The sequence below is a fragment of the Vulpes vulpes genome, chromosome 3 (assembly GCF_048418805.1).
Source record: "Vulpes vulpes isolate BD-2025 chromosome 3, VulVul3, whole genome shotgun sequence".
NCBI classification, from domain to species: Eukaryota; Metazoa; Chordata; class Mammalia; order Carnivora; family Canidae; genus Vulpes; species Vulpes vulpes.
This window is the reverse complement of record NC_132782.1, coordinates 147,686,052-147,974,409: the sequence shown is the minus strand read 5'-3', so window position 1 is coordinate 147,974,409 and position 288,358 is coordinate 147,686,052.

The following is a 288,358-nucleotide window of genomic DNA, read 5'->3' as shown; positions in this document are numbered from 1 at the left end:
AAAAAAAAAACCAATATGTACCTAATTTAGAATAGTATCTATCTAACCCATTGTAAGGGCTAAATAGTTGTTCATTTTCTTCTCTATCTCCATTGCAGAGGTGTCTGCCCATTAGTTCCAGAGTTTTTAATTTACATAATCTTCAATTTGCTAATGTGCCAAGATTAAGTTGCAGTCTTTAAATCTCAAGCCTAAACTTCCAGAAGAAACAGACCAATAATCATAAAATAACTAAGCATAGTTGTTAAAGATCTATTATTTAATAAGGTTACAAATTCAGGTGGTTTTACAACTTTCGATCTATCCTTTAGATAAGAATCTACAATTTGATATCTTATTCCAAATGGTCAAGATCATGGAAAAACATGCAAACCATCCCAAATTACCTTGTAAAGTTAGCATGATTTTAATAGCAAAGCATAATAAAAATGTGTACATGCATGCATAGATATTCTCATGCAAAATACCATAATCAATTTGACACATATATACTTACAGAAATTTGAAAAAAAAAGTGTTCAAAGTTTTAACATTTTATTAAAGGCATAATACATTGTGATAAAGGCGATGATTTTTTAATGTGTCAGCATATCTAAGCTAAACCACATCTTTCAAAATTTCTTTTTTTTTAAGTCTGTTTATGATTTGAGGGAACCACAAGGGAGATTCCTTCAAAATGTGTAAAGTGTAAGAAACGAAATAGCCATTGTACAGTTAGGCTGGTGACAGCTGGGCATGCAGTTCCTTCCTTTGAATCCTATTTTAGCTTCTCTGAATTCTGTCCAGGTGTATGCCTTTGTGATGAAGGGCCAGGCTTCTGCAGGATAACCTTATCACCAAGGTGGGAGGCAACAGGACTAGACAGTTTCAGTCCATTCTTGAGGGGTTCTATCCCAAGCTTGTGGATACCAGCCTGCTTGTGATCTTCCTTGCCTTCCTTATGAACTTTGACCACCAGCATCAGAGGAAAACAGCCTTCTAGACTGGTAAGTCAGCTCCTACAATTGCATGAGCCCATTGTCTGTAACAACTCCCTAAATATATACTATATATAGTATATATGGTAGGTGCTCACTAAATCTATTATCTATCATCTATCTATCTATCTATCTATCTATCTATCTATCTATCATCTATCATCTATCCTGTCACGATATATAGAAAAAATAAATCATATGTGAGTGTGTATATGTAACTATATGGGTTTATATATAATATCTATCTATATATCTGTCTGAATTCTGGGAATTCAGGAATTGGTTCTCTAATCTGATTTGATTTAAAAACACTAATGATTATTTCTAGAGGTAAAGAAGACACTGGTAAGCCATAGCATGGCAAAAGAGTTGCTCAAATTATTACCTTTAGGTAACTATACCAAGTATCTTTAAATAGAAGGCAGGACACTGGGTGACCAATCAGATGCTACCTTATAACATTTTAGTCAAAATAAACATGTAATGGAATTGGTTGGGTGTTTCTAACCGTCCCAGAGAATTGGGGGGAAGAAATTGATGAGCTTGAGACCATAATCAGATCAAGACCTGCATGAAGGGCCTAAAAATATCTATGATTGCTCTGAAAGAAACCTTTTGTCTCCTTCAGCTATAAAGTCAAGAGTTCTAAAAATCAAACCCAAGGGTTGAATTTTGCAGTTGATCATTACAATGTAAATTAAATTTCCAATCTTCTGTGGTCACTTTTTAAAATTGAAGTATGGCTGATACAGAAGGTTATGTTAGTTTCAGGTATACAACACAGTGGTTCAACAAGTCTCTAAGTTATTATGCATTCACAAGTGTAGCCACCGTCTGTCAATATGCAATGCTATTACAATATCATTAGCTCTCTCCTCTATGTTTTACCTTTTATCCCTGTGACTTATTCATTCTATAACTGGAAGCCTGTATCTCCCTCTCCTTCACCCAATTATGCCCACCTTCCTACACCTTCCCCTCTGCCAACCATCAGTTTGTTCTCTGTATTTATGGGTCTGTTTCTGCTTTTTGTTTATTGGTCATTTTTTGAAAGTCCAGGCATTGGTTAGGGAAGAATGGGATCCTGAAAACTGGGATGAAGACACATGGGAAAAGTCCAATAAAGTCGGGAATGTCAGCCTTTACACACCTGCCTGAAAATATTAGTCCCCCCCTCTCTTAAAGAATCTATAATGACCTTTCTGATTTGTTAATCACTTCTGGTTCTCCTGAGCACCTACCTTTACTGTACCTCTTTTTTGCTAGACATACAACCCGATTCAAGCCCCAGAAGACTCTAAAGAGTAAATTTCAAAGTACTATGACCCATTAAAAGGATCCTAAATATTGGAATGGGAATATTAAACCAAAGTCATTTTAAGAGGGGATATTGAGGCTTTAAATTCTGTTAAGTTTTCCATAGTGTGAGCAGTCCTTCTATTCCTGAGGTTAACCCTGCTTTGCTTAATAAATGTATAATGGCCTCTCCTGAAGTGGTTGTCTTATAAAACTTAGCTGGTTATTCTCAGGACCAACCCTTATTCCCCTCTTTACTTCTAGACGTCAAGTTAGTCTCAAGTATCAAGCACACCCCAATGGGCAAAGTATAAAGTGTGACACATTAGGAGATGCACTACACACCACAAGAACTGTATTGTTTTTCTGATTTATATGGGTAGAAACCTGGAGGTGTGTGAAGTTGGATATCAAGGGTGTGAGATCAAGATAAAAAGAATATAAAGGTAGATCACAGTTAATTTGTTCATATATTCCTCCTAAGCAGAGGTTCCAGATTCGTTGTTTTAGCCCAAAGAGTTAGGAAGGGCCCTAAAAGACTGCTTAGTTGGCTGACTGAAACTTGGGCCAGAAGGTGGCCTACACTAAATAATATTCAAATACCAGAAATTCATTAATACGCCATAGAGAAACATAGCCAGAGGCTTGGGGAGATTGGAAGCTTACAGTATTTCATCTTGGAAGACCTGTTCACACTCCCCAGGAAAGTCAGAAACATAATTTTTGCCAAAAATACAAGAAATAAATTGGTAAGAGCAGCCTCATCATCATTGAAGGTCTCTGCGGTGACCCTTCTTTGTAGTTCAGAAATTATAGTAGTCACTGCTACCATTAAAGTGAGAGCCCTAACTGCAATGGGAATAAAGAATCTTACAGTGGCAGGGACCTAGTAGTTGCACTTACTTAGGAAATATAAAGTGATCATAGTTACCATAATGGACCATGGAGGCAAAACAGTAATCAGAATAATCTTACTTGCAGAGAACTTTGACATTAACTGTTTGATCATGGAATTCCTAGAAATTAAATAGATGGGAAACCTACTATATCATTCATGTGACTGTTCTGTGTGGCTTGAGCTCACATTAGGGGCACACGGATTCTAAGAGGAAAAGTTGGAAATCAAATTCTAGAATGTGACTTCTTCCACATTCTATTAGCCAAAGCAGTCCTGGACTTAGCCAGTATTCGAGAGAAGAAATAATCTTCAGTCCTGGACAAGGCTGTTCATACAGGGAAGGAAGAAATTTGTTGCAAGAAATCAACTATCACAGTCAACTCTTCTGGCCACAACAATGCACATCTCTCTTGTGAGCAAATTATAATCATCCTCTATATGGGAGCAGTGGCTTACAGTGCAGGATCTTAGCATCAGGTGCAGGTGAAGCTCCTCAAATGTAGCTCCTTGGAAGCCGCTTCTCAAGTGCACTTTCCCATTTACAGGAAAAAAAAAGTTATTTTTCCTCCAAAAAATCCACCAGGCAGTGGTGAAAAGGGGACAGAACTCCAACTCCAGAGTCGGGAACAATTCTTTGCTTGAGACTCAGTTCTTCTCCCTACGAGTAGTTCTCAATGGCTGTTAACTCTTCCTTCTGGGATTTTGACTCTGCCCTCTGATCCATCTTTTATTTTCCACTAGAAATGATCCTTGCTTGCAGATAAGTGGGTTTCTTTGCTTGCATGTAGGAGAATTGGGGTCCAGTGATTTCCTTACATAAGGAACTACAGTCCTTTTAGTCAAGAACAATGTAATTCTTTAAGAAGTCCTGCATATCAAATTATAATAAAATCTACTTATACAAAAGCCTCAACCAGAAATATATTTGAGAAAGTAACCTTCTCTCTACCTTAGTCTAAGATTGAGGGTGCTATAGAACAACGACTACAGAACTCTGAGAAATATTTCTGTCTGGTTGAGAGGATCTATAAGTCAAACCACTAAATCTATCCCATGTTTCAACAAAGACTCTTACAGACATATCTTTGATCTAATCTTACACCTGAAGTTACAATTTATAGGAAAAGCTTTGGATTAAGATTTGATCTTTGCCCCAGACTTTAATTAACTAATTAACTTATTTATTTTGGAGAATCTCTTGTGGGCTGGAGAAACTATAATGATATACAACTTGGTGTTCCAATTTGATATATCTTTAGTCGAAAGTATTTACCTAAATTTGCTCTGAAAACAAAACAGTCCCTTCTTCAGCTCACCTCTCCTATCTATACTTTATTATATGTAGCTAAATGAAACCAGTTGACAGCTTCACTATTTGATCTGGAACTCTGATCAAAAGCAAAAGTGTCAAATTCATTAGGTATATTTTTATCTACTATAATGATTCACTTAATATACCAATTTGGCCAGACACTGACGCCAGTTGGTCAGTTGAAGGCCAGCCCAGATGTCACCGTGAAGGTGTTTTTTAGATGTGATTACCATTTAAATCTGTGGTCTTTGAGTAAAGCAAATTACCCTCCATAATATGAGTAGATGACCTTGAAATGAAATGAAAGACAGGTTTTCATCTCTCTCTCTCTCTTTTGTATTTTTTAGATTTTATTTATTTATTTATTTATTTATTTATTTATTTATTTGAGAGAGAGAGAGTATGTATGAGCACAAGTGAGGAGAAATTGAGGCAGAGGGAGAAGCAGACTCCCACTGAGCAGGGAACCCTGATATAGGGCTCTATCCCAGGGCTCAGTCTCAGGGCCCTGGGATCATGACCTGAGCCAAAGGTAGATGCTTAACCAACTGAGCCACCCAGGTGTCCCAAGACTGAGATTATCTGAAGATGTAGTTCTGCATCAAGATTGTAACACAGGAACTCTGCCTGAGATCTCTGCCTGAACAGCTGCTTTACAGATTTCAAACTATAATGTCACTATCAACTTTTTACCTGAATCTTCACCTATTGGCCTACCCTAAACATTTCAGACTCGCTACCCTTCGCACTCCACAATCATAATAATATGAGCCAATTCCTTGGCTCATACATGTGTATGATTTATTTAATACATTATATATTTATACATAAATGTAAGTTTACATTATATAATATAATATTTTAATAACATAATATATAAATATATTTATATTTAAAATATTTATATATGTGTGTGTATGTGTGTGTGTGTATATATGTATAATCTACTATTAGGGCTATTTGTCTGAAGAACACTAGAGCACTGACTATTACAAATTTTGGTAATGAGAGATTCCAGAGGAACAGAATATTAAAGATGAGTTTTTTTTTTAATTTAAAGGCAGTATATTCTATTTCCAGTAGTGAAAAAAAGCATGGATAATTCATGGTATGGTATGGCAATAAAGATACACAAAATATCACTGAATATGCCTAATCAAATACTTAAAAAGACCAGTTTCTGGATGATCATTATTTGATATCTTAGAATATTTTTTGTCAAACTTGTAAGTTTAAAGACCTTGACTGGAGAAAGTGGGGAAGCAAAAGGATGAGCTCATGCATCAAATTCCCAGCTCAAGAACCACTTAAGTGACCTGAAAGTTTCTAAATCTGCCCTAAAAACATCATTTCCTGGAGCCACAGAGTTGAGTTTGCTGAACACCACACCTAAAGTCTTATCTTGCCAGTGGCTGAATTATAACAAATTCAATTCTTAACCTTGTAGTGTCTCTGTTGCTTGGAAGCAACACATTCCTCATTTGGGTGTTTCACTCTGGCCCATTTATGAAATGACCCCAAAAACTTTTTTTTGAGTGGGACCTGGACGAATGAAGGCTCTGCAACTATTGATCCAGGCTGCTGTGTAAGCTGCTCTACCGCTTGTGTGATAGGACCCAGCAGGTCCAGTGGTATTTAAAGTATCTGAAGTAGATAGAGACTCTGCTTGGAGCCTTAGGCAGGCCTCCTCTATAGTTGAAGCATAGTGCAAACCCCTACAATTTTGGGGCAAAGCCCTTCTATCCTCCATGCATAACTATTCTTCTTCTGAGAAACAGCTTTTGGCCTCCATTAGGCCTTAGCAGAGACTGAATATTTAGCTGTGGGTTACTAAGGTACCCACAATTTGAGCTGCCCATCATGAACTGGATGGTGTATGGCCCATGAGGCCATGACTTAGGCGTGCACAGCAGCACTCCATCATTAAATGAAAGTGGTACGTATATGCGTGGGTCTGAGCAAGCACAGATTCCTTAAGTAAGTTACATGAAAAAAAAAAAAAAAAAGACTGGACTGCGCATGGTCCTTACTTTTACCGCATCACCTTCTCTTTACCTTTATATATGTGTCACATTTTAATTATATTATCCACAGCACACAAGCTATTGGATAATAGTGGAGATAGCGGGCATCCCTTTCTTACTTATATAAGCAATGGGAATCTTTTTCCTACATATCTTTGTCACTTTTATAGAATAACTTTAGTGCTTCATCGTTTATTATGATGTTTATTTTCTGTGTGTGCTGGATAGTATTCAGCACTGGCTGCCTCTAACCTATAGTGCCGTTTCTCCCATAGTCAGGATTCAGGGCCCAGCAATCGAGGGATGTAAAGGAGAGTATACTACTCGCTATTACCCCTTGTATTTCACTAATACAATTTTTGCTTCTGTAACCTCACATTCTTCTTGTCTAGAGTCCTTAGTTCCAAAAGGAAGAATATTTTCACCAATAAGCACAACAAATGATTCCATTGATCTGGAAGTTAAGACGTACTACCCAGCCACTTTGAGCAACTCATGCCTTTGAATCAACAGATAAGAAGGAATTGCTGTCCTGGCTGGGGTGATGGGTCCTGACCAACAAAGGTAAATTAAACTGCTAGTTCACAAGAGAGATAAATAAGAGTAAGTCTGGAATACAATCCACTACAACTAAAGGATAGACATCGTAATAAAACATGAAATACTAAGGTTAAAAAAAAAAGTGGTATGTAAGACAGGGATGCTGCTACCTCCACTTTTACCCAATAGTTTGTAGTTTAGAGATAATGTAATCAAAATGGGAGATAAAGTGAATATGCAGAATTTATTTTCTAAAGACAGTGGCAACAATATTTGCCACTCTACATCCTTTTCTTACAATATTCATTCATTGTTACTCCTTCTATTGAATGATGGGGGTGATGACCTTTAGCCTTGAATCTAGGAAGGATTTTGTAACTGCCTTAAAAACACTGTGCACTTTGAGGATAAGATTAAAAATATTTATATATATTATGCACTACTGCTTTGTTTTCTTGCAACTCTTCTGACTGTGAGCCAGCCACCATTCCATGAGGAAGATCAAGCAGTCACATAGAGATTTTTTGATTGACAGTCACAGCTGACATTGCAGTCAACAGCCGGCCTTAACTGTCAGGCTTATGAATGCATGGGCCCTTCAGACGAGTCTAGCCGGCTGAGCCATCCCCAGCCTTTGAATACTTCCACCTGAGTCCCAGAGTTTATGAAGGAGAGAAAATTCATCTGTGTCATGCTCATTCCCACTTCATGATTGACAAAATCTGTGAAAATAAAAGTGCCTGTTATTCTAAGCTCTAAGTTTTTAGTTGACATGTATTTGCCTGCAGCAATAGATGATTGAAACAATAGTCCTTAGAAATGAAAAACAAAATAAAATTTGCATGTTCTACCATTATCTTAAGGATAGGTAACTTTTATTGAAATGTCATAAATGCTTTGTATGTTTTACATAGTTTCGTCTGTACAGCAACTGTCCTTGTAAGCACTACTGTGACCCTCATGTGCAGAGGAGGTAACTGAAGCACGGTATCTTTAAGCGAATTCTGCAAAATCACAAGCTGACAGATCTGGAATTTGAACCCACATTCCGGGGCAGAGATGTGTATCTTCTATCTCATTGTCCCTCAGCAGAAAAGTTAAGAGAAAGGGAAGGGAAAGTCCCAGAATGAGGGATGAGAGAGGACAAGGACTGACCTGGAAATTAAGGTGAATCAAGAAACAACACACTGAGGTTTATTGAAAGCAGGGCTGGGGTGGCTGGCTCAGTCAGTTAAGGGTCTGCCTCAGCTCAGGTCATGATCCTGGCATCCCGGTGTTGAGCCCTGTGTCGGGCCCCTTGCTCGGCGAGGAGTCTGCTTCTCCCTTTCCTGCTAACTGGCTCCCCTGTTTGTAGTCTCACTTGCTCTTTCCCTCTCTCTCAAATGAATAAATAAAAAAATCTTGGAAAAAAAAAAAAGAGAGAGAGAAGGCAGTGATGAAATCTTAACAGCAAACCCAGTGAATTTCATCATGACTGAGAAGCTATGCCAAGTATCCATGAGGTTATATCCTAAGTGGCTTTTTTTGTTCCCCCTGATGAGATCTAAGTCATTGTAAAGCAATAGGACTTTAGTTCTCTTCTCTAAAGGTAACAAGAAAAGAAAGGCAGCGCTAATTGTCTTATTCTCTTAGTATTTATTTGCTTCCCATGTTTAGTGGATATGCAACAATTTTTTTTTAAGGGTGACTTTGAGAGGGGTAACTGTCCACTAAATATATAAGTGTGTGTATGTGTTTGTGGGTTGGAGGATGTGGGTTTGTGTGCACATGTATCTTAATCCTAAACAGACATCAAAGTCTAAATGATTGGCTCCCAGTAATGAAGAAGAAGAATCAAAGCTTAGACTTTTGGCTTAAACCCGAGGATTCATGGGGTACCCATCACTGTGTTCAGTTTGGCCTTATGAGTTTAGAGTGCTTTTATGTTATCATGGTAGGGTTGTTGGATAATAAGTGAAAATGTAGATCTGTAACAGAAATCATAGCTGGATCAATGTACAGATGATATTTAAGCCATAATACAACTCATTTGCATCTATTTATCAGTGATGTAAGATATAAACATTTACACATGATATGTTCTACAAATCTACAGAAGGTTGCTTTAATGAAATACTAAATATATTTTTTTCTTTATTAAAGTGAATATGTTTACTGTAACTAATGTAGCGTGGAATTCACTTCTAGATAAGTATGTAATCACATGCTCAGCGTTCAGTAAGGAAAACATAATCCCTTGTAGACTTTTATTTTTTTTAAGATTTATTTATTTTGAGAGACACAGAGAGAGAGGCAGAGACATAGGCAGAGGGAGAAGCAGGCTCCCTGCAGGGAGCCCGATGTGGGACTCGATCCCCAGACCCCGGGATCACACCCTGAGCCAAAGGCAGACACTCAACCCCTGAGCCACCCAGGAGTTCCTCTCTTGTAGATGTTTAAAACAAGATAATACATGATCAGAAAAATAAGTGCTTACAATATAAGATAGAAGAGTAAAAGTCAGAAATCAAAGCAGGGTGCTGCAGGTTGTCAGTTTTGCCACTTACCACTACCTTTCAGGACACTATGAAGTCACTTTTGCCACATAATTACTGTCGCTGCCCAGATCAGAAACTACAAGGAATCTCACCTATGCAGTTGTCTGTAGCACCAAGGCAAATAATTTACAAAGGAACTTCCAGTTGTTAAAAAATCTGCACAAGTCCATGTGGATGCTTGTCACTGCTGGAGAAAGATTGATGTTTTCTGCTTCCCTTTGCCTTTCCGATCTCGTGTAAAGGGCTCTCTTTGGAAAAACGGCAATCCCATCCCAATACCTGGAAGTGAAGCATGCTGGCAAACACAATGGTCTTTCAGAACTCATGATAATGGAGAGAAGGGATGATAAATTCCATGTTGAGCTCAGATAACCCCTTTGGCTGCGTTAAAAGAATCTCTTTCCTCAAGATTTTATTTTACACCGAGGCTGTGAGAAAATATTTTTATTTGCTTCCGAAATGATTGCTCTCTCTCTCTCTCTCTTAGGTTGTGTCCCTACCTAACTAGAGAGGCAAGGGATGAACATAAAATGAGGTTGATTAGAGCATCCTTGACATGAGGCTGGAAAATTAGCAAAATGTACTGTAGAAGACAGGGGTTGAGAAGAAAATGTGGGAGTTTAATCCAAGTCATAGAGGCCAACCACCACGAAGGAGGGAGAAGTGTATGATGTATTGACTTATTCGATGAATCAAACAATGGTCAATCCTCACTGTATTCCAGTCTCTCAGGATATAGCATAGTGATGAAGAACAAATGGCTATGTCCCTGTACCTGTTCAACAGCCCTCTCAAATGTGGTCCCTTCCAGCCTGCACTGACCTCATAAAGCTAATTCATTCTGTCCTATAAACTAAAACAAGGCTCTGAAGTAGCACTTTCTTTACTTCTACTGTATTGGTCTGTACATATGTATGCCTCTTTCTTTAGACAAGAGCTATTTAGGGCGATATGTCATTTCATCCTTTGGCGAGCTCAACATAGAGGAGCACGATCTAGAGTGTGAAACAGTTAACCTATGACAGAAAACCGCAACAGTTGGGGCAAGTGTCTTGGGTTGAGAAAGAAAGGGATAGAAAGGGAGAGAATGAAAGAGATTTAGGCTGTGTGTGTGTGTGTGTGTGTGTGTGTGTGTGCAGAACAGATAATTTATAGTTTCAAGTCTTGCACAGACTATCAGAGCTCACTGCTAAAAGGGCATGGTATTTTATGGGAAATAGGGTTGGATTCAAGATTAAAGAATCTTTCCTAACTTAAGAAATGAAGAAATGTGTAACATTTTCTCTCCTGACAGTAACCATAGGCATTTCTTCCTCTACGTTCTTTCATGACATGTAATATTTAGTTGCCTTTATTGCTTACGTCCTTCCATTTTATTATGTTTTAAGCCCTATGAGTAGGCTGTTTTCATCATGGTCTCCTCAACACCTGACCCAACACCTACACTGTACTAGGTGTCCCTAAGACTATTCATGCTAAACTTCAGAAGAAAGGAGTGAATGAGTTAGATATAATCTTAATCAATTTTGAACTATTCATATTTTAAACAGCCCTCCATTGGATAGAAGTGTATACTTCAGGAAAAAAAATGTTTAAATTAGCAACCCATAGGGTGGTGAACTTATTATCATGTTAGAATGTCAATTTGCACAACCATCTGTATAGGAAATATGGCTGGTATTTTTTATAATGAAATCATAGCTTAGACTATGGCCACATGCATTTGACAAACTGAACAGAGATTCTAATGGACAGTCCATGCATCTTAATCACCTGTCTTAGGCATGCGTATCAGAACATCCCAACTGATACTGAGACTTCAGTCTTTAATGCATTGAATTGGACGTATGTAAGTCATGGGTGAGACAACATAGGTTGAAGACTCAGAACAAAAACGATGGGTTTTTTTCCCCCCTGAGATTTCCTGACAAAACAAATAACAACTGGAGAATAATTAAACACACACACATGTGCACACACACCACACACACGAACTCATATACAGTCTTGAAAAAATATACGATATTTTAAAAACTGTCATTGATAAGCTTACGGGATAGTATAAAAAGGGTGTGTTTTTCAGAAGCAATCAGGATAAGAATAGAGTATTTAAGATAATTAGGAACGTAGTTTCAAATAAATTCAAAATTTCCAGCAAATCTGTCTTCATGTGACCTTTACAATGGCAAAACAGAAAATGAATCTAAAAGCCATTTTGATTCAGTGTTGTGAGAACTCTGATTCCTACAGAAAGTATAACAAATGTACTTTGTTATGCCATTAACGTGGCATTTACATATTTATGCTAATATTTGTTCTTCATAATCACATGAAAGATATGCAGAACTGAAATGCCTTTTAAATTAAGAATGCCATTCCCCAAACCATTTTTTAATGTACTAATACTATATTGTCCATATACTAATATACTAATATATGTTAATAAATAATATTACTGTACAACACATAAATATGTTATATGATAGATAAACGTGCATATCCCAAGTATATATATATGCATATATATATACACACATATATACATATGTGTGTGCATGTATATATAAATTTTTTTTTCTGCAATTGGGACAACCTTAGTAATGTGATTTCCTGGACATTTGGAGAACCAGATATAGTATACCACTCTGTCCCCATGATTCTCTAGCTTTGATAGGAGTTTAAATATGACATTTTCATCTAACCTGCTCTTCTATCTCTCCCTCTTCTTTCTATTATTTCTTACTATTTGTCTGTGTGTGTGTATCTCTCAGTTGCTCTGCTTCACACTGAAGAAGCTCTTGAACAGGTATACAAGGGCAGATCCCAAATGTAACATACAACTCTAACCTGCATCAAGAAATGTGTGTTTGCAAGGACAAAATGACACCAAAACCAATAACAGGAAAGAATAATTAAGCTTGGCCTTTCCCCCAGCTACTGTGTATCAGATTATTTAATATGTCTCACAGATGGGAGACTGGGAGAAGCTTCGTCATAAACAGGAAGTCAGTAAGATGCAATTATAGGGAGAAAAAAGACCCTACTGTTATGATCTCTGGATGAAATACTGCCTTTACATTTCCTTTTTTCTTTTTTTTAAAGATTTTATTTATTCACTTTAGAGATAGATGGAGAGAGAGAGAGCATGAACAAGGAGAGGAGGAGAGGAAGAGGGACACACAGACTCTGTGCTGTCCCCCTCCCAGATGCTGGACTGGATCCCACAACCCTGGGGTCATGACCTGAGTTGAAACCAAGAGTCAGAAGCCTAACCACCTGAGCCACCAGGAGCCCCTACATTTCTTTTCTTTTCTTCTTCTTCTTCTTCTTCTTTTTTTTTTTTTTTTATAATGTGAACAGAAGAGTGTAAACACATTAATCCAGCTATCAATCCTTCACAACCTTGGGTGATATGTTTCAAAATATTCAAAATTCCCAAAATCTTCTTTTTACCTAAGGGCATTATAGTTTCTATTTTGAACATTAGTTAACTATATAAGAGATACTTAATTTTCTGGCCTTGAATTATAATTTGAAAAATGAATCTTAAAATTCTACCAAGAAATTTTACGAATTTTTCATTGACAGCAGACGTACCATGCCTGCCTTGATTTTGTGGCATTAAAGACACCCACATGGATTATATGAGTTGAGGGAAAATCCTTATTAGATATGATGGAAGAGTATCTAGGCAGTATCATCACATAAACCTCTCAGACAAAAATGTATGTGAGTGTTCGAGGAAGACAAAGAGAACATGACAGCATAGGAAATAAGGGGAAAAGGGCAGAAAATGCTGTCAAAGAGGTATTCCTGAGCAATGTCAATAAGGCCTGATTGGTCTTGATAAGGATTTGGAACTGCAAGTGTCATCAGAAATCATGGGAAGGACGAGAGTGGTCAAGTTTCATGATCAGATTAAAGATTAATTTCAGACAACTGCCTTCAAACATTATTTCTAAGCAAGATATATATATATCTTAATATATATATCATAATATGTTAAAATGCATTTTCTAACATTTTTTATTCATTTTACATTTGAACATCATGTAAAAATGTGGAGAAAATAGGTTGTATTTTCCAACATTTTTTATTCATTTCACATTTGAATATCATGTAAAATGTGGGGAAAATAGGTTGGTATATGATCTTCAAAGGCAAAGACAACAAAGTTAACATCCTTTGAGTTGCTGCTGACGTTTTAAAAGCTACAGCATCGAATTGATATTTAATCCTACAGTAATATTTTAAGCCTCTCTGGTAAATTGTGGCTTTATATATTTAGGTTAAGATAATTAAAAATAGTTTTATTTTGGTGTATTCATCCCTATAAAAAATCTCTTCGACTTTTATGAAAATAATAACTGCTGTATATTCTTCAATAAATAGAATTATAAAGATTAAAAGATTTGCCTTGAGTCTTACAGCTAGCTTGTGGAAAAATCATATATGAGCTCTCATTTTCTTACTCCAGTGGCCACAAGACTTGTCATTACATCAGTGTTGTCTTTTGAAATACCATCATTGTGAGTTTCTGCACCATTCTGCCGATCGTAGATGTGGACTCAGGAGACCCAATCAGTGGCTCTACTTCTGCGTCCAGTGACCAGAAATTAGCAAACCTTTGCAGATTTAGAGACTTTTTCTATAATTACTCTTATTGATTTCTTAAATGGAAGCATGTATACATATAGTTTTTGATTTTAACTTTGTTTAAAATTAGCATTACATAGTAGTAATCAATTATAACTATGATTTGCAAAAACCAGGGAATTATAAATTCATAATTTAATGTAGATTTATTTCGAACCATCAATTTTGCTGTAACAGAGAGATGTTAGCACACGTTCTTGTATTTACAATGGCTATAGCATGCTCCCAGCTTCTTTTTTTTATTATTCTCTGGGATCCTCTTATGTTAATGCAAGAAAGTTTCTGAATTCCTACTGCTTCTGTATGGTATTTAGTTCATACCAGGACTATGCAGTTTTCACTGAAAGTAATTATTAGTTTCTACACTTTCCTCTGTGGCCTTTTCTTTCTTGCTCTGTTACACTTTGGTATTTTTCTGTCCTTCATTTTCACATTCTGTAATTGTATTATATGCTATATGTGTTTTGCTGTTGTTTCTCTGTTTCTAAATCTATTATATGGTGCTCAGTCTCCATGAGACTCTTTATTGTCTTTATTGTCTTTTCTTCCTTTTGCCCTCTTTATTTTCCTTTGTATGTTGTCCTTTGTCCTTCCCTAACTGAATGTTTCATAGATCTTGCAAACTATTTGAGGATACCATATCCTCAGATGTTGTTTTCATAACTCCTTTTTTTTTTTTTTTAATTTTTAGTCTACCTTTGCATAGGGAGGGATTATTTACCTTCTTTAACAAATCTTATGGCCCTAGAAAGAGAGAAGACTGATGCTAGGAAGACCACAGCATGAAACCTACTTTGAGATACTTTCTTGATTATTTATTTCAAATCATGACATTGCCCATGACCTACAGATTAAATAAAACAGTCTAAATCTGGGACTACAGGAGCAATGAAGTTGATTGGGTGAGAAATAATAAATATGCTTCATTCAGAATATCTTTGGCTCTTGAAATTAATCTGGCAACTTTAACTTTAGAGAGAATACTTATAAAATTATCAGAACTGAAATTTTCCTTTTCTTCTCAATTTACAAAGTTTTCTTTTCAAATAGAAAAGATGAACTTGATAACCTGAAGTTCAGTTCATTTTCATTTCATGTGTTATTGAGCTCTGTGTATTAGTTATTTTCCATCTATATAACACAAAAATTTTACTTTTAAACTCAAAGCAGAGTAAATGTCAGTTGCCAGATAACTTGCTGGACAGTGGTAATTAGGCTGAATGCCTCACAGACACTTTTTTAAACATATTTTAGTGTCTTCTACTACCTTTTTGGTTGGATTCATAAATTGTTGATCCCTAAAAGATGGAAGACACATTCTTTCACATTAGAACCACAGAGGGGAAAAAAAAAGAAAAAAAAAAAAGATAAAAAAGAACCACAGAGGGATACCTGAGGTAGTCTCTGGCTCTTGATTCTTACCACGGGATTCCATGACCTACTCTTGAGTAAAGTGGAAAGTCCAATTATTATATTTTTTTTTTGAAAAGCCTAAGGATGGACCTTTTCTCTACTGATTATAATTTATATCACCAACAACAAAAAACATTTACTCCCCAAACTCAATTTCTCATCTGCATTATAAAGAAAATAACCCATACCTCCTATGATTATTGCTAGATCAATTGATTGAATTGTTAAAGTATTCATCAAGCTAGATACTTTTCCTTTTCGATTGTTTTCTCTTGTTTTACTCTCCTTTTTATATCCTTGTCTTCTCTCCTTTTTATATCTCATTCCCCTTATTTTCTCACAGTTCCTCCTTTTTTCCCTCAGGTTTTGAAGAGTGAATAGATTATTTTGTTAAATTAGCAGCATTTTTTTTTTCCCACAAAAGTCACTAACCCCTGTGCCAAATGGAAGGTACTTCATGACTTCAAGGAATGAAAGAATGGCTTAGGCCAAATGACTTTTCATCTACCTTTATAATTCTTATGATATGTATAAACTTCCTTCTTGGAACAATATATATGACATTCCTGTAGGTTTAACATCTCACATACCCTCTAGCAGAAAGAGTTTATAGAATACAGTTATCTGGCCCTGGAAAAATATACAAAATAGTACAGGGAGTAGGAGACAACATAATAAAAACTAATATAAGGTCTATTAAAAAAAAAAAGGCCCATGGGCTCCCTGGGTGGCACAGCGGTTTGGTGCCTGCCTTTGGCCCAGGGTGCAATCCTGGAGACCCGGGATCGAATCCCACATCAGGCTCCCGGTGCATGGAGCCTGCTTCTTCCTCCGCCTGTGTCTCTGCCTCTCTCTCTGTGACTATCATAAATAAATAAAAATTAAAAAAAAAAAAAGGCCTCTGCCAACTCTGCCCAGCTCAAATCATTTTGGTCAGAGATGCCTGCTATGGCACTTGCCATAATAGTACATTACAAACAGGTCATTAAAAAAAAAAAAAAAGGTTGTATACCCCCACACCAAATGGTTGCATCAATCGTTGTAAAATCTGGGTTATAGACCTAGTGGGAAATATCACTATTTTTAATAGGAAGTGAGAAACATTTTTTTTTAATTTTTGGAACACTCTTTATTTCAGCTTTTACATAGGGAAGTAGCAGGAAAAGACATTGAGGATAAGGAGGAAACACGTGACATGGTAGTAGAGTATTGTCAGAGATAACTAGGCATTCTCTGAACTACCAAATTTCACAAACTGACTTCAAATGTGAATGCTAAGAACATATTAGGAGATTTGGGAATCTTCTAAAACATCTGAGAAATCATTCTGGAGAGACTGACTTTCCAGAGTGAAAAGTATATAGTTTAACAATCTGAACAAGTAAAAATTCCCTGAGACCAAAACTGAGGAATTTCTTCATTGAAATTTTATTATTGCCTATATCTAGACTATTCTCATATTACAAAAAGTACATCGATTAAAAAAATCAGGAATATATAGATAAATATATTTATTATTGCTGCTTTACACCACTTTTTATTTGCTCCTGACATTACTTTGGTTGAAAAATGAACAAGCATTTTTAAAAATATCCTTACCATCATCAAATGCCCAAGAATGTTCCTTCAAATGTTTTCACAAATTTATTTGAATTCTCTGGATTCCCTATGTCATATGAAAGTACAAAGAGTTCACAAAATCAGTCCTTGCTAATTCAGTGAAATTTGTCTCTGTGCCCCTTATTCCTCATCCATCATTCTTGATATATTTAGATTTGTCTTTAGACTTTGAACTCATCTCTTATTCATCACATTTAATGATGCACAAAAAATTGTGCAATAAACTCATCATAGTTATCATTTATCTATGTTCAACTGTCATGGTTAGCTATTAGAAAGTACATGTTGTAAGTCTCCCTCTCTCTATACTTATTATTTTGCTCTCATCTTCTTTACTTGCACATTCCTTCCTTCCTTAGCCTTTGTCTTTGAGAACTTCATTTGAAGCTATGTCCCTGCAATACCCCATAGTCACTGACATTCATTTACTGGATGCTTGAACTTTGTCAGAGTAGACAGTTTGCAGGTACTATTCATGACACATTATTTATATTAATCTTAAAGTGTAATCTTTTGAAAAGATGAGTTTTCTACAATCATCTTCATACTGACAAACTTTGCTGTAGTGAAGCTCCGTGTGCATGTAAAACAATATACTGAGTACCTGACAAAGATCTTCACCAGTCTCTCGTTTCCATAAGATCAAAGCAAATATGGAAAAATTGGGCACGCAAAAAAGCAGTATTATAGAAGGAAAACATCAGGGAGAGATGTTTTTCTTTGTTTGTTTTTGGTTTTGCTATGCTAATTACAAGAAAACTTTTAAGCAACAAACACTACTTAGAAAAAAAAATCTTTGGAAAAATTAGGCTGAACATAATATCTTTCTTTACATGCAAGGGGTCTTAGGGAATTGAAACAACTATTCAGATAACTCCGGCCCAACAATTTTAGTAGAAACTCATTATTGAGGCAAAATTATATGTGAATATGTGTTTTGAACTTTGCTTTTCTTGTCTGAATATTTCTTTCAAATCTATATTTCACATTATAAAGGTAGGCAAACCCTAACATGAAAGAGTCATTTTAAGTATATTTTCACTTAAACTGGGTGAACACTCGTGCAGCTCAAATTTAGCTTACAGATCATTGTTTTGCCCTAGAAAGGAAAGTTGCTTTGTAGCCTTTGATTTTATGGCTCTAATTTCTCAATTAATATTTTGCTTCTTCAAGGAGAGAGAATTTTTAACCACAAATAAGGGTGTTGAATTAATTTTGTATGTTCCAAAGTGCTCACCACTTTTCCTGGATTTAATTATAATTATGTCAATTTGTTATATTTACTCTATAATTACAATAACTGCTCTGCATTTATTTTTAGTACAGTTCAGAGAGGAGTTGAACAGGTTGTGTATACTGTATGCTAATGACACTTTAAGAGCACACGGAATCAGTGTGTATTTGCTCAGTAGAATTGCACATTAAGAAATCTCTCAGGTATGGAAACAAAGGTAAGAAATATGTTCCTAGATCTGAATTTTGGAATCAAATATGAATATTACACAGCATGAGAGGAAATCTGATTTGCAGCATAGGTGCTGCTTGTCCTGTTTTAGCAATCCTTCTCTGAGAAAAATATGCTCTCCCTTACCTTTATTATGACACAAATAGTCTGGTTACCTAACACTCAAAAACCAATAGTATATTGGAGAATGTAGGTCTTGAAAGTATTTTGCTTCTTGGAAACAGAGGGATGGGCAAATTGGCCTTACAGAATGGTCCTTGGATTCATTGGCACACTGGTCAGAGTGTATGTCATTAGAACTAAAAGACGGATACTGAATTCACTCATTGCTCTTTCCCCAAGGTGTAGGAGACATTAAATCTTCCAATGTTCTAAACTGAGAAAACTTAGGTTTTTAACTTAGGATGGTCCCATGGATATGTAATCAAATCTCTGTAAGATTTGGTAGTCACATGCTTTTGGTTACATCTTGATGCTTCTGTTCACTTGTATATGTGTGACCTTGTATATCTGAATATTTCTTTCGAATCTATATTTCACATTATTAAGGTAGGTAAAACCCTAACATGAAAGAGTCATTTTAAGTACATTTTCATGTAAACTGCGTGAACTTCACACTCCTGAACTTTTATTTTCTTAGCTGTAATGTGGTCATGATACAAAATTATAACCAGGATTAAATGTCAACATATGAGGAACTAGTTTATTACATACAATGTAAAAGCAAAATAGATGCATTGATGAATATTTTTAGCCTTAATTCCTCTCAAAGTGTCTAAGAAAGAGATAATCCATTCTTTAAAAACTTTAAAAATAGAATTACCCTTTGTTTTCTGTAATAAAAACAAAGCTCCATTTTTGATGTTTGACCATTAACAATTTTCATACTCTTCCCTTCCTCACTCAGACCCTTTTACTTCACAACTGAACAAACTTATAAGATAGCTTCATGCTCACTCCCGTGGAGCTGGTGGGAAGTTCAAACCATGAATGTCCCAGCCTGCTCAGGAAACCTTCACTCTGGTCCCACCTTGTAACCACGATTAAAAACAGTGTCATCCTTCCCCCTTGATCCTTTTTGTTTTATTCCAAACCAAACTTGAGTCCTCGTCCTTGGGAATCCTTTAGATGTTTACTATGTAAATAATAAATTTTGTTTCTTTATTTCATATCCATTGGTGCCTATGTATCATTCATCCCAAAATCTACATACATTCCTGGGTCAAAGATGAGGGGTGGAGTTTAGGCAGTTACCCAACATCCAACACTAGTTACCAAAATAGAATATGTGTTCTGTGTAGCCAGCGCAATAACTGGTTCTCTATAGTGTTCACCAGGACTTTGGGGAAATGTAGAATTACTTAACACGAGACAGTGAGGCTTTCAAATACTTCTGAAAGGCTAAATAATCCTGGTTTTCTCCTATCTTAAAATGGTTTATTTTTAGAGTTCTCAAGAAGGATGGCTATAGAAATAGAAATATCCTGTTCTTCTTATTCCAAAGGGAGATACTGCAAATATTTCTAATTGAATATTCCTCACTTAATACGCCTCCAGTAGTACCTGTGTATTTACAGTTTAGAAATGGGAACCAGCTATGTCACAGCACACTAATGATTGTTAGGCTAATATTATGCCATGCTATGGAGAAAATAATGATAAGCAAGACCAAAAGCTCCACATTTTCATTGCCACATGGTCTGGTAGGGCAGATAGAATAATAAATGTTTAAAATAATGGATGATGCATACTATAATATGGTTATTAAGGTATGCTCCCAGAAACCATATCAGGGATATCTCACATAGTGTGGAAATGGCAGGTGGATTATGGAAAGATGCACAGATAAAGTGATAAAGGAGCATTGGGATAGGCTAATCCAAAAGAGGGAATGAGATTTGTAAATACCTTAAGGCAATAAAAGGCATAGAACATCCATAAATTCAAATTTGATCAGGATAATCTGAATTTCCAGCTACTGTACCAATGTGCCCTCATTTACTCTTAAATATTTTTGAATCTGACAATAAAAGTTTACAGTTACCCTAGCCAGATGAGTTGAAAATATAGTTTAGTATGCATTTAAACCTAGACATAATATCTTCTTTCACCATACTATTTACTATTTTCTAATCCTAGAATAAAACCAAATTTTGAATATTCTGGTCAGATAAGAGCCATGATTGAAAATAAAATTTAGGGGAAGTCCAAGTTTCTATCAACTATAATAACACCCTCTCCTTCCTTCACGATAAATAACTTATCTTTTTACTATTAGTGCTTTCATTTTAACATCTCTCTTGTTGAATAAACTTCTTCCTTGAAATTTAACAAGTTTCACATGGTGCCTATAAATCTTATTGAAAATAATCTGGTGGGGCACCTGGGTTCAGTTCAGTCGGTTGAACACCTGGCTTTTGGTTTCTGATCTTGGTTTCTAATCACTCAGGTCATGATTTTATGGTCCTTGGATCCAGCCCCTTCAGGGTCTGTTCTCATCACAGTCCTCTTCAGGTTCTCTCTCCTTCTCCCTCTTGCTCTCTCTCTCTCTACAATTATAAATAAAATCTTTTTTTAAAAAGAGGAAAATAATTTTGTTATAATTTCTATCTTATTGAAAAAAAAAAGAAGGAAAAGAAAGGAAGGAAAGAAGAAAGAAAAAGAAAATCACAAAGTCTGTTATAATATTTCACTCTATGCCTGGCTGAGTAGTTAATTTAAGAGTTTGTCTTTCATTTCTATGTATCTAATGAAGGTACCAAAGATCTCAAGAATTGGTTTACTGCCTCAATCTCTTAACTTGTTCTATGACCAAAGATGGAAAAAAAAGTTTCCTGAGAGAAATGTCAATTTGGAGAACATTTAAAAATGAGGAAATGATTGGGTAGCTGGCTGACTCAGTTGGTAGAGCCTGTGACTCTTGTCTCAGGGTTGGGTGTTTGAACCCCACACTGGGGGTAAAGATTACTTTAAAAAATTGTTAAAAAAAGCGAGAAACATGCCCTATGTTCCCATGTAAAAAATTATAGTCATGCTTGTATCTAGTCTTTTGTCCTAAATTAATTTTTAATCAGAGCAGTGTTATATGAAGTTCACTTATTAACACACCTAAACTATGTAACATTGCTAAGAATGTATAAATGGACTGATAATAAACATGTAAGAAGGTCTAAAACATTATATGCAGGCTATAGCCTATAAAACTGGATGAGAGAAATATTGCTTATTAAACATGCCTCTATACAATTTAAAATCCTTTTATGAATCATTAGAAAATAAGGGTGAAATGAATAAGCAATGCTGTCAAAATGATATGGCATTAGCATCTACAGTGATACTTAATAAGAAAAAAGGATTAGGAAAACATTAGAAAACTCACAAAGAGAATAATGACATGAGTTCTATAAAAGATTATTTTGAATATTGGCCATTTTCCTGTGTTTATGTTCCATGGATGAATATAAATATGATTGGATGTGATTGATGGGAGTTATGAGCAACCATGGGGATTTTCAAGGCCAAATATTTGGACGGATGTGTTTAGAAGCATGTAAAAAGGAACCCAGGTGGCCAACGAATGGCATGATATGGATAGTAATTTAAGAACAAAAAATAATGAAATGATATTTTCATGCTCAAAAACCTAGTAAACATTGTTAGGACAACACAGGAAATATGCAAACTAAAATGGGTGGAATATGCTGCGTATCTTACACACATTTATTTCACTTAGGCCTCATGGCAATTTTATGAGTTGGGCCAAACACCTCCAAGAGGTAGTTTTTCCTAATGTCTTACAGTTGTGTCTAATTTTTCAGGAAGAATGTTTAAAAAAAAAATTGTGGAATTTAGAGTCCTTTGGGTGAGTCATTCTCCCTGCAGTTTACCTCATACAACCCCCTCTCTTCACACCTTTGGCCCTCATACCTGTTTGGTCCCCCAAAACCTTCATTGTGATAAGCCTTAGTTTCCTGATATAAGAGAAGCAGAAACTGAGGCACAGAGAATTTAAGTAGCTTTCTCAAATTCAAATAGCAAACACCTGGTATAAAAGGAATCTGGGCAAAGAATTCAAGGTTTCTCTATGTTCGCTTCCTTTTTCCTCATATTATACATGTATAGTCATCTTCACTCCTGTTGTAGGAATGCAATGGCCCTCAAAAGATGGCCACATCCTACTTCATCTTTAGAAACTGTAACCATGTTACTTTGAATGGCCAAAGGGACTTCAGATTGCAGATGAAATGAAGTTGCTAATTGGCTGACTTGACAATAGGGAGGGTGGCCTGTATTACCCAGGTGTGTGCAATTGAATCACAAGGGCCCTTAAAAGTAGAGAACCCTGCTTGCTGTATCAGAGAGAGAAGAGGGAGAAAGGAAGGCAAGTTAGGATGAGGGGAACTTGCTGGTGTTGACGATGGTGAGAGACCACGAGAGGAAGATTGTTGTAGACTCTAGAGGTAGGATTAGTTGACAGAAAAACAAAAGGATCTTAGTCTCAAAACCTCAAGGAACTGAATCCTACCAACAACCCGTGAGCAGAAAATGATCCTCCTCAGAACCTCCACGAAGGAATGGCAGCTTGCCCATGCCTTGGTTTTACAGTTTGGCGAGAGGAGCATTGGACCTCTGACCTACAAAACTTTAAGATAATACTTTTTTGTTGTTTAACCTATGATATTTGTGGCAATTTGTTATGTCAACAATAATGAACTAATGCAACCATAAAAGTGATAATAAAAAAAAGTATTACTTTGATTTCAGGGCACCGCCTGGCCCACAACTGCTAGTAGGTTATTTTTTCTCCCTTTCTCTATGCCAGAGTCGGGGATGGAGCACCAATACCTTGGGGCTATTTCACTTTTTCTCTCAATTGGGCCTGGGACAACTGTAGCTAGTTGAGGTCAAGTGAACCTGTGGAAGTAAGCAAATGTAGTCTTGTCTCCTTTCAATAATGGTGTGAACGGTACATGTGTATGAATATGTATGTGTAGGACTCCCGCTTGGCTGGGTAGTGGTCAGGGGACAAAATCAGGTCTTTTTGAGATTTAAAATTAGACATAAGGTTTAGAGATAATGACATGCCTCACTACCAAAGTCCCCTGACTTTGACTTGGGGGCTAAAGCTTTAATTAATACATATTTTATTAAGATGTGAGTGTGTATAACTTAGGTATGGGAACTTGTGTTTACCTTTTCTGATATGAATTTTGAATATTTCTGGGTTCCTTGGCCCTTATCTTGATTTTTCTAACAGATTTGCCCCTAGATGTCTCTGGATCCCCTAGCCCGTGTTTGTTCTGCTAAGCACTACTACCTAGCCTATCACCTGATCCCCCTTGAAGAGTTAACAAATTGGATAATTGCCACTCAACTCAATGCTCTGAATGTAACATGGCTATGGCAGAAATAGGTGAGCTTCCACTGAGCCACAGAAAACCGAGCATAAAAGCAGACTTATTTCTAGACTCAGCTAACAAGATGAGAACACTTGTTAGCATTTAACAAGAAAACAACTGAATCACACTTCCTAATACACCCTGGTCTTATTTTATACTGAGTATCTCAAAGCAAGTACAATTTTCTAATAATAAAAAAGCAATTAACAATTTAACCTTAATCTTTTTTCAGAGTGGTTTCATTGCTATAGGCAAAATTTCTGCTATACTGAACATATGAAGATAAAGGGAATCTGGCAAGGGCATGGTGCCATTTTTCCAACCCATTTAGGACCTGAAATCCTGTGTTAGAAAGTGAAAGGCATTCCCTTCAGATGGAATATATTTCCAGAAGATCCTTAAGCTAGTTAGCCAAAGGAAAAAGTGGGCTATCTGGTCAGGTCCTTGGAGAGAAGATAATGATGTTTGTCTCCACATGAGCTATTATTTGTGCCTAGAGGTTCAATAGACTTCCTAAAAACTCTTGTATTTCTAATCTATTTAAAAATATGCTAATAATAGAGAAGTTCAGTTGGTTAAACACAGTTACCATTTCCACATGCCACTGAACCCACAGATGCATTTGGTGGAAACACAGAGATCCTCTTTTCATTAAGGAACAACTCCAAAGGGGCTCTCTTAACCCAGTGCCCCTGGGGTCAATCAACCATGAGGAGAAAACTATGAATGTTTAAAATTTTTGCTGAAGTGTAGCTGATGATGTTACACTAGTTTCAGGTGTACAGTCTAGGGACCGACAACTCTGTGTCCTGCTCACCACAACTGGAGCCACCCTGTGTCCCCCTACAACGCTATCACAGTATCGTTGCATGCATTCCCTATGCTGTCCCTTTCATCCCTGTGACTCACTGATTCTTTGACTGGAAGCCTGTACCTCCCACTCCCCTTCACTCATTTACCCCTCTGTCCAACCACTTTCTTCTAGGAAACCACCAGGTTTCTGTATTTATGGGTCTGTTTTTGGTTTTGTTTTGTTTTTTTTTAGATTCCACATAGGAGTGAAATCCTGTGGTATTTGCCTTCCTCTACGTGTTGTAACAAATGGCAAGATTCCATTCTTTCTAATGCGGAGTGATATTTCATTAGTATTGTATATATACCACATCTTTTTATCCATTAATCTATCAATGGACATTGAGGTTCCTTCCATATCCTGACTATTGTCAGTAAAGCTGCAATAAACATAGGGGTGCATTTCTCTTAGAATTAGTATATTTGCTTTCTTTGAGTAAATACCCAGTAGTGGAATTACTGGATCGTATGGTATTCCTGTTTTTAGTTTTTGGAGGAGACTCAATTCTGTTTTCTATAGTGGTTGTATCAATTTACATCCCTAACAGTGCACGAGGGTTCCCTTTTCTCCACATTGTCATGAACACTTGTTATTTCTTGTCTTTTTGATATTGTCCATTCTAATGTGAGGCGCTGGCTCATTGTGGTTTTAATTTGCATTTCCTTGGTGATTAGTGACGCTGAGCATCTCTTCAGTGTCTTTTGGCCATCTCTTGTCTTTGGAGAAATATCTATTGAGGTCCTCTATTTTTTTGCAGTGGATTATTTGTTTATGTAGTAGAAGTTCTTTACATTGGATTAATCTTTTATCATATGTATGATTTGCAAATATCTTCCATTCAATAAGTTGAATTTGTTTGTTAATTGTTTCCTTTGCTGTGAAAAAGCTTCTTATTTTGATGTAGTCCAAATTATTTTTGCTTTTGTCTCTTACCTGAGGACACATATCCAGAAATATATTGCTAATGCTAATATATATATATTATATATGTATTATATATATATATATATTATGTAAACACTGCCTATGGTTACTTTTAGGAGTTTTATGGTTTCATGTCTAACATTTAGGTCTTTAAACCATTTGGAATTTATTTTTATGGTGTAAGATATATGTCCAGTTTTATTCTTTTGCATGTAGCTGTCCAGTTTACTCAGCACTGTTTTTTGAAGAGATCGTCTTTTCCCTATTATATGTTTTGCCTTCTTTGTTGTAGATTACTTGACCATTTATTCCTGGTCTCTCTATCCTGTTCCATTGGTCTATGATCTTTTTTTGTCCCAGTACCATACTGTTTTGATTACCATATCTCTGTAGTAGATCTTGAAATCTGGGATTATGACACCTCCAGTTTGTTCTTCTTTCTCAAGACTTCATTGACTATTCAAGGTCTTTGTGGTTCTATACAAATTTTAGGATTATTCTAGTTCTATGAAAAATGTTACTGGCATTTCAATGGGGATTGCATTGACTCTTTAGATTGCTTTAGGTAGTATGGAAATTTTAAGAATATTCTTCCCATCTATCAACATGGAATATCTTTCCATTGGTTTGTGACATCTTCAGTTTCTTTCATTAATGTTTTATAGTACAAGCATTTCACTTCCTGATTAAGCTCATTCCTAGGTACTTTTTTTTTTTTTTTTTTTGGTGCAATTGTAAATGAGCACTATCATTTGTGGAGTTGTCATCTTTTTCTTTGTAATAAACTTATTGAAGAATAAATATGTGTACAGAGCTCCCACTATGTGCCACGCAATTAAACTGCTTTTTCCCTCTATTGTCTTTCCAATTCTTTTACCAATATGGTAAAATTGGCACTATAAATCTCATTTTTAGAGAATGGAACTGAGATACGGTGATCTTAAGAGACTTATTCTTCAAGATCATCTAGGTAGTAAGTGGCAATCTGAGATTCAAACCTAAGAGTCTCACTTAATACCGTTTTTTTTTTCCAAAAAAGTAACCCACATTCTCCTATATGCAAAAATTAAAGGAAAATGGTAAATTGGAATATTGGCAGGCAAATATCTAATAAGATCTATATATTTAGTTTTTCTAAATATCTTTATATTCAATCTTTTGAGCATTAACCCTCTATACTGAAGATAGAGATAATCTTATATAAAAATTATTTAAAATATACAGAAAAAATAATCTCAGATCATTTAAATTGATAATTAAAATACCATCATGATGTTTAAGTTTTAGGGGAAACCTTTGTTCTCTCTCTACTTAGACTGTAGGTGGGCAGTTCCTACTTGTTTTCTCAGTATGTAATGGACTATATGATTACTACTTATTTGTACTTTAGGGGCAGGCGCTCTGTGTTTCTTCCCATTACAGGAAACATTAAGTGCTCAACAATACTTGTCAGAAGATTAAACTAATTTCAGTAATGCAAGGCCCTCATCTAACACGAGCCTACCTCTAAGATGTCAGAGACCTAAATATATCTCAGCAATAAAGGACTCAAAGACTTAACACCAAATCTGTGAAATCAAATTGATTTTCATTTCTTCTCCCAACCTTCTAATGTTAAGGTAATACCCTTTCTAATTGGTCTCTGCATTTCCAAGATATTCCTGTGTAAATGCTCATGTTTAAAGACAAGTAGGAGTTTTCATAGGCATGTTCTTATCAGGACATTATGGTAGTTTCCCCATCCTCTGTCATATTTTCTATTGCCTTCCATAATACTATACCTGTAGATCTATTTTTATTCTACTTCCCTCCTTCTAACCAGTCCCTACCCCTACCAAGAAACAACAGTTGGCACAAACACACAGTGCTTTCCTTGTTTATTCCTTAGTGAGTGTGGCCACTTCTACAGTGGATTGTCTGGACTTGAAATTTTTGATGAAATAATTGGTGATTACAGGAGAAAGAAAGGGAAATTAAGAAAAACACTTGAAGAGGAGCAGGAAGGTAGAACAAAAGGAAGAGCCAAATCTAGGGTTTCTAAAGATAGCCCTGAGTCTGGAAAAGGCAAATACAGTGCTAGTTTAATGTGAATTAACTTTTCTATACTTTTATTTCTGCTAGGACTATGAAAAAATATATATGTGATACACATGCAGTCTTTTTCCAAGTTAACCACCGTAACTGTACACCTGCTTTATTTGATACTGATATTGATTTTGTTCTATTTAATTTTACATAGACATTACACCTGCATCTCCCTAAAGGTAATATTTATTATAGCAATTGAAATGCATAATTTGATAGAAAACATAAACAGAGTAAATAATTAGCTGATTTACAACTTGCTTTAGATAACATCTTCAATTATTAAAATAATTAGTGAAATTGAATTCAAGATAAAAAAACTATTTAATTTGAACTTGTCCTTGAAGCTACTTTCTGACCCATTTTAATATATTACCTGTTGAAATATTCATAAGAGAAATTTTAGCCTTTGTGTTTAAGGTGACATTTTTCAGTTCACTTCCATTTAAAAAAATTTCCTTCTATCTTATATTCCTTTCCCTAGAATAAAAATTCTTAACCATATCAATACAAAGTATTTTGGTTCATTTGAGAATCTCTGTTCCTATAGCAAAAGACTTGCAAGACCTCTGTGTCTTTTTGGACTCCTCTACAAGAGATTTGTAATTCACCTCTCTTTTTTGTGTGTGTATTATTCTGGGGGAAAAAACATTAAAATATATCTGCTTCCTACTTATATAATGTAGTTTGCTGTAAGATACAAATCACACTCCCCTTAGGACAAAAGATTATGAATATGGAAAAAAATCTAATTACCATCTAAAAAGCTATCCAAATTGCTACCATTTCTCAAAACAAGCTTTGACCATTGATTTGGGGTTTTGTATAATAGGGACACCTACATACTTATGATATAAATAATGTACATTAGTAATTGGACTGTCTTTTCCCCTTGTGAAAGATAAACATAATTTAATGTCCAAAGGAAAGGATGACAAAATACTTTATTTTTGTATTTCTTAAACATAACCATGCTTTTCTCTAAATTTCTTAAAATCTGTGTATACCTCAGTAATCATCGGAAACTTGCTCATTATATACTGAGAAGTCCAATAGGAAAAATGTGTTAAGTACCCAAATGTGTTAAGTAGTGCTACCCACTACTTAAAATGTGTAGCTTGGGCATGTGGACTGAGCAGCACCCACGGCTACCTACTGTCTTATTTAGACTTACATATTTCATTCAAGTTTATTTTTTTTAAAACAAAAACAAGCTTGCTTTGTATCATAAAATGAAGGAAAAAGAACAGATCTTTTGTTTCCCTCTTTTATGAACTTGCACATCCCTACCTACAACGGCTCATGATTCCAAGGAGACTTAGGTTTCTGCATCCTTGATGCATTACAGGAGTTCTCGTATATATTGAGGCCAAATGCAGAATCAATTTTGGCTGCCCCAGCTTCTCTGAAAATTTTATATCTAAACTCTTGCCACAATGTTTCTAGAACCATCTTTTGGTTCCAGAAGGACCATGATTTCCCCAGTAACAGTCATGGTAGACAAACTAAATGTGGATTCCTGTAGCCCATGATCCCCAATCCCATGAGAAAACTAGAAGTCAACCAGAGGAGGTCCATGGCATAGACATGGTAAATAGTTTTAACTACAGGTTAATCTGAGCAAAAGTTGCTATTAATGACATATACTGTCCTTCCTTCCTGTAACATTGTATTTTATATCATTACATGTCACTTTTAAAATCAATATAAATTAGACAAAATTCTTATCTTGTTTGTCATTTTGGTGATGGAGTCTGCATCTCTTTATTCAACTTGTGGAAATCCCAACATTTGTGTTAGTGTTGAATTCTGTGATCTTTCAAAGGAATTCATAAATTACTCTGAAGAGTGATTTCTTTGTTCTACTGGATCTTATAATATAAATCCCACAAAGTCCCAAAGAGAGAGTCCTTAGAGGACAAGGTTGTTTTCTTAATAAAGGTTTTAGGATTAAGCTAAACAAGACTCTTAAAACCTTTCATGTCTTTCATGCAAATATTTACATTTCTAAAATTTGTGTTTTTAGCCAGCAAAGCCTATAGGATATTTGACGTGAAATAGGTAAATTGGTATACATTCTGAAAAGCTGTAACTAAAACAGACTTTTAAATTTAACACTTTTATTAGGTGCCATCTATGCTTCAGTTTCCAGGGTATAAATAGCCACCTAGGGTATAATCCTCACCCAAAAACTCAGTCTGGTAGGGTGAATATGTTGAGAGATTATATTATAGTGAGGCAAAGACAATAACACAACATGTGTCACAGAATCTATTTTTTTAAATTTAACTTGGAGTCATTTAAGTGTAGGAGTTCCTTCCAATAATTTGAACGAAAGCACTTTTGATTCATTGTTCAAAACCCACCGGCCATAGGGTGAACAAAATCCTGATGCTTTTAGTAATAGTAGTTTTTTTTTAATTTTATTTTTTAGCTTACTATGGAACCTTTCTAAAGGATCCACCCAGCAAATCAAACTCATACCAGGAAGTGTTCTTAAAAATTCACTGGCCTCCTTCTGCATTTCTTTTCCATCTCTCACTAGCTCTATTTGTCCTTTTTAATAATTTAAATGTGCTTTTCTGACTTGACACTTAGCACTGACTTGCAAACTTTGTCCTGATTTTTCTGCTCTACAGCTGCAGATGAAAACCCTTCCTTTTCCCATGGACAGTACAGAGTACATGGGAGGGAGCAATACTCTCTCAGTGGGGTGCTGGTATATATTAAACATCTAGCCCTCTGGGAAAATCCAACAAAGAAGCCTGAATTGAAACATGTGTTCATTTCCATGGTGTAAAAACTCTTACTGTGGCTGACTGTATCAGCGCACCAGGATGATGTCATTGAACAGTTTGGGGGAAGTTCTCAGTTCTCCAGAGCCAGAAAAAGCTGACTGTAACACAGCACTGAATTTTACAATAATACATATAATACAATTCATAATACAATTTTGACATGGTTCCTAAGTGTCAAGTACTAACTGGAGACTAAAATTTACAGCACACAGTAGTGAAAATTAAAAAGAGGTCTGCGAGAATAAAGGAGGAAGCAAAGCAAGACACAGAAAAGAAACAGTCACTCCTGAGCAATGAATTAATGGTGGAATTCAGAATCAGATTTACAGAGGCTGTTCTGGCTTCACCTGATGAGCAGGATTACCCTTTTCTTTCATGAGAAATTTAACATGTGTAACATGTATTAAAAGTATTCTTTGTCAAAGTATTCAGAAGGATGCTCCAGGATGTTAAGTCAATGCCTGTGGATCAATTTTAGACCAAGAAAATGTGAACAAAAGAGACCTGTCTCATCCAGGTGGAAGGATTTAAATGGGAATCTTGGACTTCTTAGTTCTTTCCCTGCTGTGGTGTTGATAGAGTATAAGGTTGATATGGCAACGCCTTGAAAGAGATCTGGACCAAACACATGGAAGGCATTAGCCCTGGATACTGGCCTGGCCATGTAGCAGAAGGTTCCTTGGCAAAAAAAGAAACCTCTTTTGTGTTAAACTAATAGGATCTTGTGTGTTATTACCTTAGCGCAAACTATCTTATCCTAGCTAATAAAATATGTGTAGCTAAGGTCAGAAGTACAGGTGGGATCATAGCTCCCGTTCCACGATGTAGGTTCAGTCTTCAATAAATCTGTTTACTAAATGTATAAAACTTTGAGTAAAGAGACTCTTCCAAAAAGTGCACATGAAATAATTTTCTGTGACACCCTCCCCCCCCCCCCCAGGAAGCTGGCATTGGAACTATAGAAAATGGCAATTTGCAATTCTGTCTTAACAGATTTTTTAATATGGGTAGTTAAGTGATTTTTATTTTGAGTGTGTCGTCCTCTGTTGGTGCATTTTTGTTTTTAAAATCCATCTTTAAGACCAAGTAGACCCTACCTGACTCTTGTATTTAACCATACATGACGTGCAAAAACATAAAGTACTCATTGAAGAATATTTTGGCTTTGGCATATCACTTTTTAAAGCATTGCTTCTTGGTAATAATGAAGCTGTAGGTTTTAGCGCTGTCCTTTTAAAGTGAGCGGTGCATAGTAGAAAAAAGGATGATGGCTACATTATAAATAACTGGGGAAAAGTTTCAAAGTAAGTCTACCTAACTCCCCAAGCCTGGAGATTCTAAGGATGTATCAAATTGGGAGCCCAAATTTCAAAAATATTCCCAGGTGATTGTGGTTTTATCCTCCTATTTACTGGAAAATACTCGGGTAAAGATTATAGATATTTTCACTCTGACTCCTTATGATGCTTTAAGCCAGTTATTTAAACTCTCAGACCTATAGTATTTTCATAAAAATATAGATAATGCCTCTATCTTGATGGTGTTATGAGGATGAGTTAAAAATCATTATGTAAATTATCTGAAACCTATGTATTTTTCTGAATATTTCTGAATATAAAAGCTATTCAACTGTCTTTAAATTTGTCAAATTCTCTTTACCTTGTTCAGAATGTCTATAATTTTATGTGTTTGAATCATGTGGTCTCTCAGCTTTCACCTCTTCATAAGAAGTTCCTAATCCTCTATGTACACTGTGCTATACCTGGCGTATTTTAAGTCTACTAATTGTTACCAAGTTTAATAATTATGGTTTTTGGCACTGTAACAAATCCCTATGTGATAATTTGCAAAAATTGTTCACAATTAATTGATGAGAAAATTAACATTCAGGCATATTATCTGGCCACCCAAAGATCACAGTAATATTTCCAAGGTTTCCTGATTCTTTATTCTTTCCATAAACCCATGGTGGCTACCGGATGATGCTCAGATACATGAACAATGGGCATATGAAACATCTCTCAACTGTAAATTTAAGAATATGTGGTACTCAGCAACAACTACATATTAATAACAAAAATATCTCCTACTATAATGACTTAAACCAGGCTGGAAATGTCATAGTCACGTAACAATAAAATAGGCAGGTCTTCTTTTTCATAGCAAACGCTGCATTTCCGTGTTGGATTGTTTTGTCAGTTTTTGCTAGAAATCACCAGCTATAGGTGCAAGGTCAGGTGTTTTGTTTTTTGGGGTTTTCTTTTTCCCAAATATGGTATTTCTCAGTTTGTTATATTTGATGGATGTCCATATTTGTTGGCTATAGATTCTGACAGTTTGCTGCAAGAGGTTTCAATATATTGTGCCTCACCTGAGACCTACTATTTATATACTGAAATACGATTGTGAAGTGGTTGGTTATAAAGGCCCATTGAATCCAACGGAGGAATCCTTCAACACTCAGCCAAGTATCATCATTTCGATGGAGCTGCTGATTCTCTCTGCTTACCAAGAACAGGAAATGCACCTCTTTCCTGCTTCTATAGCCCTTCACACGTGTCTCTCTTAGAGTACCTTCCACCCCACGCTCCATTTATCTCTCAACTTCGGTGTGCTTCCCAATTCCCTTGCAGTGCCTTGAGAGCAATGAGTATTCATATGTTTATATAACCATCTAATAACACCCTTGTTTATAGCAATGTTAATACCTGTTGCTTAATTTAAGAATAGAACGACTAATTATTTAAACTTAAGAGATGGAGAGAAGTAGGACCTACAAACTATATATTTCTTGATGTTTCATCCTCGTCTTGGCTGCTTGAACATCAAAACTCAGTGGATCACCTCTAATCCATTTTCTTAGTTTAAAGCTTATATCCATTTGCCTGTGTAACCTTATTAGCCACAATGCAGCTTCCATAGATATGGGGTTCGTCCCCACACACAGCAAACACCTACCATGGTACTTGAATCATCCTGACCTTTCACAGCAGATAGATGCTGACGTAGCCCAGTCCTCGAGAATACCGCCAAAAGCAGAAAATTCTTCTTTCCCTGACCAGCAACATAATATCACAGGGAGATGAAATAAATGCAAAGGCAATCTGAAACAATGGGATTGATTTGATTAATATCTGGTGAGTAGAAATATTTGAGTTTTTGAAAATAAGACATTTCCCTGATGGGACAGATGTAAAAATGTAGACCTCTCATATGGAATCCTACCAGTAGGATGAGAGCAATGACCTCCAGTGATAGCTAGTATTGAAAAGTTCAGTTTACTTGAAGTTCAGCATGGTGTCTGCTTATCTATACAAATATCACAATGGCATGGAGTTTTCCGCTGGGGTATGGGAATCTATATGCTTCGGTTCTTCTATCTCTAAATGGATACTTGCCTTAAGGAGGATTAGTCTTAATGCACATAACCTTATTTGCAAGGTACTATGATACGTCCCTACCTACATATTCCTTCCCTCCTCTGCATAAATAGGCAAAGAGAAGAACTCTGATGATTGTCTTGTTGGGAAAGAATAGTTAGTAAATTCAGGGACACAGATTTGATGTGCCAGATTAACAGATGCCTCCAAAGTAACCAAATTTATTTTGATTTTTTTATAGGCCCTGAGAGCATAGAACATGTACTTTTCTTTGATTTTGAGTGAATATGAATATTTTTTATAAATGCTTGTATTCCTAAAACAGTAGGATTTAATAGTTTGTAGCGAAGAGGTTACTTTTACTTGACCCTCTTCCCACCACTTCAGTTCGAATGGCTTTAAGACCAGTTGTCTCAAAATGCAAATGAATTGGACCCTAGTTTAGAAAGGACAACACTATGAGATTCATGCTCTGGTTAGTATTTCACAAGAATTAATCTGCATTTTTGTCTCTGGGCCTCTGTTTTAGTGCACATATGGTATGGAGAGCTGCCCACTGATTGGAGGAGACCCCCTGTGATACAATAGGCAGCTGAAAGATGACATTTTAGGATATTGGTGATATAATCCAGGTTCCAAGTATCATTTTTGTGGCATTATTTTTTACTGACTTGGTTTATTTTGTTGGCTTTTTAACAAGATGGGTCCATAGCAATTGCCCCAGGGATAGCCTGATTCAGCATTCAAAACAGGGGGGGTATGATAAATAGGTAGACAAGTTCCAAGAATTCAGATTTGTCTAAGAAAAAAAATAAATAAATAGTTGAGATAAGAGTAAGCCAAAGAAAGTATTTTGATATTAATTGTTCATTGACCTGTATATATGCTTTGCTCTAAGTGATAGAACAGACAAAAAGCTTGATTATAGAAGGTTTCCGTTGTTTTACTAATTTTTGCAAAGGAGTTGGGGCGCAAACTTGATAGAGAAACTAAGAGCTTCACCACATAACTATCAAAATGCAAATACAAGTTTAATAATAACCATAAGAAAAAATTGAAAGTACAGTTGAGCACTTATTTTAGGTTTACGAGTAAAGCCCCATCTAGGACCCATGGATGCCAGCAGTTGCATATGGCAGATGAAATCGCTTCTTCACGCCCTATCCCCTTTCTCTACCATGCAATCATAATTCACAAAATCATTGTAAAAGAAAAAAAAAAAAAACCCACCTTCCAACTTCTCCACTTTTACATATAGTCTCATGTCTGTATTCTTTCCTTTGCTCATCCACATCGAGTTCTTAACACAGACACAAAGGAGGCCAGTATTGAGATAACCATACAGATAAGTGCAGAGATTAACAAGAACTTGAGAGAGAAGCCTGAAAACAAATGAAATGGCATGGCTGTGTCTTCAGAGTCGGGAATAAGGTGCATTCAGACCTATTGTGTCATTGCCACCCCGAATCACGAGCATATGTGAATAGACTAGGGGGGATAATGTGGAAGGAGGAGAGTGAGGTGAGTAAGCAGATGGAATGACTAGGGAATAAGAGTAGGTTGCTTAAAAAGTCAAATATTCTGTGTGCGAGAGAACCGAAAGGCGGGGTAGAGTGGTAGGTTAGTGGTCCATGAAGGAAACAGAGACGACCTGGATGAGGATTTTAAAATGATGGGAAAATGCAAGAGCAACATGTTTGATTGCTCATGCCAGGGACAATTCAGGCAAAGGAATATGTTCTTGGGGTTATTAAATTGGAAATGGAGGAAGTCGAGACACTATAAAACATACATTAGCACTTTTATCTGTGCCAAGTAATATCTGAGGTCTCACTGGGGACAACATTGAAAGACATTCATGCTCCCTGTTCTCAAAGAGATTATATTTCAAATACACTGTATATGTTTTTTCAAGTTGCAGCTGGTGAATGGGAGCGACAAGCATGTACTTCCTGCAGGGGTCCCTGAAGGGGGTGATGATGCCGGCTTCTCGTGTGCGGAGATAGACCAAAGGTAAAGAGATCACGCACTTAAATCATGTTAATCAGACGAGACTGCCTTACTCACTAAGTGGTATATGTTCTTCGACTTCCTTGGAAAGGAGGAAGATTCCTTAAAATTTAGTGATTGCTTTTTGAAGCCTAAATTGTCCCACCGGCCCTCGTTCACCTTTGCAGCTATTCCCCCTGGCATTTCCATTTCTTTAAGGTTTTAAGATTTTATTTATTTATTCGTGAGAGACACAGAGGCAGAAACACAGGCAGAGGGAGAAGCAGGCTCCCTGCAGGGACTCGATCCTGGGACCCCGGGGTCACCCCGGGGTCACTCCCTGAGCCGAAGGCAGATGCTCCACCACTGAGCCACCCAGGCGTCCCTCTTTAAGTTGAATCCTACTATTTGAACTAACTTCCCATAATTTCATAGTAAATGCAGAGACGTCAAAGACTAATCCTCCCCCCCAAAGTGAAAAAGGAATATTTATTTAAAGGAAATGATCATTCACATAGTCCCCTACTTGAAAGCACGCTGCACCCGCTAGGAAGAAAGTTGGTCTTTTTGAAAGATGCTTTTTGTTCGATTGATTCTGGCCTTTTCTGGTGTCCTTGCTGCTGCCAAGTTCTGACTGTGCTCATCCCGAGTCAGCGCACATTCGGTCCTTGCCTTAAACGCCTCCAGATCCGATTATTATAATACCCTTGGTAGCACTTTGCCAAGAAAGCTCATGTGAGAGTCTAAATCTCCTTTAACGGGAAATGGTTAGAAGAGGTGAGCAGAGCCCGGTTCTGGTCACGGCGGGGTTGAGCGCCTGCCACCACCTGTCTGCAGATCCACACCTGCTCCGCAAGGCTCCATGGCTGTTCCCAGGCCCTTCTGTTCCCTGTGCTCATCACCTGCTTCAGGAAAAGTGCTCGCACATGCTGACCGTCCCCACAGGCTCTCCCTTGCATTGTCACCTACACCATGCAGGAGTCTTTTTTCCTTTTTCATTGCATGATCTTTCTACCTCTCTTCCTAAGATCTGATCATCTTATTAAAAATTGAAAGCACCAAAAAGAACCCCCCAAAACACTTTTTATTCCCCAGGATTATGTTGATTTTTGATTCCCGTGACAAAAATTGTTTTCTTCCCTTCCATTTATTTATTCAAAATTTCATTGAAAACGTAGCCATGCTTTTGGCTATATTTTATAATTCTATACGTACACCTATATTTATTATTTTTTTAATCCTATACGCACACCTATCCACAATTACATCCCACAAAAATCCTCTTGGCCTATGATTTTTTTTTTTTTTGCCTTGAATCAAATGTATTTTTAGCCAACTAATTGATACCAGGAAGATAAAATTATCTTCTCATTTAATATGAAATATTCATAACTCTGACTTTTTAACAGTAAGAACTATCTTATGGAATTAAAAAGCAGGACATTAACTTATGCGGTGATAAAATATGAAGCTTCTAACTTAAGACATTCTCGTCCTCTTAAAAAGGACATCTTATTAGAGATCGTAGCCCAGATCCCTACCTAGTATGTAGAGGTGTGGCTACAAACCTGTTTTGCTTATAAATTTCAGGTGTGTCACATAAAAGTGAGGTATACTGTGCTGCTTGTCAGGGCCCGATGTGTCCAAGAAACCCATCAATAGGATCTCTTAAAGTGATTTTGCCTTAGCCATTTAAACCCACCTCCTGAGCTCAAAGCAAGACCACGCCAGTCAGATTTTGCTACTTTTCTCTTACCTTCTCGGGGGCAATTTCCAGTCGAGTCTGAGCATAAGCAGAGGTGCTTCTGTTTCCCACTATGCCACACATAGCATTTCCCCCCAGATTGCTACAAGTGGAACAGAAAGAACATGTGCTCATAGCTGATCTCTTGAGCCTCCATAGGGCAAAATTGTAAGGTGTTTTGTGACGAGGGCTTGTGAGGGATAGACTAGAAGAACCGCTCTTTCCTGCTAGACAACATTGATTGCATGCTCAACACGGTTCACCCTTTAGTGGAACAGCTCGTAGGTTTAGGAAAATATTTATTACAGTCTACCTCTACCTCTCCTATGTCCCAGAAATGAGTGGAATGGAACCTAGAGAGATATGTGAATCGTGTAGACCAATTCCATGTTACGTCCACAATTCCACAATTATCCCTTTATAATTGAGGCCGTGGCAACAAGTTTTCTCTGCCTGATTCTCTCATACTCTTGAATTTATTGTTCTCCTGAGTTGCTAATTCCTGAGAAGCACATGGGCTTCTCTTAAATAGTCCCACTGGTTTTCTGCATATAATCAGAGTCTGAATCCCCCCAAATGGACCCAGTTTCTGGTCTTCCTAAGATTACGCCACCCCACAGGCCACTCGATCATAAAAATTGCTGTGCGATTCACCAGCTATCTTTAGGCAGCCATCACGTTGAAGTAGACCAACTGCAAGCTGACAGTAGAGCTCTACTTCAAATAAGAGGCACACAAGGAGAAAAACAAAAACTTGCAAGATCTTCCACAAGCTGCTAACAGTGATTATTCCTCTACCACAAAGTTGTACATGAGTTTGGATTTCCCCTTTTTTTTTTCTTCTGTTTTTATCTGCATTTTCTAAGACAGTTGCAATGAGGATGTATATAAAGTTTTACAATTCAATAAGAAGGAAAAAAGTCCTAAGCTGATGTTCTGTGTGGTCCCTCCCAGGGTCCTGAAATAGCAGGACTGCTGCTCCAAGCCCTAAGAGAAATGCTAGCACAATCCCTGAGAAATCACAAGGGAAAATAAAACAGAACAAAACAAACTAGAAGAAATCTGTGTGATTTCTATACTTATAGAAGGAGCAGGACCTACTGCAAGATAAGAAATGAGGGGGAAGGGGACACCTGGGTAGCTCAGCAGTTGAGCATCTGCCCTTGGCCCAGGGCGTGATCCTGGAGTACCGGGATCAAGTCCCACATCAGACTCCCTGCGTGGAGCCTGCTTCCCCTCTGCCTGTGTCTCTGCCTCTCTCTCTCTCTCTGTGTCTCTCATGAATAAATAAATAAAATCTAAAAAAAAAAAAATGAGGGGGGAAAAGCTGTAGGGCTCTTCCCTTACCTTTCCATTACCACTGGGTCAGGATGAACTGTTTCCCCACTTGTGGCAATTCCGCCTGTGGCCCAAGTGCTCTCAAAAGTAAAAACAGGTTAGCAGGGAAGACCTGTGTCTATCAGGGTTGGGGATGAACAATATGGCAATGGTTTGACTTCGGGCAGTTGCTTCCCCAATCATAGGTATTCAACTTATCCTTGGCATATAATGAGTGAGATTAGGAACTCAAGAATTGTTAGAGCGAAGACTCCTTCACCTCAGGGTTCAGTCCCACCCCCCCAAGTTTGAACTCACATGCTGACTTACAGAGAAAACAGCATCCAATAGCCTGGGGCTACTGTTGACCAAGTTTGACCCTTGGCTGGTGTCTGGGACTTGGCTTCTGGTAAGTTTTGGCTTTCTGATAAGGCCGTGTGCCTGAGCCTGTGTTGTTTGGACAAACAATGTGATTTATGGTGAAGACCTTTGTTTGTTTAGCCACTGTGGTAAGGGTTTTAACTTCCATGATTTTTATTTCCTTTGGATATATACCTAGGAGTGGGATTACTGGATCCTATGGTAATTCTATTTTTGTTTTTTGTTTTGTTTTGTTTTGTTTTTTTTGAGGAACTTCCGTAGCGCTTATTGTTTGCCTCATGACTAAGGAGATTGTACACCAGGTCATGAATAAAAGCTATTTCGATAGAAGTGCCTGTTTAAGTCTTCTGAAGTGCCTGTTTAAGTCTTTTTTCCAGCTTTATCGAGAGATGACCTGTAAGTTAAAGGAGTACAATATATACATGACTTGACACGTGTGTATATTGTGAAATGTTTACTGCAACGTTAACACATCTTTCACATAATTATCATTTGTTTTTGTTTTTTTGTTTTTTTGTTTTTTTTTTTAATTTTTTTTTTATTTATTTATGATAGTCACAGAGAGAGAGAGAGAGGCAGAGACACAGGCGGAGGAAGAAGCAGGCTCCATGCACCGGGAGCTCGATGTGGGATTCGATCCCGGGTCTCCAGGATCACGCCCTGGGCCAAAGGCAGGCGCCAAACCGCTGTGCCACCCAGGGATCCCATTGTTTTTTGTTTTTTTTTAAACACAAACTATTGCTGGCAATTCTAGAGGTCCAAAGTCCAAAAATCATGTCACTAGGCTACAATCAAGGTTGACTTTATTTTTATAGTTTTTTATTAACATTTTTTTAAATTTTATTTTTATTTTTTTATTAACATGTTTTATTGAAGTATAATTCACATACAGTGTTATATTTTTAGTTTTAGGTGTAGAATGCCTACTTTTCTTTTTGAGAGCCCGGAACTTTTAAAGTTGCTAGACAAACAATGCCTATGTGACCAACTCCCACTAAAATCTTTAATTTCTGAGTCTCAACAGGTATACCTGGGTAGAAAATCACCCAGTTGTCACTCCCTTTTTGATACTGGAGGATGGGTGTCCTCTCTGTGACCCTCCCTAAGAGGAGTAGAGCATGAGAAAGCTGCACATGGATACCTCTTGACTCTACCCCTTTCTTTTACATAGTTGAGCTCTGCTGTATCTCTATAATACATCTTAGCACCGAGTCCAACCATATGCTAAGTCCCTTGAGTCTTCCTAGTGAATTGCAAAAATGTGGGGGCAGTCTTGGGACACTGGAAGCATTGACAAAGTAACTGATAACCCTGGGGAATATGAGGTCCCAGGCAAAAACACTACCCTTGAGGAGCACAGATATCGCAAAAGAAAAATAAACATTGGATTACCATTTTCATCACAAGCAAAATGTTAGACCCAGAATTAAAGATTATCTTTCTAAACATCTTAAAGAGAGAGAAGATGTTGACACTAGAGGAAAAGGGAAGGTTGAAGTATCTTCTAATATTTTCAGTTCCCTGAAATCTGCATGCCGTGATGTAAGTCACCTCTTACCAGATGTTTTAGTGCATAGTTGGGCGATGTTGGTTTTTGATATTTAATGTCTATTTTCTCTGCTGTCTTGCATGTGTGCAGGAAATTCAGAGAGCACGCTAGCTAGCTTTCATTGCCAACAGAATGAATTTCTAAATGTTCTGCTTTCTTTTCCAATATGTTTCTGCTTCACCTTTTCATAAGTCAAAATCATAGTCTTCCTTCATAGTCCAGTTTAAATTGGATGGCCGCTGTAAACTATCTCACTGTTCAATTCTATTACCAATTTTGTGCCACAATTTACCACAAGACTTCTCCTCATAGCCTTATTGGTATAACCTTTATAGTACTTTGGATTGGTCTATACCTACTCAATTAGAATGTAATATTCTAGTAATTTATAGTACTTTGGTCTACATCTACTCTATTAGAATACAATATTCTAGGGAATAGAGCGTGCATCCTATTTAGGTGCTTTACAGCACTCTGCAAATATATATTGAATGGCATTACAGTGGTGTAACAGAAGGGTTGTAATAAAAACCATAATTGCCATTGCTAGCATTTATTGAGCACTTGCTATGTATCATTAACTCTTCAATGTTCTACTTTTAACTCATTTAATCCTCAAAATAGTTTATAAATTAAGCTCTCTTATTTTCCCCATTTTAAAGATGAAGTAACTGAAGCACATGGATGTTAAATAACTTTCTAAGGTTAAATAGCCACTAAATTAAAAAAAAAATAGGCTTTGAATTGATGTAGTCTAGTTCCAAAGGTAAATTGTATAAATACAATGTAAAACTGCTTCTCCTAATAGATGATTAATATTAGGATTGCCTGATTGGGGTTGGGGGACAAAAACAAAACCCCCAAACAGAGTACTCAAATTTGAAATCCAAAAAACGAACAAATCATTGTTATTTATAAGAATGAGTCTCAAATGTTGTATGGGACACACTTAAACTATAATTTGCTCTTCTGGAGATTTGACAGGATATCTTTATATTTTATCTGATAGTCCTATGAATATGCATAATGATACACATCCAAACAGAAGTACACTCATGTGTGACAGAGATATACCACACAGATGTATCTTTAGGAAATAACCTGTTTTCCAGTTCGGAGTGCAAGGTGTGTAGACAGCCTATACTTAACTAGATCATCAGGTCCTTTCTGAGCTTCAGAAAGCTCCTCGTCTAATCAGGCCCTTTCTGGGGCAGCTGACCTCATTGACTGAGGAGGGTGTGTGTAAAGTCTCCACCATCTCAGCCCAAAGCTAGACAGGTTTGAGAAGCAATATTTATTCTAGAACTCCTGCAGCTTGTTCATGGCTTTTGGAAACTGCATCATAGTTTGGAGGCAAATACTAAGAAAAAGAGAACCCAACCTGTGACACCTTACACACTGCCTTTCCACATCTTAGGCAAGAAGAATCTCCTTTGCCCTACAAAAAAAAAAACAAAAAACAAAAAACAAAAAAACTTCTCTTAACAGAAAAATAGCTTTTATTGTAGCCCCTTTGCTGAAACTAAGACAATATACCTTATACCAGAGTTCCAACAGAAGAAAGATGTACATTCAAAATATCAAGAGTTTAGGGACACTGTTTACAGAGATGTGGACAAAGGTGAAGGAACCAATAATAGGAACTTGTTACCAAAAGCAAAAGTTAACACGAAGACAATAAAAATCTAGGAATGCAGGAAGGCCTCACTTCCTCAGGAAGGCCTGAAGCCATAAGGGATGGTTACTAGAGCAGCTGGCAAACTCTGTAGCTGGACTAGAGACGCTCCCTCACAGACACTGGAAAAGTGCAGCCATGGACCAAGGGGAGCCTGGCATGTCAGGTGAGAGGGACTCAAACACCTAATTCTCATATCTGGCATCCAGGTATTGCTGGTGCCTTCCCCAGGCTGAAGCCCAACCAGAGACAGAGGACAGTCTCCACATGCAGGACAGGGCAGGAGCAGAATAAAGCATCTGGCCAGAAAGTTTAAAATCAAAAGTACTAAAGTTATCGCAGGATCTGGCCAGAAAATGGAGACTATCCCAAAATACTAGAGTTCAAGGTCAAGAATGGCATGCTCATTCTTGAAATAGACACTGGATGGAGACTGTATCAGAAATCCAAAGGCCTGAGTTACGGTACAATAAACATCCTGCACCGGCTTTGATATTTCAAGCAAATTTACTGTCTCTAGGCCTCTTTTATCTTCCATTAAGAGTTCCGTGAACTCAACGGTTTCTTCAAGCTTTAACAATATATAATTATACATTATCTATTTCCTATACAAAGTATACGAAGAAAATGACTTTGGGAAATGAGATTCAGACTGATTTAAGAAAGTAGGGTAATTATCAGGTAGCAGTGACCCGCTTAAAGAAAATTAAAGTAGCAGGAAAGGTCATCTTTAGGGTTGACGAGTAACAATGGATTATTAATAGGACCAAATGTTGGCACAAGAGGTGGCATGAAAATAAAGCAATTAAACAGCACAAAGGAAATCCAGATGAGTTAATGAATTCTTCAGATAAGTCCAGTTTAATATGAACTAATTAAAATCCTACTAACTATAAAGAACATAAAATATTTAGGTATGTAACAATTTCCTTTTTCATTGAAAATAATAGCAGTACAGATTATCAAGAGCAGGTAAATTGAGGATCAAAGTTCATGAGTTCAAATTTTCAGAGTACTTTGGAGGGATAAATGAGATACTTATTTAAAGGTGCTTTGAAAGCTTTAAATTGCCAGACCGTTGACCTTGTGGTGGGGATCAATCTACTGGAATCTTAATGGATATTTTTCTAAACAGAAAAGTACTTGGATTTTTCTTTTTAATTTTTTTTGTTTTTAAATTCCAATTAATATACAACATATTAGTTTCATGTGCAATGTAGATTGAGCACTTCTGTACAACATCCAGTGCTTATCACAACAAGCGCACTCCACAATCCCCATCACCTACGATCCCCGTCAACCCACCCACCTCCCCTCTGATAACCATCAATTTGTTCTGTAGAGGTAAGAATTTATTTATTTGCCCCCCTCTTTCTCTCTCATTAAAACCATTTGTTTCATTTCTTAAATTCCACAGGAGTGAAAACACCTGGTATTTGTTTTTCTCTAACATATTTTGCTGAGCATCGTACTCTAACTCTGTCCATGTCATTGCAAATGGCAAAATTTCATTCTTTTTGTGGCTGAGTAATATTCTATTCTTTATATACCATTTCTTTATCCATTCATCAGTTGATGGACACTTGGGCACATTTCTGTAGTTTGGCTATTGTAGATAAAGCTACTAAAAACATCAGGGTGCACGTGCCTCTTTGAATCAGTATTTTTGCATTCTTTGGGTAAATATCTAATAGTGCAGTTACTGGGTCATAGGGTAGCTCTATTTTTAACTTTTTGAGGAACCTCCATACTGTTCTCCAGAGTGGCTGCACCAGTCTGCATTCCCACCAACAGTGGAAGAACGTTTCCCTTTCTCTACATCCTCACCAACACCTGTTTCTTCTGCTTTTGATGTAGCCCTTCTGGAAGATGTAAGGTGATATCTCCCTGCAGTTTTGATTTACGTTGTCCCGATGATGAGTGGTGCTGAGCATCTTTTCATGTGTCTGTTACCATGTGTATGTCTTCTTTGGAAAAATGTCTATTCGTGTCTTCTGCCCATTTTTTTAACTGGATTTTTCATTTTGGGGGTTTTGAGTTAAGTCCTTTATACATTTTGGATACAAACCCTTTAACAGATCTCTCCTTCACAAATATCTGAAGGACCCATTCCACAGGTCGTCTCTTTAGTTTCATTGACTGTTTCCTTTGCTGTGTAGAAGCTTTTTATTTTGATGAAGCCCTGATAGTTTTTGTTTTATTTCCTTTGCCACAGAAGACATCCTAGAAAGAAGTTGCTACAGCCAATGTCAGACAGGTGACTGACTGTGTTCTCCCTTAGAATTTTTATGGCTTCAGGTTCACATTTAGGTTTTTAATCTATTTTGGATGTATTTTTTGTGTTTGGTGTAGGAAAGTGGTCCAGGTTCATTCTTTGCATGTTGCTGTCCAATTTTACCAACACTGTTTATTGAAGAGAATGTCTTTTTTTCCTTTTGGATATTCTTTTCTGCTTTGTCAAAGCTTGACCAAATATAACCGTACATCCCTCTGTGTTTTCCATTGATCTATGTGTCTATTGTTGTGTCGATACCATACTGTTTTGATCCCTATAGCTTTGTGATAGAGCTTGAAGTCCAGAATTGTGATACCTTTGGCTTCGCTTCTGTTTTTAAAAGTTCCTTTAGTTATTCAGGGTATTTTGTGATTTCATACAAGCTTTAGAATAGTTTGTTCTAGCTCTGTGAAAAATGCTGGTGGTATTTTGATAGGAATTGCATTAAATGTAGAGATTGCTTTGGGTAGTATAGACATATTCACAATATTATTCCAGTCTAGGAGCATGGAATTTCTTTCCATGCCCTTATGTCATCTTCCGTATCTTTCATCTGTGTTTTGTAGTTTTTAGCTCATTTCTAGGACTTTATGTAGTTCAGGTTGTTCAATTCGCTAGAATATAGTTTTCCATAGCATTCTTTATAATTGTATTTTTGTGGTTTTGGTTGTTATTTCTCCTCTCTCATCTGTTATTTTATTTATTTGGGTCCTTTCTTTTTGAGAAGTCTGGCTAGAGGTTTATCATTTATATTTTTTCAGAGAACTATCTTCTGGGGATCCCTGGTTGGCACAGCGGTTTAGCGCCTGCCTTTGGCCCTGGGCGTGATCCTGGAGACCCGGGATCGAATCCCACGTCGGGCTCCCGGTGCATGGAGCCTGCTTCTCCCTCTGCCTGTGTCTCTGCCTCTCTCTCTCTGTGACTATCATAAATAAATAAATTGAAGAAAAATTTAAAAAAAAAAGAACTATCTTCTGGTTTCATTGACCTGTTCTATAGTTTTTCAGTTTCGAGATCATTTATTTCTGCTCTAATCTTTATTATTTTGTTCCTTCTGATGGCTTTTTGTTATTTTTCCTAGCTCCTTTACTAAGGTGGATATTTCTAAGCACATATTTTAAAACAAGAATGAAGAGTCATGGCAAAATATGACATGGATAAAATGGAGTTTATTAGTATGGTAGATGATGTCACTTTTTTACCAAATAGTGCAATTTCTGTCCCTGCAAAGCCTCCCTATGTAAGAGGACAATACTCTGTTGAAACTCATAGTAACCTCAAGACTTGCTTTACCTAATGAGCTATTGGTAGAAGGGATATGTTACTTTGGGACAGACATTCAACAGTTGGCATGATTCTTTACCTTCGGTCACAATAATTAGGAATGTACTGGGTAGAGGCTGCTCTATCGATCTAGGTCCTGAAGTGACTATGACCTGAAACAAAGCCACAGCCAATCCAAGACGGACATAGTGTTAAAAAGAAAGAAATCTTTGTTGAGGTGCCTGGGTGGCATGAGTTAGATAAGTATCCAAATCTTGATTTTTGGGTCAGGTCATGATTTCAGGGTTGTGAGGTAGAGCTCAGCTTTTGGCTGGGCACTGGGAGTGGAGTTGGCTTAGGATTCTTTCTCCCTTTCCCTCTGGCCCTCCATCCCCTGCATAGGTGTATGCTTACTCTCCTTCTCTCAAAAATAAAAAAATAAAATAAAATAAAAGGAAAATCTTTTTTTTAAATGACTGAGATTTTGCGTCAGTTGTTGCTATAGTCACCAGCTGAGGTAACTATGGGTGGGCTCCTGATGGTTTCTGAATAAGAACTGTTCACCAGAAAGACCAAACCATGATTAAAAGCTTGGGTTTTTTTTTTTTCGGCTTTGCCATCACCCTTGTTCTCTTTAGAAGGGGAAGGGCTAAAACTTGTGTTAATGATAAATCATGTCCTTGTGATGAGGCCTCCATTAAAAATTCCCAATAGAATGGAGAATGTCCAGGTCCATGAACATGGTCACATACCAGGAAGGTGACACACCTTCATTTCCACAGGGAGAGAAGTCCTATGCTTGGAACGTCCCACAACCTCACCTGATGTATCTTCATCTAGCTATTCATCTGTATCACTTACCTTCAAAAAATTGCTAAATAGAAATGGACTTTTTCCCTGAGTTCTGTGAGCTCCTCTAGCAAATTAATTGAATCTAAGTGGGGAAGATATCATGGGGACCTCAGATTTATAGCCAAGTCAGAGAGACATTGTGGGTATCCTGGGGACCTACTACTTGTAATGACATTTAAAGTCAGGGAGACTGTCTCATAGGATCACACTCTCAACCTACATCATTTATCTCTGTAGATAATGTCTAAATTGAGTTAAATTTTTGGACACCAAGCTGATGTCAAGAATGGCTTGATGAGGAAAAACTCCCATACATTTTATGTCAGGAGTGAAGTGTTTTGTATAAAAGTAAAGGAGACACATGGGAGGAAACTTTTTTTCCCCCTAGTACAAAGCCTATTGATTCTAAGTGTTATTCTGTAGTACTCTAATCCTGTAAGGTGTCATTTCCAAGATTATACCTTAACTGTGATTTTTTTTTAAGATTTTATTCATTTGAGACAGAGATAGAGAGCATGAACAGGGGAGAAAGGCAGACACAGAGGGAGAGGGAGAAGCAGACTCCCTGCTGTGCCAAGAGTGGACATGAGGCCCAGTCCTAGGACCTGGTGACCATGATCTGAGCCAAAGGCAGATGCTTAACCATCTGAACCACTCAGGCACCTCTAGCTGTGACTTTAAAGAGAATTTCAACAATCTACCAGGATAGCGCTCCTGGATTATAGAGTATATGTTAGCAGCAGTGGACACTATGATAATATGTCCATAGTCACACCTCTTTTCTTGTGAAGTGGATGCTTTTCCATTGAACCCCATCATGGTAAATCACTCTAATGCCTATGAAAGTGAGCCTGGTTGGAATGCTGTAAAAATGAATCATTGTCTCCCTCTGATGGAAGGATTCAACGAAATCAACTGCAATATGTGGTTGGATGATTTTCTAGAGGGATGGTATCATCCCTCATATCTAGAGTTTAGCGTAGATCTTTGTTACTGAAAGGTCAAGCATTCAATGGTATTAACCAGATGGGTCTTGATGAGAATGAATCCATGTTTTTGGGTTTATGTATAGCCTTCATCCCTGCAACCATGGCTATGACACCCACTGTGTGGCCAAGCATAAAGATTGGCTGAAGAATATCCTCCCTACCTTCTCAGTATTCTTTGGTGGGTACTAATGTGGAAAAAAAAAAAAAAAAAAGACCCTCCCACTTCATTGCTACTCCCACACATAAATCCCTCAATAACTGTATTCCTGGTCATTTAAGTTTGTTCTTTCCAGGGCCTCAACCAATGAGCAGATCACTTCTCATTGCTCAGGAAAACACATATATTTTTACTTGAGGTAACATTTTAGCTATCATCAACATTTCAAGCCTACCCATCATAGGCCATGTATTTATATAAATTACATGTGCCCTACAACCTCACATAGGACATTCTCCTAAATGTATTTTTGCCATGATATGATGGATATTTGCTAGTGGTCTGACAATACCCACCTCATGTGGGAAGTTCTGAACATGAGTTTGATTCCTATAGTTAAGCAGTCCTAGGGCCTAGGAGTATGCTAAAAGCAAGCTTTTCAAGTTCTGAACAGTTCCCTGATGCAGACCACAGACTTTTGTTCCAAAATCTTTTAGGGCAACTTTCTTATTGAAGCTTCCTAAATATCCTACATGATAATCTTATTTACCCCAAATGTTCTAGCAACATAGGATCACTTGGGTCCTATCACACAAACAGCTGGGCTGCTTAATTTCTGCTGAGGCAGCCTTTCTGATTCTGGTACTTCATCAAAATTGGCAGTTTTTTCAATCAACTGATAAACAAGCTGCAACACTATCCCCAGTTGATGTGCAGCCTCCTTTACATGAAAGGGCCTATAAAGCATTTGATTTTTCTTAGTGGTGAGTTCTGAGGCATAATATATGCCCTTTACTTTGGAGAGGTAACTCCAAATACTCCATTGTAATTAATCTTTTAAAAATTCACTGATTAGCAGGCACCTGGAGCTTTTAAGATTTTATTTTCCATCCTTTGATGCATACGTGTCTAAGTAGGGTATCTAGCATATGATCTGCTTCTTAGTCCCCATGTTCAATTAACAGAATATTATCAATACAGTGGGGCAGTTTAGTATTTCTTAAAATGCCCAAATAATCAAAATCCTTTGTGACAAAGCATGCAAGCATTATATAACCCAGAGGCAGGACGTGAAGATATCTTACACTTTGTCCCACAAATGTATCCTCCTGTCTCTTCCATGTGAGTTACTTTAGATTCTTCTCCATAATAGAAATTGCAATGGTCACATTTGCCAGATCAATAGCTTCTAGTGCTTGCTATTAAGCGCTTGATCTGATGGGTGTTTTCTCATCAATTTCTGCCATAAATTGGTATTGTCTATTATCTATTTTATAGATCTGTTATTGTACAGTAGAGACAACCTGTACAAGCCACAGTTGAGGCTGCCAGTTAAGTCTTTGGTAGTCTCCCATGAAAGACCCAGTTTTCAAAAAGGCCAAATTGGTGAATTCAACAGGGATGTAAACTTTAATCCACCAGCTCTTCATTCTTTACATTTTTAAAAGTAACATTAATTTCTCCATTATGGCTTCTAAATTATACCCAGGGCTGTGGGATCATGGTTTCAGGGACTTCCCCTTGGCTTTTCTTACATTGTGGAGCTTATTTCACAGGTGAAATTCTTATTTTGGTAAAATTTTTGGTAACAATGATGCTGTAATAGGCCAGGAATAATTACTACCTGCCTTCATAGTTCTAGAGGCAGAGAAGTCCAAGACAAAGGTACCAGCAGAGCTGGTGTTTGGTAAGAGCTAGCTTCTTGGCTTGAAGACCTCCACCTTCCCCCTGTATCCTTAGTAATATGGAGAGATTGTCAAGAGAGAGATTACCACTAATCCCAGGCTTCACCCTCATGACCTAATTACTTACCAATGGGTCTACCTCCAAATACTACTTCATTGGGATTAGGGTTTCAAAATAAGAATTTGCATAGACAAACATAGAGTCCATTGTACCACTTCACTTACTATACAGTCTTTATTCCCACTTATTTGTTTAGTGATCCTGTTCGAGAAACTTCTTTAGGAATTATTTTCTAAAAGCACTTTTGGTTCTGAGGTTGGATTCCTTGAGATGCAGACTCTGAGAAAAGGAATCAGTTTAAGTAGTTGATTTTAAGTAGTTAATTTTGGAGCTGCAGGAAGTATGAATAAGGGAATAGAAATATGCAAAGAAGAGATGTCACTAAGCTAGCTACCTCTGGTGACAGAAGCTTAATCACCCTGGGAAACAGTGTTAAATATGTTTTTTGGGTTATAATTGTGTGTTTGTTTATTAATTTCTATCAATCATTGTTTGAGAGCTGCTATCAAGGGGGACTATATCTTACTTCTTGTAGACTCTTGTGTCTGTAGGGTAAAGTGGTCTTCAGTGTTAAAAACAAAACAAACAAATCTTTCAGGGATAGAGATGCACAGTTTCACAGCTGGAAGTTGGTAGTCATCTGGCATATAAGAAAATGTTGAAGTAGGAGCTCTGCTGTGGGTTCACTATTAATAATTCCTCTGAGACAAAAGGCCTGTGCCACGACTCTCCTGGAAAACTGGAATGTACAGCAACTTTATCTTATGCCAAGTAAGTTGTCTCCCACTGACATTTTCTATACTAAATCTAGTGATCATGTCAAAATATAAATCCAACACTTTGGATTTATATATCAAACACTGGATTTATATTTCAAACACTTTGGTGTTTTACTATTGTTGTAGTTTTTGAACATGGGTGAGATCTGGTGGGGTCCAGAGCTGAGGGCCAAGGAAGAATTCTTGAGATGTCTTTGATGCAAAACAGTGGCTTTATTAAAGCATGGGGACAGGACCCATGGGCAGAAAGAGCTGCTGCTGCTGCCTGGGATTATGAGGAGAAACTGACTATATACTTTGAGCTTGGGGAAAGTAAAGATCAGGGAAGTTCCAAAAGGATTTTCATATGCCAAAGAAGGCTTACCAGTTACAGGAGGCCTTGTTATTGTCCAACTAGGGTTGCTTTTCCATCTAGCAAGATATTAACATTAAGATAGGAGCTTCCAGGAGGAACATTATACTCTGCCTGCCTCAAGTATTTGTCAATGAGTTGCCGGTTATAAGGACATTTAATTCTATCTACATTTCCTTCTGCCTTTGTTTCCCACATCACTATGACTAGAAGAATGAGGTAAAAATCTCCGTAACATGGTCTATACCTTCTCCGTGATCTGCTCCCACTTGTCATAGGAACATGCTGCTCCCTCTAATTAGAATATATTTAACTCTTTCATGTTTCAGTTCAAGAATCACTTATTTAGAGAAATACCTGTTGGTGTTTTTGCTTTAGTTAAAACAATCTGATTTATTATGAAGTATTATGGAGCATTTGATAAATTTGGTAGATAACAAAAGGAAGGAAGTATATTTAAGGTGTCTGAATAATTATAATACAGAATCTCAAGGTTCAGGGCTAGAAAAAAGGAGGATACTTTCTTTCCTAGAAAGAATTCCTACTTATACCCTTTTTCTATACAATCTTGATTTTCCCTGATTTCCTTCATCTTGTATTGAATTCTAGCTGAGAAGAACTACAACTCAAAGATTCCACATACCTAAACTAATTGTCACACACTGTGGTAGTGAGACAAACTTGTCTGGATTGCAGCTTGGTGCAGCTATATATATTTTCAATATCATATATTTGCAGTTTGAATGAGGGCATCTGGAGCTTGGTAAAAATTGTAAAATAATGATGTCATATTTATGTAGCAATGTAGGAAGCCGTCTCCTATGCCACCTTAGGGTTCTGAGGTTCTCACTTCCTCCTTGGTGGCAGTGGGACATTAGAATGCAATTCTGATGTAAACTACCTAGAGTTAGCACAGCCTTCGCAAGTTCATGGCAAAGTCCTCCATAAAACTCTCCTCACTTTGGACTTCAGCCACAGGTTCTAAGCATTCCAAGACCACTCATGTTTTTTTTTTTTTTTTTTTTTTTTTTTTTTTAATTTTTATTTATTTATGACAGTCACACACAGAGAGAGAGAGAGAGGTAGAGACATAGGCAGAGGGAGAAGCAGGCTCCATGCACCAGGAGCCCGACGTGGGATTCCATCCCGGGTCTCCAGGATCGCGCCCTGAGCCAAAGGCAGGCGCCAAACCTCTGCACCACCCAGGGATCCCCACTCATGTTTTTGATCAACTGACTATAATCTGGGGGTTCCCAGTACCCTTTCAGGTTAGATATTTTACTGGAATAGCTCATAGTAATGAGAAAAGCACTATACTTACAATTACAGTTTTATGAAAGACAGAAATCCATGACCAATTGAATAAAGGGAAGCATAGGATAAGGTGTGGCTGGGTCCAAATGGAAAGCATCCCCATCTTCAGGACACATCAATGTGTATCAGCAACCAGGAAGCTCAATCAAATTTAGATGTCCAGAATTCTTAGCAGGCTTTTATTGTATACATATTACATGATGGACTGGGTTGATTCAGGTATCCAATGATTCAATCTCCAGTCCCTGGAGGTCACACTGATGTAAGTAGAACAAAGCGCCCCCCCCCCGCCCCCCCCCACCCCCCCCCCCGCCAACACACACACATGGTTTAAGCACATGGTTAGTCTTCCTAGTATAGCCATCTCCCATTATTAAATTACCAAGGGACCCACTCTGAGACACTTCATTAGCATAAACTCAGGAATGGGCCCAGGGGTCCATCATGAGTAACAAATACACTTCTATCACTTGGGAAATTCCAAGGGTTTAGAAATTGTCCAAGGAACCTGGCATCAAGACTAGACAAATTCTTTTTTAAACAATGAATATTCATACTTGTCTATATCACAGGAGTCAAACACAGTCTCACAGCTGGAAGTTGGTAGTCATCTGGCATATAAGAAACTGGAAACTGGACCCGGGATCCTTGGGTGGCTCAGTGGTTTAGTGCCTGCCTTCAACCCAGGGCCTGATCCTGGAGTCCTGGGATTGAGTCTCATATCCGACTCCCTGCATGGATCCTGCTTCTCCCTCTTTCTGTGTCTGCCTCTCTCTCTCTCTCTCTCTCTCTCTGTCTCTTATGAATAAATAAATAAAATCTTAAAAAAAAAAAAAAAAACTGGACCCTCAACAAAGTCTAGTTGAATAAATTTGCTGAAGTCCATGTAGAACCCAAAGATTCCTAAATAATTTCTGAAATAATTGATTATGTAAATATTTCAACTGCAAAGAGCAGAAGGATATAAAACTGACTTATTTATCATGCTGAAGATATTTCTCATCTACTGTTCTTTCAATTAATGGGTCATATATAGAGATAGATATTTACAGATTATTTTTTACCTGATAAATGAACTATAAAACAAGTAGGTTTAATCAAATAATTTAAGAATATTTTTTTTTTTCTACATGGTATGGACCTTGGAAAAAAATGTAAAGCATATTTTATATTAAGTGCCACAAATAGGTTGAAAATAAAAGTCCTGCATTTTCTTTCCAGGATATAATACAGCTCATTGCTTTAAAACAAACAAAAAAACACCCCACATTATTTCTTTAGAGTCATGATAATTTGCTTAACAATATTACCTAACTTGTTAAAATAATCTAGTCCAGTTTCTGATTCTTTGGTAACAAAATTTCCAAAGATCAATCGCACTGAAGGCAGGACACAACCTTAGTCTGAATTCGAGTTTTTTGACTGAAGATGACCTCTTCTATATGGAAAATGAAGTCATGGTAATAATGCAGGCTGCCTGGATCCAAGGACTCAGGGGAGCTTCACAGGACAGCCCAAGCCATCTTTGGCTTCCCACAGGAAATCAGATGCAAACCGAGAGAAAGTATGAGCAGGATTTATTGAAGACATGGAGAGTGTGGACAGAGCATCTGGGGGACTCAGAAAGGAAAAAGAAGTGAGTTTCATCTTTGGTTGGGGCCTGGGGTTTTTACTGAGGATGGTGGTCTGGTGCTTGTGTCTTCTCAGTAAACCAGTGTGTAGGTATCCTCCATAAATAAATCATGTATGCCCTGGAGCTAGGGGTCTTGATGAGCCAAGGGTCTTGGTAAAGTTCATGATGAGCCCACCCAGTCACTCCTTAGATGTTATCTATTGTGCTGAAAGACTCCAAAGAAGTAATTAAATTCTTGACCTTTGCAAAGAGGACATACATTATCGATCTATAGGGTGTATGCAAAGCAGGGGTATAGGTTCAAGCAAGAATGGAAACATTCTTTATTTCCTTTAATAGGTGCTATGAGATCTTAAACAAAAACCAGTGTCCCAAATTATTAGCATACCGGTTCCCCCATATACTGTCAGTCATGTCACTTAAGTTTTAGAGCTATGGCTTTCTTATTTTACTTAATCATTGAATTTGCATGGACATCAGAATTGCCTGATTTAAGCCTGATTTCTTTGTGTTTTGAAACCTCCCAAATTGCCCAGGGGTAAGGGAGGAAGAGAGATAAAATAAGCTAAAGAGAGGCTGATAACAGCAGGAAAAAAACATTGGATCTGTTTTGTTAGAAATATAATTGTATAAGCCTCCACTCATCTACTGAAAGAATGTGGGCCCATTACATTCCCAATGTTATCCTGTTAAATTATTCTCCTCATTTGATATTCTTCACCACACCAAATTATGCTACATAAAATGAGTCTTAACTTTTAAAGTATTAACATGGGATATTCTGAGACTAAATGTTTCCATCAAGTGCATGTGAATCTTTGCTGGCACTCAAGACTCCTACTTCAAGAAATGGATTTGCTCATACAATTAAACATAAGCAATTGCGAGTTAAGCAGATTTCTATTGCCTCTTAGCAGCCAAACTCCAGTGGGGGTAATGTAGGCAGAGCCTTAACCTTTAAAATTGTGGCTTTCTGCCATGACCATATTAAAACATCTATGGTGCGGGGGCTGGGCATGTGCGATAATGAGAATTTCAAATTCCAAACTAAATATACTGAAGGAAATGGTTGTGGAACCTAATTAGCCATATGCAGCCTAAACCACTCAGCTTCTAGGAACAGTGTGAGCACACACAGTTACTTCAAAGAGAGAGAGAAGGCAGGCTAGAGTGTGAATGTTGGGAAGCTTAAGTGGAATGACTTCATTACCACCCCCACCCCCCCCACCACCCATTACCACTCTGGTTTAAACCTTTTTCCTCCCTGGGCTATTGTGTTTCAAATAGTGTTAAACGTTTGACCTGCCTCTGATAATCTGCCAGTTTCTCTAGTCTCTTTCCCTCTCATTTTTCAGATGGCTTCCTATGTGGATGCATTTTCTAAAATTTAGGTTCCATGTATTAAAAAAAAAAATCTTCACATACACCCCAGTGTGTAGCATCCAGATAATCCACCCTAAGAAACTACACTTTATGGGCAGACCCTTACTTACCTGTCCATTTTGATGTTAGACTATGCTGTGGTTGCCTGTATCCCTGTTTTAGGAAAATCCAAGTGCCAAATCGTACCTCCGTGCATCATTGGGATAAACAAGATGCTTTATCAGGACTCCCATCCCATATGGAGAGTTTAGTCTTCTTTATTGCCCCTCTGCTTTTGTTGTAAGAAGTTGTGTAAGGAGAAGTAGTAATTGAACTATCTCCCGCCAGATTGTTCCATCAAGAGTAAGCTCTACATTTGGTTTTTCCGAGTGTCTTACTGTTCAAAAAATGCTTGTTTAATAAAACCTATAGTAATATTAATCTTTAAAGCATTTTTTGTGGTCACACTTGCTGACAAGATAAGGTTCTTATGTATGCATTTTTTTAAATACTTTTTTAGTTTTAGCTTTCACATTTAGGTCAAAGATCTGTCTTATTTGAATTGGATGTTCTAATTTTCTCCCAGTTTAATAATCTAGCCCATTAAGAAATTATGGAATCTTGGAGGTGAAAGTGGACTTCAAGATAATCTAGGCGTTGAAGTTTTGAGCTCTTCTGGGTTCAGGATTCTCTATCTCATGTAGTTAAAGGTGGATATTTGGCAGGAATAATGTTTTTAGATGGAGCTCTGGTGGGAGTAGAGTGGGAAATAATATTAGACCAGAAATGATAACATTTCCAAATCCCTTTCAATTCCATAATCCTAGCCTCATACTCCCTCTTTATAAATATCAGAACATGTAACTGAAGCTCTATGAATTTAAATACTCCAGGTCACATAACCGTGCTGACACAATCTCACAATCTTATTTTTTTAACTCATGATGTATTTTTTTTGTTTTTTTACATTTAATTTTTTGTCAGAATGATTTATTTTTTGAATTTTTTTTTTATTCTTTAAATTCAATTTGCCAACATATAGTATAACACCCAGTGCTCATCACATCACGTGACCTCCTTAATTCCCGCCACCCATCCCTCCACACCCCTCCTGCAACCCTTTGCTTATTTCCCAGAGTCAGGAGCCTCTCATGGTTTGTCTTCCTCTCTAATTTCTCCCCACTTAGTTTCCCTCCCTTCTTTTATGGTCCCTTTCACTATTTCTTATATTTTACCTATGAGTGAAACCGTATGATGATTGTCTTTCTCCAATTAAATTATTTCACTCAGCATAATACCCTCCAGTTCCATCCACGTTGAAGCAAATGGTGACTATTCATCCTTTCTGATGCCTGAGTAATATTCCATTTTTTATAGACCACATCTTTATCCATTCATCTGTCAAAGGACATTGTGGATCCTTCCACAGTTTGGCTGTTGTGAACATTGCTGCTATGACCATTGGGGTACAGGTGTCCCATCGTTTCACTACATCTGTATCTTTAGGGTAAATACCCAGCAGTGCACGCAATCTTATTTTTTATGGCAAATGTCATTTCCTTCATATTCTATGTCTCTCCTAAAAAGAAAAAAAAAAAAAAACTGTACCCATTTTGTCTACTGCTCTTTGTTCATTCAGACTTCAATTAAAACCCAGTAGGTGCAAAGTTTTAAGCTATTAAAAATATAAAATATAAACCATATATTTAATTTAAAAAATAATAAGTAATTATTATAATTAAAAAGAGTAAAACAATAATAGTTAACATTGAGTAGTTGGGAAAGGGCTTGAGTACTAAAGTAGATGCCACAAGGCAGAATGAGAAAATGAAGTGAATCAGTGTTGGCTTCAGTTGAAATAGTGATGCATACAGACGTGTGTGTGTGTGTGTGTGTGTGTGCGCGTTGGTGGGGTAAGAGTGTGAAGTTATTTAATAAGAAAAAGGGAAAAAAAAAAAAAAGAAAAGAAAAAGGGATGTTGAAGCTCCTAGAGTGGTAGAGTCTAGTGCTCTGATAGAAAGTGCCTTATAAACTTTAGCTCATATATTACCATTTTTAAACTGTTTTTTAAAACATTAGCCTATCCTGGATAGTAAAAACTCTAGAAGTAAATAATTTTGAGAAACTTTTTATATCTTACCTTACTTTTTGGAAATTCAAAGCTACATTATATTAAAAGTATTTGTAGCAATGCATCAAAGATATTTAGATGTTATTGATCTTCAAGGTTTGTGCAGAAGCTATTTAATAGAAGAACAACAATTTCTATTTTGAGGACACTAGGTTTTTGTTTTTTAGTCAGTTTTTTTTTTTTTTTTTTTACTTTTTTTTTTTTTTTTAAGATTTTATTTATTTGTGAGAGACAGAGAGAGAGAGAGAAAGAGACACAGGCAGAGGGAGAAGCAGGCTCCATGCAGGGAGCCTGATGGGAGACTCCACCTCTGGACCCCAGGGTCATGACCTAAGCTGAAGGCAGATGTTCAACCACTGAGCCACCAGGTGCCTGTTTTTTTGTTTTGTTTTGTTTTGTTTTTTTGATTGTTTGTTTGTTTGTTTAATAACTCCATTTGAAGAATGATGCTTCAAATAGTAAAGTATCTTATTCTGACCCTCTGATTTCCCTAGCCTTGTTTACTATTTGCTAAATCATTTTATTCTGTCCATTTAAATCTAATTTGTCCAGATAATTCATTCCATTAGAATCACCTAGATTAACTGATGGACTAGGAATATTGAATGGTGTTATTTCCACCAGCCAGCACTCTTATTCTAGTGGGAAAAAAAGATACAAAAACAGTAAAGTAATTCTCGAGAGAGCATATTTTAAATAACCACGCTGAAAGAAAAGAAAAAGGAACTTTAAAAAGATTCTATTCTAATGGCAGAAATTATTTTGAAACTTCCTCTGTAAATAATTTTTTTTCCTGAGTCTCAGAATATTTCTAAATAACTTGAAAGCTGAATATAAATTGAAAAGTTCATTTTTTGAGCATAACTAAATATTCACTGGCTACAATTTTTTTTTTTAATAGTTAAACTTTGACTGTAGGTTAGGAGTTTTTAACTTTTCTAGTTTCCTAGGGCTACTGTATGCAACAGTACTTTGCAAGAGCAAGAAACTTGAAGTCATTGTAGAACTAGTCCTTATGTTAGAACAATGACCTGGTAGTCTTAATTGTCCTATGAATGCATCATAACTTAATATCTAATATGGATGTGTTAAGTGTTTTGCTACTATCCCTTACTAGTAGGCAAGATTCAACAGTTCTATAGTAGGGAGTATGTTGGAAAATTACTGTATAATTAATCAGAAGCCAGCCCAGGCTTGAAGATTCCTCTGCTGATGGCTTACCCATCTTCTAATTATATCCTCTTTAATTATAGTAAGTTCAAGTTTCTCCTTTTGTTGCTTTTGGGGGTCATTTTGGAATGTCTTAACACAGAGTTATTAAATGTAGTATTTTAATAAGGTTATATCATGGCATAGGTAACACTAATTAATAGGGTATATAATTTATCAAAAGTTAGGTAGAACTGAAATAATTTTGAAGAGCTACAGTTTATTGTACCGTGTTGTAGGGCAATGGACAATCATGATCAGGCCTCCATTTTAATGAACATACAAGTATTTGACTCTCAAAAATAAAATAATAAAATGTAGTTCAGGAAGCTCATGAAGCAAAATCCTATCTAATTTGTTACCTAAGAAGAGTTTTGTGAGGTAGGTATTTATATCTTATTGGTCATGTTACCTAAAATCTAAGTTTTAGTTTAATCACTATCACATGACTGCAAAAAGAGAGCTAAAACTAGAATCTATATCAATATCCAAAAAATCATTTATAAGGCAACATTTTGTACTACCAGACCATTGTTATAATGTAAAAACTAGTTCCACAATGACTTCAAGTTTGGTGCTCTTGCAAAATGCTGTAGCATACAGTAGTCGTAGGAAACTAGAAAAGATAAGAACTCCTAATCTACAGTCAAATTTTAACTATTTTAAAAAAAATTGTAGTCAGTTAAGTAAGTGAGTTTTCTATTTTAAAAATGATCTCAAAAGATGAAGGGAATTGTGCTTTTCTAAAGGAAAAATTAGAGCCAAAAAAACAACCAATGAAGGTAATAATGCAATTACATGGTCATTCAGGGCTGATATGTTCTGAGTTTTGGAAAAGAGAGACTAATAGGGTAAAGTTTCTGGCATGCTTGACTTATTTAGCCCTCCTTATGAGTTCTTATTAGTACACTGCAACTTATATTCTGGGAAAGAATAGTAAGACATTTCTCTATAACTGAAGAAAATAGTATTAATGCAAAATAGTTATGAAAATGATTAGCAATGCAATTAAAAAGGTGAAATATAGTGCTCAGAATTGACAGAATGATTTTATTGTGATCTTGTAGTGAGACCAGAACTTGTAAATAGTATGACTTGGACATCCATGGAACATCTGTCCTTGATAAAACTTTTGTATATTGGCAAAAATAGGCATTTCTCTAGAAATGAAGGCTATAACAATAAAATGCATGGAATTAAGTAAGAGACGGGACTATTTTTATAGGAAATATTTTTGGTCTTTTTATTTGAGTCTAAGTGATACACAATGTAATATCAGCTTCAAGTGCATGACGTAGTAACTCAACTTCCATGTTATGCTGTGCTCACCACAAGTGTAGCTGCTGTTACCCAACAACATTATTATAATATAATAATTATTGCAATTATCATATCATTGGCGATACTCCCTATGCTGTGTCTTTTATTCCTGTGACTTATTCATTCTATAACAGGTGGCCTAGAATTCTATTCCTTTTCACCCATTTTGTCCAACCTTCACCCCCTCTGGTTCCTTTTGGCAACCATCAGTTCTCTATATAACTAATAAAATGCTTTTATTGATAATAAAATCTTGTGTTAGATCATAAAGATTTATAACAGATGTTTCACACAGGGAAAGTTCAAAGTGAATTCAGAACAATTAATATGCAATTTTTCATAACAAATAAGAGTTCCTGGATCTTAAACAGTATGTACAGAAAGTTTCCTCTTACGGGGAATATTACAGGCTCAGTTAGAATGGCAGCTAGGTTAAGAGTGCGAAGAATTATTATGTCTCAGGGATGCATAGCTTTTGTGTTAGACACTGTTTAGAATGCTTCAATATTTTTGAAGGCAATATGGGAAAATTATTTTGAGAATGACACTTTTGAAATTCACTGGGGAAAAAAAAACCTGGGATAATAACTATGGCACAAAGAAGTAAAATTAAAACTGTCAAAATTCAATGCATTTCATAGTTGAAAAAGTACTCCTTTAAAAGCCTATTACTTAATTTTGAAGCAATTGGGATTTCTTAAGGAAGTGAAATAAAAAAAGATCATTTATCCTGGCATTGCACATTCACTCAAAATTTTGAAGTAGAGTTAAGTAGACAGCAACATTCTAGCTGTTCTTTTATATATTCTGAGTGGCATGCCAGTCATTCTGGTAGAGCTGCTCATCACAAAATATGACCCTGCAAATTCTCAGTAATGGTAAGGTATGTCCTGTTATGACAATATTGACCACCCTGGGAAGAAAGAATGGCACATTTTTATGTGTTGAAATATGGTTGTGACAAAATTTTTCCATGTTAGATTGCTAATATATTCTACGAAACACTGATGGTTACTAAAACTGTTTTTCTATCTTCTCTTTGTACTTTAATATTGGATAGTTCCTATTACTATGTACTCAAGTTCAGTGATCTTCATTCCTCAAGTGAAAAACCTGTTGTTAATCCTATATAAAGTATTTTTCATTTCAGATCATATAGTATTCATTTCCAGAAGTTTTGGACAGTTTTTTTCTGTCTTCCATTTCTTTCCATCTCATACTCTTGTTTTTCTTTTGGAACATTTTTGAACATTTGAACATGTATATGTTCCCTGGTTATGTGTTATACTTCCTTGCCTCTTTACATGTCAGTATTTTTTTTTTAAATTAGATGCAGTAAATTGTAAAGTTTACATTGAGTGGTACTGGATTTTCTTTGAATATTTTTGGGCTTTATCATGGGACGTAGTTTTATGTTCTTGGAATTAGTTTGTTCGTTTGGGGCTTACTTTTCAAGCTTTGAGCCACCCTGGTAGTTGGCCTACTAGTCCTATGACTAAAACAATATCCTTCCAAGGACTCTAACTCCCTGTAAATTAGGAAGTGTTTCTCTCCTGGCTGGTAAGAACATGAAATATTTCTTTGTCCTTAAAAAGTTCTGCCTATTTCTTTCTTAGGTTGTCTCATGTTTTCCTCATCACACAAATTGATAAATTCTAAACCAAAGACTTGAAGAAATGCATATATACCTCTGCAGAGCTTTCTTTTTATGTAGCTTCTCTATTTATGATGCTCTATCCCCCCAAATCTAGTCATTCTCTTTTCAGAACTTTGATGTGTCTCCTCACCTCAGTGGGACTTCTGATTTCTGTTGGGATTCTTCTTCCTCCATTTATCCTAGAAATGCTCACCAGACAGTAAGTGGGACAATCATCTATTTACTTATTTCACTTCTCCTAGATGTCCCTATCCAGAACTGCCTTCTGCCCAGTGTCTGAAAAGTGTTTTATATATTTTGTCTGATTTTTATAGGTGTTTAAGGGAGGAGAATAAATTCCATGCTTGCCATTTCACCATAGCCAGAAATGAAATTACTGAGTCCTTACTTTTTTTTTTTTTCCATTCATTTTGACTTTTTATGACCTATGGATATTCCATTACTCCTGGACTATTTGTTGAAAAGACCATTATTTCCAAATTATGTTTAACCCTCTGCTTAAAAAATAAATTAACTGTATATGTGTATTGTACTCTCTATTCTGTTTCATTGGCCTATGTGAATATTAATATGCCAATGTCCTACAAGCTTTTGATGATGGGTACTTAAATTTCCATCAATACCTTGCAGAGTGTTGGCCTTAATAGGCAGATGAAGCAACATAGTCTAGACCTGGGGCTAAGGGTACTCTAAACAAGCTGGAAATATGAATTAAATTTTCATGGTCTGGTTAGAATAGGATGTCTGGCGAGGCTGGGGTATCAGATAAATATGGATAGAACATAAAGTAAAAACAAACATGTGAAACCCAGGGAATCATATCTATTACTTGAGGACCTCTATATTTAGAGTTTAACTTAGTCCATTATTGACTCTGGGTCTAAGCAGTCTATTTGGATTTTCTAAATAAATATATTTATGTAGATCCACCTGGAGGCTACTTTAAGCTTATATTCTCTTAGGAAATCATAAAATTTCAAATGTGTATTTCGTTCTTTCCTGAAGACATCAACTACCTCAAGCTAAAATGATGTTATTATTTTTTTTTTTTAGGAAAATTAATAATGGTTGAGAAAGGAAAGGAGATTCCAGCACTTCTCTTTGGATTCAAAATTGTTACTCCATATTATATAAATTACATTTATATTGATTAGGTGAAGAAATTGCCTCAATAAAATAAAGACTGTATATGAAAAGACCTCAGCTAACATTCTACTCAGTGGTGAAAAAATGAGTTTTTCCTCTAAGATTAGAAAATAAGGCAAGCAGCCCTACTCCAATTGCTTCTGTTCAACTCAGAACCAGAAGTCCTAGCTATAGCACTTATGCATGAAAAAGAAACAGAAGCATTCTAATCAGAAAAGTATAATTAATGTTTGCAGAATATATGACCTTCCATGGAAAAACCCAAAAGAGTCCACAAAAACTATTACAGATAATTAATTCAGCAAACTTGTAGGATACAAAATCAACATACAAAAATCACTCATGTTTCTATATTCTAACAATGAAGTACGCAAAAAGAAAATCCCACATACTGTGGCATGAAAAAGAATAAAATACTTTATAATAAACATAACCAAGGAGGAGTAACACTTGCACATTGAAACTATAAACAATGCTAAAATAAAGACAACAAAAATAAAATGGAAAGATATCCTGTATTAATAAGTTAGAAGAAATGAATATTATTAAAATGTCCATACTCCCCAAACTGATCTATAGATTAACTGGAATCCCTGTAAAAATCCTACTGGCATTTTATTTTCACAGAAATAGAATGAAAGTGATGTCTGAGTGGATCAGTGGTTGAGCGTCTGCCTTTGCTTCAGGTCATGATATTGGGGTCCTGGGACTGAGTCCCACATCAGGCTCCCTGTGGGGAGCCTGCTTCTCCCTCTGCCTGTGTCTCTGCCTCTCTCTGTGTGTGTCTCTCATGAATACATTTAAAAAAAAATTAAAAGAATGAAGGATCCTAAAATTCCTGTGGAACTATAGAAGACACTCCCTCACCAAAGTAATCTTGAGCAAAATGTACAAAGCTAAAGGCCTCACACTTCCTGACTTCAAACATATTATAAAGCTACAGTAATCAAACTAGTTCAGCCCTGACTTAAAGACAGACCTAATAGACCAATGGAATAGAATAGAGAGGCCAGAAATAAACCATATATGGTCAAGTGATCTTCAACAAGACTGCCAAGAATATACACTGGGAAAAGATAATCTTCAACCAGTGGTACTGGGAAAACGTGTTAGGCACATGCAAAATAGTGAAGAGTAGGACTCTTATCTTTAACCACACCCAAATATCAAAATTGGGTAAAGACTTAAATGTAAGACCTTAAGCTATAAGACTTATGAAAAAAAAATTATAGGAGCAAAGCTCCCTGACATTCATCTTGGCAATGACATCTGGGATTTGACACGAAAAACATAAGCAACAAAGACAAAAAATAGATAAATAAGACTGTATCAAACTTGAAGGCTTTGGGGCAGCAAAAAAAAAAAAAAAAAAAATCCAACAGTATAAAAAAGGAATCTACAAAATGAGAGAAAAATACCTCATACCATACATGTGGTAAGAGGTTGATATCAAAAATATATAAGAAACTCCTATATTCCAATAATAACAAAAAGCAATAGCACAATTTTAAAATGAGCAAAGAACTTGGATAGACATTTCTTTCATGAAGGCCTATATAGGGTCAACAGCTAGATGAAAAGATGCTCACTACTATTTATCAGGGAAATGCAAACCAAAGCCACATGAGATATTACTTCACATTTGTTAGAATTAATGTTATTTAAAAACTAAAATTACAAATACTGGTTAGGATGTGCAAAATTTGGAATCTTGGTGCGTTGTTCCTGGGATTCTGAAATGGTCAACTAGTATGCAAAACAGCAGAATGTTTCCTTAGCATATTAAAAATAGAACTACCGTATGATCTAGCAGTCCCACTTCTATGTGCCCAAAGAAACTGAAAATAGGATCTTGAAGTGATATCTGCACTCTCATGTTCACTGCAGCATTAGGCACAATAGCTAAGAGGTTGAAACAAACTAAATATCCATGGATGGATAAATTATGAAAATGTGATTATATATACAATGTGATATTATTCAGCCTTTAAAAATAAGGAAATCCTTCCACATATTACAATGTGAGTAAAACTTGAGAACGTTTTGCTAAGTGAAATAAGCCAGTTACAGAAGGAGAAACACTGCATGCCGTAGCTAAGGTAGTCAAACTCAGAGGCGGAGTGTAAAATAGTGGTTGCCAAGGACTGAGGGAAATGGGAATTTTCTGTTCAATGAGCATAGAATTTGAGTCACACAAGATGAAAAAGATCCTTCTGTACAAGAATGTGCATGTAATTAACAATACCATAATGTATGCTTAAAAGTCTAAGAAGTTTTAAGGTTTCTGTTAGTGGTTTATTATAATAATAATGTTAATGATATTAGAGCAATACAGTAAAAGAGAATGGATGGTCAATAGAGTAATAAGAGTGTGTTGTTCAAGAAGTAGATATTAATGAATAATATATTACCTGAGATAAGGGCTCCTCGGCTTTAGCAACATGTGAGTCATTGGTGAACTCAAACGAGCATTTCTATAGAGGATGAGGGCAAAGCCAATAAGGAGATGATTCAAAAAGAAGAGGAAACGGGGGGGGGGAGGTGGAGGATAGGGAGAAGAGAGTAAGAAATTGGTTACCATGAGAGTCAAAATAGTAGTGACTCTTAGTATGGAAGAAAGGGTTTGTGCTGAGAGGGTACTCCGGTGGGTTACCAGGTCAGGCAAATATCTGTCCCCTGACATGTATAAATAGCTGTACGATAGTTTGTACTAAAATGGTTCTTTATACCTTTTTAAAAAAAATGTTTGTGTTATATTTAATAATATATAAATTTAAAATTTTACAAAATAAGAATGGATAGAGAAGGACAGGTTTCAAATATATATATACACATATATTTGAAAAATGTAGTTAAAAATGGGGCAATAACTAGAGAAAATTATAGGGTTAAGAAAGCTTTTTAATATAAATAAAAGATATATATTCTGATAGGATTCATTCAGTTAAAAACAAAATTGATGCAAAAGAAGTGGGAAAATTGCTGTAGGTATGTTCTTAAAAAGGCATTAAGAGATAGAGTCTAGTACACATGTGGAGGGGTTGGCTTTCAATAGGAGCAATGGCAGTTTATCTCTAATGAGGAATATGGTTGAAGGGTGACCATAAATATAAGTAGGAGGGTAAATATAGATATGAATTTATGGACAATTAATTCTCACTTCTCTTTTGCAACCTAGATAGGCACAAAGTCATCAAATGATTTTGAGGTTTGAGGAAGAGGAACTGCGAGTTTGATGAAACTGGAGAACTTAAAAAATTGAAGTCTAAAGGGGTGGGAGAAAGATTGAAATAGGAAAATGCAACATGATTGCTTGCATCATTAAAGATCCACTTGAGGTTTGTGGTTATGATTTCAAAGTGAGAACAGTCAGCATAATTATGTGTTTTTTTAGGGTTATGGTTTTGACAGGTGAATAAGAAGTAGCAAAAAAGGGCCAAGGGAACTGAGGTTTTCTAAAAGGAAGTAATTATAATAATTAATCTTGCTTCAAGCTGGGAAGAAGAGAAGTAAAAAGATGAGAGGGTTGGGAGGCAGTTAATAAGGATGTGTGGTGTGAAAGAAATGTGGGAGTTAGCAGTACTTGGGAGAGTAAGCTATTAAGAAGTTATGGCCTGAAATCAGGGGATTTAAAACTGAGATGACCACAAGGGTGAGATTGAGATAACCTCATGGTATGAACAACGGAATGAATTGCTAAAATAGGGAAGTAGGCAGGATTGTTGAAGGCCCAAAGATCGAGGTGCTCAAAATGTAAAAGTATTGGAAATATTATCTGTGTGAAAATCGGAATTACTGAATATTATGTTAGGGGTTAGTGAGAGTGGCTGTGAGCCATCATTCTGAATCCTCAAGGAATCTTTAGAGAATTGCAAAGTAGAACAGGGTGGTTTAATTTGATGAAAATAATTCAGAATTTTAGGGAAGATTGAGGGAAAAGTTCTGGAAGTGATAGAGTTAAAAAAAAAAGTCACCTGTGTTATCTGAGGCCCCGTGGTATGGAGGTCAGGGTGCAGAAAAAGCCAATGGATTTCTGGTAGAGCAGGAAGCCATTGAAGAAGACATTGAGTTGGAAGCATCAAGATTTTATTGCTGATTCATTAAAAATTGCAGAGAGTACACTGGAAAGATGTCAGTAGTTGAAGAGTGTGGAGAGATGGGGTCAACACCTTTGGAGCTCAGGCAACTGGGACTATGTAGAGCGATTTGACAATCCTGGGTATCTTGATCGGATTGACATAAAGTGTCATCAAAGGATTTAATATTAGATTGACGGTTTTAGAGGTGTTTAGTTGAGATTGGGGAAGGGATTTGTGTGTACCTCGTTAGAAGCTTGTAGAACTCTACGACTCCTTTTTCACTCACTCCAGTAGCAACAAGGTATCTAAAAAACTGGAGATCTTATCCAAAGCGCCCACATACCTGGAACTCCTTCCTAGCTCCAGGTACGTAGCCGAGCTCCAGCGCCCGATGTGTGGATGCCAAATAAGAAGTGGTCCTACTTATAGCGCTGGAATTCTGTGGTGGTTTCTTGACTTCTTCTAGTGGAGGCAATGCAATTCTGTTGAATATAACCTATTTATAAGGAAGGAAATTTGCCCACAGTAAAAATTCTGTAAGACACAGAATCCCATGCTAAATTATAGTAATGCTTTTTTTCACTTGTATTTCCAACATACAAGTCTATTGGCTCTTTTTAAAAATCTAGTTTTTGGGGCACCAGAATTGCTCAGTGGTTGGGCATCTGCCTTTGGCTCAGATCATGATTCCAGGTTTTGGGATCGAGTTCTGCATCAGGCTCCCTCTGCCTTTGTCTGTCTGTCTGTCTGTCTGTCTCTCTCTCTGCCTCTCATGTATAAATAAATAAAATCTTAAAAAAGAAAATATATTCCCTACTGAAACTATATCCTTAACAGTTAAAGTTTGTACATAATTGAGAAAAACGGGATATTTTTCTTTCCTTCCATTGATCTTGTAAAAATTCCAATTGAAGCAATCTTTTGTGCACTAGTTCTCCTGAGCTCCTTTGAAGAATACGTTTCATATGTAGAATATTTAAATTTGAAAGGTCTGAGAAAATGCTATTTGTCAGAGCAGCAGGTCAATTGATGTCTTTTTGAAAAAGTATTTGTTTTTCTTTCATATGCTCTTAAGTGTTTTACCAGACACTAACGCTGAAAGTAAAGAAAGGGAATTGTCTTTACAGGCAAAAATATTTGAATAAGTATTTTGTGCCAAGAATTGGACTAAATTCTGATGACACAGAACAACAATAAATGTAGACTTTACCCTTTAGACCTTATATTAATAAGCTATAGAGAGACTGACATGATAACAAATGGCAACAAAACGTAGCTGTTTTAACTTAGTGGAGATAAAAAAAAATCATGGTGGAAAATGTCTGAGTAAAAATACCCTGTTTACTTAATTTATTTACGAATACTTAAGATAAATAATTTTAAAGCCCATTACCACTAATAAGGACTGTACTGAAGAGTTGGAGGTAAGGTGAGCCTATTGTCAGCTTTTTCATTAGCACTCAAAACATGGAAGGTACTTTGTGTGTAAGGAAATTTATGTACATGATCCTCCCAATAATCCTACAAAGTAATTACTCTTAAATCCATTGTACTGACTGAATATTAAAAGTTCAGAGAAATTGTGTCATTTGCTAAAACTAACAAGCTACACAAATAAAGTCCTAGCAAAGGCTTATCAAATGCTATGGCTAATAGGATTTCAGCTACGCCATAGTTTATCTAGCGATATTTGTAGATACGTGAGCTGATATAGTTCTTTTTCTTCTTGCTGTGGATCCTCGCTACTTCCCTTGGATGTTTTAAGAAGTGGAAAATACATTAGTCATTTGTAATTACAGATCTGCTCTCTGGAAAATAAGGTAATGATTTAACTTATGCAAATAAGCTCATAAGTTATTTAATACAGCACTTTTTCCATATCACCAAAGTCAATGTGCATTTAAAGCATAACATTCTATTAGGATATAAGTGAGAGAAACTTTGCACTGAAAATATTTTCTTGTCCAAACGTGTCAGGAAAGCAATTTTGCGCTCCTACTGAAAACTGTACAAGGCGGTGGCATCTGCATCCCATTATTAAACATCTTCATGCAAAAATCAGTTTACCAATGTAACACCATGATAGTGCCCGCTTGTATACATAGGTTGCCAAAGAGACCGGACAGCACATGACTTTTACAGTATTTTGCCATAACCTAAATTGTGAAATTGCCAAGGCCGACTTCCTCCTTGCTGTCAGAGCTGAATGCACAACAAAGCTTTGGTATATGTAAAGCTTCGTATGACTGGAGCTCTTCAAAAACTAATTTTTGAGGTGTCTAAGTGTTAGTATTTAGGTTTAATGAGCTCCAGGCCTTAATATTTTACATGTGTCTCAAATTATTCATAAATGCAAAAACAAACTGTACATAATTTCTTATTATTGGCGAAGAAATTTATTACAATGGAAAGGCGATGAACCATATTGTAAAATGTTGTGTTTTTTTTTTTTTGTATAAATGCAGATAAAAACAGTAGTAGAGTAAAAATTCCATTTAGAGTTGCCATGCTTCTGAACATTGGATTATAGTGCTGGCCAAATCATGTTTCCATGTAGATTATAAGGCCTAATATAGTTTTCTCATAACACATGAGCCCATTAATATGTATGGAACTCTTATGAAATAAGTATTGTGTGTGATTCATCATAAATATAGTATAACTAATACAGCATTCTGATCTTTGAAAGTAAAGGTATTACTGAGTCATTTATCACGTTCATTTTATCCTCTGGTTTACAACTCTCTTAAAGGAAAACTGGAATATTTATTTTTCATATGAAGCAGGTGGGCTTTTTTTGAATGAAGGACTCATCAATTCTAGTTGGAAAATTCAGACAGAAATAGTAAATCAGTTTTCACATAATTGCCCTTGTTTGCTGATAGTTGATGTGCCACTGAGAACGTCTTAGGTACTGAGGATCAAGACTGTTCACAAACTATTATTATCTTTTGTCTTTTTGTCCATTGTTTTCAAAACATAATCACAAAATCAGGAAATAAGGGGAAATCAATAGATTTCATTTAACTAATACTAATTGAGCACTTAATCAATTCTTAAATTCTGGGCCCAGGGATTAAGGGATAAATAAGCAAAGTTTTTAATCTCTAAACCCTTATCGTCTACCAGAACATAGAGACACATAAATGTATAATAATTCTTTATAAAATGTGGCATTAAAAATTATGGAAAGAACTGAATCACAAAATTAATTTTTCAAAAATGGATTTATAAATATCCATTTTCATATTCCATTTTGGCAAAATCACGCTCGGAATCTGATAACTTGAGTGAACATTTTAATGTTTGTTAATGCATTACCATCCCAGATAAAATCACTCCATTTTTCCTTTACTCAATACTTTTCTTTTTTATTGTGTATAGATGTTTTGTACAAAATACACCCAAATTACTTAAGATTAAATATATCCCATATCCCAAACCAATGACTTTTTATCGACAGTCTCTGTGGTTGCAATTTTTTTTTTTTTTTTTTTTTTTTTTTTTTTGCGGGGGGAGCCTAGGATCCTAAATCATCTTTTTGTATTCTAGATTTCTGACACTGTAAATTGCCAGAGAGTCTTAATTTCTACCAAGTCCTATGTGCTGCCAATGCTGATACCATTATACCACACTTTGAGTTGTTAAGAGTATGAAATATTATTTCTGGTGACATGGAAAAGATTGGGTTTAAAAAGACCGATAAAATAGCTTATTTAGAGGGATATGGTAGAAATAAGTCAGCTAAGAGGTTCTTCTGAATTATTGAACTGAATTGAAACTAAGTATATATAGAGAGTTTATAGGACTTGACAACTTAAATGTGTATGGAGCGTGAGAAGAGCCTTGGGAACAAACATTCTAGTTCTCTGAGTGGAATTCCATGTTTATTCATGGTACTATTATACAGATACTGGTATATTACTATTAGTGCACTACTGAATTTGAATTAAAGGATAAAACTAATTCCTATATCAAGGAGGGGGTATCTCATCTGAAAGGTAAAGGTCTTTACTGCACAATTAACTGGAGAAAGAATTATTTCTTTTAAAACAGGAGCCAAATTGAATAAAGAAATTAACATGTAAAGTATTAATTTATCTACCTTGGTATCCTCATAATGTTTGGCTAAAAATGAGAAATTAAAAAGACCTGAATGAGGTAGGTAAAGTTATATAGAAAAATTTAGGAATGGGGGGAAATTATAGGAATAGTGAGTGGGTATCCCAGGATCGCTGAGCATGTGAAACAAAATAATTATGGTGGGATCAGATGCTATAATGTATAGGTCAGGCTACATATGTTCAATAAAATCAGACAATATCAACACAAAAGTAGAGAAAGACAGTAACCATACAATATAGAAGAGATTGGTAACAGCGAGCTCTTACTATGTAGTAGTCTCTATACTAGTTAATACACACCAGCGATATCTGGAGTTGGGCAAGTGAATTTCTGCAGCTCTGGGATTTGAATTTATGGAGTCCACCTTAGTCTCTCTTTTTCCTGAGGGGCAAGCTGCCCAATAAGCTATCCCCTTTACATGATCATAGGATGGGGAAAAAATTGTGATACTATAATGATGCTGATTTGTGGTGACTTGCACTTGCATCTGACACAGTATTATGAACCTTCACCCACACTAATTAGACAATGAAGTAACAGAACTCTTTCTTCCTAGGATTTTTAACTTTTTATCAATATGTCACTGTATCTACACAGACCTTGAATTGTATAATTTATTGTTGCTTATAGATTGAACTATAATTGATATAAAATAAAGCACATAGTTAAAATGTACACCTTAACATATTTTGGCATACGTGAACACCTGGGAAATTATCATCAAATCAAGATAGCAACCCAACACACCCAAGGTTGTCCTTTGTAATCCATCTCTGTCCTCTTCCTCCACAGTCCCTAGGCCACTATTTTTATAAATTTAAAAATCTCATTGTTTTTCTAGATATTTCTGCCAGTCAAAAAGAATATTTGCCCAGGGCCCTACATATCTTAGAGGTGGTCTTGGATTTTACTGCTATTATTTTTTTTTTCTGGCATCAAAGCATTTTTAATTTATTGTACTACACTGTCTTATGAACTTTGTATTATGCCCATTTCATTTGTGTTTACTCTTATTCTCAATAAGTGTTTTAAAATTTTAGCTTGTCTTATAAGTGAAACAAAGAATAATATGTTGGCCCCGTTTCTGCAAGAGTATTAAATGTTTAAATCCAAGGTAATAGGGGGAAGAGCATGATTATGGTGATGATAATAAAAGTAAGAAAAAAACCCTCAAGACCCAGTATAGGGTACCTGGTAGAGAAATAATTCAAATATAAAAATTTCCCTTGCAATAATCAATTTCAGAGAGTCTGGATTTACTTTATTTAAGGTGGAAACATTTATGCAAATTCCAAATTCAAAGTTATTTTAGTATATGTTAGTGGGCTACTCTCAAAAATCCATGCAAAAAAAAAAAATCCATGCTCTTCTCTTCGGAACCATTTATCATAATAGTAAAGATACTGTAATCGTGTCATCTGAATATTCCCTAATAGGTCTTTGATCTTCAAAACCTGTTCTTAATAGTTCTAAAATATCATGAATGCTTCACAGATCATTCCATTCCCACTTTTCACTTGGTAGTTTATTTCAATACTTGCCCATCTGTTAGTGAGAAAGAGTTCATGGTTTTAAGCAGTTGAAAACAACCCTGAAACAAACCCAGAAAATGAATTGAGAAGACACAGGATATTTCACAGAATTAATGGAAGACTAGACATGGAGTCTCAGCAAAAGTTCAGGGACCAAGGAAAGCTAAATCACAGGTATTATAAGTAAAGTTATGTCACAGACACATCCTAAGATGCCATTGCTAGCTCTACAGCCACAGGTGTCAATGGCTGCTGCCACCGCTGGACCATGCCTGTACAGGCATCAGCCCTAGGAGAACATTTACTTGTACGTTATCCCAGTAGGAACATATTATTCAAAACTAGGACCTGTACCCTCACCCTTGATGCCAGAGTGTAGGGAGAGAAAATACTTCTCTGGCTGTTCATTGAATTACAGTCAAAGAGGTTTGGGTTAATTGGAAGCAAAAGTAAACAAGTTAGTCAATATCCTCTATAACTAGCTTTTTTCTCAACTCCCATTTACCCTTCACAGGGATCTGCATCATCTTTGTAGCATATCCATTGAATCTTGTCACTTCCTTCCTTAAGAGCTTTCAATGGATTCCCACACTCCGACTAATGCCTTTCGAGCTTTAGAATGGAATTTTATACACCCAACTGTTTTGTCAGTATTTCTAGCCCTACCACTCTCCAAAATCTGTAAGCAAATCACGCTAAAACAACTAATTTCCTATATAAATATGTTGTATATTTTTATGAATGTGATTTTGTTCGTTTTGATTCCATGTATACCTATTCACTTGTAGAAATCAGTTCAACCATGTCTCATTCTAGGTAATTTCCACATATTACCTCTTCTCTGAGACCTTTCTGTGCTTTCTTCCAACTCTGAATTACCTACTCTATTTTCTGTCTCTAAGCACTCTATTTTTACCGTTATACAACTATACACATATCTTAATGTTTTTTTTGTCTAGACCATGAACTACTGGAAGGGATGAGCTAGGTCATATTTTATTCTGTGATGAATAAAAATATTTATTAATTACTTATATGTCTTTACTTGGTGTTAGAGATGCAGTAGAGATGTTTATGCAGTAGAGATCTCCCACTTAAAACAATAACTGACATATAACAGATTCAGTATATATTGAATAAAGACATGAATGACGAGCACTCAAGGAAATTGCTTTGAGATTATTTTCGTAAGTTATGGGGAATGAGGATTTATGTATCAGTTGCTTCTGATTATTTCCCAATGCTGAATTTCTATTTGAGACTTGAAACTGACAGAGGTTGGAACATTTTTATCCAATTTAGGGTTAAGTTGCTTCATTTTTCCATTTTCAATGTAATTATTGGAATAAATACATTTACATAAAATGATGCATTTTTCCAATGATAGAATTAGATTGGTCTTGGTGGACAGTAGGGTGTTTTTTTTTTAACTTTTTATTTTTTTTCAGTAGTTATTTTAATGGTTTGCTGTTTTCCCAGAACGTCTGTAGCTTCTGCTTTAAATTTCAAACTGGATATATTAGTTGAGGCTTTAATTCATTCCATGCTGTTAAAGATAAGTACTATAACATTTTTACAATTTCACTGTGAATAATTATTTTTAGTAAAACCATTTTTTTCAAATCACAGTAGAAGTCATTTAGTCTTCCCAACAAATCCCCACATTTTAAGTGTTCCTATGAAACTATCATTAAATATTTCTGTCACAGTTTAGGTAACAATACCAATTGTGAAAGCTCTGTGATGTCTTGCTGTCAAGACTGGAAATCCAGTCAAGCTCAAAAAATGAACGGTGTCAATGATATAATGATATTTAATAAGTGTAAAAGGATTTAAATTCTTCTACTTGTAATAAACACGAATTTATTTCATGGGAGAAGACTTGAGAGTAAAAGTTATGCAGAAGTAAGTATGAAATTTGGCAAGAAAAAAAATGTTTCTTCGGAAAGCTGATGCTTTCTATGATAATAGAGGGAAGTTCTAGCTGTAAGTCTCAAAGTTCTTGGGACCTAAGAAGAGCTGATATAAGGAAATGGACTTGCTCTGAGTCTTTTCTGGGGCTCTGTAGTGCTCGTTTATTTTGTTTTGCTTAGTTAATTCTATGCCTTGTGTTGTATAATTAAAACATAATCTATAGACCCATGAAGTGTTCTCCCATCTTCTACTACTTTTCATCGAACCCATTACACTTCATTGTAATTACTTGCTTATTAAGTGCTTCCTCATAATTCAGGTTAGACTGCAGTGAGTAATGAATGAGAAGTCATTTTGCATGATAATGAGATATTGTTGTCTTAATATCTGTATGCCCATTCCCTCATCTATACACTTATGTGTTCAAGAGCACCATTCATAAACTTTTCTAGGTTGTTTGATATTCCTTTGCCTTAGAAGATATTTAGTGTCTGAGTCTGTTCTGGCTGCTATGACAAGAACACAGACTCGTGTTATTGTATAACAGCAGGAATGTATCACTCATAGTTTGAGGCTCCAAGTCTGAGATCTGGGTGCTAGCATGTTTAGACCTCTCCTGGATCTCTGATATCTCATTGCGTCTTCATAGGGTGGAAGGGATGAGAGAGTTCTGTGGGATCTCTTTATGAGACCACTAATCCCATTCATAAGGGCAACACACTCATGACCTAATCACCTCCCAAAGCCCCTGCATCTTAATACATCCCCAAGCTTCCATTTCTTAATACTTCCCAAAGCCTATACCTACCTATACCATCACCTTTGAGGGTTAAAATTTTCACATAGGAATTTAGGGAGAACACAAATATTCAAAACATAGCATTTAGTTAGAGATCAAAAGTAGGAGTTGTTGGGGATCCCTGGGTGGCACAGCGGTTTGGCGCCTGCCTTTGGCCCAGGGTGCGATCCTGGAGACCCGGGATCGAGTCCCACGTCGGGCTCCCGGTGCATGGAGCCTGCTTCTCCCTCTGCCTATGTCTCTGTCTCTCTCTCTCTCTCTCTCTCTCTCTCTCTCTGTGTGTGTGTGACTATCATAAAAAATTAGAAAAAAAAAAAGTAGGAGTTGTTGCAAGCTTTTTTTTTTTCTGTCATAACTTTAAAAAAAACTCAGTGAGGGTGGTGCTGGGGAGCTGGTGGCATGCCTGGGTGGCTCAGTCAGTTAAGCATCAGACTATTGATTTTGGCTCAGGTCATGATCTCAGGGTTGTGGGACTGAGTCTCCTATCAGGGTCTGTGCACACCATGGAGTCTGCTTATCTCTTTTCTTCTGGTCCTTTCCCCCCATTCTTTCTCTCTTTCTCTATCTCTCTCAAATAAGTAAACAAATATTTCTTAAAAAAAAAAAAAAAAAAAAAAAACTTGAGCCTGGATGGCTCAAGGTTAGGCATCCAACTCTTGATTTCAGCTCAGGTCATGGGTTAAGGTCAAGCCCTGTGTTGGGCTCCATGCCAGGCACCTGGAGCATACTTAAGATGGTCTCTCTCCCTCTCCTACTCCTCCCACCCCAACTTGTATATGCACACAATCTCTTTAAAAAAAATAAAATAAAAATAAAACTTCTTCTGAAAATTCAGCTGATGATAGAAATTGTGCTAAGGTACAGAGTGCAAAGAAGTAGTATTTCTAAAACAGTAAGTTGGGAAGTAAAGAATATATATAAAGAATATTAATCAAGGCTAGCAAATTGGGAGTTGAAAAGACCTTACTTGGTACTTAAAGTCAAGGACCAAAGATATAGCAAGACTTTATAGACGATAGTTCTATAGTAAGCATAAAGTAGGTAGACTGTAGTTGTTGAATGAAATATGCAAACCTAATGAAGTTTTCTATATATTATGTGAGACAAAGAACAGTATTATCATCAGGCCCCAAGGAGTCAATCTTCATTCTATCAGTAAGTACAGATCTGTTCCAATTTTCAGCCAACATCAAGACTGACTCAATTTCTAGAAGCCTCTGTCATAAAAGCCTACTCATATTCAATTTGCACTGAAAAAATATAGGCATGGGTATTTATTGCTCAGTCGAATTTTTAAAATAGGACTCATAATATTTATACATTGAAATTGGGTTAAATGTCCATTTCTGGAATGCATACTTCCTTTTGGTTGGCAAATAACTTGATAAAATTATCCAGTCATGTCAACTTAATGAATTATAACAGTTCAATGAAACAGAATAGGAACCCCTTTAGGAGGCAGCATAAATACTGCAAGTTTATTATTAACCATGAAGAAAAGACATGAAACAATATCATTTGCCAATGACTTTGGCTCTTTGGTCAGTCTTCCGTGATACTCTGGAGACTCAATTCTCTTGGAAGGAGTAGGATTTTGCTATTAGAGAACAGAAGGCTGATTTCATTTTTGCCCTAATGTACCATTTTTTACCAAAAAAAAAAAGGATATTAAATATTATGAATACAAGCTTATAAATATAAAGGGCCAGGAGAAGAAATCGTATCCCTGTGCCAAGATACAAAATTCAAGTGCAAAATTGAACTCCTTCTGTTATCAATTCTCAGGCACCCTTAAGCTAGCCCGTTGAGACATGCCTTCTGTTTTAGAGGCTTTGTACATTTAAATTGGGAAGCTGAATCTTCAAAGCTAACATCAAAAATTGCAGAAGCTACCCATAGTATGTTCCTAAAGGTTTCTATTAGCAACAGAGAAACTGGACTGCATAGTCCTGAACTTCTTATGTTTCAGATTATCTCTGTTTTGGTTAAGTCATGAGACAGAAACTCTTTTCATACAATATAAGCAACTTTTTCCTTCATTAAATGTCTCCTCCTCCTCCATTGAACTTTATTCTCTGTTCTCGACCACAGAGTATGAAATTTTTTTAAAAGTTTTTTTATTTTTAATTTTAAAAATCAAACCTGCAGAACTGTTATTCCCTGGTGATTTAACTGAATTATTAATTTTAAGGAAAGGGGCCAAGTCCTATATCTCAACGTGAGCTGACTTTTGATGATACTCTTGGAACAAAAAGTACTCATTTTTTTTTTTCCAATAGGGGGTATTCCTAATTTATTGCTAATTTTCTAATTTATTGCTAATCCAAAGGATAATCTATATTATCAAATTATCAATTAAGCCATAAAAATACACAAATGGAGGTATGAACTGATTTCTATAAGGACTAAAATTGGGGAGGATGGAATTCAAACAATATTAAAAATAAACTGTTGACATTCTAGTATAATATGTATAACAGTAATGTACTGGAGCTAGCTAATACTACCTCTTGAGAGCCAGTTGTTACATTTTCAAGTCCTTTGTGAGCTAGTGGACCTCACATTTGTAGCTTGAAATTAGCCATGGTAAAAATAGTTACACCAGAGTACCCAGCAAATGATATAAATCATGTCACCCCTTTAGCAGGTTGTCAAATATTTATGAACATACCCCTTTATATAAGGTCAATGTTAACATCTTCATTTTGTAGAATAGCCAAAAAATAAAATTTTTGTTATGCATATCTCTTTGAATAAAACTATTAAGATTGTCAAAATAACATAAATTAAGGACTTTTTCGCAAGACCCTATAATTGATCTTTATTATTTTGTTTCATTTCCTTTGCCAAATTGACTAAAACACAATAGAGAAAATTAGTTTTTGTCAAAATACTAGCAGACCACTCCTTTTTGCTAAGTATTTACTAATGATAATCATATATTCATTATTTTTTGGATTATTTCTTTATTGACTGCCTTATCTTTTCTGGTATATCTAACGTGTGTCAACTATTCAATTAGATATATCATCTTATGGGATCCCTGGGTAGCGCAGCGGTTTGGCGCCTGCCTTTGGTCCAGGGTGCGATCTGGAGACCCGGGATTGAGTCCCACTTTGGGCTCCCGGTGCATGGAGCCTGCTTCTCCCTCTGCCTATGTCTCTGCCTCTCTCTCTCTCTGTGTGTGTGACTATCATAAATAAATTTAAAAAATTAAAAAAAAAGACATATCATCTTCTATAATTCTCACAACAATTGATGCCATTTTCTTCATTTTAAACATAGAGAAAATTAGATACTTTAAGATTAGGACCATACAGCTAGTAAATGGAAGAGAGAAACTTATTTTTAAATTTATATCTCTAATGAAGTACCTTTCTATATATATCAAAATCATAAATTACTTTTCTTTACAATAAAAATCTAGAAAACTCTATTAATCCTGCCACATGCTCTACAGTTCCCAGTCAAGGCTCATCAATAAGCATGTTACATTACTCTTCACACTTGCTTACTGGATATATATAATATTCCTTTGTTTGAGGGGGGATAGACATGTGTCCACTCATAAGCATTGTTATTTTTCTCCCTCTTCTCCAGCAAAGTAGGATATTCACCTATGATTTAAACATGAAAACCTAATTTACAGTAATTTACAGATATAGCTTGTATAATATAAGGCTATTATATTTTACTCAAATGTTCTTTTCATTTTATATATTTACCCATACTGTATGTCTATAACAATATAAATTATGGAATGTAGCTTTTGTGATCTTACCTTGAAAATAAAGTTGTAAACTACATTATTTAACTACAGTTTAAAAGGTTTCTTTTCAGGTTTCTATTGTAAATATGAATTAAGAATAGAATAGGATTGAAGCATTTTGTTGAATTCAGAAACATAAAAATAAGATTTGTTCTGTCAATATCATATCTAGTCTTAAAACACTGATAGGAAAATAACCTTAATATGCCATAATACTATGTGATTACTCCAAATACACAATTATTTGACCTTCTTTTAAGATTCCAAGATCATTTTTTAATATTTCAGAATATTTACAAGTTCCTTTTTATTCTTTCTTACCAATATTACTGACTTCCCTCTATATGCAGTCTATTTTGTACAGCTTAAAACATACCTGATTCTTTTTTGATGTTACCTATTTGTATTTTCTGTGATGCTTGATTGTATCTATATTTTATAGCCCAATAGTGGTTATAACCATGCCCCCATTACTCTTGCATACACACATGCAATCATCAGACTCCTGGTATTTGAACTGGCAAATAGCATTCAGGTAACCTTTGTTTAACAAAGTTTTTGTTTAATTACTTTTTAAACTATATATGTTAAAGATACCAAATTTATAGTAGCAAAAATCATCATGATGGTGAGATTTTCTTAGAAAATGATCTACAGGGGCAGGCTGGGTGGGTCAGCAGTTTAGTGCCTGCTTTTGGCCCAGGGCGTGATCCTGGAGTCCTGGGATTGAGTCCCACATTGGGACTCAGGGAGCCTGCTTCTCCCTCTGCCTGTGTCTCTGCCTCTCTCTCTCTCTCTCTTGAATAAATAAATAAAATCCTTTTTTTTTTTTTAAAAAAGGAAATGATCTACAGCCTTGAGCAGAAAGAGGATTTTATGGAATAAATCCCCATGTTAGGATATTCAGAATTATTATAAAAACAGTTTTATTTGAATTAATAGCCATGTTACACAAACTCAGCATTATAGAAAATTCAAGAAATACTGTAAAACTTAGAAGAAATTGAAGAATCAAGAAACCCTTTAAAATTCATAACAGATATAGCAAGATTGAGAGAGTGAGCAAGCTGGAGATTATTAGGCAGAAAGTTGGCTATTGGATTTCAAGATTTTGAAAGTATGAACATACCATGTGAAAACAAGATTTATGAGGTGGCTATGGCTGTGGATTGTCAGAGTATGGAGAGGAACTGAGGAAGCATGAAACCTGGTTATTAGTAAAATCATCTATATGATCATTCAACATTTCCAATGTGCTAGAAGCATGTGATTTAAAGAAAGATTGTGATTAAGATATGAAAGGTTCAGCTAAGTTTCCTCAGTAGCTTAAAACATGCAGTTTAGGGTATAAGTATTGACCTGGAAAAAGGGCTTAGGTTACAAAAACTCTAAGGGTATGTTTTTCCCCTTGGCTGTGATAGACTAGACAAATTACTCAACCAAATACAATAATAAGAGTATGATAGAATTTTTTTTTTTTTTAAGTGAATGAAGGCATCCAAGAGCTATCAAGGCTACTGAGATTTTAGGGGCAAAAGTACCAGAGAGAAGCAGACTCAGAGAAGGAAGTCAAACATTGTTTTTCTCCCTCAGGAATTTGCTAACCTGAAAGAAGCAGTAGACTATAAGTGGCAGTTAAGGACAGAGAAGTTAAACAGAATTTCCAACAGTAATAAAGAATTAAGAGTCCAGTGGCAGGTAAGGAAGAGACCCTGGAAAACCCCCAAGCTCTGACTAGGATCTCCTAAAGAGCTACTCCCTTGGAATAAGTATAAACCAGAAATAGACTTTTTCTCAAAAGCTAGAACTCAGGTTCAATCTAGTTCAAACCTGTACTGAATCAGGGTGAATTTATCCTTGTTTTAACAATTTGTCAGAAGCAAAAATAAACCTCTTCTGTAAGACAATATAATTCAGGGTTTTAAAATTGCTTAACATAAAATGTTTAACATTCAATAAAAATTTACCAAATATACCAAAAATAATATATAAACTTTCAAGTAAAGCCATTGACTTACACATCTGTATAAACTCTAATGGACTATGGTGGCTGAATATTCTTAGTGCAACATTTAGAAAAAACAGAACTCTTGCAAATAGTTTAAAAGCATTGAAATGCTACAGAAGCAATAAAAACTAGTTAAACTAAGATTTCAGTGAGGAAAAAGCCCTTCCAGTGAGGGAGGTGCTGAAGAGAACCAGTCATCAGCTTTCTGAAGGGGGTGATGGACAGAGGATTATGCTGACCCCAACCAGTAAGAGTCCACTGAAGGAAAGAGAAACCTATAGAAAATTAGCTGATCCATGGTTTATGACACTAACATGATTGATTGAAGATTAGAAGACCCCAAAATGTCACACCATTTTCATGTGTGAGATTCCTGGGATGGTGTAGGTGGTGGGCAAAAATAAGGACAAAAGATAAAGTAAAATTTTCTGCTTCCTTGAGGTGCTTAAAAACGAAGTCCTGTAGGGAGAGCCCACTACAAATCAACACAGCTGGCCTCAGGACACTAATTACAATGTATACTTGCATAAATTAAGAAGATAAAGAACTAAGCTCTAACCCTCTGAAGCACAGTATTCCAGAGTTGAGGAGTTGGGGACCAGCCGAGGTCTAAATTAAAAATCCAGAAAAGACAGAACCAAACAAGAAATATACTAGAGATGAAGTGAAGCTACAACTCAATTCCTGAATGGACTGAGACTACAGAATTCTTGTTATATATTCTGAGAGAGGATATGGGAACCTTTTCTGATGGAAGATAATGTCTGTGGTTTCCATAATCTTTTATATGGGATGCTAAGCATAAAATATAAAATTACCAGATAAGCAAAGAGGAAGGAAGTGTGACAAACAATAGAATCCAGCTCGTGTATATTTCAGACATTGAAACCATAAAGCTTTTAAGAGAAAACATGAGAATATGCTCTTAGCTTGGAGCTAGGCAAAGGTTTCATAATTAGGAGAAAGCAGTAAAAGAAAGAAATCTGATAAATTAGACTTAAACATTAGTCAAACTTCTGTGCATTAAGAAACATGCTAAGAAAATAAATATTCAAGGCACAAACTGGAAGGAAATATTTGTGAAGTATCAGGCAAAACTATGAACATGTGACCTATAAAGACTCCTTACAGCTCAATAATCAATAAAATGGGGAAAAAATGAATTGACAGATAACAAAAGGGTATATATTAATGACCAATAATAGTTCATTAAAAGTGCTCAGCATTAAAAAAAAAAAAAAAGTGCTCAACATCATTAGCCCATAAAGGAAATGCAAAAACTAAAATGAGATACTAGCAAATACCCACCACAATGTCTTAATTAAAAAGAATGACATCACCAAATTTTGGCGATGGTTTGAAGCAATGTTGTTGGTAGGGCTGTGAAATTCTACAGCTACACTGGAAAAAAGTCTGACAGCTTTTTATATGTTGGCACTGAAACCAGAAGTCTCTCGATTATGTATTATAAAATTAAATGCCCTAAAGCCTGGCACTCTTCTGACTAGCTAAGGTTTACCAAGAATGAAACATCTGTCTTAAGAAGAGTAGTGCAAAAATATTTATTACAGTTTGATTGATAATAACCTCAAACTAGAAACACCAGGGATGTCCATCAGCAGCAGAATGAACAAGCTTACATTTATAGAAATACAAATTTAAGAATGAGCAACTAATATGCCAAAAACAGGGAAGGGACTCAGAAACAGCCGAATAAAAGAAGTTTTACACAAAAGAGTACATCCTGCATGATTTTATTTAAAATTCTAGAGCAGGAAAAGTTAAGCTGGGTTTCTAGTTTTTAGTTCTGCATTTAAGAAACTTAGAAGTTGCCACTCCATCCTATTAGCCAGGAAGAAGGTGAACAGACTGAAAAATCAAAAACCCTTTGTGGGTTCATAAGAATGAAGGCACAGGGAAACCTCTGCTCTCCAGATTGGAGACATAGGGAATACAGAGTCATATCTTTCTTGGTTGGAGACTCATGGGCAGAATTGTGATGGGAACCAGGGCTGGGGTAGGAAAACTGAACTGTAATGGACGCATTTCTTGAGAATCAGTGTGGAAAAGTCTGTGGGTTCAAAACTCCAAGGCGATCCAGTGATGAAAGACCATTCCTCAGCAATGTGAAATTTACTTTCAGGAGCTTGACCAGATTCCCACCATATCTGAAAAACTGGCCTCCTGCTTCTAGCAGAGGAGGAGAAAGAACCATTTTAAAATATACCAGAGCACTCCGTTCCTATCAAGACCTCTCCTCAGATGAAACTAACTACTCTCGGTTGACCAGAGCTTAGCCTGCTGGGGTATTATCAGAACCTAACTAATGTGGGGTTAACAGAGATACCCAAGTCCAGCCCACTCTAGCCCTGTCCCACATAAGGTAGGAAGAGGAGGTAACAAAACTGAGAAATGCTGGTGAAGTTCACAGTCCAGAGGCATAAGTTCATCAAAAGACAGAGACTGAACCATAGGACTGTAGAGTGCTACCCCTCTCCACGCCTCACCACCACATTACTAAAGGCATATTTATGAAAGGGCCTTTTACCGAATGCATCATTTTTTACTTTCAAGAAGAAAATAGTAAGACATACCAAAGGAAAAAACACAATTTGAAGAGACCAAGCAAATATCAGAACCAGACATGGCAGGGATGTTGGAATGATCATAATTTAAGTGTGTCTGATTAATAATTTAAAGTGATTTAAATTAAAATTAAAACAATTATGATTAATATGCAAAAGATTCTAATAAATAGGCAGCATTTTGAGAACAGATGGCCAATGTGGGCAGAGAGATGAAAATGTTAAGAATGAACCAAAAAGAAATGTTAGAGATCAAAAACACTAATACAAGAGAAATAGACTTTGAAGGGCTTATTTGATAGACTGGATATGGTTGAGAAAAACGTCTGAATTTAAGGATATCTCAATAGAAACTTCCAAAATTGAAAAGTAAGTAAAACAAAGACAAAAACAAAAGAAGAACCAAGGATGGTGGGGCACCTACAGAAGGCATGACATATCCATAATGGGATTAATGGGAATAATAGGAGAAGAAATAGAGAAATGAACAGAAGACATAATAGAAACTAAAATGATCAAGAAAGACCTATTAGAACCTACACAAAATTGAAGGGTCAGAACAAGGTTAGAAAATTGTCAGGTAAAACCAAGACTTGTTCTAACAGAATAGAGTGCCCGGAAATAGACACATAAATGTAGTCAACGGATCTTTGAAAAAGGAACAAACACAATGCAGTGGAGTAAAGATGGTCTTTTAAACATATGTTGCTGGAACAGCCAAACATCCATATGAAAAAAAAAAACATCTAGACCAAGACCTTACACCCTTCCCAAAAAAACTCAAAATGTATCGCAGATCTAAATATAAAACACAAAACTCTAAAACTCCTAGAAGATAGCATTGGAGAATATCTAGTTGATCTTGAGTAAGCTGATGAGTTTTTGAATAGAATTCTAAAGGTGTGATCCACGATAGAAATAACTGAAAAGCTGAACTTCATTAAAATTAAAAACTGCTCCAGGAAAGACAGTATCAAAATGAAAAGACAAGCCACAGACCGGGAAAAATGTTTGCAAAAGACACATCTGATAAAGGACCATTAACCAAAATAAAGAGATCTCTTAAAACTCAACAATAAAGGAAACAGCTCACTTAGAAAATGGGCAAACACCTCACTCAAGAGCGTATGCAAAGACAAACATATGAAAAGGTGCTTCCTATCATATATTTTCAGATTTAATGCAAATTAAAACAATGAAATTCCAGTACATAGGACCGAAATCTAGTACACTGACATTATGCTGATGAGGATGTGCAGCAATGGGAACTCTCAAGATGGGAATGCAAAGTGTTGCAGCCCCTTTGGAGGACAATTTGGTCACATCTTACGAAATTGGAAATATTACTAGCAACCAGAACCCCTTGGTATTTATACAAAGGAGTTGAGAACTTATGCCCACATAGCTGACCTGCCCATGGATGTTTCTAGCAAGTGTATTGATAGTTGCCAAAACTTGGAAGAAACCAAGATATCTTCCATTAGGTGAACTGATGAGTAAACTGTGGCACGTCCAAAACGATGGAATATCATTTGGCACTAAAAAGGAAGTGGGCTATGAAGCCATAAGAAGGCATGGGGGAACTTAAATATGTATTATGTGAAAGAAGCCCATCCTAAAATGCTACATTCTGTATGATACTGTTTGATACCAAGTATGTAATGTTTCAGAAAAGGCAAAACTATGGAGGCAGTAAAAAGATCAGTTGTCTAAGGATGTGATGGGGACGGAGATGAAGAGAGCACAGGAGATTTGGGGGTAGTGAAGAGACTGTGTATCATACTATAATGATGGATACATATCATTGTGCCTTTGTCCTCACTTACACAATGTATGAGTGTGAACAACGTGGATTTTAGGTCAAAATGATGTATCTATGAAGGTTCATCAAATGGTCATAACTATAGGCTTTTAAATAAACTTTCACTAATTCCTTGAAAAAATAAACTGAGTGGCGTCTTTGCGATGGACATCTGCTAGATAGTAGAGATACAGTAGTGAAAGTGGAGTCAGTTTTTTTTTAATAAAGGTCAGGGATAAAAATATTAAAATTCCATTTAATTTTAAGTAACCTTATGGTAGAGGATATGTCCCAAACTTATCATAACCTATTGAACACTGTGTTAACTGGTAAATGAATTGCTGTCAAGATGGCTTGAAGTCTACTGGGAGAAAAGAGTTAATTCAGAAGGCTTGGGATCTAGTCCTTTCCTTCAAGTGTTGGAGGAGAGTCACCTGGGTAAATAACCTTTTTTCCTACCTCATTTGGTTTGAGAAATCCTCGACTTTAAATACAACAAATTTTTCTAGTACAAAATGGAGATTTCAGCATATTAATTCTCCTACGTGAGTAATCATGTGAACCTCAAAGAGAGGCCATCACTATTCTCAATCAAAGGACTATATGTCATCTACAAAGAACCTGGGAAATTACCCCTTATCCCCCATGCATTTTTGTGTCCATCTGACCATTCAATTGCCTGAGCCCCTGACAGGATTAAGTTTTTATCCCTTTAAATTACAGTTGATGTGCAATAATAGTTTCAGGTAAACAGCCTAATGACTTCACAATTCCATACGTTACTCAGTGCTCACCACCACAATAAGTAGAGTCACCATACAACGTTATCATGATACTATTGACTATATTCCCTGTGTTGTACTTTTCATCTCTTTGACTTATAACTGGAAGTTTCCTTGTCTTAATCCCCTTTACCTACTTCACCCATCCTAATACCCACCCTCCCCTCTGGCAACACATTTTCTTTACTTTTTTCTTTTTTTCTTTTCTTTTCTTTTCTTTTCTTTTCTTTTCTTTTCTTTTCTTTTCTTTTCTTTTCTTTTTTCTTTTTTTCTTTTCTTTTCTTTTTTCTTCTTTTCTTTCTTTCTTTTTTTTTTTTTAAGATTTTAGTTAGTTATTCATGAGAGACACAGAAAGAGGCAGAGGCAGAGAAGCAGGCTCCCTGGGGAGCTCGATGTGGGACTCGATCCTGGGACTCTGGGATCATGCCGTGAGCCAAAGGCAGACACTCAACCACTGAGCCACTCAGGTGTCCTGAAATCACATTTTCTTATCTATATTTAGGTGTTTATTTTTCTTCAATTTAAAAAAATTCCACGTATAAGTGAACCATATATTTGTCTGACTTATTTAAACTTATAAACTCTCTAAGTTATCCATGTTGTTGCAAATGGTAAGTTGCTATTCCACACAGACATACACACCCATACAGACCCATAGATACACACAGTACTTTTTTTTCCATTCATCTGTTGATAGACAGTTGAGCTGTTTCCATATCTTGACCAGTGAAAATGATGCTACAATAAACTTAGGGGTGCATATGTCTTTTCAGATTGGTGTTTTCATTTTCTTTGAGTAAATACCCAATAGTTGGATTCGTGGGTCCTCCATACTGTTTCCTTCAGCAATTGGTGGTAACAAATTATATTCCCAAAAACAGTGGCCAAGAGTTCCCTTTTCTCTATATCTTTGTCAGCACTTGTTATTTCTTATCTTTTGGATACTAGCTATCCCAACTGGTGTTTGGTGAAAACTTACCGTGATTTTGATTAGCATTTCCTTGATGAGTGACTAGTGATTTTAAGTGTCTTTTCATGTGTCTGTTGGCCATCTGTATGTCTTCTTTGGGAAAATGTCTCTTCAGATCATCTGCCAGTTTATTTATTTATATATTTAAAAAAAAGTATATTTAGAGTGAGAGTGAGTGGGGGTAGAGGCAGAAGGAAAGAATCTTCAGGCAGATTCCCCACTGAGTGTGGACCCTGATGTGGGGCTCGATCTCCTGACACATAAGATCACGACCTGAGCTAAAGCAGGAATTAAACACTTAATTGCCTGAGCCACCCAGGGGCTCCAGATCATCTGCTAATTTTTTTTTAATTGAGTTGTTGTTTTCATATTGAGATGTACAACTTTTTATATGTGTTGGTTATTAAACTTTTATCATATGTATGACTTGTAAATATCTTCTCCTATTCAGCAGGTTGTATCTTCATTTTTGGCTTTACTTCCTTTTTGTATGGTACAGTCCCAAAGTTTATTTTGCTTTTGTTTTTCTTGCCTCAGGGGACATATCCGTAAACCTGTTGCTAAGGTCAATATCCAAGAAATGACTGCTTAGGTTTTCTTTTAGTTTTACCATTTCAGGTTACATTTAAGTCTTTAATTTATTTTAGGTTTGTTTTTGCATGTGGGGTAAGAAAATAGTCTGTTTCATTCCTTTGCATGTAGCTGTTCAGTTTTCCCAACACCATGTATTGAGGAAACTGTCTTTTCCCCGTTGTATATTCTTCCCTCCTTTGTTGTAGATGAATTGACCATATAGGTGTGGGTTTATTAGGGGGCTCTCTATACTATTCCAATGATTTATGTGTCTATTTTTTGGGTGGCCAGTACCACACAGTTTTGATTAGTATAGCTTGTGTAGTATATCTTGAAATCTGGGATTGTGATACCTCCAGGTTTTTTCTTCTTTATCAAGATTGATTTGGCTTAAGTCTTTTGTGGGTCTATATAAAAGTTAGAATTATTTGTTACAGGTCTGTGAAAAATGTAATTGGCATTTGATAGGAATTACATTGAGTCTATAGATTGCTTTGGGTATTATGGATACTTTAACAATATTCTTCCAATACATGAACATAGTATATTTTTCCATTTGTGTCTTCAGTGTATTTTTTCCATATCTTATACCTTTCAAGGTCTAGATCTTTTATTACCTCTTTGGTTAAATTTATTTCTAGGAAAATAAATAAATTTATTTATTTATTTATTTATTTATTTATTTATTTATTTATTCCTAGGATTTTTGTTTGAGTGAAAGAGTAAATGGGATGATTTTTTTATTTCTCTTTTTGCTACTGTATTATTAATGTGTATATAAATACAACAGATTTCTGTATATTAACTTTGTATCTTAGAACTTATTTATTTTTAACTTATTTAAATTTATTTATTATAATAATTTTTTGGTAGAGCCTTTAGCATTTTATTTACATAGTATCATGCCATCTACAAATAGTGACAATTTTACTTCTTCCTTACCAATTTGGATTTCTATCACTTCTTTTTTCTGGCCTGATTGCTACAGCTAGGATGTCTAGTACTATGTTGAATAAAAGTAGTGAGCATGAACATCCTCCCTGTTCCTGATCTTAGAGGAAAAGATACTGATTTTCCACCATTGATTATTATGTTACCTGTGGATTTTTTCCCCCATAGATGGCTTTTATAATATTGAGATGTATTCCTTCTAAACCCAACTTTGTTGAGAGTTTTTGTCTTGAACAGATATATTTTTTCATATGCTTTTTCTGCATCTATTGGGATGACCATATGGTTTTATCCTTCCTCTTGTTAACGTGATTTATCACATTAATTGATTCTGGAATATAAAATCTTCCTTGCATCTCTGGAATAAATTCCATTTGATTGTCATGAATGATCTTTTTGCTTTGGTAATCTTTTGTTGAGTATTTTTGCATCTATGTTTAGCAGTGTTATTAGCCTGTAGTTTTCTTAAACTGTATTCATCTGGTTTAGTGGTATCAGTAACACTGATCTTGTACACTGAGTTTGGAAGTTGACCCCTTTTATTATTTGGAAAAGTATGAGAAAAGGTATTAACTTTTCTTTAAATAATAGTAGAATTCACAGGGGAAGCTATCTGATCCTGGCCTTTTTTTTTTTTTTTTTTTTTTTGTTAGGAGGTGTTTTCCCTTTGTTTGTTTTTTTCCTCTGATTCAACTTCATTACTAGTACTTGATCCATTCAAATTTTCTATTTCTGTGTTATTCATCTTTGGAAGATTGGATGTTTCTAGGAATTTATCCATTTCTTCTACGTTGTCCAATTTGTTGGCATATAATTTCTCAAACTATTCTCATAATTTTTTTTTTAATTTCTGTGATGTTGATAACTGTTTCTCCTCCTCCTTTTTTATTTTATTTGAGTCCTCTCCTGATGAGTCTAGCTAAAGGTTTATCAACTTTATCTTTTCAAAGAACCACCTCTTGGTTTAATTGATCTTTTTTATATTTTTACTTTCTATTTCATTTTATTTCTCTCTTATCTTCATTATTGTCTTCTTCTACTAACTTAGAGCTTTGTTCTCTGTCTAGTTTTATTAGGTCTGAGGTTAGGCTGTTTGAGATTTTCCTTGTTTCTTGATTAGGCCTATACCCCTCTAAACTTCCCTTTTTGGACCATCATGTTTCCATTTTCATTTGTCTCCATGTATTTTTTTTTCTTTCCTCTTTGTCTTTTTCACTGATACATTGATTGTTTAATAACATGTTTAGTAGGGTTTTTTTTTTCCTATAATGTATTTCTAGTTTCATACTGTTGTTGGAAAAGATGCTTGATATGATTTCAGTTTTCTGAAATTTACTGAGAATTATTTTATGGGCTAACAAGATTTATGCTGGAGAATATTTCATGCACACTTGAAAAGAGTATTCTGTTTTGGATGAAATTTTCTGTATATATCTGTTAAGTCCATCTGGACTATTGTATCATTCATAGCCAATGTTTCTATTTTGATTTTTTTTGTCTGGATTATCTATTTATATATAAGTGGGGTGTTGAAATCCCCTACTATTATTGTATTACTGTTAATTTCTCCCTTTATGTCTGTTAACATTTGCTTTATGTGTTTAGATGCTACTATGTTGGGCACATAAATTTTTATAATTGTTATATCCTCTTGCTGGATTGATCCCTGTATCATTATGTAACGCCCTTCCTTGTCTCTTGCTACAGTGTTTTAAAATCTATTTTGTCTAATATAAGTATTACTAAATTACTCCCTCCCTTTTTTGCATGAAATATTTTTCTTCATCCCTCTACATTCAATCTGTGTCTTTAGGTCTTAAGTGAGTCTGTTGTAGTGTTGTAGGCAGCATATAAAAGGCATATAAATTCTTATCTATTTAGTTTCTCTCTCTCTCTCTCTCTCTCTCTCTCTCTCTCTCTCTCTCTTTCTCTTGATTGGAACATTTAGTCCACTTACATTTCAAGTAAATATTTACAACTATGTACTTACTGTCATTTTGTTAATTGCTTTCTGGTTGTTTTTACAGTTCTGTTTCTTCTCTTGCTCTCTTCCTTTGTAGCTTGTTGGATTCCTTTTGAGTTTTTCTTAGATTTCTTTCTTAATCTTTTGTATAGCTATGAAAGGTTTTTCATTTGTGGTTACCTTTGGATTGATACCTAATATCCTATATATTATAGTTATCTATATTAAGTTGATGGTTGCTTAGGTTCAAACACATCCTAAAAGCACTATTTTTTTTAACTCCCCCTCCATATTTTATGTATGGCATCATATTTTATATATTTTTGTGTATACCTTGACTAAGTTTTATAAATATAAATGATTTTACCACTTCTGTGTTTTAATCTCCATACTGGCTTTATATAGATCAATCTACATTACAAGATGTTTGCTTTTATCTGTGAACTTATTTCCTTTCATAATTTATGATTCTAACTATGGCCTTTATTTTCCACATAAAGAATTCCCTTTGACATTTTTGGTAAGGCTGGTTTAATAGTGATGAACTCCTCTGGGAAACACATTTTCTCTCCTTCAATTCTGAATGAACACTTTGCTGGGCAAAGTAGTCGTGGTTGTACATTTTTCTTTTCAATGCTATGAATACATTGCATCATTCCCTGTGGCCTGGGAAGTTTCCACTGAAATATTTCCTGATAGCCTTTTGGGGTTTCCCTTATATGTAACTGTTTTGTCTTATTGATTTTAAGATTCTCTTTTGTATTCCTTTTTTTTTTTTCCACTTTAATTATTATGTGTCTTGGTATAAACCTTCTTGGGTTTATCTTGTTAGGGGCTCTCTTTGCTTCCTGGACCTGGATGCTTATTTCCTTCCCCAGGTTAGGGAAGTTTTCAGCTATTACATCTTCAAATAAATTTCCTTTATTTTTTTTTAAGATTTTATTTATTCATTCATGAGAGGCAGAGAGAGAGGCAGAGACACAGACAGAGGGAGAAGCAGGCTCCATGCAGGGGGCCCAACGTGGGACTTGATCCCAGGACTCCTGCCTCGGTAGGTTGGATGGGGTGGATCACAGGAGAGCATTGTGGTGGGCTGCTTGGTGCTAAGCAAGGTAGATAAAAAGTTTTAGAACTGGCTCCCATAAGAGTCCAGCTCTCTAGACTGGGGAAGGGGAAGAAAAATGGGTGTTTATCAACATGTTTTTCCCTGGGGAAATCTGTACTCTCTGGCACACGTCCGAAGATCAACTGATAAATTTCTTTCATATATACCCCAGGTACTTTTCAAACTGCTGCTTCTGTGCTGTGTCTTTGCCACATTATTTAGCCTGCTTGAGTTGAGACTCCTGATTGTTAAAGTTTTTGGAGCTGCTGAGATTCAAAGCTGGGTGTTATAGTCTTCCCTTTGCTGGGGGTTCTCAGTGTGTAGTCTCATGCTCTTATTCCTCCATGCTTGTGATGTCCCTTCCCTTCATGGTTAGTCCTGCCAGGGGTTTGGATTCTGGCTGAATCTCTACCACTCTGACCCTCTTTGATGTGGCCTTCTCTCTATGACTAGCTGGGGACATCCTGTTCTTCCACTGTTCAGGTCATTTGCAACGCATGTAGTTGCTTCCTCAATGTCTTCATCAGACAGTGCAAGCTCAGAATCTTCCTGCTTTGCCCTCTCCCCACCTTACTTAAGCTTAATGTGTGAGTTCCATTGGACACTCTGATCCTTGATATACATTCAGCTATATTTACGGGTTAATAGATAAAAAGAAAGTTTAATTTAGATGCCTCTTTGTTCATAAAACAAGGCAATTGTGTGTGTGTGTGTGTGTGTGTGTGCACGTGGGCGCGCATGTATTTGTTTGATATATGTAGTCACCGCCTTTACTTGTGTCTTTTCATCCTGGTAGTTTATGTATGCAAGAGTGCTATTAGGATAGGTATTATGTGGAAGGCAAAGTCCAGTGACCTATCTGTAAATGTCTTGAGTATATTTGTTTTAGAGACAAGAAAGAAAATCAGGTATATACGACCTGTACAGAATTCAGAAATCAGAAAATAAAATAACAGTCATCTTGAGAGAAAAGTTGGTGTTTTTAAATGAAAAAGAGTAAATGAAGTAGTAGCTATGTATTAAATTGTGTATTTGTTACTTGCCTCTTTTGTGTACTCTAGATACTGACAGTCTACCTTGCTAAGGATAATATGGTTGTATGTTACCACATACAGCCAATTTGCACCACAGTTAAGATTTCCTATATTAAAATAAAAGAAGATATAGATAATCTAGAGCTCTTTTCTCTTAATAACTCAAAATATGATAAACCCAGTCTATTCTCTTTAACTTATGATGTTGGGTGATTTTAAGTATAAAGCTTCCATTTCCTTGGCATATATTAACTATGAAAGATAGGCTTTTACTCTTGAATTTTAAATTTGTATACCAAATACCACTCTAATATTTATATTATACTATTTTCCTTCCTATAAAATGTAGTTTCTACAAATATGATGTTTTCTGGGTTTCTTCTATTTTTATGTCATGACCAGTAATAGCTAAGAATGTCAAGATATTAGTATAGGTTTCTAAATATGAAATGTCCCACTTAAGTTATCATGAAAACTATGTAAGGAAAGTGATCTTTCTTACCTGTGTATTTTAATTCACTCAATATTTGTAATGCTTGCATAACAACAAACTAGATCCTTGTTAGAATATCTGCAAAAGAACATTTTCTATAAAATGTTCTCTTTGTATTATAAAGTAACTTTTCTTATTAGCTATGGTGAATTAAAGTTATAATTAATTCTTCCTAAAACAATCTTTCTCAATCACCTCAAACTATTTCTCAATTAAAGGTTATAGATTTCCTCCTTTCTGAATTCTCAGCTTGCTTTGCCTTTTGTATGTTGTAAATGGCTGTCGATCTAAGAACTGTCTAATATTATGCCAACTGTTTTAGCACAAAAGTGGTATTTTAAAATGTGAATAGCTTTAGTAAAAATTATATTAAACACGCTTATTCATTATTACAATAAGTGTACTTTTTCTCAGCATGAGTAATTTCAGATACATGAGTAGAATACATCCAATTTTTATTGGTTGAATTTTTAGTTTCCAGTTTTAAGTCTTACCTGCCTCATATCTCTCCATACCTTGTATTAGAAAAGATTTCATGTCAATGTGAAATCCTATGCAAAAATTGGTTTTATTTGTATGGAAAGGGAAATATAATTTTGCCTTAATTATCTTAAATAGAAGAAACATCTATTGATGTGTTGGTAGTTAATTGATATCCAAAAGAATATTCTAATCTTGAAATTACAATTTTAATTAATATCCAAAGAATATACCATTTTGAGCCTAATTAAAAGGAAAAAAGAGATGTACATACAAAAACTAAGATAATGTTAAAATTAGTAAAAATTACAGCAGAAATTCTGTTATACAAAATGATACCTGAAGTTTCATGTATCTGTATAATTGGATGGGGCATGTAAGTTGTCCTTTTATCAGTTTCACTAAATGTTCTCCAGTAAAACTGTTCATTCCAATATTTCTAAATAAAAATTTTATAATGTATACATGCTACTATAAAAAAAGTTTATACTTTATGATCTACCATCAATAGTTTAATCAAAGGTGCCATTCAGGTAATAAAATTGACGATTTTGCCATATACTAGCTATACCTTCCTGTATGTTTGTCCGTGTGTGTGCACACACAATATAAGTAGTTTGGTGGATATATCATATAAATAGTTTTGGTGGAACATATACACACATATAATATATGTGTGTGTGGTTGTGTATTATCTACCAAACCACTCACATTTTTCTTGGCACAAGGGATTAGATAGTCAACAATGGGGCTTTAGATGGTTTTTTAAATTATCAATGAATTAATCAACATATAAAATGCAAGGTTGCCATATAAAACTTAGCTAGCTAAACATTCTTCAACAGATTTCTTATACTTAAAGTGAGAATGAAAAAAATACAAAAACTAAGAATATAAGAAAATTAACATGTTAGCCAATATCTGAAGTTATCCCAGCCATAAAATTCTATGATCTCTTTAGTCTAATTTCTGTAGACTTAAGGTTGTACAAACTAAACATCAAAGTGTGTACCATATTTTAATAATGGGGAAAAAAACACAAAATCATTAAGGATCCATATGTTCATTTGAAAATTTCTCTAACTTGACACAAATGAAAAATTTAAAAGACGTTAGTTGTAATGTTACTAATCTATTTTAGTGTATTGAATAGCTGAGTGTTTATTAAAAATGAATGTTAGGTCCTGCAAGGGAAAGTGCATTTAGTAAGTAGTTAAGGCAGTATCTCTATTGTAAATTTTACTTTTTGTTTTTCAGAACTGAATAGATTTTTTTAAGCAATTGTTTTTCCTTAGTGGTTTGGAATGGGGTGGTGAAAGATGTTATCATTTTCATATTTTTTCATTTACAAAGCCAAGAGTAATTGACTCTGTTTTGTGGAAGATGATGTATTCACAATCTCTTATTTTGTTATCACCATCGTCTGATAGTTTGTTTTGTAAAAAAGGCAAAGTGCAGCTGTCTCCAATGTGAATTACAGTATAGAGGGTCATAGAGACTTCATCTTAGGTAAAAAATGCATTTAATAAAGTTGAATAAGATTTCTTTAGCTTTCCATTTGTGTGCTGATGCCCAGGCAGATAGCATATTTATAATTCTGGATGGTTATTCAATACTTTTTTTTCATACAGTAACTCTGATTCTAACAGTGCAAAAGGTATATATTGCTTACCTTCGAAGGTGAATAAATTCTTTCAGAATGTCTAAGTTGATTTAATATGATTTTTCTATCACTTTCTCTGTTACTCTTCCTGTTCCCTTAGGGAAGTATAGATATTCTCAAATTTGCTTATTTTCCTATTTATGCTTGCCAGAAAAATAAAATGAAAATGCATTGGGAAAACATAAAAATAACTGAAATAAGAATGGAAATAGCTTATTAACTCCCTGGTTGAGTGACCCTGTGAAAGTTAATTAACCACACTGAACTGTAATCTAGGCAATTGAAAATTGATCATTTCTGCTTGTTGCATCACAATGTATATATTTGTAGATATCTACATATAGATAAAATTTTATGTGTAGAAATGTAATATAGCCTATTCTTTACACAAATATTTTCATAGATAACATTCTGCAGTGTCGGTAGTCTTGTCACTCATTAATATAGTTTGCAACATCAAAATCAGCAGTACTTCATTGGAAGTAACATCCTTAAGGACAAGAACTGCATCATGATAGTGAACATATTTGGTAAACAATTGATTCTTACAGATGCTTTCCCTGAACGTAAATTTTCCCTCCTCTGCAACCCAGTGGCCTCTATTCTAGATCTCATCATCTCTCAACTAGACTGATGTCCCACACTTAAACTTTTCCAAAACTTTTTCCACTGATTTTTAAAATGACAGTGAGTGTACCATATGATAAACCTAAAAATGTCACTTTCTTGATCACAGACTTTCATTGGCACAAAGTCATTTTTAGGATTTAGCTCCAACTCAACAAAGTTGGCAAAGTCTTCCAAATATTTTCCTTTTACTTACATTAACTTTTCAATAAATGTGTTTAATATCTTCCATACCAGGCAACGCGATTATCTTATGCCATTTCCCACATTATAGTAACATAAGCATATGTCACACTATTTCACAATTCTTTGCCTTTTTTTATTGAGATGAAGTTTATATAACTTTAACATTTTGAAGTACATCATTCAGTGGCTTTTAGTCCATTCAGAATATTGTGCAGTCATAGCATTCTCTACTATCAGAACACTTTCATCACCCCAAAATGAAACTCCATACCCACTAAGTAGTCCCTCTTTATTTACAACTCCCCAGCTCGTGCCAGCTACTCATAGGCTCTCTATCACTATCGATTTGTCCATTCTAGATACTTCATGTGAATGGTACCATACAATATGTGGCTTTTTGAGGCTGGCTTCTTTCACTAAGCATAATGTGTTCAAGGTTCATCCATGTTGTAGCACATATCAGCACTTTATTTCTTTTATGGTTGAATGATATTTGATTGTAGGTGTATGCCACATTTTTGTTTATCCATTCGACATCGGAGTTGTTTTCACTCTTTCCTTTTCTTAATGCTCAGTCTTCTTCAGGGGGACTTTGCCCAACAATTTTTGGTTAGATAGCTCATACCTTTATAACTATATGGATGTAATTTCCCATGAAATTTGAACTCTACCAATTTTTTTTTTCTCCTGTGTATTATGTTGAGGTTGCATGATTTTCTCTTAAAGTGCATTAGCAACTTGGGAAAATATTTACTTATATTGTTATTTGCCTAGTATGTGATGCATAGATCTACATTCAAACTGTATATAAACAGAATATGTGTATCAATACTATTAACTGTATTGAATTGTACATTCTTGAATGACACAAAGATACTTGAGTAATTAAGGGACTGAATAGGAAGACATACAAAGAAAAGGAGTTAATGCAAAGTTAGAAAATTATATAAACTCAGGTCACAACATTTGTTTAAAATTATTTTTATAGTTTCTATAGTAGCTAAAGTAGTTGAAGGGGAAGAGTGTGTGGGGGGTAGGGAATGTGTTCTTACTATGATGTCAAAATCAGTAAATGACGGAGTAATCAAATTTGGATCATTAGAATGCTATAAGTTATCAAAAGAATTTTATATACAAGAAAGCAATAAAATACAATTTTCTTTTCAGGACAGCAGCAATAAATAGAGATGTCATTTTCCAGGAAGGATCTGAGTAAAAATAAGAGAATGAAGTTGAAACGGCTCATTTTAAGATGCCTTTGCAAATCTAGATAGCCAGTCATTTCAAAATGCTGTTAGCAATTAAAAAGGACAGCAAACACCAACTATATATAATTTTAGAAAACATGGAAAGGCTAAGCATGTGGTTTCTTACTGCAACTTCAGTAGTCATTGCATAAACACATAACAAATGTAATTACAGCTAAGGAAACATGAGTTTAATAAAATATATAAAGAAATTGATACTGTATAATATTTTAGACTATTCCATAAAATCCTTTTGATCAGTTTTGATCAGTCACCAAACAGTTCCGAAATTGGAGTGTTGCCTTAAACATATTCATAAAGTGCAAAGAATTTGCTTTTAAATGCGTAACATTTGTCTTTCTGGCCATAGATTTATGCTGTTTCCACAGAAATAAGCTCTTTTCTAAAAGTAACTTCTGGTTTACTAACAACAGTCCTAAAACCTGACATACCATATTGCCATCAGTCTGCGGCATATGCAAAACTACTACAAAGGTTAATCGCAAGTATTTGAAGATAAACATACATTATTTATTTCAACTAATAGAAGTCCTGTGTTTCCTATAAATAATGTGTTCTGCTGTGATAATACTTATTCAGGTAATTCACTGTGTCCTAGGAATTAAATAATACTTAGCCAAATGGAGGAAATTAAACTAATTTCAGATTTTAAAAAGAAAGCAGTAAATTCTGTCAACAAATTTTTACTAAATTGAAGTTTTCTTTCTTAACATGCTAAGAGTATACACAGAATTTTTCACAAGTTACTTTATTCCCAAACATAAATTACCAAATGTTGTAATGCATATTATACTGCCATTGAAACAATTTACAAATGATCATATAGCTCCATTAAAAATCAATGCATCAATAGCGTTACAGCAATTGATATGTGATAATGCAAATTGTCTTTATAAACACCCCGTAAACTCAGAGTGGATCAACAAAGTAAATTCCCAAATGAAACAGGGAAAATGTTAAATCTTTAACATTTTAATCTCCTTAGGAGAGAATAGGGACTCGTGCTATTGGCAATGTAAAATATTGTCACAAAGTATTTGACAAAATTTAAAGTCTATTGAAAGCCAAAACTGGACCTAGAGCTGGATACAAATCCCCTCCATTAAACCAAGATTCATTAAGTACTTGTCACCCATCAGTCAGCTCAGGTGGCCCGTAGTCCGTAGGAGCTCTTGTAAGAGTATATGAAGCTCATTCTGGTTCTTTGGAGTATTGCAGAAAGAGGGTTTTGTTTTGTTTTGTTTTGTTTTGTTTTGCTTGAAATTAATAGCATTTAGTCACTGATTTATTATTCTAGCCCAAGAATTATGAACAAAAACTTAGGTTTTCTGCACTTAATTATCTCTTCAACTTATAGTTAGAAAAATAAGACACCCTAAAAATGCCAGTTAATCAAGGGAAAATTTTCAATTTAGAGATCTTAGTAATATCTTGGTGAATGGATGAACTTTCTTGGAAGGATCCATCTTGATCCAGGTCTAAATCCTGTGATGAATGCAGATAAACCCAGAAATTTTTTTTGCAAAAATTCTTTTTTTCTTCAATTCTATTACATAATTCATATCTACCTTTAGTCCCACAAGGGAAATGGGGTTTAGAGATTTTTTAATACCTTGCCTAAAGTTTAGGTTTAAGTAGGCAATTTCAATACATCCCAGTTTACCTATTTTGGTAAGCTTCATAGCTGCCAGTATAATTACTATATCACACATATTTCAGAAATAAACATATCCAATCTATCTAACAATAGCTATAAGTATTGAGTACATACTATGTAACATATTGTCTACTAAATACTTCTGTATACTTAGACAATATTCTATATACTTGCATAGAATAGCCTTCTAATCTTATATATTTTCTTACATATTTTATATGTATTTATATATTATAGAAGTACATGGATATTATATATAAATTTATATCCTTATAAAAGTCTTACAATTGCTGTAAAATATCAGTTATTAAAATATGTTTAAGGATTATTAACCTTAGGAATGAAGGAGGATAAATAATTTAAGTTTCTAAGAGGTAGAAAGGAATTCAGGACTATATTAAAATTGTACATATCTAAACTGGATTTAGATTGTTTTATTTTGAGCCATTTTATTCAATGACTACCACACGATAAGCATTCAAATTAGACCTATTACTCCTCACAGAGTCAAGTAAGTTGCCTAAAACATAAAAAGGGTCCCCAAAGTGGATGAGTTGAATGCTTGCTTCATTCGAAGATCTCAGTTGCAAGATAGTCTGCAGACAGTACACTGAAATAATTTCTAGCTTGTGATGGGGGAAAACGCTTCTTTCAAAAACAGGAATATTTTAATTTTATTTCTAAAAGGAGAAAGGATAATATCCATTTTGCCAGATGTCGGATAGTTACCTGACAAAAATGACAGTGATTCTCACACCCACAAAGTGTTTTTAATTTTCAAGATCAAAGAGAGACAATAATTGTACTAAAAAAAAAAAAAAAAAAACAAACCCACAATGTGTTCCACTATATTGCAACACCCATATTGTTATTTTATATGCAGAAGTACAGTTGGAAAGATACTTCATTATTTTTATTCTACTTGCCTTAAATTTGGTAAATTTTTTGTATACTATGTTCTATAACCATTCAAATGTTATTAAATATGTCACATTTAATATACACAGCATAAGCTGTGTTAATAATAAAACACATACATATTCTCTTCTGATACTAGATGACTTAGAAAATATCCTCCCTAAAAGAAAAAAGAAAATATCCTCCCAATCATTTATCCTAAAGCAGTGGAGCCTGGTAATTTGGATAGTTAATGCCCTTTTATTCTCTTTCTTCCAGCTTTTTCCTCTCACACAAATACCATAATTTCTTATTAGTGTCTCTCAGTCTCCAAAAGGGAAAGAAAAAAGGCTCTTTCTACCACCTGAAAATTTATATCAGCAGTTAACATGCATAAGATTCAGTCATCTTCATCAGAATGTGCCAAAAAATTAAAAGATTCTTTAGATAATGTTAATAATTCATTCTGTCAAAAAGTTAGCGTTGCCAGGTTCAGAAATGGATGAACCAGGTTAAATTGGCCTAAAATTAGTCTACCTTTCCCGAATCCCAGTATCTTCTACTTAATATGTTGATTTCCACTCTGAATGTCCTATACCCTTGCCTTTAATGGGATGCAATGCTTGCATAAGACTCTCCGTTGTAATTGGGTGATCTTGCAGACTGTAAGTAACAATCTGTCCTGCCTCTCTTACCTACTCAATTTTACTCAATTTTCTTCTGAATTTTCCCCATGACAGTTGTCATTTTTCTGGAAATGCATGATTCTCTGGGAATCAAAAAAGATTGTTGCTCCCAGGTTAATACATAACAAGGAAAGATAGATAAAGTTTGGTATAGAAATGATGTGGTGACTTTGTGGTGACAGTGTAACATTGGATTTAAGAGGACCTGCTTAATGCTAGTTTCATATGGTTCTCCCAGAGCATAAAACAGGACTTGGCTCTCCTGGAAACTCAAGAAATATGAAAGTCCAGATATCATTCACAATCTGTAACTGGCTCCGAAACCTTAGGAAAGCAATGTAACCAATGTAATATTACAGTATAAGCAATGTAACCTTGCTTATACTCTAATATTAAGGCATCAGGCTATATGGGATTCCCAAATGCCATTCATAGGAGAGCTTATTATAACAGAAAAACATGGAAGTTTATTATCACAAACCTACTGAATTAAACTCCACACAGTAAAGTCCAAGAATTTCTATTAAAAAATGAACCCCCCCAAAATCTTATGAGCAGCCAGATTTGAGAAATACTGTTTATCTGATGATTTCCTATATCCTTATCACATTGGTAGAGATCCAACTCTAATGCTATTTATTTTAAACCTCGGATAAGCTGATGGAAATCAGAGCTTAGAGCAGGTGAGCAACTTGGAGTCCCTCCATCCTAGCATATAGGTATTGCATACACCACACGGTGGATAAAGTTGGCTCTGTACAGCAGAAATCTGTGCTCAGGGACTACCTCCATTCCAGGAATATGATGCATGAAATAATAAAATGAGTATAAACTTTCGGATCAGGAATGGATTTGAATTCCAGTTTCAGAGATGTTTGGAAAGGAGTTCAGATAATAATCCCCTTCTCCTGACCAATCCTCAGATATGTAGGATCCAGCCCCCTGCTTTTAAAATGTATAATTTTTCTCAGGCACAAGCAATTAGATACTGATTATATTACTCAAACATTATGACCCTAGCGGTCTTAAGATATATGTTCTAATATCAGTAGGATGGCAGGTCATATATGGAACATCCAGGTAAATTTGAATTCAACATCAATAAATACAATTCAGCATAAATATGCCAAATTGTGAGTGTATGGGCATCCCCTGAAGTATTAGAGATATGCTAAGAAATTATCAATTTATTCAAACTTAAAATTTAAGTGAATGTCTTGTATTTTTATCTGCTAAATCTGGTAACCCTAACTATGAGGACTTTTTTTAAAGGAGCCAAACAGTTTCCCGATAGAGATGAAAAATTTCAGACAGATTAAGGAGGTCTGACATTTTAAATGCTTTTTAAAATGGTATATTTTAATACCTATAAAATCAAGAGGTAAAAAAATATAAGCTACTGCATAGATCATTTATTCAAATGACCAATTTTTAAACAAATGCTATTCTCTTTGTGTGTTTGTGAGTGTGGGCACATGTATGTTTGTGTGTATGTGTGTGATCTTAACCCTCTTTCTGAAATCACTATTTACATGGCTAAAAAAGTATTAAGTATTCAGGCTAAAATATTTTTAAACCACAGTTACATCAGAGGATATTAAAAACATCTATATTTTGAGGTTTTTAAATAATAATTCACAGTTTACAATATGGGGAACTATATGTAAATTATATTTCAACAACTGCTTGCAACTTCAACTTTTAAAGCTGTTTTAAAATCTTTTTCCATAAAAAAAATATTTTTCCATGAAAACGAATTGTCTATTGATAGCATAATTGCCTTCTGACTGGATATGAAGAAACTTAGACTGAAACAGATGGTTGTCTGCAAAGTAATGCCTACAAAATACAATTGAAAGTCAGTATTCAAAAATAAAAACTTGGAACTTTTTCTTGATATAATTGTCAAAAGAAATCTGGCTTACAAATGGGGGAAATAAAATTTCCAGTATTTATTTTTCATAAATATTAAATAAACAAAACTATATTTGTTGATATATACTAACACTTTAACATAAACCGTTACAAACTACAATGTCTTAAATGACATATGTGCTATGTCAAATTTATATTTTAACTCTCCCTTTCAATGGTAATCCTCCACGATCTTTATCGGCATTAGAAAACAACAGAATAATCTTCCCATGTAATGTGTTTAATATATTCTAATTAGTCAAATGGTAAACATTTCTGGAATGGTCTATTATACATATATTTTTATGGGTAGCTTGTGAATTATTTGAAAAAAAAATACTTAATAGGTATTATGGATGAGTTTTACTTTGATCCCAAGAGAGAAAGTCTCTACTGAAATTTGAGCAAAAAGTTATTTTATTAGATGTCTGTTTCTTTTATTTTGACCAAGTATTTGAAGGTTAATGGAAAATGAAAAAGCTGTTTATTGTGCAATCTGTGGCATTGGTATTCAATATAACAGCATCTGAAATTCTGATAAATTGGGCCAAATTGACCACTCTATCAGGTTATATCTGCTAGGTCTAAGTTCATGTGTTTGTTCTAAAATCCAAATATTTGGATTTTTACTACCACATAGAAAATTCATATTCTCCAAAGAATCCAGAAATAGGGGAAGAGCACACTTCTCTACAAAGTTCAGAATTCCTCTAACAAATTAGTCAGTGCTAAATCACCCAGAAACAGAAGAGGATTTGAATGAACATCTTTAAGAAATAAAGGCTCATTTTGAAGTTAATTTCATTATTATAATTTTGGCAGCAAATAAGTATCCTCGTGCAGTTGAAATTTAAAAATAGCATTTATCAGTATCTAGTTAATGAAATTCAATTCAACTTGTTTATTAGCAAATTGTTTCTCCTCAAGACGCTCAAGAAAACCAAATTGTAGAATGTTCATATAATAACTTACAACTACAAGTCACTAAGAATTTTGAAGTCATTATTAAAAAATTAAAATTACTTTTGCAAATTTTTACTAATTTTTCAGGTTTCTATCAGCATAGCTAATATCACCTGAATTGATTTTTCTTACTTTTCTTTCACCCACTCCCATAGACTTTTCAGCATGGCTATAACATAATGGTAGCAAAACCCAGTTTTTATAGCTGAATTTTGTTTGCAGTTCATCAGTGTGCATTTTCATGTTTTTAATCAGTTCTTAAAGCTAAATATTTCAAGTAAAGGGGGAAAACCTGGCACTATTAACTTCTACCTGAATAATCAAAAGTTAAATGAGAATTCAAAATACATATTTTTAAATTAATACAAAAATGAATGTAAAAATTATCAAAACTTGGGAGATGCACTGAAAGCACTGCTTAGAAACGTATACCATTGGATGCATATATTTTAAAAAATGAGAAAGATCTAAAATCAGTAGTCTAACTCTTTACCATTGAAAACTAGAAAAAGAAGAACAAGCTAAATCCAAAGTAAGCAGAAGAAAATAAATAAGATTTAGAGTAGAAATCCATGAAATCCAAAACAGGAAATCAGTAAGAAAATTGATGGAACCAAATGCAATTTCTTTGAAAAGGTCAATAAAATTGATAAGCCTCTATCCAGGATAAGAAAAAAGAGAAAACACGTATTACTAATATCAGTAATGAAAGATAGGATATCACTACAGATCATATGGGAATTAGAAAAGAATATAGTATGAACAACTGTATGCTCACAGTTGGATAACCTAGATGAATAGATCAGTTCCTTAAAACATACGATTTGTCAAAATCCACATGAGAAGTAGACAGTATGAATAGGCCTATATCTGTAAAGAAGTTGAATCAATAATTATAATTTTTAAAACAGCAGATGAGTTTACTGATAAATTCTACCAAACATAAGGAAAACATCACAATTCTCAACAATCTCTTTCAGAGGATAGAAGCAAGGGGAATACTTCCTAACTCCTTCTATGGGGTATGCATTACCCTAAAACCAAAGTGAGGCACAGACATTCAAGAAAAAACAAAACTTACAAGTCAGCATCTCTCATAAATAGAGATGTAAATATCCTCAACATTGAATCCAATGATGTATGAAAAGAATTATAGACTACAACCAATGAGATTTATGCCAAGTATACAAACTGGTTCAACATTTGAAAATCAAATTAGATAATCTGTTGCATCAATGAGCTAAAGAAGAAAAATTACATGATCATTTCAATAAGTGGATACAAAAAAAAAACCAAATAAAAAAACCACACTTGACAAACACCCAACTATGACAAAACCTGTCAGTAAACTAGGAATAATGGGAACCTCCTCAACTAGATAAATAGCTACGAAAACATCACACTTCATGGTGAGAAACTTGAAGACTTTCCCTAAGGTTAGGACCCAAGCAAAGATGTCCCCTCTCACCAACCCTTTTCAACTTTGTCTTAGAAATCTTAGCTAATGAAATAAGAAAACAAAACAAAAGAATTGTAGATAGAGAAGAATTAAAATTTTCTGTTCACATAATCATATGTAGAAAATCTGAAAATAAAACAAACAAACAAACAAACAAAATCAGAGACAAACTCATAAATGCAGAGAATAAATTGGTGGTTGCTAGAGGGGATGGGGGAATGAGTGAGGTTGGTAAAAAATGATGTAGAGGTATAAACTTGCAGTTATAAAATAAATCAGAGATAAAAGTACAGAATAGGGAATATAGTCAATAATATTGTAATAACATGACACAGTGACAAATGGTGACTATACTCATCCTGCTGAGTGCTGAGCAGTGTGTGGAATTGTCAGATCAGTATGTTGTACATCTGAAGCCAATATAATGCTGTATGCCAACCACACTTCAACAATAAAATGGAAAATCTATTAAAAAAAAAAGCCTCTTAGAACTAATAACTGACTAGAGCGAGTTTGCAGGATACAGTGTTAACATACAAAAGTCAATAACTTTTCTATGTATCAGGAACGAAGAAGGGGAATTTGAAATTAAAAGTACCAAAAAAACACCCCAATTTGCATTAGTACCCCCCAAAATAAAGTACCTAGATATAAATCTAATGAAATATGTATAAGAAAAACTGCAAAACTCTGATGAACAAAATCAAGGAACTAAATCAACTGAGGGCTATTCATTAGGTGAATGAATAAATAAACTAAGGTACATATAAACAATATAATATTATTCAGCACCAAATATAAGTAAGTTATCAAGATGTGGAAAAAAATGGAAAAAGTCTTAAATGAATGTAAGTTAAAGACCTCAATCTGAGAAGGCTACATACTCCAGGATTCCAGCTACATGACGTTCTGGAAAAGGTAAAACTATGGAGTGAAAAGATCCGTGGCTTTAGGAATCAGGGGGGGGGGGGGGCAAATGAATAGGTGGTGCATAGATGATTCTGAGGACAGTGTGAATCCTGGGTATGATATCTTAAATGATAGATATGTGATGCTGTGTATTTGTTCAAACCCATAGGATACAAAGCACCAAGTTTTAATTTTAATGTAGCCTATGCCCTTTGGGTGGTTTTGATGTGTCAATGTAGGTTCGTCAGTTGTAATAAATGCACCACTCTCATGGGTGATACTAATAATGAGGGAAGTTATGAACGTGTAGGGGCAAGAAATCTCTGTACATTTCTCTTAAATTTGCTGTAAATCTGAACTGCTCTAAAGAAATAGTCTTTATTAAAAATTAGCTGGACCAGAATATTCTGTGAACCCTTCACAAATGATTGCTTTTCTTACTATATAGCTCTTAGTCTCAGGTATGTCCAATGAGGGTCATGATTATAAATGGTGGTTCTGCTAAATGTATGACTTTGACTATATTTTCTAGTCATAAATATAGGATTCCTCTAGTTATTGGGGATAATTTCCCTGACTAGTCATTGATAATTTCCCTGAACGGAAACATAACTTTGAAATGATTAATCCTTAATTGGTACCAAGGAATCAATACATGTATAGTATGTAGTAGTGTGCTTTACGGGGTGGGAGTTAGAATTTATGTTTATGATTTTTTTTAACTTACAGTGCATTCCCTCTATAAAGTACGTTATTCTGGTGACTTTACTTAGTCTTACATTAAATGGTAACTACTACATTCAAGAAATGATTTAAGTATCACAGCAACCAGTGTATTTGTAAAACTATGGATTATTGCATCGGAACTAAGATACCTGTTCTTAAATCACAGGCATTGTAAAATATTGATGATTTATAGTAAGACATTAAAAATTAAAACAAAAGCACTTATATTTCAATCAACCACCCATGGTTATCTGATATCTGTATTAACTTTTTGGTGGACATTTTTATGGGCTTAAATATGTTACTGTGTGTGTGTCTGTATCACAAAATATGATGTATACTATTTATTCTTTTCCTGTAGGCTTTTAGGATATAATTGTCAGAGAGATGATGGTCAAACCAATAACTCAAGGAATTATATTGATTCAATATATTCTGTTTGGCAATGGTGATAGATATATGGGTCTGGAAGTTTGGAAGTTAATTTAAAAATTTTAAATGCATCTTTACTCACATAATGTCCACATTTTAAAGATTTAAAAAACACAACAAAAATTTACTGAAACGATTTGTTAATGAATCGTTAATTTGTTAAATATTGAGAACCTGCTGTCAATCCGGCACTGTTCTGAGCACAAGTGTTGCAAGAATACAAGAAGGGAGATAAAAGATCACATTTTTTTTGGGAAAGAGATGATAGTAGTAAGGTGTTGACTAGTGATTGGGTTGTGGGCATGTATTTTTTCCTAAAATGATTAAATATTTAAATATGATGTATTGTTTTAAAGATTTTACTTATTTATTTGACAGAGAGCGTGCGCTCGCACAAAGGGGGAATAGTAGGGAGAGGGAGAGGCAGGCTCTTCACCCAGCAGGGAGCCCGATGCAGGGGTCTATTCCAGGGCCCTGGGATCATGATCCGAGCCGAAGGCAAACGCTTACCTGACTGAACCACCCAGGGGCCCCTCAATGAGTCTTTTTCAAATGTGTGCAGTTGTGCAAACAACTCCTTCAAGATACATAAAATTTCTATCACCCAGAACCTCCTCTTTTTAATCATTTTCCATGATTACTACTACCACCCATCTCACAGCAATATAAAAAACTGCCATTGTAATTTCTATCATCACCATCAATTAGTACTTTTATACCTAGAAGTCATGTAAATAATAGAGTAGGCCCTCTTTTGTATCTGACGGTAGCCTCAGTGCATAGTTTTTGACAACCATCTGTATCAGTATGTGTAACGATAGATCGCCTCTTTAACTTCAGAATAGTATCCCATTGTATGAATGCAGTTTACTTTGTTTATTCTCCTCCTGATGAAAAGTGTGGGGCTATTCTGAATCAAACATCTGTGGATTTTGGTGTACAGGTCTTCTATGAGCATATGTTTTCATTTCTCTTGAAGTACAATTGCTAGGTCTTAGTAGATACCTATTTCACTGTATAAGAAAGTACCAAATATTTTTTCACATTCCTTATAAAATGTTTACAATGTATGAGGTCTGTAGTTATTACACATCCTTACCAAAACCTGATATTACCAGCCTTTTTATATTTCTCATTCTATTGGTTGTGTATTGGTGTCTATCTCCTTTGGGTTTTATTTGTATTTCCTGAGAGTTCTAATGATGTTGAGCACATGTTCACTTGCTTTCAGAAATTTATAAATATTCTATTGGAATAGTTTAATTCAATCTTTTGTGCATTTTTATTGGATTAATTTTCTCCTTGCTGTTGACTTGTGGAAGTTTACATATTCTGAGTGTAAGTCCTACTCAGATATGTATTATAAGAATTCTTCCAAGATAATGTTTTACCTTTTTAATGATGTCTTTTGATTAAGTAAAACACATTTTTAAAATTGTTTTAATGCTCACTCTAGGTTTATTTTTTGATAAACCTATTTAGGAATTATTTTATCTTTTCATGAAAGTTGTAAAGATAATACAGCAAGTTCCTGAATAACCCTTATCCAGTTAGACACTAATTTTAATGAATTAATGATTGATTGATAATTCCTCATAACCCAGGGATCACAAAAAGTATAGTGCATGCCTTATTCTATAATCATTAATGTTTTAGCTTTTTAATTTAGATCTATGATTTGACCTGAACTCATTTTTGCTTATCATATAATGTTAATTTTTCCTAAGCACATATCTCATTGTTCCAGCATTACTTTTTTTTTTTTTTTAAATGACATTCCTTTCTGTATTGAATTGCTTTGGGACCTCTAAGGGATTTTGATAGGGAATTGACTGCATCAATTCAACAATCTAATGAGAATTAACATCTTAGAATTATGGTTTTCCAACCTACAGACATACTAATCTATTTTAACATTTTCTTTATTCTGCAATATTATACCATTTTCAGTGTTGAGTCTTGCATGTGGTTGGCTAAGTTTATTCCTAAATATTTTATATGTATGGTGCTATTAGAAATGTGTATTGAAAAAAAAAAAAAGAAATGTGTATTGTCTTACTTTTTGAAATACAATCTATGTACAATAAGCTCTACCTTTTTAAAAGCCTACAGTTCAATGATTTTGATGTATGTCAGTCTATTCTGGATGCTTTAAAAAGATACCATAGATTGGGTACAGTAAAAGGATACAGTCAACAAAACTAAAAGACAACCTACAGAATGGGAGAAGATATTTGCAAATGACATATCAGATAAAGGGCTAGTATCCAAGATCTATAAAGAACTTATTAAACTCAACACCAAAGAAGCAAACAATCCAATCATGAAATGGGCAAAAGACAGGAACAGAAATCTCACAGAGGAAGACATGGACATGGCCAACATGCACATGAGAAAATGCTCTGCATCACTTGCTATCAGGGAAATACAAATCCAAACCACAATGAGATCCCACCTCACACCAGTGAGAATGGGGAAAATTAACAAGGCAGGAAACCACAAATGTTGGAGAGGATGAGGAGAAAAGGGAACCCTCTTACACTGTTGGTGGGAATGTGAACTGGTGCAGCCACTCTGGAAAACTGTGTGGAGGTTCCTCAAAGAGTTAAAAATAGACCTGCCCTACGACCCAGCAATTGCACTGCTGGGGATTTACCCCAAAGATTCAGATGCAGTGAAACGCCGGGACACCTGCACCCCGATGTTTCTAGCAGCAATGTCCACAATAGCCAAACTGTGGAAGGAGCCTGGGTGTCCATCGAAAGATGAATGGATAAAGAAGATGTGGTTTATGTATACAAAGGAATATTACTCAGCCATTAGAAATGACAAATACCCACCATTTGCTTCAATGTGGATGGAACTGGAGGGTATGATGCTGAGTGAAGTAAGTCAATCGGAGAAGGACAAACAGTGTATGTTCTCATTCATTTGGGGAATATAAATAATAATGAAAGGGAATATAAGGGAAGGGAGAAGAAATGGGTAGGAAATATCAGAAAGGGAGACAGAACATAAAGACTCCTAATTCTGGGAAACAAACTAGGGGTGGTGGAAGGGGAGGAGGGCGGAGGGTGGGGGTGAGTGGGTGACGGGCACTGAGGGGGACACTTGATGGGATGAGCACTGGGTGTTATTCTGTATGTTGGTAAATTGAACACCAATAAAAAATTAATTTATTAAAAAAATAATAGCAATTTATTTCTCACGATTCTGGAGGTTTAGAAATGCTGGTGGATTCAGTGTTTGGTAAAGACATGTTTCCTGGCTTACAGACATCCGTTTTTGTGTTGTAACCTCACATGGGGGGAGGGTCAAGGAAGATGTCTGGGGCCTTCTTCATAAGGTCACAAATTTTATTCATGACTTAATGACCTTTATATGTCCCCACCTCCAAATAAAATCACATTCTGGATTAGGTTTCAAGATATGAAATTTGAGGAGACACAAAATTTAGTCTACGGTACATGGAAATAGTTATGTAGTGATCAAAAAGTGAAAATAAGGAACATTTAATAACCCTAACATGTTTCCTGAGCCTCTTCAAGATCAATCTGCTTTCCCCTCTTCCAGGACATAAAAACCACACTGCTTGTTGACACTAGTTTTATACCTTCTACAGATTCATATAAATACAACAGTAAATTATGTGGTTGTATGTTTGCATACTTTATTATTTTTTATTACTGAGCCATATTCCATTGTCAGTATGCTATAATTTGCTTGTTCGTTGACTAGTTGATGAACATTAGTTTTAAGTATTATGAATAGAGCATATTTGAACACTTATGTTTTTGTGAGACCATATGTTTCTGTTATTCTGGGGCAAACTGTAGGAATTGTATTGTTGGATTTTTCGGTCAATGTACGATTTATTAAAAGAATAATAGGATTAATACTTTCTCAAATCATTGGTATATTATTGTCCATTGCATCATGGTTGATGTTAATTTCATCAATCATGTTTGAGCTTTCCAGAGGTTTGAGCATTGCAGAGCTGTGATTTTACTTACATTTCCGGTATACAATGATGTTGGACATCTTTAAATGTATTGGCTATTCATATGTAATTTTTATTTTTTTATGCTGTCAATTCTCTATTTCATTTTTTAAACATTTTTATTGTATTGTGATTAGAAGACTTAACATGAAATATAACATGTTAGTGATTTTTAAAGTGTACATTATTGTTGCCCCTCAGTATAGTGTTGTACAGCAGCACACCTCTAGAGATTATTCATCTTATTTAACTGAAAATGTGTGTCCATTACAGGAAGTTCCTCATCTCCTTCCCCCTTCAAAGGCCCTGCCAAGCTCTATTCCACTCACTGATTCTATGAATTTGACTATTTTAGATATTTCATATAAGTGGAATCATGCAGTATTTATTTCCCTACCACCGGCTTAATTCACTTGGTATAATGTCCTCCGCCTTCATTCATGTTGTTGCATATTGTACAGTTTCCTTTACTTTGAAAGCTAAATATTGTTCTGAATATATCTGATATATGATGTTAGTATACTTCTGTTCCCAAAGTATGACATAGCCATTGGCCATTTGTCATCTATTTTGTGAAAGACAATTTAGAGGATTAGTAACATATATGTTAAATCTCGGTAAGCATATGGAAGAATTTGATAGTGAAGTCATTGGACCTAAAGTATGTTATGTGAAAATATCTTTTCTTTTAAATTAATTTATTTAATAGCTATAAGGACATTCTTAACTGAGGTTGCAACCTCTTGAGGAATCTTTCATAAAAATTGTTTAATTTAGTGAAACAGGGACACCTGGGTGGCTGAGTGGTTGAGCATCTGCCTTTGGCTCAGAGTGTGAACCCAGGGTCCTGGGATCGAGTCCCCACATCAGGCTCCCTTTAGCGAGCCTCCTTCTCTCTCTGCCCGTGTCTGTGTCTCTCTCTGTATCTTTCATAAATAAATAATATCTTTCAAAAAATTTACTGAAACAAAGTTTTGATAATTTTTTATTCTTTCACTGTCTTTAAAACTGGTAATTTCCACTCTTTCATTCCTGATTTTTTATCTTATTTTTTTTTTCCTTTTGCTGGCTCTGGGTTTAATTTTGTCTCGTATTTATGAAAGCAGAGTTTATTGATTGGAGACCTTTGTTTACATGTCATATGAGCATCTAATGCTATATTTTTTTCCTCTAGGCACTGTTTTAGTTGTACCCTACAAATTCATACATTGTTTCATCTTCATTTATTTCCAAATATATTCTGAATTCCCTATATTGTTTTATAGTATATTTATAATTGATTTACAGTATATTGGTACTATATTGACTTCTATAGGATATAATATATTGCATAGTTCATTGATTCAGTATATTTAGTTGTTAGAGAACATACTTTTTATGATTTCAATATCTTTAAATTTGATGAGACCTGTTACATATCTCAGAGTATAGTCATTCTTGGTAAATGTTACATGTGTACTTGGAAAGAATATGTATCCTACTGTTGTCAAACGAAGTGTTTTAAAAATGCCAATTAGGCCAAGTTTGTTGATAGTGTCATGTAAATCTTTAATATTCAATAATCTTTTGTCTGTAGATTACCGAGAGATGTTGACATCTCCAAATATAACTGTGGCTTTATATATTTCTCCTTTGTCCTTTTCCCTTGAATTGAATACTTTCAATTTATCCATGTTTTTGTGGGTTTCCTTTTGGACAGATGTTAGGCTCTCAATCTTACATCTAATCTGATAAATACTGCCTAGTAATAAAAGGGTTTACTCATTTTTATAGTATTTTACATGGTTAAGTTTAAGATTACATCTTCTAATTTGTATTTGACTTATCTGTTTTGGGGGTTTTAAACAATATTTATTTTTCTGTCTTACTTTGACTTAATCATCGTGAATTGTGTTTAAAAGAACAGTAGAGATTGAGATAAATATTATCTATTTCCCTAAGTAGATATTCTTCTGCTGCTGCTATTCTGTTAGTATGAGTGTTTACAATTTAGTCAGTAATTAGGCTGAATTTGGATTAGGTTGTTGCTATAGTTACTGTCAATATACCTCTGGCTTCATGTTTCTCCAATCATAGCCTACTGATCCATTCTACTTAGTGTGAGGTCTAGAGTGTCAGCATTTTTTTTTCCATCCTCAGTTTCCTGTGGGCTCTTTACTCCTGCATCATGGGAAAAGGCAATATAGATCTTGTGTCTTGCTTTTTATATCCTAGGGATCTTGGATGCTAGTGAGTTTTTTTCCCCTAGAGAAACATCTTCTGATAGAGGCGGGGAGAGTTAGGGGGAGAGGTAGAGGGGGCGAGAAAGAATCCTAGGCAGACTCCAGCCAAACGAGGAGCTGATGCGGGGCTACATCTTAGGACTCGGTGGTCAGGACCCCAGCAGAAATCAAGAGTAGGGGGCTTAATGGACTAAGCCACCAAGGTGCCTCTACATTGTTCCAGAGCAGGACTTGGGCATTAAATAGTTTCCTGTCCCTCTACCACCAGCAGATTATATTTTCCTAATTTTGGTGCTGGAGATGGGACATGTTATATAAGGCCTCCAGCAAGGAGAGGAAGCAGACCACTTTTTATTTCAAACCCTTGTTGGGTAGAGGCTGACCTGATCCTTGCCTTGAAGAGGAAGCAGCAAAAGGTTTGTTTTGTTTGTTTGTATTTTTTTCCTATGATTTTGCTGAATTCGTGAATCAGTTCTAGCAATATTTTTGGTGGAATCTTTCAGTTTTTTGTTTGTTTGTTTGTTTGTTTTACATAGAGTATCATGTTATCTAGAGTGAAAGTTTAACTTCTTCCTTGCTGATTTGGATGCATTTTCTTTCTTCTGATTTTCTGATTGCTGTGGCTAGGACTTCCAGTACTATTTTAAATAACAGTAGTGAGGGTGGAAATCCCTATCTTGTCCCTGACTGTCCCTGACTGTAGGGGAAGTGCTTCAGTTTTTCCCCACTGAGGATGATTTTAGCTGTGGATCTTTCATATATGGCCTTTATGATGTTGAGGTATGTTCCTTCCATCCCTACTTTCTTGAGGGTTTTTATGAAGAAAGGTGCTGTATTTTGTCAAATGCTTTTTCTGGATCTATTGTGAGAATCATATGGTTTTTATCCTTTCTTTTATCCTTTCTTTTATTAACAGTCTTTGGTTTAAAATCTAGTTTTTCTGATAAATCATTGATTGATTTGTGCATGTTGAACTACTCCTGAAGCTCAGGAATAAATCCCACTTGGTTGTGGTGAAGAATTGTTTTAGGGTACTGTTGGATCCTATTGGCTAGTATCTTGATGAGAATTTTTTTGAATTTTTTTATTGGAGTTTGATTTTCCAACTTGATGAGAATTTTTGCATCCCTGTTCATCAGGCATATTGACCTGTAATTCTCCTTTATATTGGTGACTGTCTGGTTTGGGGGTCAAGATAATGCTGGCCTCATAGAATGGGTTTTGATGTTTTCTTTCCATTTCTATTTTTTGGAATAGTTTCAGAAGAATAGGTATTAATTCTTCCTTAAATGTTCGGTAGAATTCCACTGGGAAGCCATGTGGCCCTGGACTCTTGTTTGTTGGGAGAGTTTTGACTGCTGATTCAATTTCTTTGTTGCTTATGTTCAAATTTTCTATTTCTTCCTGTTTCAGTTTAAGTCGTTTATATGTCTCTAGGAATTCACCCATTACTTCTAGATTGCCCAATTTCTTGGCATATGATTTCTCATAATATTCTCTTATAATTTTTTGTACTTCTGTGGTATCGGTTGTGATTTCTCATTTGTGATTTCATTTATTTGGATCCTTTCTCTATTTGAAAACTTGGCCTAGAGCTTAATCAATTTTATTAGTTGTTTCAAAGAACCAGCTCCTAGTTTCATTGACCGTTCTATTTTTTTTTAATTTGTATATCATTTATTACTTATCTAATATTATTTCCCTTCTCTGCTGGTTTTAGGCTTTATTTGCTGATATTTTTCAACCTCCTCTATGTGTAAGGTTAGGTTGTGTATCTGAGACTTTTCTTGCTTCTCGAGGAATGCCTAAATTGCTATATGCTTCCCTCTTAGGATCACCTTTGCTGCATTTCAAGGGTTTTAGACTGTTGTGTTTTCATTTGCACTTGCTTCCATGTATTTTTTTTCATTTCTTCTTCTTTTTTTTCTTTAAAGATTTATTTATTCATGAGAGACACAGAGAGAGGCGGAGACATAGGCAGAGGGAGAAGCAGGCTCCATGGTGGAAGTCTGATGTGGGACTCGATCCTGGATCCCAGGATCATACCCTGAGCCAAAGGCAGATGCTCAACCACTGAGCCACAGAGGTGTCCCAAAAGTCACCTGTTTTGCATATTTGTTTTTGTTTTTAATGTTATTTATTCATGAGAGACACAGAGAGAGAGAGGCAGAGACACAGGCTCATTTCTTCTTTAATTTCCTAGTTAACCCATTCATTCTTTAGTAGGATGTTTTTTAACCTCCATGTATTTGAGATATCTTTCCAATATTTTTCTTCTGGTTGACTTCAAGTTTCATAGCATTGTGGTCTGAAAATATTCATGGTAAGATCTCAGTCTTTTTATACCAGTTAATTAAGGCCTTCTTTGTGAACCAATATGTGATGTGTCCTGAAGAATATTCCAGGTGGGCTCAAAAAGAATGTGTATTCTGCTGTTTTAGGATGAAATACTCTGAATATATCTGTGAAGTCCATCTGGTCCAGTGTGTCATTCAAAGCCTTTGTTTCCTTATTACTATTCTGCTTAGATGATCTGTCCATTGCAGGGAGGAGGGTGTTAAAGTCCCCAACTATCACTGTACTATTATCAGTGAGTTCAAGTTTGTTATTAATTAGGGTGCCTAGATGGCTCAGTTGATTAGGCACCCGCCTTTAGCTCAGGTCATGATCCCTGGGTCCTGGGATTAAGCTCCACATTGGGCTCCCTGCTCAGTGGGGATCCTACTACTCTTTCCCTCTGCCTACCCCTACTTGTGTTCACTCACTCTTTCTCTCTCAAATAAATAATTTTTTAAAAAGTTTGTTATTAAATGATTTGTATATTTGGCTGCTCCTAAATTTGGAGTATAATAACTTTTTAGATATTCTTGTTGGATACACTTCTTTACTATGATATGGTGCCCTTCTTTATTCCTTATTACAGTCTTTGGTTTAAAATCTAGTTTTTCTGATATAAGAATGGCTGCATCGGCTTTCTCTTGATATCCATTAGCATGATAGACAGTTTTCCACTCCTCACTTTCAATTTAGAGGTATCTTTGGGTGTAAAATGAGTCTCTTATAAGCAGAATATTGATGGTTTTTTTGTTTGTTTTCAGATCCATTCTGTTACTCTGTGTCTTTTGATTAGAGCATTTAGTCTATTTACATTCAGAGTAATTATTGATACATATGAATTTAGTTTCATTGTATGACCTGTAGAGTCACTGTTCCTAAAGACCGTCTCTGTTCCTTTCTAGTCTATGTTGCTTCTGTTTTCTCTTTCCCATTCAAAGGATCCCCTTTAATATTTCTTGTAGAGCTGGCGTACTGTTCAGGAACTCCTTTTGGTTTTTTTTGTTTTGTTTTGTTTTGTTTTTCTTGTCTTGTAAACTCTTTATCACTCCTTGTCTTCTGTCTGACATCCTTGCTGGATAAAGTATTCTTGGCAACAATATTTTTCCCATTTAGCATGTTGAATATTTCCTTCCACTCTATTCTGGCTTGCCGCATCTCTGTGGGCCCATCTGCTGCTAATCTCATGTGTCTACCCATGTAGATTAAGGACCTCTTGTCCCAAGCTGATATCAGAATTTCTCTTTAACTTTGTATTTTTGCATGTTTCACTGTGATATGTCTTGGTTTTGACCTGTTTTGTTGATTTTGAGGGAGAGGGAGTTCTCTGTGCCTCTTGGACTTGAGTGCCTGTTTCTTTCCCCAGATTAGGTAAATATTCAGGTATAATTAGTTCAAATAGACCTTCTACCCCTTTTGTCCTGCTCTTCTTTTGGGACTCCTATGATATGCTTATTGTTGTGCTTTGTGGAATTGCTGAGATCCCTAAATCTATATTTGTGATCTAGTTTTCTTTCCCTCTTCTTTTCAGTTTCATTATTTCCCATAATTTTATCTTCTAAAATGATTATTCATCCCTTTGAATCTTCTATTCTTGTGGTTATTACGTCCAGTCAGTTTTACGTCTCAGTTATAGCATTTTTTATTTTGTCCTAATTTTTATTTCTTTTATTGCTGCAGGCACAGTTTCTCTGCTATCTTCTCTGTTTCTTTCAAGCCCAGCTAGAATTCTTATGACTGTTGTTCTAATTTTTTGGTCATATATATTGCTTATTTCTGTTTTGAGAAAATCCCTGGCTATTATTTCTTCTTGATCTTTCTTTTGGGTAGAATTCCTCTGTCTTGTCATTATGTCTAGGTTTCTGTCTTTCGTTTGTTATGAAAGCTTATTATGTTTCCTGTTCCTGAGAGTAATATTATATTGAGAAGCATTCCCAGCACTTCGAGAAATGTTTCTGGTGTATGCTGAGTGCACATTACTGTTGTGATTTGGGTGCTTTTTCCTACAGGTCAGTACTCTGCAAAGTTCCTTCTTGCTTGCAGGAGAAGTGTTTGAACCTTTAACTAAGTGCTTTGAATTGTTAAGAAAAGCCTGGGAAAGAAAAAAAAAATCTTTATCCCAGAAAAAAGGGAAAGGAATAAGAAAACAAACACACAAAGTATAAGCCTGATTCCAAAGAGAAAGAAAGAAGGAAGGGAAAAAAAGAGGAAAAGAAAAAAAGCCTGATCCACAAAATGAGAAAAAGAAACAAGTCAACAAAGAAGCAAAAATTATAAGCCAATTACCAAAGAAAATATTTTAATAATTAAAAAATATTAAAAAAGAATAAAAGAAAAAAAGAGGGGAAATATTCTGGTCCTATTTCCACCAGAACTGATGCTGATACTTGGAGCACCCTATGATTAGTATCTTTGGTACATGCAGAGGCTCCTGTGTTGATCTTCTGAGGGAGAAGCCCACTATGCTGGCTCAGTGAGACCTGCCCTAATAAATATGTCCCTGCCTGGTGTAAGAGGGGAGGGGTTTGGTGTAAGGGACTCCAGCTTCTGTTAGAGGCACTGTTTTTCTCTCTGAAGTCCAACCATGTTGGTGGGCAAGGAGGTAGAAGATGGCTTCACTGCACTCTCGTCCCAGGGAGGAGAACTCGGCCACCACTGTTCAGGAGGCCCTCAAATAAAAGTGAACAATGTCCTCTTCTGTGTCCCAGGTTTTCTTCAGGTCCCTGCCCTCAACCTGTCTGTGTCTAGCAGCTGGCATTTCTGGCAACGAAATTCGCCTGTTTTCTCTCTGGTGGGCAGCTGGTTTTCAAAACAACAAATCTTAAAGTACCCAGCAGCATGCAGACCCATTCCTTTCCCCTAGAGGAGAGACTTGAGTTGCTGGGCCCTGGCACTTTTCTGCCCCAGAAATGCAGTTGCACACCTGTGCATCTCCCACTTTCTCCCTGACTTCTTTCCATGAAAAGTGGGGAACCCCTCCTCAGCACCACAGCCTTTTCTCTCCCCCAATTCACGTCTTAGAACCACGCATCTGCCATGTTATCTCTCTCCAATTGTGTGGATTGTTTTTAATCCTCAGACTGATGTCCTGGTTGTTAAAAATTATTTGGTGTTGATCAAGCTCTGTTTGAGGGACGAGGCAAGCTAGGGTTCCCCCTACTGTTCCAGCATCATAACTCATCCCTGGTCGATCTCTGTATTTAGCCCTTGATGTAAATTTGACCTAAGCTTGAACTCCTTTTTTTTCTTTTCTTTTTTTTAAATTTTTATTTGTTGTTATTCATTGATTCATTACAAACAATGTCTTGAATAGTATTGCCAGACTCTCTTAAAAAGTCATAAAAAGCTTTTTGGGGGATATTATCATTAACATTTTATTATTAATGGAATAACTGGAAAACACTGCAATAATTGTTGACTATGTCAGTATTTTTGACAGCGCACCTAATTTTGTACTCAGGAGAAAAATAATACCTCATGTTGTCCCTTTTGCATGATTAATAGACAGAGTCATCCATCATCTTTTGACTGGTAGTGTATGATGAGGTCAAGGAAGTCAATCAATATTCTTATTCTTTAATAATGTTTGAACCTGACACCAAGAAGTTCTCAACAAGATGATGAAATTTACCAGTAATGTGAGTGTTTCTTCTATATAGACTACACAATGGTGTTAAGCTCTTGGGATCCAAATTGCTTTTTTGGTATGATGACATTAGGGATATACATAGATTGAAAGTGATATCCTGAGCATGAATTATTCTGTTCCTTGATCTCCAGTCATCTTGAAATATACTTTAATATTGGCAATCATCAAGACTATTTTTCATAATATCCTTTAGCACATTTCAGTTTCAAAATGCATTTCATTGTGACTGACTGTCCCTGAACTACAAAAGTTTTAGCAAGACAGTTTTGCTTGTCTCCATTGAATTTTAAGACCTGGAGCATCTTCTAACTGTCACTTTCTGTGATTTAGATTTTTTAAAGGTGGGTGGCTACAGCCTGTTTTTATTTTAACTTCTCAACTGAAGCTTCATTCAAAAATCTGCTCTTGGCCATAAAGTAACATATTTTTAAGTGACCTATACTTGAACTATAGTGTCAATATGTATAATAAAAAGAAGATGGACTTGCAGTCTATTCATATCCAACTATAGTCATAGTAACAATGAAGTCTTTAGTGCAAATAACTTACATTATAGGAAACTAAAACAAGATATTAGAATCATTAACAATAAAAATGAATTTATTGCATATTGATGCTTAATATTTCATTCATTATAAAATGATACCTGTTTTTGAAACAATAGTTTCAATAAAAATGGATATCAATTGTTTGTAATGATGACATATACTTGCTTAAGTATGTGTTACAAGAGTATTCATATGTTTTTGAGATACCATACGTTTTATCCTCAATGATGCCTTGATATCATTATTGCCTACCTGGAGCTGCCCTTATTTGGTCTAGCATCAGTGTCTCTGGCTCTCTTTCTCTGACCCCCGTTTCCTCCCTGCACCAAAACAAACAAACAAAAAACCCACTTCATTGCTATTATTAGCATTGGAGAAACAATACAGTCTGATCTGATGTGTGACATGCCTGTGATTTCAATATTGCAACAGCGGTAAAATAACTAACACAGAACCTTGAAGAAGAAATAAGTTGCATTTTTCTAAAGAGTTCTTAGGCACAATCAGGACATCCAAAGCAGATTTACATATGCCCACTTTGTTTTCTTTGCTAAACTATGTTTGCTTAGAAATAATTACCATCAATCTGTAGTACTTTCCTTGTTCTCTTACATAGTTTATATCTGATACTCGAGTAGGGCTCTCATGATTGCTTTTCCTTTATTATCCCTAGTTAACTAAGGAAAAGATTCCGTGATGAATTTTTATTATTCCTTTGCACACATCATCAATTCCCTTGCCCCTTTTTAGTTTTCTATACTCACCTAGAACTTTTTCTTCATTGACATTTTACTCTGCACTGGCTTCCTTTGATCCAAATTTATCACTTCCTCTCTCTCAAAATCCTTTCTTCACTTGGCTCAAAAATAATTTACTCTTAATATGTTCCTTCTGTCTCTCAGGGCCTTTTTCTAAATCCCCTTTTGGTGGTTTTTCAACACTTTCATAATCTCTAAATATTGGAATGCCCTAGGATTAAATGCTTATACCTGCTTGTTTTCTTCCTTTGATGTGTGCTCTTAGCCAACTTTTCATCTCTAAGTATCATGTGTACAACTTCTAAATGCATATCCCCAACCCAGTTCTGAAATGGAATCCAACATCATGCAATGGAAATATAAGCTGAATATTAATGTTCTATACCTATGTTGTCCATTATGGTAGCCATGAGCCCACATCTGATTAGTGTGCAATTAAAATGTGGCTATTCAGACTGAAAGTTAAATTTTAATTTATCTAGTTTTAATTAATTAAAAGTCAAATTGCCATCTGGCTAGTGGCTTTTACACTAGACAGCAAAATTGTAGACTAATAATTTCTAACTATTTAACTAAATTACTTGGGATGCCTACTATGCAACGTGATACAACATATATCATGGTTGTCTGATACCTGCATCCAATATGTTAAAAATCCTGCCACTTTTATTGTAAAAATTGTATATAGAATCTGACTATTAACACTATCTCTACTGGGATCACTCTTGAAAACCATCACTTTACTTCATTTGAAATAGTTGCAGTGACCAGATCATTGATGCCATGCTTCCACCTGTACCATATATTCAGTTTTTCTTAACAGAGCAGTTTGAGTAGATTTATGAAAAATATTCGGACTACGTAACTTCTATACTCAAAGTTTCAGAAGGATACCCATTTGCTCACTGTAAAAGCTGATTTCTTCACAATGACCTACAAAGTCCTATAGTTGTTACTCTCCTTCTCTTGCTTGTCTCATTGAACTCATTGCCTACTGCTCCTTCCTGCTCTCAATAGTCACACTAATCAACTTGGGGTTGATTGAACATGTCAGGCTTTGTCCAGCCTCAAATACCTTGCAGAATCTGTCCCCTACAGTCTAGCGTTTAGATTTATCTATAAGGCTTCCTAATGCAGTGCTCTCAGGTCTTTAGGCAAATGTCACCTTCTTCATAAAGCTTTTCCTTAGTAACTTCTATAAAATTATAATCTATCCATCATATTCCCTATTTCCTCTTCTATGTTTTTTTTTTCTTTATAGACATTACAATCTCTAATGTTATATACATATCTTCTATAATTCCATAGTATTTTAATCATTCCTCAAAACAAACCTCTAATCATTAGCAGTTATTCCCCATTTTCCCTTCCCCCAACTTGTCAATCACCAATCTAATTTCTATGTTAATTTATTTTCATATTTTTGATATTTCATATGTCAGATAATAAAACATATGGACTTTGGTTTTGTCTTCTTTCAACTAAAATCATATTTTCAAGTTTCATCCATATTTTAGCATGTATCAGTACTTCTTTCTATAGCTGAGTAATACATTTTATGAATGTATTACATGATGTTTGTACATTTGTCCATTGATGGGCATTTGGATTGCTTCCCCCTTTTGGCTATTATGAACAGTGCTGCTATGCTATACAAATTCATGTGCAAGTTTTTACTTAAAAACTTGTTAATTATTGTTGTAGGGGCACCTGGGTGGGTGACTCAGTGGTTGAGCATCTGCCTTTGGCTCAAGCTGTGATCCCGGGGTCCTGGGATTGAGTCCCACATCAGGCTCAAAGGGAGCCTGCTTCTCCCTCTGCCTGTGTCTCTGCCTCTCTCTGTGTGTTTCTCATGAGTAAATAAATAAAATCTGAAAATAAAAAAGGTCTATCTTGGATATATTGTATGTTCAGTTACAAACCATGGCAATAAAGTGAATATTACAATAAAGGAAGTCAAATGACTTTTTGGTTTTCCCAGTGCCTATAAGTTATGTTTATAACATAGTCTATAGGTACATAATGGCCTTGTGTCTTGAAAATGTATGTCCCTTAATTTAAAAATATATTATTCCTAAAAATGCTAAGGATAATTTGAGCTTTCATTGAGTTATGTGTAATCATCTTGCTGGAACAGGGTCTAGCCCCAATGTCCATGGCTGTTGACTAATCAGGCTGGTGTTCCTGGAGACTGGGGTAGCTGTGGCAATTTCTTAAAATAAGGCAATGAAGTCAGCCACATTAATTTACCCTTCCTTTCACAAATGATTGCCCTGCAGCAAGTGATGTGTTTTCACAGCATTTCATCCACAGTAGAGCTTCTTTCAAAATTGATGTTGTCTCAAATCCTGCTATTGTTTTAACAACTGCTTACGTAATGATCTATGTTGTCATTCAAAAAATTTCACAGCATATGCAAGAGTAGATTCCGTCTCAAGAAATCACTCTTTACTCATCTGTAAGCAACAACTCGTCCTCTATTAAAGCTTTATAATGAGATTGCAGCGATTGAATCACATCTTCAGGCTCCATTTCTAATTCTAGTTCTCAACGCTCTTGCTCTTTCCACAACATCTGTAATTACTTCTCCTGCTGAAATCTTCAACTGCTAAACTCATCCCGAGGGTTGGAATCTGCTTTTCCTAAACTCTTCTAATGTTGATATTTTGACCTCTTCCCTTGGATTGTGGACGTTCTTAATGTTATCAAAAGTGGTGCGTCCTTTCCTGAAGGTTTTCAGTTGATTTTTCCCAGAGCAAACAAGAGGCATTACTACCTATGACAGTTATAGCCTTATGAAATGTATTTGTTAAATAATAGTATTTGGAAGTCAAAATGAATTTCTGTTCCATATGCTGGAGAAGATATGCGTTAGTAGGCATGAAAATAACACGAATCTCATTGTACAAAGTCTCCATTAAAGCCTTTGGGAGGCCAAGGGCATTGTCAATAAGCAGTTATATATATATATAGATATATAATATTATTTATATATAAAACTTAATATATACATATATACACATATATAATTATATATATATACATATATAAAAGCAGTTTTATATATATATATATATTTTTTTTTTTTTTTTTCTGAACAGTAGACTTAAAATATTCAGTAAAGTATGTTGTAACCAGCTGTGACATCATCCAGGCTTTGTTTTTTCCCTTTGTAGAGCACAGCAGAGTAGATTTAGCATTATTCTCAAGGACCCTAGGATTTTGTAAAGTTTTATTTTAATTCCTGGTAGTTAACATACAGGGTTATGCTACTTTCAGGTGTAATTATGGTTTTTCAACACTTTCATACATCAGCCAATGTTCATCCTGACAAGTGCACTTTTTAATCCCCATCTCCTTAGTTCACCCATCTCCATATCCAGTCCCCCTCTGGGAACCATCAGTTTGTTCTTTATAGATAAGAATCTGTTTCTTGGCCTCTTCCCCCCGCCCCCCCCCCCCCCCCCCCCGCCTTTGCTTGTTTATTTTGTTTCTTAAATTCCAGATATGAGTGAAATCCTGTGGTATTTGTCTTTCTCTGACTTATTTCGCTTAGCATTATATTCTCTCCCAACCTCCATGTTTTTGCAAGTGGCAAAATTTTATTCTTTTGTATGGCTGAATAATATCCCATTTTGTGTGCGTGTGTGTGTGTAGGACACACACATCTTCTTTATCCAGTTACCAATTGATGGACACTTGGGCTTCCTCCATATCTTGGCTACTGTAAATAATGCCGCTATAAACATTGGGATGCATATATCCCTATGAATTAGTGTTTTTTGTATTTTTTGGAGTAAATCCCAAGTGTTGCACTTGCTGAATTATAGGGTAGATCCGTTATTAACTCTTGAAGAAACTCCATGCTGTTTTCTACAGGGGCCACACCTATTGGATTCCCACCAACAGTGCACAAAGGTTCATTTTTCTCCACATCCTCGCCAACACCTGTTGTTTCTTGTGTTGTTGTTTTTAGCCATTCTGACAGGTGTGAGGTGATATCTCATTGTAGTTTTGATTTGCATTTCCCTGATGATAAATGATAATAAGCATATTTCCTTTGTCTGTTGGCCATTTAGATATCTTCTTTGTAAAAATGTCTGTTTATGTTGTCTTTAGTAAGTTCTTTATATATTCTGGATACTAACCCTTTATCAGATATGTCATTTGCAATGTCTTCTCCCATTCAGTAGGTTGCCTTTTAGTTTGTTGATTGTTTCCTTTGCAGTGCAGAGCTTTTTCAATGTCCCAATAGTTTTTCATTTTCTTTCCCTTGCCTCAGGAGATATATCTAGAAAATGTTCCTACAGTAGATGTTAATGAAGTTCTTGCTTGTATTTTCTCCTAGGATTTTTATGATTTCAGGTCTCACATTTAGGTCTTTCATCCCTTTTTAATTTATTTTCGTGTATTTATAAGAAAGTGCTTCAGTTTCATTCTTTTGCATGTAACTGATCAGTTTTCCCAACAGCATTTGTTAAAGAAACAGTCATTCTCCCATTGGATATTCTTTCCTTCTTTGTTGAAGATTAATTGACCAAATAGTTGTGGATTTTCTATTCTGTTATGTGTATGTTTGTGTGCCAGTCCCATACTGTTTTGATTACTGTAGCGTTGTGATGTAACTCTAAGTTCAGAATCCTGATGCCTCCAGTTTTTCTTTCCTTTTTTTTTTTTTTTGAGATTGCTTTGGCTATTTGGATTCTTTTGTAGTTGCATACAAATTTAAGGATTCTTTGTTCTAGTTCTGTGAAAAATGCTGTTGTTATTTTGATAGAAATTGCAATATATGTATTGATCGCTTTGGGAAGTATAGATATTTTAATGATAGTTGATATTTGTTCCTCACTGTTTTTCATCAACGTATTATAAGTTTCAGAATATAAGTTTTTCACATCTTTGTTTAGCTTTATTCCTAGGTATTTTATATTTTTGGTGCAATTGTAAGTGGGATTTTTATCTTAATTTCTCTTTCTGCTAGCTACTTCATTATTGGTGTAGAGAAATGCAAAGATTACTGTACATTGATTTTGTAACCTGCACCTTTTTACTGAATAAGTTTATCAGTTCTAGCAGTTTTGGGGTGGAGTCTTCTGGGTTTTTGACATACAGTATCATGTCATCTGCAAATAGTGCAAGTTTTACTTCTCCCTTTCTGATTTGGATGTTATTTCTTTTTATTGTCTGATTGCTGTGGCTAGGACTTCAGATACTATGTAAAGTAATACTGGTGAGAGTGGACAACCTTGTCTTGTTCCCAATGGTAGAGGGAAAGCTCTCAGTTTTCCCCATTGAGGATGATGTTAGATGTGGGTTTTTCATATGTATATATGTTGAGTTAGGTTCCTTTTTAACCTACTTTGCTGAGACTTTATCATGAATGGATGTTGGACTTTGTCAAATGCAGTTTCTTCATCTTTTGAAATGATTATACAGTTCTTTTTTCTCTTATTGATGTATCACATTGATTTTGCAAATGTTAAGCCAGTCTTGAAACCCACAAATAAATCCCACTTGTTTGTTGTGAAAGATTTTTAAAAATTTATTTATTTTTTTTTTTAAGAATTTATTTTAATTTTTTTTTTATTATTTATTTATGTAGTCATACAGAGAGAGAGAGAGAGAGAGAGAGAGAGGCAGAGACATAGGCAGAGGGAGAAGCAAGCTCCATGCACCGGGAGCCTGATGTGGGATTCGATCCCGGGTCTCCAGGATCGCGCCCTGGGCCAAAGGCAGGCGCCAAACCGCTGCGCCACCCAGGGATCCCGATTTTTAAAAATTTATTGTTGGATTTGGTTTGCTCATTCCATTAGGTATTTTACAGCTGTGTTCCTCAGGAGTATTGGACAGCAGTTCTCTTTTTCAGTGGAGTCTGTTTGGTTTTGGTATTAGGTAATGCTGGCCTCATAGGATGAATTCTGAAGTTTCCTTCTATTTCTTTATTTCTTTTTTTTTTTAATAGTTTGAGAATATTAGGTATTAACTGTTCTTTAAATATTTGCTGGAATTTGCCCATGAAGCCATCTGGAAGGTTGTTTGTTGGAAGGTTTTTGAATATTGAGTCAAAGAATTTTGTTTGTTGGAGCTTTTTAAAAACTGATTCAATATCCTTGCTGGAATTGATCTGTTCAAGTTTTCTATTTCTCCTTGTTTGAGTTTTGGTACTTTATATGTTTCTAGGACTTATTCATTTCTTCCAGGTTGTCTAATATGTTAGTATATAGTTTTTAATAAAAATCTTATAATTCTTTGTTTTTCTGTGTTGTTGGTTGTTTTTTCTCCTAACTTGTGATTTTGAGTCTTTTTTCTTTTTTCTTGATAAGTCTTGCTAGAAATTTATAAATTTTATTGATTTTTTCCCCCAAAGACCAGCTCCTGGTTTCATTGATCTGTTCTAATATTTTTTAGTTTCTATATCATTTATTTTTGCTCTAGTCTTTTTTTATTTCCTTCTTTCTGCTCATTTCAGATTTTATTTATTATTTCTTTAGTTCTCTAAGGTATAAAGTTATGTTGTTTAGAGACTTTTGTTGATTCCTGAGGTAAGCCTATATTGCTATAAACTTCCCTCTTGTAACCACTGACTGTTGTGTTTTCATCTTCATTTATTTCCATGTAATTCTTGATTTCTTATTTTATTTCTTGGTTGACCCATTCATTATTTAGTACCATGTTATTTGACCTCCATGTATTTGTGGTCTTTCTAGATTTTTTCTTACAGTTGACTTCTAGTTTCATAGTGTTGTGGTCAGATAAGGTTCATGGTATAACTTTGATTGTTTTGAATTTTTTGAGGCTAATTTTGTGGCCTAATATGTGATCTGCTTTGGAGAATGTTCCATGTCTACTTGAAAATAATGTGCATTCTGCTGTTTTTAGTTCGAATGATCTGAATATATCTGTTAAATTCATCTCATCCAGTGTGTCATTTAAAGCCACTGTTTCCTTACTGATTTTTTTGTTTAGGTGATCTGTCCATGTTGTAAGTGGGGTGTTAAAGTCTCCTACGATTATTGGATTATTATTGATTAGTTCCTTTATATTTGTTATTATTTTATGTATTTGGGTGTCCCAATATTGGGCTCAGAAATATTTACAGTTGTTATATCTTCTTATTAGATTGTCCCCTTTATTATTATAGTGTCCTTTGTGTCTTGTTACAGTCTTTTTTTTTAAGTCTAGTTTGTCATATATAAATTTTGCCACTCTGGCTTTCTTCTGACATCTATTTTCATGATAGATGTTTCTCTATCCCCTCACTTTGAATCTACAGGTGTCCTTAGTTCTAAAATAAGTTTCTTGTACAAAGTATATAGATGCTTTTCCATTCTGACAACCTGTTTTTAGATTGTTTAGTTCATTTACATTCAATGTAATTATTGATATTTATTACATTTATATTGTTTTGTCATTTTTCTGGAGTTTTTTTCTTATTCTTTTTTGCCTTTGTCACTTTTGATCTTTCATTTGCACAAAGAATTCCCTTTGATATTTCTTGCAGGGCTGGTTTAGTGGTCACAAACTTCTTTAGTTTTTGTCTAGAAAACTCTTTATCATTCCTTCTATTGTGAGTGACAGCCTTGCTGGATAAATTATTGGCTGCAGTTCCCCCCCACCCCCACCCCCCATTCAGCACTTTGAGTGTATCATGCCACTTCTTTCTGGCCTGCCAAGTTTCTTTTGAGAAATCTCTAGCTAGCCTTAGGTGTCTTCCTTTGTAAGTTATAGTCTCCTGTTGTTTTGCTGCTTTAACATTTTTTTCTTTATCACTATATTTTGGAAATGTAATTACATCTTGCTGTTGACTTTCTTTTGTTGATTTTAATGGGAGTTTTCTGTGCCTCCTGGATTTGAATATCTATTTTCTTCCTCAGATTAGGGAACATTTCTGCTATTATTTCTTGAAATAAATTTTATGCACCACTTTCTCTCTGTTCTTCTGGGATGTCTAAAATAACAATGTTATTATGGTTGATGGAGTCACTGAGTTTCCTGAGTCTATTCTTATGTTGCATAATCCTTCTTTCTTCCATTCAACTTTATTAGTACCTGTTATTTTGTCATTTAGGTCACTAATTCATTCCTCTGCTTCTTCCAGCCTGCAGTTCATTTTATCAGCTTGTTTCCAATCTTGTTTATTGTATTCTTCATGTCTGATGGATTTTTTTAACCCTTTTATCTCTGTGGTAAGGGTCTCACTGATATCTTTTTTTTTTTTCCAAACCTAATGAGTATCCTTATGATTGTTGCCTTAAATTCTATATCGCGTGTTACTTGTATCTGTTTTGATTAGATCTCTGGGTGTGGCCTTGCTCTTTCATTTGAGATAAATTAATCCATCCTGGCATTTTGTCTAAGTCTGCTTTCTTCTCTGTGTTAGAAAAACCAGGTGTGTTTCCTCCTTTTGAAAGTAATGGCTTTATGAAGAAAAGGTATGCAGTACACAGGGCCTGGTGCTTCAGGAAGTGTCTCTGGTGTGTGCTGCGTGCACTCAGCTATTGTGTTTTGGCTGCTCTATCCTGCAGGCTTGTCATCTGCAGAGACTTTCCTTACCTACTTTGGACAGCATTTGGTTCCTGGCCTGAATGTGGGGAGTTTTAACTAGGTAAGCTCTGGTCTGCTTATAAAATGAGATTTGACACCAACTTCACCAGAACAGAGGCCCTGCAGAGCCCTGGTAGGGAGATGTCATCTGGGCAGGGGTTTGTGTTTGTCTTCTGGTGAAGAGGGCCACCACACTGACATTGAGGCAGGCTTGATTGAAGTGCAGTCATGCCAGGACACAGGGGGACAGGGCTTGGTGTAAGCAAGTCAGGTAGCTAGTTTCCACCCTGAGCTGCTTCCCTTGGGTGGCTCTGTGTTTATGCTGAGGGACAGGGGAGGGAAATGGCTGAGCCAGTTCCTTTGTTCCCAGAGGTATCTCTGTGAATAATCTCCCCTAGTGTGCCCCAGGTGTTTTCTTCAGATGCTATTTCCATACGTTCTGCCCCTCTCTGGGAAGCACTCCTTGAGATGGTTTAAAATTGTCCTTTCCAAATTGAATGCCTCTTATTTCATTTTCAAAACTAATTACCCAAGTGTGAATTTCCAGTACAGTCTTAAAATTTGGAGGCGAGGCAAGATGGCGGAAGAGTAGGGTTCCCAAGTCACCTGTCCCCACCAATTTACCTAGATAACTTTCAAATCATCCTGAAAACCTACGAATTTGGTCTGAGATTTAAAGAGAGAACAGCTGGAATGCTACAGTGAGAAGAATTTGTGCTTCTATCAAGGTAGGAAGACAAAAAAAATCTTAAAATCTTATTACTAATTTTATTGGTAAGCATTTAGTTTTTCACCATTAGTATGGTATTAGCCAACAAGCCTTGCCTTTCTTAGAATGAGGAGGTTTGCCTCTATTGGTTGTTGAACGTTTTCTCTTTTGTTGTTATTGTTGAATGTTTTCATCATGAGTGGATATTGGATTTGTCCAATGCTTTCTCCGTATTGAGATAATCATGTAGTTAGTTGTTTATTCCATTAACAGGGCTGCATTATATTGATTGGTTTGTGTATGTTAAACAAGTTTACATTCCTCAGTTGAATTCTACTTGGTCATGTATAATTTATTTTGCATGTTTTGACCCAGTTGGTTAGTATGTTTTTTGAGAATTTTTATATATATTAATAAAGAATATTAGTCTATGTTTTTTTTTTTCTTTTGTAATGTCTGTCTGTGGTGTTGGTATTAGGATAACACTAGCTTTATAGAGTAAGTTGAGAAATATTCATCTCTCTTCTATTTGGTAGAGTGAGAAATTAATTTTTCTTTAACATTGGTAAAATGAAGCCTAAGTTTTCTTCTATGAGTTTTTAGGGTTAATAATTCAATTTGTCTAGCTGGTATAAGTATAATGAGATATTTTATTCCTTTTTCAGTTTCTGAATTTTATCTTTCAAGAATTTGTCCATTTCACCTTGATTATTTAATTTTTTGACATATAAACATTCCTTGTATTCCTTATAATCGTTTTTTTTTTTTTGTTTTTTTTTTTTTTTTTACTATAGGGTCAGTAGTGATATTCTTTTTCTTTTATTTCTGATTTAGTAATTTGAGTGTTTCTTTTCTAAATTTTGAGTTACTTTGGGTTTGTATAGGTTACTAACGTTTTATACTCTAATTCTCTTGTGATTTCTTTCTATCTTTCTGTTTTGGGTTTGACAGGCTATCCTTTTTCATTTTTTTTTAAGATGGAAAATTGGATTATTGATTTGAGTTTTCTTTTAACACAGACATTTGCAGTTATAAATTTTCTCTATATACTGCTTTAGTGGCATTCTGTAAGTTTGGGTTTTCCACATTTTGATTTTTATTTATTTCAAAATATGTTTTAATAACACTTGCGATTACTTCTTTGACTCATTGATTATTTAGAAGGGGTGTTGTCTAATTTTCACATATTTCTTAAATTTCTGTTGTATTCTAATTTAATTTGATTATGGTTAGAGAAGAAACTGTATTAATCAAATCCTTTAAGATTTACTGAGATTTCTTTTATAGCCTAATATATAGTCTATGCTGGAGAATATTCCCTTTGCTCTTGAGAAAAAATATACAATTTGTTTTTTGTTTTTTTGAAGGGGGTGAAATGTTGCATAAAAATCTATTAGGCCTCATTAGTTTGTGGTGGTATTAATATCTTCTGTTTCCTTATTGATATTCTGCTTATGTAGCATTTATATCCAAAATTGAAAGTGTGATATTGAAGTATCAAACTACTATTTTGAATTGTCTACCTTTCCCTCAATTCTGTCCATTTTGTTTTATATTTATTTATATTTATTTGTGGATTCTTCGTTAGGTGCACATGTCTATAATTTCACATATTTTCAGTCTATTTGTGTTGATTCTAAAAAGTAACTCTTGTAGGACACCTGGGTGGCTCAGCAGTTGAGTGTCTGCCTTTGGCTCAGGTCATGATCCTGGGGTACTGCAGGGGGGCCTGCTTCTCCCTCTGCCTGTGTCTCTGCCTCTCTCTGTGTGTCTCTCAGGAATAAATATATATTTTTTTAAAAGTAACTCTTATATACAACCCTTAGTTGGGTTATATTTTTATATACTTTATATATTTGTCTATCTTATACTTTAAATTGGAAGGTTAAGTGATTAATATTTAATGTAGTACTTATAAAGCAGGATATTTATTGCTCATTTTAAAATTTGTTTTGTATATTATAATTTTTGGTTTCATTCTTCCTTGATTACTGTATTATTTTGTATTAAATATTTTACTGTATACCATTTAAATTTAATTATTTATTTTACTATGTGTTTTTTTCTAGTGGATGCCCTAGGGATTTTTTTTTTTTTTTTAAGATTTTATTTATTCATGAGAGACACACAGAGAGGGAGAGGCACAGGTAAAGGGAGAAGCAGGCTCCATGCAGGACCCCAATGCGGGACTCAATCCCAGGACTCCAGGATCACACCCTGGGCCCAAAGGCAGGTGCTAAACTGCTGAGCCACCCAAGGATCCCCATGCCCTAGGGATTTTTATTTACAATTTACCTTAAGGCAGTTTAATTAATATCTAGCTATTTTAAATAGTATACAAAACTTTAATCTGTTATATCTCCATTTCTTCTTTCCTCAATTGTACTCTCATTTTTCATACAAATTATCTTTTTTGCACATTTAATGCCCATCAAAACAATTGTGCAATTATTGTTTTATACAGTTGTCTCTTAAGTGAGATAACAGAAGTCTTTCAAAGGAATCATATTTATACTAGTTTTTATATATACCTAGTTACTTCTAGCAATATATTTTATTTCTCCATGTGGATTTGAGTTATCCCTTAGTGCCTTCTCAATTGAGACTGGGGAAATTCCTTTAATATTTCTTGTAGTGCAATTCTACTTTTGATGGGGTCTCTCAGTTTTTATCAGGAAATAGTTTGATTTCTCCTTTGTTTTGAAGGATACTTTTTTAAAAAATTTTTGTTTATTTATGATAGTCACAGAGAGAGAGAGAGAGAGGCAGAGACATAGGCAGAGAGAGAAGCAGGCTCCATGCACCGGGAGCCCGACGTGGGATTTGATCCCGGGTCTCCAGGATTGTGCCCTGGGCCAAAGGCAGGCGCTAAACCACTGCACCACCCGGCGTCCCTGAATGATACTTTTACTAGATATAGAATAAGTTGTTGATAGATTTGTCTCTCAGGTCCTTCGTGTTTATTTTTAAATTTTAGTTCTAGTATGGTTAATGTATAGTTTTATGTTAGTTCCAAGTGTACAATATAGCTATTCAACACTTGTATATATCACCAATACTCATCAGTACAAGTACACTCCTTAATCTCCATCATCTATTTCACCCATCTTCTCTCCCATCTTCCCTCTGGTGACCATCAGTTCGTTCTTTATAAATAAGAGTCTGTTACTTGTTTTGTTTCTTAAATTCTGTGTATTATTCAAATTGTGTTATATTATCTTTCTCTGGATGACTTATTTCACTTAGCATTATACTCTATCTCCATCCATGTTGTTGCAAATGGTAAGACTTCATTCTTTTTTATGGCTGAACAACATTTGTGTGTGTGTGTGTGTGTGTGTACCACACCTTCTTTATGCATTCGTCTATTGATGGACATGGGCTGCTTCCATAATTTGGCTATTATAAACAATACTACTATAAACATAAGGGTGCATTTATGCCTTTGAATTAGTGTTTTTGTATTTTGGGGATAAATATCCAGTAGTGTGATTACTGGACTGTAGGGTAGTTCTATTTTTAAGTTTTTGAGGAATGTCCATACCATGTTCCAGAGTGGCTGCACCAGTTTGTATGCATACCAACAGTGTAAGAGTGTTCCATTTTCTCCAAATCTTCATCAACACTTGTCATTTCTTGTGCCTTTGATTTTGGCCATTCAGACTGATCTGAGGTGTTATCTTATTGTAGTTTTGCTTTGTGTTTCCCTGATGAGTGATATTGAGCATCTAGATGTCTCCTTTGGAGAAATGTCTGTTCATTTTTTCTGCCCATTTTTAAATTGGATTATTTGGGGAGTACTTATTTGTATAAGTTCTTTATATATTTTGGACACTAACCCTTTATTGGATATGTCACTGGCAGATGTCTTCTCCTATTCAGTAGGTTGCTTTTAATTTTTATTGATTGTTTGCTTCACTGTGCTGAAACTTTGAATTTTAATGTAGTCCCAATATTTTATTTTTGTTTTGGTTTCCCTTGCCTCAGGAGATGTATCTGGAAACATGTAAGAATGATGTCAGAGACATTATTGCCTGAGCACTCTTTTAGGATTTTTGTTTTTGGGTCTTATACTTAGGTCTTTAATCCATTTTGAATTTATTTTTGTGTGTGGTATAGAAAAGTGGTCCAGTTTCTTTCTTTTGCATGCATGGTCCAGTTTTCCTAACACCATTTGTTCAAGAGATTATCTTTTTCTCATTGCATATTTTTTCCTGCTTTGCTAAAGATTAATTGACCTTATAGTTGTGGGTTTATTTCTGGATTTTCTGTTCTGTTTTATTGATCTATTTGTCTATTTTTGTGCTAGTACCATACTATTTTGAGTACCATAGCTTTGTGATATAACTTGAAGTCTGGAGTTATAATACCTCCTGCTTTGTTTTTCCTTTCCAAAATTGCTTTGACTTTTCAGGATCTTGTGGGGTTCCACATAAATCTTAGGATTTTTTTGTTCTTGTTTTTTTAAAAAAAAAAAAAAGAGGAAAAAACTTTTGTTATTTTGATAGGGATTGCATTGCATATGTAGATCACTTTGGGTATTAAAGACATTTTAACAATATTTATTTTTTCCAATCCATGAGAATGGAAGGTCTTACCATTTCTTTGTGTTGTCTTCAGTTTCTTTCATCATTTTTTTTATAGTTTTTTGATTATAGGTCCTTTGTCTCTTTGGGATTATTCCTAGATATATTTTTGGCACAATTATAAATGGGAATTTTTTTCTTAATTTCTTTCTGGTACTTCATTATTAGTGTTTAAAAATGCAACCGATTTTGGTATATTGCCTTTGGATCCTATAATTGAATTCATTTATTAGTTCTAGGACTTCTTTGATGCAGTTTTTTGCTTTTTCTTTATATAGTATAATGTTAACTGCAAAAAGTGAAAGTTTTACTACTTTTACCATTTTGGATATTATTTCTTTATGTTGTCTCACTGCTGTGTCTAGGACTTGTGGTAGTATGTTGAATAAAAGTGGTAAGAATAGATATTCTTTCTTTGCTCTTGACCTTAGGTGGAAAGCTCTGTTTCTCCCCATATGACATTCACTACAGTGTTTTCATGTGTGGCCTTTATTACATAGAGGGAATATACCTCAAAGCCTACTTTGTTGAAGGCTTTCATCATAAATAATATTCTTCTTTCAATACTTTAGATATGCAATTCCACAACTTTCTAGTCTCCATGGTTTCTGATAAGAAATTAGCTATTAATATTATGATTCCTTCATATATGTTAAAACTTTTCTTCTTTTGTGATTTATTTCTGTCATATTTCTAAAGTTTGAATATGATATGTCTAGGTATATAAATCTCTTTGAGTTTATCCTACTTAGAGTTTTGTAAGCTTCTTGAAGGTACTAATTAAATTATAATATGTTTGCATAAGTCATAGACAAATACCATATGATTTCACACATATACAGAATTTAAGAAACAACAATCAAGCAAGGGAAGAAAAAACAGAGAAGGAAGCAAACCGAGAAACAGATTCTTAATTATAGAGAACTGATGGTTACCAGAGGGGAGGGGAGTGGGGAAAGGGTTAAATAAGTGATGGAGATTAAGAGGTACAATTGCTGTGATGAGTACCTTGTACTGTGTGGAATTTTGGAATCCCTATATTGCACACCTGAAACTAAAATTACACTATATGTTAACTAACTTGAATTTAAATATTTTAAAAAAATAAAGTTAAAATATTTTTAAGTGTTACAACATATTTGGAAAGTTTTCAGCCACAACTTTCATTTGTAAATTGGTATTCTTGATGATATACTGCAGGTCTCTAAGGCCCTTTTAGTTTTCTTCATTTATCTTACTTTTTGTTCCTTGCACTGAATAATCTGATTTGACATGTCTTCAGATTTGCTATTTCTTCTCCTGAGGGGCTCTACTGAATTTTCTATTTCCATTATTTTACTTTGCAATTCCAGAATTTCTATTTTTTTAATAATTTATATTTACCTATTCATACTCTCTACTGCTTGAGACATCTTTTCACACCTAAATTATTTTGTCTGGTTGTTTTTTGCTCTTTCAACATATTTACAATAGCTAGTTTAAAATCTTTAATTAATTTATTCAATCTGGGGTTTCCTAAGCGACAGTTCTGTCAATTTCTTTCTTTCTTTCTTTCTTTCTTTCTTTCTTTCTTTCTTTCTTTCTTTCTTTCTTTCTTTCTTCTTCTTCTTTCTTTCTTTCTTTCTTCTTTCTTTCTTTCTTTCTTTCTTTCTTTCTTTCTTTCTTTTTTTTGTGCACAGAGCAAACTTTTCTATATTTTTGGTATAAATTCTTGTTTAACATTTGTTATTTAAGATAATGGAGCAATTCTGTAAATGAAATTGCCTCCCCTTCCTTATAGCGTTTCTTCTTAGCGTTGGTTGTTGTGCTTTTTGTTTTTGTTTCTGTTACATAAACTTTTTAAAATATTTTATTTATTTATTTATTCATTAGACACACACACATGGAGGGAGGGAGGGAGGGAGGGAGGGAGGGAGGGAGGGAGAGAGAGAGAGAGAGAGAGAGAGAGAGAGAAGCAGAGGGAGAAGCAGGCTTCCTGTGGGGATCCCAGTGTGGAACCTGATCCCAGGACCCTGGGATCATGACCTGAGCTAAAGGCAGATGCTTAACCCCTAGCCACCCTGATACCCTACATGATTTTTTTTTTTTGGCTAATTTGTAAAGTATTCTTTGTCATGTGTAGTCACTGAAGTCTATGCTTGGTTAGCCTAGTGATCATAAAATGTTTGGAAAATATTTTTATTAATACTTTTAATCATTAAATCTCATTCCTGGTTTTCTTGGGTGACTTTGAATTTCTGTCAGGACAAGTCTTCATTCTCTGAAAGGTAGTTTACAATTCTGCCTCATTCTTTATTCTCACTCATGCCATATCTCAGGGTTTAGAGATTAAAGTCTTCTTGGGTCTTTCTTATTCTATGTACAGCACTGCATATATGCAGTGCAGTCTTTCTAGATTCCAGGGGATACTTTAGGGTTTTTAAAAATCTATGTATGTTCCATTGTCAAGTTTTTTGTTAGGGTTTTTAATTAATTAATTTATTAATTTTTTTGGTCAGCCTCTTAGCCTAACTGATAAAAACACCTCATATATGTGCATTGTTAAAAACTTAATGATTATTTTTGACAAATTCCATGGTGATAGGGATAGGCCAGTTGCATAGAGTCAGCTCAAAGGTCAAAGAATGACAAGTCCTGAGACTGGAGCTTTTCTGCAAGATGCCAGGTCAAACAGAGATAATTCTGAAAATGGAGCTTTTGGGAAACTCCAAATCTATCTGTCCTATCCAGGATGCTGTTTTTCACAACTACCATATTTGTGATTCTTGACTTTCTAGAGTATTAGAGAGGAGAAGGGAATAGGATTAGGGCAAGTTAATGAAAATAAAAAACTTACTGTTCTTACTAGTATTCAGCCATTTTTTTAAATCCATGCTTTTTGGATTATCATAAGTCTTTAGCTAATAGAGTTCTGAAAAAGTTGATTTTAATTTATTCAGTGTTATTTATGGTTTTATTAAAGAGCTGCCTTTCAGAGATGTTTATTCCACCATAGTAGTGATGGAATAGTTCCATATTATATTAGTAAAATCTAATAAACCGTGACTATTAGCTGTAACTGGAGAAGAAAACCCCACTTAGACTAATAATGAAATATCTTAGGATGACTTTTAAAAGTTAGCTATATTAAATATATAATGATTTGTTGTATATTTGGACTCCCATTTTTGCAGTTAAAGAAAATGGAAAGCAGACTTAATCCATGGATTATATTTGGATAATAGTTTCCTTTACTGGATTGCTTACTAGTTGCTGATTGACAGATAGTAGAGATTTTTTTTCCTCCATAAATTAACGTGTTTAATGTTTATAACTATATGATGAAATTGAAGTAGAAAGTCAAATGAGAGACACAGAAAACAGAGGTAATTTGATCAAAGTTTATATCTGCTAAGTGAGTGAGCCAGGGCTTCAAATTAAGTGGTTTTATTCTAGAGCCCATGGATATAGCCATCATACTTACTTCATGTTCCTAATATAGAAAGGTAACAAAACCCTAGAAATTCACAGCCCACAGAGAAAGAGGCATTTATAGGTCTCAAGCCATCTGCAAGAATCCCACCAAAAGGATACCACAGGGCTTTTTATAAAGAGCTAATTGGACACAGTCCTTGCCTGTTTCACAATTCTGTCATTAATTAAATCTGATACACACTACAGTTTACATTTCTAGAATTTTAAATGTGTACCAATTTAAGATTTAGGCATAAAGGATTAAGACCATGCATTAATAAAAAAATTCCTCTAAACCAAGTTAGCGATAAGTCCAGACTTGAGTAGATTAAATACTTACTACAATAAGGCAGATGCCTCCCTGGCATCTTACCACTTCTTCACATTAACTCCTTGTAATTTCTCTTTAAACACAATTCCTTGACACCTTCTGGTACATAAAAGAAAGTAAATAAAGAAAAATATTTATTGCACGAATGACTACAACTGAATTTCACTGTGTTATAATATGGGAATTGCATGATAATTAAGAATTCTAGGTTCTCGTTTAACCCTGGGACTTTCTTGAAAACTTTTTTCACCGTTACAAGTCTCAAATTTCTTAATGGAAAATGAGGCTTGGGAAAACCTCCTCTACTATTTGGTCCAGTAGATACAATATGTTGGTCAAATGCAAAGCAATTTTAACATAAATTGCTTCTAAGCAAAAAATAGACTTTTTTCTCTTTCTTCTTTATATATATGAATACTAACTATTCCAAAATATAAAAGACGGATCCTCCCTTCAAAGATAGATAACAAAATTATAAGATCGAAATATTCATATCTGAACAGATCAAGAATAGTTAGGTGCAGTCTGAAATTTTATCATTAGCTATGTAGAAAGTTCTCACAGTTGATGAAAATGCAGCTGAAGTGGTGTTTAATTGGAAATTTCTTGATTAGCCACTGCAACTTTAATGAATGCAAATTTTAGCACTTTCAAAATTATATCCTACTGTGTGAATCTTTTTTTATGCAATCAACAACAAAACGAAGTACTGATTTACTAAAACAATCTTAAAAGTTATTATTTCATTGTTAATTTAATCAAATTTCACTTTCTATCTTTCTAAAAACAAATTTTTCATATGCTCTTGCTTACACGACATAGTGGGATCCTTTTGGAATCTCAGCTCTAAGCTGGCAAATAAAAAATAAAACAAATTAAATATATTCACAATAATTTCTTTCAAGGAAACAAGTTATCAAGAAACAATCTAACTATGCAGGTATCCCTTTTAATTAAGCAGCATCGATCAAGTACAGTGCTGAGTAACTTTGATTTAGTTAAGACTCAGCCCCTGTCTTTACACAGGCTCACAATGATAATACCATAATGTGCATAATATTATAATGTATGTAAAGTAAGACTTCTAACCATTTGCAAAAATGGAGGATGATACTTACGTTGTAAGCATCCCTTCCAGGGCGTGGAATAAGAGAGTTGTAATGGGATTTGAATTTTCTTAACTTTTTATTTCACGAGAGAAAATAATACCTCGCCTGCCCTGCACAACACATCCTCTTGCAATTTATAATCTGTGTATTTGGTACACAGTCTGGAAGATAAACCAGGTCCTTGAGTATCTGTTGAGTGTTTTTTGCTAACTACATTATCTCGTGAATAGTCCATTGATTTTGCCTTGACACAGGATAAACAAAATCTTGCAAAGAGACAAGATATATAGGGGTTCTTCAATGTTAATCAGAACTTTCACTCACTAGTTGACACAATAACTTGTGCTTCTTTATCAAGCACATTTAAATTCACTGTCCTGAGCTAGGTTACTTAGGGAATACACCATAATCATTGTGTAATAATTGTGAAGATAATAATATTGAAAGAGACTATTGCACATCAATGTGATATTGATTGAAAGTTATGATTCAAGATAATTTACCTGGAAAAAATTTTGATTGACTTTTTCTTTTTGGAAGATTTTATTTATTTATTCATGCGAGACACAGAGAGAGGCAGAGACATTGGCATAGAACCTGAGAAGCAGGTTCTATGTGGGAAGCCTGATATGGGACTTGATTCCAGGACCCCGGAATCACACCTGAGTTGAAGGCAGATGCTTAACTGCTGAGCCACCCAGGGGTCCTTTGATTGACTCTCAATACAATTTTGAAAGCTGCAGTAGTTGATTTGGATTTTATGGGCATCCATATATTTTCACTTCATCCACTTGTTGAAACTTTCAGGATTTCTACAAAATGTAGACTCTAAGTTGATTTCTATCTCTGAGTTTACCTGCAGCCAGAGTAGATGATGTCCAGGCTTACAACTTCCCACTGCTTCTCTGCCTAAGGCATTTTTCTGGAAACATTGCACATTGCTTAAAAAAAAAAAAAAAAAAAAAGGAAAAAATCAGAGAATTAATACTTGAGATTCCCCTTAACTCATAAAGGACAAAAGGTGAATATCTCAGATTCTGTACATTATGGTGGGATAATTCTGATGCAATAAAAGACAAAATATCTCACTTATTAATGCATATTATATTGACTTTTTACCCTTGTGTCTCTTACTTTTCCCACTGTCTCACTTGTACTTCCTGGTGTCATCTTCCAATAACTTTTCTTAGGGTTTGTTTTTATAAGAACTCAATAAGACATTGGAAAAGCAAAGTTCTCCATTTTTAAGTATTTAAATTATAAAACCTTTTACATTCCTCATGCTTATAATCATAGAACTTCTACTCTTTTGGCAGAGTGATGAATGTGAATTATACAAAATGTATAAGTAAACTGCTTAAGTACCTATTTTCACTTTATAGAATTTTAAAATGTACGGAACACCTTGGAATATGTAGTGGAACAGCTCAGGCCATTGCCCGTCCCTTCTTCCTTAAGAAACATGAGACTAATTATAAAGTCGTTGAGGACAAGAGGTGCAGACTGATGAAGGGGGCCTAAATAGATGGCGCGAGATTCTTCACAGATGAGTATTTGTATATCTCAAGGTGATACCCTTTCTATTAAAAGGTTTAAGAATTTATCTCCGTGTTTTCCTTATTGAAGAAACTCTATATGAGAAATTGTCAGTGGTTTGGGGTCTTGTTATATCAGTTAAACAATAGACTTCCTATGTAAAAATGTAAGTCATTCCATTCTAACAGAATAGATTAGGGAATACACACACACACACACACACACACACACTGTATGTACATATACATTCACATACACTCATGCGAATTAAGTTAAAAAGTTAAAATATTAAATACCTTTATGAGGGATATAATTTTCAAGTTGACTATTTGTCCTAGTGTATGGTCCCTTAAAAAATTAGTTGGGAACTGTTTCCTTTCTTGTATCATGAATAGCTTGTTATATCAAATTTGTGGACATTTAAAAATTGTTTTTAACATGATACTGAGCCATATGCGTACATATAGTATGTATATGGATACACACACTTGTGTGTATATATTTCATACATAATAGTACATTTAGTAGAAACAGATTTTATCTGCCTAGAGCTAAAAATGACATTATAATATTATTTACAAAAATCTTCTTTTAAAGATTTTTATTTATTCATGAGAGACACACAGAGAGAGGCAGAGACACAGACAGAGGGAGAAGCAGCGCCATGCAAGGAGCCCAATGTGGGACTCGATCCTTGGACTCCGGGATCACACCCCGAGCCAAAGGAAGATGCTCAACTGCTGAGCCACCCAGGCATCCCACAAAATGTATAATTAATAAAAGATAGCATGCCCCATATAATGAGAACTATTTGTACATAGGTATATACAAAGTTAATTTAAGCATACTTGGAAACTCTTAAACACGTGAATGTGTTTTATGTGTCTGTATATGAAAATATTTAAAATCTACTTGTTTATAGTAACAAAAGCTCCTGCTAGGGAAACGTTTTATTCCAACTATATTTTTCTCTCTCAGATTGTGCCAGTCTTTTGCGTCTTCAATATTCATGCTCTACATCGTTCTGACCTGGAAGCCACTCTCTAACTTTAGGGACCTTACAAGGTAGTAAGTAAGACATTATTATGCTTTCTTCTCCACTTCCTATATTCGTAGGCTTCATCAATTTCTTTTTACAGCACACTGCGAAACTGGCTGTATATAGTACACTAGCTTCTTCCTCTTAATTCCCTTAGGAAAGTCGTCTTTCTGTTTGCTTAGTGTTAAAACAATCAATGAATCTCTTGCTTTTCCTTAAGCTATATTTTTTCTGTGTCTGTTTCCCTCTAAAGGTAGAATCAGATAGTACCTGGAATACAGTTGTTGCATAATACTTGTTAAAGTAAAGGAGACCAACATTCTGAAGTGATCCAAAAAGAAGAGTCTTAATTGAAGCTGAGCTAAAAGCAGCTTTCCCTTTGGGAAAACATAACATCTCCTGGGTTAAACTTGATTAATTGATTGATTGACCAATGTATAATTGATATACAATCTTATATTAGTTTCAGGTGTATAACATATTCATTCAACAATTCTACACATTACTCAGTGTTCATCATGATAAGTGTAGTCACCATCTGTTACCATACAACCTTATTACAGTTTTACTGACTATATTCCCTATGCTGTACTTTTCATCTCTGTGACTTAATTATGTTATAAATGGAAGTTTGCACATCTTAATTGCCTTTATTTACTTTGCCTATCCTCTATTCCCCTGCCCTCTGGCTACCACCAGGTCTTTATATTTAAGAGTCTGGATTTCTTTATTCATCCATTTTGGTTTTTTAGATTTAACATCCTCCCATTGCTAGGACAGCAACATGTTTTGCTATTTAACCTCTTAAATTTTGCAGCAAAGTTTCACTATAACTTAAAAAAAGGGGGCTCTCCTAGGTATACCTGAAAGCATCTTTGGTTCAGTGAGACTATTTTTTCTAATAATGGAATGTTGCTAGATGTTACATGAGTTTGATAGTTGGTGGTACTTATTTATAGTAATTATTTTTTATTCAGCAAACATTTATTTTATATGTACTTGATGTTTTATAATCATTATTTCATTTATTTCCAGCTGCAACTCATGACTATTTAATAGATATCTATTAATTGCCAAATGTGCTAGTTTTTCAGAATAATATACTTTGTATCATTTATATTTGCTTAGGAGTCTTGTAATAGAGGCAGCTTGGGATGGGACAATTGCAATATTGTATAATAGTACAATGAAAGGCACAAATTATAGTTTGAGAGTAAATACAGAAATTTTTTACCTGCACTATGCTCAATGAGACAGGAATAGCTGTCTCAAAGAGTATTTCATGACCCATCATGTTAAATATACTCAATATTTAGTTAGTTAGCCGGACGACTGATGTAAACACAGGATTGAAGTTGGAAGGGACAAAGAACATCCTAGTGTCAAATAAACCACTTGGACAAAAGTTGAAGTGAGGATGGATTTTAACTGGTAGTCTATTCCTGCCGTGAGAAGAGTCCAGTGTGAACTAAAATCAACTTCTATTGTACAGAGGTGGCTGGGCATTTTAAAGGGAGAATGAAAACATAGGTGAGTAAGTGGGGGCTCAGTAGAGTCAGGGAAGTAAAAACTGTGAGGGGGAGTAGGCCCATCTGGCTTTGTTAATCGTGCATTTGGAATTTAGGCTCTTAACCTCTTATGCAGGCTGGGAGACACCTATCTTTGGGTGTGGGGTAAAACAGTAAAATCTTTTAGTCATCTTTGAGTTTTCTCAGAAAGACACTTTAAGGGGAAGTAGGGTCATCCTGGTGACACAACCTCACATTATGAGAAGCGGTGTATAGTTTTGATCAAGTCTTTGTGGGCCATGGTTGAGGACTAATCAAGAAGAGTGCTCAGAGGAGTCTGACTAGAGTTTGGTCGGTAAGAGACTGCGTCAAGGATATTGCATATACAATAACACAAAGATAGAAAAAGTAGCTTATTTTAGGTATTAAAAGTGGTTTTATTACTCATCATATACTAGGTTTGTTGCAGAAGCAAAGTATGAAATCTGAATGATTTAACACATCAGAGTTTTTTTTTTTTCTCTCATATATGCCAAGTTAGCTGTGTATCCCACTGCTCTTAATAGCAACTTATTTAAGTGGTGACTCAGATATGGCTGTGCCTTATCAATAACGGCTTCCAGGTTGCCACAGCTGGGAAAAGAGGACAAGGAAACCATGCAGGGCATGTTCATTGCCTAAACTTTAGAAATCATCCTCATCAGTTATGCTTGTAGTTTTTCAGCCAGAACTAACCACATTGTAAATCAGAAAAATCCAATTTGAACCAGAGTACACAGATAATGGGCATCAGATAGAAGGAAACTAGCATATCTTTCCAAAAGTGAAATGAAAATTAAACATACATGATTTAGAGAAGGAAGAAATGAGAAATGTATCTGAATCTGCCCATGGCTAAAATCTACAGAACATCCCTTTATGGCATAAGCATCAATATGACTCGTTTCTTTAGACGTTTCAATGTCTCTTGTTTCAAATTTCACATCCCAAGAGAAGAAATCTAATTGTTTCTTCTCAGGTCACTTATGGGCCAACCATCCATGGCCAGAGAGGCATTATCAGCATAGCCAAGTACTGCTACATGACTCACCTCCTTTGTATGGAGAACATTCCGAGGAAGAGGAAATCGCATCAGTTACTGGCTACTACAAAACAATATATTAAAAGAAGTAATAGGAACATTCTTGGTGAAGATAAGACATGAGTAGCAGAAAACTCTATAAAGTAATAATTTGTATGAGATTAATAAACTAAAGCATCAACTTGTAAGTTTCATACTGAGGTACAGGACGGACTCTTTCAGCCACGTGATAGTTACCCTTCTCTTCAGAAAGGAAGAACAGACAAGGGACCATCAAAGTTACCAAGCTTGTAACTATTGATTATGATATATAAAGTTTCAGGTATGGCTGAAAGAGGAAATACAGTAACACCACAGCACATTCTACCTCTTTCCCATCACCAAACGGAAAAGTAATTAGACCTAAAAAAATCAGAGAAAGTAGGAAATCAGTTGAGATATAACTTTCTATCATAAATCCTCTAGCCAAGGACAGTGCTGAGTGTCAGCTGAGTGAGAGAGGACACGTGGCAGGCACTTTCTAAGTCGAATTAAGAAAATTGGGAATAAACAGGTCTGTACCTTATTCCCTGCCTGAGTCTCAGAAAGAAGGTAGCCACACAAATGCTCTCAGTGTAAATGGAAAAATCCGTGGAAGTGGCCTTGAGATATACTTCAGAAGTAGAAGGCCAAAGAGATGGCAAGAGGGATTTTAAAGTTGAAAAGAAAACACTCCTAAAAATTGGAGAGGTAATTTGAGGGGATAAGGTCCCCAGGTGTCTCAGCAGGAGACAAGAAATGTGGTTCAGAGTAACCCCGCCAGTCTCCTAAGGTGGAACAGAGAGGCATGGACATTTCCCAAGGACAAAGTAAAGTCACCCTATATAGGCTGATATGGGGGGGATCACAGGCGGGTATGAAATAGGAGATGCAACAGGACATCAGGAGATTGGCTCCAGCAAGAAAATTGAATCAACAGGAGAAAACTGCAAAGCCTTGCTGGAGCAATCACCTCAGATTTTCTGTGCCGAAAAAAATAGATATTTTTATCTGCATAAGCACAGACCAGTTATATCCCTATGCAGTGGTATAAGGTAGACTTCTCCTGAATCTAGACGTAATCCCAATATATAGTGAGCCAAGTGGACCAGCTTCTTGAACTGACTAAATGTTAAATCAAAGTGACTGATAAATCATAGGATTGAGCTAATTTGACTGAATCATCCAGAATTAATGTTTTAGCTTCACACAGACCAGAGCTCAGAGTCCGATGTTTAAATCTGTGCTGGAAATAAATAACTTTATGGAAACTTGTAATATTATCCTATATACAGATATAGCATATATATATTTATATATATGGGTATATATATATATTTATTTCCAATTTGTACTAAAAAACATAATTGATACTTAATATGTTAAATTTTAAAAGGCATAGAACAAAGACATATTGAGAAGTAAGATTAATAATTTGTTAGAACAAAGAGAGGTAAAGAGGAGTTGCTCGGTCTCCAGGGTTGAGACTGTAAAATCAACTTTGCTAGGTATAGAATATAGTTTTGTATATGGAACATGGATGTGGATGATAGCAAAATGCTTAAAATTTCATGTGACCAGAAATGAACATATCAACAGATTATACCAACAGTAAACATGTGATGTAGAATAAGAAAGATGAGTCCATACTCTATGCTAATTAATTAAGCCTAAAGTATTTTATACAGCCAGTGACCGACATTTAACAATTCACAGGGTAGAGGATTTAGAGACAAGTTGGGATTTACTAATTTCTCATCCGGATAACTTGTTCTGAAGGCAAATCTGTAGATTGGAGGAATGATTGACTAAGCTGGGCTTTAAGCTCTTTTCTAGTCTCAAAATCTTTTGATTTTTTTTTTTTAAAGTTCTTGTCTTTTAGGAATAGACCTTTACTATTGATTATTGAACTGAAACATTAAATTAATCTCATAATTGTCCAACATATCCAACCACGTGAATAAAGACTTAGGCAGCACTGACTCTGCATTTAAGAGTTAGAAACTTAGAAAAGTGGCTTCCTTGTTTGGCTTTTACCAGTGCCCCAGTATTCCTATTTTCAGTGTATGATGAGAACAGAGATGTGCAATCGTTTTTATTTTTCATTTAGCTAAAATACAAATTTTGATTTTGCTAAAGTGATTTTCATTAATTATAAACTCCTCAATGACTTTAGGAATATTTAGCATTTAGTTTATCACAATGTTATTTTAGGAACATATCAATGTACCTGAAACTTTTAAATATTTAATTTGCACACTAAATACCAGCTCCACATTTGTGCCAAAAATATAATTCAAAGTATTAACTACTTAGTGAGAAACTTTATACCTTCTTATATGAGCTTTTTTTTTTTTATTAAACAGATTTAATAATATTATACCCACTAGTTGATGGGATAGTAAAATTTACTGAATCTTACAGTATTTTCATTACATATTGAGTATTATTAAATCTCAGTGCTGTGGACAAGTTAAAATGATGTAATAAGTAAAATATATCAATTTATTCAACAATAAAATAATCCAATCAAATAATTCAGGAATTAAAAATAGTGGGCATTTAACCTAATGTCAACCATTTGTTGGAATCTGGATATACCAAAATCATAATGACTGTTGTCAAGGAGTTCCACTGTCTAAAAGGAAAACAATATCATAAACAAGAATTTATACTATAATATTATAAATATATTTTGCATACATAAATGGTCAGGGAATTGTTTGGGAAATGATAGGGAGGACAAGAAAAATATGACCAGGGAACAAATATAACATTTCAAATGGATCTAAAACATTTATTTGAATTTTGTCAAGCATATTTTTGGGAGAACACGGTAAGAGAAAACAGTGTGATTAAAAGCATTAAGGTATTGTGGTCTGTACATGTGTATGCAATGTGTACAAATGTTCATGTACTATCTTAATCCATTTGGGCTCTTAGAACAAAATTCCCCTGACTGTGTAACTTAAAAGAAAATTTCTCTCAGTTATGGAGGCAGGAAGTCCGAGATCTAGGTACCAGCAAGGCCGAGTGAGGGCCCTCAGTCATATTGCAGGCTTCTCATTGTATCCTCATGTGGGAGAAGAGGCTAGAGAACTCTGTGGGGATTCTTTTATAAGAGCACTTATCCCATTTGAGTCTTCTACCCTCATTACCTAACTACCCCTCAAAGGTCCCACATACTAATACCATTACGTTGAGCATTAGCATTTCAACATAGGAAATTTGGGGGGCTACGAACATTCAGACTACTCTGTGTACTAAATAGTTGTAAGGAAGAAGTCGTCTATTTGAAATGAAACGACTGTAAGAATCATGCTGTGTACAAGAGAAGTTTACTTTTATTTTTTATTTTTTGTTAAAAATGTCATTTATTTATATATTTTCACCTGTTTTTTTATTTTATTATTTAATTGGTATTCACGAGAGAAGTTTATAATATAAAAATATTGAGAAGTTGAAATAAAAATACAGACATACCTCAGAAATATTGCAGGTCCCATTCTAGGCTGCGACAATAAGGTGAACATTGCAATAGAGTGAGTCAAATGAATTTTTTGGCTTCTCAGTACATATAAAAGTTATACTTACACTATACTTTAGTCAATTAAGTGTGCAACAGCATTACCTCTAAAAGTTGTAAATAATTAAAACTTTATTGGGGAAAACTGCTAACCATCATCTGTACTTTCAGGGAGTCATAATCACCGACCACAGATCACCATAACTACCAATAATGAAAAAGTCCAAAATAGTGTAAGAATTACCAAAAGGTGACACAGAGACATGAAGTGAACAAATGCTGTTGGAAAATGACACTGATAGACTTGCTTGATAAGCAGGGTTGCCATACACCTTCAATTTGTAAAAATTGCATTATCTGCTAAGTGCAATAAAGCAAAGTACAATAAAACAATGTATGCCTGTATTTGAAAAGATAAGTCAGGTGTATATTCACCAAAATAAATTAAATATACATAAAAATTATAAACTGAAAGTGTCTTTACAAATAGATATGGGTACTGTGATTACAAAGTTTCAATTATTCAGGAAGATATAACACTTTTTCATTTAAGTTCAGCTAATACTATAGTGTCAAGATGTGTAGGGAGCAAATGGATAAAATTATAAGGGAAAAAAATATATATCACATTAGGACAATTCAGCATATCTGTCTTTATTGACTAATAAAGCAGAAAGGTAATAGCAAATGTACACAACGTTTGAACTACATGATTAGCATATGATTTAAGGGAGAAGATATAGACTGTGCACACAATTCGAAGAAACTTATTATATTTAAATCTCATCTGAAATAATTACAAAATTTAACCGTGCACAAAGTCTTAAAGTAAGTCTCAACAAATTTCAAAGATTCAGTAACATTTATACAATGTTCTCTGACTATAGTAGAATTTCCATTTGATTCAAATATAAAAGAAAGGTATAGAATCACTATATATTTCTAGATAACTCAGAAAACAAAAACATCAAAATGGAAAATTAAATAAACTTAGAATTGAATGATAACAGTAAATATCAGAGTTAGGAGAAATGATGAAATTTATAGTGTTGATTCTTACATTAGAAAATAAGAAATCCTGAGGGACGCCTGGGTGGCTCAGCCGTTGAGCATCTGCCTTCAGCTCAGGGCATGATCCAGGGGTCTGGGATTGAGTCCTGCCTCGGGCTCCCTGCAGGGAACCTGCTTCTCTCTCTGCCTCTCTCTCGGCGTCTCTCATGAGTAAATAAATAAAACCTAAGGAAAAAAAAACATAAGAAATCTTGAAAAGTAGAGAGATATCTAACTTAAGGGGGAATAAGAATACAGTCAAGTAAATTATGATAAAATATAAATACGATTGAGGAAAATGTGACAAGGGAGCAGAGGGACTACATTAATCCTATTTTTCCAAATTGGACTAGAGTTCAAACCATGTTTTAATTATCTATTTGTTCATCAGTGAGGGAGGGACTCCTGACCTAAGGCTATGGGGAGAGCTACACAAACACCTGACTCTGTGCGGGTGACACTGACAGAAGTCTGTGGGTCACATGTGCATAATCTGGGGGAGGAGGACAATGCACAGGCGCCGTGCTCTGGAGTGTTGCCTTTAGGAACAGAGTGAATAGTGAGGGAGGTTGGAGGCAGGCATTTTAGTATCAAGAGGATGAGGTGCTCTCCTGTTATTAGGAGAGGATCAAATTGTGTTGTTTGAACAATTCCACAGGTTAGCAGGGAATCGAAACCCACTTTTCAGGGATAAAAGCAAGACAGGGCTAATGAACCTTATCCAGAGTGAGAAGGGGAACTTGGTAGTTAGATCATTGGAAATTCTCTCAGTTTTACCATTTGTCAAACCAGCTCATAATATGGAATATTAATTTTACACCTTACACCACCAACCAGAGCAAGAAAGACCACAAGTAAATAAATGCATAAACAATAAATTATACAAAATGGTTTTTTTTGAATTGCCATTATCTATAGGTGAAATATTATCTATGTAAATTTTTAAGTATAAATTATAACATGGGCAGCCCAGGTGGCTCAGCAGTTAAGTGCCTGCCTTCAGCCCAGGGCCTGATCCTGGAGACCCAGGATCGAGTCCCAGGTCGGGCTCCCTGTGTGGAGCCTGCTTCTCCCTCTACCTGTGTCTCTGCCTCTCTCTCTCTCTCTCTCTCTCTCTCTCTGTTTCTCTCATGAATAAATAAAAAAAACCTTTAAAAATAATTACAACACCACAGTATGCAGTTTTCTGGATTTTAAGATCATTGTAAAAATGAATTACTTAAGAGAGATTATTTAAATTGTATTTAATTTTACAATAGAAACAAAAACAGTCAAAAATCAGGAGGAAATCTCAGAAAAGGTGATCAAGACATTTGTAGAGATCATTACAATAATTTGGCACTGTGACAGGTAAATGAAGTCAACCACCATTCTTTGAACTTCTAAGCATGTGTTAATATATTACATCAATTTAAAAAAGCTGAAAACCACATTTCTAACATTCCTGTGTAGTGTAGGTCCCAGAAGAGACTTAAGTTCTGCCAATCAACTGTACCCAACTGAACTTGGACTTGAATTTGGAACCAAGCTACACTGGGGATTTGGCAACGTGTGAAACATTTATTTTTGCTTTTGCATTTCTATTAGACTCAGTGTAGCTCTGGAGCCAATCCTTTTAGAAACAGCTTTCTGATCCCTGAATGGCAGCGAAGCTGGTGTTCTCCGGAAGCCAACATTTGTGGTAACACCTTCCTGATCCAGGCAAAAAGGCTAATGTTGGGTGATCATAAAAGCCAGTGGCTGGGACTGTTGACTTCCTTTGTGCCAAGTTTCTGATTATGGCAAGGGTTGAACTTCACTGGCAGAGTAGTTATATGATTTTGTCCAAGGAGTCATTCCTGGATATCTAGCCTAAACGCCGCTCCCGCAAGTCTTCCTACCATTTGTGAGCAATTGAATCATGTTCTTAAAATGGTTTGCAGATTTTCTGTCATTGGCAAATTTTCTGTAACAAAACAAAGACATAATAAAGATTTAAATAGTGACTTTTATAGAAAAGTTTCAATATTATTATCTTATAATACGTTATTATACTACTCAATATTATAAGGATATAGGGAGTTTGTAATTAAATTTATAAATTCTCAGAGCTTCCCCTGGGATTTTATTCTGATACTAATATTTACGTAGAAGAGTTATCTTACAAAATAACAAGATAATATAAAACTATTTAAGTAAAAAAAAAAAAACTGTTGACATAGAGAAAAATGAATAAACCAAAGCAACAAGTAAAAAACCCAGGAGCTCAGAAATGGGTCCTTGTTTACAGTCATTAGATCAACAAATATTTATTATTTAATGTAAGTTGGGAATTGTTTTTTAAGCTGTGGATATATTAGAAAACAAAAGGGAAAAGTGGTATGCCCTTATTTATGTTGTATTCTGGTGTAGGGAATAACAGAGTACACTCTCTAAATAATGAGGTAATAAATTTGAGAAAAGTGAAATTGGATTTCTACCTTGTACTATACACAGAATAATTAATACCATTTAAATGTTTAAAAAGGTGACCTAAAAACCACCACTTAAGAAATGATTTAGCATTTCAGTTCTGACCTGTAAAGAGCTGGGAAGTCACTGCTCTCACCCTTCCAATAAGAAAAAGGTGGAGAAGCTGAAAATCAATGAATTTTGCTGGACTCATGAGAGAACCACAGCTGTAGGAAAAAAACAAAAAAAAAAAATCTCTGACCCCAAATCTGAAACACATGCCCATCCAGAGAGAACCAAAATCTGCTTACCTGGGACAAAAGCTGCTGGAGCTATAAATTGGTAGAAACAGGTACATGGTAAATTGCCTTGAACCAAGAATGGGAGAATGGGCTAGGGTGAAAATGATACCCCCGGGGCTGCAGTCCTTGGGGTGCTCTGCTCCTTTCATGTGCTCAGTGTAAGGCTCTGAGAAAGACCCCTTCCTAGCTCTGGCAAGGAAAGAGGAAGAACAGTCATTCTGAAATTTATCCAGGCCTTTCAGCATCACAAAGGACTATTCTCTAGGGAGAAATCTTGCCTAAAAACTACTCTGCCACGCAATCCCAGCCCCTATCTGCTTTTGCCTCTGTCATAAGGGAAAAAAAAAAAAACATAGTCAATGGGGGTTTGGACTTCAAGGGAGTGGTTGGGAACTATGCTGCAAGGTAATTAGAAGATGGGAAGACTGGAGCTAACCATTGGAGAGATACTTCTGTGGTCACCAGAGACAGAGGCCCCTGAAAGACATCTGTGATTGGAAGACTGTTTTTCTTCCCCTTCCCTCTCATGAAAAAATTCCTAGTATAATAATGATGTATGAAAGCCGAAACAATAGGAAGACACATACTCAGAGTACATAGGAAAGCTTTAAAAGTCAAGAGGGGAGACAAAAGCAAGGGAGCTAGAAGGAATTTGAATTTGAAGCCTCTGGTACTTAGCTAAAGCAAACAAGAACCAGAGCCCAAATCCTAACCTGAGAAGCATGTATACTCAAACTAAATGCATTTTTACTTAGGTTCCTTTTATCTGATACATCATCTCCAGCTTTCCAAAAATTTTAAGGCATCTTAAAAAGTAAAAAAACAAAACAAAACAAAAAAACTACTGAAACAAAGCAATCATCAGAACTAGGCTAAATAAAATATGCCAACAATGGAATTATCAGGTGGGGGCATTAAAATAACTATGATTACTCATATTAAGGGTCGTAATGGAAAAACACACGTGATAGCATGCAAAAAATGGAAACTAAGAATCAAAAGGAAATGCAAGCAATCGAATCACAGTAATGAACGTGCTTTTGATGAGTCTTATCAGTGGACATGAAACCGCCAGAGGTGGAAGCCCATAACTTAGAGATAGATCCACAGAAAATATTGATAAATTATGCTCTGCATAGGGTTGTTGATATAGAGAGGTATTCATAATCTATTCCTAATTTTAAACAAAGTAAAAAAAATATACATTTTACAGTACAATTTTTAGTTGAAATATACAAATATTTTTATGCAAGTCTTTCACCTTGTCCACAGCCCGCCTCAGTCAAAACCCTTCTTTCTTGCAGCTGCTATCACCTGAGCTGGCCGATTTAAAACATAGATACTCGATACTCGAGAGTGAGGGCTCCTCAGCTTGGGTTCTGTTTAATGAGTTTGACGCTCAGATCAGCATTTATTAGTTTCATGCAAATTTATTCAACAATATGGTTTTGCACTAAGAAATGTGGCTCGTTCCAGCAACATGGGACTCATTTTAAATATTATTACTGTTGTCTGAGTAATTCTCTGAAAAGCCATTAATATTATTAGATTATTGGAATGGATTTTTAGAGCTACAGAAAGAATTTCTGTGACAGTCTCCTGGGAGCGCATGTTCTAGTTCTATTTTTATTAGTAGACCCTGTAGACTAAACTCTTATAAGATGAAAAAAAAAAAAAAGTCTGATAACTGTCACATGATGTGGAAGATATTTTATAAAGTAGACTTGTATATGAGATTACTTACATCTGTGCTCAGCAAAAAAAGATTTAAGATGCTCTGACAAGTCAAACTGACTTATAAATCCAATTTATAAAATAAAAATGGCTTTTTTTTTTCCTGAGGCTACCAACTGAACGGGTCACCAAAAGCTGTTCTGTGCCATAATGTTTGATTCAGTGATTATATATAGTAAACTCCGAAGTGTCAAAATGAGTATTGAGATTATAAAAAGAAAACTAGTAAACATAAAAAATAAGATTAAAAACCACCATTTCATCTTTCCTGGGATACATCATTTCAATTTGGTATTTAATGAATAGATGAATACTATGCATCATTGTTTAGTTCAACCAGAAAAACACACAAGCATCACGAAATCCATACAAAAGATCACAAGATGTTTATGTTAAATGTTTTTATAATTAAACTTTCTATTACTTTGCCTTTAAGGTTTTCATCTAACATAAATTTTGCGGTAATAATTTTAAACTTGCAGAGTACATTTAGTGCGTTATACTGTTTTGTGTGTGTGTGTATATATATATGTATATATATATTTTTTTCTTTTATGATGATTATGTATTCAGAAAAAGCAAAAAAAAAAAAAGACTATGACATTAAACTGAATAATCTTGGGTTTGAAAGTTGTGTGGTGAAGCAAACAACAAAAGGCACTATTTCCCAAATGCTTGGCATCTTTTTGTTTTTTACTGGAAAGCATCAGCCTCAACAGAAAACTTCTTTATCGATTTATCTTTATTGGAACACACAAAAACAGTACCTGTAATAAAAGAGAAAAGAAATATTTTCCATCAAATTAAAGAGGACTGGATTTAACTCTTTACATTGATTGTAGACTTTAGTGATTTTTATTCCAGTAAAAGTATTGATTGCTAGGCAATTTGAAAACTGTTTCAGTATTTCGCATGCTATTTCTACCGCTAGCTTTAAAAAAAAAAAAAAAAAGGAGATTAAGTGGAAATGGGGAAAATGACAATCGTCATTTCTAACACCAAACAAGCATTTGGATTTGATTATAGATTAACCTGTGTTGTGATTAATTTCACAGATCTAGGGTCAGGCCAACATTGGATCAGACTTGCCAACTCTTAAAATGTTTCTGATCCAAGACAAATTTTTAAACTTCAGTTTCTCCGCTGACAATCTGACAGTAGAGAGAAATATTGAGTCACACTTCAATGGGTTTTGTTTCTGTCTTTGATTTTGTTTGTTTTTAATTGAATGCTTTATAGAAAATAATGTGTATAACGTGCTTAGCATGGTGCGTAGCGGTTAGTAAGCATGTTGGAAACGTGAGCTATTATGTTCCAGGGCTTCTTCAGGCAAAGCACAGTGAGGAGGGTATTGGTTTCCTGGGGCTGCCGTAATAAAATGCTATCAACGAGGTAGCTAAAAACAATACGATTTTATTGTCTCTGGGGGCTAGAAATTCAAAATCAAAGCATTGGCAGGGCGAGGATCCCTCTGAAATCTGTAGCAGAAAATCCTTTCTTGCCTCTTCCTAGGCCTGGTTGGTGGTTTGCCAGAAATCCTTGGAATTCCTTGGCTTCCAACTGCAGCACGTCAATCTTTGCCTCCTCGTGCATCTGTGTCTCTGTATCTTTTTTCCTTTTCTTATGAGAACATGAGTTATATTAAATGAAGGGCTCATTCTACTCCAGTATGATCTAATATCAACTAATTATATTGGCAGTAACCCTATTTCCAAATAGATCACATTTTGGGGTATTGGGTTTAGGATTTCAACCTATATTTTATGGGGGCAGGGGAAGGATTTTGATGAAATTAGGACAAAGTAATATCAAATCCCAAAGGTAAATTGTAATTTGAAGGGTTTTCTGATTGTAAGCTAAGAACTGGGCTTTCTGGATTTTTGTCCAAGTGCTTTTGTGATGCATCTCCCCTGGCTTCCATCAGTGCTGATAAATGGAATAGATAGAAAAACTTCATCCCCCTCCAAGTTTAGTGGATGTCCTCCCCTCCCGCCCCATTATTGAAGTGATTCATAGTGTTTCTCAGGCTAATGCACTTGTAGTTGATATTTTGAATTCAACTAGGCTTTTGAATTTCAAAGGCCTTTAAAAATGATCATTATGGTTTAGAATACACCTCTAAAGTCAAAACAAAACAAAACAAAATACAGAAAATGAATCTTACCTGTAAAATAAAGAGAATGGTCCTATAGGACTATTTCATAGACTTGGGGAGAATTCAGTAAGATTATACATAAGAAAATTCAGTTAATTGTAAGAATGTTTAAAGAAAGGAATATATTGGGTATTTAAAACATATAATGATATGTTTATAGAACTTGCATTTGTTTATATCTTTTAAACTATATATCTTTTAGGTTTTTATTTAGATTCCAGTTAATGTATAGTGTAATATTAGTTCCAGGTATACAACATACAGATTCAGCACTTCCATACAGCGCCAGGGGTTCAGCACAAGTGCACTCCTTATTGCCCATCACCTACTTCACCCCATGCCCCTACCCACCTCCCTTCTGGTAACCATCAGACTCTACAGTTAGGAGTCTTTTTCTTGGTTTGCCTCTCTCTTTTGTTTCCCCTTTGCTCATTTGTTTTCTTTCTTAAATTCTACATACGAGTGAAATCATACAGTATTTGTCTTTTTTGCACTTATTTCACTTAGCATAATACTCTAGCTCCATCCATGTTGTTACAAGCGGTAAGGTTTCATTCTTTATTATGGCTGAGCAATATTCCATTATACACATCCCACATCATCATCTTCCCCCCACACACACATCTTCTTTATCCAGTCATTCATTGAGGGACACTTGGGCTGCTTGCATTATGTGGCTATTGTAGATAATGCTGCTATAAACATTGGGGGACATATATCTCTTTGAAATAGTACTTTTGTGTTCTTTGGATCAATATCTAGTAGTATAATTGCTGGATTTGTAGGGTCGTTCTATTTTTAACTTTTTGAGGAAACTCCATACTGTTTTCCCGAGCAGTTTGCAAGAAGCAAACTTTCCCCTTTCTCCACATCCTTGCCAACACTTACTGTTTCTTGTATTATTGATCTAGCCGTTCTGACAGGTGTGAGGTGATATCTCACTGTAGTTTTGATTTGTATTTCCCTGACGGTACAGTGATGAGCATCATGTCTTCTGCCATTTCTAACTTGGATTATTTGTTTTATGGCATTGAATTGTTTAATTTCTTTGTATATTTTAGACTCTAACCCTTTATCAGATATGTCATTTACAAATATCTCCTCGCATTCAGTAGGTTGCCTTTTAGTTCGTTGTTTCCTTTGCTGTGCAGAAGCTTTTTATTTTGATGTAGTCCCAATAGTTTATTTTGCTTTTGTTTTCTTTGCCACAGGAGACATATCTAGAAAATGCTATTGCTCATGGTGAAGAGGTTACTGCCTGTACTCCCCTCTAGGATTTTTATGGTTTCAGGTCTCACATTTAGATCTTTCATCTATTTTGAATTTATTTTTGTGTCTGGTGTAAGAAAGAGGTCCAGTTTCATCCCTCTGCATGTAGCTTTCCATTCTCCCAACATCATTTATTGAAGAGACTGTCTTTTTCCCATTGGATACTCTTTCTTTGTCAAAGATTAATTCAGCATATAGTTGTGGGTGTATTTCTGGGTTTTCTATTCTGTTCGACTGATTTTTAGTTTTGTGCCAGTCCCATACTGTTTTGATCACTGTAGCTTGGTATTATGACTTGAAGTCCAGAATTGTGATACCTCCAACTTTGCTTTTCTTTTTCAAGGTTGCTTTGGCCATTTGAGGTCTTTTGTGGCTGCATACAAATTTCAGGATTGTTTGTTCTGGCTCTGTGAAAAAAAAATGCTGTTGGTATTTTGACAGAGATTGCATTGCATGTGTAGATTGCTTTGGGTGGTATATTTTAACAGTATTTGTTCTTCCAATCCATGGAACAGAATAGCATGGAAAATCTATGTTTTATATTTACATATAATCATATATGTGTCTACCCTTTGTTTTTTACACAATAACTTTATTGAAACATAATTCACAAAGTACACAACTCTAACTAATGTGTACAATTTAATGGTTTTTAGTGCATTCACAGAGTTGTGCAATACCACCACAGTTTTAGAACACTTAAATTACTCCACAAAGAAACCTGGTATCCAGGACCAGTCCCTCACCATTTCTCCCCAACCTCCTCAGCCCTAGGTAACAACTAATTACTTTATGTCTCTATGGATTTGCCTATTCTGGATATTTCATATAAATGGAGTCATACGATATGTGTTATTCTGTGGCTGTTCTCAAGGTCTATCTATATTGTAGCTTGTATATTATTCCATTTTATGACTGAATAATATCCATTGTATAAATATACGACATTTTATTTTTATTTTTTAAGGTTTTATTTATTTCTTAGAGAGGGAGTGAGAGTTCAGGAGAACACAAGAGAACACAAGCAGTGAAGAGAGAGAAGCAGGCTGCCCATTAAACAGGGAGCCTGATGTGGGGCTTGATCTCAGGACTCTAGGAAAATGACCTGAGCTAAAGGCAGCCACTTAACTGACTTGATGGCCACTTAGGGTTGCTTCTGTATTTTGGCTATTATAAATAATGCTGCAATGAATACAGGAGTACATATATCTCTTCAGATTGATGTCTTTGTTTTCTTTGGATAAATACCAGGAAGTGGAATTGCTAGATCATATGGTAGTTCTATTTTTAATTTTTTGAGGACTTCCATACTGTTTCTCATGGTGACTATACCAAGGAAACCAATTTACATTCCCACCAAAGGTGTATGGGGGTTCCCTTTTCTCCACACTCTTGCCAATCACTTTATTTTTTTGTCTCTTTGATAATAGCCAATTTGACAGGTGTGAAGTGATATCTCATTGAGGTTTTGGTTTGCATTTTCCTGATTAATGATGAGCATCTTTTCATTTGCCTGTTGGCTATCTATATGACTTCTTTGGAAAAATGTCTATTCAAGTCCTCTGCCCATTTTTAATCAAGTTGTTTTTGATATTAAATTGTTAAAGAGTGAATATCCAAAATATATGAAAAACTTAATCAGATGTATGCTTTGCAAATCTCTTCTCCCACTCACTAGGTTGCCTTTTCATTTGATGGTAATTTCCTTCACTGTGCAAAAGCTCTTTAGTTTAATGTGCTCTCATTTGTTTATTTTAGCTTTTGTTGTCCTTACCCAAGGAGACTGGTCCAAAAAAAATATTTCTACAACTAATGTCATAGAGCTTATTGCCCATGTTTTCTTCTAGGAGTTTTACAGTGTCAGGTCTTACATTCAAGTCTTTAATCCATTTTTAGTCTGGTGTAAGAAAATAATCCAGTTTTATTCTTTTGTATGTAGCTATCTAGTTTTCCTAACATGATTTATTTATAGACTATCTTGTCACCATTGTAAATTCGGGCCTTCTTTGTCACAGAGTAATTGACTACATATGCATGACTTTATTTCTGCACTTTTGATTATATTCCATTGATCTGTGTGTCTGTTGATGTGCGAGTACCATACTGCTTTGATTACTACAGCTTTATAGTAACTCGAAATCAGGAAGCATGATACCTTCAGCTTTTTCTTTCTCAAGATTGCTTTGGCTATTCAGGGTCTTTTGTGGTTCCATAAAAATTTATGATTATTGAGGCTTTGTGAAAAATGTCATTGGTATTCTGACGAAGATTACATTGAATCTGTAGATTGCTTGTTGTAGCAAATATTATGAGCTGTGCTGTCTTTAATTTCTTTCTTACAGTTTCCAAAATACAGGTTTTTTTTTTAACCTCTTTAGTTAAATCTATACTAGGTATTTCATTCTTTTTGATGCAGTTATAAGTAGGTTTGTTTTCTTAAATTTTTTTATAGCTCATTATTTTTTAAAAAGATTTTATTTATTTATTCATTAGAGACAGAGAGAGAGAGAAAAGCAAGCTCCATGCAGGGAGCCTGATGTGGGACTCAATCTCGGGACTCCAGGATCATGCCCTGGGCAGAAGGCAGGCACTAAATTGCCGAGCCATCCAGGGATCCCCATATAGCTCATTATTAATGTATAAAAATGCAACAGATTTATGTTCATCTGGTTACTGTAACTTTACTGATTTAATTTTTAAAGTTTTTTTTTTTTTTTTGATGGAGTCTTTAGGGTTTTCTCTATATGATATTACGGTATCTGGAAATAGTGGCAATATTACTTCTAACCAACTTAGATGCCCTTTCTTTTTCTTGCCTTGTCCATTTTAAGTTGGCTTGTCTCTATTATTGATTTGTACTCATTCTTTATATATTCAAGGTATAAGTTTCTTATGAGATCTACGATTTGTAAATATCTTTGCTTTTGGTGTTGTCTTACCATTTTCTTCATGATACTCTTTGAAACACAAATGCTTTAGTTTTGATGAGTTATAATTTATCAATATTTTCTTTAGTCATTTGTGCTTTTGGTGTTCTATCTAGGTAGGCCTTCCCTAACCTAAATTTACACTAATTTACTTCTCTATTTTCTCTGTTTTATGGTTTCAGCTTTTATGTAGGATTCTGTGATCTATCTTAATTCATTTTTGTGTATGGAATTAAAAGGAGATTTGTAGTAGATTATATCGTGTCCTCCAGAAAGCTATGTTGAAGTCCTAACATCCATATTTCAGAATGTGATGTTATTCAGAATTGGGGTTATTTCAGGTGCACTTAGCTAATATGAGGTCAAAGTGAACTAGAGTGGGTTCTTAATCCATTATGACTGGAATCCCTATAAAAAGAGGAAACCTCATTTTAAGACAGAAACATTCAGGGAGAACACCACATGATGACAAAGACAGACCGGAATAATGCAACTCCAAGACAAGGAACATCAAGAATTTTTTGCTAGGAAAGAATTCTACTCAGAGTCTCAGAATACCAACAACCAGCCAATACCTCAATTTCAGATTTTGTGCCTCCAGAACTGTGAGAGAACACATGTCTGTTGTTTTAAATGAACCTGTTTGCAGTACTTTATTAGAGAATCCCTAGAAAACTATAATAGATTTTGTTACCAGGAATTGAGGTGCTACTAACACCTGAAAATGTGGAGGTGGCTTCAGAATTGGGTAACGAATAGACTAGAACAACTCTGAGGCATTTGGTAGTGAAGTTCTAGATTTCTAGATTGTCTTGAAGTGGTTGTTGATAGAAATATGGATGTTAAAAGTAATCCTGGTGATGGATCAGAAAGAAGGAAAGATGTAGAGAAAGATGCTATCATCTTAGGGGCACTAGAAACAAATTGTTGTTAGAAATCTGAATGTCAAAGGTGCTTCTGTAGAAGACTCAGGTAGAAATACAGAACATAGTATTTAAAAACTGGAAGAAGGACTATCCTTGTAAAGTGATATAGACTTTGGCTAAATTGCATTTTATTGTTCAGCGGTAGAAAGAATTTAAGTTAGGAGATTAAATATGTGCTGAGGAGATCCCAAGCAAAGTCTGGAAGGCATAGCTTGGTTCTCTTTGGTGCTTATAGGAAAGTGTGAAAGGAAGGAAATAAATTTAGTAAGGAACTATTAAGGAAAAAAGAAACCCTGATCATTTTTTTAGTCTTCAATTTCTTTTTTTTAAAGATTTTATTTATTCACGAGAGAAAGAGAGAAACAGGCTCCATGCAGGGAGCCTGATGTGGGACTCGATCCTGCGTCTCCAGGATCAGGCCCTGGGCTGAAGGCGGCGCTAAACAGCTGAGCCACCCGGGCTGCCCAGTCTTCAATTTCTTTTAAGTGTATTTTATAGGTTTCTATTTACAAGTCTTATTCTTCTTTTAAATGTATTACTATTATTTTTGATGCTATGGTAATAGAATTCTCTTAATTTTGCTTTGTGACCATTCTTTGTGTAGAATTAGAATTTATTTTCTGAATGTTGAGTCTGTACCCTAAAACCTTACTCAAGTAATTTATTCTATACCTTGTTTAAAACAGATTAAGATTTTTATCTATAAATTTATGTTCTCTGCAAATGAAGATTAAGCTTTTTTTTTTTTTTTTTTTTTTTTTTTTTTTTTTTTTTTTAATTTTCATGCCTCATTACCAAGGCTAGAACCTCTATTAGGATGTTGAACAGAAATGGTAAGGGGAGCCATTCTTGTTAATGATTTTTAGAAGAAAATTATTCAGTTTTTTCTCATGTATAATGTTGGCTCTAGGCTATGCTAGAATGCCTTTTAGCACATTGAGGAAATTTCTACTCCTTGTTTGTTGAGTGTTTTTATTATGAAAGGGTATTGGACTTTGTTTAATGTTTTTTCTACAACTCTTAGGCATTTGATTTGTGTATTTTACTGATATATTATTACATAATTTTATTTTTAGATGTTAAAACAATCTTGCATGATAGAGTTCATTTTTATAACTTTTTAAAAATTATTTGAGAGAGAGTAAGAGCATGAGTGGACATGCAGAGGGATAGAAAAAATCTGCTCCCCGCTAAGTAGGGAAGACACGGGGCTCAATCCCTAGATCCTGGGATCATGATCTGGGCTGAAGACAGACACTTAATGGACTGAGCCACTGGTACCTCCGTTTGTATAATTCTTATTATATGTTGCACATTAAGCAGTAGGGGATTTTCATTTCAATAATCATAAAAGATACTGTTTTGTAATATTTTAAACTTGTGATATCTTTAACAGATTTTGGAATAAAAATAATAGTGGCTTATAGAGTGAGTTGGTCCTTGCACTTTCATTTGTTGGAAGAGTTTACAAAGGGTTGGTGTTAATTCTTTAAATATTTAGTAGAATTCACAGTAAAGCTATGTGGTCATAGCTTTTAACTCTGGGATCTTTTACAAATTTCTAGTGGAATCTTTGTTATAGATCCATTCTGATTTTCTGTTACCTCTTAGAGAGTCAATTTCCATAATTTACATCTTTCTAGAAATGTGCCTTTTTCACCTACACGTGAGATGTAAGTATGTAATTTGTTAACATACATTTCATAATATTACCTTATGATTCCCTTCACCTATGGAAAGTTAGCAATGATATACCTACCCTTTTTTATTCCTGATTTTATTAACCTTTAGACTTCTCTATTTTCTTGTTCTTTCTAGCTAAAGGGCTATCAATTTTGTTGACCCTCCAAATATCTCACTTTTTAAATTTTTTCTCTATTTTTATTGATTTCATGAATTTCTTTCAAATTATTATTTTTTTTGCTAACTTTAATTTTTGTTCCCCTCATATTTTAAAATGGAAGATTAGATTACAGACCTGAGATCTTTATCTTTTCTAATACAGGGGTTTATTATCTTTTCTAATACAGGGGTTTATAGCTTTAAATATACTTCTAAGCAGTGCTTGGTCATATCTTCTAGCTTTTTGGTGTTATATCTTTAATTCTTTTCAAAATATTTTCTAATGCCCCTTGTAATCTATTAATTTTAATATAGTTAACATCCAGTGTTATATTAGCTTTCAGGTGTACAATGTAGTGATTCAACAATTCTAGATATTATTCAGTGCTCATCATGATAAGTATACTCTAAATCCCCTTTACCTATTTCACGCATTCCCACCTCCCTCACTCTGGTAACCATCAGTTTGTTCTCAACAGTTAAGAGTCTGCTTTGTTGGTTTGTCTTTCTTTTCTTTGTTCATTTTATTTCCTAAATTCCACATATGAATGAAGTCATATTCTTGTGATTTATTGACATGTTGAACATTTAGAGGTGTGCTATTTAATTTCCACTATTTGTAATTTTGCCCATTTTTTAAATTGATTTCTCATTAAATTCCACTATAGGAAAATTAACTAGGTATGATTTCAATTCTTGTATTACCGAGACTAGTTTTATGGCCTAACTTGTTTCATGGTATATCTTGCAGAATGTTGCATGTATACTTGAGAAAACAAGAGTATTCCACTATCCTTAAGTGAATTGTCTATAGGTATCTACTAGGAACCAGCTGGTTTATAGAGTTGTTCAAGTCTTCCATGCTCTTCTTGATCTTTTGCCTAAGTCTTCTCTCCATTATTGAAAGTGTGGTATGAAAGTCTCCAACTATTATTTTTTAGTTACCAATTTCCCCTTTTGTCAGTTTTTGTTTCATTTATTTTGGGGCTCTGTTGATAGGTGTATCTGTACTTATAATCGTCATACCATTTTATAGATGGGAACTATTGTTATAAAATGTCCCTTTTTGTCTCTAATAACATTTGTTTTAATGCCTAGTCTGATATTTGTGTAGCCTTCCTGTTTCCTTATTCTTGCAGTTTCCATGATACATTATTTTTCTGTCATTTTTGTTCAACTTATTTTTATTTCCTTATAAAATGTTTCCTCTTAACAGCATACCTGAGAATTTTTAAAATCTAGAATGACAGGGGTTCATGGGTGGCATAGCTGGTTTAGCATCAAATTCTTGGTTTTGGCTCAGGTTGTGATCTCCTGGTCATGAGATTGAACCTGATGTCACACTCTGTTTGAGTTTCCCTCCCTTTATCTCTCCTGATTGTGCTTTCTCTCTTTCTCTCTCTCTCTCAATTTAATCAATTAATTAAAATATAAACTGACAACTTCTACCTTTTGAAGGATTGTTAAATTTAATATTATTGCTATAATGTTTCCTCTGTCTTTTTTCTTCCTTTATTCCTCCTTCACTGATTTCTTGCATTAAGTAAATATTTTCTAGGATAAGATAAAATTTTTTAAAAAAAGTTTTTAGTGTTTATGCTTTTTCCAAATTATGGCTTTAGAGTTTACCTTATACCCCATTACTTATCAAAATCTACTTCAGATTTATTTTAAATAAGATATAGAAATACTATTTCTATGTAACTGTTCTTTCTTTCATTTTGTTATTTATTTAGAAACCCAACAAAATTTTTATAATTATTACTTCATATAATTTTGTAATTTAAAACAGCTGAAATAAGAAAGTCAAGCAAGAATATATAGAAGGTTTATTACTTTAACCCTTATAGTTCTGGTTCTCTTCATTTGTTCCAGTGGATTATAGTTACTATGTAGTGTTAATTCTTCACTCCAATACAGCTTTGCTCTATATTCACCTCCTTTGCACAATTGTCAATTATATTAAAGTTTCATATGTTAGGGTCTCAACAACACAGTTATATAATGTATTGTTTTATACAATTGTTTTTAAAATCAGTTGAGAAGAAATATTCATACCTAAAACTACATAATTGCCTTTACTAATGTGTTTTACATCTTCAAAATTTCACTCTGAAAGACATTATTTATTATTTGTATAAGATGGGCCAAGAAATATATTTTTTTATCTGTCTTAATGTTGCCGTAATTTGTCCTCGTACCTTTATTTCCATAAACAATGCTCCTTTAGTTCCTTGTAAATATTTACAAAATCTACTATGAAGTATATGTTAATTCTACCACCTGGGCTCTCTCACAGGCATTTTCTTTTGCTTTACTTTTTTCCCTCATTCCTCTTCATGGCTCAAAATTTATAGTAGAAAACTGGACATTTACATAATGTACCAATTTTTTATACTCTTCTCTGAGTTTTACTGCAGTTGTTTATTTAATGACTTGGCTGTAGTATTTTAGTGAAGTGTATTTTCTCCGCAATAGGAATCCTGTGATGTTGCTCCTCACAGTATATAGTCTTGGCTTATGCGCAGTTATACTCAGATGACAGTGATTTCTCCTTGAATCTTTTTTTCCCCCTGATCTCTCTCCATTTAGCTATCTATCTCTGTTGGTGTCCTATCCATTTGTTAAGCTCCATAAATTTCTATATAATTGCTCTATTGTTTTTGACAGTTCCCTGGGAGCATAAATTGTTCCACAGTCTGATCCAATTAAATCTGGTACTCTTTGCATAGGTAGCTTTTGAGGCCTGTGAGATTTGTTTTGACCCTAGGACATCTCTTCTTAGCTGTGTTTCTCCCTGGTACTTTCTGGTAAACTAACTGGTTTATTGTCTAGTTATTCTCATGGAGTTTCCTGTCCTTCATCTCTTAACAAAATATTCGTTGTTCTCAAGAATGATGTTGGGCTTGAGTATCTCCACTCTCTGTTCCAAACAAAGTCAATTTCTTAGGCTTTTCTGTTACTGTTCCCATGGCTTGCTTCTCACTATGGAGCAAATCTCTGAGCCCCTGATTTGGGACTGGGGCACAGACAGTGACACATGTCTCTTGGGGTGACAAATCCAGTTTATAAATGGGACACTGAACAAAGTGGTAGTCTCTGGTCTTCTCTGTGTGCCTCTCCTAGGGTGAATCCTCGAACCAATGACTGAGTTGAAGCAAGGGAAATTAGGACCCTAATTTTCTCAGCTTCCCAGTGCTGAAAGAGAGCCCCTGCCATATGTTTTGGGATTAAGGAGGGATGGGAGCTTCTGACTTCTTCATTGTGTTTGTCTGGAATTAACTACCCTCAAACACAGATCTGAATGAGATGAGAAATTTTGGTTGGCCTACCCCTCCCACAGCTGATTTCTAGCCCTGTACTGAAAACCCCGTCCTTAGAAGCTCCACTCCAGCCAAGTGTGTGACCAACACATTAAAGTAGGGGGGAGGGATGGATCCTTTGGGAGTCATAGATTGTTTTTGAGCAAAGACTTTAATGAATGTTTTTTCATCTCTTGAATGGCCTTAGAATAATTTCCAGAGATTTTAAATGGCTGTCTTTTAAGTAAGTTTTACCAATTATGGCTATTGCAGTAGGGGGCAGGTCCATGAAGTTTTCATTGCCACTATTTTAGAGGTAGAATCATCATCAACCAATTTTTAATGTCTATACTAAATATAGAACTCTATCCAACATATTTTAAAATTAATTTTTTTTCCAAAAGAAAAGTAGGGAAATTGAATTAGATTTAAGGTTAGTCTTAACATTATTTTGTTGTCTCTTCTGGTGTCTCTCAAGTAGAGAGACAGACTCCTTCAGTACTGTAACTCCTCTCTACTGCCTAGACTCCTTCAGTACTGTAACTCCTCTCTACTCAAGGAGATTCATATATGTTGTCTACCTTGGATTTAGCTACTTTAACCTTTCGACAAATGTTGACTCATATCTAAGGACATGTCTATGCCCCTATTCAGCAGGGAGAAGTTACAGGAGATAAGTCTTTCTACTCTTAGCAGCCTTGAAGATTATAGGGTCAGGATTGTTCAGGGGGGGAAATGAGGAGAACAAAGGCAAGAGAATTGTAAATTAAATTTCCTTACAACTTGCAGCCCATTGATAAATACCTGAGACATGCATAGTGTTACATTTCTTAAGGAACACATGGCTGGCTTAATATCAATGTTTTGCTAGGGACTAAGAGCAAGCTTACTTGACAATAGCCAGACCTCCAGGATCCTGTAAGTCTTCTTTAATATAGAGAAATTCCTTTAGAGACTTCCATCATCTCTACCTCTCCCAACTTAAAAGTATATAATCACTTGCTCTTTAAAATTGCAGTGCAGCTTTTGTCATCATGCTTTCATAAAAATACCTTTTTGCAACAACAAAAAAAATTGAAACAGATTTAAAATTTAAAACCAGAATTATTCTGATTTTTTCAAAATAATAAAATCTTATTTAAAAGAAAACCTACAAAAAAAACTACATAACTTTTAGAATATTTCTGTTTAAAGGCATTAGCTATCTGCTGAAGCAACAATGACCACTGTAGCTAAATTTTAAGAGATTAAAATAAATTGGAAAAGTGAGCCAGAATCTGTAAACACTACAGATTGATGAATTCTAAGGTTCTCATCAACAATTCTATGCTTGGACAAGGTACACATTCTCAAAGTATTTGACGGTCTTGTCTCACTAGAGATACAAAAAATAGTTACTCAAAGGGACAATCTCAGGAGATATATGTCAGACTCAGTTCTAAGTCTGCATTTCTATAAAGAAAGCAGATTTTCAACAAGTTAAGAAGATCACATAGGAGAGGGAAAAGAGTTTTTGACAAATACCATGAATCAATGTGATATCCACATTTATCTATCTACCTAAACTTTGATACATATATCATACTTTATAAAACATTAATGCAATATGCCTCCTATACATAAAAGTAAAATGAAAGAATATAAATTTTCTTTAAAAAAATGGGAGAAAAATGTATGTGGCCTGTGGTTAGGCAAAAATATTTTAGATACTATGCTAAGAGCATTGATCTACCAAAGTGCAAATGGAAAATTATACTTCTACAAAATCAAAAACTGCTTTTTGAAAGACACCGTTAACAAAATGTAAAGATGAAAAGCTGCACACTGGAACAAAGTATTTGTAAAACACATATCTTATAAAGAGCTTATTTTCAAATTTAAAAAGTAACTCAAAACTATATAAAGAAAACAAAATTTTAAAAGCAAAATATTCTAACACTTCATCATAAAGATATTCAACATCATTAGTCATTATTGAAATACATATTTATACCAAAATGAGATACTATGGGACATGTAATAGAATAGCTAAAATTGAAAAGACTGATAATATTAAGTGTGATGAGGATGTGAATAAACTGGAAACTCTCGTGCACTGCATGTGGAAACTAAAATGATAAATCCACTTTAGAAAACCAGCTTATGTTTGCTACAGAAAGTGATAATAATAAAAGAAAAAAACCCAGACTGTACTATGATTTCTATTATTGATTCACTGTCAACTATTTTTTAAATATAAAAGTATAACTATTCACCTAAAGATAAAATTTTAAGAGAATAAAAAAGGAAACTCACAAAATAGAAGATATTTGTAATGCATGTTTCCATAAAAGGGTTCTACTAAAAACATGTAAAGAACTACTATAAATTAGGGAAAAAAATGTGCAAATGACTTAAATTGAAATTTTATAACAAGGATATTGAAAACACCAGAAAAAAACAGAAAGATGCACTATTTAATTAGCCACCATAGAAATTCACAACACAATACTGATATATATCCACTAATAGTAAAAATGAAAAAAATAGTTAATACAAGTTATAAAATGTTTTGGTGACAGTGTTGAGCAGCTGGAGCTCACATAAGTTGTTGATTGAGATGTAAATTTTTTATAATCTTTGGGAAAATTTCTTATATGTATATATATATATATGTGTGTATATATATATATATAATTCCTTATATATGTTCACTGAAAGATACAAATGTGGTCATAATGGTACAAAACTAGAAGCAACCCAAATATCCAAGAGCAGTAGAATGGATAATTTTTTTTTTATATATTCATGCAATGGAAATGAGAATCCACACAAATGAAAATGAATAAATCATTGCTATCTAAAATTGCATAGAAGAATCTAATAAAAACATTAATAAAAGAAACCAGACACAAAAGAGTTAACATATCATATGATTCATTGATTCAAAGTTCAAAATAGGAAGACCTAATCTATAAGGAATGTGATAAATTTAAGATGGCCTTTGAGGTTCACTCCCCCTGGTAAGTGTGTCCTGTGTAATCCCTTTTTTGTGTGTGTAGAACCTGTGAAAATGACTTGAGTTCTCTCTTATAATTAGATTGCATTAAATGACAACGGTAAAGAAATTTTGCAGACATAATTAAGGTCCCTAAGCAATTGAGTTTGAATTAAAAGACTGTACTGAGTGAGCTTGCCCTTAACAGGTGAGTCCTTTAAAATAGATCCTAGGATCTCACTGTGGATTGGAAGGTGGAGAGAAAGAAGGAAGCAAATATTTTGTGAACTGCGTATGGAGGTGATCATTGTGCAAAGATATGAGAGGCCTGTAGGAGATGAGAATTATCCCCAGCTGACAGCCAGAAAACAGTGACTTTAGGTCTGCAACCACATGAGGGAGGACTCAGCCCCAGATGAGACTGCAGCCAAGACTAACACCTTGACTGTAGCAATTGATGCTTTAAAGCAGTGGATCGGGTCACTTAGGCCCACATTGCTGACTCAGAGATACTGTGAGTTGACAAATTCGTGTTGACACCAGTAACATTTCAGTAACTAGCCCTGCAGAAATAAGAAACTTCTACAAATAGCCAGGCAATGATTTCCCTTGGTTAGTGGAAGCTGATGACTGTGAAGATAATCTAGTGGAGCTTCTAGAATGCTAGTAATACTCTATTTTTTGGTTTACCTACAGTATAAATGGATGGTGACTTTGTAAAAAATCAGTCAAGCTAGCCCATATGACACATGCAATCTATAGTGTATGCTCTATGTCAATTCAGTTTAAAGTTAAAGGATGGGGCCATTATATTTTATAACCAAATAACTTAGTGTCTGTATGGATCAAACTACATACACAACTATTTCTTAATTTCTCCCTGAGTCTTTTCAGTCCTGTCATAATTTTTCTATTTCTTTAGTTCTGTCTTAATTTGTATTCTTACCCCCACCCCCCAGTATGAGGGAGGAAAGGAAAAGAACTACAATTAAATGTTGGAATGGAATATTATCACTCCTATGTTTTAAAATACACTGTGTATTTTTTATGTAAGCACAAATTAACACTAATGTGTTTCCATGTCAACTTTGCCAGCTATATTGATGCTGCTCAGAAATAACTCAAGAAAGCTTTATGTGATAAAGAGATGCTTTATATTCTTGACTGTGAATAAATTTGCCCAACCCCCTTTTAAATGCTTCATTAACAAGACATAGATTCTCCATTTTCCACATCTCACTGGATAGCCTCATATATTTGTTACTTGAGTATACTAAAATCTGTTTTTTTTTATATGATACATTCAGTCCTAGTGTTAATTTTCTAATATTCAGTATTTTTCCCTTCTGCTTTCATGTATTTCAAAGAAATGTCCTACATTCTGGGAGATAGTTCTTTACTGTCTTACACTCCAGAATGATCACATATCTGAAATTTGAATAGATATATTTTTGTGTGTATGAGTAAAGATCTTTTAATACTTAGCCTTTTAAGATGATAAAGCATGCTGGTAATCAGTTGTCTATTTGGGTCACTTGGACTATACCACAACTGAGGTCAAACCAATCAAAGATACTTCCTAAAAAATATCTCTGCATGTACAAATTTGAATATTTCATTAGTTTTTACTAACAGATTTTACATGGAGGTAGAAGATGATTTTAAAAGAAAGGTCTAGTTGCAGACTTTAGTTCATCAGATTCCCAGTGATATCTTGAATTTTGAGAATACTAGAAGATTGGAAATAGAGGATCCAGAATCTCTGTGTTCAAATATAGAAATAATTTATACAAATATTTAAACATATCAACAAAATATGAAAATGAGCTTTAAATCAAGAAAAAGAAAAAAAAAAGTAACAGGGAAGTTGTAGTCTTGGGTAAGAGTTAAAGCATGATGGCTGCCCAGTGGACCAGGAAACTAAGACATATTTAGGTGCTGTCACTTAATTGTGTCCACAGGAAAGGGGTTAAGGCAAAAGATCCCTTGTATAGCAGGGAGACCAAATGTTTTCATTTTAAGATTCAAGTACTACTTTCATTAGTGAACCAAATAAAAATGGATAGATGATCTGAATTGTCACTCGAAAATTTTATTAATGTTGTTTTGCAAAAATTATGAAATGGGAAGCTGGGCAAAGGCTCTACACCTGTCCCTTCCTCTTTATTACCTTACAAGTTGGAGAGGTTGATATAGAGCCATGCAAAGGAGAATTGCATCACTTTCTTTCCCCAACCATCTCTTCTTCCTACAAATTTTCATCAATCAGAAAGGTTTTCCTTAACTGTCTAAAGACTCTGTTTATGTTATCTCTTTTGTGAGTTGTTGTTCCATCTCAGATCAGGAAAACACAAGAATGTCTACTTTCACCACTTGTACCCAAATAGTATTGGAAGTCCTAGCTGCAGAAATCAAACAAGAAATAAAAGGTATCCAAATTGGTAAGGAAGAAGTAAAACTATCATTTAGTGTAGATGACGTGATACTGTATGTAGAGAGCTCTAAAGACTCTACCAAAGAACTAGTTCAATTAATGAATTCAGTAAAGTTGCAGGATATAAAATTAATCTATAGAAATATGTTGTGTTTCTGATCCTTCATTATTATTGTATGTCTAGAAAGAGAAGTTAAGAGAAATAAATTTAACCAGGGAGGTGAAAGGCATACACTATGAAAACAGTAAGCTATTGATGTAATAAATTGAAGATAACACAAGGAAATGGAAGATATGCCATTCTCATAGATTGAAAGAGTTAATATTATTAATATCCCTACTACCCAAAGCAATCTACAGATAGATAGATATAGTGTAATCCCTATCAAAATACCAACATTTTCCACAGAACTAGAATACTAAAACTTGTGTGGAACAACACAAGTCCTTGAATAGCCAAAGCAATCTTGATAAAGAAGAACAAAGCTGGAGATATGACAAGCGTAGACTCAAAGAGATACTATAAAGTTGTAATAACCAAAACCCTATGGTACTGGCACAAAAATGGATGGATTAACAGTACAGTATAGAGACCACAGAAATAAACCGCTCCTATATTGTCAATTAATATAGGACAAAGGCAAGAATATACAATGGAAAAAAGACTGTCTTTTCAATAATGCTGTTGGGAAAACTCAACTACTTTCCTATACTAAAAAATATATGCAAAATTGACTAAAGACCTTAATATCTAGAGACCTGAAACCATAAAACCCTGAAAGAAAACATAGTAATTTCATGGACAACGATTGAGCAAGATAATTATGGATATGAGAAACAAAAGCAAACAATTGAGACTAGCCAAAATAAAAAATTTCTGCACAGTGAAGAAAACTTTATCAACAAAACAAATTGCAATCTACTGAATGTAAAAAAATATTTATAATCATAAATACAATAAGAGGTAATAATATATAAAGGCCTTACACAACTTAATATCGAAAACAAAAACAACCAACCCACACAACCTGATTGAATAATGGACAAAGATTTAAAATAGACATTTTTTCCAAAGAGGATCAACAGATGGCCAGCCGGCACATGTGAAGGAATTCAAAATCAGTAATCATCAAGAAAATGCAAATCAAAATCACAATGAGCTATCCCCCTCACACTTAGTAGACTGGTTATTATCAAAAAGTCAATAAATAACACGTGTTGGTGAGGATATGGAAAAAAAGGGATGGCTCATGCAATGTTTGTGCAGATGTACATTGATGCAACCACTATGGGAAACAGTGTGGAGGTTCCTCAAAAAGTTAAAAATAGAAATGCTACATGATCCAGCAATTCTCCTTCTGGGTATTTACCCAACACAGATGAAAACACTAATTCAAAGTGATACACACCCCTTTATTGCAGCATTATTTCAAATAGCCAAGAGATGGAGGCAGCCCAAGTGTCCATTTATATATAAATGGCTAGAGAAGATATGACATATAAATATAGAATGAATACTCACCCATAGAAAAAGAATCAAATTTTGCCATTTGTCACAACATGGATGGACCTATACAGTTTTGTGCTGGGTGAAGTTAATCAGACTCAGAAAGCCAAATTCCATTCAATTTCACTTATTAATGGAATCTAGCAAAACAAAAGACTTTAAGGCAGAGAACAAACCTACCGGTAGTTGCGGGGGTGTGGGTGGGGGGTGGTCCATTATGGTGGAATGGGAGATAGGAGAACAGTAGAAGGTGATTAATGGTCCAAACTTCTAGATCTAAAATAAATAGTTTATGGAGATAAAATGTACAACATAGGGAATATAGTCAATAATACTGCAATGATATTGCATGACAGACGGTGACTATACTTATCAATGATAGAGTAATGGATATTACTGTGAAATCACAATGTTGTACACCTGAAACTAATATAGTTTGTATCAAATAGATACCAATAGAGACCAACTCAACAAGGTATATTCATTTCATCAAATGTGACTTATAATTACAACAAATTTGCATGTGTTCCAATAGTATATTTTAAAAGTACCCATTATATGGGACCAGGTGCAAGATAAGTACAGACACCGGTTATTACCTCAAAAATTCCTTAGTGAGATTGTCAAAGGAGTTGAAATATTAAGAAAAATCACAAGTTGCTACCAGGATTCAAGGAAATTATCTATTAGAATCCAGAGACTTTTATGGGAGGCTTGACAGAGAAGGTTGAATTTGTTTGATACTGAAGAATGATTACTTCTTAGATAAGGTGGAAATGATAGCAATTGCTTTTCCTCTTTTCAAAGAAAGGGCTATCTAGACACTACTTATTCACAGCATAGTTTTGAAATAATTATCACTACCATAAAAATACTTCTCACATGGCACCAAAGTGTATTCTGCAAAACAAAAATTTCAATTGGGACATTTTTGAAAAACACTTCTCTTTGAGTCCAAGCTGTGTTACTTACCAGGCATGAAACATTGCATTTGCTATGCAATCTCTATGTATATCAGTTTCCTCATATGCAGCATGGGGTTGTATTGAGTGTTAAATAATGATGTAAAACATTTAGTGTAGCTCCTGGCACATGATAACATTTCACAAATCTAGGTTCAAACCATTTTATCAGGAGAAATAAAACCCTATCTTTTCCTATTTGTACACTGATGTTTGTACTCTTAATTATCTGAGTATTAATATTCTATGCTAAATGAGTATAGTGGGCAGAAAATCATACAAATAGAAATTTAAGAACAGTCCCCAAACCTCCATAAAATAGCTGATTAAGTTTGATACCTATACACACATATAAAATGATAAGCTATCAATACCTAAGAGAACTGAATGACACCAGTTGGAGGTTGTTCTTCAAAAAATGAAATAATTATAGGGGTCATTGTGATGGAAATCAGTATCCTTATATAAAACCAAAAGACCTTGGTTATTCTTGTGTATTATGATTAGATGGAAAAACTAAAGAATGGAATGAAATATTGGTAGTTCTTTTAAAAAGAATATTTTAGTGAGGATATACAATTACATTTGGCCCACTGAAATAAATGAAAGTCACACTACGAGTGAATGCCATTCTAGACCTTGGAATGTGCTTATAATTATTTTCAGAGGATCTAACTTGATTAAGGCAAGATATCATTGTTTTTGTTGAATTTAGTATTCTCTTCGGTACCTATTCAGTGTGTAATGAATACTTATGAAAGAAGGAAGATTCAAAGGAAATGGTACTTTGAAGTACTGAATATGGGTTTTCATTTCTCCAGTACAAAATCATATTTTTGGCAGCTATTCTCACATAATGGCCCTAGGAAGATATAAGAGGGCAAACAACAACTCACAAAAGAGATAACATAAACATAGTCTTCAGACAGTTAAGGAAAACCTTTCTGATTGATGAAAATTTGTAGGAAGAAGAGACGGTTGGGGAAAGAAAGTGATGCAATTCTCCTTTGCATGGCTCTATATCAACCTCTCCAACTTGTAAGGTAATAAAGAGGGAGGGACAGGTGTAGAGCCTTTGCCCAGCTTCCCATTTCATAATTTTTGCAAAACAACATTAATAAAATTTTAGATTTGTGGTTTCTAAATTCAGAATTACTGGAACTTAACATACTAGGTCAGAAGTTCTTATTAATATTCTGTAGTTTGTTCTGTTTTGCTATCCTTGGGAGCAAAATGTTCAATTAGAATAGATTTGATGTAAAAAGCTTACTTACTGATTACCAATGATTCAAGGAGTGTCAGTCAAGTGCATTATGGATATGAATATAAGGAGCCGTCATATTTCTAAATGTATTCCCATTGTTCTAAAAAATAAGGACTCAAATATTCAACTTTTAAAATAAATGCAAATATTGACAATTAAAACTTTATAATAGTCACCTCTAAATGTGATCTATTTATGAGGTGTGAGGATATATATCCCAGAGTCTAAATATCAGTCTTAGTTAAGGCTGCTATACTTAGATATCCTAGACTGAGTGGCTCAAGCAGCAAACATGTATTTCCCACAATTCTGGAGGCTAGAAGTCTGAGATCAGGGTCCTGGCATGGTCATGTTCTCTGTTGGAGCCCACTTTCTAGCTTATTGATAGCTGCCTTCTTGCTATATCGTCATGTGGCCAACAGAGATTATCCCTCTTGTGTCTCATTGTAAGAGCATTAATACCATTTATGAGGGCTGCTCTCACATGATCTAATTACCTCCCAAAGGCTCTACCTGCAAACACCATCACATTGGGGACTAGGATTCAACATGATTCTTTTTTGGGGGGGACACAATCCAATATCAGAGAACCTTTAAAAAAAAAACAAAACGATTTTATATGTTTATTCATGAAAGACACAGAGAGAGGAAGTCATAGGTAGAGGAAGAAACAGGCTCCCTGCAGGGAGTCCGATGCAGGACTGGATCCCAGGACCCTGGCCTGAACCAAAGGCAGATACTCAACCACTGAGGCACCCAGTGTTCCACCAGAGAACCATTGATGTTAGAATTATTATTTCAAAGATAAATTTATCTTTGAACTATTACTGTTGCAAATGAGCATATCACATGCTATATGATTTCCTTTAGTTAACAAAAGAATGGAGAGGCATTTCTTTAGTTTCCAGGGAGGAAATTATGATCACTATATTTAATTCACATGTGATCCTGTCATCTCAAACTATGTCTATTACTAAGAAGCTAAGATTTTAAAGCATACACACAAAAAAAATGCCGGGCAGGATTTTCAAATTCCCAAATTTTAAGAAGCACCGGTACAAATGAAAGCTAGAAATCTGAGTTCTAATTTCAGCTCTGCCACTAACTGTGCAACCTGAAATAACTTACTTTTCTTGTAATTTTTTTTATTTATAAGTAAGCTTACTTATAAGTACCCAGTAGTCCCATAATCTTGTATATAAAACTTACTGACGTTTATTGAGTAAATTATTGTGTATGTTGAAGAAAATATTGACTAATAAACGATTGTAAAGCTTTTAGTAAATGGAAATCACTATGTAAACACATATTAAAGTCATTATAGAGAAGGAAGAAAATGAGCATGTAAATATTACATGACAAGAAAAGGCAAGTAAAATTCTGCATTGCTCTCATATTTCATAATTAAAGGAAAAATATGTAATGGCAACTTTATTTAATGCTTACCTAAGTGGAACATTAAACAACTTTTTTTTTTTTTTAGAGTCATTCACTTAACATAGCTCTAGAATAAAGCATATTTGGCCTTCTAATGGATAATAATAATGCTAACAGTAATCCTATGCTGCATTTACATAATATATTTCTTTTGCTGTGCTGGGAGTACTTTCACAACATTGATTTCATTTTTCTTTTGATGACATTCTTATGAGGCAAGCAGTACATGTAGCTCAGTAATAGATACAAAGTATAGACTAGAGAACAACACAATCATTATAGAAGAAAAAAAACGTGCTGTTACCTATAGAAACACATGAAGAAGTGTGCAGAAATATTTTATAAATTTAAGATGGCAAGTATTTATTTTTCCTAACACTGATTTGAACTGTGTTTTTCATTCATGTATAATTTGACCTATTATATATTTTTCCATGAATAAATTGCTTTTAGAATTATCATTTTATATTCCAGATTCATATATATTCCACACTACATTGCTATTTGAAATTCTTGTCTTTATAAATTGATCAGTTAATTTTATTTAAATGAACATCCTAAGTTTAAACTGTGAATATCCCTCTGATCTATAAGCATATAGCAAAAATAGCTACTAAGTCATGTGCATTAAAAAATAAGGATTTTGGGGGGCCATTACGGAATACAAAAATGTAGCAGTGGGTAGGGGCTGCACCACAAGTTTTATAAACTCGAGAAATATCTGCTGCATGGCTTCATATCCCTCGAGAAACAACTTGAACCAGATCCATTGCTTGACACCAGAAAGCATCTGAAGTTCCACCATCCATAAAAATGATTTGATAAAAATCGTGGAGAAACACTCTCCAGAGATATGTTTTAATAAAGCTTCATACTCAAAGAAGCTGGATCACTATTCCTCAAACAGCAAGCTGCAACCCATTATAAATGTGAAATCACTTTAGCCTGGTATAATATTTTTTAAAGTAAAATAGTATATAGTAACCTGTAAGTATATCCCATAAGCCTTGTGAAGTTTATTTTCCTGACATATACATGTATATCCACATATACAATTGTAAACTGATTTAAAAAAATTGAGGAAAAAATTGTAAAAAATATGGAAAGCCCAACTTCCTGCTTAGTAGAGAGATCTATGATATCAACATTATCATTATAGGATAAAACTAGGTCCTCGTTGTTTTCATGTACCTGGTTTTTGAGAGCCAGGAGACTCTAGACAGAAAATTCACTATGAGAGTAGGATGGGAGATTACAGAAAGAGGGAACAAGAGGGAACACATAAAAACATGACAAGCTTCTATTCACAACTTATAGACTATAATTCAAAATGCAAGGAAAACAAAACTAAGATAGATAACAACAAATCAATAAGTAAGATGTTAATTTATCCCCACCCAACAAAAATAGAAGAAAAATATATGACCTTAATATAAGAATATTGTAGAAAAAATGATGCTCTGGGAACATGATAATCCAAACACAGCTTTCATTCTTCTCATTTCAACTCCAAGAGAACAGTCTCTATGAACCAAGTCACATCTGAGACCATGGCCATCCAAGTTTAAGAGAGGTGCTGGCTCCTGGTGGGTTTCCAGTACATGCATTAATCAAAATTTGTTTTTCCGGGTCTTTCCCTTTTCCACTGCAGGTGGGGACTAGAAGCCTAAGAAATGACCAGAAAGTATCATATATGCTATATGATAGGACTTGGCACTGAGAGATGTTTGGAGCACTGAAATAATACGTGAATGAGATGTATTTCCTTATAGTCTAGTCTAAGAAGGATCTAGAGGAACAAGATTGAGTCTCCCCTGCTGCTGAAGTTGAAAAAATATAAAAGTTCGATCAGGGATGCCTATTTCAGGTGCACTATGCCCCAACCTATGATGGCAGATACTACTTGCTTGTGATAATTTAATGTATTTTAATAATAAATCTTGATTCAAAAAGAAAAAAGAAAGTGTTTAGCAATCAGAGAGAAGAGGGAAAAAAAGGGAAATTAAGAGATGGTGAAATAAAGCTGCAGAGAAAGAGAAATATCTTGAATCAATTTCTGGTTTTCAGATTTTTTTTCAAAAAAATAATAGAAGGATTTAAAGAAGAAAAGAGTCACAGCTGAAGTTCAACATTATAGCCTAAGTAATAAGTGGTAATTGAAATACATAGTAACATTAAGACAGGAAAATCAAAAAAAGCAAGAGAAGATTTGAAAGAAGATAAGAAGACCTCTTATATGAAAAGTATTCTGAAGACAAAGAAACAGAAGAAAAAGGGGTTAATATTTAAACAAATCAAAAATATTTTCTTGGGTTGGAGAAAGATCAAAGCATGCAGTTGGAAAGGACAACCAAGTTACCACTTGTCGTACAAGATAAAACTCTTTTACTCACAAAGTAGTGAATTCTTCAGCTCTTTGGATAAACAAAAGTCTCTTATATTCCCAGGGGAAAAAGAGCGAGTTTTCTTTCAGATTATAATCAAATTGGAACTGGACTTTTCATCTGTGCCACTGGAAACTAGAAGATGGTGGAGTGTCACTTGTGGAACATTAAAAGAAATGAACTGCAATGCAAGAAGCCTTCCCCTAGTCAAGAAATCATTCTTTTACTAAAGTGGAAGAAAGATACTTGGAGACACATAAGATTCAGAGGATAGATATCAGTTATTTCTTACTAAGAAAATCACTGAGGTGGCTACACAAATGTCATTCACCACCCCATTCTCATTATCCTCCATGAGGCATAGAGGCTCTAAAACTGAACTCATCAATTCCCCTTGTAGATAATGTTGTACATACTGCCAATGATTACTTCACAGAAATCTGCTAGTGTCAACTGCTCATTTTTCTCTTATTTCATGCTTACAATACCAACTGAAAGCCCTGGAAGTGAAGTGGGCATCTTGGTACCAAGACTTTTTATTCTAAGCATGAAAAAGATAAATGATAAAAAGACCCTGGTTTTCTGAAGGCATGGGTGAGTCTTGGACTTCCCACCACTATATATTTTATTACATTAGATAAATAAAACTATTCATTTAATTTTAAGATTTTTATTATTTGTAGCCAGACTTTATTATTAACTGATACAATATGTAGCATATAGAAGTGGAATTCTGCTGAACCCAAAATGTGAAATTGGCTAAGTGTAAGAGGTAGGATATATTTGGAAGTGAGGACTTTGTCATTACAGTGTGGAAAAATGATGATCCTTGTTTTGCAGTGATCATACATTTATCCCTTTTGACACATTCTCTATTTTAGGGTGCAAATCTCATAAGGAGTAGGATAATTTCAGAATGCTTATGTGTCTGGTTACTCCAGGGAATGGTCATCTTACCACGGTAGTTACATTTAACTGTAAGAGGCAAAGGCATAGAATAATGGAGGGCCGTAGAAGTGGTGTAAGTAAATTGCTAAAGATTTGGTTTCTGTATCAGTGGTACTTTAACATGTTAAATAACAACCTCATTGAGAAAATATGAAGGATTTTTGTATGAATATTTTATCTAGTACCAGACTTTACTAATGACTTAGTGCCTCATGCATTATTATCAAAACGCCTTAAAAGAAACCACATACTCCGGCTGGTGAAAAGATAAACAAAACTATGGTATATTTATACAGTAAAACACTACTCAGCAACAAAGAAAGGACATAGTACTGATACATGGGGGGGAAAAAGAAGAATGTCCAAACCATAAGCGGAAAGTGACTTAAAGGTTTACATACTACATAATTCCATTTAAAGGTCAAAATGCCATTAAAAGATAAATATCGGAGAGGGGGCAAGATGGCGGAAGAGTAGGGTCCCCAAGTCACCTGTCCCACCAAATTACCTAGATAATTTTCAAATCATCCTGAAAACCTACGAATTAAGTCTGAGATTTAAAGAGAGAACAGCTGGAATGCTACAGTGAGAAGAGTTCGTGCTTCTCTCAAGGAAATGTTATTGAAGGACCAAAGATGGCAGTCCACTGACGAGGATTAGATTGGCTAAAAAAAATACATGAAAACATACTTTGAATATGGAATTTGTGAGCATGTCAAACATTTGAATTTTGTGTTTGTCATCCCTGTCACCAGCTAGCAACTGTTTGATCAATATCTCTTTGGTATATATTTCTGGATTACACAGCTAGTAAATGATCATTTATCTAAAGGGTCTGTGATTTGGGGTTGATTAATTCAATGTTGCTCCTAATGTTGAATAACAATAAAATATAACCACATTTAAAAAAATAAATATCTTTCTGGAAAAAAACAAAAAAAATATAAGGAAAGAAGAGAGATCAATGGCTACAGAGTATAGGTTGCACTGAGGCAGTACAAGGGAACTTTTGGATTGAGTGGATGTTGTGGATTATACTGTGTTCCAGACAAAATTTCTATGTTGAGGTCCTAGCTGTCAGTGCTTCAGAATGTGACCTTATTCAGAAACAGGGAATTACTGGGAAACCTCAGTTAAGATAACGTGACTAGGGTGAGCCCTAATCCAAAATGACTACCTAACAAAAATTGCAATTTGGACACAGATAGGCAGAGAAGACAATGTGAAGGGACACGGGGACATTGATTAGCCATCTGGAAGCCAAGGAGAGAGGCCTGGAACAGATTCTGATCACATAGCCCTGAAGGAACCCACCTTGCCTACAGCTTCATCTTAGACTTGGAACCTCAAAAAACATGAGATGATACATTTCTGCTATTTAAGCCACCCAGTTTGTGGTACCTTGTTAACAGTAGTCTTGGCAAACTAAGGTGGAACTGTACTGTAACTGTGGTTGTAGTGGTAGTTGCAGGACACCTAATTTGTACACTAATAAATTTCAAAACACGTAGGTAAAAAAGAATAAAACACAGCTTAGCAAAAAATGTATTTTGTTATCTCAAAACTATAACATTGTAAAAAATAAAAACAGGAGACTAAGCAAACACTTCACGAAGGGTTTATGCACACAGTCAATAATAAGCACATTAAAAGATGTTCAAAGTCATTAGTCATTAATGAAGCTTTGAGACCACAAGAAGCCGTCACTGTATACCCATAATGATGGCTAAGATTAAAAAAGGTATTTGCAATATCAAGGTATTCAAGAGACGTGGAATAACTGAACTGTTAGCTATTGCTCATGGGTGTGTAAATTGGCACAACCAATTTGCCAAAGAGGTTTGTTTTATTTTTTTAACCAAGGCCCTGACAGTTTGCTCTTATTATTTTTTAAATCTGAGTATAGTTGACACACAATGTGCATTAGGTCTACGTATACGACTTAGTGACTTGACAAGCTTATACACTATGCCGTCGCCTATCTTGTTACATCACTGTATTCTTTATGTTATGGCTTTTATTCCCAAGGCTTATTCATTATATAACTGGAAGCCTCTCTCTCGCCCTCCCCCCTTCACTAGTTTTGTCCAAGTCCCTAACCCCACCCTTCTGTCAAGCATCAAATGATGCCTGTATTCTGTGTATGGGCCTGCTTCTGTTTTTGTTTTGAGATTCCACTTACGACTGGAATCAAATGGCATCTGCTTTTCTCAGTCTAACATGTCACTTAGTATAATACTTTCTAGGTGCATCCATCTTGTCTCTAATGACATGACCTCATCCTTTTTATGTATACACACAATGGAATATTACACAGCTATATCTTCCTTAGCTGTCTGCTGATGGACACTTAGGCTACTTCCATATCATGGCTATTGTAAATAGTGCTGCAATAAACATAGGGGGACATATATCTTTTCAACTTAGCGTTTTTGTTTTCTTGGGTAAATATCAGTAATAAAAACATTTCATAAATAAAATCTTTAAAAAAATGGACACAAAGAGAGAGGCAGAGACACAGGCAGAGAGGGAAGCAGGCTCCATGTAGGGAGCCTGATGTGGGACTCGATCCCAGGTCTCCAGGATCAGGCCCTGGGCTGAAGGAGGTGCTAAACGGCTGAGCCACCTGGGCTGCCCTATTTCTATTTTTAACTGAGGAACCTTCATACCTTTTTCCCCACAATGACTGTACTAATTTAGATTCCTACCAACAGTGCACAAGAGTTCCTTTTTCTCTATATCCTAGCCAACACTCATTATTTTTTGTCATTTTGATTTTAACCATTCAAACTGGTGTAGTGAGATATCTCATTGTGGTTTGATTTGCATTTCCCTGATGATTGATGATGCTAAGCATTTTTCATGTGTCATGGCCATCTGTATATGTTCTTTGAAAAATATCTATTCAGGTTCTCTGCCCATTTTTTTAATAAGTTTTTTTTTTTTTAAAGAGAGAAATGGAATAGGTAAATATCCAGAGGCATGCAGAAGGTACTAAGTGTATTCATGAGAGGAGCTACCACTTCTGGGGAAAAAAAAAAAAACTACTGGGCAAAAATTGTAGATACAATTCTCAGACCTCACACAGGGCCAGTGTGAGTCATGGAACAGTACTCAGTTGTATTTTGCCTCAGTAATAAGAAAAAGTCATACATTAGTGACTGCTCCAGACTCTCCTGAGAAAACACAGAAGCCAGAACTAAAAGTACCAAATTGTTTCTACTTAACTAATTCTCCAAAAAATACTTAAATATATCCCAGCCTCAGTAACCAGACAATAAAAGGAAATAAAAGTCATACAAATTGATAAGAAGTAAAACTTTCACTATTTACATATGACATATAAAATACCTAGGTGTGCCTGGGTGGCTCTCTCCCTTAAGTATCTGCCTTTGGCTCAGGTCATGATCCCAGGATCAGGGGATGGAGCCCCACTTCAGGCTCTCTGCTGAGCAGGGAGCCAGCTTCCCGCTCTCCCTCTGCCCACCAGTCCCCCTGCTTGTGCTCTCTCTCTGTCCCTCTATCAAATAAGTAAATCTTAAAAAAAAAAAAAACAAAAAAAAAAAACTGAAAGACTTCATCAAAAACTACTAGAATAAATGAGCTCAGTAAAGTTACAAGATTCAAAAATCAATGTACAGAAATCTGTTGTATTTTGATAGACTAATAATGAAGTAGTAGAAAGAGAAATTAAGAAAAAATAATAATAAAGTAATAATAAAGAGAAAGAAAAAAGTAATCTCATTTATAATCTCACCACAAATAATAAGATACCTAGGGATAAACCTAACCAAAGAGATGGAAAGAACTGTACTCTGAAAACTTTAAGACTTGTACTCTGAAAACTGTAAAGCATTGATGAAAGAAATTGAAGATGATACAAAGAAATGAGATGATTTCCATGTTCATGGATTAGGAGAAAAAATATTGTTTACATATCTTTACTACCCAAAGCAATCTACATATAAAATACAACCCTATTAAAATACCAACAGTATTTTTCACAGAACTAAAACAAATTATCCTAAAATTTGTACCCAACTACCAAAGACTGTAAATAGCCAAAGTAATCTTGAAAAAGAAAAATGAAGCTAGAGGAATCACAATTCCAGACATCAAGTTATGTTACAAAGTTGTAGTGATTAAAACAGTACAGTACTGGCACAAAAATAGGCCCATAGATCAATGGAAGAGAAAACTCAGAAATAAACCCACAATTACATCGTCAATTAGTCTTCAACAAAGCAGAAAAGAACATCCAACAGGGAAAAAGACAGTCTCTTCAACAAATGGTGTTAGGAAACTGGTCAACACAAAAATAAACTCAGAATGATTTAAAAACCTAAATGGGAGACCTGAAACCATCAAACTCTTAGAAGAGAGCACAGACAGTAATGTCTCTAATATTAAACATATTAGACAAATGGTAGCAACATTTTTCTAGATAGGTCTCCTAAAGCAAGGGAAAAGAAACAAAAATAAACTACTGGGAGTTCATCAAAATAAAAAGCAATCGCACAGTGAGGGAAACAATCAACAAAATTAAAGGCAACCTACTGAATGGGAGAAGATATTTGCAAATGACATATCGAATAAAGGGTTATTGTCCAAAATACATAAAGAACTTACATAACTCAAAACCTCAAATACAAATGGTCCAATTAAAAAATGAACAGAGGACACAGACATTTCTCCAAAGGATACATCCAAATGGTCAACAGATACATAAAAGATGTTCAATATCATTTGTCATCAGGAAAGTGCATATCGAAAGTATAATGAGATATCATGTCACACCAGTCAGAATGGCTAAAATCAAAAACGAAGAAAACCAACTTTTAAATGTGGAGGAAAAAAAGAAAAACTTTTGATGGGAATGGAAACTGGTGCAACCACTCTGGACAACAGTATGGAGGTTCCTCAAGAAGTTAAAAATAGAACCACTCTACTATCAAGTAACCAGTCTACTAGGTATTTACCCAAAGGATACGAAAATATTGAAGGGATACATGCACTCCTATATTCATACCAGCATTATTTACAATAGCCAAATCATAGAAACAGCCCCACTGTACATCAAAAATGAATGGATGAAAAAGATGAGTCATGTACATAAAATGGAATATTACTCGGCCTTAAAAAAGAATGAGCTCTTGCCATTTGCAACAACATGGACAGAGGTGGAGAGAGAGTACAATACTAAGCGAAATGAGTCAGTCAGACAAAGACCAATACCATAGAATTTCACTCACATGTAGAATTTAAGAAACAAATGAGCAAGATGGAAAAGGACAAACCAAGAAATAGACTCTTAGCTATTGGTTATCAGAGGGGAGGTGGGTAGAGGGATCATTAAAATAGGACATGGGATTAAAAAGCATACTTGTTGGGGCACCTGGGTGTCTCAGTTCTTGGGTAATCAACTCGGTTTTTGGCTTGAGTCCTGATCTCATGGCTTATGGGATGGAGCCCTGTGTTGGGCTCTGTACTCACCAGGATTGGGCTTGGATATTTTCTCCCTCTGCCACTTCCCCTGTTCTCTCAAATAAAAAAATAAATAAATCTAAAAAAAAAAAAAGTGCATTTGTTGTGATGAGCCCTGCATGATGAATGGAATTGTACAATCACTGTACCTGCAATTCATCCTATTGTTTTTTTTTTTCCCTCTGGAGAACCCTAATCTATGTACTAAGACAATTTGAAGAAGAAAGAAGAAAGTGTTTAATCTATACTTTGTACTATACACTAATATTAACTTTATATATATGTATAAAATAGGTCTAAATGTGTTTTTTAAAAAGATTGTATTTATTTCAGACAGAGAGAATGACAGAAGCATGCATGAATGAGGAGGAAAGGCAGAGTGAGCAGCAGACACCCACTGAGCAGGGACTGTGATATGGGGCTCAATCCTAGGACCTGGAATCATGACCTGAGCCAAAGGCAGACACTTATTGAATGAGCCACCCATGTGCCCTATGGGCCTAAATGTCAAACCTAACACTATAAAATTTCTGGAGGGGGGAAAAAAAAGACAAATTCTTTATAACCTGAGCTAGGCAAAAAATCTCTTTGATATGACACAACAAAATAAATTTAAAAATGATAAGTTAGATTTCCTTAAAATTAACTTGCATGTTCAGTAAAAGATATTGTTAAAAAAAATGAAAAGACAGGCCACCAATCTGGTAAAATACTGAAAATCACATAATTTGATAAAGGATTTCTATTTAAACATATAAAGATTATTCAAGAATTATAGAAAACATCCCAAACAAAATACTTTGACAATTCACTGAAGAAGCTATGTGGATGACAAATAAGCATATGAAAAGATGTAAACCTAAGTAGTCATTAGGGAAGTGAAAATTCAATGAGATATAACTACATGTCTATTAATACATCTAAAATTTAAGAAGACTAAGGATATCAAATGTTATAAGGTCCTGAAAGAACTATTTGTGGGAGTGTAAAATGCTACAACACTTTGTAAACCCTCCCTTGTTTTCCTTAAAATTTAACATGTAATTAACATATGACCTAGACATTCTGCTCCTAAGATTTGCCCAAGGGAATTGGAAACATACAGCCATGCAAAGACTTGAGCATAAACATTCATCACAAGTTTATTTGCAATAACTTGCAGAAACCTAGAAACAACTCAAACATTCATCAAAAGGTGAATGGATAAATAAATTGTGGTATATGCATATAATGGAGTGCTGCCTGGCAGTAAAATTGAACTCTTGAGCAACAACATAGATGAATCTTTAATTATTTTGAGAAAAGGAAGCTAATAAAAAAGTACATTTTGTGTGACTGCATTCACATAAAATTCTAAAAAATGGAAACTAAATATTTAGCGACAGAGATAACTATAGGGACAGAAAAGCAAATCAGAGATTGCTTAAAGTTGAGGGATTGAGCAGAAGGTTACAAAAAGACACAAATTTGAGGAGGTGAGGGATCTATACTCATCTTGATTTTGGATTTTGAAGATTGGTACAGGAGTATAAACTATTTAAAACATCCATTGTACACTTTACATGCGTGCACTTTATGAAGGGAAGGGAAAAAAAAGAATTTTCCCTGAATAAAAGAATACACCTTGGCACATAGTTTGATATTCAGAAGAAGATATTTCCATCAAAGTAGTTGTTACTAGAAGTCAAATAGTTATTTGAAGTCAATAGTTATTTTACGACCACGTGGGTTCATAGATGTGGCTGCCAAACATAAGGGTCAGAGAGTAAAGGAGCCTAGCCAACCACTTAGGCCAAGCACAAATGGAGTCGAAGGTGCTTACGGTTTAATTATGGCTTTGTTATTGCCAGTGAGTATTTACTGAGAATTAACTGCTTGTCTTGTGATAAAGTCGATACTGGAGATCATCCCCTATTACAGTGATGTAATTCTTCCCTTAGTAGTTTGAAACCAAAGACAAGAGCTGTCTATTACTGCCCATTAAGTTAAACTGTAGCTATGACAAAACATCTGAATCCAAAGGGAAAAAAAAAATCTAGCTAATTAGGTATCTGGCTTTGCAGATGAAAACTTCTGAATGTTTAACAGGTTTTTTGCCCCCTCCCCCTTCTTGTTCATATTCTGTAGATTCCTATTATGTAATTCAATTAAAAATTTCCCATGCATCCAAGAGAGTAAGAAAATCAAAATAAATACCTTGGATCTGCAAATAAAAGGATCACTTGGATCAATAATTTTCTCATTGATTTTAAATGGCTTTACCATGTCACGTCAAAGGTTTTAAGACATTGGCACCTCCCTTACTGGTCCATGATTAAGTCTTTTGCTTGGATAAGTGAATGATTTAATCTACGTTTTAAAAAGATTATAAAGCTAAGCAGTGTTTCTCAAGCTTTAACGTGCATATGAATTAGCTGGATAGCTTATTAAGATGCAGATTCTTATTTAGTAAGTCTGTAGAGGGGCTTGAGACACAGCATTTTTAATCAATTCCAAAGTGGGCATATTAATTTCCTGTTGCTGCTATAGCGCATTTCCACAAACATACTGAATTAAAACAATACAAACCTCTAATTTACAGTTCTAGAGATGAGAAATCCAAAATCAGTTCCAATAATGTTTGCAGATGTTTGAGTTCCTTCTGGAAGCTTTGAGGGTGTATCTGTTAACTTGCCCTTTCCAGCTTGTTTGCATTCCTTTGCTCATGACCTCCCATCACAACTACCTCCGTTTCTGTAGCCACATCCCAATTCTCTGACAATCTTGCCTCCCTCTTGTAAAAATCCTTATGATTATATTGGTCTTGCCAAGATCTTAATTTAGTTACATCTGTAGGATCTTTTTTGCCATGTCATATAACTTATTCGTAAACTTTCAGGATTACACATTGGTATCTTTGAAGCATCATTATTTGTTTTGCAATCAGGTGATATTGATACTGCACACTTTGAATAACAAGTCTCTGTAGTAGAATAAAGTCCAAGGACAAGTCCAAGGACCTTGATAGATCTTCTGGACAGAGATATCGCTCTTTGGTTCTGTTTCTCTATTCAAATTTGGTACAGAAATTGAACCAAAACTAGAGGCCTTCTGTCCTGTCACACAAATAGTTACACACACACACACACACACACACACGTTATATGTTATTTTTTGTTATATGTTATAAATTATATATATAACATATATAAGTTGTCTATAAGGTATATATATAACATATAAAAAGTTATATATATATATATAAGGTTATATATAACATATATACGGTTATATATAAACCTTATAAATTATATTTAACATATATATAAGGTTTATATATAACCTTATATAAATAATATTTGTATATGTGTGTCCATATATATATATATATATGGACACACATACTTTTTTTAAATTTATTTATTCATGAGAGACACAGAGAGAGATAACAGAGACATAGGTGGCAGAGGGAGGAGCAGCAGGCTCCATGCAGGGAGCCTGATGTGGGACCCGATCCCAGGCCCCAGGATCATGTCCTGGGCTGAAAGCAGACGCTCAACCGCAGAGCCACCCAGCCGTCCCGACACACATACTTTAAAAGGTGATAGACTCACAATATATTTGATGGAATAAAATTACACACCTTTATTTTATTATGTAATTTTATTCCTTGCACATTGTATTTGCAAACTAAATGCTTTTAAAAGTCCTTCTGAGAAAAACATTTCTGTGTATATAAGAGGGAAAGGGAGAAGGTGGAGGGAGGGAGAGAGGAGAGGAGAAAGGTTTAAAAATGCATCATGATCTAAAGGTCATCAGATAGAGCCCTTCATCAAGATTTACTCTCAGTGCGGAGCCTGCTTGAGACTTAGACTTAAGACTTTTCTCCCTCCCTCTCTCTCAAATAAATAAATCTTTAAAGAAATAAAAATAAAAATGTATACTACAGTTTTGCACATAAGGGGTCTGAAAGTCACCAATCTGTCTAGACAAGTAAGCTGAACAGACTGAAAAATTAAGTCTTTTTTGATCCATAAGAGAGGGGAAAGGCTACAAGGCAAAAAAATGCTGCCTCCAAGATTGGAGAGGCAGATGACTACAGATCATCAAGGCTTATCAGGACAAAGACTCATGAGCAAAATCCCAGATTTGTTTCAGTATTGGGAAAAACAGGAAAACCTGAAGTGTAATAGACAAGCTGTTGGAAGCTCACTATGGACAATTGTGAGAGTTAAAAACCTCAGGGGGAGCCAGTTATCAGGGGTCTACAAAATATTGTGAGATTTATCTGGTACTTGACCAGGTTCCCAAAACAAAGATCCTCTTGGGTTCTGTCAGGAGGAAAGGAAAAGAGAAACCATTTTTGAAATACATGAGAATATTCTGTTCTTAACAAGGCCTGTCATCTGGGAAAAACAGCAAATCAGAGGTCAACTGCTGGAGTATTATCAGAACTTAATGGACCTGGGGAAATGTATACCCAACTACAATCTATTCCAACTACCCCAACCTACCTAAATGATGAAAAAAATGTGAAAAACATTGTGACCTAATCACAGGACTTAAGGTACTTTGCTCCCCCTGGACATCACCATGACATTACTAAAAACCTATAGATAGCAGTTACTTTTCTGGTACATCATGCACAGCTACCAAGAAAAATTTGCAAGGCCAAAAATAAATAGCCTACCAAAAGACAAAAAAAAAAAAAAAAAAAAACAAATAAATAAAATAAAATGTAAACAAAACAAGCCTCACACCAGACATGTTGAAATTATCAGACTAGAAATTCTAAACAAAGCATATGATTAATATGTTAAGGGAGCTAATGAATAAAGTAGACAGCATGCAAGAACAGATGGCCAGTATAAGTAGAAAGCTGGAAATCCTAAAAATCAAAAATAAATTCTAGGGTTAAAAAAACATAGTAACAGAAATGAAGAATGCATTTGATGGGCTTGTTAGTAGACTGGACATAGCTGAGGAATCCTGTAGCTATAGGGTACCTCAATAGAATCCTCCAAAATGTAATATAGGCATAATGGGACTACCAGAAGATGACAGAGAAAACGGGACAGAAGATATATTTGGAACACTTATGACAAAATTTCTACAAATTAATGTCAGGCACCAAACCACTCATCCAGGATCCTTAGAGAATACCAAGTGGGATAAATGCCCTCCTCTAAATTTCGTATCATTTTCAACTTCTAGAAGATTAAAGAAAAATCCAGGAAGAAGGACAAGAAAAATAAAGAACTTACCTATAGAAAAACAAAGAACTATATCCAACTTCTCCTCAGCAGCCATGTAAGAAGAAGAGTAGAATGAACTATTTAAGTTTTTGAGAAAGAAAAACCCACCAAGCTGAAACTGTGCACTCTGCAAAACTATCCTCTAAAAGGAAAAATAAAGGTGTTTCAGACAAACTAAAATTGAAGGCAATTGTAGCCAGAGACTTGCTTTGCAAAATGTTAAAAAAATAAGTTCTTAAAAAAAAAAAGTTCTTTAGAAAGTATGAATATGTCAGAAACTCAGATCTCCATAATGGAAAGGATATTGAAAAAGGAAAAAAAAAAAGTGGAGGTAAAATTTAAAAATTCTCAACAGATTTAACAGATTTTGTGTTTGTTCAAATAGTACTAGCAATAGTGTATTTGATTATGTACACTTATATATATGCTATAATACACACATCCACACACACACACACACACACACACACATATATGCTTACATATAAAGGAAATGGATGACAGCAATGATATAGGAGATAGGAGTTATTTTGCTATTTTTTTACATTAGGGTATTACACTACTGGGATGGTATAGTGTTATTTGAAAGGGGACTAAGATTCTTGTCAATGTGTGTTGCAAACTCTAGGGCAATCACTAAAAAAAAAAGTTAGAAACTATAACTGAACTGCTAAAAGAGGAAATAAAATGGAATTATATAAAAATTTAAAAATAAAGTATAAAAGGCAGTAAGAGAGTGGAAGACAAAAAAAGCATAAAAGGCAAAACATGCATATAGAAAACAGTAACAAATATGGAAGATATTAATTCAACTATATCAGTAATTATTTTGAGGGTCCATAGTCTAAATGCCCCCAACTAAAAGACAGAGATGGTCACACTAGATCCTGACTCTATGCTGCCTACAAGAAATCTATTTGAAATATAAAGACCCATATAGATTAAAAGTAAACGGTTAAAGAAAAATATGCCTGGCTAATACTAATCAAAGGAAAAACAGGCTAGCTATATTAATTTTAGAGCAGATTTAAAAGTAAGGAAAATTATCAGGGATAAAGAAGAATGTTACATAATGATGAAGATGTCAATTTAAAAATCCTAATATGTGCCCAACTAACAGAGTGTCAAAAATGTAAAGCTAAAACTTAGACAAATATACTACCGTGAGTGTAGACTTTGACAGCCCTCACTCAGAAATAGATTAAGGGGCAGAAAATCAGTAAGAACGCAGTTAAACCAACATGATCAATCAACTGGATATAATTAAAATCTATGGACTTTCATCCAAAAACACAAGAATACACATTGTCTCAAGCTCACAGGAAATATTCACTAAGATCACATTCTGGGTCATAAGATACATCTTAACAAATTTAAAAGAAATCCTAAAATACTGCTGTCAGACCACACTGGAATTCAACTAGAAATCATAAAAGAGAGATAACTGGAAAATTCTAAAATACATAGAGATTAAACAGCACACTTCTAAATAACATGTGGGTCAAACAACTCTCAAGAGAAATTGAAAATATTTTGAAACTACATGCAAATGAAAATACAAGTTATCAGATTTGGGAGAAGCAGCAAAAACAGTGCTTAGAGGAAAGTTTGTAGCATTGATTACATATAAAATAAGTTCTAAAAGGAAATGAAAACTTAAAAAGTAAACAGAATGATTTAAAAAAAAATCCAAATTAAAACATGCATCAATGAAACTGAACACAGGAAATCAATCGAAAAGATCAATAAACTAGAGAAACTCAATAAGCCTCTAGCCACATTAAGTTAATGAAGAAAAAGAGAAAGGAAACAAATTATTAGTCAGATTCCCCTGTAAATTAAAAGAATAATGAAGGAATACCAACTCTATGCCTACAAATTGGATAACCTAGAAGAAACAGATGGATTCCTTGAAAGTCATAATCTACTAAAATTCACAAGAAGAAATTGATGATCAGAATAAGCCTATATTTATTAAACAAGTTGGATCAGCAATTAATAACCTTTAAAACAAAACAAAATACCAAGCCCAGATGGGTTCACTGGTGAATACTACTGAATATCTAGGGAAGAAATGATACCGTTTTCTACACTCTTGTTTCAGAAGACAAAGGCAGAGGGTATTCCCTTCATTCATTCTGTGAGGCCAGCGTTACCCTACAATGTAAATCAGACATTACAAAAAACTACAGAGCATTATCTTTCATAAACACAGATGCAAAAATACTTGATGAAATATTACCAAGTCCAATCCAATAATACATAAAAATAATTGCACTTTACAACCAAGTGGGATTTGGTTCAGGTTCAATATTTGAAAAGCAATGAACGTAATCCATCACATCAGCAGGCTACAGAAGAAAGAAAAATCATATGATTGTGACAACAAATGCAGAAAATACCTTTGACAAAAGTGCAACACCAGTTCATGATAAAATCTACTAAGTTTTACATATAAGCAAAATCATGAAACTTAAAGCATAGAGAGAAAGAAAATTGAAAAAGAAGAAATAAAGCACAGCCTCAGCGACCTGAGGGGCAATATCGTGCAGTTTACACTTTTAGGTACAGTTGGAATCCTTGAGAGAAGGAAGAGAAATAGAAACAACGTTCAAAAACAAATCGTGACTAAAAACTTTACAAGTTAGTTTGAGACTATAAACCTGCACATCCAAGAATCTCAAGGAATCTTTCTGTGGTCCCTGCTCAGTATCTGTTGGCCACTGAAGTCTCCTCTCTCCGGTCACTGGGAACTCGGATGACTTGAGGCCTGTGCAGGTTTTTGTTTTTTTTTGTTTGTTTTTTGTTTTTGTTTGTTTTTTGTTTTTCTTGGCCTCCTGAAATTTTTCTCTGTGCATTTGTAAAATTATAATCATTCAAAGACTCTAGAGAAACCCTAAGCAGATTTCTGGAGCTCTTTTTCCGTCTTTCCATGATCTTTCAGTATAGACTAATCTGCAAACTTTAGCTGCTTCTATCTCTCTAAACTCTGATCTGTGTATCCTCAAATCATCACAATTTCAAGATTATGTCCTCTTCCCTGTAGTCTACAAATTGCATCGAGGCAGAAAGCGAGGGAGGGAGATTGCAGGGCTCTCCTCCTTATTTTTTTATTTTTATTTTTTTTAAGGAATCACAATCCTCTTCTGCCTCTTTTCTAATATTTGAAAAAAACTTGTATCATAGATCTTGTCCATTTTACTTTGGGAGGTAATTCTGGACCATCCTACTTGTAGGTGAAGAGATTATTTCAAATGAAATTTTTAAACACATTTTTTTAAGAAAATAATTTTTTATTTTTTATTTATTTTATTTTTTTAAAGATTTTTATTTATTTTTTTAAAGACTTTTTAAATTTATTTATTCATGAGAGACACAGGCAGAGAGAGAAGCAGGCTCCATGCAGGGAGCCTGATGTGGGACTTGATCCAGGAACTCCAGGATCACACCCTGGGCCGAAGGCAGGCGCTAAACTGCTGAGCCACCCAGGGATCCCAGAAAATAATTTTTTAAAGAAAATAATTCATCTTTATAGATGAAATAAATCTAATGAACAAATCATAATTTCCAACTACTGCAGCTTTCATTATATATTACTCCCAATAAATAACCAACTGGGTTTGGTTTGGCTTTTTAAAATAACATTTTATCTCCTGGTTTTTATTTCAAAGGACTGATTAAAACATTGAATGGAGGAACACAGTTTCTTCAATATAAAACCATGAAATGGCAATCAAAATTGTAAACAGCCTTCACATATATTCATGCAGATCCATCTAGGCATACCTTCTGAAGCCAATATACAGAAATAATAATACCGGTCACAGAAATTAGCTATAATGAAGCCTTCAAATTTTATTTTATTTTATTTTTAAAGATTATTTTTTGATAGAGAGAGAGCATGAGCAGATAATGGAGAGGCAGAGGGAGAGGGAGAAACAGACTCCCTAGTCATCAGGGAGCCCAACTCGGGGCTCAGTCCGAGGACCGGAAGATCATGACCTGATCTTCAGGCAGATGCTTAACTGACTGAGTCGCCCAGGCACAGCCTCAGATTTTATTATTTTAAACATTTAATTTTAACTGAAGATAATTACAGTTAAAATGTTAAGTAATTTTACATGGCATCTGCATCATCTATTATTATCATTAAGAGTTTTATAGTATTTGGAGAAATGTGCTCAATATATACATAATAGTGCACATCTTTTTCCTTAATATTATTAAGATTATTTCAAATGAAATTTTTAAACACATTTTTTTATGTGACCTGAGGGGCAATATCATGCAGTTTACACTTTTAGGTACAGTCTTTTTCCTTAAAATATGAATGAATAATAAAATATTATGCATGAATTCTATCTCTGATCCACCCAGCAACTGGAATTGCAAGTATCAATGTGACTACATGCTTTCCTGAAAATTTTCCTGAAGAGGTTTTAAAGAGACACTATTATCATAGGTTTATGGTAAATTTCCTAGTGACTTGTGAGAATGGTCATTCCTAACATTGTCCCTCTGCCATTTTCCCAAGCTACTGCTAGACAGTCCATTCCATTGACACGTTTTTAGCAGTTTTGGAACTAGAGACATTAAATGGAATCTCAAGTTTCAGTGATGAAGATTAGATGCAGGAGCTCTGGAGTAGGAAAGAAATGCTTAAGGAAGGTAAGATTTCTTACAAAAATGTCAGCTCTGTGGAAACTAATGCTATTAGCATTATACATAGTTGGGGACAATAAGATAATATAGCATCTACTGAGACTTACTATGTCACAGGTGCCACTGTATTTCATATACATATATATATATATTTCTATCAAGCCATTTATTCTTTGCAATAACCCTGTTATCAAGCCATTATTATCATCTCTATTTATACTTGAGGAAACTGAAGAACTGAGATGCTCAGTAACTCACCAAATATCTCATAGTTGGTAAGCGCCAGAGCCATATATTGAATGCCACAGCTTAGAACTATGCTCTCAATAGAGAGGACAATGGGGGTGTCATTAACTACTATTCCAACTCAAGGCTCATAAACCTGTTCTGTTTAAATATATGGGGGGGAGGATCTAAGCAACTTAGAGTGTTATAAGACTATGCCTAGGGTGCCTGGGTGGCTCAACCGGTTAAGCATCTGACTTGGTTTCAGCTCAGGTCATAATGCCAGGGTTGGAACTTCGAGCCCCTCATGAGGCTCTGCCCTCAGCTCAGAATCTGCTTGATATTTCCTCTGCCCTCCCTCTGCTCACCCTCGTACTTTCTCTCTCAAATAAATAAAAAAAATTAACAATAATTTATTTATTCATGAAAGACAGAGAGAGAGAGAGAGAGAGAGAGAGAGACAAGCAGAGGGAGGAGAATCAGGTTCCATGCGAGGAGCCCGATGCAGGACTCTATCGTAGGACCCCAGGATCACACCCTGGACCAAAGGCAAATGCTCAACTGCTGAAGTCACCCAGGTATCCCGATAAATAAAATTAAAAAAAAAAAAAGACTGTTCTATTAGCATTTTTAGAGGAAAGCCAGAAATTCCTGAGTACAGATGAATGGGTACTCCTCCTTAGTTCTTAGCTGATGAGGTTCTAGAGCCAACATGACATACTAGAATCTCTTTTGACCCCGATTTCTCAGACCCCATTTGCGAAACCTCTTGTGTTCTTCTCCCTTATACTGTTTCATTATAGGTTTCTTCAGAGATCCAGCCTTATATTCTAATAGAAACGTGTGCATTAAAAACCAAAGTCTCAAACACTAACAACTAAAAATCAGGTTTCAGTTTTAGTGTGCTGAATCTTCAAACATTTCATAGAGGTAAAGAGAGAGAGAGGATACAACCCATATTGGGAGTGCAGGGTATGTGAGAAGCCTTCCTTCCTAGAATGAGTCTGATTTCTCAATTATAAGGTCTATTAGGGCAAGAACACTCCTGCTCTGTCTGTTAACATAGCCCAGTTCCTGTCACATAGTGGCCAATAAATAAATATTTGTTGACTTCATGAATGAATGAATTAACATGGCAGGCAATCAAAGGGAGAAAGAGAACATAGACGAATTTCCACAGGAAAACAGATTCTCTGCCTATAAAAGTTCTACTTTATGTATTTATAACCCTTTTCTTTTCCTCATTAAAAACTTTAAAAAGCCAATTGGTTTCTTAGCCCATCTTCTCAATCCATTATTTTATGTAAAACACTCTTAAGCAATTATTTTTTTCTTCCACTGCAACTTCAGGAAATGATAACTGAAAATAAGCAGGAAAATTCAATCTTCTGTTTTATACTAACTTTGAAAAAATAAACTTACAAATGATAAGTAGCGATGCAATTATAATCCTCAGTAAAAATGAGAACTTCTGATGGAAAACTAAGATGTCAACGTGACAAAACCTCCTCTAACAAATCAATTATAACAATGGAAAAACTCTTTACAGATTTATCTAATATCTAGTTTCCAGGCCATCTCCCTCACATTGTAGAGTCAGTTAACAGAAAAATACTGTTAAATTTCTAGTATCTAAAGGTAGATGATGCAAAATTGTTGCTCTGAATTGAACTGTGTCCACCTTTAAACACTAAAGAACCTTATGGAAGCCTGATTGCTGGACTTTGAGAGTATGCATTCACCGAAAGAAGAATATAGATTCTAGTATCCTGACAGGAATAATCCATCATATTTCACTTCAATGACACTTCGAGACCTGCAGTTTGACATTCTCTTACAGCCTTTTATTCCCAAGCCTATAAAATTACTATACTTTTAGAATGCTGGCTGTATTTTAAACATGGGGCTCTCTGAAAGATATATGGTTAAAATGTACCTTATATTCTTCTCTTAAGGAGATTTTATTCTACACTAGAACTTATGTATTAGCTCTAGACAATTTTTGAAAACTTGCAAGCCCTGTGGAGAAACACAAATAAGGAGGATCTAAAATGCATTTCTCCTCTTTTAAACATTTTTTTTTCATTTTTAAGGCTAATTTCTCACCATAAAGAACGATGACTAAAGCTTAAAAGTAAAGGTTATATAAAAACGATAATTTAGTCAATGGCTTGACATGTTCCTCTGCTGGCAGAAGGTAGTCTATTGGGAAGAATACCATTCTGGCAACATTCAACCTGCATTTGTAGGTGATGCAAAGCATCTAATCATAGTTGACCTATTAGAATTGAGATGATTCATTGAGATAATTTTCTACAATGAGACTATTAACTTTTAACAATTACTGGGGACCATGGACAGAAAATAGAATTGAGGACCTACGTATAAATGGAGTGCCTGTTTCACTGGGAGGAGGTTAGGCCCATTGAAACTGGGTCAAACCCAGTGTGGAGATTACCATATAATCAGTTACCATACAAAACTCCTGTCTCAATGTTTGCCTTCTTCTCCTCTGTCAGTCTACCCAAAAAGTGTTGGTAGGAAGCAAAGCGTGGGAATGGTGTTAAGAATCCATGGCCTTGATAGTGTTCCAGCAATAACTGAACTATATTGCCTCGCAGAAAGAAAGTTAAATGTGGACATGAGGAAATTTTAACAACCCAGGCATATAACTAACTGGGAAGGAAAGCGAATATTAGGGACACAACAGTACTGCTAGAATAAAGATATAAAAGAAATCACTGAGGGCTATTCATTATATTCAAGCTTTTGTCTGAAAAGTATTTAAACATTAAAAGGATGTAGTTTATCGGAATCACTAGGATCCTTAAGAATGTCTTAGGTACGGCATGCTAGCTAAAGTTGAGGTACGTTAGCTAAAACAAAAGTAATACTGTTTTCTGGTGGTTGGAGCTTGGAATTATTTTAAGTATTATTCCAGGGGAGTTACATATGTCAAATACAGCGCGTGATCTCCGTATTTGTGCCCATTAGGAAGTTAAATATACGCAATGCTTCATTAGAGTGTCCTTGTAGTCATTGTATTAGTTTGCAATCTTTCAATTTGCAGTTATTTGCAGATGTATCAAGTGTAATGGGCTCTATTCAGCAAGCCATCCTCCCTATTGGTTGCTTCTCACATGGTCAAGGGCATACTAAACACGTTCTTGGAATGATTCCCTCTTTCAATCACTGTGCCAATAATCAGTTAGAATACAAGTGGATTCTTTTCATTTAGAACAACCAGGTGGCTGAAGAGAGTCAGTTAATAAGCAATCAGCAAAATCAAAAGCAATAATGAAGCTCTTCAAGGTTTTGTGCTGTATTGCCTGATATATAATCTCTATTTTGTGGGTAAATATACGGTATGCCTAGCAGTTGAATGACTTTGCTGATGCCACATTCCACTCTTTGTGAGTTTTATTCAGCTTTGAAGTTCTCACTGCCAGGAGAGATCTAACATCTGTTTGAAGGCACTACCTTCTGTTGCAGAAGACTCACTATTACAAAGTTGGGTTTTCTACTGATACTACGGTTTTTAGTAGTGCCTATCAATTTATCTTTTAACTATACAAAGAAGTAAAAAAAAAAATAGAAAACAGTAACCACAAAAAAGTATATTGAATCTATTCATCCAATTTAGAAAAAAAAATTCTGTAATTAGAAGGATTTTATATTTTAAAGCTCTATTGGGTTCTCAGACCTTATAAGATTTTTCTTGCTCACGACAATCTATTTTCAGTGGGGAAAAAACTCTATCACATTCTATACTACTTTTATGTAGATTGGAACATTACTCCTCTGATGACATGAGTCAATATTTCTTTTTTTCCCTTAATATTGTTCTTTTGGGCATGACAGAGACAGTGTCAATGTGAATAAAATTCAAAGTCTAAATCAGAAAGGATCTTCAAAACCTTAAGATAGTCTCCATTTCTCAATTGTATTTTAGATGTCTTTAGTTATATTAGGTTATGATTTTCTTCCAGATTGAACAATGCTTAATATATAATGGAAGACATAGAGATATAGGGACTCTCAGACTCAGATAACATTCTGAATAAGAAAAGTTCATTATGTCTGCTACTTTACCTTATTTTTCTTTCGGTGCCCACTGTCCATTCAACATACTCAAGCAGTCAGTGTTCTCATTTTGCTCTTATAATTGCAGAATTCCAAATTCCTTGATTAGGGTTAGCTCTATTTTATAAGGAACCCCTTATAGACTGTAATTTTATGGTATTACTGAACATGTATTTATGTACCAAGAATATTCCAGTTATCAAATAATTTACGTGGCAAATATCTCCAGTACTTTAGTACTATTATCTTGTTCTCACAGTCACACTTTTGTCTGTTTGACAAATTCTTATAAAAGTTTCCTTAACCTGATTATATCCAGGCAAATAGAAGAGCCTCTATATTAGTCACTACTGTTCCAAGACAACTGAAAGGGTGTGGTCTAGGGAATAGAAAATTAATCCCATCTGGAAGAACCAGATTTGGTTTACATGCATCCTACTGGCTGTGATTTATTTCTGTACACTGCAATGTCAGAACAATGACAAAACTAGTCCAGAGTGATGGCACTGAAGATTGGCACTATTATTTTCTATTGCTTATGACTCATGGAAACTGACAATTTTGTTGTCAGAACTGGAACAGTGATATGAGCTGGGAGGAGAAATTTGATTAGTTCCATGTGGTAAAGCTACTAGAGGGGTGAGGAGGGACTAGGCAAATTAGGTTATTTTACTTTTAAATAAGCACATTTAGGACTAGGTAATCTCTGAGCTAGTATCACTATGTTTCAGAACTCAAAACTATGCAGAGAAATGATTGATACTTTTCTAAACTTCAAAATATTTGAAAATAAAACACTCAGCCAGGTCAAGATTTCAAGAAAGAATATAGCAAAAAGAGAACTTATCTATATGGGTCCATGTCGACATGGCAATAACGGTCACATAAAAGTCGCAATAAAGGGACATAATTTTGATTCAATACTCTGCTTCTTATTTCACTTAAAAAAAACCTGTCAAACTGTGTGTATGTGTTTCTAAAAGTAAATCCACCATCCTGTCTACAGATCTGTGCCTACATTATTTGCCTTCCCTCATATTTTAGTAACAAACTAGTCCTCTCATTTCTCAGATCAAACCCTCCATGAGTACAGATCCTATTGCTTGTTACTCTTTTGAAGAAACTCTTCAATATTTCCTTTTTCTTTTCTACATCATTAGCTTTCTCCCTTTCTACTGTATAATTCTCATTAGCATAAAAACATGATATATTTTCCATCTTGACTTTTAAAAAATCCTGCAATCCCACCCCTACAATCTGTCTTACCCATTTAGCTCAGTAAAATAAGAGAAAAAAAAATCTTCAAAAGAGTTAACTACACTCACCTTCTCATGAATGTCTTCTTGAATTAACAACCAGAATTTTGTTTCTACCATTCCACAAACTTACTTTTGTTGAAAGTCACCACTAGTTACCTCATTATTATTCCAACATCAGCTCTTAGACTCCACCCATCTTGACTTGGGGGGAGATTTGACACAGCTGGTCACCCTCTCTCTTCCGAAACAATTTCGTCGATTGTTTTTTATCCAATTCACTTGCTATGTTCTTATCTCACGGGCTGAGCCATCCTTAATTTTCTGCTGGGTATCACTCATCTTGCTCACATGTAAAATTTGGAGTACTTTAGTATTCAAATCTATACCCTTCTATATTCTTAGGTTCCTAAGTAATTTCACTCAGTATTATACCTTTACAGCAATCTTCATACTCTTCCCCAAAAAATATCGTAAACATTTGATACAAACCCCCAAAAAACTATACATAAATAAACAAATTGATATGTTGGACTTTATCAAAATTTAAAACTTTTGCTCTGTGATAGACACTTTTAGAGGCCTGAAAAGACAAGCCACAAACTGGGAAGTGTTTCAAAAATCACACACCTGACAATGACTTCATGTTATATAACGAACTCACCAGTAAGACTCAATATTAGAAAGTAAAGCAACAAAAGATAGGCAAATATGTAAACATGTATTTCACCAAGGAAGATAGATGGAAAAATAATAAGCACATAAAAAGATATTCAATTTCATTAGTCATTAAGGAAACGCATTCTAAAATCATTATGTGAAACCACTACACACCGATGGGAAAATAATAAAAAGCTGACAATACCGAATGTTGCCAATGTTTTTGAATACCTAGAGCTCTTAAAACTCACTGGTGGGAATGTAAAATGCTATGGTTTTTTTGAAAAATTGGCAATTAAAAGAATAGGTATTATATAACCCAGGAATCATCATATTCCTTGGTATTTATCTAGAAGAAATGAAAACTTGTTCACACAAAATCCTGTGAGTGAATATTTATAGCAGTTTTATTCATAATCACCAGCAACTGGAAAAAGGCCAATGTCTGTAAACCAACTGGTAGATCCATCTACCTCTATGCCTCTGTACCTCAGGCTAAAATCCCTGGAGTCTTTGTTGACACCTGCTTTTCTTGGACACTGTATGTTTAATTCCTACAACAGATTTTTTTTTACTTTCAAAATATATCCAAGCTCTTCTCATTATTTCTAGTGTATGCTGCCATCATCTCTCACCTGGACTATAGCAATCTATCCTGGCTTGAACATTTGTGAGTTTAAGGGTAAGAGTACCGTAGAAGCGCACCTATCATATATTTAAATATTTAAAAGTTTAAAATATTCCAAATATGGTTAAGTAAATTATGACGGCAAAGAAAGAACCAAGTTGTTGCCCCTGGACCAAAGCTACGGGGTTTTAGCCTGCCTCCTCCTCTTTTCGCCCCCACCCTGCTAGATTCTACAGACAGGGCTCTCATCTACAGAAAATTAAGCTTGAACATTCAAGTTTATTCCACAACCTCTGAAAGCATTCGTTTCTTAGCCACCCCTCTGACTTGGGCTACATACACCCAGGAGTGGTTAAATCTTTGTGAAGTCCAGGGAAAAATCAAAACACAGAATATTTTGTTCAAAGAGCAGGGGAAAAAAGCCCATTAAAGTTACTAAATATAAAGCTTCTTTCTTCTGTGGTCTCTTTCTTAATTGATATGTTGGTTTTTGTTGTTGTTGTTGTTATTTTGCTTTTATTGTTGCCATTGTTTTTTTTGCCTATGGTGCTGTGATATTTGATGTCATTCTAAACAAAGAAAATTTAATGTATATTAGCATATATTTTACTATTCATCTGTATATTGTGCAATGCCAGTTTTAAATGCAAATAGAACATTTAACTTGTATGCAGAATCGTAGTAATTAAACAGTTGTGATTTTGGCTTGGAAATGCATATGCATTTTGTTCTTACCAAAACAGTACAAATTCTATATATACTAAATCAACTGTTGTTTTTTTTTTTTTTTCATATCTTGATAAGGAAGGAGTAAAAGGAAAAGGAACTATGAGTTACCCTTTCTTTCTATTCTTTTTCATGTTACAATTTTTCCACATACCTGGTTGATTGATATAAAACGTAACAAATCAAAAAAAGATATGATAGAGTTCCTTGGTTGTTTGCGTCTCTTAGAATGTCATTTTGTTCTTTCTGTGAGCAAAGCACGTTCTGATTTGAACTAAGAATGTGGCTCAGTCCCCCTCCCACCACCTTAATTCAGTCATAAATATAATGCTTTCCTTATTCTCACTTTTCAAATTGCTGAATTCCTGAGCATTGTGGGTCCACTGGAATTCTGGGGCATCATTTACTCTACATGTGAATAAGGTGGCAAGGAGCAATGGACATGTAGCTTGGTGTATCTCCTCTGCTTATGCAAAATTTGGTTATCCCTCTGGACTTCACATACTAAGCACAAGTTTGAAGATGCAGTTTTTAAGAATTTTAGAATAGTGACAGCACTGAATTAAACCAAACTCTTCTTTTTTTTTTTTAAACCAAACTCTTCTGAATGTGGGGCCCTGTGCCACTTCACCCCCAGGCTGTATGTCCATGAGGTTAGCTTTGCATGTAGCAGTGGAATGTTCTGCTCTTGGAAAGGGAAAGGGAAAATAGTCATGATAGTAATGATTTCCAGGTTCCAGATGCCTAGGGAATGGGAAGGAGAGACATGGGCTCTGTTGTGGGAGTTGGAGACATCCTCTTTGCCCCCATGGATTTCTCACTGAAAAAAAAAAAAAAAAGGTGAGAATGGTGCCCAGGGCAAGAGTTCATCTCCCACATTTAGGGACAACAGACTTCTAACTGGCTTTTCTTTTTCTGTTCCGAACCTTACTATCCTTTATCCCTATATCACCAAGATTAACCCTCTTTAATTGCATGTTAGACCATGACACTCCTCTAGACAAAATAATCAAACACATTTCATGTCAGAATCAAGACTGAAGTCCTTATAATGGTTTATATTTCTCTTGTTGGTCTGCTGACAGTATTTCTTATACTTTCCACTCTCTAAATTTGCTTTAGTGATTTGGTCTCTTTTCTGTTGAATGAATAATTAAAGTCTGGTTAGCTCTGTATTATTTATCCTATCTTCTTCTGATATGTATTTATTATTAGTGATAGCAATTTTCCTGGCCTTTCCAGGTTGACATTGCTTTCCAGCCATCTAATGTGGATATTACAGAGTGATCTTAAAATCACAAATTTGAGCTCATCATCTGACTGTTCTACTATTTTCAATAGTTTTCCTTTACTTGTAAGATAAAGTCAGAATCCCTTAACATAAAGAATGTTTGATTCATAATATTTGAGGATCTGATGCATATTAACTGTTAAATTAATGGACGTTATCATTATTGAGGAAACATCTGCTGATGAACTCAACACTCTTTAACATGGAACACAGAGTAATTTTCATCTTTTTATTGTAATTAATTAACAGGCCTTCCTCCACATGAAGTCATATTGTTTTTCTTATCCTTTCCTTCCATTCCTTCTTTTTTTTAAAAAAAAAGATTTTATTTATTCATGACAGAGGGGGCGGGGGGCAGAGACACAGGCAGAGGGAGAAGCAGGCTCCATGCAGGAAACCCGACATGGGACTTGATCGGGGTCTCCAGGATCAGGCCCTGGGCTGAAGGCAGCGCTAAACCACTGAGCCACCTGGGCTGCCCCTTGTTTCCTTCTCTTTTGTTTCTTTCTCACACACCTTTCTGTTCAGTATCTCTCACCCCATATCAATTCAGTGGCATTTACACAATAACTATTTAATACGGGAAGTGTCATAGATTTTGAAGAGAGTTCTTTTAATGAGTAATAAATGTTAAGCAGTAGTGATGCCCTACTGAATTTGAAAGGGCTGATAATCAGCAATGCAGATTAGTAGAGACCTACAGCTTCTGGGTGTGAAAGAAATTGAGTTCAGTCTAAAATCAATCAGATGGGAAGTAAGCTGTCACTAATGACAGAAACACCAACTTCCAGGGTTAAAGCCATAACTTTTTCAACTGCTGATACTTTCTGTTGCCAAATGGTTGGATCTTGCTAGTGTTTGTAAGCATTAATGGTGGATTGGCTGGAGTAATACAATTGTGCAGCTTTCTCATTAGAGATCATATATTCTTTTATCACTTTACCATATTTCACCAATCTCAAAGTTCACCTAACTTACATAGTAATCTGAAAGCATTTTTGTGATATTTGATAATCATTCTTGTGTATGAATACAAAAAATACTCCATTTCTTTTAGAGTCCATGCTAGAGACTCCAAATTGCTTAACTTTTTAAAATAACATCAGAAGATTATTGTCTCAATTACAAGTTTTTAAACTGTCAATTTTATGAGGCTAATTGAAATTCATTTTGATAAATATCTTTCGATGATAAATAGATTGCCTTCTACTATGTATTAAAGAACAGCTTGTTTCCCTTGGATTAAATTTTTTTATGGTAAAATGCAAATAATTTTCCATTTCTTATAATTTATGATATTATTATCATATCCTGTTACATAAAATGACAATGAGCAAAAATACTCCTGCTGTTGCAATCTGTGCTGAAAAGCTTCCTCAAAATATATTGTCTCCATTCCTATCTGTAGTTATAGCTGTAGGAAGTAGGAATTTTCTCACAGTATTTGCTGGATGATGCTAATACTTGGTTATAATGGGCACTAAAAATATAACATGTGTTTGCTCAGCTCAAATTATAAACAGCAAAAGCTCTCTGAATAAGAATCATATGCTTTTAAGATTCCTTTTTGCCTGTCAGTGTTTTCTGTTTATTATTATTGGCACTTGTTTGCCATTTACATATAAGTAAATTCAACAGGAATTGCTATACTCTACAATCAATATGATACATAATACAAGTCTAAGTATAAATGTGTGTATCCTTCTAACAACCTCTTTATGATTTGGAGAATGATCTCTAACAGGAAAAATAGAAAGTTTTAAGGTATGCAAATAACCCATAAACTCAGTGTTTCTTCAGGCTTGAGAACACTATGACCACTTGAGTAATTTATATATAGTTTTGAGTAATTTCCTTATGTTTTATAAAACCAGGACCATGGGGGATCCCTGGGTGGCTCAACGGTTTGGCACCTGCCTTTGGCCCAGGGCATGATCCTGGAGTCCCGGGATCAAGTCCCTTATCAGGCTCCCTGCATGGAGCCTGCTTCTCCCTCTGCCTGTGTCTCTGCCTCTCTCCATCTCTATGTCTATCATGAATTTAAAAACTTAAAAAATAAATAAATAAAACCAGGACCATAACTTGGGAATATTATAATGTGAATGATAATTTTTTCTTCCTGAAAATCTAGATTGTTAGAATAAGGGAATATAACATGGTGGTTTTACAGTTCTAGCTCTGGCTAGATTGCCTGTGTTCAAGTTGGTCATTTCCAATTCCATGACCACAGATCTCAATTTCATTATGTAAAATCAGATAAAAGACAGTATCTTAAGATTAAGTGAGAAAATATGATATACTTAATACTAATAATTTCTGGTATTTCATAAATGCTTAAAGATAGATTTTGCAATATTAAATTGATTTGAAGTGCATTTTTCTTACATTTTAGCTTTACAGAAAATAAGATGCATATTACAGTCTATAGTTTTTTTTTTTTTTACAATTACAATGCAGTCATAGCATAGTTGCCAATAAACATCAGAAGAACTGGAATTAACAATTAAAAATTGGAGACATTAATTTTTAAGGTCTTTCAACAATGTTTTTGTTATCTGTTTTTTAAGATTTCTTAGAGAATTCTTAGAGATTTAGAAAAGAAAGAGCAGGATTAGGAGGGGCAGAAGAAGAGGGACAGATAGATAGAATCCTAAGCAGACTCCATGCTGAATGCAGAGCCCGACATAGGGCTAGATATCAGAACCCTGAGATCAGGACCTGGCCCAAAACCAAGAGTCAGATGCTTAATTGACTACATCACCCAGATGCCTCTCTTAGCAATGCTTTTTAATGTCTTACACAAATTTTTAATCATTATTTCAAATTATTTTGTTTTCATATGCTAGTATAAACATTTTCCATTTTTTATTGCTAAATATATATAATTGATTTTCATATTGACCTTATATCCTATAATGAGATTTGTTAGTTTAAGTATTATATTATAGAATATGTAGGATTTTCTATATACATATTCCTATAGTCTAAAAATAGACCATTTTGCTTCTTCCTCTCTGATATGTAGTTTCTTTAACCTAGGATTACTGCAACAGTAAGGGCATCACATACAATGGAAACAGATATTATTTCTGTGTCCCTAATCTTACAGGAAAAGTCTTTAGTTTTTCATGACTGAATACAGTAGTAGCTGTAGATTTCTCATAGATGTCCTTTATCAGGCTGAGGGAATTTCTATTTTATTTAGATGAAAATTGTCATAATAGGTGTTGAATTTAGCCAAATTCAAACACTTTTTTTCTATCTACTGAGATTATCATATGATTTTTTTTAGTGTGTAAGATTACATTGAATGGTTATTAAATATTAAACCAGTTGCATTCCTGAGCTAAATTCCAGTCATGATCATGGTTTTGTGTGCATACATACACAAAAATACATATATACATAACATATGTTTGTGTGTATAGCTATATTTAATTTTCTAACATTTGGTTATGAATTTTACATTGCTATTTTGAGGTATATTAGTGATTATTTTACATTTTTTTGTGCTGTCTTTTTCTGGTTTTGGTATCATGATAATGTAGGCTTCCTGTACTCATATGGCTAGTATTTCCATTTCCTCTTTCTCTTTTTTCTATGTAATTTATGTAAGATTGATGGACTATATCAATTTATTTCCTTGGACCTAGAATTTTCTTAAAACTTTATTTAAAAATTTAGGTTACAAACTCAATATCTTTTTTCTTTTTTTAGATTTTATTTATTTACTCATGAGAGACACAGAATGAGAGACAGAGACATAGGCAGAGGAAGAAGCAGACTTCCAGCAGGGAGCCTGATGCAGGACTTGATCCCCTGACCCCAGGATCATGACCTGGGCCAAGGCAGACACTCAACCACTGAACAACCCAGGTATCTCCAAACTTAACATCTCTTTAATAACTAGACTTCTATTCAAATTTTAAAAGTCATTTTATAAGTTGCTTTTTAGTCATTTTTTATTCATTGTTTTTCAAAGAATTTGTCAATTTTTTTCTAAGTTGTTTGTCTTAGATTAGGCTGCTATAATGAAATACCACAGAATGGAAGACAAAAACAATACACATTTATTTTTCATAGTTTTGGAGGCTGAGAAAGTCAAGTTTCAGGTAATAGCCAATATAGTTTCTGGTGAGATTTTCTTTCTGGTTTACATACAGCTTTCTTCTTTCTCTATTCTCACATGGCATGGAGAAAGATTATCTTTCTCCTGTTTATTCTTAAAAAGGTTCCACCTTCATGATCTACCTCCCTCCTAAAGGTTCCACTAGAACCTTATAAAATATTCCTCCCAACAGCAGCAAAACACACATTCTTTTTAAGGACACATGAAAAATTCTCCAGGGTACATCATAGATTAGGCTACAAAATAAATATTAGTAAATTTAAAGACTGATCATATCAAGCATCTTTCCTAATCATATGGTATGAAAGTGGAAACCAATTACAAGAAGAAAACTGGAAAATAACTGTGGATGTCCCTGGGGTGGGGGGAGGCATAGGTCAAAAGAGAAACCAATATAGAAATTTTTTAAAAAATTGAGAAAAATGAAAATGGAAATAAAACATACCAAACTTATGCATTAGAGCAAAAGCAGTTCTAAGAGGGAATCTGATTACTGTGATAAATGCCTACATTAAGGAAAAAAAGAGCTCCAGTAAACTTTACACTTTAAGGAATAGAAAGGCACAAACTAAACCCAAAGTTAGTAGAATGAAATAAATAACAAAGCTCAGAGTAGAAAAAAAAAATAAAATAGAGACTAAAAAGACACTAGAAAAGATCAATGAAACTAAGAGGATTTATTTTTAAGATAAGATAAAACTTTAGTTCGGATTAACAAGAAAGAAGGATCAAAATTAGAAATGAAAGAGTAGACACAACAACTGATACCACACAAATATGAGGAATCTAAAAGAACACTATGAAAAATTACACACCAACAGGGCAGCCCAGATGGCTTAGCAGTTTAGCATCACCTTCAGCTCAGGGCCTGATCCTGGAGACCTGGGTTCGAATCCCACCTTGGCCTCCGTGCATGGAGCCTGCTTCTCCCTCTGTCTGTGTCTCTGCCTCTCTCTCTCTCTCTCATGAATAAATAAATAAAATCTTTAAAAAAATATGCACCAACAAATTAAAAAACCTAGAAGAAATGGATAAATTCCAAAAATATACAACACATCAAGACTACATTATGATGACATAGAAAATATGAACAGGGGATCCCTGGGTGGCGCAGCGGTTTGGCGCCTGCCTTTGGCCCAGGGCGCGATCCTGGAGACCCGGGATCGAATCCCACGTCAGGCTCCCGGTGCATGGAGCCTGCTTCTTCCTCTGCCTGTGTCTCTGCCTCTCTCTCTCTCTCTCTCTCTGTGACTATCATAAATAAATAAAAAAAAAAAAAAAAAAAAAAAGAAAATATGAACAGACCAATATCTAGTAAGGCAATTGAATTAGTAACTAAAAATTTCTCAACAACAAACTGTGGAAGCAGGTGGTATCACTGGTGAATTCTATCAAACATTTAAAGAATTAATATTAATTATTCTCAAACTACTAGAAACTTTAAGAGGAGGAAATATTTCCAAACTCATATTATGAGGTCAGCATTACCCTGATATGAAAACCAGACATGGACCCACAGGAAAATAAAATTATAGGCCCCAAACCCTCATGAATATAGACACAAAAATCCTCAACAAAATATTAGCAAACCAAATGTAACTATCCATTAAAAGAATCATGCACCACGATCAAATGGGATTTATTACAGGAATGCAGGGATGGTTCAATACTCACAAATCAATTTGATGTGCGAGTTAACAGAGTAAAGGATAAAATCCTGTAGTCATCTCATTGCTTGCAAAAAAAGGGTTTTTTGTAAAATCCTTTTTACAACTCCACATCCACTCAACATCCATGCGTGAAACAAAACTGTCAGCAAATGATGTGTAGGGGGGGTATAATAAACATTAATAAAGGCCATGTACAACTAGACCACAGCTAAGATCATATTCAAAGGTAGAAAGCTAAATGCTTTTTCTCTGTAATCAAGAACAAGATGAGGATGTTCATGCTCACCATTTTTTATTCAACATAGTGCTAGAAGTATTAGCCAGAGCAGTTAGGCAAAGAAGGGGAGGGGGGGCATCCGAACTAGAAAGGAAGAAGTCAAACTGTCTCTATTTTCAGGTGACATGATATTTTCATCATTTACAGAAAAAAAGCCCATGGGGTACCTGGATGCCTCAGTTGGTTAAGCATCTGACTCTTTATTTCAGTTTAGGTCATGATCTCAGGGATGTGAGTTCAAGCCTTGCATTGGGCTCTGCACTGGGAGTGATGATTAAGATTAAGATTTTCTCTCCCCATCTGCTCACCCCTGGAAGGAAGGAAGGAAGGAAGGAAGGAAGGAAGGAAGGAAGGAAGGAAGGAGAAAGAAGAAAGAAAGAAAGAAAGAAAGAAAGAAAGAAAGAAAGAAAGAAGAAAGAAAGAAAGAAAGAAAGAAAGAAAGAAAGAAAAAGAAAAAAAAAAGAAAAGAAAGTAAAGTGAAAAGAAAAAAAAGAAAGACTTCACTAAAAAACTTTTAGGATTGGGATCCCTGGGTGGCGCAGCGGTTTGGCGCCTGCCTTTGGCCCAGGGCGCGATCCTGGAGACCCGGGATCGAATCCCACGTCAGGCTCCCGGTGCATGGAGCCTGCTTCTCCCTCTGCCTGTGTCTCTGCCTCTCTCTCTCTCTCTGTGACTATCATAAAATAAATAAAAATTAAAAAAAAAAAAAAAAAACTTTTAGGATTAATAAATGAATTCAGTAAAGCTGCAGGATACCAAACCAGTATATAAAAATCAGTTATATTTAAGAATTCCAGGGATAATGGCTAACTAGAAGGTCCCTAAATTCACCTCATACCTTGGCTAAAACTAGATAATATTCACATCAGAGCAAGAAACCCAAAAAAGAACTAACGACTGGCTGAAAAAATTCCACAACTAAATGTAGAGAAGAGGCCACACATCAAAGATGTAGGAAAGACAAAGACTCAGTAGGAACCTAAATCTCATGGGTCTGACCACAGGAGGGAGGGAAGGAGCCACAGGAATGGAGAGGGGTGAGAAATAGACTAGCACAATGGGGAGTCTACAAGGGCAAGAGAAATCCCTGTAGCATTTGGCTTTGAAAATCAGAGGGCCTCAATTTCCTGAAAGCATACAACCAGTGAGACTTAAAGCCCGGAACTTTAAAAATCAGTGGGCTCAGCTCTGAGAGAACATAGAAGGTAATAGGAAGCTGAGGCCCTGCCCTTAAAAGATGCAGGCAAACAGCCTGCAGAGATAAATCTTGGAAGCATGAGTCGGAATGATGCCTGAGGCTTACAGAAGGGACGGTTCCTAATCTCAGAGTTCACTAAGGGACTTTTCCAGAAACAAAGGAGCTGGCAGGTACCATTTTCTTCCCAGTTCCTCATCATAACATAAACACATAAACACACAGATACTTAGAGAAACTAGCACTCTGTAGGCACTCGTTACCCAGCTTGCTTATATCACCACTGTAGCCATACCTGCTTCAGTCCTAGTGCTGTGGATTCCCTCCCCTGAAGACCCATGCAAACTTTGCCAATACTGCCTCTCCTGACCTCCTATAGAGGACACTGGCACCTTGTTAAAACTACAGCCCCCATGGGGTACCTAGTTGGCTCAATTCATTTGCTGTCCAACTCTTGATTTTGGCTCAGATCATAATCTCAGCCTCCTAGAACTGAGCTCTGCATTGGGCTCCACATTCAGTAGGGAGTCTGCTTAAGAATTTTCTTCCTTTCCCTCTGCTCTCTCACTCAAATGGGTAAACTCTTAAAAAAAAAAAAATCCCCCCCCACACACACACACAAAAAAAACTGCTCCCCCTGCCCATCTGCCCATGTGTGTTTTTGCTCAGCCATTCCAGTCATCCCTGTTCTACACAGTGGCTGCACACTGCCTATGGAGAAACAGCACCCATAGTTTGTGGCACCATGCCCCCACCCACCTTCATGTTGTGGAGTGGCCCAGCAAACCCAATCCCCTCAGTGACTGTGCATCCCTAATGGAGGAGGATGAGCACTACCTAGTTAAAGGTATGTCCTACTTATTACATTTAAGAGCAAGAGACATGGCTGGCTTTCCTAACCCACAGAGGCAGTCACAGATAATTGGGCAAGATGAGGAGACAGAGGAATTTGTGAATTTGTCACAAGTGAAGGAATGAGACGGAGCCACAGTGGAAGACCTGGGTAAGACAGATATAGATAACATGGCTAGGAGAGAATTTAGGTGGTGATCATGAAGATACTCACTGGACTTGAGAAGAGAGTGGAGAATATCAGTGGGATACTTGGGAAAGGAATAGAAGACATAGAGGAGAACCAACTAGAAATGAAGAATAAATGAAATTAAAAATATACTTGTTGCAGTAAGCGGTAGGCTGGAAGAAGCAGAGGATTGAATTGATGACCTGAAAGATGACCTGGAAAGGAGTCAAATTGAACAAATGAGAGAAAAAAGAAATATGCAAGAGTGGGCTTGGGGAACTCAGTGGCTCCATCAGGTGTAATAGCACTCACATTATAGGGATAGAGGGGTGGGGGTGGGAGAGGAGAGAAAAGAGGGCAAAATAATTTATTTGAAGAAATAATGGCTGAAACCCTCCTTAAGCTGAGAAAGGAAACAAATGTAGGAGGCACCGAGATCCTCCAGCAAGAGTCAACTGAGGGAGGTCCACACCAAGACACATGGTGGTCAGAATGGCAGGGAGTAGTGATAAAGAATTTTAAAAGGAGCAGGTGCAAGGAAAGCAGTTATAAGCAAGAGAAGCCCCGATGAAATTGTCAGCAGATTTTTTTAGTAGAGACTTTGCAGGCCAGAAAGGAGAGGTGTGATATATTCAGGGTGCTAAAAGGATGGAATCTGCAGTCAGGGATACTCTATCCCACAAGGAAATAATTCAGAAGGAAAGCTAAAGAGTTTCTTAGAAAAACAAAAACCAGGGGCAGCCCAGGTGGCTCAGTGGTTTGGCACCCGCCTTCGGCCCAGGGTGTGATCCTGGAGACCCAGGATCAAGTTTCAATCAGGCTCCCTGTGTGGACCCTTTGTCTCCCTCTGCATGTGTCTCTGCCTGCCCCCCCCCCCCCCCCCCGCCCCGCCTCTCTCTCTCTCTCTCTCTGTGTCTCTCATGAATAAATACAAAAAAAAAAAAAAAAAGAAAGAAAGAAAAACAAAAACTAAGGGGGTTTGTGACCACTAAACTAGCCCTACAAGAAATATTGGAGAGTCTATGAGTGGAAGGGAGAGATAGTAAATGAGAGTGTGAAAAGTAGGAAACACAAAAATAGTACAAGCATTTCTTTAAAAAATTATTCAAGAGATCCACAAAAGAATGTAAAACATGACACTATATGGAGGGGAGAAGAGTAAGGAGTGGGTTCAAATTTAACTGACCATCTAATTAAAAAAACATTAACTGACCATCAACTTGGTGTAGACTAATATGCAGAAGATGCTGTACAAACCTAACAGTAACCACTAATAGATGTGCAAAGTACAAAGAGAAAGGAGTCAAAGCATACCACTAAAGAAAACCAGCAAACTATGAAGGATAGACAGAGAAGAAAGAATTAGAGAAAAAAAATACAAAATACAAAAAAATAAAACCTGTAATAAAATGACAATAAATACATATTCATCAATAATTACTTTTAATGTAAATGGACTATATGCTTCAAATCAAAAGACACAGGCTGACAAAATGAATTAAAAAAAAACAGAATCATCTATATGCTGTCTACAAATGATTCATTTTAGACCTAAAGACACCTGTAGATTGAAAGTGAGGATGGAGAAACATTTTCATACAAATAAATGTCTAAAGAAGCTATAGTCCATATTGGAATATTACTCAGCCATCAGAAGAGACGAATACCCACCATTTGCTTTGATGTGTTTGGAACTGGAGGGTATTATGCTGAGTGAAGTAAGTCAATCAGAGAAGGACAATCATCATATGGTTTCACTCATATGTGGAATATAAGAAATAATTATGTGGGGAAAAATTAGAGGGAGACAAACCATGAGAGTCTCCTAACTCTGGGAAACAAAGAGTTGCAGAAGAAGTGGGTGGGGGGATGGGGTAACTGGGTGACAGACACTAAGGAGGGCACGTGATGGGATGAGCACTGGGTGTTATACTATATGTTGGCAAATTGAATTTAAATAAAAACAAATGAAAAAAAAAAAAAAGCAATGATCAAATACTCCTGAAGAGGAAAAAGGAGATGGAGGGCTTTGCCAGTTGGCAAAACTTTTTGTTTTTATTAAAGGTTTAGTGATAAAAGAAAAAAAAAAGAATGTCAAAAGAAAATTGGAGTAGCGATACTTATATTAAACAAAATATATTTAAAATGAAGACTGTGAGAAGAGACAAAGAACAACACTGTAAAATAATAAAGAAGACAATATTGATAAAATGATATAACAATTGTAAATATTTATTCACCTAACATGGGAATGACCAAATACATAGAACAGTTAATAACAATGATAAAGGAACTCATCTATAATAGTAGGGAGATTTTAACATCCCACTTACATTGATGGACAGATAATCCAAATAGAAAATTAATAAGGAAACAGTGGCTTTGAGTGATATATTGGGTGAGATGGATTTAATAGATATATAAAGAACATGCCATCTTAAAATAGCAGAATATGCATTCTGTCCAAGCGCACATGGAATATTCTCCAGAATAGAACACATGAGCCCACAAAACAAGCCTCACCAGTTTTAAATTGATCAAAGTCATACTATATATCTTTTTCTGACCACAATACTATGACACTAGAAATCAACCACAAGAAAAAAAAGTCTCAAAGGACAACACATACATGGAGATTAAATAATATAATACTAAACAATGAATGTGTCAACCAAGAACTCAAAGAAGAAATCAAGAAGTACATGGAAACAAAAACGAAAACACAATGGTCCAAAACCTTTGGAGTGGAGCCAAAAGTCATTCTAAGAGGGAAGTTTATAGCAGGCTTACCTTAAGAAGCAAGACAAATCCTTAGTAAACTACCTAACCTTATATGTCTAAAGGAACTAGAACAAACAAAACCCCAAACCAGTAGAAAGGAAAGATTAAAAAGGTAGGAAAAAATAAAACAATAAAATTGAAAACAATGACAAAAAACAAGTGAATACAACAAGATCAATGAAACCAGGAGCTAGTTCTTTGAAAAGATTAACAGAATTGATAAACCTCTATCTGGATTCATAAAAAGAGAAAGTAAATAAATAAGGGTAAGGACTCAGATAAACAAAATAAAAAATGAAAGAGGAGAAATAATAACCAATAGCACAGAAACACAATTTTAAGAGAATATGATACAAAAAAACTATATGCCAACAAATTAGACAATCTAGAAGACCTGGATAAACTCTTAGGAACTATCATCAACCAAGACTGAAGAAGAGATAGAAAATTTGAACAAATTACTAGCAAAGAGACTGAATCAGAGAAACAAACAAGACAACAAAACAAACAAAAAAAACAACTCCCAATTAGCAAAGTTCCAGGGCCAGATGACTTTACAGGGAAATTCTACCAAACACTTAAAGAAGAGTTAGTATCTCTTCTTCTCAAACAATTCCAAAAAATAGAAATGAAAACTTCCAAACTCATGCTATAAGGCCAGTATTATCATCCTGATACCAAAAACAAAGAAAGATAACCCCCAAACATACACACACATAAAGAGCACTACAGGCAAATATCTCTGATGGACACAGGTACAAAATTCCTCAAAAAAGTCCTAGCAAACCAAATCAAATACATTAAAAAAAAATCATTCACCATGATCAAGTAGGATTTATTCCCAGGGTATAAGGGTGGTCCAAAATTCACATATCAATCAACATGATACATCAATAAAAGAAAGGATAAAAGCCATATGGACATTTCAAATAGGTACAGAAAAACAATTTGACAAATTCTAGCATACATTCAGGATAAAATCCCTCAACAAAGTTGTACCTACAGTACAGTACTGGCACAAAAATAGACCCATAGATCAATGGAAGAGAATAGAAAACCCAGAAATAAACCCACAATTACACGGTCAATTAGTCTTCAACAAAGCAGAAAATATCCAATGGGGAAAAAGACAGTCTCTTCAACAAATGATGTTAGGAAAACTGGTCAACACAAAAATATACTCAGAAGGATTTAAAGACCTAAATGGGGGACCTGAAACCATCAAACTCTTAGAAGACAGCACAGACAGTATGTCTCTGATATTAATGGTAGCAACATTTTTCTAGATATGTCTCCTAAAGCAAGGGAACAGAAGCAAAAATAAATTAATGAGACTTCATCAAAATTAAAAGCTTCTGCACAGTGACAGAATCAACAAAATTAAAAGGCAACCTACTGAATGGGAGAAGATATTTGCAAATGACATATCAAATAAAGGGTTAGTGTCCAAAATACATAAAGAACTTACATAACTTAACACCCCAAACACAAATAGTCCAATTTTAAAAATGGGCAGAAGACATGAACAGATATTTCCCCAAATGAATTTTTTTCCAGATGGCCAATGGACACATGAAAATATGCTCAGCATCACTTATCATCAGGGAAATGCAAATCAAGAAGTACAATGAGATATCACCTAGCACCTATCAGAATTGGTAAAATCAAAAACACAAGAAAAGAAACGTTAGTGAGGATGTGGAGAGAAAGGAACCTACTGTTGGTGGGAATGCAAACTGGCACAGCCTGTGTGGAGAACAGTATGGAAGTTCTTCAAAAAGTGAAAAAATAGAACAACTCTATGATCCAGTAATGGCACTACTGGGTTTTTACCCAAAGAATACAAAAAACACTAACTTGAGGGCATGTGATGTAATAAGCACTGAGTATTATATAAGACAGATGAATTACTGAACTCTACCTCTGAAACAATACACTATGTTTTAATTTTTCAAATTTAAATAAAAAAAAGAAATACAGTATGAGAACTCTGTTTTAAAAACCCACTAATATGAAAGGATATATGTACCTCTGTGTTTATTGCAGCATTATTTTTATCAATCAAATTAGGGAAGCAGCCCAAGTGTCCATCGATAGATTAATGGATAAAAGAGATGTAGTATGTAAATATAGACACACAAAAAGGAATATTATTCATCCATAGAAAGAATAAAATCTTACTTTTGCAATGACATGGATGAAGATAGACTATAATGTTAGGCGAAATGACAGAGGAAGACAGATGCCATGTGATCCCACTAATATATGGAATTTAAGAATCAAAACAAATGAACAAAGGAGAAAAGAAGAGAGAAATTGTCTTTTAACTATAGAGAACAAACTGATGGTTACCAGAGGGAAGGTAGGTGGGAAGATGGGTAAAATAGGAGATGGGGATTAAGGAGTATACTTGTTGTAATAAGCACTGGGCGATATATAAAACAGTTGAACCACTACATTGAACACCTGAAACTAATGTAACACTGTGTGCTAACTCTACTGGAGTTAAAATTTTTAAAAAGCTGCAAAAAAAAAAAAAAAACACAAAAAAACAAAAAAACGAGAAAGACATATACCTCCTCACATTGCAATGGAATAAAAGCAAATTTTCCATACCTAATTTTAAACAGAGCAAGAGATATGGCATAAAAATACAAGTTGCCTATTTTTTATTTATGCAAAATATTTAAAAAATGAAAAAAGTCATTTGCAATTGTGTCAAAAAGAAAAAAATACCTAGGAATAAATTTTTCCAAGGTGGTGAAAGGTCTGTATACTGAAAACTATAATACATGGATGAAAGAATTTGAAGACACAAAATAAATGAAAATAAATTCCATGCTCATGAATTTGAAGAATATCGTTAAAATGTCCAAATATCTGAAGCAATCTAGATTCAATACATTCCCTATAACAATTGCAATTAACACTTTTCACAGCAATAGAACAAACAGTACTAAAATGGGTATGGAACCACAAAAGGCTGCACAGGCAAAATGATCTCGCCGACGATGAGCAAAGATGAAGGTATCACACTTCATAATTTCAAACTATGTTACAAAGCTATAGCAATCAATATAGTCTGGTATTGGCATAAAAACAAACATAGATCAGTGAAATAGAACAGAAAACCCAGAAATAAACTCATGCATATGTGGTCAATTTATTTAGGCAGAGGAAACCCTGGAGCCAAAAATATACAATGTGGAAAGGCTCTTCTTTTCAATCAGTAGTGTTGGGAAAACTGAACAGCTACAGACAAAAGAATAAAACTGGACCCTATCTTATGCCATTTGCAGAACTCAACTCAAAATAGATTAAAGACTTGAACATTAAAGACCCAAAACCATAAAACTTCTAGAAGAAAAGATAGTAGGTAAGTTCCGTGACATCACTCTTGAGGATAATTTTTTGTATTGAGCATCAAAAGCAGAGGCAACAAAGGCACGAGGTCAACCAGTAGGACTATATCAAGCTAAGTATCTGTGCATTGGAAAGGAAATCATCAACAAATAAAAAGGTAACCTATGGAATAAGAGAAAATATTTGCAAATCATGTATCTGATAAAGGGTCAATATCCGAAATACATAAAGAACTAATACAACTCAGGACACCTGGGTGGCTCAGCAGTTTAGCATCTGCCTTCGGCCCAGGGCGTGATCCTGAAGTCCCAGGACCATGTCCCACATCAGGCTCCCTGCGTGGAGCCTGCTTCTCCCTCTGCCTGTGTCCCTGCCTCTCTCCCTCTCTGTGTCTGTCATGAATAAATAAATACATAATATTTTTTTAAAAATACAACTCAATAGCCAAAAGGTAACTTAAAAATGGAAAGAGGAATTGAATAGATATTTTCTCTTCCAATGAATACATATAAATGGTTAACAGGCACATGAAAATGTGCTAAAGTTGCTATGCCTCAGGGAAATGTAAACCAGAACCACAATGAGATAGAACCTTCCACTTGTTTAGGATGGCTTTCACCAAAAAGATAAGTGATGACAAATGTTGGCAAGACTGTACAGATAAGGAAACAGTTGCATTGTTAGTGGGAATATAAATTGTCTCAGCCATCATGGAAGACAGTATGGAAATCCCTTTATTTTTTATTTTTCTTGGAAATCCCTTAAAAAAATCATTCATTGAGCTACCATATGACCCAGCAATCCCACTTCTGGAAATATATCCAAAGGAAATGAAAAAAAAAGGGTATTAAAATAGATACCTGTTTTTTGACATGCTATGGAAACAGTATAAGTGACCACCTATGGATGAATAAAGAAGACATGGCATATATCCACATGAAATATCATTCAGCCATGAGAACAAAGTAAATCCTGCTTTTTGTGATGACATGGAACATGTGGGCCTTATCCTCAGTGAGATAAGTCAGACAGAGAAAAACAAATACTACATGGTATCATTTAAATGTGAAATCTAAAGATTTTTTTCTTAAAAGTCAAAGTCATTAGAAACAGAACAGGAAAGTGGTTTTTAGGAGCTGAAAGCTGGGTAAGTAGGGGAGAAATTGGTAAGAAGGTACAAACTTTCTGGTATAAGGGGAATATGCTCTGAAGATCCAATGTAAATGGTCAATAGTCACCAATACAGCTCCTCTGACCCACCCCCCTCTTTCTCAGAAAAAAAAAAAAAAAAAGATCATGAAATGAAATTGTGACCTATCAAAGGGAGGAATGGATCCCACCCAAAGTTTTTCTTACTTACACCATATGTTACAGCAACTCCCAAAACTTGGGTTGTTACAATTTGGGGAAACAGGTGAGCATTTTTGTTATTTGGTTCTGTTGATTTTTTATTAATGCTTTAGCATATTCCTACAAGTTTAGTGCCTTAAAACAGCACAGATGTATTACTTTACAGTTTTTTTTCAGTCAGAAGTGATATAATCTCAGCACATGAAAATAAAGGTGTTCGCAGACTGTGTTCCCTTGTCAGGTCTACAGAGAAGAACCCTATTTTCGTTCATTCAGTTTGTTAGAGCTCAGTTTTTTGTTTGTTTATTGTTTTTGTTGTTTTTGTTTTCGTTTTTGTTTTTGTTTTAGTTTTGCAAATGCAGACCAAGATTGACATTACTTGCTGGCTAAAATGTGAGAGTCGTTTCCAGGTTCTAGAAGCCACTATGATCTCTGGGTAGTGACCTCTCATCTTCAAAGTCATCAATGGCATATCAAGTCCTCCTTGTGTCATATCTCTGAGTAGAATCTGCAAAGGTTCCCTGCTTTTACAAATTTATGTTTTAAATTGAACTCATCTAGATAATCCAGTATACTCTCCGAGCCCAAGGACTTTAACCTTCATTATGTCTGCAAGGTCCTTTTGCCATGTAGGGTAATATATTTATCTGTTCCAAGAATTAGGTTCTTTTTTGAAAGTTTTATTTATTTAAGTAATCTCTATATCATACATGGGGCTCAAACTCATGACCCCAAGATCAAGAGTCATGTGCTCTACTAACTCAACCAGCCAGGTGCCCCCAGGAGTTAGGTTCTAAGGATATATTTGGAGGACATTTATTGTGTATCCCGCAGAAGGGATAATTGCATTTTGTCGGTTTTGATTATTACAACCAGAATACAAACCTATGACCTAGATCATGCCAAGTCCCAGGCTTAAAACAGGTAGCTAATGACATAAAGCAGCAGGGATCGTAGAGCATCACCCCCTCCCAAGGGTGAGATTTGTCGGGAATGTCCTGAAGAACAGTGGTAATAGTGCTATTTCTTTTTCTACAATTTTTCCATTTTCCACATTTAATTCCTTTGTTCCCATGTATAGTCAGGACTGTAATACAAATTATATTTTAACTCTAAACTAGGAGTCTCTCACAGAGGTAGACATTTTATTGCCTGAGGATACCATGCCCTTCCCAGTACAGACCTGAGCATATTTGTCAGTACGCTTTAGTAAGAAGACTGTTGGCATTTTAGATGGAATCCTTCTTTATTGTGCAGGACTGTCCTACCCACTGCAATATGCATACTGCCCATGATCCTTATACACTAAACATTTCTTGTCTCTAGTGTCTAGACAGCCCAAAACAACTCTATTCAATTCAAATTGCTCCTTAGTGGGTTATATTAACACTAGTGAGAACTGCTGTTCTAAATATTCAATATATGTTTGAAAAGATGATAAAATGAAGTCAGAGGTGAGAAATATTTATTTCCCATTTATTCCTTAGTATATTTGCTTACAAACAAGTATTGAGAAATTCCAGAGTGACAAATTCTAATGCTGGACACTGCATATAGAGGGCATAGAAGATTCTCAACCTAACGCTTCATCCATTTCTATGTACTTCCCCTCAGAGAAGAGGGGCAATTACCACTGTTACGCAGATTTTATGGCATTGATTGAAGCACATGTATAATTGTGTTCCAAAGAGATAGTTCCCTCCCATCTTTCATGACTACGCCTTCTGGATAAATGCCACAATGTATTTTTTTTCCTTTTTCATTTATATGTACCAAGTGACACACTCCTTCAAATTACAAACCTGTAGCAAAATTGAAAGAAAAGAGGAAAGAAGCAGCTTTGCTTGAGCCTTGAGTTCAATGTACATGTTGTCGCAGGATGTTAGAAAAGTCCTGCAGTAGCATAAAAGGACAATTCAACTAGTAATTTCCTTTATTTATCATTTGCTTGCATGCATAAATCCCCTAGGGACTCCACATGAGCAATGACCAGACCAAGATAAGATTATAAGCCTCTAATAGTATGATTCTCCCCACACTATAAAACCTGCCATGCTTTGTATTATTTGAATTCCCTCCACCTTCCCACCTTCATAGGTTTCCATAAGATAATGCTAATTGTTGAAATATGAACTTCCTTACACAGAATAAAAACAAACATAGAAACAAGTAATAAAAATAATACAGAACTCACACATCATAAGAGATGTAGAATTAGAGAAATAAACATCCAAGGCTGGAAGAACAAGCTCTGCATCCACACCAGACCCTAGAAGTGGACAGGAATCTCACAAGGAAAGAAGAGGGCTGTGGGTGCCGGTTGTGGAGGAACAGAGGAAATGTCAACTAGGGCTCACTCCCTGTGGGGAAATACTGAGAACTGATGCTAACCCTTGGGGATCAGAGCTCAGGGTAACAAGGATTTGAGAAAGAGGAAATTAGAAAGTGCCTGGGACCAGTGTCTGGGGAAGGTAGCCCTTGGAGGACAACAAAACATGATAGAAGAGAGTAGAGTAGCCCGGAGCCTTGGCAGTCAAGGGAAAGGGTATATACTGAAGATAAGAATTCCACTGAAACGAGACAATAGCAAAGAATCATGAAGTTTTAAAAAAGAATCTTTTACTCTTATTTCTAAAAGTGCTGAGATCATCAAAGGGTAAAAACACTCCTTTTCTTTCTATTTTTAAAGTTTGCCTCTGTTTGTCATCTCAAGGGTTTCTGCTGTCAGCAGCAGCAGTAGTTATATGAAGGGACCTGAATACACACAGATATATTTTGAAACCTGGAAAATTTAACCTAAAGTACATTTTAGCTTTGGAGTGCCCTTGAGGGTAGAACTGATTTGCTCAGGAGATGAATAATGGGATTCATTACTATGACCAGGTGAAATCTAACATAACCCAAGGTATTCCCTTGTTGTTGAGCAGCTTAGAGATTGTGGAGAGTAACGCAGCCCCATTTCTAGTGATTTCTTCTCTTACAACTGAAATCATCAACAAATGGTGTATCTACGTTCATAAGTATGGGGAGCATAGGCCAGCCCTGTGCACATTCATGTGACTTTCTTTTACTTCATTTTAGTTTTATGAAGGAAAAAAAAAAAGGTGTTTATCACATATGTTGTAAAAAATAGACTTGATTAATATCTTATCGGTGTAAATAATTACTTACACATTTTGCTTTTGTTAATGTGTCCAAATAGTCACATGAATCATGTTAGATCACTTATTAAGAGATGCTTTTTGTATTTTTCATTCTGTTATATACACAATAAAAACTGTTATATAAAATAGAAATTCAACAAATTTAGGCCACTGTTTTCTTTATAGTAGTTAAAATCCACAGCCAGAATGCTTCTTCTGTAGGTCTTATCAAATATTAAGTGGAAAAAAATGAATCATAAACATTCAAAAATTTTTCCAGATAATAGGAAAAGAGAGTTTACCTGCCTTTGTTTTAAGAGACTAAAATTGATGCAAACACCTAATGAGTGTGCTACAAAAAAGTTATAGGTCAATTTATCTATGAATATATGTAAAAATAAGATGAGTCTCAAAAACCTGTATTTAGAAGCTCTAAGAAGGGACAACCGCCACATTTAGCAAAATCAAATCAAACCAAACCAAACCCCATAACCTCAGAATATTAAAATGACTTGTTCCAATCCTAGTTATTGTCAAAGTTAAGATCAGAACCCATAAATTGATGTCTAGTACTAAGCTTTACAACTCAATGATTGGGTCAGTTAGGATAATGTACGTCACTATTGCAAGTCAACTCACAAGCACTATGGTTTAACACATTTAACATTGGTTTGCTGCTCACCTAAACTGACAAACACTGACAGCCTTCCCCCTGGGGATTAAGGCCTCCTGGCACCTTCCATCATATGTCTCTGCCATTCTCTAGGGCCTTTATCCTACGCATCCAGTTAACAGAAAGAAAGAAACAGAAAAGCTCATCTTCTTAACTATCATAGCAAGTGTGACCCTGATCACTCAACTTCCACATTTCATTCCTGAAAAGCAGTCAGATGATTTCAGGGAACCCAGAATGGTCCTACCAGCTCCACAAAGATTGTGGTGAAATGCTAGCAGTCTCTTTATGGAGACCATACAATGTTCTGTATTACTCTTGTCCTGTATAAGCTAATTATTATCATCCAATCCAGAGCACTTTAAAAGTATTTCTCAAAACTACCCTGTTTTGAATGATTATATGATCATCCTATGTTCTGCTACAATGCTCTTAGAAAACTGCAGATTTTTAATTTGTTGTTTGAATTTGGTTTTAAAATTTAAAAAGGAAGTGACTATTCCAACATTGTACTGTTTTGTTGTAGATATTATTCATATACTGTTTAAAGTATCTAGTCCATAGAAAATACTTAACAACTCTGATGATCCAGAATGTTGTGATGATTCAAAAAATATTTTCCAGAGATATTTAAAAATAACATTTTTCAGAACAATTATGTTAAACTTGTATCATAAATTTCTCAAAATAGCATGTATGGGGTTTTTTGACCCTAGATAATATAGTTTTGAACAAATTCATACTTAGATTAGTGAGACATAGCTGTTCCAAGGTGCAGTGAATATTTTCAGGACATTTTGAGAGAAATTGTAAATACACAACGTAAGTACGCCTCAAAGAAAGACAAATGAGATATTATGCTGCCTGAAGGCAAAAGAATTGGATGTATGCCCCTTTAAAGTTCCTTACAGTTTCACAGTACTCTAATAAATTCTCCTGCAGAGTATACTTTGAATATATAAAAATGTTTTACAATTATATGATATGAAGCAAATGAGGATGTAAAGAAGGATCCTCTAAGCAGTAAGATGCCCTATATCCTGAATACTAGCATTCTGTGATATCATGTAAAATCTGCTTAGGAAATCTGAGAAATAGAACTTAACATGACAAAGTGTTGAGATCCAAAGGTAAAGGCAATAATATTCTATCTCTTGAAATATAATGAAAACTACACTTCATTAAAGTGCAATTGTCAACTTAGAGGAATGATATTTGCTTTGCTATGTCAAAATAACAAAAGTAAATAAAATAGAACATGAATTTTCAAAATCCTTGGGACAGGAGCATGTATAATTTAATCAGATGCCTCTATGATGCATTTTTTTGGAATAAAAATGTATTAAATATGAACATGGTAGATATGATCCATTCAACTTATTTTCTTTCTAAACTGCCCACCCTTACCCCCTTACCCAATGCCCTGTTTGCCCTTCATCCTCGTCTCAAAATAAAATAAACATAGCTGTCAAACATCAATGTCACAGTGAAGACTTTATAAAATCTTCAATGTTTTGAATTCCAAAATAACAGCCTGACCAGCACATTCTGAGCTAAAACCCCATAAATTCTTAAATGTACTATTCAATAGCAAATGTTCTGAAATCTTCCTAATAATGACTCATGTCATGAAAAGGAAAACAAGGAGAAATGGATGTCTTTATTCTTTAATAGAAAATGTCAAAATTTTTCATTATTTTTAATATCTTGGTGAACTTTATAATCTTCCACTCTTAATTGCTCTACAATTTGCACATTTCTAAAGTTTTATGGACTGTCTTTTGAGAATTACTGTCCATTATACCCACCTTTATTCACCAAGATATCATTAATTATCCTCTAAAATCTGAGACCCTCTGATTAGAAATAATTTTAGTATTACTTATAAACATGTTATTGTATTATATAAGGATATATTAGCATAAAATAGATTTTTTATCTATAAGAGTTCTCTGTAAGTCTCATGGTAACTAGAGAGTAACGCCTATACTGGATTCACAAAATATGAAGGGAAGAGAATCAGAGCATACCACTATGAGAAAACATCGGTTTACAAAGGAAGGTAGCAGAGAAGAACAAAGGAAAATCAGAACTACAAAACAGTCAAAAAACAGTTAAGACGGCATTAGTAAGTCCTTACCTATCAATAATGACTCCAAGTATAAATGAATTGAATTCTTTAATAAACAGGCCAGAAGTGGCTAAATGGATAAGAGAGATCCTACTATATATGCTTCCTACAAGACACATTTATTTCAGCTTTAAGAACATGCATATGCTTAAAGAAAACGAATGCAAAAAAAAAAAAAAAATTCCATCCAAGTGGAAACTAAAAGAAAGGACAGGCACCTACATTTATAACAGACAAGAGACTTTGAGGCAAAAATGCAAACAAGAGACAAATAAGATCATTATATAATAACAAAGTAGTCAAACCACCAGTTATAAATGTTGTAAATATATGCATTACAAATTAAAATACCTGAATATATTAAGCAAATACTAACAGATCTAACCAATAATAGTGGGGGACCTCAACACCTCACCTTCAACAATGAATAGATCATTCAGGCAGAAAATCAATTAAATGAGACCAGAAAAACAAGGAAAAGATCAAGGAAATTGAGCCATTTTTTTTAAAAGATAAGCCAACAATTTTTTAACTAGACCTAGAAAATAAAAGACTTGAATAATAAAAATTAGAAATGGAAAAGGAAACATTACAACTGATATTATGGAAATAAACGGGATAATAAGTAATTTCCACAATTATGTGTCAACAAATTAGAAAACCTAGAAGAAATTGATAAATTCATTGAAATATACTTATCAAGACTTAATCACAAAGATCCAGAAAATATGAACAGAGAAATACAAAGTAAAGAAAAAATATTTCAGTCAGTAATCAAAAACCTCCCAAGAACAAAGAGCAGAAGACCAAAAAGTATCATTGGTGAATTCTAACAGACACTTACAAAATTAGTTTTAATCCTTCCCAAACCTTTTCAAAAAATAGAAGAGGAGATAATACTTCCAAACTTCTTTTGTAAGACCAGCATTACTGTGATACCAAAGCCTGATAAGGACATTGCAAGAAGAGAAAACTACAGACCAATATCCCTGATGAATACAGAAATTCTCAGGAAAATATCAACAAACCAATTTCAACAGCATGTTAAAGAAATATATACTATGACCAAGTCGGATTTATTTCTGGCCTGCAAAGAGTTCAACACATGCATGTTAATAAATGAGATATACCACATTAAAGCTAAAAATCATATGATCACCTCAATAGGTACAGATAAAGCATTTGACAAAATACAACACCCATTTATGATAAGTCTCAACAAATTGGGTTTTGGAGGAACATAATTGGACTTAATAAAGGCCATATACAGTTAGCCTATGGGCTGAAGCCATATTTAATGGTGGAAAGTTGAAAGCTTTTCCTCTAAGATCAGGAAGAAGACAAAGACAACCAGTCTCACTACTCTTACTCAAAATAATTCTAGAAAGCTTAGCCAGAGTAATCAGGCAAGATAAAGAAATAAAAGACATCCAAATTGGAAAGAAAAAAGTAAAATTTTTATTATTTGCTGATGATATGATCTTATAGGTTAGAAAATCCTAGATATCACCATTTTGTTGTTTTATTTTCTATTATTCAATGTAATTTTGTCCAAACATAGATACTGTTATGAACTAACATTGTATAGAATTATCTGTGTTTATTTATCGGGCTTAGAATTCTCAAATCCCTCAAAGCTGGCAGTGGCTACTTTAAAGAGAAGTGTCAATAGAAAACAACTTGGATACCACTGCTTCACTGATGATGTCAGTATAAGAAGAAATACAATAAAGAATCCTCTGTACATGTAAATACAATCCATATATAGTGTGTATATACTATATATTTTATATTACATTTATAGTTTTATTAAATTATATATATTAAATGTATATTACATTTACATTATGAAACGTTTATATATTTATATATTCTATAATTGATATATTTTATAATACGAACACTATAAAATACATAATTATATGTATTATGTATTTTTACTTTATATATATTTTTATAAATCTTTTATAAGTAATTATATAGATATAGAGGATATAGATCTTTTTTTTGGCACAAGCTCCCCAACTCTTTACATCTTACTCCATTCCAGTTCATGAGGCTGCTCTTCCACATCATTGTCACCCAGATTCCACAATTTATATTAGGCTACACTCTTGGTGTTGTATATTTGATGAATTTTGATGAATGTATAATTTGATAAGTGTAGAATAGTTTAATTACCCTAAAAACCCTTTCTCTTCTACCAAACCATCTCTCCCCACCCACAGTCCCTGGAAACCACTGATATTTTATTGTCTCCATAGTTTTGCCTTTTTCTAGAATGTCATATGGTTGGAATCATACCTTTTCAGGTTGGCTTCTTTCACTTGGTAATATGTATTCACAATTTCCCTATTCCTTTCTGTGGCTTAAAACTCATTTCTTTTTAGTGAATAATATTCATTCCATTTAGGAGTGTCTTCATTTCTTAATTTATATCTGTACTTCTATCTAGCAGCTTTATCTTCTGCCTTAGTAAGTTTAGATTTCTTATAATGCAGGTATCCTGATGATGAATATTTTCAGCATGTGTGTATGAAAAAATATGTATTTTGACATAATTTTTTCTTTGCATTTTATTGAACTGAATATGCTAAACTAATCCACAGTAAAATAGATATTTTTTCTTTTGTGTATAGCTCTATGGGTTTTAATACATGTATAGATTTGTGTAAACAGCACCACGATCTAGGTAGAAAATAGCTCCATTTCATAACTACCATTTTTGAGTAGTATTTTTACTATGTATCGAATTCTAGATGGAGGGTTTTTATTTTGCCTTATGTTCTTTCCGCATTTTCTGATGGTCTATCTGCTCTATTTTCAGATCTTCTATGTCATTTTTTATAATTTCTTCTTCCATGTATAAAAGCAAATCAAGTGTTTTGGGGATCAAAATGTATACAATTTAGAGGAACACTTCTATAAAAGAATAATACAAAATTACAGTTATTAAATTAGGCACAGAGCTTGCACAACAATGTCAATGTACTTAATCCCACATAACTGTACAATTAGCGATGGTTAAGTGGTAAATTTTATGAGTGATTCACAATATAAAAATAGCAACAAAAAACAAAAATAGTTACACAAACAACAAAAAATAGTCTTAAGACTTTGAAGGTACTTGTGTAAGTATAAATTAATTTTAAGTTTTACTGACTTCATAGAAAATTCAAGCTATTGTCAAGCTATTGTTTCTTTAGCTACAATGAACATATGCATTATAAGTTTATTTCTAATATCTGAAATGCATGTATTTTTCCCCTATTACTGTTAGTTCTCATTGCAAAATTAACTACCCGACCTTTGGATTTGAGGGCATCTTTAACAAGCACTTTGCAATAAATGTGGGGAAGATCTCCTGTTAGACCCTTATCTTTTTTTAATTTTAAAATTTAAATTCAATTTAGGTAATAACATATAGTGTATGTTAGTGAGGGGTATGTATCAGGGGTAGGATTTAGTGATTTGTTCGTTGCATTTAATATCCAATGCTCAGTACATCAAGTACCCTCCTTAATGCCCATCACCCAGTTACCCCATCCCCCCACCCACTTTCCCTCCAGTGACCCTCAGTATGTTCCCTAGAGTTAAGGGTCTCTTATTGTTTGCCTTCCTTTCTGTTTTATTTTTCCTTCCCTTCCCTTATATTAAAAGCTGCTCACCTTTGAATTCCATCCCTCTTTTCCTGATAGGTCACCAAAATCAAATGTCAAGTTTTCCACCCTAAAAATCCCATAGGGAAAAAAAATTAATGCTGAATAAACCTGTTTTTTTTCTAATTTTCATCAGATTTTCCCTGATTGTATATTTAAAAGCTCTTAAGAGATGATTTTTATAATGTATACCAGAATTTTTTTTCTACAATAAAATTTAGCCTGCATCATCTACTCTATTCCTCACACTGTATGTATCTTCACTTTAAAATACCACCTTTGGACAGTAATTTTCAAAAAATAAACAAAAATAAAGGAAAAAATAAATCTACCTTTCATTTTCCCATTATTCAAATATGGCATTATGTTGGCTTTTTCCCCCTCCCAGTGTTTTTAAAGATATTTTCCACAGTTGTTATGTTCCATATACAATTTCTAAAGTAATATTGTGTTAAGGAATATTGTTCATACTACATCCTTTTATAAACATCATTTTAAGTGTTTGCTTGAGCGCAGAGAGTATGCCCTTTGCATCTCCCCTGCTGTTAAACACTGATACCCACTCTCATTAAGCATTCAGTTATATTTGTTAACTTGAATGAGAGTACAGGAGTTTTAAGTAGAAAGCTTTCTGGGATAGTCAGTTCTTTCTGCCATATTACCTAACACAGTAACATAGTTCAAAAGTTGGCATTTGATAAACAATTGCTGAATTAAATGCTGTAAGACTCATGTTGCCAAGTGACTATACTACAGAAGGAGATGCAGTATGTGCACATGAATCCTTGCCAAGTCCCAGGTTCCTACCGCATTCAGTTTAGGAGAATAATAATGAATTTCCAAAGCAATGGATATGGTAACTTATATTTTACTTCGATAAGAATATTTCTCTGGTGACCATTCTACTTGCTTTTATCTTAGTTTCCTATAATCAGTTCTCAATACAGCGTCCAGGATTTTTATTTTTTATGTATTTTTAAAATTTAAATTCAATTAACCAACATATAGAACATCCTTAGTTTCAGATGTAGAATTCAGTAATTCATCAGTTGCATATAATACCCAGTGCTCATTACATCAAATGTCCTTCTTAATGCCCATCACCCACTTATCCCATCCTCCCACCCATCTCCCCACTTTTTAATTGGTCTTGAAGATTTATTTAATTAATTAAATTTATTTGAGAGAGAGCATGAGCAAAGGGAGGGGCCAAGGGAGAGGGAGAGAAAGAATCTCAAGCAGACTCCATGCTGAGTATAGAGCCAGAAGCAGGGCTCAATCCTACAACTCTGAGATCACGATATAAGCCAAAACCAAGAGTCAGATGCTTAACTGACTGTGCCATCCAGGCACCCCAGGGTTATTCTTTTAACGTTCAAATTGATCATGTCACTCTTCTCTTTATACTCTCCAATACTGCTTCACCTCAGAGTAAAAGCCAAACTCCTAAAAGTGGTTTACAAGGCGTTATGTGATCTAGTCATGCTGCTTTTCTGACCTCCTCTTTCACTGTGTGGTGCTTGCTGTGATCCACCCACACTGGCCTCTCCACTGTTTCTTAAACCCACCAGGTATGCCTGCTTCTCTCCCAAGGGTTTGGCATTTGCTATTCTGCGAGGAAAACTCCTTCCCTCACTCCCTCAAATCGTTCATATCTCTGTTCAAATATCCTATTTGAAAAGTCTTCCCTCTCTTCAAACAGGCACTCTTTGACCTCTTTGCTACTTCATTTCTTCCTTGGTCCTCACAGTTGCTTAGTGTTGTACTTATTCTTTTTTTATTTTGGTTTTGCTTTCTCCAAACTAGAACATAAGCTTTCTAAGAGTAGAGAATCTTCACCTGTTTTCTCATTAATGCAAAACTCCAATGCTTAGCAGCTGGAATATCTGCTTGGTAAATATTTGTTAAAAATATAAATGAATGAATGCTGAATATCATGTAATGCTTTTATTGTATACATTCTCTTCTAAAACTTAGAACTTTGTGAAATTATTATTAGCTCATGTTAGAGAAAATGGAATTAAGAAGTTGAGAGTCAAAGACCTTGAGAAGTTAAGGCTCTAATATATCTATATATCTATATATCTGAATCTCTCTTTCTAGAGAGAGCAAACGTGATGGTGGAATGCTTGTAAACCAAATGAAAGAACCCAAGTTTGGGCTTCACACTACAATTTTTTTTGGGGGGGGGTTAAAGTCCAAATCCTTATCTTTATATCATGCTGAGATATAGATTGAATGCAAACAGCTTAATAATATTTTGATAATTTCACAATCTAATATTAGCTTCTAGGCTATATTTGTCATTGACATAAAGGAGAAATCTTATGGTTATGGATCTTGAAACTCACATAGGACACCACAGAAGACAAAAATCCTTGAAATTTAAAGGAAAAGAATTCTGTGCTTTCTTTGTAACATTGAGATTGTAAAACTTTGTGGTTATAAAATGATCTTACTCTAGGTGTTTATGCCTTGACTTCAAACATTTGCTCTGAGAGTAATACAGTGAGCTTCATATATTGAGATGCGTGTCTTTTGCCTTGTGAGGCAAAAGGTCTTTCCCTTCCGTAAACATTCACTTTAAATGACTTAATGTCTACAATGCTGGTATTAATGGGAAGTATCTCAGAAATAAAATTATTATAGGACCAGAATTTGAAACTGTATTCTAAATTTGTATCACATGCTTAGTAGATTGTCACTTTCTTTCTATAACTCTTACATTCTAGGTACATTGGTGTGTGTGTGTGTGTGTGTGTGTGTGTGTGTGTGTGTTTAATTAGAATTAATAAACCTGAGCTTAGGGCTAGATCCAAACTCTTTACTCTTATAATTTAAGTTGACTGCAAAAACAGTTATAAAATTTTTTAAAACTGTACTTCCCTTTAGATGACGATATTGTGCATGTCTTGGCCATACAGGACAAAGACTTTGAATTTATTTGATAATACAACTATGTTCTTGATGATCCTGTTACAGAGGGGGGGCATGAATATAGATAAGATCACCAATTGGGCTAAACTTAATTCAAATATACTTATTACTTTTCTAATGTGTTTCATATATTTTTCTAGATGCTTTTAAGGTCATGTGGTAATAGTTTGGAACAGAGAAAAGTTGACTGATCCACCAAAGTCTTTGTCCCATTTGCATCCATATTATTTCCAATGAGGACTAAAATCATTGGATTCTAAGAGTCTTGATTAATCTTAGATGCCCCCAACTCCACCAGCACCAAGGGTATTTGACCCCCAACTACTACTGTTAAATACCTTATATACATCAATAGGTACATAAAGTTATCACTAACCTATAAGAATATTTAAAGTTTGAGATAAGCAGCAGAGAGTTCAGTTCATCTGCCCAAATAAAAATCTTAAAAGAGTTGAATGTGAAGTACAAGGTGTTTTGTTTTGAATCCCATTATTAAGACCACATGATCCAAATTGTTTATGTGTCTTTCCACTTAATTTGACTTCTTTTGATTTGGATTAGCTTCTTGACTGATTTTGCATCCTCTGGGAGAAGCTCTGAGCACTTGACATGCAGAATGAGAAATTCAATTATTGCTATATTAAACCCATCTTCAATCTGACATTTACCCTCAACTGAATATTTTCATTGAGTCTGAGACTCCATTAACAATTCCCTTCCGTTTTTTATTATTCACATCTTTAGATTTATCTCTTACTTTTCACAAGAAATCCTTCCATTTTAACAAGCTTAAACAACCAGCATAGAAATTCTCTCTAGGAAATTAGCCTCTGATTCTATCTTCATATATATATATATATAGGATATAATATTTAGTTTATAATATTTTAAAGGCTAAATAAAATAATATAGAGAAAATGCTATAGAACAAAAACATACTACAAGGTTAACTGTATTCTTCTTGGACAGGTGATAATATATGAATATTTACACAACCCTAATAATTAGATGACAACATGGTTATATGACTTAGAAAAAAAAAAGACAGTTTTGGTGATACAGGGTTAAAGAATTAATTAATGGTAAAATATCAAGGGTTAAAGGAATGAACCACAAACAAGAAAATGATTTACAGAAGCAAAGAACCATCAAATGAAAAACTAACTTGCTGAAGGTCACATGCTATTCATTAAATCATTCATCATTTATCCACCCAAATGTATAATAAATACTGAAATACAGTAATGAGCAAGATATACTCCATGTTTTCATGGAGGTTGCAGAGTCCAAGAAACAGCTTGTCCCAGAAAATAGTAATGCCCCTTGAAACACATCTAATGTGTTAAGAAAACAACCAAGGTCCTGAAACAGAGAAATAAAATACCACATATAGAAGTCCTCAATCTCATTAGGAGTATAAACTAAATATAAACATTCTAGCTAGCTAATTGAAGTTTCCTCTATCATTAAGATAATATGATTACAAAGTTTTCTGTATCCATTAGGAAACCATTTTCTTTAATGAAAAGTACATCTTTCCTTCAATGAATTAAGAGAACTTCAAGAGGCACCTGTTTATGAATCATTTTCTTTCAACCTCTCTTTTTCTGAAAGATACTGAAAGATGTTATACTTGTATATGAAGATTAAAAACATATGATTCTTGTCCCAAATGATCCAAAATATAATAAGGAAGATAAATGTAATACATAATTGCAGGCAAATAGGATATATGCAATCACATAAGCTTAGTAGAAATGAATTCTATTGAAAAATGGAAAGGCAGTGCATAGAATAAGTCCTACTCTAGAATAAGGTTTCAAATGACTTTTCTGTTCATTCTTTTCTACTACTAATTTGAAATTAATTTGATCAGGTAAGATTGCATTAGGACACTTATTCAATGAATTTTAATATCCAACATTTCACAGATTCTGTGATAATGACTAGGTGTATAAAAAAGAAAAATACAGTCTACTCGGGGCTCCTTCCACATCACTGCAAATAGCAAGATTTCACTCTTTTTGATGGCTGAATAGTATTCTATTGTATGTATGTATGTGTGTGTACACACACACACACACACACACACAACATTGTCTTTATCCATTCATCAATCAATGCACATTTGGGCTCTTTCCATGGTTTGGCAATTGTTGATAATGTATACTTCTAGCTATTTTTTAAAGACTTTATTTATTTGGCAGAGAGAAGAGAGAGAGAGAGGGAGACTACACAAGCAGGGGGAATGGCAGGCAGAGGGAGAGGGAGAAGCAGGCTCCCCGTGGAGCAGGGAGCTTGATGTGGGACTCAATCCTAGAACCCTGAGGTCATGACCTGAGCCAAAGGCAGATGCTTAGCTCACTGAGCCACCCAGGTGCCCTAACACATACTTTTAAATAGTTCACTACTTATGAGACAATAAACACATTGGAAATTTGAGATTTTTTTCTTTGTATGATTACTAAATGTAAAGGTCTGGATAAGATGCTGTTATAAGAAATTGTATTAACAAATTTACAGAATGAAGAAACCATGCGAAAAATAAGAAATACTAACACAGCCAGCAGTAAACCTAGGTACTCTTATAGGTTAGCTATTAAAAACTTCTAATAAACAGAGAGTTCATAGACTACTAAACCAAACTAAGGAAAACTTTCGAAGTATTAAGATGGAAATAAAACTTTAACATACAAAGTTAATCCCAGGAAAGTAAAGAAATCACAGTATTAAAAATTATTATAATAACATGGAGGCTGAAACATGAAATTACCAATATGTAATCATTTTTAACTTTTTAAGATTTTTTAAAATTTATTCATGAGTGACAGAGAGACAGAGAGAGGCAGAGACAAAGCACAGGCAAAGGGAGAGGGAGAAGCAGGCTCCATGCAGGGAGCCCTACATGGGACTCCATCCTGGGTCTCCAGGATCACAACCCGAGCTGAAGGCAGCGCTAAACCACTGAACCACCCAGCCAGCCCCTCATTTTTAACTTCTAAAAATAACAATTTCCTGTGTTGACATATCGTAGTAGAATGTCAAAGAGGAAAAAATAATATAAATCATTTTCTTAGGTGACAAAGCATTTGAAAAACTCAGCATTTACTTTAATAGTCTTAATAATTAGTAGTTTGCTTTTTTCTGATTAATAAATATGCCATTGTATAAATATGCCCCAGTTTGTTCATCTACTCTCCTGTTAAGGACTTTGCTTGTATTTTGTTTTTGTTCATTATTAATAATATTGCTATAAGTAATAGAGTACAAGTCATTTTGCAGATAAATTTTTTCTCGCTTCAGTAGATATCTAAACATAGAAATGCTGAGTCATAGAGTAATTCATTTTTAACTTCATCAGAAATTATCAGGCTTGCAAAGTACATTTACTGTTTGTACCATATTTACTGCTACTAGCAATGTATGCACGTCTATTGCTCCACATCCTTGCTGACAAACTGATATATTCAGTCTTAATATTTATCCCTTATTGTGGGTCTACAGTGTATTATTCTGATTTTAGTTAGTATTTCCCTGATAATTAAATGTAGTTTATCACTTTTTCATGTGCTTATTGGTCATGCTTATCTATTCTTTTTTGAAGTGTCTTTAATCTTTTGCCTTTATTTATTCATTCATTCATTTAAATGGAATTAAATACGCTGGATACAAGTCCTCAGCCAGCTATAGGCATTGTCAATATTTTCTCTTAATTTGTGATTTGCTTTTTTCGCTTTCTATGATAAACAAAATTTAATAGAGAAGTTACCACTGAGTTTAGCTCTTTCTTAGATGCCTTGAAAATAGAACTTTTTCTTTCTAAAATAATTGAACTCTACATCTGAAACTAATGATGTACCATATGTTGGCTAATTGAATTTCAATTTTAATAAAATGTTTCATATCTGATTTTTGCTTTAATAATTGTTGTTACTACTGCTACTGCTATTTTCAATATAAACTTCTCTCAACTACACAAAAATGTGTCCTGTTTCCTTTGTCCTCTTTTCACTTACAAAACATACTGCTTTTGAAAAGTTCTTGGCTGCTCCCTACCAGGACTTAGAATTCACCACTTAATAGTGAAAAGCAAGCTTGTTCCTTAAATCAATGAGATCAGTCTCACTAATTGCAAATGAAGTATCCCTTTGCTTTTATTTATGTTTGGCTTTTCCAATATTACCATCTAAGAAGTATGTATTTTATTTTTGATCTGAATTTAAATCTCAAAGAGGAGACAGATGGCCATAACCTCAGTAGCAAGTAAATATTATTAAAATCATACAGTTCACATTTTTATTTTTGTAACAGAATTCACTGTTAGAAACCAAAAGTCAAGTTTATATGAAATCTTTGTCCATGCCTCACATATTTTAAGACTAATTTCTGATCCAGGTCAATAGTTCTATCATTATCTTAGTTTTTCCTACAGCTTTTGTCTTACCAAAAAAAAAAAAAAAACCCAAAAATGCTTCCATGAAGTTATTATAATGAACAATGCACAAAACATATATAGTTCAGAATTGTTTTAACAGTATAAGAGTGATGACGGAAATAAATTTGTCAGGGGTTGTATTATACTACATGTTTACATAAGACAAAAGTCGCTGCTTACAAAGTACATGGCTGCCTAAATTTTTATATCCCATACAGTCTTATAATTTTTAACATCTTATGTACAAGTATGAATATATTTGGAGGACTGAGCACTCCATGCCTTTTTTTTGTTTTTGATTTTACACATACTATTCTCTATACTGAATGATACCGCCCTTACTATATTGTATTTGAAGGATGTGTTCACTATTCAAGTTTATATTTTCAATTCTTAGAGCAGCTAGCAAAAAATATGATCACCCTAAAGCTGTGTGAGGTAGATATTACCATTACAGAAGATAAAATTCAGAAAAATCAATTGCTTGCTCCAAGTCATACAACTAGTTCAGAATTTAAACCATCTGTCTATTCCATGACATTACCCCATATGAGTGTGTCATTATTAATAGGATGCATTAATTGAAGTTATATTTCAACACCAATGGAATTTAAAAATTAGCTATTTAGCTTATTAAAATGTTTTATAAATTGTGGAGTGTCATTTCAGTTGTAACATGACCCTGCACACGCCATGATTTTCCCCCAATTGAGGTTGTAATCTATAGGAAAAAAAATAATTTTTCTATTATTTTAGTTGCAGAATTCTCTATTTCAAGGTAATATATTGTCATTTGTGTTTTTTTCTTAAAATTATTTTGTATACATCATTAAGCAACTACATTTAGACCTGTTGGTGCTTGGTTAAAAATGAAAGATTATGAATCTGAAAAAAACGGAGCACTTTGTAGGTGAAGCATAGGTAGTCGAATTGTTTTTTCTGAAAAGGTTGGAGGACAATGGTGACAATTTCTGAAACCCTCAAAGTTAACAACATCTTTACAAACATCCTCATTATAAATGAACAGAGTGTAAGAATCAAAGAGCAACAATGAGTAAACAGGGTAGGGCTGCACTAAATATTTCTCATTTGCCTCATCAGATGGAGTGTCCACATTTCTCCTTTCCTTATCCTTGCTCTGTGCCCCCAAGAGGCTCTTCATGCCCACCACTCTCCGGGCAGGAGGCTGATACCACAAGACTGCGTCAGTGGGCTCCCTTAACCCTTGACTTCCATCTGAGTGTGTGCAAGGGGAGACCCTGTAGGAAACAGGGTAAATACTATCCTCACTGTTTCTGCTAGATCTCCGCAGGTTGACTACAGAGATTCTCTGATTTTCATCTGCCTTACAAATCATCAGCTGCTTACTCTCCCATCACTACTACCATTACCAACCTACTTTGTAGGGGTGTATGGAATTTTGCCACATGAATGTGACTGGTCAAAGTCCCAGTTCTGTGTCCTCCACCACATCTACTATCAGAAAATGTCATACCAAAGATTTTAGGATCTTTTGGAGCAGCTACTAATGGGATCAGGTAACTAAATCTGTACTAATAGAAGTTAATTTCCCATGGGGCAAACTGGAAAGACAATTAAGGGAGGATAAACATCCTCACCCTTTATACCTTGGGTAGAAGTAAAGTAAGTAAACATGGAGAGAATTCCTCCTTCAAGACCAAGAAATTTTACTTTCCGAGCAATTACTCTTTTTACTTTGGCTCACTGTAAAACAAAGTAGACAGCAAAGTATTACATTTCTTTCTATTTTTGGAACTCCACTGCCATTTTCCTCTATCTCTGCTATAAGATTGCACACCCCACTAAAGGAATAGCACTTAATCCTTGCATGAGGTTCTATTTAATGAGTGCAAACAAATTATGTAGAGAGATATATCATCCCTAATCAAATATTTCAAATTTCATTTCTGCTATTGCTAGTCTGTAACTTTGTAAGGGGTATAGAGACAGTTCTTTTTTTAACTGTTTCAACAGTCATAGTGAGTTTCTCTATCTTTCCTACTTTGTAAGATGACCTTTTCCTTTAGCATTTCTCTAAATTCCTCTCCCAAACTCTGATCAACTACTCTTTCTTTTTTTCTTTCTTTCTTTCTTTCTTTCTTTCTTTCTTTTTGCATTGTGAAGACTAATAGTATTGGATTTTTCTTAAACCATAATTTTTAATTTAACTTTAATGTGTTTTCTATATATCATTTATGAAACAATACAGTAAGTACTGCTTATATCATGATATACAAACATTGTTCACTGATGAGGTAGTAATGTCATTTTTTCTTATATCACTTATTTATCTGGGATTGTAATCGCTTTATTTTATATTGATATGTATATATATATATATATATATATATATATATAAACACACAGATATACATATGTAACTTCTCCCAGATTAAAATATTTCCACTAACTCTTTCTTAGGTTCTTCCATCCTCTTATGCCATATTAAGAGATCATTCTCTAGGTCTGTTGTACAGTGCCATCCTAGGATTTTACTCTTAGGATTTCATTCTTTAAGTTTCTTCTCTTGTTTTTTTGGAAATAAATTTCACTGTGCATTCCTGGTATAAACTCTCAGGAAAGTAGAACTAATTGAGAATTTCATCAACCTAATACTTTGGAAAACAATCTGGCAATTCATTGAAAATTTAAACATGTACAGTGTGATCCAGCCATCTACTTCTGGGTATTTTCCCAAAAAACATGAAAGATAGATCCATACAAGGACTGAACATCAATGCTTATAGCAAGTTTTCAATAGCTCCAAACTGAAAGCGATAAAAAAGTCCATCAAGAAAGAATATATTACTAACAAATATTATAACATGAATAAATCTCAAAATAGTTATGTCATGTAAAAGAAGGCAGAAAAGCATATACTGTATGCTTCCATTTACATAAATTTCAGAAATTTATGCCAATTAATACCATTTCAGAAATACTTAGTAAGGGTAGCAATATAGAGTAACCAAAAAATGGTTATGTGACAATGGAGAAATATGGGAAGGGGAACAAAAGAGAGTTTGCCAAGTGCCAAGAGGAAATTTTGTATTCTCTTATCCAAAATAATAGAATATTATGTAGTCAACATGGAAAGAAGTAGTCAACATGGAAAACAAGTTGTGAGATACTGGAAGCCACATTTTCTCCCCCACCCCCCCACCCCCGAAAGAACTTTAGGACAGAACTAGCCCAAGTGGCCACTGACCAATGAATGAATAAAGAAGATGTATGTACATATGGTATATACTGCCATTTGCAATGACATGGGTGGAGCTAGAATATTTCGCTAAACAAAATAAGTCACAGAAAGACAAATAACTATGTGACTTCACTCATGTGGAATTTAAGAAACAAATGAGCAAAGGGGAAAAAAAAGATGAAGCAGAAACAGACTCCTAACTATAGAGAACTGATGGTTATAATGGGGGAGGTCGGTGTGGGGGTGGGTAAAATATGTTATCGGGATTAAGGACCGTACTTCTGATGAGCACCAGGTGTTGAATGGAAGTATTGAATCACTGTTTTGTACGCCTGAAACTAATATTGTTCTCTGTATTAACAAACTTAAATTTAAATAAAAATTAAAAAAAAATACAATTGAAATATGAGCAGATAAAATTAGGTTCAAAAGTTGAATTAAGGCATATAGTAATGTATAAAAACAGTAATAATTCTATATTCCAGATATTGTATTAACAACACAGTATACACTATCTAATTCAATTATCCCACAAAATAGCCCTATGAAGTAGGTATTCATTTCCCCAATTGAATGAGGATGAAAGTAAGGCATGAATAGCTCATGTACCTTGCCCAATAATATTGGTGGAGCTTATTTTTGAACTGACAAATTACGATTCTAGAGTCTGGGATCTCATATGTTAAATATTATGTAAACTTCAGTGCATTACAAATGACACTTTTTGTGTGATTCTAATAAATGTGAATAGCTCTCATAAAGCCATGTTGTAAAGTGCATTCATTATGGTATGATTTTTTTTTGCAGGGTTATTTTAAGGGTTTCTTTAAAAAAAAATGGATGGATTTTTATCCAGGTGAATTCTACAAAGATTTACATGCAGTGAGAATCAGTGCCAATCTCCTTTTAAGTATCAATAGGTATGTATAGCTGATTGAACAATGAAGGCACATTTATCTAGCTCCCCATTCTTTTGATTTTGAAGATACTAATCCAGCAGAGTGCTGCATGAGTTTTCATTTAATTAACTTTGGTTTTTTAAAAAATATATGTTTGTAGGTATCTTGTTCATCTTCTATCACAGCCAGAGGACTAGAGTCTCTCTTAGAGACACTTCATTTGTATGTTATGGAATTTTAATGACCACATGTATTTAAACCTATCTGATATTTCTTTCCAATTTTCTGAGTTAATACATTTCAACTGAATTCTAGCTCAAGTGAGTAAAATGGTTATTGGCTTGCAAGATCCATGTATAGATACAAATAGAATAAGATAAATTACAATGTGAAAGAAGAAATAAAACTAGTTCATTTGCAATGCCAAATCAATAGCTTGCTGTTTTATTACATAACATGGTAACAGAACTGTTTTGACTGAATAATTCATCTCAAAAGGAATATTCGACTTGTTTTATAGAACACACATTGAAGAACAGTTAAAAGATAAAAGGTTAATAGAATCTGGCTGCCAAGAAAATAGAACATTTCTCTCCTTAAAAAAAAAAAAAAACAGTCTTGCCCAATTCTTGTACATTTTTAATTAATGAGCTGTGGAAATAAGTCAGGAAACTATTTCTAGAATTCAGGAAATTAAAAATATAATTAAGAGTACATATTATCATGCTGTAGATGGTGTATCTGTCATCAAAAAGTAATTTGATCTTTTGAATCTCTACTCATGTACATACAGTCAAATAAACTTGAGGAACTGAGGCATAACTTGACTCAAAAGAGGTACACATTTTGAGATTTCTACAGCAGATCACACACACACGCACACACACACACACTTTTATACCCCGTGGTGAAGGCATGGGGGAAAAAAGACTCGACATTTCAATTCTAAGGAATTTTCTTGTTTAAAAAAATCTGGCTATAAATTAAGAGATACTATATCCAGATTATCAAACTTAATAAAGGATTATATATACATATATATCTAATAAAACCTTGTGTCGCAAAATGAAATGTGGACCACTTTTATAATTTTTTTTACCTTTAAATGTTTTATTTACCAAATATAGATTCCCTTTTTCTTTGACTTACTCATTTTTTCTCGTCTGTACTTTTTCATTTATATAATCTTTCTGCTTCTCCTGATGAACTTAAACATTCCTTTGTGCCTTACTCTTGACAAGATTGTTTCTTAGTATAGCAGCCTGACACATTTTTATGAAATACAGAAATGTTGTCCCCACTTTAGATTTACTGAATCAGAATGTGTGTTTTAATAGGACTCCCCGATGAAATTAGACACACGGAAATCTGAGAAGTACCGTTCAATTCTATACATTTAATTCTCTATTTCTTTGCCTTTATTTATTTGCTTAAGTGTTTTTTCTTCCTTTTTAAAGGCAAATTCCTTTAGATGTAGAAAAAATACTAAAGTCCTTTATCACTACTTCTTATTGCACTGTGGCACATAATAGGACTTAATAACTACTGATTGAATGTATCAAAAGCACTACCCCTACCAAATTATCTTTATTAAACAAGCTTAGCCTTTCAATGCTCTCAACAAGAAAGTTAGATTCTTATTTGTCTCTTAGAAATGTAAACTCATTCCTCTGAAATGTATTCACTGATATCATGACTAAGATCAGGAACCAAGGCAGACTATTATCATACCAATGTCTTAAATCAATAGTTATAGCAGTCAAAGTGTCATGGCTTCAATGACAAGCAAAGAGGTAGCTTATGGTAACCCTTAACATTATGAGATAGTAACATATAATTTTAAATTCATGTCTAACCACTACCTATACATATGACTTTGAAAACATTATATATCATTTGAGAACATTGAGTATTCTTTTTCTCATGTGTAGAAAGGGTATACAAAAAATGCAGCCTCCTATGATAGTGTAAAAATCACATCAGGGATGGCTTGCAAAATAGAATGCTAGTTCAACTATAGTTTCAAAAGCCAAAATAGTAGACTCTCATCCTTCAGAGGAACTCAATCAGAACAGAATATCTCACATTCCTTATATGTTATGTTCATGTATGCAAAATGCAGTTTGGTGGCAATTGGCCTAACGAAAAATAAGAATATAGCAAGGAAACAACCCAGCTCCCAGATGTTGCTTTCTAAAGCAAAGTCTCCTTGAAGTAAAGGCTAATTCTATGAAGCACCAGGAAACATAAGCCTAGAGCATCTTCTAAGTGCCAGAAAATAAGGGTCTGTTCAAACAAAACAAAACACAAGCAATAAAACAAGACACCACATTGATAGTAGTCTGTTGAAAGGGCACCAGAACCAACTGAAATTATTCCCAGTGGCCAAAGCTGGATCACTTTGAGCAACAAAATAAAGTGCTATTGGATTTTACCCTGAAGTATACGATACATATTCCTGAGTCCATATTGATATAAATAATTGATTGAATAAATAAACAACCAGGGAGAACTCTTCTTCCATGCAGAAGAATTCCAAAGAACTTATATAGTCTACTTTGAAGGAGACAGAGCATAACTCCACTCCTTAAGTGTGACTTGTTCATAGACTTTCTTTCAAATATTACAGTATTAAACAGAGGGGGGAAAGGAAACTTGACAAACACTACTTGAGCCTCATGTTCAACGTCAACATCAAAGTAAGTGATATGCCTCAATTATATTATGTACCTTCTATGGGATATGATGAAATGACATTTTACCTCTTTGGTTCCTCCCCTTGATCTAATTATATAGAACACCAGATGAATACTAATTTAGAAAGTCTACCTATTACCTGAACAGTACTCTTCAGCTGTCAAGTTCATCTAATACAAGGAAAAGTCCAAGGAGCTATCACAGCCAAGAGGAGCTTAAAGATACATGACAACTAAACATAGCAGCATACTTGTGATGGGATCCTTAAACAAAAAAAGGGACATTTGGTAAAAACCAAAATAACGCATTGATATTAATTATTGGTATAAATATACCATATTAATATAGGATGTTGATAATGAAGGAGATTAGATGCAGGGTATATGGGAACTCTCCATCCTACAATTTTTCTGTAAATATGAAATGTTTCTAAAATAACAATGCTTATTTTAAAATGTAAAAAATAAAGCTCAGTTTTCTTAGCCATCAAATTATTTCAGTATTTGTGTATCCTCTATGCTTCATTTACTTCACATATATTTAAGAAAAAAGAACTCGATTGTTTAATTCATTTTTTTTTGTGGAGTTCAAAAGAAATAATCTATGAAAAAATATTTTATAATCTGCAAAATGTTCTGTCTACCGGAGAGTCTAAAAGTCCCATTGCTGAAGTGGTAAAGACTTTAAGTAAATGAGGTTCTACTTTAGCAAATGGTCTCATTAATGAGAAAGAGAAATGACCAAATGTTTGGCAGAAGAAAAGGATATTGACAAAATGAAAGCAATACCTATTCTTGAGGAGTATTGCAAAAATACAGGGGAATAATGCATGTGAAGCCAATAGCTTAAAACATGGAATCCAAAGTGTTTACTAGAGACACTTTTTCCCTTATTGTAGGATTAGGCTGCAGTTTCCTATAGAAAAACTGTATTTATATCTGAATGTGTTACGTGTATTGCCTAGCATATGAGCTGTTCTTAATAGTTATTTGTAGCGTATATAACTGACCCCCAGAATCAGGGGAAGCAAGTCTGTCAGAAAGTAGGTCTCACAAGATGTCAACCAAGTTGCTGAGTTTAATAAAAGATACCAACGGGCTAAGCAGGTAGATAACAAGGTCTAAAATTGTTGATAAGGGGAATACCAGCCATTTTCTAAATGAATTAATTCTAAAAAGCATCATTTAAGAAAATATCTACGAGATTTGTTTTGGAAGCAAATTTTCTCATATCAAAGTTAGAAAGAAATAATAATTGGAATGTTCCTGGTTCCATATGGAGAAAAAAAATGCTCTTGAAATATAACCATCCATATAACCTATATGGAATCACACTGAGCAAGAATTATTCCTACAATTGTCCCCTCCCTTGGGTCATTTAAATGGTTTAAATTCCATTTAGATATTAGTCCTACAGAAGCACCATAATTACCGAAGATAAATGCCTCATCTACTTTCAAATCTTCATTAAAATTAGCTTTGTTATTTTTGTGGTGCCCAATAGCACAGCTATTAGAGTTAAGAGTCTGTCAGCATTTCCATTTACAAACTCTGTTTTTTAGAGTTCATTATCTTTTCTGTTTTGAATTGCATTAGCCTGAAAATTAGCTGTCAGCATGAATATGTATTATATTACTTAAACTCCATGTACACATCAGTTTGGCAATATAGAAAGCAGAGATCAGTAACCTCTTTCCTCCTCCTTCATAAAATTCTAAAGGTGCATTGACTGCTTGATAGTTTCATGGTCAGGGACTGATTGAGCCTTTTAATCATGAACTTTCTCAGGAAATTGGTCCTAAATCTGACCTAATCATTTTAATATTAAAAAATTTATGAAGAAATCAAATTGAATATGGACTGTACTTGCTTTTCAACATCCAGTGCATGTTAAAGCTTCTGGACCAAATTACAATCTCACATAATTAGAGCTCTAGGAGTACATTTCTGAAAGGAAAGAAAGGGATCTGTGATTTGTGCTATTTCAACCAAAGAACAAAAGCAAAGTAAATCACAACAAGTGTCAGTTTGTTCATTTCGTTAGAGCCATTTCTTCACTTTCAAGTGGGCAATGACAGGAGGTGATGCAATAATCACAACAGAAGTAGCAGCTGTAGGGTTTTTGAAATGTTGTAAAAAGCATCTGGAATTTGGGCCACATGATATACCCCTTCTGTCAAGACTAAAAGCGACCAATGCAAGTCTGTTTCTCAGTCTCTCAATCTTGCTTTTGCAAATATACCACTTAATTTGTCACCACCTGTTTTAACAGTGAACATTTTTCAATTATCATTCAATATTTTTCAGAAAACAAATTTCATCTCCTATTTTGCCTTTTTTTTAGCAAGAGGTTGAGAGAGGGGAGGAGATAAGGTAGCGATGAAAGAACTAGCTTTTCTACTATACTTAAATAGAATATGAGGTCATACATGATCTGTCAGAAATAAATAATAAATCAGGTCCTGATCACCGTGATCACAGGCAAGTGGTACTGATAGGAGAAAAATGCTATCTCAGATGAAATATGTGAGTGCAAGAGCTATCGCCTATTTGTAATGAAATTGGAAATTAAACATGAATATGTGAATTCAGTGAATATGGAAAGGGAAATCAAGAGTGTTGTAATTATGTTTGCTACAAAATATGCCCATACGTCCCAGCCAGGGCTCAAGAGCAATAGTGACAATAGTGACTAATGTCCACAAAAGGAAGAATATGAATAAATCCTGTTTAAGAGTCACAAACACAATAACTCACCAAGCTTGAACATTTTCCCACAACACAGAAGGAACGGCCTAATTGAAAAAAAAAAAAAACTTTTGTGTTATGCATTAGATGGAGGTTGTCAAAATTTATAGCTGAAGAAACACCATATGCAAATTCTAACATCTTCTTAAAATAGAGGATCATATTCCATCATTTAAATTATTAACCTTCCCAATAGAATTCTAATTCTTACATAATGGTTCTTTCCTAATGTTGGATATTAGTGAGTGCTTATCATTAGGAATATCTGATCCATGATGAACTTTGAGATCTTCATTATTATAATCTTCCCTTCTGCATTTGACAGTCACACTCATTAGATAATCCAAACAATTTGTAATAGGTCTTCTATCTTTCCTTCATTTTAATAGAACAGATTGCAGTTGCCAAATAGTTCAAGCTAAGTCACATGATTTTTGACACATCAATTCCAATGATGATTCCTATCAATCTCTGTTCCCAACACTGTACTCTCAGGACCCTGAATATAATGAAGAAGATGAGACAACCATTGTCCTTAAGCAACAGTAGAGACAGAATAAAATAACCAACTAGTTATAACATGACTCTTTCAAATAAAATTAACATGAGCACACAGAGGCCAAATGGAGTTCAGTGTATCCCTCCATAAAGCAGGTGAGATTTTAACTGTAGTGTTAATTCTTTCTTGTTAAGGGCAAAAAAAGAATATCGCAAGTTATGTGATACATACCTAATGGATAAGTAATGAGAAATCAATTAAGAGCAAAATAAAAGCAAAGTAGTAGACATTGTAGAATAAGAGGGGTCATGTGTCTTGGCCATGTTATACTCTCAAAAATATTTGCTAAATTTATGGGTGAATTAATGATTAAAAATGATTAAAATTAACATTTATCTCACATTTTAAAATGCATTTTAATAAGTGCCACTTACATAGTAGCTGAAATATTGTTATTCCCATTTAACAGATGAAAAAAATTGAACATACAGAGTTGAAGCAGACTACCTAACATCACAAAGCAATTTAAACTATAGAGAAGAGACTTGATCATAGGCAATTTTCAACCAGGCTCCTAAATATATATTTATGGATCTTTCCCATATAATAAGAGTTGCTACAATTGGATATTTGTACAGATATTTCTCAATCTGTCCTAAATTGGACAATAACTTTTTTAAAAAAATAAAAGCTTTGTCAGATATGGAATGATTTCTTCATTTTTCTGTTGCTATTTATAAAACATGAGTATGCTATTATGACAATTTCAAGGAATCACAGGTCTTATCTACACGTTTTTGTGAAAATTATCATTTTCTAAGGAAGAAGTTTTAAAACCTTAATGTTTGACATGTAGAAGAGTTCATCTCCAATGCTGACTCCTAGGCCATTTTTATAAGCTATTAATTTTAGTTCAAAAACTGCATCAAATTATTGCTAAAAGAAATATAATATTTTGTTTAGTGTTAAAATAACATGTTCTTTCATCCCTTCTGATATTATACCTTCCACTAACTTCTTTATTAGAAATTTATATGTGAATTTATTGATGTTAATAAATAACAAAAACAAGAAAGCCCCATTAATCTGTTAAAGCAGCCATGCCAAGAAGTAAATAGCACCGGAATGATGAATTGACATGTAACAAGATCGCAATTGAGCACTTATTTTTATATTATATAAAAATATATATTATTATATTAAAATTTCAGTTCTGTTCATACAGTAGAAATTCCACTTAGTATCACTGATTTTATTTTGTGGTTTGTATCGTGATGTTTCCACTTCTGAAATGAGATGCTGAATTATACATCTACAGTCAAGTGTTAGTGCTTTTCAAGAAAGTAATTCATTGGCTGGAGGGAGAAATTGGAGAAGTAGGTGGATCCTGATCACACAGACACATGAAGGCAACAACTAAATCTATTGCAATTGCTCTGGAAATATCATGAAAAAAGGCAGAAAGGATCATCCATAGCTAGTTATAAAGAGAAAGCCAAATTGAAAAGGGTACGAAGGACAGAAACGCGGTCAGAAACCAAATTTCAAGTGCAACTAACCACAGGTGGGAAACACATTGCAAACACAGAGGAACAAGGGGATTATACCCCATTCTGGGCATCCCTAGCTGAGGACCTGCACTGGTAAGATGAGCCCCCAAAATATTTGGCTTTGAAAATCAATGGGGAATAACTTTATAAGTCAATGGGGATTGACTCTGGGCTTGAGAGGAGACCAAATCCCTGCTCTTAAATAGCCAGTACACTAAATAACAGCCTGAGACACAGCACAGAAGCAGCAGTTTGAACGTATTTGAGATATATGTGAAGGAGATTTACTGACTAATCTTAAGACATTTGCCAGAGGGGCAGGGACATACAAGAGAAATCTCCAGGGACAAAAGTGTTAGCAGGCATCTTTTTTCTTGCTCTTTCCCAGCATAGATAGCCAGGTGCTTCCAGGAGTCAGGTCTAACATTCTCCATCTACCTTGTTAAAATGAAGTGCCCACCCCAGCATTTCCTTGCAGACCCACTCCACCCAACAAACTCACCTTTGCAAGCATTCTTCCTAAGTGGATCCTGTCCTGCCACACTTGACAGGCAGCCCCGACCTAGACCAGCACCACACCAACGCAACTCTGGTGCTGGGGACGAAGGGGAGATAAGCCCAAATGCCGGCACAAGCTCAGTTCCTACAACTGGGCCTCTAAGATAGCTATACATGGAATAAACCCTGTCTTTGGGTGCCTCTGCAGCTGTGGCAGAGGTTGAGTACCAGCCTCTATCATGGCTGCAGCCAGGGCTCTCAATAGAACACAAAGAGAACCTTGCCCAGTGCACCCATAGCAGGCAAAGAGGATCACTACAGCCAGCTTGGCAGAAGGCCAGCCCCATAAAGTGTGTCCACAGCAATTGCATCTGGTCACAATACACACTGGGAAGACCCCTTGAGCATGTGGTTATGCTGATAGGGAGGTTGTGCTATAGGGAACCATGGGACCTCTTCGATACAAAGCCACATCTTCCATGACTAGGAAACATAGCTGCCCTGTTGAATACATAGAAATAAATACAGAAGTCTAGAAAAAATGAGAGGTAAGAGGAATATATTCAAATTAAAGAATATGACCATATGACAGAAAAGAGCTAAATGAAACAGACATAAGCAATATGCCTGATACAGATTTCAAAGTAATGGCCATAAAAATATCATTATTCTACTTTCTCAAGAGAGAAAAGATAGATGAACTCAGTAATAATATCAACAAACATATATAAAATATAAAGACAACTACTCAGAGTTGAAGATTACAATAACAAGTGAAAAATACACTAGATGGAATCAACAGATGAGAGGACGCAGAACATATCTGGAACACAGGCTAATGGAAAGCAACCAAGCTGAACAGCAGAAAGAAAGAAGAATAAAAAATTGGCACATGTTAAGGAATCATTCACACTATAGAGTTCTCAGGAGGAGAGCGAGTGAGAGGGGACCTGAAAACTTATTTGAAGAAATAATAGCTGAAAACTTCTCTAATCTGGGTAAGGAAACAGAAATCCAAATCCAAGAAGCATATAGAGTCCCAAACAAAATGAACTCAAGGATGTCTGCACCAAGATGCATAATTAAAATGCCAAGTAATGAGAATCTTAAAAGCAGCAAAAAAATAAATAAAAATTTAAAAAATAGAAAAGAAAAGAAAGAAAAGCAGAAAAGAAAAGTAAAAAAAAGAAAAGAAAAGAAAAGAAAAGAAAAAAAAGAAAAGAAAAGAAAAGAAAAGAAAAGAAAAGAAAAGAAAAGAAAAGAAGAAAAGAAATTACATTAAGGGAAATTCCATAAGACTATTGGCTGATTTTTCAGCAGAAACTGGGCAGGCCATCAAAAGCGTCATGACATCTTCGAAGTGCTGAAAGGGAAAAACAACCCTATAATCAAGAATACACAGCAAGATTATCATTCAGAATTGAAGGTAAAGAGTTGAAATGAAAAGTTAAAGAAGTTCATCACCACTAAGCCAGCCTTATAAGAAGTGTTAAAGAGAATTTTTTAGGTAAAGGGAAGAAAAGGCCATAGTACACTATAAAAGGAAAAATAAAATCACAGGTAAAAGCAATCGTATAATGAAAGTCGTAGATTAATCACTTATAAAGCCAATGTGGATGTTAAAAATGAAAGTAGTAAAACCAACTATATCCATAAAAATTAGTCAAAGGATAAAGAAAAAAGATGCAAAATATGTTATATACATAAATGTGGAATGGGGAGTAAGAATTTAGTGGATTTAGAGTGTGTTCAAACTTAAGAGATCATCAATTTAATATAGATTGCTATATACACATAGGATATTATATATGAACTCTCTAGCAAACAAAAATAAAAAAGCCTATTACAGCTATGCAAGTAATAAAGAGAAAGTAATCCAAAGAGAATACTAAAAAAATAAAGAATAAAAAATAAAAAAAGCCATAAAACCACAAAGGAAGAGAGGAGGAGAAGAAAAAATATACAAGTACAACCAGAAAACAATTCTCAAAATATCAGTAAGTACATGCCTATCAATAATTATTTTAGATGTAAATGGACTAAATGCTTTGATCAAAAACGTGGGGTGTCTTAACAGAGAAAATAAAGAAAGACTCATATAGATGCAGTGTACAGAAGACTTCAGATCTAAGGGCATATACAGAATGAAAGTATAGGTTTGGAAAACCATCATACAAATGGAAGCAAAAACAAAAACAAGAACAAAAACAAAACAAAACAAAAACCCAGCCAGAGTAGTAGTATTTAGTAGTATTTAGACAAAATAGAATTTAAAACTTTTTAAGTATACATGAAACATTCTCCAGGATAGATATGTTAGACTACAAAACAATTTTCAATAAATTTAAGATTTAATTCATATCAAGCATCTTCTCTGGCCACAATGGTATGAACTAGAAACCAATAATAAGAAAACACACAAATACATGGAAGCTATATATAATAAACAACCAATTGCTCAACAAAGAAACCAAAAAGGATATTAAAAAAAAAAACCTGGTGACAAATGAAAATGGAAACCCAACAATCTGAAATCTTTGGGATGCAACAAAGCAGTTTTAAGAGCGAAGTGTACAGTGATATAGGCCTACCTGAAGAAACCAAAATCTCAACTAAGCAGTTTAATCTTACACACAGAGATACAACAACAAAAAAATAACAATCCCAAAGTTAATAAAAGGAAGGAAATAGTTAAGATTAGAGCAGAAATAAAATAGAGACAAAAATCCCTCACAAAACACCAGAAAAGATCAATGAAGTAAAGAACTGGTTCCTTGAAAATAAACAAGATTCATAAAACTTTACCTAGACTCATTACAAAAAACAAAACAAAACAAAACAAAAAGCAGTGGACTCAAATAAATGAAATCAGAAATGAAGAAGGAGAAGTAATAACTGATACTGCAGAAAAAAATTGTAAGAGAATACGATGAAAAATGTTATACCAAACAACTGGACAACCTAAAAGAATGGATGAATTCTTAGAAACATACGATCTTCCAAAACTCAATCAAGAGGAAATGGAAATATTGAACAGTCCTGTTACTAGTAACAAAATTGAACTGGTTATCAAAAAATTCTCAATATGTTTTAAAGTATTCCAAAATTAGAAGAGGAAGAAGAGCTTCTAAATTTAATTTAGGAAGCCAGCACTACCCTGAGACCAAAATAGACAAAGAATCATCAACAAGAGCAGAACAGCTAAAACTAAAACCAAAGAATTAAAAAAAAAAAAAAAAAACTATGGGTCAATATTTCTGATGAAAAGAGATGTAAAAATCCTCAATGAAATATTAGCAAATCACACTCAACAATATATTAAAATAATCATTCCAATGATCAAATGGGTCTTATTCCAAGGATGCAAAATTGGTTCAGTATTGATATATCAAGGTCAGAAAAAGCATATCACAAAACATCTGCTCATGACAAAAACTCTGAATAGAGTGAGTTTAGAGGCAAGATACCTCAGCATAATAAAGCCATATATAAAATACCCATAGCTAACATAAGGGATGAAAAGCTAATTTTTCCTCTAAAATCAGGAACAAGAAGGATGCCCACTATTACCACTTTTATTTGAAAGAATATTGGACATTCTAGCTGTAGTAATCACACAAACAAAAAGCATCCAAATTAGTAAGGGAAAAGTAAAAACTATCATTATTGACAGATGACATGATACTACATAGAAAAAAAAAAAAAAACCCTAAAGACCTAGCCAAAAAAAAAAAAAAAAAAAAATTAGGAACTATTAAATGAACCCAGTAAAATTGCTGAATGCAAAATTAATATTAATAATTTTCTTTTCCTTCTATACATTAATAAGTGTTAAAGAAATTAAGATAACAATCCTATTTATAATTGCACCAAAAAGAATAAAATACCTAGAAATAAATTTAATCAGGGAAGTGAAAGACCTATACTCTAAGAACTTTAAGACATTGATGAAAGAAATTAAAGATGAACGACTAAAAGATATACCACACTTATGGATTGGAATAATTAATATTGTTAAAGTGTCCATATTATCCAAAGCAATCTACAGTTTTATTGCAATCCCTATCAAAATATCAACAGCATTTTTCACAGAACTAGAATAATCCTAAAATTTGTATGCTACAAAAGACCTCAAATAGCCAAAACAATCTAGAGAAAGAACACAGCTGGAGGAATCACAATCCCAGATTTCAAGATATGCTACAAAGCTATAATAATCAAAACAGTATGGTGCCATCATAAAAATAGACACACAGATCAGTGGACAGAATAGAGAACCCAGAGATAAACCATGCTTACATGGCCAAGTCACCCATGGCAAAGAAAACTAGAACATATAATGGGGAAAACATCGTCTTTTCAATCAGTGGTGCTGGGGAAACTAGTTAGCAGGCAAAAGAATGAAACTGGACCACTTTCTTACACCATACACAAAAATAAACTCAAAATGGATTAAAGACCTAAATGTGAGATGTGAAGGCATAAAACTAAAAGAAAACATAGGCAGTGATCTCTTGGGTATTAACCTTAGAAACATATTTATGAGTGTGTGTCCTCAGGCAAAAGAAAAAAAAGCAAAAATAAAACAAAATAAAAAGATTTTGTACAAAGGAAAGAACAAAACAGAAAAGCTACCTATTAAATGAGAGGAAATATTTGCAAGTGATATATCTGATAAGGATAATATCAATAATATCAATAATATCCAAAATATAAATGTTTCTTTTAATTCTTTTAAAAAAATTGAAATTCAATTAGCCAAAATATTGTATGTCATTGGTTTCAGATGTAATTTCAATAATTTATCAGTTGTCTGTAACACTTAGCGCTCATCACATTACATGCCCTGCTTAATGACATTTAATTCTTAGGATAACTTTGTGAGGTAGGTATTGATCAAAGTCAGGATTACGGTGAGGTAATCAAGATGAGTCATGTACATGCAAGGTCATATATTAATGTAATGTAAAATTAATGTAAAATTTTGATATGTTGTGCATAATTCATACTTTGCAACATTTTGATTTTTAAAAATTAAATATCAAAATATTTGTTATCTAGATTAATGTATCTGGAGGTGCTACCCTTGGCCTCCAAGTCAATTCTAGTTCCAGCTCTGTATTTTATTACCTACATTTTACAAATGCAGTTGAGGAATAAATGTCTTAGACTCGCCCATGGTCACATGGCCAGCAAATGACAAAACTAGCTTTGTCCTTAAGTGTTAGTCTGCTCTATGCTCATCTTTGGGTTTCTGAGTTTACCTTCCACTGTCTCCACCTTATACTATCTCATCAGAGAAATATAACTTGTTTTTGGTAAAAAAGAATGCTGGAGACAAAATATAAAACAATTATTTTATTTTATTTTATTTTATTATTTTATTTTATTTTATTTTATTTATTTTATTTTTATTTTATTTAATTTAATTTAATTTTTATTATTTAATTTAATTTAATTTAATTTAATTTTATTTTATTTTATTTTATTTTTGTCTTCTAGCCCCAAACGTTTGTGTTTTGTATCAAGGAAGAATGAGGGTAAAAAACAATTTTAAGTTTGGAGTTATTTATTTATTTATTCTTTTAGGACTTTTGTTTAAATTCCAGTTAGTTAACATATAGTGTTATATTAGTTTTAGGTGTACAATATAGTGATTCAGTGCTTCGTACAATAGCCGATACTCATCACAAAAAGTACATTCCTTAATCCTCATCAGGTATTTAACACTTTATTAGCAAATATATAGACTACAGCTAATTCTTTTTTTTTTTTTTTAACAAGTAGTGAAAGACAGCAGAGCTGAGGTATTTGGAAATGTATATAATGCTCATTTTTTTTTCCTTGGAGAATATTATTCCTAATGAACTGGGTATGGCCTAGATATGTGCACCCTCCATCAGCTTCTGGAAATCTACATTAAAAGATGGCTGAGGGATGCCCACTGCTCCTTCTTGTGCTTCCTCCTCGCAGACACAAAGAGGTGATAGTTGTGGCTGAAGCATCCATCCCACAGTATAAGGTACCTTGGAAATTAGGCTATGTATTGAACTTTAGATGAGATAGAAGTTGTTATTTAATCCAATATAATTTTGAGTCACATCTAAATCTAGAATGAACATATAATTGTTAAACCTCGAAAAGCATAGTACTCAAAATGTTTTATTTCAATTTAAAATGAAAACAGTAAGAAAGTTGAAGAAAGTTATTTGATGAAATAATTCAGGGAGTTTTCACCAAAACTATTTCCTTCTAGACCCAAGAAGAATCTTCCCCGTATGTAAAGTGACTTTCCAAACTCCTAAATTGCACTGGAATTTATCCTAGATCCAATCCTTATTGTAGCCCCAATCACACTATGCTGTGAGATCCTTTGAATAGCCATAAATCACTCTTTTGAAACTCCAGGGCAGAGTAGTAGCTTCACAGAGGCTATCAATAAAGACTGATTAATGAACTCACAAAATTGTTCACCTCTTTTTCCAATGTCAGTGCCATTCAGATTTACCCAAAGTAAAAGAGAAGAGAGACATAATTTTCCAAACAACTCTTCAAATTATCAAGGTAACTGAAACCAATCTGTGTGGCATGAAACAACCAAATAATTCATTTTGTTATCAGACTTTACTTCTTGATGCCAATGTTATTCTTCCCATTAGCTAGTAATTCTACAGTGTAGCCTTATAAATGCCGGAGCCCAGCAAGATCTTTTAGATTATATCAATCTTCCCACATATATATTTATACTTAGAAATAAAAGTCACGATAATGCATTGAAATCACTACAATTCCTGGACAATGGGTATAGAAGGGGTGAGGGCCTAAAATAGCATTAACATCCTCTAACTGAAATCAATTTAGTGTATTTTAATGCTTAGGATTTCATTCTTATTCAAATGAAAATTCCTCAAATGTGCTGTCTCCAAGTGCAGAACAAATCATTATAGAGAGAAATGTATGATATCTATTCATATCTAGCATATATTTTGAATTTGAAGACATGTGTCAGTATGAATGCATTTTTTTTCTTTTCCTTTATAAATTATTTTAAAATGTTAAATCAAGTTTGAACTACAAGTATCATATAAATGTCTTTGTACTGCCTAATAAATTATGCTAGCTAAACTTTTTTCCTAAATTATTTTTAATAAGTAAGAAATCTAAATGGAAATGAATCATATGCTTGCACTATTGCTGTCAAAATGAGTTTGCATAAAAAGAATATGTATTAATATTGCATGGAGAGACCTTTAGGAAATAAAGAATGTGGTTATAGTATTTATGAAAAGACTAGTTTTCTGAATTAAATTTTAGGAGCAGCTTTACGTTTTTTTCATTCTGTTACATTAAATACTATCAGATTAAAAATGCTAAAATGAAAATGCTTGTATTAAAATATTTATATCATATTTTAAAGAATATCGATTTTTTTCACAGCCCTATTTTCAACCCTTCCTCATTCTCTTTGAATGAATATTAAGTCTTCTTTGTGGTCCTCTTGGAACTTTTTCTAGCCTCTTGGGCTCAAACCCCACCTCTGACATTAGCAAACTGTTTGTGGTACCATAAAGAAAGGATAAACAAGATGTCAAAACATGTGTTATTTTCCTTAATACATGCTTGGAGCTATTTCCCAAACTTTGAAAATTTCAATTTTTTTATAATGTAAAACTGCTTCCAGTGACATCAACCTATAAGAACTATATTGATTAATGAATTTGCAAAGTACATATTTAAGAATTATTATTAAAGAAACAGACAATTCTGAGTGGACAATTTGGGCAAGCACACTTAGACTTTCACTGGTAAAAGTGAACATTATTTTGGCTCAAGTTCAAAAATCAGTATCCAAGTGATATAATGGAAAATGATTGAGTATAATGTCCTAGGAAATGGTACCGCCATCAAAAAGGCTATTTGATCACAGAACCACTAGAATTAACTATTTGGAACTTGGCATTGTATCAAATACTTGTAGCATCCAAAAGAATATTTGATAAATATAGAGGCTGGTAATATTCAGTGAATTCTGGTGTTCTACATGGAAACCACGATCCCCCAGGTTCAAAGTAGGCAGTCATGGAAAATATCTGCTTTCCTATTTTTTTAAAGATTTATTTATTAATTAGAGACAGAGAGACAGAGAGAGATAGAGAGAGAGAGAGAGAAAGAGAGAGAGAGAGAGAAAGAGAAAAAGAAGGAGAAAGAGAGAGAGAGAGGGAGAGAGAGTCAGAGGGAGAAGCAGGCTCCATGCAGGAAGCCTGATATGGGACTTGATCCTGGGACTCCAGGATCACACCCTGGAATGAAGGCAGGAGCTAAACTGCTGAGCCACACAGGAATCCCCAAAACATCTGCTTTCATCTTACAACTTGTTGTTGCCATGGTGGGTTTTTTTGGACAGTGTCCTCCAAATATCTGAGATGCATATTTTGATCTCCCCAGTGGATCACTGAGCAACTGGCAGAGAGGCTGGTAATTTTTTCAACGTCATTGGACTGAAGCAGTTTCTCAGGTGGCATTTGTCAAAGGAATTTAAGGAGACAGGATATTTTCTACTTTTTGTTTTTTAAGATTTTATTTATTTATGTATGAGGGGAGTGAAGAGAGGCAGAAGGAGAGAGAGAGAGAAAGGAGGAAAAATCAAGCAGATTCCCTGCTGAGTGTATAGCCCAATGTGGGATTTGATCTCATGACCCTAAGATCATGATATGAGCCAAGACCAAGAGTCTGATGCTTAACCAGCTGAGCCAGGCAGCTCGGGTGGCTCAGCAGTTTAGTGCTGCCTTGGGCCCAGGGCATAATCCTGGAGACCCGGGATCAAGTCCCACATCGGGCTCCCTGTATGGAGCCTGCTCCTCCCTCTGTCTGTGTCTCTTCCTCTCTCTCTCTCTCTCTCTGTGTCTCATGAGTAAATAAATAAAATCTTAAAAAAAAAAAAAAAACAACTGAGCCACCCAGGTACCCCAGAACATTTTCTTTTTTTAAGATTTATTTATTTATTATATATTTATAATATATATATAATATATATATATCTATATATATATTTATATATATATCTATATATATAGAGAGAGAGAGACACACACACACACACAAGAAAACAACACAGGAGGAGGGAGAAGCAGGCTCCATGCCGGGAGCCCAACGTGGGACTCGACCCTGGGACTCCAGGATCGCACCTTGGGCCAAAGGCAGGCACTAAACCATTGATCCACCCAGGGATCCCCAACATTTTATTTTTTAATTGGATTCTGGTGCTCAAGGAAAGCTCTGTCAGGTCTCGGGCTATCATGGTGACAGAGGGACAGAGACTTCAGTGACCACACATGACGAGGAATATAGTCTTTGCAAAAAATAGTTTGGAAAAGTCACTAAACAAATAGCTGCAGCCCTTACTATGCCAAAACAATGATCCCTGGAAGCATGTAAGAATTATGATACCCAGAATTAGCACATTACCATATTTAAAATACCTCATTATTTACAAAAACTACAGTGAATATAAAGAAACCAGAGAGTGTGACCATTCCATAGGAAGAAAAAAAAAATGACAGGAACCATCCCTAAAGAAGCCCAGACATTGAACTTATTAGAAGATCTTAAATTAACTGTCTTAAATATTCTCAAAGAAGCAAAGAATACTAAGTGTTTCTTTGGGATTATAAGATACTTTTGAAACTAGAAAGAAGTCATTACAAAATAATATGAATGACCTGCTACTGAATTATATATTTAAAATGGTTAATTATAGGATATGTGAATTTCACCTAAAAAACAAAACAAAACAAAACAAAACCTGGTATTACAGGAGCCACTACAGAATATTTAAATTCAATACCTATTAAAAATAACCACACTGGAAAGTCAAAATGTGAGTAATATAGATTTAAGAATAAGTTCATACATATCAATAAAATGAGTAAGAATATACATGAGAATTAGAAGTTTAGATAATATAAGTGGTCAGTACCATATAAAAAACATGCAAGCTCATCCACTTAGGTAAATGCAAAGTCAAGTATCAAGAACTGGTAAATGGAAGTGTTGTAAAAAAGATGCCCTCACACATTGCTTGTGGAAAAAAAAAATTGGAAATTATATCAAGAATCGTCAAAATGTGTATACCCTTTGTCCTAGTAATAATTTCTAGGATTCTAACCAAAGGAAATAATCAGAAATCTGGACATCTTGCATGCATATTTAACATTGTTATTTATGATAAACTTACAAATGACTTATTAGAACATTTTTTAAAATTGTAGATACTTTTATGACGCAATAAAAAATCATTAAACCTATGTTTTAAAACGTTATTTATGAAAGTAGAAATTAATACCATTCAAAGTAAAACATATGCCTATACAAAATTTGATTTATATATGTTATAGGTATGTATATACTATTTCACATTTAGCTATAAACTTATGTTTGGATACATAGCAAAATATGGAAAATATTAAGTGTTTATTTCTAGTGTAACAATAGATTTTTATGTTCTCCCTTATTTATGTGTTTTCAAAAATGTGTTTTTTAAGGGGTTAAGAGAGATTATTTGTGGCCCCAACAAGAATTGGAAATTGAGAGAGAAAATACCAGAATAATAGAAATCATAGATTAAGAACTCTAAAATATCCACAGAAACTCTGCTAAAATATGCCATAGACCTGTAAACTTTGCTTATTTCAGGCAAAAGTCCCAGAAATCAATGGGAGACCAAAGTAGGAGGCTAAAAATCCAAGCATATCTATCAGCAGGTGCCTATTACGGAAGAGATTGGAGTTTGAGTCCCACCAAATTAGAGAGGCTTGTAACACCTTAAGCCGTCCATTGTAATTCCAGAAGGTCATATGGAAGAAAAAAGGTTATACCCATGAACTAAGGAGTTCCAGTATAAAGGCATAACTGAATTTTGAACAAAGTAAACAACCTACAGATCTAGAAAGCTCAGCTAATACCAAGAAATGGTGATTACAGTGACAACCATAATTTAACACAATTTTAAGTAGCTTGTGATCATTTAAAAATGCATAATGCAATCTCTATGTTCAGCAAACAAAAATCAATGACAACAGAAAAGCTATGGATTGTAAGTCTATAGAACAGAGAGAAAGGCATTAAAAAAAGAGACAAGAATGACACAAATGACAGAAAGAATAAAACAGAGGGGACAAAATTATTCTAAACTATACTTAACAAAAACGTATGCCATACATGTAAATTGATTAAGTAGTCAGAACGTAAAGGCAGGTATTTTCAAGCTGGCGGGAAATGGAAGACAGGTAAATGATGGGAAGTCAAAGGACAGAAAAAGATTCAAACACTAAATGTAAATAAGTCAGTGCGGCTATAACTACGTCAAATAAAATAGGCTTCTGAGAAGCTAGTAATGAAGGGACATTTTCTTTTTAAGATTTTATTTATTTATAAAAGACACACACAGAGAGAGGCAGAGACACAGGCAGAGGGAGAAGCAGGCTTCATGCAGGGAGCCCAATGCAGGACTCAATCCCAGGCCCTCCAGGATCACATCCCAGGCTGAAGGCAGCGCCAAACCTCTGAGCCACCCGGGCTGCCCTGAAGGGACATTTCATAATAATGAAAGAACATATTTATAAAGTAAACTCAACCAACTTAAATGTACAACAGCTTTAACAGATTTAAAGTACATAGAACAAAAGTTTTCAGAAATACAAAGAGAAATAGACAAATCCACAATCATAGTTACACATTTTTTAAAGATTTTATTCATTTATTTATGAGTGACACAGGCAGAGGGAGAAGCAGGCTCCATGCAGGGAGCCAGATATGGGACTTGATCCCCAGATTCCTGGATCATGCCCTGAGCCAAAGGCAGACACTCAACCACTGAGCCACCCAGGTGTCCCAATAGTTATAAATTTTTAACATGTCTCTTTTACCGGGCAATAGATAGCCAACAAATTAAGTATACAGAAGATGTGAACCATATTATTATTCAATGTGATGTAGTAGACATTAATAGAACACTGTATCTCCTACCAGATTGATGCATATAAAACATTCATATTCATCATCTCATTCTAGGCTATCGAAGTATCAAGGTACTTTAATAGTTTGAAACTTTACTGAATATAATCTCTAACCACAATGGAATTAAAGTAGAAATAAATACCATTAGGATATCTAGAAACATTCTAAATATTTAGAAAGTAACCAACATAATTCTAAGTAATCAAAAAAATAACATAAAAATAATAATATGGGTGTGCATGTGTGTGTGATTCATAGGAACACAATTTAAAAAATACGGCAATATTTGTGGAACCCAGCAAAAATCTTTAAACACTTACAAAATCTTTATATCTTTAAACACTTACAAAAATCAATACTCAAAGAATACATAAGTGAGTAGAGAACCATAATATGAGCATGGATTGGGAAAGTCAATATTAAGACAACTACTATACCCAAATTAATCCCATAAATTCAATTTAGTTCCAATCAAAATCCAGCACACTATTTTATAGAAATTGACAAACTAAAAAAAAAAAAAAAACAATTTTTTCAAAAAAAAAAGAAATTGACAAACTGACTCTAAAATTTATATGGGATTTCAATATATCAGGTGTGGAGGATGTGGAGCAACTGGCACTTTAATACAACAGCTTTGAAAAACATGTTAACCAAACCCTAAATAAAGTGAAATATAATCTACCCTACAGCCTTACTCCTAGAGATTTATTAAAGATCAGTGGAAATGTATGTTCACAAATGACTTGTACGCACATGTTCATCATAGCTTTATACATGGAAACCAAACAGAGTTTTAACCCAAATGTCCATCCCTCAAAGAATTAGCAAATTGTGATATGTTTACTCAGCAAAAAGGAACATACAATAATATTAATTTAAAAACATGTTGTATGTACACACACTACTTCCTATACCAACTATATAATTTCATTTTTATGAATTTCTAGAGCAGACAAAATGAAACTTTGGTGATAGAAACTAGAAGTAGTTGTCACTTTGTAGGAGTGACAATCAAAGACACAAAACACTTTCTAGGGCGATAGAATGGGGGTCATGCTTTTGTCAAAGCTAATATTACTGTACGATATAAATGCGTGCATTTCACTTATACAAAAGATACTTCAATAATAAAAAACACAAACTAACAAAAATAGCTTATGGAACAAATACAGAATCAAATTTTTCCTTGAGCATTAGATGTTGGCTACATTTCCACTTTAAAAAATGCTAATATGATTAAAGGTATTATGTACAAACAAGTCCATAGCAAAGTAAAAAAAAAAAAAAATTATGAGCTCTATCAGCAGAGAGTTTCAGCAGATTACCCACTATTAATGGATTTCAAAATTACCCAAATCAGTACTCTCACCACGCATGCACTTCACTATGGTGTTGCTTGTATGGTTGAGCATATTTTTCAAAACGTGATCCAGATATCTAGTCTCTCATTTCCATGAAGTACACATTTTATGATGATGCAACATATTAACACACTAATAATATATTCCCTTGCTTCAAAACATCCAAATTTAGAAAAGAAAAACAAAGGCATAATCATTATTGTAAGCATTTTCCTGAGATAGGGTTTCCTGAAACTTTATTCATATCACTGCCAGAGATATAAAGGCCGGGTTCATTTTCTACTCCTCCAGGCCTCCTAAATTCACTTCACCAAAGCAATTTTACTTTTGTCTGCTTTATACCGGGACTTCTCAGGAGATTTTGTTTGAAAACTACAGTCTGGTTTTAAAAACAAAAGCTATCTGTCCCTATACAGAGAGCAGATCAGAGGCTGCCACGGGCAGTGATGGGAAGAGAGAACCGATTGCAAAGGAGCACAAGGGGACTTTTTTTTTTTTTTTTTGGCTTACCAAAATGTTCTATATTTTGATGTGGCGGTGCTTGTACAACTGTGTACATTTTTCAAAATTCATGGAACTTTATACCTAAAATTTGAGAAAATTATGTGCATCTAACCTTAGAAAATCAAAGCTTGATTAAAGCAGATGCTCTCCATTCTGTTAAGAGTCTTCCGGAGAAGTTACATGTGAAATGTCATATGTTGATTTTTTTTCCCATCCCCTCAGCCTGGGTGATTACTATGCTACGTATACAGAATTGAGTTAGGAGACACGAGGACATGGCTACATCTCTTTCATTTTAAAAGGTAAGTAAACGCACAGTAAACAAAGGAAGGAAGGAAACACTTTCTCTTAATATCACATGCATTCCCTGTCTCTTACACTTAGTAGAAAAATGCATTGAGAAAAAAATCCTAGGAAATTACCATCTCCATTTTCTTCCCACTCACTGCATAATTCATCAAACATGACTTTTTATAAACATGCTATTTTAATTCTATAATCAGATAAAATTTCTATTTTTTTCAATTATTTTAATCATCCTAAATTGGTGAAGCTGTGTACTATAGTCTAGATTACGGGTTATCTTTTTCAGTGTGTTTTATACGCACTTGAAAGGAACGTGTACTCTGTTACGCAGTTGGGTGGTCTCTAACTGCCAATTAGTTTGGTTGATAGTGTTTGGGATAGCTTCACTGATTTTCTGATAACTTGTTCTGTTTATTATTGAGAAAAGATTGCTGAGGTCTTCAACTATACTTGTGGGTTTCTCTCCTTCACCCTTCAGTAGTGTCAGTTTGGTGTCATGTACCTTGAGGCTCTGTTGTTTTCTGCACATTTAGAAATGATAATGCCATTTTTATTTCTGGTTATACTTTTTTAAACTAATGTTACCTGACATGAAAACAACCACTACAACTTTTTTTTTTTTTGATGTGTATAGTTTTCTATCCTTTTTAATCTCTTAAAGTAGATTTCTCATAGACATCATGTAGTTGGGTGTGGTTTGTTTTTTTTTTTTTTAAGTCACAACTGACAATCTCTTTTAGTTGCCTTTTTAGACCATTAGGTATAATTTTTGATATGGTTGGATTTTGTACTACCATTGTCTTTTTTTCCTGTTTGTCTACTGTGTTCTGTTTTTCCTTTGGTTTTGTAGTATTTGTGGCTTGTTTTCAAATACATATGTAATTGAATTGTAAATTGTAATATATGTTTTTTGAATTGTAAATTATATATACACACACACACACACACACACACACTTCCCTAGGGATTATAATCTGCCAATCTAACATTTCATAGTCTACTTAGAGTAAATATTGTGACATTTCAAGTAAATTTACGTGGAGGCCTTACCATCACATTGGTAGATTCCCTTATCCTTTTGTACTAAATTGTATGATGCTGCTACCTTATCACCATTTGCCTTCAAAGCTTCATTATTATTTAAATTTCAAGAATCATGCATAAAGTATTTTAAAATATTTTATATTTACTCAAAGATTTACTATTTCTGTTGCTCTTCCATCATTCTCAAACTTCCATGTTTACCTGTGATATTTTGATTCTTCATCATAAAGGACTTTTAGTTTTTCATGTAGAACAATCATATTGGAGGATCATTTTCTTAGGTTCTTTTATTTGAAGTTTTATTTACACCTTCATTTCTCGCCTTCATTTTTGATAAGAAATAGCTGGTCACTGAATTTATTGGTAACTGCTATATATTGTGATAACTTTTTCTAGGAAGTTTCAAGAATTTTTCATTATTGTTTGTTTTTTAGCAGTTGATTATGATATGCTTAGCTGTCATTGCCTTTAAATTTATATTTTAGGGGGTTTGAATTTCTTAAATTTTTAAAGTTAGGATGTTTGCTAAACTTGGAAAGTTTTCAGTTATAATGCAAATATTTTTCTATACTCATCTTTTTTTTTTCCTTTTGAGACTCAAATAATGTATGTGCCAAAAAATCACTGAAGGTTTATTCATATTTTTAAAATGTTTTTTCAAATAAGAAAATTTCCATCAATTTATCCTCAAATTCACTGGTTTATTCTTCTGCTATATCCATTCTAATATTGAACCCAGTAAACATTAATAAAACTTTTTGTATGGAATTTTTGACTGTTAACAATTCATGTTATATAACACTTTTATTTCATTGCTGAAAAATTGTATTGTTCTATTTATTTCAAGTACATAAACTTTACCTAATGAGTCATGATTATAATAAATGCTTTAAAGTATTTGTGCGATAATTCTAACATTTGAATCATCTCAGGGTTAGCATCTGCTGTTATTTTACAGGAAAACGGATCATATTTTCCTGGTTATTTTTGTGCGATGAAAACTTGGATTGTATTCTAGACACTTTAAATGCCATTTTTTAGACTCTGGATTTTATTATAATCTTATGAACTAGGATGATGATTTTTGGTTTTTATTTATTTTAGTACGAAATCTGCATGATTAGATTCATTTTGCAGGTTTTCCCTCAACTTCTATGAGAATTAGATCTAATCTCAGTTCAGTTTTTGAAACCTTTATGTGCTGCTTTGGTTACATTCAGTTCACGTGCTGCTGAAGTGTTAAGTCTGAGACTCAGGCAGAGGCACAGATTTTAGTTCATTTCTCAAAATCTTTCCTAGGATATTTTGGGTCACACAGGTGTATCTCAGATATAAGCCCAAGAAAAGACATGTAGATTTATACAGAATCATTTTTTAAAAAAGATTTTTATTCATGAGAGACACAGAGAGAAAGAGGCAGAGACACAGGCAGAGGTAGAAGCAGGCTCCATGCAGGGAGCCCGATGTGGGACTGGATTCGGACCTGGGATCAGGCCCTAAGCAAAGGCCGATGCTCAACTGCTGGGCCACCCAGGGGTCCCTTATATACAGAATTAAAAGATCCCCTTTTCAGCACTTTCCCTGGGATTTCCCCCACAGTCCCTTCTCCATAGGGGCCTTTTTTTTTTTTCTTTTCTTGTTTGTTTGTGTTAAAGTTTACCCACACACTGCTACTTCACCAAGCAACGTGAGTGGGGGCAGGCTTTGAGGCAAAGCCGCAAGAGAAAAAGGAAATTTAATTTTGTGATCATTGCTTTTCCAAGTTTTGAAAACCCTTCACACTTCACATGTTTTCAATTACTTTTAAGAGTCCTCAGGTAATTGCTCTTTTTTTATTGTGGTAAAATACACATAACACAAAATTTACCATCATAATAATTTTAGGTATTAAATATATTTAGTATATTGTGCAATCACCACCATCTATGTCCAACCTTTTTCATCTCATAAAACTAAAACTCTATATCCATTAAATAATTACTTTCTATTCTCTCCAATACCCATAACATGGAAACCACCATTCCTGTCTCTAGGATTTTGACCTTCTAAGTACCTCAGAAAAGTGGAATCACACAGTATTTGTGTTTTTGTGACTAGATTACTTCACTTGAAATAATATCCTCAATGCACATCCAATTTATGACATATATCAGAATTTCTTTATAAGACAGAGTAGTATTCCATCGTTTGTATGTGCCATATTCTTTTTATCCATTCATCTATTGATAGACACGTGGGTTGTTTCTGCATTTCAGCTATTGTGAATAATGTTGCTATGAATATTGAGTGTATAAACATCTCTTTGAGACACTTTCAATAGTTTTAGGTAATATACCCGGAAGCAGAATTGCTAGATCATATGGTGATATTATTTTTAATTTTTGGAAGAACTGCTATACTGTTTTCCATAGCAGCTGTATAATTTCACATTACCACTAACAATGCACAAGGATTCCAGAAGGTTGAACAGACGTTAAAGAGCTGTGTGTTTTGCAATGTCTACAATAGCCAGACTGTGGAAGGAGCCTCGGTGTCCATCAAAAGGTGAATGGATAAAGAAGATGTGGTCTATGTATACATTGGAATATTCCTCAGCCATCAGAAATGACAAATACCCACCATTTGCTTCGACGTGGATGGAACTGGAGGGTATGATGCTGAGTGAAGTAAGTCAATTGGAGAAGGACCAACATTATATGGTCTCATTCATTCGGGGAATATAAAAATTAGTAAAAGGAAATAAAGGGAAAGGAGAGAAAATGAATGAAAATGTCAGTGAGGTGACAAAGCAGTCAAGGGGTAGTGGAAAGGGAGGTGGGCAGGGGGTTGGGGTGACTGGGTGACGGGCACTGAGGGGAGCACTTGGCAGGATGAGCACTGGGTGTTATGCTATATGTTGGCAAATTGAACTCCAATAAAAAAAAAAAACTAAAATAAAGAGCTGCATGTTTCTATGGAGGAGCTCACCAATACCTGTTATTTTCTGTTTTATGTTAGCCATCCTAACGGATGTGAGGTGGTATCTCATAGTATGGATTTGCATTTCCCTAGGAATTAATCATGTTTAATGATTAATGAAAACATGATTCCATGTTTTCAGGTGCTCGTTGGCCATTTGCTTATCTTCTTTGGAAAAAATGTCTACTCCAGCTCTTTGTTCATTTTTTAATCAGGTTATTTGTTTTCTTCTTGTTCAGTTTTAGCAGTTCTTTATATATTCCGGATAAATATATCAGATATATGATCTCAAATATTTGCCCCATTCTGTGGAATGCCTTTTTATTCTGTCGATAGTAACTTTCTTTTTTATTGGGGTTCAACTTGCCAACATATAGCATAACACCCAGTGCTCATCCCATCAAGTGCCTCCCTCAGTGCCCGTCACCCAGTCACCCCCACCTCCCGCCCCCCTCCCCTTCCACCACCCTTGTTTCTCAGAGTTAGGAGTCTCTCATGTTCTGTCTCCCTTTCTGATATTTCCCACTCATTTTTTTCTCCTTTCCCCTTTATTCCCTTTCACTATTTTTTTATATTCCCCAAATGATAGTAACTTCTAATTGAAATTTTATAAATTTCGGTTTTCCCTTTCTCTTGTTACCTATGCTTTTAGTGATATATCCAAGAAATAAATTCCTAATGTCATGAAACTCTTCCACTATGTTTAGGACTTTCATTTTATTAGCTTTTTTTTTTTTTTTAAGATTTATTTATTCATGAGAAACAGAGAGAGACACAGACAGAGAGACAGAGACACAGGCAGTGAGAGAAAGAGGATCCATACAGGGAGTCTGATGTGGGATTTGATCCCAGGACTCCAGGACCACAACCTGGGCTGAAGGCAGGCACTAAACGGCTAAGCCACCCAGGGATCCCCCATTGTCAGCTCTTACATTTAGGTCTTTGATCTATTTTGAGTTAATTTTTGTATATGGTGCTATGTCAGAATCCAAACTCCTTCTTTTGCATACGAATATCCAGTTTTCTTAGCTTCATTGGTTGAGAAGTCCATCTTTTCTATTGAACTCTAGGAAAAAAAAAAAAACTGAAGTTTGCTGGAGGGAAAGGGGCGTGGGGGAAGGAGTAACTTAGTGATGGGCATTAAGGAGGTCACTTGATATAGCAAACACTGAGTGTTATGTGCAACTGATGAATCACTGAATTCTACCTTGGAAACTAATAATACCAATAATACTACTAAATTTAATTTAAATAAGGAATTAAAAAGACCGTCTTTTCCTCCATTGAATGGCATTGGTACCTTTGTTGAAAATCATTTGACCACGTATGTAGGGTTTATTTCTAGTTCTTCTATCCTGTTGGTCTACATATGTCTTTATGCCACTTTTGCATTCTTTTGATTACTGTAGCTTCATAGTAACTTTTGAAATCAGGAAATAGGAGTCCTCCAGGTTTTTAAAAATATTATTTCAACTATTTATTTAGGCTGCCCTGAGAGGACATATGAATTTTTCAATGGGATTTTCTATTCCTACAAAAACATCACTGGGATTCTGGTAAGTTACATTAAATCTATATCATGTAGTTTAATACTAACATCTTAGCAATTAAGAATTCTTATTCACATGTATACCATGTGTTTCATTTTTTTAGGTCTACTTTGTTTCAGTAATGTTTTGCATTATACAAAACTGGTTAATTCATAAGTATTTTATTCCTTTTGATGCTATTGTAAATGGAATTGCTTTCTTAATTTCCGTTTCAGATTGGTTATTGTTAGTGTAGAGAAACAAAACTACCGGTTATCTGTTGACTTTCGATCCTGCTATTCTACTGAATTCAACTTTTAGCTTTAACCATTTGTGTGTGAGGGAGTAGGTAACAAAGTTTTAAACACATAAGATTATATAAACTCCCCACAGAGACAATTTTACTTCCTTTCCATTTTGGATGCCTTTTATTTAATTTTCTTGGCTGATTTCTCTGGCTAAACTATGTTGACTAAAAATGGTGAAAGTAGGCATTCTTCCCCTATTCCCAAACTTCAAGAAAAAGCTTTTTTTTTTTTTTTTTTTTACTATTTACTGTGATGTTTACTGTGGGTGTCCTATAGGACTTTCATTATGTTAAGGTAGTTTCCTTCTATGCCTAGTTTGTTTGAATGTTTTATTATGAAAGTGTGTTCTCCAATTGAGATAATCCTTGTTTTCCCCCTCCTTCATTTTGAAATCTAGTGTATGACACTAATATTTGTATATTGAACCACTCTTGCTTCCCAGGAATAAATCCAACTTGGTTTTGGTGTTTAAGTCTTTTAACATGCTACTGAATTTGTTGGAATTCTATTGAGGAATTTCACAGCAATATTCATAAGGGATATTGGTCTATAGTATTCTTTTCTTATAGTGCCTTGGTCTGGCTTTGTTATCAGAATACTGCAGGCCTCATGTAATGAAATGAGAAGGGTTTCCCCCCCCATAAGTATTTTGGAAAAGTTTGAGAAGGATTAGTGTTATTTCTTTTAAATGTTTGGTAGAATTTACCAATTAAGCAATCACGTCCAGGCTGTTTTTCATTGGGAAATTTTTGATTACTGATTCAATACTTCTTACTAATTATAGATGTAGTTATAGATCAACCAGTCATAGATCCAGATTTTTTTTCTAGTTTTTTTTTATGATCCAGCCTTGGCAGGTTTGTCCTGTCACAGCTTGTTCATTTTCTGAAAGTTATCCAACATGTTGGATAGCACTCATAGTACTCTTGTAATCCTTATTTCTACATAATCAGTAGCAATGGCCTCACTTCCATGTGTCTTTACTTTGAATCTTAGCCCATGTAACAAAAGTTTAACATGTTATCTTTTCAAGAATCAAGTTTTAGTTTTGATTTTTTTTTAATTCTCTAGTTTATCTCTGCCCTGATCTTTATTATAACCTTTCTACTACCTTTGGGCTTAGTTTCTACTTCTTTTCTTAGTTCTTTAGTTTGTACAGTTAGATGTTGATTTGAGATTTTTTTTAAAAAGATTTTATTTTTTATTCATGAGAGAGGGAAGGGGTGGGGGGCAGAGACACAGGCAGAGGGAGAAGCAGGCTCCACACAGGGAGTCCGATGTGGGACTCGATCCCAGGTCTCCAGGATCACACCCTGGGCTGAAGGCAGACTCTCAGCTACCCAGGCATCCAAGATTTTTCTTTTTTAATATAAGCATTTATAGCCATAAATTTCCCTCTTACTACTTTGTTCACTATGCTTCATAAATTTGGTGTTGGGCTTTCATTTTCATTTACCTCCTTGTATTTTCTAATTTTCCTTCTGATTTTTTTTTTACTCGCTGATTATATAAGAGTACATGTAGTTTTCTCTAATTTTTGGATTTTACCATTTTCTAGTATTGATTTCTAACTGTATCCCATTATAACCAGGAAGATATTCTGTATTATATCTTTTTAGATCTTCGGAGTTAATCTGCAGCCCAACAGATGGTCTACCCTGGAAAATGTCTCGTGCACCTGAGAAGAATGTGTGCTTTTGTTACAATGGAGTGTTCCTGTACCTGTCTACTAGATCTAATTCATTTGTTGTATTAATTCTACTGTTTCCTTATCTTCTGTTTATATAGATTATTCAGAGCGTGTTATCAAAGTCTTGGATGATTTCTGTAACATTGTCTACTTTTCCCTTAAGTTCTGTCAATTTTAGCTAGATGTGTTTTGATCTATTATATAAATGTTTATAATTATTAAATCTTCAGGCCGTGTCAAACCTTTTATTACTATCTATTGTCCTTGACTCTTTAGTATAGCCATTCCTGATCTCTCTTGGCTACTATTGGCATAGAATAACATTTTCTATCCTTTCACTTGTAATCTATTTGTTTTGGATCTAAAGTAAGTCTCCTGTATACAACCTACAATTGGATCATGTTTTTATCCATTTTGCCAACCTCTGTCTTTTGATTGCTTTAAATATAAATGGATTAAACTCCCTAATTACCAATAAGAGGGAACTTATGCCATTTTGCTATTCATTTTCTGTATGCGCCTTATGCTCTGTGTCTCTTATTTTCCTATATTACAGTATTTTGTGCTTGACTTTTTATAGTGAAATGTTTAAGTACCTTCCTAATTTCTTTGTGTGTATATTCTACAGCTATTTGGGGAGATTTTCCTGAAGACTACTGTTAACATTCTAAAGTTATAAAACACTGATTTATTACCATCTTGACTTCAATAACATACAAAACCACTACTCATTTAAAACTGTATCCAATAACTGTTGATATCACAAAATTATGTCTTTAGATATAATTTATATCTAAATGAGTGCCCTAAAACAAGGTAGTATTTTTAAAAATATTCTTTTAAATTATGTAGGAAATGACTTAGTTATAAATCAAAGCTATACCAAATATTGTATCAATATTTAACTGAATTAGTCCCTGAAATCATACAAAATGGTTAAAAAGCAATATTGCAATATTACTATTTTATGTCATTTATGGACTTCATTTCGTGTACGTTTCAATTTTTGAGACATTTCTTTAAATATCTTCAAGTTATGGTCTAGTGTCCTCTCATTTTACCCAACAGGACTCTTTTGAGCATTTTTTTATATAGAAAATCTAGTGGTAACAACTCTCACCTATTTATCAGAATTTTATGTTCTCCCTTTTAATGGACATTTTTGTTGGACACAGGATTTTTGGTTAACATTTTTTTTTTCCTTTTAACACTTTGAATATACTGGTTCATTGCTGTCTGGCTTCCAATGTTTTCAATAAGAAATATGCTGATAATCTTTTGAAGACTCCTTAGATGTGATGAATCACTTTTCTCTTGCTATTTGCAAGATTTTATCTGAATTTCTCAAGTTCAATTAACATGTCTAGGTTTGGATCTCTTTGAATTATCCCATTTAGGTTTGCTGAGTTTCTCTGATGTTTATATTCATGTCTTCCATCAAAACTGGGATGTTTTCAGCCACTATTTCTTCAAATATTTTGTTGGCACCTTTTGCTATTTTCCTTTTGAGACTCCTGCAATGCATATTTAACCATTTGATGTTGTCCCAACAAACTCCTTAGGCTCCAGTTACTTTTCAATCTATTTTGGTTTCTTATACTAAATAATTTTCATTGTTCTACATTCAAGTGCCATAATTATTTCTTCTCCATGGACAATTGGTCTTTGAAATCTCAGTGATTTTTTTTTTTTATTTCAGTTATTACACTTTTCAGGCCTAAAATTTTTGTTTTCAGGTTCTCTTTTTTTGATATTTCCAGTTTTTAAAGATAATTTTGTTGCTTTTTGCAAACTTTAATTTTGCAAAAAAAATAATTTTAAAATTTAGGTTTTTTTAAATTAATCTTCATTTAACTCCTTGAGCATTTTTAGGGCAGTTACTTTAAAGATCTTTGTATTATAGATCTCTCATTAAATCTTTTTCAGGGACAGTTTTGTTTTTTATTCCTTTGAATAGTCCATATTTTCCTATTTCTTTGGATACCGTAAAATTTATTGAAAACTAGAATTTGTATCTAAAATGTGTTAACTCTCAAAATCACGTTCTTTCCCTTCAATGGGGCTTGCAATATTTTTGTTACTGTGTTTACATTTTGTAGGCTATCTCTGTACTAAGGATCAGCTTAGGTATAAACATAAATATAAGGCATTCTTAGGTCTCTTCTAAGCCCACCCCTCTTCCTGGCCCACCGTAAAATTTATTGAAAACTAGAATTTGTATCTAAAATGTGTTAACTCTCAAAATCACGTTCTTTCCCTTCAATGGGGCTTGCAATATTTTTGTTACTGTGTTTACATTTTGTAGGCTATCTCTGTACTAAGGATCAGCTTAGGTATAAACATAAATATAAGGCATTCTTAGGTCTCTTCTAAGCCCACCCCTCTTCCTGGACAGCTTAGGTATAAACATAAATATAAGGCATTCTTAGGTCTCTTCTAAGCCCACCCCTCTTCCTGGACATGGATGGTTACTTTCTAATTTTCCTTATTTATGCAATTCCTTTTAAATATCCTAATCTTTAATGCCTGGCTCCCCCCAAAATAAAAAAAATAGAAAAAAATATAGGGAATAGGGATCAAGGGCACTAAGCCCTTTAAATGATGTGAAAATTATTTTAGCCAGAGAGAGAGGCTTGCAACAGTGGAGGGAAGGGTGCAACCCTGGCCACTGATGCCTCATTTGTATCTTTGTGATCAGAAACAGAAATCAAAGCTCTGATCTCAGATGTTTGGAATATAAATTCTTAATTTTTTAATTTTTATTTTTAACCAACTCTTGTTACTGCATGCTGTGTGTTAGCTGTTGGAGAACAAGTGCCCCGCTGCCTGCTATAGCACGGTCGGTTGGAGAAGGGTAGCTACCCCTAGGCTAAGAGCTAATATGGAGAGAACTCACCTTCCATGCCTCCCCCTATAAAGCAGAAGCCTTCAGTAGATCCCAGAGTTACCAAATAGTTCCTAGAGGCAGATTCTGGCAGTGTAATGGTTTAGAAGGAAAAACAGATTCCTGGTGCCTTCTGTTCCATCATCTTTTCAGAATCCCCTGCTTTTTGTATTTTTTTTCAGAATTTTTAGTTGTGATCAGTGGGAAAGATAGGCTATAGTAGAATTATTTAATCTTGTCAGAATAAGAATATTAAACAGTTGTTTTAGACTACATGTATGTGTAAGTTTGACTGAAATATAATCTGATTTTCCACCAAAACATTTTCAAATAAGGAAATCTAATATAACTATACAAATAAATATAAATTATACTGTTTAGCCCATCACTAGGATTATAAATATAAATTATACTGCTTAGCCCATCACAGAAAAAAAAAAAACACATGGGCATTTTCCTCTATATTAGATTTATAAATTTCTATTTATAAATAAGTTATCTTTTAAAACAGATTTTCCTATGTGTCTATACATTTACATAGTTCTTTTTATGACTCAAAAACCCTTAAAGTTAATCAAATTATTATGAAGCTTCTGGTGAATAGTCAGGAGGATACCATATTTAACCACGTCTTTTTTTTTCTCCCCGACATAACTTCTCAATAGCCTAGAGTTCTGCAAAAACATTTTTTAAATTACCTCTTAGTTTTCTATCTATATTAACTAATAGTTTTAATAGAAAATTACTCTAAGGAATTACTTAAGAAATTGATAGGCTCACAGGATTTAAGGTAGCATTTTTAAGCAAGAAATAATTCCGCTTTGGTATTAAATTGGATCTAGCAGGATGCATTAGTTTTACTCTGGAGGGCTATAAGAAAAATGAAGAGAAGGTTTACTATATTTATGTCAAAGTAATTCTGCATTCAAAGAGTAATGGGCAGTCATGTGCAGGAAGAGGAATACCCATGTTGGTTTGACTCACATGATTTTTGCTTTATGAAGTTATACATTATCATAGTGGTTGGCAAAAAAAAAAAAGATTGCAGTAGAACTACTACATTTAAATAAATGAATTGTTTCATTATGTACTGAGTGAAAAATTAATCCAGTAGGAATTGTATTTCTTTTAATCTTTTTCTGGTGGTCTTTGATTTGATAAGGGTATACCCTACCAGTTAATGTGAAATCAGAGCACTCACTACTCCAAGCTGCACACTTGTCATTTTCATTTTCACATTTAACAAACATTTGCACACCTACTCCAAATAGAGGCAATCAGTTCCAAGTATTGTAAACAGAATAAATTACAGATGTTTTGGGGATTGAATTCCAAATTTGCTTGATTTAAACTTACAAAATCAGACTAAAAACTACTTCTATGCACTTTGATATTTAATTATCTAAAAGCATAGAAACATTATCATCCTGAAAGTGTTTTATTATAAAAACTCATATAAGTAATGTATGTTTTTAAATTACAAAGCTCTCTTCTAATCTTGTTTTCATAATGAAATTTATTTAAGTCTAATATAAGCATAATGTAGAGTAATGTGTCTTCTGTACCACAAAATGAATGTAGAGGATAAATTCATTATTTCTTCTTCAGCAGATCTCTTTTTAATCTCAGAGCTATAGGCAGAATAATTTTTTTCCTCTGACTATACTGATGAGGATTCCAAACTAATTTTGAGTAAAACAAGAAGTATTTTAAAATATGGTTTTATCATATTCTTCAGGCTCCTCAACTTCCCAAGTGTCCTCCCTTTTAATCCCAGTCTTAATTTTAAGATGGTATTATTTACCCTGCATTATCAAATATGAGATAGTAGACATGTTCATCGAAACTCTCTGAAGGTATTTTGTACGTAATCTTTATTTGATACATTTTTATCCAGTATTCCAAGTTTTTAGATTATTTTGTAAATCAACTTTATTTTTTATAAATGGAACAAGAATTCTATAAGTAAAAACTCTTCTCTGATTAAATTTAAACCTAGGGACTTTGCAACACAATCATCTTTAGTAGGACCAGTCCTTTCCAATGGTCTAGAAACTGCATTAAAAATTGTCCATATGGCAACGTAAGTATTTGTGGAGGAGGTAAATCGTTGCATATGTTTTAGAGAATTGATGCAGACAAAATTAGTTGCAAATTCAAAATAAAAACAGTTTATATCTTCCAAAATGTTTCTTTATATTTATTTAGCATTTTAATTTTTTTTCCAGTTAGCATTTCAATTTCTTGAATTTTAACAATATGAGTATTTCTGTTTTGCTCATTATGCTTTGACTGTCTTTATCACAGAAATTCTGTAATAGGTGGTTTCCAGTTAATTAGGAAATTAACACAGAGATTTAGACTTGCATTCTGAAAATTCTGTCTATAGTCAGATTGATATTGAAGTGTACTTTATTCCTTTGCCGCATACAGGGGCTTCCTACTAAGTCTCTAGGAATGCATAGGCCTACAATCAGATATATCTCATGTGCATATTTAATCTGAAAAACTAAACTTCATATTTATTGCGAATGCAAAATTTATATAATACATTGTTCTTACCTTCCCACACTCCTGAACTTTTCAGTAGAAATAGGTTTTAAAAACACAAAATACAATGGCTCTATAAGAAGTCATTATTTAAGATTGATTAACCTATATAATTTTCTTTCAACAAAAGAATTTAAGAAAAAATCCATAATATTCCTTGATTCATGAGAAAAATATTGGGTACTTATTACTAATTAGAGATATTATAAAATCAATTGATGATTTATGGAAAATACATAATTTTAAAATTCTATATACATATGCATTATGATGAGTATGATCTTAAAATATACAACTCAAGGAATTTTGACAAATATACCCAGTTATGAGTTTAATGTGATATAAACATAAAATATTTTGATCACCTCCCAAGCTAACTTTTGTCTCTTTATATGGTCTGTATTGTCTCCATCCCCATAGTCCCTGGTAACCATTCATTTGTTTCTTGCCCCTAGCATTTTGTGTTATTGTCTTTTGATTTTTCTATAGAATCATATAAGCAGAATTATACAATGTGTAGCTATAGCTTTAACATAATGATTTTCAGATGAATGAATATTATTTATCAAACGTCTCATTGATAGCCATTTGAATTGCTTTCAGTTTTGGTTCTAATGAATAAAGCTACTATGAGCATTATACAGAAGTGTTTCTATATAGAGAGGTTTTCCCTTTTTGGATAAAAAACAAAAGTGGACATGGTAGGCTAAATGGTAAATTCTATATTTAACTTTAAGAAACTTCCAAATTGTTTTCCAAAGCTGCTATGTGATTTACATTGCTACTAGAAATGGGTGAGAGTTCCAATTATTCCACATCCTCAACAGCATTTTAGTATCTTCAATCTTTTTAATTTAAAATCCTTCTAAAAGGGATGTAGGGACATTGCACTGTTGTGTTCATTTGCATTTCTTTAATGATTTATGGTACTGAGCATCTATTTACGTTGTAATTTATTAACTCCATATCTTATTTGAAGAAGTTTTTGTTCAATTTCATTCTTACTTGCTATTACTGAGTAGCTTGTCTTCTTATTGACTTGTAATGATTCTTTATATATTCTGGGGGAAACAAGTCCTTTACCAGACATTTTTTGCAAACTAGCTTGTATAGCTTATCTTCTTCATTAGCAAAGTTTTCTTTTAAAGAGTAAAATGTTTTAATTTTGATGGTGTTCTTCCAATCTATTTTTTCTAATTCAGTGTTTTGTGTTTTATTCTAATAAATTGCCTAACCCAAAGTCATAAACATTTAACATATGAATTATTCTTAATATTTTATAGTTTTAGTTTTTTCATTCTTAACTATCATCCATTTTCACTTAGTTATGTTACATACGATTTGAAGTAAAAGTTAAGGTTCATTATTACCTTTTGACATTTTATGTGTAAATTTTCCAACATATGATGAAAAGATTTCTCTCATGGAATTACATGACCAGTTATATTGAAAATAAATTAACCAGTTATGTGTGGATCTATTTATGAGTTTTCTGTCCTGTTGTTTTACCATTTTTAATCCATAAGTTAAAATCATGCAGGGGATCCCTGGGTGGCGCAGCGGTTCGGCGCGTGCCTTTGGCCCAGGGCGCGATCCTGGAGACCTGGGATCGAATCCCACATCGGGCTCCCGGGGCATGGAGCCTGCTTCTCCCTCTGCCTGTGTCTCTGCCTCTCTCTCTCTCTCTCTCTGTGACTATCATAAATAAATTAAAAAAAAAAAAATCATGCAGGCTTGACCTCTATCCATTAATGATAAGTTACAAAAAAAAAAATCAGTTTGTATGCATTCTCCCTTTGATTTTATGTATCCTTTTAAATGGCAGAACAATGCACTTAAAATCACAAATCCAAGAGAGAACTATATAAATATATTGACTAAAATAAAGAATACAATGAACATAACATTGATGGTTTCAAAAGGAAGACTGTATAAAGATTCTCCAGGGAAACACAATCAATAGAATATATAGAGAGAAGGATACCTGGAAGTCAGGATAATCGAAAGTACCCAAGCTGAAAAGAATAAAGAATAAAAAAGAAAATAAGGGATCTTTTAGATAATATCAGAACAAACATTGACATTATAGGGGTGTCAGAAAAGGAAGAGAGCAAGAGAGACAGAAAACATATTTGAAGAAACAATAGCTGAAAACTTCCCTAACCTGGGGAAGGAAACAGACATCCTGGTTGAGGAAGCACAGAAAGTTCCAAATAAGATGGACCCAAAAAGATCCACATCACACAGCATAATAATTAAAATGATAAAGAGAGAATTTTAAAAACAGCAAATGGGAAGCAGCTAGTTTTGTACAAGGGAAACCCCTATGCTATTAGCTGATTTTCCAACAGAAACATGGTAGATCAGAAGAAAGTGGCATGTACCATTCAAAGTGCCAGAGGGGGGAAAACAAAACCAAACAAAACTCTTGCAATCAATAATACTTTATTTGGCAAAGTTATTCAGAATTGAAGGAGAGATAAGATGAACAAGAATTAACTGACTTAATCACCACTAAAGTAGCCTAATAAGAAATGTTAAAAGGAAGTCTTTCTGTAGAAAACAATAGGCCATCAACAGAAGTGAGAAAATTATCAAAGGTAATAATTTCATGAGTAAAAGCAAACATTCAATAAAGAAAGATCAACTTTTATATCTAAAAAAATAGTTAAGGGGACTCACTAAAAGACATGTCGGGCAACAAAGCAAGTTTCAATAAATTTAAGGTGGAAATCATCAAGCATCATTTCCAAGTACAATGCTATTAAATTAGATCAAATAGAAAATAAAAATAATCAACGCAATCAATAACTAATTCTTTGGGGGAATAATGAACAAAATTGATAAATCTTTAACCAAACTCATCAAGAAAAAAAGAGTGATAGAAGAACCAAATGAATAAAATCAGATATAAAGAGGAGAAATAACAATACACCACAGAAATACAGAGGATATAAAATACTACTATAAAAAATAATATGCCACCCAATTGAACATGGAAGTGAATTAATTCTTAGAAGCATACAATTTTCTAAAACTGAATCAGGAAGAAATAGAAGGTTTTAACATTCAGACTACGAGTAACAAAATTGAATTGATATTCAAAAAAAAAAAAAAACTTCCAATGAACAAAAGTCGAGGACTATATGGTTTCACAAAACTTTGTAAGAGTTAATAATTATTCTTTTCAAACATCCAAAACTAGAAGAGGGAAAGCTTTCAAATACACTCTACAAGTCCACCATTACTGTGATATGTAAACTAGACAAAGACACTAAAAAACAAAAAAAAAACCCTAACTACAAGCTAAATTCCTAATAAACATAGATGCAAAAATTCTCAACAAAATGTTAGCAAACCACATTCAACAATACATTAAAAGGATCATTCACCATGATCAAGTGAGATTTACCCCAGGGAAGCAAAGCTGACTCAATATTTGCAAATCAATGTGATAGATGACATTAACAAAATGAAGGATAAAGTTCAGGATCATCTCAATAGATGGCAAGTATTTGACAAAATTTAACTTCCATTTATGATAAAAACTCTCAACAAAATGGTTTTGCAAGGTTATGTGCTTCAACGTAATAAAGGCCATACATATTTGACAAACCCACAACTAACATCATACTCAATGGTGGAAAACTGAGAGCTATTCCTCTAACGTCAGGACAAAACAAGGATGTCCACTCTCACCACTTTCACTCAACATAGTACTGGAAGCCCTGGCCTCAGTAATCAGACAAAAAGAAACAAAGGCATCCAAATTGGTAAGGAAGAAGTAAAACCCTCACTATTTGCAGATGATATACTCTATACAGAAAATCCTAAAGACTTCACCAAAAAACTTTAGAATAAATTCAGTAAAGTTGCAGGATACAAAATTAAGAAGTAGAAATATCTTGTATTTCTATATACTAAGGAGGCAGTAGAGACAGAAATTAAGAAAATAGTCCTATGTATAACTGCACCACAAAGAATAAAATAGGTAGGAATAAACATAACTAAGTGAAAGATGATTTGATAACTATAAAATGAGGTTGAAAAAAATTGAAGATGACTCACAAGAAATGGAAAAATATAGCATGGTCATGGATTGGAAGAAGGAATATTCTTTTTTTTTTTTTTTTTTTGGAAGAAGGAATATTCTTAAAATGACCATACTACCTAAAGCAATCTACAGATTCGATGCAATTCCTATTAAAATACTGAGAGCATTTTTGGGGGTGCCTGTGTAGGCATCCAACCCTTGATTTTGGCTTAGGTCATGATCTCAGGGTCACGAGGTCAAGCTCCATGTCAGGCATTGTACTCAGTGCAGAGTCTGCTTGAGATTCTCTCTCTTCTTCTCCCTCTGTCCCCCCCCACACACACATGCACTCTAAAAATAAATGAAATATTAAAAAAATACTAATAGCATTTTTCACAGAACTAGAATAAATAATCCTTAAAGTTGTATGTGTAGGACAGCAAAGGACATCAAATAAGGCACCTGGATGGCCCAGTCAGTTAGGCACTTGCCTTCAGCTCTGGAAGTGATCCCAGGGTCCTGGGAGCAAGCCCCACGTTGAGCTCCCTGCTCAGTGGGGAACCTGTTTCTCCCTCTGCCTGCTGCTCCCCCTGCTTGTGCTTTTTCTCCGTCATATAAATAAATACATTTTTAAGACCTTACATACAAAGCATTTTTTAAAGTTTTTTTTTAAAGTATTTTTTAAAGATTTTATTTATTTATTCTGAGAGACACAGAGAGAGGCAGAGACACAGGCCAAGGGAGAAGCAGATTGCATGCAGGGAGCCCAATGCAGGACTCGATCCCAAGACTCCAGTATCACGCCCTGGGCCAAAGACAGACACTTAATGCTGAGTCACCCCAGTGTCCCTTTTTTAAGTTTTTTTAAAATTTATTTATGAGAGAGAGAGAGAAAGAGACAGAGAGGGTGAGGGTACAGGGGGGGAGCAGAGGGAGAGGGACAAGTAGGCTCTGCAATGAGTGTAGAACCTGATCCAGGGCTGATCCCAGGATGCTGAGATCATGACCTAAGCCAAAACCAAGAGTTAGATGCTTGGCCAACTGAGCTACCCAGGTGCCCCTAGCCAAAGCAACTGGAGAAAGAAAACAAGAGGTATCACAATCCCAAACTTCAAGACATACTAAAGGTATGATAATCAACACAGAGTATAGTACTGGCACAGAAATAAACAAGTAGATCAGTGGAATAGATAGAGAGCCCAGAAATAAAGATACACTTTTATGGTCAATTTACAACAAAAGAAGCAAAAATATATAATGGGAGAAAGGCATTCCCTTCAACAAATATTGCTGGAAGTACTAGGCAGCTCTCCACAAAAGAATGAAACCAGACTACTTGCTTATAATATGCACAGAAGTAAACTCAAAAGAGATTGAGATTTGAAACCATAAAGCCATAAGCCATAATCTCCTGGACATCAACTTTAGCAACATTTTTCGTGGCAGGATACAAAATCAATGCCCAGAAATCAGTGGCATTTCTATACACTAACAATGAGACTGAAGAAAGAGAAATTAAAGAGTCAATCCCATTTACAATTGCACCCAAAAGCATAAGATACCTAGGAATAAACCTAACCAAAGAGGTAAAGGATCTATACCCTAAAAACTATAGAACACTTCTGAAAGAAATTGATGAAGACACAAAGAGATGGAAAAATATTCCATGCTCATGGATTGGCAGAATTGATATTGTGAAAATGTCAATGTTACCCAGGGCAGTTTACACGTTTAATGCAATCCCTATCAAAATACCATGGACTTTCTTCAGAGAGTTAGAACAAATTATTTTAAGATTTGTGGGAATCAGAAAAGACCCCGAATAGCCAGGGGAATTTTAAAAAAGAAAACTATAGCTGGGGGCATCACAATGCCAGATTTCAGGTTGTACTACAAAGCTGTGGTCATCAAGACAGTGTGGTACTGGCACAAAAACAGACACATAGATCAATGGAACAGAATAGAGAACCCAAAAGTGGACCCTGAACTTTATGGTCAACTAATATTCGATAAAGGAGGAAAGACTATCCATTGGAAGAAAGACAGTCTCTTCAATAAATGGTGCTGGGAAAATTGTACATCCACATGCAGAAGAATGAAACTGGACCACTCTCTTGCACTATACACAAAGATAAACTCAAAATGGATGAAAGATCTAAATGTGAGACAAGAGTCCATCAAAATCCTAGAGGAGAACACAGGCAACACCCTTTTTGAACTCGGCCACAGTAACTTCTTGCAAGATACATCCACAAAGGCAAAAGAAACAAAAGCAAAAATGAACTATTGGGACTTCATCAAGATAAGAAGCTTTTGCACAGCAAAGGATACAGTCAACAAAACTAAAAGACAACCTACAGAATGGGAGAAGATATTTGCAAATGACGTATCAGATAAAGGGCTAGTTTCCAAGATCTATAAAGAACTTATTAAACTCAACACCAAAGAAACAAACAATCCAATCGTGAAATGGGCAAAAGACATGAAGAGAAATCTCACAGAGGAAGACATGGACATGGCCAACACGCACATGAGAAAATGCTCTGCATCACTTGCCATCAGGGAAATACAAATCAAAACCACAATGAGATACCACCTCACACCAGTGAGAATGGGGAAAATTAACAAGGCAGGAAACAACAAATGTTGGAGAGGATGCGGAGAAAAGGGAACCCTCTTACACTGTTGGTGGGAATGTGAACTGGTGCAGCCACTCTGGAAAACTGTGTGGAGGTTCCTCAAAGAGTTAAAAATAGACCTGCTCTACGACCCAGCAATTGCACTGTTGGGGATTTACCCCAAAGATACAGATGCAGTGAAATGCTGGGACACCTGCACCCCGATGTTTCTAGCAGCAATGTCCACAATAGCCACACTGTGGAAGGAGCCTCGGTGTCCATCGACAGATGATGGATAGAGAAGCTGTGGTCTATGCACACCATGGAATATTCCTCAGCCATTAGAAATGGCAAATACCCACCATTTGCTTCAACGTGGATGGAACTGGAGGGGATTATGCTGAGTGAAATGAGTCAATCAGAGAAGGACAAACATTATATGTTCTCATTCATTTGGGGAATATAGATAATAGTGAAAGGGAATATAAGGGAAGGGAGAAGAAATGGGTGGGAAATATCAGAAAGGGAGACAGAACATGAAGACTCCTAACTCTGGGAAACAAACTAGGGGTGGTGGAAGGGGAGGAGGGCAGGGGGTGGGGGTGAATGGGTGACGGGCACTGAGGGGGGCACTTGACGGGATGAGCACTGGGTGTTATTCTGTATGTTGGCAAATTGAACACCAATAAAAAATAAATTTATTAAAAAAAAGAATAAACACTGACTTAAATGACTGGGGTAGGTGGGATTAATAATCTGAAAATTGTAAAATAGTAAGAGTTTTTAAAAATAAAAGCAAAGCTTGATGACCTGTAAAAACACTTTAGCAACATTTTTCTAGATAGGTCTCCTTAAGCAAAAGAATCTAAAGCAAAAACTAAACTACTGGGGTTACTCCAAAAGTCTGAACTTTTCCATAGTGAAGGATACCGTTATTTCTTTTTCTAGTGTCTTGTCCTTTGTATCTCATTCACTGACCGGGTTCCGTTGCCTCCCTAATTTAAGGCAATCCCTAGCAGTCGCAGGTGAGTCCCCCAGGGAGCAGGTGCTGAGCTAGATAGTGGTATGCAGGACCTTCGTTAGAGGGTCCTCCTGAGACCAAGACCTATGACAAGGCAGTGAGGGGAAACAGGATTGGACAGAGGGCGAAGCTGGGCTTCAGTCAGGAGCATGAAAGCTTCCTCTGACCCACAGGAAGCTTTGGGAATGGGAATAGCCTTTTCAGAGCTTCCCGCGTTGGGGTGAAGATTCTGGGTTGTCTCGCATTCAAGCTCCTTAAGCATTGACACAGGCTGCTCTTTGAAAACCACCTTACCTTTGGTGAGACGTCGGTCTTGAACCAAAACTATCCTCAAAGAGGGCTGATAGCTGAGGGGTGTCTACTGGCAGCACATTTGATAGCTGGGAGAATAAGTCCCTCATTCCCGGAGATGGTTTTCGGCCTGCATCACAAAATTGAAAAACAGAAATGGAATTACCATGGATGGATTAAAATATTTATGATCCATGTTGAGTGGCCACAGAAGGTGCCACTCTCTTGAAGGTAAAAGTTCCCTGTCCTATAACTTATTACAATTCTGCAGTTCAGAGGACAGATTTTCTCTTTGGTAGACAACCAATGTCTACTTCTCTTCCGTGTCGTCCTTTACCCTACCCCACACTCCCTCACTTTCTCTTTCACTCTTTCTCGTTTATCCATACTCAACACACTCCATAGCCAGGAGCGGTAGCCTTTATCTGTAGAATAAAAGCCTAGGAGCAGCTCTAAAAATACTCTGCACAGAGTTTCATAGTTGATGGGCCCTGGGAGAGGAGCAGCCCACAGCTGTAAGTAACCTTGGATATCTACTCTTCTCAGGGTTAAAAACAATTATGAGAAGGAAAATTACATAATAGCTCAAAATTTTATTCCAATCTGGTAATTTTTTTAGTCTCTGAAACAATCCCATCACAGACATTTTCTAGATGCTTGAACTTTAGCAAATTGTTTCATATATTTGAACTTTAATATGTTTTTATTCATCAGAAAATATAATCCTGGTAGAATCATGGTCAAAATAGACCGTATATTCATCTATATATGTTCTACTGTATATGCATTATATATTACATAATAGTGTCCAGTTCAGTACATGCAATACTGCCCATATATATAATAGTGTCCAGTACCTCATACCCAATATTAAAGACACCAAGTAAAATTAATTACCTGTATATAATGAAAATTATTTTTCCATTTCTAGCACTGCAGTATTTTAGGGAAAAATTAAAAATCAAAAAATCATTCATATATCTTGCTTTTTTAAAGATTTACCTATTTGAGAGAGAGAGAGAGAGAGAGAGAGAGAGAAAGAAAGTGTGTGGGAGGGGCAGAGGGAGAGAGAATCTCACATAGACTCTGCACTGAGCATGGAGCCAGAGGTGGGGCTCTGTCTCACAGCACTAAGATCAAGACCTGAACCAAAACCAAGAGTCAGACACTTAAAGAACTATGCTACCCAGAGGCTTTATTTGCGCTTAAGTATCATCATAAATTTTCCCTCATTTTCTCAGCTGATATTTCCAGGATCCTCTCTACCACCAAACTAGAAATTTGGAATCCCCTACTTGCCTTATCCCATGACCACATCCATCCACCTTTACCTTTTATACATAAACATATATATATTAAATTCTGTCTCCATTTTACCCTTATTACTACTGTCCTAGGTCAGGCTGTACTCAGTAAGACTCTTTATTAACCATGACAGCCTCGTAACTGGTCTCCTTAGCTCTTAGTATAGTCTTATTTTCCTCAAATCCACCCTCCTTATGTAGATTACAACAATCCATACTAATCTGACCATATCAATTTTAGAATGAAAGTTCTTCATCGGAATGATGTTGCCCAAGAGTGGATGTATATAAATTTTTTTTAACACAACAGGTTGGCGTTCTCATTACTTCAACCCCGTATTTATTACTGGCTTCCTTTGTATTGCGCCTCTTCATTCTTCGCAGTGCAAATTTAACAAAAACTTCATGTAATTACACATGCCATATCCTGTCTGGATTCTATTCTGGTCTTCATGTACATCAATCTTATTTTTGATGCAAAAAACAAACAGACATAGACTCTGTCTGCCTAATACAATGTTAGACATAGTGCGGAGACATTTAAAGGACTTCCTAAAACCATTTCTGTTTAATCTGTGAACGCTCTTTATTAAAGTCAGTTGAAATATACATCCTACCCTGCTAATATCTGTATAAGTAATGGAAAGTAATCACTGAATTCTAATTGTTGTGGTTTAGTTTAAAATATCTTTGCTTAGATTCTGGAGAAAAAAATCATTCATAAATCAAATGTATTTGAATTGATTCTAACTATAAAATTTGTAGCAAATTCTTAACTCATAAATAACAGACAACACTGAATATTCACATTAATCCCAGACATCCCTTTCTTATTAAACTTTGAGAGATAGCATACAATTTCCAAACGGAAACCAATTTAGCCCTTTTTGTGCTTAGAATATTACCCATCACACTTTGGATAGGCAGGTTTCCTTAATTGCTTTGTTGCAAAAACAATTTATGTGCTTTCTAAATGAGTTTAATTTTCTTTTAAGTTTTTCTTATAAAAACATGCAGCATAGTAAAATCAAATAAATTATCCACATGGCAGACTCCATTCTCTCTTCTTCTATCAATAAAATGAAATCCCTCAAGACTCCATTAGCAAGGCATAGTATATAGAAAGGCATACATTGGTGAAAAATTTTAAAGAAAAGGGAAATATATATTACCTATATTATACCTATATTATAAATTTCCCCCCTTTTCTCCTGAATAAGTCATTGTAAATAAATAATTCTCTAAACCTAAATTGTAAAGATTATGGCCTGAAATACTACTAAAGATAACTGAGATTATGGCATATTTGTAAAGCATTGTCATAGCTAACTTGGGAGGGATTTTAATGTTCTATTTAGGATTTAAATGATTTTAACAGATCATGGATATCTTTCAGCTAACCACGAAAATGTTTTAGTCTCATTTATTTCATTTTGTAGAGTGCAGCAGTGAGAACCAGGAAAGAAAACACTGAATATGAGATACAAAAGAGGCCCAAGATATTCAACTACTTGATTGAGCCACTTAGAGGATAGTCATAGCTTCAACTCGTGGTTAGGCTCTACAACATGATTAAGTTAGGACTTAATCAAACACTTTCCTCAATGCTTTTCATTTCAGAACATCTTAATATCCAAGGAGAAGGCAAGGAATCTCAAGCCTAGGCATGGCTCAAAAATAAGAAACCTCCAACAGCCCATTCTGCACGTTAAATACAAATAGGTGTCTGTCTTTTGGTTTGCCCTTGTAGCCAGAACATGGAGGGTATATATCTGAGATAGGCCACGCTCAAAAATTCCAAAATTAGCTGAAAAACCAACACTGTTGTTCCAGTTCACCAAGGGATACCATGGTGCTTGTCTTCTCAGGGGAAGATAACATCCCTACACACCACTGACAGGGCTTGTGTTTTAAGATGTTTTGTTCTTGAGGAGGAGGCAAATGGTGAAGAAGAGGGGTTTTCCTTACATTTGGTTCCCCAGATTTAGCTAGATAAATTTCAAACCATCCTGAACACCTATGAAATCAACCTGGGATGTAAAGAAAGAACAGCTGGAAAGCTAGAGAGAGAAAAGTGATCACATCTTAGAAGGCAGGATTGTGGAGGAGAGAAACAGGGGGTAACATATCAGATTAACAGCAGGGGAGGGAGGCTTTGTAAACTGGCTGCAGGACAGCAATACAGCCCATGATCGCGGCCCTTAAAAATCTGCTCCTGAGAGTCTTCCCTACCTTAAAAGTGCTCAGTGGTAAAATAGGGCAAGATCACAGGAAGAGCATTGAAGTCTCGATATTTCTGGAGACACAGAAAGATCAGGGGCATCCTGGGAAAAAGCTCAACTTATGCCATAAACTGCAAACCATGGTCAGATCAGGGGACTGATGCTGTCCTAGGGTCCGGTAAAGGTCTGGAATGCAGCAACCCTCCTCAGGCATCTGGGAGAGGTGGAGCTGGTGAGCACACAAGATGGCAAAAGCTCTCCCACTGCCCGGCACCCTTCAGATTGTTCAAGTCAGTGCCCCCACACCTGCCCCCAGGAGCATCTGAGCCAGTGCACACTAAGAGACTGTACCTCTTGGCTCTGGGGCTGGAGATCTGGCCATTGACATTTTTTTTTCTCCTTTCCCCCTGAAGAGGCACAGCC